The sequence below is a fragment of the Pristis pectinata genome, chromosome 10 (assembly GCF_009764475.1).
Source record: "Pristis pectinata isolate sPriPec2 chromosome 10, sPriPec2.1.pri, whole genome shotgun sequence".
Classification (NCBI taxonomy): Eukaryota; Metazoa; Chordata; class Chondrichthyes; order Rhinopristiformes; family Pristidae; genus Pristis; species Pristis pectinata.
In genome coordinates this window covers 31045927-31323519 of record NC_067414.1, presented here as the reverse complement: position 1 = coordinate 31323519, position 277593 = coordinate 31045927, and the positions used below count along the sequence as shown (strand labels likewise).

The 277593-nt window shown below is 40.7% G+C and overlaps 2 protein-coding genes across 3 annotated transcripts; both read left to right on the top strand.

The window, feature by feature from the left end:
- The first annotated feature begins 44846 nt into the window (after positions 1–44846).
- On the top strand, positions 44847–173474 carry hbs1l (HBS1-like translational GTPase). Of its 2 annotated transcripts, XM_052024262.1 has the most exons (19): positions 44847–44987; positions 53029–53094; positions 60143–60283; positions 64938–65132; positions 96370–96486; positions 131215–131317; positions 134111–134355; positions 136307–136472; positions 139073–139190; positions 146177–146323; positions 146443–146517; positions 150301–150418; positions 150509–150577; positions 155871–155975; positions 160926–161016; positions 162823–162931; positions 166555–166655; positions 171640–171784; positions 172776–173474. In XM_052024262.1, the coding sequence occupies exons 1-19, from the start codon at positions 44945–44947 to the stop codon at positions 172785–172787; spliced, it is 2166 nt and encodes a 721-aa protein (XP_051880222.1). In that variant the 5' UTR covers positions 44847–44944; the 3' UTR covers positions 172788–173474. The 2 variants fall into 2 exon arrangements, with proteins under 2 accessions (XP_051880222.1, XP_051880223.1); XM_052024263.1 differs by lacking the exon at positions 96370–96486.
- A 32937-nt stretch (positions 173475–206411) lies between these two features.
- aldh8a1 (aldehyde dehydrogenase 8 family, member A1) lies at positions 206412–242252 on the top strand. The gene is made up of 7 exons (XM_052024264.1): positions 206412–206613; positions 222271–222418; positions 226176–226331; positions 233353–233502; positions 233987–234243; positions 237955–238116; positions 241238–242252. Exons 1-7 carry the CDS (start codon positions 206467–206469, stop codon positions 241688–241690), a joined length of 1473 nt encoding a protein of 490 aa, XP_051880224.1. The 5' UTR covers positions 206412–206466; the 3' UTR covers positions 241691–242252.
- The last annotated feature ends 35341 nt before the right edge of the window (positions 242253–277593 follow it).

The window sequence follows — 277593 nt, the reverse complement described above, 5'->3', positions numbered from 1 at the left end:
GGGGGGCCTGGAAGGATGTTGCACATAGTAACCTCTAGATGTGTAGTAGTGTTTCTCTGAGTATCTGCTTGTTCTCATTCCATCTTTAGTGATGCAGAAATGAATTGGTTTGTATTTAATAGGGACATTTAAAAACATACAAATGATTTATATGTTTGCGGCTATTGATACTAAAACTTAGGCAATTAACACTTATTTTTCCAATAGTCTGCTGATTCTAACATAACAGTCTATGAAACAGCCACTTAAGGGTTGGAGAAACCTAAGAAAATATTTTATACGTGGTGTAGAGATTTTGTACTTGACAGCATTAAATAATTTAGTCTGAGTTACTGTAAATAAATGATCTCTTAAGTCTTATATAGCAAAGGTAGTGGTCTTTGATTTTGTCAGCTTAAAAAAAATTTTGGCAGGTGTTGGTGTATACTCCATTTTCAAAATTTACTGTAATTTGAATGCAAATGATGAAGGCAGGTCTCACATAGTTCATAAAAAGGATTTGAATAAAAATCAGACTGGGGCACTATGCCAACATTAAACTACATTGGATCTTAGAATTGGGCCAAGAATGATGACTCACTAGGAACTTATTTTCCAAATAACAAATTTTAACATTCAGTTGTCCGGCGTTTACAGGTTTTTTCAGGTAGAAATAGAAGACAGCATACTTGCTGCTTTGTAGGCAGTACTGAATCTGTAGGTGCAGGTGCATAAACTGAGGTCCCTATACAGTTATACAATTCATCATGCTTGGTCAGTGTTTCTATTGGCAAACCTCATGTTCTTTCCGTATCAGGAAACACAAGTTATGGGAGGAAGGGAGAGGCTGATGAGGAGTTGTGCTGAGTTATTGCAGTCCCTGGTACTTGAAGTGAGTGAGGGTTAAGAAGGAGCCAAAAATTTGACATTCAGTGGTCATTCAAAGAATCCATTTTAATGTAGGCTTAGAATGATTGAGTTGGATCTGCAATGGGGAAACTCTATTCTAACCATTTTTCAGGCTCCAAGTGCCATCTGCATAATTTTACCCATGACTAATGTCTTAGAGAGAGGTCTGTTTTGAGCTCATGCTTATGCAGTTTTAGTGCTGGACAGGACAGAACTTGGAGATTTATTTTCTAATTGCTGGGAACAAAAAATAGAAATATTTATGAGTTGTGGGAATCTCTTGCCTGGAGAGTATTTAATGAATTAAACTGGTGGTCGGTTCATTTGTCCCTGATCCTTTACTTGACCATTCATCTTTGAATGCCTTTTAATTTGTTGACTGAAATCTCATGCACAACAACACCACAACAACAACACCATTTGTTCCTGCTGTCAGTCTTTACATTTTATGGAAGATTGTTGTAGTTATAGGCCAATCATTCTAGCTGCAGTATATTGCTGCCGGAAATCCTCAGGGACCCCAGTCTTCTTCAGCCGCTTCATTAATGATTTGCTGTCATCATATGGTGAGGAGTGCAGATGTTTGCTCATGAATTCCATAATGAAATGACGGGACTTCTTTGACAGCATCTCCACATAGTGTGAGGTTACTGCCTAGAAGGACAAGAACAGCAGAGACATGGGAACATCATCTGTAGGTTCCCCTCCAATTTATATACCAACCAGACTGAAATATATTGTAACAGATAATCTGGTGGAGGAACTCAGCGGGTCAAGCAGCATCTGTGAGGGGGGGAGGGGTGGAATTCCTGGTGCAGGGTTTTGACCTGAAACGTCGACAGTTCCTTTCCCTCCCCAGATACTGCTTGACTCACAGAGTTCCTCCAGCAGAATGTTTGTTCCAGATTTCAGTATCTGAGGTCTCTTATGTTGCTGAAATACATTGCTATCCTCAGTGTTCCAGCACTAAAATCTGTAACTCTCTTCCTAAAGAGATCATGTAAGTTTCTTTGACATGAGCAGCAATGGTTCAGGAAGGTGCCCTCATCACCACTAAGGGCAATTAGAGATGGTCAATAAATGTGAGTTTTGCCAGCAAGGTCCATATTGCTGGGAATGAATAAGAACAATCTTGATTCTTAATCCACATCATCTGGACCACTCATATATGCCAAACAGTTTGCTTTTATTTTGAATTTTAATTCACTATGTAATCTTCCCTGTTTTCAAGTCTTTCTTCATATCTGTATTTCCTCATACCAGACACCTCCAAGTGAATTTGCACTGCATCCTCTTTATTGCCTCAACATCCTTCCTATAGTATGAGTTCAAAACTACACACAGTTTTCCAACTGTGGTCACATTAGGATTTTACAGAGATTCACATTTTAATATTATGTATTCCACGCTTGCCAAAAAAAAACTCATTTCCTTTTTTAAAAATTATTATCCACTCAAGAATTTAATCATAAGACTCCCAAAGTCCCTCTACATGACACACCATGCAGCCTTCCCTCATTCAAATTATGATCATTTTTAACCAAAATGTCACCTTATATTTATTGACATTCAAATCTGTCCATAATGATCTTATTCAACACTATATGAGATGATGATTTTTTTCATTCATTTACAGAATGAGACTGTGGAAATGGAAAGGAGACCATTTATTGTCCATCCCTAATTGGTTTAAGATAGTGGCGAGTCTCATTAGATGAAGAAAGTCAGAAGGAAGTTCGAGTGGAGCATAAATGTTAACGTGGACTGATTAGCCAAATGGACTGTTTACATGCCACACATCTTCTGAGCCACTGTAGTCCATCTGGTGAAGGTCCTCCATTATTGGGTAGGAAGTTCCAAGATTTAGATCCAGCAACATTGAGTGATTTTGTTTGCTTAATATATTATCTTTTCAGCAGCCAGAATAGGATGCACTATGCCCATGCCTGCTTTTCTGGGAACATGAGACAACTGAAGCATTGCATTTGGCATGAGAAATTTGCAATTACTTCCACCTTATCTGGTCGTATAATCTAATTGGTTTTACCTGTAATTGGGTATGTCTTTGACTGATAGATTGGTCATATTCAGTGATTATAACCCCAAGCACCTGCAATCCATACCCAATGTGCTTCAGCTCCTTTGGAAAGGCCACTGTACATTTGAGCACAAGGCCAATAATGAAGCAGCAGTTTATTTTTCTTAAACGTGGTTGACACTGGCAAGGGTGCATTTATTGCCTGTACTTGGTTGCATTGAGGAAGTGACAAAGTCTCCTTTGTAAATTGCTGCAGTTTATTGATAATGGTGATGTCATCATGGCTGAAAGTAGAAAATTCCAGTCTTTTGGCTCAGTATTCATGATGGAATGGGGATACCTACCCCAGATAGAATGGTATGAGGCTGACAAATGGAATGAGCTAGGCCTATTGCCAATAGAGCATAGAACATGATAGCACACTACAGGCCCTTTGGCCCACCATGTTGTGCCGTCATTTTATCCTACTCTAAGATCTATCTAATCCTTCCCTCCCACAGAGCCCACCATTTTTCTATCATTCATGTGCCTATCTAAGAGTCTCTTAAATGTCCCTAATGTATCTGCCTCCACCACGTTTGCCGGCAGTGCATTCCATGCACCCACCACTCTCTGTGTGAAAAATTTACCTCTGACATCCCCCCATATCTTCCTCCAATCACCTTAAAATTATGCCCCCTCATGTTAGCCATTTTCACCCTGGGAAAAAGTCTCTGACTGTCCACTCAATCTATGCCTCTTATTACTTTGTACACCTCTATCAGGTCACCTCTCATCCTCCTTCTCTCCAAAGAGAAAAGCCCTAGCTCACTCAACCTATCCTCATAAGACGTGCTCTCCAATCCAGGCAGCATCCTGGTAAATCTCCTCTGCACCCTCTCTAAAGCTTCCACATCCATTGGTGACCAGAATTGAACACAATACTCCAAGTGTGGTCTAACCAGAGTTTTATAGAGCTGCAACATTACCTCACAGCTCTTGAACTCAATACCTCGACTAATGAAGGCCAACACACCATACGCGTTCTTACCAACCCTATCAACCTGCGCGGCAACCTTGGGGGATCTATGGACAGGGACCCCAAGATCCCTCTGTTCCTCCATACTGCTATGAGTCCTGCCATTAACCTTGTATTCTGTCTTCAACTTTGACCTTCCAAAGTGTATCACTTCACACTTTTCCAGGTTGAAATCCATCTGCCACTTCTCAGCCCAGCTCTGCATCCTATCAATGTCCTGCTGTAACCTACAGCAACTTTCAACATTATCCACAACACCACTAACCTTTGTGTCATCTGCAAACTTACTAACCCACCCTTCCACATCCTCATCCAAGTCATTTATAAAAATCACAAAGCAGGGGTCCCAGAACAGATCCCTGCAGAACACCACTGGTCACCAGCCTCCAGGCAGAATACTCTCCATTTACAACCACACTTCTATGGGTGAGCCAATTCTGAATCCACACAGCCAAGTTTCCCTGGATCCCATGTCTCCTGACTTTCTGAATGAGCCTTCCATGAGGAACCTTATCAAATGCCTTTCTAAAATCCATGCTCACCACATCCATTGCTCTAGCTTCAACTATGTGCTTTGTCACATCCTCAAAGAATTCAATCAGGGTCATGAGGCACAACCTGCCCCTCACAAAGCCATGTTGACTATCCCTAATCAGCCTATGCTTTTCCAAATGCTCATTAATCCTGTCTCTAAGAATCTTCTCCAGTAATTTGCCCACCACTGAAGTTAAACTCATTGGTCTGTAATTCCCAGGGTTATCCCTTCCCCCTTTCTTGAAGAAAGGAACATTTGCCAACCTCCAATCATCTGGCACTACTCATGTGGCCAGTGAGGACGCCAAAGGTGCAGCAGTCTCTTCCTTCGCTTCCCACAATAACCTTGAATATATCCTGTCTGGCCCCGGTCACTTATCTATCCTAATGTTTTTCAAAAGTTCCAGCACATCCTCTTTTCTCATGTCGACATGCTCTAGTGTATGAGCCTGTTGTACGCCATTCTCACAAACGTCAAGGTGTCTCTCAGTGGTGAATACTGAAGCAAAGTATTCATTAACGACCTCCCCTACCTCTTCTGACTCCAGGCATGTTTCCTCTTTTATCCCTGATCAATCCTACCCTCAGTGTGGTCATCCTCCTATTCTTCACACACGTGTAGAATGCCTTGGGGTTTTCCTTAATCCTACTCGCCAAGGCCTTCTCATGCCCCCTTCTAGCTCTCCTAAGTCCATTCTTTAGCTCCTTGCCTTCCTTGTAACTCTTCAGAGCCCTGTCTGATCCATGCTTTCTAAATCTTAGGTAAGCTTCTTTCTTCCTATTGACAAGATATTCTACATCTCTTGTCAACTATGGTTCCTTCACATGGTCCCTATCACTGCCACTCTCCTCCCATTTCCTTTATCACCACACAACCAGGCTCAGTGCCGGAGACCTGGTCACTGCAGCTTTCCCTTGATAGCCCCCCCCCACCCCTCCCCCAACCCCCACCCCTCCCCCAACCCCCCTCAACAGTATCCAAAGCAGTATACCTGTTATTCAGGGGAATAGCCACAGGTGTACTCTGCACTACCTGCCTATTCTCCTGACAGTCACCCAGCTACCTGCCTCCTGCAGCTTAGGAGTGACTGCCTCCCTGTAGCTTTTATCTATCAACTCCTCATTCTCCCATAGGAGCTGAAGGTTGCTAATCCTCCACTTCCACAACCATTGTTCCTTTTAATTTACACAATATAATAAATATAACGATCTCTTGGAATCATTTACTTAAATTCCCATCAGATTTGCATCTGTGCTCATGTTTACATTGGGGGTGTGACCATTGGCAGATCTAATATTCCTTTTCATTGGAAGCTAATGGGTTGTTGGAGATTGCCTCCAGAAACAGGAAAAAGACATTTGTTAGAATGTTGATGTTGTCATCCGTGTTGCTCTGGACTGATTGCATATTTGGCTTGTGAGCATGTAGTAAGTCCAAGGAGAGTATGAATGAACTCTGAGCTGGGAGACAGAAGTCCAGCTTAGCCCTTTTTCCATCCCCTCCATTACTATGCATCTGAAAGTGGTGTCTTCTGTAGAATTTGAAGTTCAAAGGCCATGAAATTGCTGGGCCCTCCACCTGCTGGAGTTTGTTCTATTCTGTGCTGCAAGTGAAGAATTTATCTGGAAGCATTAGAAGTTTGCAGAGTGAAAACAAGTTGCAATCAAATGCTTACTCTCCTTCCTACCACAGGTTAGTATCTGAACCTTTAGTGCATGCAGATAGGCTGTGTGTAATGTTTGGGATTTAAACTCACCTTTCAAGATGTGACAGTTGTTCCAGTTTTAAGTTGCATTTAAAATGTCCCTTCTATAGTAAGGGCACATACATCAATATATGACAAAACCATCTGTGTAAGAGTTTAACACAAAGTAGCACTTGTTCTTATGCTGTTTGCCCATTTATTCTGAATAGGGAAATGCTGATTTGCTTTGCTTTGACAGATATTTTTCAGTTAACAGGTTTTTTTCATCTTAAAAATGCTGAAAATACCAAGAGATTTCCCAGCACAATGACACAATCATGAAGAAGGCACACCAGCGGCTCTACTTCGTTGGGAGTTTGAGGAGATTTGGTATGTCATCAAACACTCTTGCAAATTTTTATAGATGTACGGTGGAGAGCATTCTGACTGGTTGCATCACAGCCTGGTATGGAGGCTCCAACGCACAGGATTGAAAGAGGCTGCAGAGAGTTGTAGATTCAGCCAACTTCATCATGGGCATAACCCTCTTCACCATCGAGGACATTTTCAAGAGGCAGTGCCTCAAGAAGGCAGCATCCATCATTAAGGACCCTCATCACCCAGCATATGCCCTCTTCTTGTTACTACCATCGGGGAGGAGGTACAGAAGCCTGAAGACCCACACTCAATGACTTAGGAATAGTTTCTTCCCCTCTGCCATCAAATTTCTGAATGGTCTATGAACCCATGAACACTACTTCATTATTCCTTTTTTTGCACTATTTATTTATTTTGTAATTTATAGTAATTTTTATGTCTTGCACTGTACTGCTGCTGCAAAACAACAACTTTCATGACATATGTCAGTGATAATAAATCTGATTCTGAGAGGAAAACAGTTAATGTTTCAGGTCAACGATCCTTCATCATTTTTGCCAAGTGTGTCTCACTTTTTCTGTTTTATTTCATATTTCTCGCATCTCCAGTATTTTAGTTTTGAAACAGGTGCTTTGTGTGAGACAAAGCATCCTATGTTCCAGTGCCTTTTTCAAGCTGCAGAAAATTGACACGACACTTGAGAGGCATCTTGCAAGATGGAGCAGGCTCCATACTGCAAGTAGGAATGACCTACTCATACTAAATGAGTAGTAATGTCAAAACATTTGTTCATGGTACATAAACATTTATTTGCATTTTCATTTTGGAATTCTTCATCAGATTAGCTTTGCTATCTGTTTTTATTTTTATTTGAGGTCAAGCATGATAAGGCGCACCTTTTTGTCACATAGTTTACTGTACATAGACACAAAGGACTGTTTAGGTCTGATCTGCTTGTATTTCGCTAGAGCCAGTCACGTGCCAGTTGTCGGTTGCAACATTTTTAAAGGCACACAGCAAAGTAGTTATTTGTACACTTTGTTTTAACTTATACTTACTTCATCCAGGTGCTCTCTGCAGTCAAATACCCTTAGAGCTCTAACTGCCAGTTTAAGCAAAATATTCCTTTGGGGCATAAATGTGAACAATTCCTTTTCAGCCTTGTATCTCCAGCCTAATATTAAACTGTGAGTATTTTCCAGGTCCTTCTGAATACTGCTAGTAGTTAACACATGGTTTTATTTCAGAATTATAATTCATTGCAATATTCTGCTCCTCCATCCTTTCATTATATTGTTAACTGATTTTCAGTGACTTCCCACAGGCCATGAACAATACACAAAATGATAGTAATGCCGAGTATACCTAGACTACCTCAGTATTTACCACATCCCTTAAATCAGGAAGAATATTTATGGCTGTAGAAATGCTGAGGCTGTGAACTTCATTTCATTTGCAGTCCAGTGATAAATATCCTGCAGGTGAATTTTGTTGGAGCTAAATGTTGAAATGTTTTTGTGCATTTTTTAGCCACATAGAAGTGGAAATGCCTTCCTGCATGTAGTTTTTGAACCTCATGAGTGCATTAACATCCAGTCACTTGCAGAATTCCCCCGAAATATCATAGCCAATTTCTGGACAGAAAATAACATGTTGTGAGGTAGATGTTAAGTCTGACTAATGCATAAATAGATGTGTAGCACTGAAATAGAAAGAAGTCACCGGAGCTTTAGTTGGTGAAACAGAAATAAAGGGCAGAATATTCATTTATGATAAATGTCAGGATTGTACCAAGGCACTTTTCAGATTTTGTGGAAGCAATAAATTTTACATTTTTGTGATGAGAGGATAGAGCAAAGTTTTCACAACTTTGACAACTGATGCTTGGCTACAGTGGTAGAAGTCACTCACCATGGTGCTTTAAGCAACAAAGCAGAACTCAACAAGCAACTGAGCAGCAGCCCACTCTGCTGGTTGATTGATTCTTACCTTTCTGTTAGTTGTCTGTTAAATGGATAAAAAGAAAGTGATATACAAACCATGTAGGGAATTTTTATATATATTATTAAATATTATCTGGCAGCTAGGCGGCACAGTGCCACAGGTAGCATAGCTGCTGTCTCACAGCTCCGGTGATCTGCATTCGGACCTGACCTCCAGTGTTGTCTGTGTGGAGTTTACACATTCTCCATGTGACCGCATGGGTTTCCACCTGGTACTCTGGTTTTCTCCCTCATCCAAAATACGTGAGTTAGGGGATTAGTTGGCCACTGTAAATTACCCCTAGTGTGTGTAAATTGGTGGCAAATCTTGGGAAGAATTGATTGGAATGTGGGGAGAATAAACTGAGATATGTGGTAGGATTAATGTAAATGGGTGTTTGATGATCAACATGGATTCAGTGGACTAAAGGGCCTATTTCTATGCTTTATGAGTCTGGCTCTTTCATCCATGTAGGGAATTATTATTAGTAACCATAAATTTAGAACTGTACAATTCATTAAGGATACTAATAAATTTGTCCTTTCACATGCTTGCCTTCATCTGTCGGGGCATTGAATACAAAAATTGTCAAGTCATGTTGCAGCTATATAAAACTTGAGTTAGGCTGCATTTGGAGCATGGCGATACAAGAAATGGCAGATTCTGGAATCTGGAGCAACAAACAAACTGCTGGAGGATCTCAGGTGGGTCAAGCAGCATCTAGAGGCAAAGAGATGGTTGACATTTCAGATCATAACCCTGCATCAGGACCTGAAACATCGACCATCCCTTTGCCTCCACAGATGCTGCTTGGCCCACTGCATTCCTCCAGTAGTCTGGTTTTTGCTTTACATTTGGACTATTGTTGTCAGTTCTGGTTGGCACACTCTTGGAAGGATTTGGAGGCTTTGGAAAGGATGCAGAAGAGAGTCACCAGGATGTTGCCTAGATTAGAGAGTATTAGCTATAAGGAGAGGTTGGACAAACCTGAATTTTCTTCTCTGGAGCATTGGAGGCTGAGATGCAACCTGATAGAAGATTATAAAATTTAAGGGAGGCATGGATAGGTAGATAGTCAGAGTCTTTTTCCCAGGGTGGAAATCTCAAATACTGAAGGGCATAGGTTTAAGGTGAGAGAGGGAAAGTTTAAAGGAGATATGAGAAGCAAGATTTTTACACAGACTGTAGTTGGTGCCTGAAATGCACAGCCAGAGGAGGTGGTAAAAGCAGATTCGATAGCAATGTTTAAGAGGCATTTACACAGACACATAAACAGATGGGAATATAGGGATAAGGACCATGTGCAGTCAGATGTTATTAGTTAGATTGGTATCATGGTTGGTGCAGACATTGTGGGCTGAAGGACCTGTTACTGTACTGTACTGTTCTATGCTTAAACCTGAACCAGATAACATGTTGGTATATTCTAAATGAGCCTGCCAATCTATCTAACTCATCTTTGCCATAGCATTTTCTATGAAAATAATGGACCTTGTTTCGTTTGACATACATCTGGTTTAATTTTGGTGTTCAGTCAGAAAAACTAAAGAGCCCTAAGAAACATGGCAAAAATAACCTGTACTTCTCCATAAATCTTTGACCTTTAACTATCTTGATGTGCTTAGTATGTGTTAGGCTAATACAATGCTCTGGCTAAGCATGTCATTGTAAGGATCTCATTCAAAGTCAGGAGCAAGGGAATTTCCCCACCTACTCAGATCTTAGTCACTGGCTATTTTGAACTTTTTGCAAACCAACCCAATAGCTACTGAAGAACTCAGTTTAAAATGGCCTTTCCAATGAAACGAACAGGCTGAACCTGCACATAACACCAGCCAGGAATGTCTGCAGTGCTGGATCACAGAACATGGTTTTAAGACCATGACTTGCATTTTGTATGAAATATGGCAAAGTTATAGTGATAAAGACTTCCTGTAGGATGTTAGAGAAGAACCTCTCAAGCAACATTATAGGTAACATGGAAGGTGATAGAAACAAGTTCCATTTAATGTCTTTAGTAGTAGTAAAAACACTTGAAATAAAAAAAATTGTGAAATCTAATAAGGATACAGACTAAGTAACACAAGAATCAAGTCTCTTATAGCCTTGTGAGAATGTCATGTGTATAAGTAAAATGGTGAGAGTTAACACTGCATATGCACTGAGCAAACAGTCTCTGCAGCATTACATGTTAAGAAGTGTCTTTTGCTTATATCTGTAGGACCATATATGGGTGTTCCCCCCCCCCCCTTCCCCTTTTGTAGAAATGAAAGGCTTAATGGGGGGGGGGGGAAGGTGAGACAATGGAGGCTAGCTACATGTTTAAACTGTGGCAATCCTAGTGAGATATTTTTTATATTCATAAACAGGATGGTAGACATCATTTGCAAATCCAGACATGATTGACCCTGAGAGGGTGGTGGTGAGCTTTTTTAAATTGGAATTCAGGTGGTAAAGATATACCCATGTCGCTGTTGGATAAGATGTCCCAGGATCTCTTCCTCGGAACAATGAAGAATTATTATTGGTTTATTATTATCATGTGTACTAAGATACAGTGAAAAGCTTTTGTTTGCGCACCATCCAGGCAGATTATGCCATACATAAGAACATCGAGCTAGTAAAAAGAAAAACAGAATGCAGAATATGGTGTTGCAATTACAGAAAGTGTAGTGCAGGTAAACAAATGAAGTGCAAAGGCCGTGATGAAGTAGATTGGGAGATCAAGAATACATCTTTGGTGTATGAGAGATCCGTTCAAGAGTCTGATAACAGCAGGATAGAAACTGTCTTTGAGTCTGGTAGTATGTGCCTTCAACCTTTTATATCTTCTGCCAGACGGGAGAGGGGAGAGGAGAGAATGAGCATGGTGGGAGGGGTCCTTGATTATGTTGGCTGCTTTCCAGAGGCAGTGGGAATTGTAGACGGTATTAATGGAGGGGAGGCTGGTTCGCATTATGGACTGGGCTGCATTCACAACTCTCTGTAACTTCTTGTGGTCTTGGGCAGAGCAGTTGCAATACCAAGCTGTGATGCATCTCGCTAATATGCTTTCTATAGTGCTTATGTAAAAACGGGCAAGAATCATAGGAACATGCCGAATTTCCTTAACCTTCTGAGGAAGAAAAGGTGCTGGTGTGCTTTCTTGGCCATTGTGTCAATGTGACTGGACCAGGACATATTGTTGGTGATATTTATACCTAGGAACTTGAAGCTCTCAACCATCTCCACCTCAGCACCATTGATACAGACAGGGGCGTGTACTCCACTTCCTGAAGTCAACGACCAGCTCTTTTGTTTTGCTGACATTGAGGGAGATGTTGTTGTCTTGACACCATGCCACTGGGCTCTCTCTCTCCTTCCTATACTCCATCTCATCATCATTTGATGACAGTGGTGTCATCTGCAAACTTGTAAATGGAATTAGAGCAGAACTTGGCCATACAGTCATGAGTGCAGAGGGAGTATTATAAGGGGCTGAGGATGCAGCCTTGCAGAGCAAGGTGTTGAGGAAAATTGTGAAGGAGGTGTTGCCTATCCTGACAGGTCAGGATACTGTACGACAAGAAAGGGAATAGTCCCTTGGTGCCCTTGTCCTATTTGATAGAAGTTATGACTTTTGGACGTACAATCAAAGGAGCCTTGACAAATTGCTTCACTGCCTCTTGCAGATAGTACAAACTGCAGTCATATGATGCTGGTGATAGAGTAAGTGAAGAACTAACATGTGGGTGAGTTGCCTTTGCTTTTGTGATGCTGAATTTCTTGCAAATTGTTTGAGCCTCCAAAAAAGTGGAGAGTATTCCACAACAAACCATGATTTGTGACTTGTGGATGGTGTAAGACCTTTAGCAGTTAGAGGTAAGTCAGTCACTGCAGAATACCCATCCTCTCACCTGCTGTTGGAGCCATTGTGTTAATGGGGCTGGTTCATTAAAGCATCTAGTCAATGGAAAATGGCAGCGGAGGATAATTCAGCAAACCTGATGCTGTTGAACACCAAGTGGAGAGGTTAAACTTCTTCTTATAAGATGGTTGTTGCTGATGTTGTGTGAATGTTACTTGCTAGTTATTAGCCCAAGCTTGAATGTTACCAGATCTTGTTGCATGTGAACATAGACTGCTTTGTTATCTGAGGAGTTATTAATGGAATTCAACACTATGCAAATATTTTGACTTCTGAAGTCGGTAATAATAATAATAATGATGATAATAACTAGGACATAGCCAGCCTACTTCCACTTCATCTATGGCTCTTATCATTTTGTACACCTCTATCAAGTCACCTCTCATCCTTCTCTCCAAAGAGAAAAGACCTAGCTCGCTCAACCTATCCTCATAGGACATGCTCTCCAATCCAGGCAGTATCCTGATAAATCTCCTCTGCACCCTCTCTAAAGCTTCCACATCCTTCCTATAATGAAGCCAGAACTGAACACGATACTCCAAGTGTGGTCTTACCAGAGTTTTATAGAGCTGCAACATTATCTCGCAGCTCTTGAACTCAATAGCCTAACTATTGAAGGCCAACACACCATACACCTTCTTAACCACCCTATCAACTTGCGCGACAACTTTGAGGGATCTATGGACTTGGACCCCAAGATTCCTGTGTTCCTGCTCACTGCTCAGAATCCTGCCATTGACCTTGTATTCCACCTTCATGTTCGTTCTTCCAAAGTGTATCATTTCACACTTTTCCAGATTGAACTCCATCTGCCACTTCTCCACCCAACTCTGCATCCTGTCTATATCCTGTTGTAATGCACAACAACCTTCTACACTATCCACAACCCCTCCAACCTTCGTGTCATCCGCAAAGTTACTAACCCATCCCTCCACTTCCTCATCCAAATCATTTATAAAAATCACAAGGAGTAGGGGACCCAGAACAGATCCCTGCGGAACACCACTAGTCACCGACTTCCAGGTAGAATATTCTCCATCTACTATCACCCTCTGCCTTATGTGGGCAAGCCAATTCTGAATCCACGCAGCCAAGTCTCCATGGATCCCATGCCTCATGACTTTCTGGATGAACCTACCACGGGGAACCTTGTCAAATGTTTTACTAAAGTCCATATACACCACATCTACCACTCTACCTTCATCTATTTGTTTTGTCACCTCCTCAAAATACTCAATTAGGTTCGTGAAGCATGACCTGCCCTCCACAAAGTCACGCTGACTATCCCTAATAAGACTATGCTTCTCCAAATGCTCATAAATTCTGTCCCTAAGAATCCTCTCCAATAGCTTGCCCACCACTGACATAAGGCTCACTGGTCTATAATTCCCAGAATTATCCCTATTTACCTTTCTTGAAGTTTAGGACTTGGGGGAGCTGAAAAGATTGTTAAACCTTAGGAATTCTTCCATTTGAGGATTGTAAATGCTCGAACATATTCCCTGCTGACATTGATAGTTGTTTGGACTTCATTGGATTGCAGCTTACATTATCCTTTCCCTCAGGAAGGAAAATAAATCACACTTCTGAGCAGTGTGAGTATTTACCTCAAAGAAGAATTCAACTTAGAAAGTGTTTTAAGTTTGTTACATATGGCAATTTATGCATGACATAAATTTTGCACAAAAGGTGCAAGCTTAATTCTCTGCAGTAATGTGTCTCTTGTGACACCTTCAGTGCAATCTTCAATTATAGGTATACTCTTCTGCAATGTGATCTTAAATCCCACGTCCAATAAGACACATTTGAAAGGTCAGAGAGGTCATCCAGATGCTGGTTGTGTGCTGCAGTAGCACATGTGAACCACATCAAAAATAATAGAAGATTAAAATGTTCCATTTTCTACATGGTATTATAAATAGAGATTTACACCTTGTTTAATGTACCCTGTTCCCATTGTATCATGTAGTACTTATGTTGGTATTTAACTGAAACATTTCCATAATCTTAAATCATGCATTGTAATTGTAAATACCAAACTAAACAAACATTTTTAGACCCTCCTAACAAGATACTTTGCTGGAAATCAGTTGAAAGAAAGTAAAGATTCACACCACCCTTTATAACTTCCATTTTCTCCCCAAACTAAGTCACCATCTTGGCCTTGTACCTTGTGAGAGTGTGGCAAGGATAACCTGCTCCAAGCTTCAGCAGGTGCTGCTGCTTCCACGAAATATACAGCAGTAGTTGGAGGAGACATACTATCAATGTAATAAAATGTTCCACGGTATTTCACAGAGGTGTTACCAAGCAAACTTGATGCCCAGACATATAAGGAGATACTAGGGCATAATAACCATTAGCTGAGTCAAAAGGATAGGAGTCTTGTAGGAAGAGTGAATTCAAAGGTTTCTTCGTAGGCAAACCCTTGGGATCAACAATGAATTAATTCCACTCTGGTTTTGTGGGTTCTGAGGTGGCTACTGACTGCATAAAGATTCAGAAAATTATTTTTGTCCAATTATGCAGAATGTGAAAATATTGGAGAAGATTCTTAGGGATGAGTCCTACTCATATCTGGAAAAGCATAGACTTGTTAGGGATAGTCAGCATGACTTTATGTGGAGTAAGTCATGTCGTACAAGCTTGAATGAATTTTCTGAGAGGGTGACGAAGATGATTGATGAGGGTAGGGCAATGGAAATTGTAGAGATGGACAGCTTTTGACAAGGACCTTCATGGCTGATCAAGAAGATTAAATTACATGGGATTCATGGAGTCTTGGTAGATTGGGTTCAAAATTGGCTTGGCCACAGAAGACAGAGGGTAGAGGTGGAGGGGTGTTATTCTGACTAGAGGTCTGTGATCAGTGCTGGGACATCTGTTTTATTTATATATATATATATATATATATATATATATATATATATATATATATATATATAGACATAGACACACACACACAAATGATTTAGACAAAAATGTGGGTGTGCTGATTAGTAAGCTTGTAGATGACACAAAAACTGGTGGTGTTGTGGATAGTGAGAAAGGTTGCCAAAGGATTCAGCAAGATATAGACCAGCTGGAAATATGGACAGAGAAATGGCAGATGGAATTTAATCCAAATAAACTGAAGTGTGGCACTTTGGGAGGTCAAATATAAAAGGAAAGTATATAGTAAATGACAGGACTGTTAGGTGCATTGATGTACAGAGGTACGAGTTGGGGTACGAGTTCATAGCACCTTAAAAGTGGCAACACAAGTAGATAGCGTGTTAAAGAAGATGTACCGCTTACTTGCTTTCATTGGCCGAGGCTTTGAGTATAGAAGTCGGGACAGTCATGTTACAGTTGTATAAAACTTTAGTTAGGCAACATTTGGAGTATCATGTGCAGTTCTGGTCACCTCATTACACTGCATGGGAGTGGGTGCAGAAGAGGTTCACCAGGATGTTGCCTGGTTTGGAGTGTATTAGCTGTAAAGAGAGGTTGGACAAACTTGGATTGTTTTCTCTGGAGTGTTGGAGGATGAGGGGCGAGTATATAAATTGCAACAGGCATAGATTGGGTAGATGGTCAGAATCTGCTTCCAGGGTGGAAATGTCAAATACTGGAGGGCATAGCTTTAAGGTAAAGGAGGGAAAGTTTAAAGGAGAGGCAAGCTTTTTACACAGAGAGTGATAGGTGCCTGGAACACATTGCCAGGGGAAGTGGTGGAAGTAGATATGATAGCAATGTTTAAGGGGCATCTAGATAGACACATGAACAGGCAGGTGGACAATGGAGGGATATAGACCATCTGCAGGTAGATGTGCAGTTTAAGTTGGCATCATGGATGGCACAGACATTGTAGGCTGAAGCACCTCTTTCCTGTGCTGTACTGTTCTATGTTCTATGATACTGTGGTGGTGATGGGGTGTGGTGGGGGGTGCTGTAACCTGATCAGAGAAATTCAGACAGTGAGGTTTGAAAAAGATGGGAATGAATTTGGGAAATTACTGCACATTCAAGGACATCAAAGAGGAAAGGGAGGCTGGACATGGAGTAGTAGCTTGCAAAAATTGAGACGGCACGGATTACTTCTTGTGGATAGGTGTTGATGGTGGCAGATTTGAAAGCGATGAAAACAATCATTTGTAGGGAGATAATTACCCTGTGCTAGGTGCCTTCCTATATAAAATTGCTAATACTGAACCTCAGATTTGTTTCTGTTCTAGCAAAGTGCATTGGGGCTGCAATACATACTGATATCATGCCACCAATATTGGGGATCTTAATGATTTTCAAACATTAAAATGTTAGCAAGATATGGTTAGCTTTATCCTGACAAAACTTGCGAGCTATAAAACTTGATTGATTGTCATTTCACCAAGATAGTTCTCAAAAATCCACAGAACAGAAAAGGGGTATAGAGAAGGAAAATTGATACCTGCTCTACCACAGTAACAATGGCTGTAATAAAGTCTTTAACCATGGCCCTAATTCCTGCCCTAGCTTAGGGAGAAACAAGGTTAGAGGGTGATAAGGACATAAAAAATAAAACTAGAAGAAAATAAGCTAAGTGGAAAGAAAACATAATGTAAAATAATCTTTCCCTAGAAAATGTCTTCAATTCTCAGTAAGGGTATTTAGCATTATGCAAAGGAGTAATCCTGCATTTGCCAACATGGTAAGTTAATAATTTTGTGCAGATACTTCAACAGGTGTGGAGGCAAAATTGACAGCAGAATTACTCATTCAACTTCTGATTCCCAGGTACAAAACCTCTGTTGAGAGCAGAGGTCTCAATCCTGACCAACTGAAACACTTGAGAGCATGTTCCGTGTCAAGAAAGAAGTGGTAGCTTTTACTATTTGAATTTTTCTTAAACACATTTAAGATGCTAGTTTATTTTACTTGAGGAAATAACATTATTTATGACATTTGGAGTAGCCTTGGTATGGACTGACAAACTACAGGATGTTATTTACTCAGCTCATCAAAACAAAGTGGAAATTAGATTTAATTAATCTGGTCGTGTCATGGGTAAAACAGTTGTTTTATTGTTAAAACCTCAACCTGTTTATAAAAGTTTGACCTCTTAAATAAGGATTTTGATGACCAATAATATGTTTGGAATTGTACCCAATGCAAGTAAGATCTTCTCAGGAGGGAAGAAATAAAGAGGAAAATTAAGTACAATAATAGCATTGCCCATGCAATTGTAATATTGCAGAACAAGAGGCAGAAGACATCTGCTTCATGTCCTTGTAAAGCTACAAGGAATATATAGCAGAATAAAAAGGAATTGAAATTCTGCAAATAATTAACTTTAAAAGAGTTTTTAATGTGTAGGAGCTTGTATGGAGTATTGATACACTTTTGTTGCAGTATCTATGATGTCATTGGTAGAAATGACATCCGCACAGTCCTTTTGACTTTTAACACTGAAGACACTCTCCATTGTAGTTTGTGTCACACTGCAATCAAGCTAAATGGGATAGTTTCAGCACAGATTTGACAATTCAAAACTGAGATCCGTGAGGCGCTATGGACCATCAGCAGCAGCAGAAGTCTACACCCCATCACAACTTGCAACTACATGGGCCAGCATATCCCTCACTATACTGTTACAATCAAGACAAGGGATCAATCCTCTTTCAATGAGGAGTGTAGAAGTACATGTCAAGAGCAAACATCAAGCATTCCTAGAAATAAAATGCCAACTTTCTGATGATGCAACAAGGAATGCTTGTATGTTAAACAGCATGCAGTGGACAGTGCTATATTATCCTATAACCAATGGAGACAGAAGAGACTGCAGATGCTGGAATCTGAAACAAAAAACAAACTGCCGGAAGATCTAAGCAGGTCGAGCGGCATCTATGGGGGGGAAAATTGTCGATGTTTCGAGTCAAGACCCCGCATTGGGACTGAGAATGGAGAGGGAAGAGAGCCAGTATAAAGAGGAGAGGGTTGAGACAGAAGCCAGTAGGTGATAGGTGCACCAAGGAGTGGTGAAGGATGATGGGCAGAAGGAGCAGGGTGGGGGAGGGGGGAGTTGGGAGACAGAGGCAGATGGATGATAGGAAACATGTAGACAAAGAAAGAAAAAAGGAGCAGATGAAGCCAGGTGAGGGGAAGGGTGGGTGAAGGTGAAGACCGAAGCTGAGGGGTGAAAAGTGGTAACACAAAGGCTACAAGTGCTGGAATCTGATAAGTAAGCAAGGTGATAATGGGAACCATTAGGGGAGAAATGAAGGGCAGATGGAACCAAATAGGGAAGGGGATATGGTGGGTGAAGTATGTGGGTAGTACGTGGATGGAACCAGGAGGGAGAGGTGGAAGAAAATGACTGATGGGGTCTGGAGGGAGGGTATGGGAAAGGGAACAAAAATGGGGGGACTGGAGGCAGATCAAAAGAGAGAGGAGAGAACACAGGAGACAAGGGTTAGCTGAAATTGGAAAATTCAAGACTCAGAGGGTTGAGAGCTTCAAGTTCCTGGGAGTGAACATCACCAACAGCCTGTCCTGGTCAAATCATGTAGAAGCCACGGCCAAGAAAGCTCACCAGCGCCTCTACTTCCTCAGGAGGCTAAAGAAATTTGGTTCGTCCCCTTTGACTCTCACCAACTTTTACTGATACACCACAGAAAGCATCCTTTCTGGATGTATCACGGCTTGGTACGGCAACTGCTCTGCCCAGGAGCGCAAGAAACTGCAGAGAGTTGTGGACACAGCCCAACACATCACGGACACCAGCCTCCCCTCCTTGGACTCTGTCTTTACCTCTCGTTGTCATGATGAAGCAGCCAGCATAATCAAAGACCCCACCCACCCAGGACATTCTCTCTTCTCTCCTCTTCCATCGGGTAGAAGATACAGGAGCATGAAGGCACGTACCACCAGACTTAAGGAGAGCTTCTACCCCACTGTGATAAGACTATTAAATGGTTCCCTTATACAGTGAGGTAGACTATGACCTCACGATCTACCTTGTTGTGACCTTGCACCTTATTGCACTGCACTTTCTCTATAGCTGTGACACTTGACTCTGTACTGTTGTTGTTTTTCACCTGTATTACATCAATGCACTCTGTACTAACTCAATGTAACTGCACTGTGTAATGAATTGACCTGTATGATCGGTTTGTAAGACAAGCTTTTCACTGTACCTCGGTACAAGTGACAATAATAAACCAATACCAATACCAACTACTCAGGTGGAATATGAGGTGTTTTTCTTCTGTTATTTTTTTAATAGTTATCACCCTAAATATTTATTCCCACCACCATAGGTGCACCATTACTGTAGGATGTACCATCCACAAAATGCCCTGCAGTCCAGACCCACAACCTTTGCCATTAAGGAGGACGGGGCAGGAGGTGCATGAGAACACTGCCACTGATAGGAGTTCCACCAAGTTATGCATTATTCTTACTTGGAAATATATTGCCATTACTTCACAATCCTGGAGCTCCATATCAATCCTGAAAAATGTGTAACAAGAAACTTCTCCTTATTGTCTGGGGATGTGCCAGGTGACTGATAATTCAACAAATTTTGGATATATCATTGAAAATGAATTTACTACATGTGGAATTGAAGACCATCACTTCCAGCTTTGCCTCCAATTTGTGCACTACCTTGATTTAGTTTATATTTGATTATTCTCTTTGTTATTTGGGCAAAGTTTTGAAATCCCCTATCTTATACAGTTATGGGAGAACCTTAATCATAAGTATGTAGTAGCTCAAGAAGCACAGCTGAACCAAATTCTCAGGGCAGCTAGTGACAGGCAAGGAACAAGATCTAAAAGCAACACCCACATGAATTAATTACAAAAAGTGCATTCCTGTGTTGTGGCAGTAGATGGAGCTTCTGCCCCTACAGCATGGAATATGTATGTGTTGGATACTATATTCAGGAAGAGCCTTAAATTCTCTGCATGTCGCCTAATGAATTTCCCTGGTATGTGGAATCTTTTCTTTGTACTTCCGACAGGAAATATCCTCTGAGGAATCCTATGAATTTAATTTACGCTTTTAACAGCTTTACTTTTTGGCTTTGATCCAATGTAAAACAAGGATTTCATTACAGATCTTATTGTAAGATATATATGTCTCAGAACTGACACTGCTGAACAGAATTTGTCATTTTCTGTTCGTCTTTCTCTGATGAAATTTTTGCTTCTCTGATCTTTGTGCAGTGTATCCACACTGGAGCTGTATAAAGTTATTAACTATTGCATGCAGTTTACTCGAGCAGAAATCTTTCCTCCCGCAATCTCACCCAATCCCAAGAATTCTACTTGCACTGCACTCATCCTATCCCCTTCTATGCTGTCTGAAAAAAGGAGAAATCTGCACTTATCATGGAGTATAGAATGCAGAATTAATATTGCTAACAAAGTGTTGCATGGTACAAGTTAAATTATCGGCTCTGAACTACATGAAAATGTATAAACACAGGACTTAAAACAATTTAGCTATCGGTGGCTCAATAATAATCAAGTTACCTCTTTTGATTTAGCTGGAATTTTATGAAAGCAGGGTAAGACTATAATTACATTTATCTAAAGGAACAAAGATTAATGAGTATTTTTTAATGTTGCCCAATACAACTCTGTTGTATTCACATTTCAATTACAAATTCAGTAAACAGAAATATATTACAGTGAATTCCAGGTCCCTGCCACCCTCTTTACCCACTCTGCTGTTGACCTCTGTAAGGGAAATAGGTCTTAACTCTCATAGAAAGCTTATAATTTTGTACATATCAATGAAATATCCCCTAAGCCTCCTCTATTCAAATGAGAGTCTCGACAGTCTGAAATTCTTAGCTGGTCTCTTAGCTGAAATTCTCCAATCCTGGCAACATCCTTGTAATTCTCTTATGTATCCAGTCCTACCACATCCTTTCTTAAAGATGGTATTCAGAACTATATTGTGTTCTAATTGTGTTGTAACTTGTGTTTACTACTGTATTTAAGTGATATTGTTTCTTTTATGTTCTATTGCCTTGACCAAAAGTGAAGGTGTCTTCTTATTCCCTTTCCCTTCTGCCATGCTTGTGCTCTGGGAACTGTGGACATAAACTCCAAAGTCCCATTATTCTACACTTCTCAGCACCCTATCATTTATTGCATATTCCTTTGCCCTTCTTAAATGCATAATCTTACAGTTCTTTGGATCAAATTCTGTTTGCACTTTTCTTACCCAGCTGACCTGATAACTTTTTGCAGTCTACAGCTTTCTTCCTCACAGCCAACTTCTATACAATGAGATTTTTTAAAAGAAAACTCATTTCTTACATCTCAGGAGGGATATGGTAGTGACATAAGGTTTAATAGAAAGACTAGTAATCCAGGGCCTTGGAGGAACAATCTGATCACGCAGGTTCAAGTCCTATCATGGTGACTGGGGAATTTTAAAATTTACTCAATTAAATAATCTGGTGTTTAAAAGAAAATCTAGTCTCAGAAACCAGTAAATACTGGATTGTTTTAAAACCCAACTGGTTCACTATTATGAAAGCAGAAAGTGTTGGCAATACTCAACATGTCAGACAGTATCAGGTATCAAGCATCTGAAGATTTTCTTGATTTTCATTTACTGGTTCATCCAATATCCTATTGGATAGGAAATCTGCCATCACAAACTGCCCTAACCATAAGGAACTCCAGGTCCACAGAATTGATATTGACTCTTAACTACCTTCTGAAATGACATAGCAGGTCATTCATTTGTATCATAACAGCTAGGTTACTGCAATGATTCAAGAACAGCTCACCACCATTTATTAAGGAAAATGAAGAATGGGCAAGAAATGCTGGTCTTGCCAGCGATACCCGTATCTTGAAAGGAAAAATATAATTGCACATACATGTAATCTGAAATAAAACACATTATTCTGGAAATACTCAGTAGTGTGGAGAGAGAAATAGATGCTGCCTGACTTGCTGATTATTTCCAGTATTTTCTGTTTTACCCATGTCTGGAAAATTAATAAAAAATCATTTATATAAACCACACAAAGAAAGGGACCTAATACTGAGCCCTGTGGAATTCCACTATAAACATCCTTTCAATACCCAGAGACCTTTGCTTCCTATCTGAGGGTCAGCTTTGGACATATATGCTGTTTCCTTTTCTTTAGATCTCATGGAGTTTCACTTTTCTGATCATTCTGCCACATGGGACCTGACAACATCATATACACTTCCCTACTCAACCATCCTTGATGCCCCCTGGAAAAAATTCAACTGTTAGTCAGACACAACTTTCCCTTAATAAATCCATGCCAGCTCCATTTAATTAAACTGCGCATTTCTCATCAATGTTTCCAATAATTTGTTCACATCAGAGTTAGGCTAACTGATGTGCAATTACTTAGTTTTTTTCCCTTTTTTAAACACCAGTGTTAAGTTAGTAATTTTTCAGTCTTCTGGCAAAACACCTGCAGTCAAAAATATTGGAAATTAATAGTCAAAGTCTATGTTATTCTACCACCTTCCCACCCACTCCCTCTCTTGCTCATTTTGACAGGTTGGGGTGCATTTTATTTGGGCCTGGTAAATTATCTCATGTAAGATAAGTTATGCTTCTTAATATTTCCTTTGTCATTATGATTTCCTCAAATATATGTTTGATTGCCAGCTTTCTTAAAAAAAAAGTACAGGCAATATTTCAACTGTTTGGTTCCATTCACTGTTGGAAGATATTTATCAGTTAGTCTGTCTTAACTATCTTAAAATAGTAAGTCTTTGAAGAGAGAGGGGCTTCAGATGACAGACGCTGAGAAAAGGAAGAGAACCACTCTAAAAGTAACACTTTTATGATAGTGCAGCAGAGCAGCTCCAAGCTATTTATTATTCTGTATTTTAAATGGAACTAGCTAAGCCTAGCAACTGCTGTAAAAATATATGTTGTGTTACAACTTCTATTTATGTATGCTTCATCAGATTATGTAACGCTTAAACCAAAGTCAAAGTGTTAATCTGTGGCCTAAAGAAGATGAGAAATGTGAGATTGCATATTAAAACCAGCAGTTGAGATAAAGTGGAAAAACTTCATCCTGTCCCTGGCATGGTATAAATTATTAGAATGAAAGCTCAACTATAAATGCTGAAGTTGAGAAGCCAAAAATATATACAGAGTAAAATGTAAGCAAACCCCAAAAATATAACAGACCTTTTTGAGGAGATGGAACAAAAAAAGATGAAGTCATGTCCCAGGCAGTCTGTTAAATCCAAACACAGGGCTTCTGTAGTGGGAGTTAGTGGTGAAAACTGCCTGAGGTACACGCTTTACTCCATTTCTCTCATCTCTATAAACACCTACTGCAGGGTTAGGACTACCTGAAAAAAATTCCATGCTGAATATTTTGTTTTGCAAATGAAATTGTTGTTTTCAGCAGGGTTGTTACAGATAAAACATTGGGTAAAATATCATTTGATACAAAGGAACAATGAAAAATTCCAGCAATACCTAACTCAAAAAGGAAAATGCAGAGACAGAAATTAAAAACACACACAGCTTCAAATTCAATAGTGTCAAATACATCTGTAATAGGAAGATATTCAAAGGCCAGCAAAACAATTTAAATGGATGAGTACTGCGAATAAAGTTAGTGGATTAAAAAGCAATATTGTCTTTGACACAGGATCAGTTTGCATATTTTTGTTCTGGGCCTCCAAACATTACTAAGTGTTTGTTGCAAGTAGACATATTCATTGTATATTGAATGCTTGAGTCCATCAGCCAGATTCAACAAGAATGGCATTGTCAAATATGCCCAATTGTAATGGCAGGGTTTGCAAAGTTAATGTGAAAGAAAATAAAGTATTCAGTACTGTTCTTAAAATGGATACTGCTGTTACAAGCTTTAATTTTGTACAGCTAGTGTAGAATGGATTCTTGTTTACAATGGTGTGGGAGCTGCAAGACTGTTGTGTTGGGATGTAAAATTTTCAACATATTCCATTCTTCTTTCATGAGATTCTTTCTCTATTGAACTTTTATAAAAAGAGGTGAAAGGCATACATCATTATCAGTGTAACATTCGACTGAGCATAACACACAGATCTGGTGGGAAAAGCCTTTTAGTGTTTGGATTCACAACTGATACATAGGTCTTGATCTTTACACAGGAATAGAAAGAGACTGGTAATGAGAAAGATTTTTAGATGGAAAAACCCAAATTATGGGCTTCCCAACTGAAATTAACCCCAGGAAGTCTAGTAGGTTTCCCACAGGACAGCCTGGAAAATTGACACCTCACTGGCCTGTGTGCTACCTCATGTCTTGATTGCCAAATCTGCATCTGGCAGAGCCTTCATGGACTCCAAAATCTTGAGTTCACAGTCAAAAGCACCTCAACAATCAAAACGAGGATCTGAGCAGTCTTCCTCCACCCATGCTGCAGCCACAGAGATTGCTCCACAAAGGAATAATAGGGAGAGGAAAAGCAAGGTGAGGTGCGTAATGATGCATTTTGGGATGTCAAATAGGGGTAGGGCATATACAATAAATAGTTTGGCACTAAGGAAAGCTGAAGAACAAAGAAACATAGGAGTCCAAATCTACAGTTCCGTGAAAGTGACAACACAGGTCAATAGGGCATGCTTGCCTTCATAGTTTGGGACCTAGAATATAAGAGTTGGGACATTATGTTGCAACTTTACAAAAAACTGGTCAAGCCACATTTGAGGTAATGTGCGCAGTTCTGGTCACTACACTTTAAGAAGGATGTGATTGTGCTAGAGAAAGTGCAGAGGAGATTCACCAGGATATTACCTGGAATGGAGGAGTTTAGTTATGGGGAGAGACTGGACAAGCTAAGCTTGTTTTTCCTGGAATGAAAGAGGCTGTGGTGGGAATGGGGGTTGATGTGATAGAGATATATAAGGTCATGAAAGTCATAGATAGGATTGATCAAAAACAGAGCATAGGTTCAAGGCGAGAGGAAGCAGTTTTAAAGGGGATCTGAGGGGTAAGTTTTCTTTACATAAAGAGTGGTTGATATCTGGAATGCTCTGCCAGAGGAGGTGGTAGAATCAGATTCAGTTATTACATTTAAGAGACATTAAATAGGCACTTAAATAGGCAAGGCATAAAAGGATAGGTCCTAATGCGGGAAAATGAGATTAGTGAAGGTGGGCAAAAAGGTTGGTATTGATGTGGTGGGCTGAAGGGCCTGTTTTTGTGCTGTACAACACTATGACTCCATGACTTTAATGAAGCTTTGTATTTGCAAAATGCACACGGGGAATGAGAAAATGTAGTGCTTTTAATTTTCCATATTTTAGTAGAATCACACCAATTTTATTAGCCTGCATCATTTTCTGTTTTTGCTAATACTTGGTAGCTCAGTAAGTGAGCAACTTTTTAACTTGTTTAATGATGAATGGACCTAGGTGAAAGCAATGGTTGGCTTTCTGCAGATCCTCTTTATGTTGGAGACGGGCAGGAAAGGTGATATCTGTGCTTGTGACATCATTCTGCTGGTGATCTTCAGTGAATATTGCTGTACTAGGGGCAAGTGTTGATTGGCCACATAAATAGCGCCCCCCCCCCACATTATCCTGAACCATTTCCTCTTCTTTTCCTGCTTTTAATTCTCCATAGACGTTCTGCATTCTCTTCCTTGTTCTACCAGCAGATCCAAACCTTGCTGCTGTATCATGTTGCATGGAATATGACATCGCCATTTCAGAGTCTGTGGGTGGTGCAGACTAAAGAGCATCTTAAGATGCTGTCTGGACACTTAAAGTGCGTTTTATTTGAACACATCTCTAGCCATTTGGCATTCATTGCAGATGTGTTAGGTTCATTGGTCAGGTTTCAGACATGTGATCAAGCAAGTTTGAAGTGGATTTCCCTTGTCTCCTACCAACCATCCCTTAAGTCTGTTTGAAGATCCAAAGAGGACGCAGACCTTGAACCTCAGCTAGTTTAAAGGGCCATGGAGACTCACCCAGAAATTCGGCATTTGCTTGCAGAAATATCTTTTTGTGATTGCACACCAGCTATACATTGATGGAGATAAGTCTTTTGTTGCTAATGAATATCCATGATTGAGCTAGAGGTACACAGATCGTTACATGTGTCAAAGTGTTGAAATTCTGCATCTATGGGAAGCCAGCCAGAGAGACAGCCACTAGCTCCTGCTCAATCTTAACAGAGGAAGTGACATAATTACTAGTGTTGGTAGACATGCCATTAGTCACCTCTGATAGATTTCCAAGACTGGCAGAGACGTGGAGCCACAAAACATTATGGAAAATAGTGATATTGGGGGGTCACAGTTTCTCTGCAACTTTTGTCACCTCCAATGGAATCCCACCACCAGGCCCATCTTCCCCTCTCCTCCCCTCCTCTCTCTGCTTTCTGTGGGGATTGCTCTCTCCGTGATTCCCTTGTCCATTTGTCCCTCCCCACCGATCCCCTCCAGGCACTTATCCCTGCAACCATGCCAAGTGTAACACCTGCCCCTACACCTCTTCCCTCACCACCATTAAGGACCCTAAACAATGCATCCAGGTGAGGTAGTTCTTCGCATATGAATCTATCGGTGTCATTTATTGCATCAGTGCTCCTGAAGCAGCCTCCTCTACATCAGTGAAACCCGACGCAGTTGGGTGATCACTTCATTGAGCACCTTCACTCCATCTGCCGTACCAGCTGGGATCTCCCGGTGGCCAGCCATTTTAATTCCATTTCCCATTCCCACACCGACATGTCTGTCCATGGCCTCCTTTACTGCCAAGTTGAGGCTAAATGCAGAAGAGTACCTCATATTCAGCCTTGGTAGTCTCTAACATGATGGCATGAACATCGATTTCTCTAACACCCCTCTATCCCTTTTTTTTCCCTTCCTTATCCCATCGGCCTCCATCACCCCATCTCTTCCCCTCCCCTCCCCTGCCCTGCCCTCTTGACCTGCCCATCACCCACACATTCCTCCCACCAGTTCTTCTCCTCACCACCTTCCCTTTATTCCATGTTTCACTGTCCTTTCCTATCAAATTCTATCTTCAGCCCTTTCTTACTTCCACTTATCACCTCCCAGCTTCTGACATCATTTCCACTCTCCCCCTCCCCCACCTGCCTATCACCACCCCTCACCTGGATCCACCTATAACCCACCAGTTCTTGCTCCACCCCTTCCTCTCACCTTTTAATACTGGCTATCTCCCTTCTTTCCAGTCCTGATGAAGGTCTCGACCCGAAACGTCGACTGTCCATTTCCCTCCATAGATGCTGCCTGACTTGCTGAGTTCCTCCAGCTACTTAGTGCGTTGCTCCAGATTTCCAGCATCTGCATTCTCTTGTGTCTCTGTTATATTGGGGTTGTCTGTTAATATGGCCACCTGTCCAGGAGGAAGTTTGTTTGCTTCCAGGAGGCTTTAGCTGTCCTCTGACAACTGATGTGACCATTGGAACCTTCTGAAACACCAATGTTCTGACACATTGAAGAAATTGAACTTTCACCTATGTACCCTGCAGTGACGCCTCCAAGATGCAACCCCTTCTTTTCCCCAACCAAATCCAAATCTACAGAATCCTCTAAGTTAAAATCTTTGTCTGAACTCATACCCCCAACCCTTTGCTCTTTGCTCAGTAAGAAAAGGCAAAAAGGCAGTAGCACAAAATGTTGTCATAGTTTCACCAGGTGGCAAATTTCCTAAATGTTCAGTGATGGCACAGCTGTGCCCATCTATATTACATAAATGGAAACATCTTTTAGTCCATTGGTCTAGCCTTTGGTCTTTCATAATTTTGCTATCCTGAGACAAGTAACCCTGGAGCAAAATGTACATCCTCTGGCAAAGGGTAGGAATAAGAAAAAAAAAGTTTAAAGATAATGTTGTGCCAGATCGTGGGTTGATTCAACTTTATCTACTTCTGGAACTCAGCCATACACAGACCCCGTTCTTTGCTAAAAGTTAAAGTAGTTTTATGTATATCCTTCCCTCCAATGTGAACATCTGTGCTTCAACCACCAGAATTGCATCATTGCGTGCTGCCTTAAAATGATCCTTCTCCAGAGAACACCCAGAACCAAATAAAATATAAAGTGAAACCAGCTAGTTTCCTTAATAATGTTCTGTGTCTGTACTATTAATGTTTGCTTCCCTGATACTTCCCTTTGGTGGCAACATGGTGTATGTCTTCTGCTATCTGACCTGATGCATCTGCTGAGTGTCACATTAGGGGAAGTAGTAAATGAGCTCATAGTTACTCATCAAGACTCTAGAAATTCCTGCACCCAAATACTTGAGATGGTTTTCATTTAAATTTCCACTTTATCCTCTTGGCAAGTCGGGTGTAGTGTTGGATAAAAATGTCTAGCAATTGCCCAGTGAACCACCTTATGAAATATTGCTGCAAATTGGGAGAAAAGGAGGCAGTTTGTGAAGTACCTCAGTCTATTTGCCCGTGCTAATACCCTTCCAAGAGAAAATCCAAATTGCTTCATTAAAGGGAACGGTTCAATTCACATTCTTTCACTGTTAGTCTAGTACATTTCTTGACCAGATTGCGAGCAATAGCACTTCAAGAGCCAAGATGCTCCAGATTAAATACAACCCTGACAGTTGATTGCACTCCTTCACATACAAAAACAATTTATTTAAGTTACCATTATGAGATTTCACTGGCACTGACAAAGTCATAACAGGAGTGTAAAGTCTTTGACGAGACCCTTTCAAAAACTTAGTCCTTATTAGAGTTGAAGTTATTGTGTGAAAAGAGACCAGTTAAACATAGATTGTACATGTAGTAATACTAATAAATTTCTTTTAATGGCCAGCTTAATTGAATTTCACATGATACTATTTTTACATGTAATGAATTTTACTTTGAAAAAGTAGTACAATTGAATTTAATTTCTATGCAATTTGAAACAATGTGACTCTAATGTTTTTTTATACAGAAAACATTAGCAAAGACATGCATGACGAAAATCAGCTGCACTCCTATTATAGTGATTTGAAATTCATGCACTCCTGTTTTTCGTGATTTGGAATGTCTCTTTTGTGCTGAACCATTATGGCCCCAGTATTTAACAGAGTTCAGTTGGGCTGGGTGGAGGGAAATGGGAAAGAACTAAAGGAGTAGAGGAACCTGACACAGCTGGGAAATAGAGCTAATGGTCATTCTTTTATTCTCTCTACTGTCACTTAGTTGGACAACTTGACAGATTACTAGCCATGAGGCTGTGGTTGGCAATCCTCATTCTGGTAATTAGGAGGGACAGGATGTAGATTGGTACTGGAGGTTTGGGGGGAGGTAATGTTGGCCATAATCACTAATAGGGGCACATTGGATTGGGGAGCTATAGTGGGCTTGGAGAGGTGGGGGAAAGTTTATTAAACTTAGCAGGGGCAGAAGAAAGTTGGGGTCCCTCTAACCAAAAGGCAATGCTACTAAAAGCTTCTGTTTCCATCAAATTTTCAGCTTCCCTAATCCCTGAGAAAAACAGATGGCAGCAGCTAAAATCAGGTTCCTACTGTACCTCTGGATGCTAATTTAAATATATTAATGATGTGTCCTGCCTCCAAAGGAGGAACTTCAAACATTAAGTGTTTAAGCATTCGTTGCAATTTCTATGGCTGCAATTCTTTACAACTGAAGCTTCTTTGATTTCATCTCTCCCCACAAAATTTGCTAATCTTAGTATTCCCTGATGATAACTACTGGTGGAAACTTTACAGTCCAGAAATAATATTGGAGAAATTCGCCTTTGGTTGCCAGCACTAAATACGTACCAGTATATTGTTTGCAATTGTACTCACTTTTGAACATTCAGTTCCATCGAAGTCGATGCGTTTTACATTTTAACTATTCTCAAAAATACTTACGTCATATTAAATATAATTATTATATTTTAAGCAAAATTAATATTTATGTATAACACACATAAGGAAAATGTGTAAACTGTTAGTTCAAAATATTAAAAGTCAATGAGCGGAATTAAGCTCTCAACAGCTCGCAACTTAGCTAGTTCTAGTCTTCAACACAGCCAAATATGGAAGTCCCAGACAAGCTCAGGTCAGAGGCACAAGAGACTGCAGTTGCTGGAATCTGGAGCGGAAAAAAAAAACGAACTGCTGGAGGAACACAATGGTCAAGCAGCAAGACTGAAGCAGGGTCTTGACCTGAGACATCAACAATTCCTTACCCCCACAGATGCTGCTCGATCTGCTGAGTTCCCCTACCAGTTTGTTTTTAAGCTCAAGTCAGATGCTGGTGTACTTGACTACCCATTCCACTGCTGGACTCACCAATGGGTAGTGCTGACATGCTGAGGAGAGGAACCTATGGACCACATCTGTTCCTCAGCTTCATGCCAGGGAGGGCTGATGTGCAACAGTGACCCTATTCATGTGAGTGGAGTTGCTACTCACAAGTATATGTAGGTAATTGAATAACTTTAACATTTTTAATTGCTGTTAGCATTTTAAATTACATTTTTAACTTTTATAGAAAATTAAAATATAAAATACTTTAAAAATTGTTTGAAAATCTCTTAACAGTTTTTAAATGTCTCTATCAGATTGACCATATCCTATTTAAATGGACTAGACAGGGTACTGTTAAAGCAGAGGACATTAGCAGCTTTTTAAGATTCATTCAGATTTAGTATTTTTAGCAGCATAATTAAGTGGTAGGTCATGATTATAAAACTGCCTGCAAATTGTTAGTAGCTCAGAGGAAACTTATTCGGATATCTAAAATGTAATTATTTTAATGCCAAAAGTGTGGAATTAGTATTGTTACTGCCACAGTTACTCCATCAACCAGGTCAACCTAGGTGCTGGAATTCTCACAGCTGTCAGTGCTGCTATCTGATCAGTTTACTGAAGAAAGAATTCAAAAAGGAGAGATATGACCACCAATGTCACTTATCCTCAACAAATATGAATCATCTCAGGTATACACTACATTACAACTTATAAAAATATTTTTTAAATCTGTTTGTGAGATGTAGACATTACTAGCAAGGCCAGCATTAATTATCGATTCCTAATTGTCCCTGAACTAAGCAGGCAGTTAAAAAATCAACTACATTAGTGGGAATGAGTCATGTGCGAGCCAGACCAGATAAGGATGACACATTACTTCCCTGGAGGACATTAGTGAACTAGGTAGGTTTTGATGGCAATCAAGTAGTTTCATGGTTATTACAGAGACTATCTTTTTTAAATTTAAAATTATGATTTATTTATTTTTCCCCAGCTGTCATGATGGATTTAAACTCATTGCTCTAGCTCAATGGTCCAAAATACTGAGTATTAGCCAGTACACTACTGTAATCCCTCAAAATAGGCAAAAGATCCCAAGCTAAACCAGGTGAGTTCAAGCTTCATGCAGCTTTGTGTAGGAGTGTGCTGCAATAATAAAAAAAATAATAAAACATCTTATCCTTACTTTGATGTAAACATTGCAGCACCTTACTGAAATGCTATGTACACATAACTTTTTCCTATGTGGGAGGATTTGTTGTTGCTAAAGTTCACTGTTTGGTTTTGTCACATCCTGTAAAAATGTGTGATGATGTGTGTCCCTTGCTGTGTGGCTGATATTCTTTCAAAAGAAATTTAAAAAATAGATTAAATAATGTAAAGCAAGAGATCATCATCTGTATTTGGTGCCAACACAACAGTATTAGGTGGTTTATGTCTGCAACTGTGTCAAATAGTCCATAAAGTAACTAGCACAAATACTTTTTCCATTACATTATTGAAATCTATATAAATATAAAAGCTAAATTTGTGTTATCTAAATGTGAATGGTGAGCTTGGAAACATTCTCATGATAGGTCATGGAAATCAGAAAATAATGTCATTTTAGCATTGCTAAAGGATAGATAGTTAAAAATGCAAATTAAATGTAATGTTGCCAGAGTCTATATATGGGATAACCTTAATGTAAAAACAACCTAGACAGTATATTCCAATTATATCAGCCTTTCATTATAAACCTTTTTCCATTTTACTAGCTTTGTATAAATTAAATATGTGCTGGTTGTTCGAACAACTCCCTGTGACTGCCTGTACCGCATTCTCACTACAGGCCCTCCCTAGATTAAGAAAACTGACTTATGGACACCCCTACATATGTGTGAGCTCCCATAATGTTATTAAATTCATTGATGCCATTCATTACAATACTGTGGAGGTATGGTTAAACATACTGAGTGATTTTTGTGTATTTTCTCACTTGCGGACTAATTGACATGGACATCTGTAAAACACCAGTTCCGGGGTCAGCCTGTATGGCCTGAGGTCCCCATTGGATTTATTGGTGATTATATCATAATTATGGCCTCCGAGTTGATGCTTCATAAGTGGAAATATCTACTTTACATATGTCCTATCAAACTCCCCAAATGTTAAAGATGATCTGAGATTGTCCTTCCATTTTCTGAAGAAGCTCGGACAATTTTGTAACCTCTCAGTTTTGTTTCATTCCATAAGTCAAAGTGGAATATTGGTTTCTATTGCGAGGGAATGGAGTATAAAAGTAGGAAAGTCTTTCTACGCTCAATTTGCTGCTTCAGTTGCCTTAATTAAGGAAAGGTATACTTGCATTGGAAGTAGTTCTTAGAAGGTTCACTATGTTGACTACTGGGATGAAGGGATTGCCTTAGCAGGAAAGATGGAACGGGCTGTGACAAACTTTTAAACTTTTGAGAGAGCTTGCATAGTAGATGCTAACAGCATGTTTCCCATTGTGCAGGGATCTAGAACCGGGGGGCAGAGTTTCAGAATAAGGGGTTGCCCATTATGGAGACGAAGAGGAATTTCTTTTTTCAGAGGGTTGTGAATCTTTGGAATTCTCTATCCCAGAGAACTGTGGAAGTTGAATCATTGAATATATTCAAGGCCAAGATAGACAGATATTTGGTCTGTAGGGGAGTCAAGGGTTAATGGAAACCGGTTTGAAAGTTGAACTGTGGCCAAGATCAGATTATCCGTGATGTTGACAGATGGCACGAAGCCTAACCCTGCTCCTATTTCTTATGTTTTTTCATACCACCAATGCTTCTATATCCTTTTTAGAATGTTTTTATATAATTTATTCACAGGAAACTGGAAATGTGGGTGAGTGAAAAATGGTTCTGTGAATTGAAGGACAACTCGGTGGTGTTCCCATACACCTGCTACCTTACAGGTGGTGGACATTGTCAGTTTAGAAGGTGCTGTTGAAAAAGCCTTTGCAAGTTGCTGGAGTGCATCTTGTAAATGACACACCCTGCAGGTCTTATGCAAGTTTGGTGGAGGGAGTACAAGTGTGGTAGATGGGGTGCTAATCAAACTGGGCGTTTTGTCCTGGGTAGTGTGGATTTTCTTGAATACTGTTGGAGCTGCACTAATCCAGGTTAGAAAAGAGTTATATAACTCACTGCAGTATACCTAACTTCTGATCTGCTCTAGAAAGTGAAGTATTTATGTGGCACATTCATTTAAGTTTTAATCAGTGGTTATCCCTCCTGGACATTGATGGTGGGAGACTTGAAAATTCTGATGCCGATGATAATTATTGCCTGGCACTTGTATGGTGCAAATGTTACATGTTATGTATCAGACTGTGCCAAAATGTCGCCAACATCTTGTTGCATGCAGCCATCGCCTGCTTCATTAAATTAAATCTATAAGATATTTATAGACTAAAGAAATCTATAACAGCCTGTCTGAGAAACACAGCCTCCTGATGCATGGCTCTTAATCTGGATCATTAAACTCTCTGTGCTGTCTGTTAGGGGGAACAGCTTATTTTCTCCTTTAAAATGATTTCAATTTACAACAGATCTGTTAAAATCACACCTACATTTTTGATGCCTATTCTAATCTCATTCTTTTTTGCATGATTTTTTCATTTGCTCTCACTTCCTCTCACCTTCAGATTAGAAAATTAAACCTGGGACTTAAAAATAATTTGACTAGCTCTGTGGTACTTTGAAAATGTACTTTCCATTGGACCAAATGTTCCTGTAAGCAAAAAAAAACCCTGACCACATGTCATCCCCAGAAGGACTATTATTCACTTTATTTGGTTTTAGTATATTCATTATACTTGTAACCTCTGGGGCATTTGGATTTTTTGATCCATAAATAGGTTTTTATGTAATATTGAAAGTTACAATTTTCAAACGATTTTGCTGCCAAAATTTGAGGTCCAGGTGAGGAAGGTGGTGGTGGGGGAAGGGATATTGGGTGGTGGATTTTTTTTAGTGAAAGACAACTTCTTGTTTCTGAATCAGTTTAATTTTAGTTCTAAATGTAATATTTCTACCCAAATTCGTGCTGAGGCCTCCAGCACCTGAATTTTTCCAAGTGCTACTCTCCTGCTGGCCACAGGAGGTTCTACAGAACAACCCTGGTCAACCAGCCAACCAGTTAGGATATCACAGGAATCTACATTCTGAGAAACCCTGGACAAGAAAAGGCAATTTGTTTCTTAATCAGCCATTGATCATCTCACAACCTCTTCTCCAGTGATGAAAGGGAGGAGGTCACTTGTGGCCCCTAGGATGACTTGAATTTAAAGATATTTACCTACACTCAGGCATTTCAACTTTGACCAGTTACTTTCCATGGATGCCATTTCCATTCAAGTCTATTGTTTCACCATTCATTAATACATCCTGCAAATAGTAGCCCTTTTCTTTTTGGGTGCAGTTTGTTAGAGATCAATTTAAGAGTCAATGGGAAAGGATGAACAATGTAACAGAACAAGTAAGAAAAAGATCTGAAAACTTTGGAAAACTAAAATAAAACCAGAGACTGCTGGAGATATGCACTGGGTTACTCAGCAGCTGTAAAGAGAATGATATTGGCCAGAATGTGTTATTACTAATGTAACATAAATATCAAGAGAAATGAGTTTGCAACAGAAAGACAACTTTAGAGGCAAAAATAACAGTATGGTGGCAGCCAACATCCTTCACTTTCCATGTGGCTTTAAAAATATTCAACTATACTTAGAAACTCTACTGAAAGAAAATGCTGGAAATACTCAGAAGGTCCTGATGCATTTGTGGAAAGAGAAGCAATGTTTCATTAGATTCAACTCCTTTCATTAGAACTGGAAACATTTGGAAATAAATTAATTTTAAGATGTGGAGAAGGAAGTAAGGGGAGAAAGTCTATGATTGGGTAGAATGCATGAGATTTTAAATGACAAACGGGATAATGATTCTAAATGTAGGAGATTAAGTTGGCTGTACCTGTTGATTGATGGATTTAATGCAAAACTGTATGGGTATGAAAGAATACAACATTGACAAATTGGGATATTAGTCTTGGCTTTGTTAAGATGCTACGAGTGATGGAACAAGGAGTGGAGATGCTGCTGGATGAGTACAAAAGTATATGTACACATATTCCATTGGAATTTTATGGTCAATGTGTTGGACTATGGATGAACCAATTGCACTGATTACGTATACATAATTTAAATGGGTGGAAGGAAGTCGCATGGCTTAAGGTCAGTCATAAAGAAGAGAACCTCCTCCTGCTTACCATCTGCCATCTTCTCTTCGCTGATGAAGCAACGCATCTTCATGTTGAAAAACACTTGGAAGAAAGACTGAAAGTAGCAAGGGCACAGAATGCACACTGGAGTGGAGACTTTAGTATCTATCACCAAGAGTGGTTGAGGACGTAGCTGCCAGACAGTACAGGCTGTATTCTGAAAGACCTAACTACCAGACTAGGTATGCAGCAGACAGTGAGTGAACCAGCACAAGAGATAAACCTCCTTGACCTCATCCTCACCAATCTGCTTGGTAGACACAACAACTGCACAGTTCTTGTGGAGACAAAGCATCATCTTTGCACTGAAGACACCCTCCAATTGTGCTGTGTTACAGTACAGTTGTGCAAACTGGATAGACTTAGAATGGATCAGGCAGCTCAAAACTGGGAATCCATGAAGAGTTGTGGGCCATCACAGCAGAAATGTTCACTGCCACAGTCTGTAACCTTATGGCCCAGCATATCCCTCACTCTACCATTACTACCAAGCCTGGTGATCAACCCTAGTTTAATGAGAAGTGCAGAGAGCATGCCAGGAACAGCACTAGGCATACCTAAAAATCAAGCTGCAGCATGGACCATAATCTGCAAAAACAGCATCCAATAAGCAAAGCTTCGAGGTCTCACAACCAATGGATTAGACTGAAGCTCCGCAGATCTACCACATCTAATTGTGAATGATAGTGAACAATTAAACATTTAGTGGGAAGGGAAGTTTCCAAGCAAGTTCCTATCCTCAGTGATTGCAGAGCTGAGCATGTGAGCGCTAAAGACAAGGCTGAAGCACTTGCAACCATGTTCAGCCTCAAGTGCCATGTAGATGTTCCATCTCGGCTTCCTCCTGAGATCTCACCATCCTAGAAGCCAATCCTCAGCCAGTATGATTCACTCCACCAGGTATGAAGGACTGGCTGAGAATATAGGATACAGAACCAGACAACCCAGCTATAGCACTGAAGGCCTCTGCTCCAGAATTAGCTGTGGTTTGAGCCAAGCTGTTCAAGAACAGTTATATCACTGGCAGTTACTTGACAGTATATAAAATTACCCAGGTACATCTTGTCCACAAAAAGCAAGACAAATCCAATTCAGCTAATTACCACCTAGTGTACTCTCAATCATCAGCAAAGTGATGAAAGCTATCAAGCAATATTTGCCAATAACTTGCTTACTTGTGGATTTCGCCAGGACCATTTAATTCCAGATCTCATCACAGCTTTCATCCAAACATAGACTAAAGAATAATTTCTAAACATGAGGTGAGAGCGATTGTCCTTAATGTAGAGGTAACATTTGGCCAAATGTGGCATCAAAAATACCTGATGATGGGCATCAAAGGGAAAACACTTCAGTGGTTGAATCCATACTTGCACAAAAATGGTTGTGGATGTTGCAAGTCAATCTTCAGCAATAGAACATCACCATGGGGGCTCCTCAGGGTTTAATCCTATGCCCAACTATCTTTATCTGTTTTATCGATAACCTTTGTTTCATAATAATGTCAGAAGTGGGGATGTTCCATGACGATAGCACAATGTCAGTTCCATTTGCAATTCCTCAGAATACTGCAAGACCCAGACAACATTCACACATAGTTTGGTTACTTACTGCGGCACAGAAGAAAACCATCAGTCCCAGACTGGTTCCCAAGAGAGCAATCTTATCAGTCTCATTCCCCTCTTATTTTCCTCTAACCCCAGAACATATTCTCTCACATATGCGCACCAACTCTTTGATTCTTTTGCCATTTACCTGCAGTTGGGTTAATTGACCATGGGCAATTAATACCAGCATATCTTTGGAGGAAACTGGAGAACCCAGGAGAAACTCCAACAGTCACAGGATGAATGTGCAAACTCCACACAAGCAGGTAGGTGACAAATAACATTCATGCAACAAAAGTGCCAGGTAAAGACCAGCTCCATCAAGAGGGATGAGTGCTCTTGGTGTATGGCAACACCACCACCTTCATCTTCCTTTCCAAGTCACACACCACACTGATGTGAAAGTATTTTCCCATTCCTTCAGCATTGCTGTATCTAAATCATGGAACTCTCTAGCCAACAAGTGAGAGGTTAACCACCTACCCTTGATGTCCGTCGGCACTAGCATCAGCAGGCTCCCTAACATCAACACCCTAGGATTCACCATTGACTAGAAACTGAACTGCATCCACCACATAAATACTGGATCTACATGATTGGTCAGAGACTTGACTCACCTCCTGATTCCTCAAAGCCTTTCCACCACCTACAAAGCATAAGTTTGGATTGTGATCCACTTGCCTGGATAAATGTAACTTGAACAACTTTCAAGAGGTTTAACACTTTCCAGGTCAAAGCAGTCCACTTGATTGGTATCCCATCCACTACTGTAATCATTCATTCCTTCCACTGCTGGTGCACAATACTGCTGTGTATACCATCTACAAAATGCACTGTAGTTACTGTACCTCCGTAACCTGCCTGTAGAGCACATTGCAGACCTATAAGCTCTACTTCCAAGAAGGACAGGGGCTCTGGCACTTGGGAACATCACCACCCGGATGTTCTTAACCAAGCCATGCACCAACCTAATTTGGAAATGTATCACCATTCCTTCAGTATCACTGGAACTAAGTCCAACTACTTTGTGGAATTATCCTCATCAAAAGTACAACACTGGTTCAAGAAAACAACTCACCACTACCTTTTTAAGCGCAATTAGTAATGGGCAATAAGCTTTGGTCTTGCTATCGATGCCCAGATCCTAAAAAATGAATAAACAAAAAAAATGCAGCGATAAACTTACAATGTACTTCATTGGCCATAATCCATTCATGGTGTCCTTTCGCTGTGCATGCCATCAATGAGTGCTAGTTTATTTTCCCTTTCCAAATATAGATTAGATGTTGCCTTCTAACTTTGTAAATGACTAATAGATAGTCCAGTCAGGGAGAGAGAATAGACAATGGAATCATATCATTGTCATTTGGGGGTCATAGAGTCATAGTCACAGAGTTATACAGCACAGGAACAGTCCCATTGGCCCACCATATCCATCCTTATTATTGTATACCCATCTACATTGACCCTATTGTCCACAGGCCCATAGTCTTCCATACCTTGGCAACTCAAGTGCTTGTCTAGATACTTCTAAATATTGTGAGAGTCTCTGCCTCCATCAGCCAATGCATTCCAGATTTCAACCACCCTCAGGAGAAGCTGCATCAATGAATTTGGATGGAAGGATCAAATTTGATTTATCCTGTTTGCTGATGATAGAAAAATTGGGTGGCTCCAAGAGTTGTGAGGAAAATGCAGAATGGTTTCAAGGGGATATAGTCAGACTAATTGAATGGGTGAGGAGATGGCAGATAGAATATAATGTAGAAAAGACTGAGGTCATCATTTTGCTAGAAAAAAGTGAAGGGCTAAATATTTTTTAAATGAAGTTATTGAAATTGTTGGTGTTCAGAGGGACCCGTTTGTCTTAGTTTATGAATCTTTGAAAGTTAAGGTGCAGGTAGAGCAAGTAATTTGGAAGGCAAAGGGTATGTTAGCCTTTTTTGGAGGAGAATTTGATTGGAAGTATACAGACGACTTACTGCAATTGTATAGGGCCCTGGTGAGACTGTACTTGAAATAATCGTTTACAGGTCTGGTCTTCCTACCTAAAACACAATAGGAGTGCAAATAAAGTTCACCAGTTGGGTTCCTGGAATTGGGGATTTGTTCCATCGGAGAGATTAAGCAGACTGGGCCTATACTCACCTCAGTTTAGAGCACCGAGAGGTGATCTCATGGAAAGATACAAAATTCTTTGAGGTTTGGCGGGGTAGATACAGGGCAATGATTCCTTTGGTTGAGGAGTCGAGAACCAGGGGTCTCAGTCTCAAAGTATGGGCTCAGCTATCAGCACCTATAGGAAGAAATTTCTTGACCAAGAAGATTGTAAGTCTTTGGAATTCTCTACCCAAGGCGACAGTTGCTGAGTTTATTCAAGATAGATTAGAGAAACAAAGGACTGCAGATACTGGAATCTAGATGAAAAACACGATGATGCTGGAGGAACTCGGCAGGCCAGGCAGCATCCGTGGAGGAAAGCAGGCGGTCAGTGTTTTGGGTCAGGACCCTTCAGGACTAAAGATAGGAAAAGGGGAAGCCCAGTATATAGGAGGGAAAAGCAGAGCAGTGATAGGTGGACAAAAGAGGGGAGGCAGGGTGGGCACAGGATGGTGATAGGTATTTGCAGGTAAGAGATAGTGATACGCAGGTGTGGGGGAGGAGGGGAGAGCAGATCCACTGGGGGATGGGTAAAAGGTAAGAAGGGAGAGGAAGAAAAAGAGGCTAGGAAAGGGAAAAAGCATGGTGGGAGTGTGGGGAAGTGGGGTGGGCATTACATAAAGTGGGAGAATTCAATATTCATGCTGTTAGGCTGCAAGGTTCCAAGATGGAAAATGAGGTGCTGTTCCTCCAGTTTGCACTTAGAATTCTCTTGGCAGTGGAGAAGGCCAAGGACTGTCATATCAGTGATAGTGTGGGAGGGGGAGTTGAAGTGACTGGCAACGGGAAGATGCAGGTTGCAGTTACGGACAGAGTGCAGGTGTTCTGCAAAACGGTCGCCTAGTCTGCGTTTGGCCTCACCAATGTAGAGGAGGCCACACTTGAAACACTGAATGCAGTAGATGATATTAAGGGAGATGCAGGTGAATCTCTGTCTCACCTGAAAGGACTGTTTGGGTCCCTGGATGGAGGTGGTAGAGGTGGTGTAGGGGCAGGTGTTGCACCTATGGCGGGGCAGTGGAAGGTTCCTGGGGTGGGAGCAGGAATGAATGAGGGAGCTGCAGAGAGAGTGGTCCCTGCGAAAGGCAGAAAGGGGTGGGGAGGGGAAGATATTGTTGGTGGTGGAGTCCCGTTGGAGATGGCGGAAGTGCGGAGAATGATGTGTTGGATACCTAGGCTGGTGGGATGAAATGTGAGGACAAGGGGACCTTATCCATGTTGGGTCTGGGAGGGGTGGGGGTGAGAGTGGAGGTGCGGGACATGGCAGTGATAAAGGTGCGAGCTCTCTCAACCACAGTTGGGGAGAAGCCCCGGTTAGAAAAGAAGTTGGATATGTCAGATGTCCTGGAATGGAAAGCCTCATCATGGGAGCAGATGCGGCGGAGGCGGAGAAATTGAGAAAACGGGATAGCATCCTTGCAAGAGACAGGGTGGGAGGAGATGTAATCGAGGTAGCTGTAGACATCAGTGGGTTTGTAGAAGATGTCAGTGGATAAGGAATCTCCTGAGTTGGAGACGGAAAGATCGAGGAAGGAGAGGTGTCAGAGATAGATAGATTTTTGGAAATGACAGAAATCTTTTGAAATGGGGTTAGTGCAAGAAAGTGGTGCTGAGGTAAAAAATCCTATTGAATGACAGTGTGGGCATGAAATATAAATGACTTACTCTTTTTATTTCTGATATTTTTAGCCATTATATTTTTATTCATATTTAAATTCCTCATCATTTCTTTCTTTATTTGGCCTATTAGTATCTGGTTTTCACTTGTTTTATCTTTGCACACTTTTACTTGCACCATCATTCTTTGTGTCTTATAGTCACTCTTATCTCTTAGACCCACCCTTTTGTTGTTCTTCCCTTTTTTTCCTGACTGTGTGCTTTCTAGTCATATTACCAGCTCTTCTATTTAGCTAGAATGTTAACCCTTGCTTCTCCCTCTACATATAATGATTAATCTTGAGTTATTCTGGGATTGTCTATTTAAGGTGCTGGAATTTGTGGGGAAATGCCCACAGTTCTATGCTAAACTGACAGCATTTTCTTGCATAAGTGTCACCAAGTTTGCAGTTCCTTGGCAAATGTGTTGGTGCTGTACTTGCTGAGTGCCCTTCTCCAGCTTTATCCAGGCTGCACTGTATGTCCAGCAATTGAGTTTGAATTTGCAGAAATTCCCCAGTTCTTACAACTGCCTACCACCACAACAGTTCAACAGTAGATGCGATTTCTCTGGCTCTTCACTCTGCTCCAGGCCACCTGTAACTTGTATGTCAGGCAGCTGTTCATCAACTACAGCTCGTTGTTCAACACAATCATCCCATCCAAATTCATCATCAAGCTTCTGTACCTCCCTCTGCAACCTGACACTTGACTTACTCATCGGCAGACCTCAATGAGTGGGGATTGGTAACAACAAACCTGAAGACCTGAAGACCCACACTTAACGATTCAGAAACAGCTTCTTCCCCTCTGCCATCAGATTTCTGAACAGTCCATGAACACTACCTCATTATTCTTTTTTGCACTATTTATTTATTTTGTAATTTATAGTAATTTTATGTCTTTGCACTGCACTGCTGCCACAAAACAACTAATTTCATGTCATATAAGACTGTGATAATAAATCTGATTCTGATTCAACATCTCCTCCTTGCTGATCATCAACATAGGTGCACTTCAAGACTGCGTGCTTAGCCCCCTGCTCTTTATGCACATGACTGCATAGCTAAGCATCACTCCAATGCCATCTTCAAATTCGCGGATGATACTACTGTTGTTGGACGAATGACAGGTAGCGATGAGTCAGTTTACCGGAGCAAGATAGGACACCTGGTTGAGTGGTTCCGCAACAACAACCTCTCACTCAGTGTCAGCAGAACTAAAGAATTGATTGTTGACTTCAGGAAGGGGAAGGAGAGCGAACATGCGCCAGTCTACTTTGGGGGATCGGCCGTGGAGCGAGTCAGCAGCTTTAAATTGCTGTGTGTTAACATATCGGATGACCTGTCCTATGCCCAGCACATAGACACAATCATAAGGAAAGCACGCCGGCGTCTTTACTTTCTTTGGAGGTTAAGGAGGTTCGGCTTATCACCAAGCACTCTAACAAACTTCTACAGAGGTACTTTTGAAAGTATCCTGACTGGTTGCATCATGGTGTGGCATGGCAATTCGAATGTGCAGGAATGTTAGAAGCTGCAGAGGGTCGTGGACTCAGCCCAGTACATCATGGAAACATCCCTCTTCACCACTGGTAGTACCTACAGGAGGCACTGCCTCAAGAATGCAACATCCATCATCAAAGATCCCCACCATATGGATCATGCCATCTTTTCGCAGTTACCATCGGGCAGGAGGTACAAGGCCTGAAGTTCCACAGCACCAGGTTCAAGAACAGCTACTTCTCTTTAACTATTTGGTTCTTGAACCAACTGGCAAAATCTTAATCACCACTACAGTTTAGCAACACTATGACCACTCTGATCACTTGGCACTAAAATGGACTTTTTGTTTGTTCTAATTGTGTTTTTTTATTGTAAAATTGTGTATAATGTATGTTTAATTCATGTTTTACTTCTGAATGCTGCTTATATGATGCTATGTGCCTGTGATGCTGCTGCAAGCAAGTTTTTCATTGCACCTATGCATACACATACTTGTGCATATGACAATAAACTTGACTTTGACTTTGATAAACTTGACTTTGACTTTGAATTGGAAATTTGGTCAGCACGGTAGTGCAGCGGTTAGCGTAATGCTTTACAGCACCAGCAACCCAGGTTCAAATCCGGCCGCTGTCTGTAAGGAGTTTGTACGTTCTCCCCGTGTCTGCGTGGGTTTCCTCTGGGTTCTCCGGTTTCCTCCCACATTCCGAAGACATACAGGTCAGGAAGTTATGGGCATGCTATGTTGGCACCAGAAACATGGCAACACTTGCGGGGTGCCCCCAGAACGCTCTACGCAAAAGATACATTTCACTGTGTGTTTCGATGTACATGTGACTAATAAAGATATCTTATCCAAGTTACACCTGATGAAGGAATATTATCTCCATTCATTTGGGTGAGCCTACCTAGCTGTCAAAGTATTTTTCAGTTGATTCATGGGGAGTGCTAGCTCTGCCTCCCCAAAGCCATGTGACTGAGTAGTCTTAGAACAGCTTTGACAATTAACCATCTATAGAAGCTAAATTCATGCTAACTATATAAATTAGTGGCAAGCATGGGTGGCATATCACCAACCAGGCCTAATTCTGTGCTGTATCATTCTATTCCAGGAATAGATTATGCAGAACATATAGAATGTAGAAAGGTCCAATTGTCTCAAATAATCTATGCTGCTGTTTTTCCTCTGTCGTGTGTCCTCCCATTCCATCTTTTGTATCTGAACAATGACATTACGGCATGTATTGTTTATGTTAGCTTCAGCACTTCATGGTAGCGTTCTGAGTTACTGAATAGAGCTCGGGCTTCTGCTGAGTTCACTGGGAGACAAATATGTGCTTCAAGGTGGCAAAGAACTGGCCAGCCGCAAATATAAGTAGACTTGAAGGAATCAGTTTTTAATGTGACATGAGTCAGGAAAAAAACTTTTCATGAGACAAAAGATATATGCTCATACTTTGGACTTTTTCTCAGTTCAATACGGGGTCTGTGGTGCATAAACTAACAAGGAGAAAGGATGGAAAACGGTAATGTAATTACAAAACATTAAAAAATTAATGTATTTGCGGACAGACTAATTTGTTGGGAATGCAGCAAATTATCTAACAAGACTGAATTTTTAGTGCTCCGGCAAATATATAATTTACGTGAAATAGTGTTATCTGAATGCCACGTTTAAACTGCTGAGTGTCCAGCAACCATGTGCCTCATTGGCGAAGCTCCCGGCATCTGTCACTCACCGTCTGGGTGGGCGGGGACACCTCTGCTGACCGCGGGTGCGCGCACGAGCGCGAGCGCCTGCTCGGGGCACGACACTGCCACGTGAAAGGGACCCGCGCACGAGGAGCGGGGAGCGTGGCGGCCGGGGGAACGAAGGTGCGCGTGCGCGAGGGGCGGCGGCGGCGGCGGCGGCGGAGGCGGGCTCCTCGCGCGTGCGCGAGGTGGGCCGGGGGGGGGGGGGGGGAAAAGGCCTCTGCGCATGCGCGCCCTGTCTAGCGACATGGCGACGTTAGCGGCCTGAACACCTTTGCTCCTCGTAGTGTGTGTAAGCCGAGAGCAGGATGGCAAGGCACAGAAATGTTCGAGGGCTCAAGTATGATGAAGGTATTGAGTACTGGGAGTAACGTGGGCTGATTTGCTCTCACGTCCTCCTGCTGTCAGGGGCTGGCAGAATGCGATGGCGGCCACGGGCGCCTGGGGCCTGTTTTACTCTGGAAGTGGGAGGGCAGCTCGGACTTGGGTTTTCCATCCAGCGCTGATATAAGTGGAGAGCTAAAACTTCCCTTAGTGAAGAAGTGTAGGGTAATAATTATTAAATGCCATCTTAAGATTTGGCTTAATAAATTTCGAACTCGGTATTGATTTTGTGCACATCAAGTGATTTAATTACTGTTTACAATGTTTGTTATTCCTCGTGGCAACAAAAGCCGCTCGGAACTCGACAGCGTTATTTATTTAATGGTTACGGTCCTTTAATTGCACTGTAATTTATTCTGATGCTTAAAGTGCAAGTTTGTGCAAACATGCATCCATGAAGTATTAAAATACACTTTTCATTATTTTTCTGTTACTCTACCAATATTTTCAGTATGGTACATTATGCAAGGGTCCAGTGAGGTTTTTCAAATATGTAATGTTGACACCTAGAAACTTAATAACTTTCCTAAGTCTGACTCAATTGTACTTCAGCCTAACTTGACCAATTATGTACATATGGTTTAAATAAGCCTGTATTTTACATGATGCCCTTAACATAATAAGATGATGTGAGGTGTTTCACCCACAAAATTAGCAGAAGAATTGGATGTTAAAATTCTCCTGAAGGAGAAAATGCACACAAGCAGAGTATCTCAGCAAGGAATGAAAGAAAATTAAAATGCAATTCAGCCTGTTGTGTCTACCCAGTCAAAAAAAAAGCTATCCAGCTTCTGTATGAGGTGTATAGCCCAGCATATCAGGTCTCTTTCAAGTATGCATGTAAAGAATAAGTACTTCCTCTCAAATCCTTCCATTTACTTCAAACCTATGCTGGTTGGTTTTTGACTCCTTTCCAAGTAGAATAGGTCCTTTCTATTTGCTTTAGACTGCTCATAATTTTGTACATTCCATTGTGTCTCCCTTCGGTCTACTCTGTTCCATTGAAAGCAACCCTAGGTTTTTCCAGTCTTTCCTCATAGCTGAGATTTTTCATTCCTAGCAATATCATCAAAAATATTGTCTGGATCTGTTTTGCAAACACGTCTTCCCTGTATCAGGGATACTTAGCAGGTCAGGCAGCATCTGTGGCGAAAGAAACAGTTAACGTTTCAGATCTTCAGTTCTTCATCAGCTGCTGGCTGACCCAAGTAGCCCCAGCATTTTCTGTTTTTATTTTAGATTTTGAACATCTGCAGTGTTTTGGTTTTCCTAGCATAACCTTCCTGTTGTTAAACTCTATGCCTCTACCAATACGTTTTGCCTTTTTAACCATCTTATTGACTAGTCCTGCTACTTTTAATGATCCGTGCACATACACTCCAAGATGCCTCTGTTCTTCTACACCATTTGATGTCTTTCTATTTGTTGTCCATTCCATTGCCTTGTTGTACCTCAAATGCATTACCTCTCACCTTTGGATTAAATTTCATTTACCATTTTTCTTCCCAACTAACTGTACTATTTATATCTTGAAGTCTATGCTTTGTCTTCATTATCAATCACATGCCCATCAACACACACAATATCTATGGAGGGAAATAAGCAGTTGATGTTTTGGGTCGAGATCCTTCATCAGCACTGGAAAGGAAGAGGGTGGAAGCCAGAATTTATTGTATCCAGCGCTCCCGGTGCTGCCTCTTCTACATCAGTGAAACCTGATGCAGACTAGGTGACCGCTTCGTTCAGCACCTTCGCTCCATCTGCCGCAAAAGCAAGCATCTCCCGGTGGCCAGCCACTTCAATTCCACTTCCCATTCCCATACTGACATGTCTATCCATGGCCTCCTCTACTACCATGTTGAGGCTAGACACAGGTTGGAGAAACAACACCTCGTATTCTGCCTTAGTAGTCTCCAACCTGACAGCCTCAACATTGATTTCTCTAACTTCTGGTAACCCTGCCCATCTTCCCCCCCCCCCCCCCCCCCGTTTTCCCTCATTCCTGTGGCACCCTCATACCTTCTCTTTCCCCTCCCCTGCCCTCATGACCTGCCCATCTATTCCCCACCTCCTTCCCTTTATTCCATGGTCCACTGTCCTTTCCTACTGGATTCCTCCGCCTCCAGCCCTTTGCCTCTTCTACCTATCACCTCTCAGCTTCTTGCATCACTGCCTTTCCTCCCCTCCCCTCCCCTCCCCTCCCCTCCCCTCCCACCTACTTCCCCCCCCACCTACTTCCCCCCTCACCTGGACTCGCTTATCACCTGCCAGATTGTGCTTCTCTCCCTCTCCTGACCTTCTTATTCTTTCTTCTGCCCACTTCCTTTCCAGTCCTGATGAAGGTTCGCGACCTGAAACATTGACTGTTTATCGTCCTCCACAGATCCTGCCTGACTTGAGTTCCTCCAGCATTTTGCATGTGTTGCTCCAGATTCCAGCATCTGCAGAATCTTTTATGTGTCCCCATTTTTGATCATTTGCAAACTGCTTTATCATGCTACCTAATCATGAAGAGAAAGAAAAGACTGCAGATGCTGGAATCTAGATGAAAAACACGATGATGCTTGAGGAGCTCGGCAGGCCAGGTGGCATCCGTGGGGAAAAAAAGCAGGCAGTCAATGTTTTGTGTCAGGACCCTTCTTCAGGACTGAAGATAGGAAAAGGGGAAGGCCAATATAAAGGAGAGGAAAGCAGAGCAGTGATAGGTTGACAAAAGAGGGGAGGTGGGGTGGGCACAAGGTGGTGATGGGTAGATGCGGGTAAGAGATAGTGATAGGCAGGTGTTGGGGAGGAGGGGAAGAGCAGATTCACTGGGGGGTGGGTCAAAATTAAGGAGAGAAATGGGGAAAAAAAAGGCTAGGAAAGAGAAGAAGCGTGGTGTGGGGGGATTTATTTAAAGTGGGAGAATTCAATGTTTATGCTGTTAGGCTGCAAGGTTCCAAGACAGAAAATGAGGTGCTGTTCCTCCAGTTTGAGCTTGGAATTCTCTCAGCAGTGGAGGAGGTTGAGGACTGACATCAGTGATAGTGTGGGAGGGGAAGTTGAAGTGACTAGCAACGGGGAGATGCAGATCGCGGTTATGGACAGAGTGCAGGTGTTCTGCGAAACGGTCACCTAGTCTGCGTTTGGTCTCACCAATGTAGAGGAGGCCACACTTGGAGCACTGAATGCAATAGATGATATTAAGGGAGGTATGGGTGAATCTCTGTCTCACCTGAAAGGACTGTTTGGGTCCCTGAATGGAGGTGATGTAAGGGCAGGTGTTGCACATACGATGGGGGTAGTGGAAAGTCCCTGGGGTGGGAGCGGGTTGGGTCGTGGGGGGGCAGGAGTGAACTAGGGAGTCGTGGAGAGTGTGGTCCCTACGAAAGGCAGAAAGGGGTGGGGAGGGGAAGATATGCTTGGTAGTGGGGTCCCGTTGGAGATGGCGGAAGTGGCGGAGAATGATGTTGGATACGTAGACTAGTGGGATGAAATATGAGGACAAGGGGGACCCTATCCCTGTTGAGTCTGGGAGGGGTGGGGGTGAGAGCAGAGGTGTGGGGAAATGGCAGAGATACGGGTGCGAGCTCCCTTGACCACAGTTGGGGGGAAGCCCCGGTTAGAAAAGAAGTTCGCCCACTTGAATGTCCTGGAGTGGAAAGCCTCATCATGGGAGCAGATGCAGTGGAGGCGGAGAAACTGAGAAAAAGGGATAGCATCCTTGCAAGAGACAGGGTGGGAGGAGCTGTTATCGAGATAGCTGAGGGCGTCAGTGGGTTTGTAGAAGGTGTCAGTGGATAAGGAATCTCCTGCGATGGTGATGGAAAGATCAAGGAAGGAGAGAGAGGAGTCAGAGTCCAAGTGAATTGGAGAGCAGGGTGAAAATTTGTGATGAAGTTTATGAAACTGTCGAGTTCTGCATGGCTACGAGTGGTACCAATGCAGTCATCGATATAGTGGAGAAACAGCTGAGGAATGGGGCCGGAGTAGGCTTGGGACGGAGACTGTTCAATGTAGCTAATGAAGAGGCAGGCATAGCTGGGGCCCATGCAGGTGCCTGTAGCTACACCCTTGGTCTGTAGAAAGTGAGAGGAGTTGAAAGTGAAGTTGTTTAGGGTGAGGACAAGTTCAGCCAGGTGGAGGAGAGTGTTAGTGGAAGGGGACTGGTTCTGCCTCTGGTCAAGAAAGAAGCAGAGGGCAGTAAGGCCATCATAATGGGGAATGGAGGTACATTGGGACTGGATGTCCATGGTGAAGGTGAGGTTGTGCATGCTGGAGAACTTAAAGCTACGGAAGAGTTGGAGAGCATGTGATGTGTCACAGACGTAAGTGGGAAGGGACAGAATAGTGTCCAGGTATGAGGATACGAGCTCCGTGGGGCAAGAGCACGCGAAGACAATAGGTCTGCCGGGACAGTCCTTCTTGTGGATTTTGAGAAGGAGATAGAAGCGGGCAGTCCTAGGTTGCAGGACTATCATGTTGGCAGCTGTGGGGTGGGTGGCGAGATCTCCTGAGGTGATAAGGTCAGAGATAGTCCTAGTGAATTGGAGAACAGGGTGAAAATTTGTGGTGAAATTATGAAAGTGTCAAATAACAAGAATTTATCTTCTGTGATTAAATTGGTTCTGGGTTATATTTATCCATTAATCAATTTACCCAAAAACATTGTGGTGATTATTGATTGTATCGTTATTTGTGCTGACCTGCTTTGGTGCTTTATTTCTGTGCAGCATAGGAGGAGGCCATTTTGGGCCATTGAATCTACATTGGTTCACACAGCAATCCCATATCCCTACAATTTTCCCTGTAATGTATTATCTCTACATTTCCATCAACTTCCCCTCTGCCCTTGCCCTCCGCCCCCCCCCTCCCCCGCTCCCGCCACCCCTTGGATTCTACCACTCAGCTATACATCAAGGGCATTTATGGTGGTCAATTATTGAACTACATGTCATTGGGATATAGAGGAAGCCCTTGATCATAGGGAGAATTTGCAAACTCCACACAAACAGCACACAGGTTGCTGGAACAGTGAGGCAGCAGCTTTCTTTTAGCTGCACTGCTGTGCAGCCTGTCTCCATTTTTGCTTCTTGTATTATATCTGGGGTTCAATCATGGTGTAACTTCTGTCCCTGTACTCGGCCGTACCAGATACATAACCTAAGTGATACTCGGCTGTACTAGATACGTAACTGGTAGTAGTAAAAATGGAAAAGATATGTAACTGTAAGATAAAAAATGCTGGGAGTAAACATTGGATCTTTCAACATCAAGGAAAAGTCAAATTTTGGGTCTGAATTAGAAACAAGAAGGAATATTAAAAATATACTTTTGTGTTTTCTGTGGTTGGCAGATTGGTCAAAAAAACTTCCCAGTCTTTTTAAAAAAAAGTCCAAATTTTTTTGTATCGTTTTAGCTTTGAAAATGAACTTTTAAATTTCCAAATGGACATTTTGTACTCTAGGTGATGGTACTGCCATAGTGTTTGTTACCGAGGTAGTTTAGGTCCAGTGACCAAAAGCTGTAGTGATACATTTCCATGTTAATTTATAACTTGGATAGGAACCTGCTGGTGGCAGTGTTCCTACATACCTACTGCTACTGTCCTTTCTGGTAGCAATCATGGGTTTTGGAGTTGCAGTCAGAGTTGCTTAGGTGAATAAATGGAAGAAGTGAATGTGCAGAATGGTTAATAGGATGCCAGCCAAGTGGACTGGGTGATATAGAAGTTGTTGCAACTCCACTCATTTGGGTAAGTGGAGAGTAGATTACATTATGACCAATAGCTATAAATATACTAAAATGAGGAAAACTATCTTGTAAGAGGTGCATATTTTGTATACTTGTGAGAGAAGTCCTAAGAAAGGATAGATAGAAGTTGTACTAGAAATTTGAATAAGGGGTGGTGAAACATATTTGATGGCAGTATTGAAGTAGATAGAAAATGGGAGAAAGTGATTTGGATGTTGAAATTAATAAAGTGGAAGGTGAGAATGGGGGAAATCCTGTAAACAGAAGAGGCAGAGTAAAGGAGATTTTAAAAAATGGTCTATATATTTTAAAATATTACGCATTTTCTTATTTGGAATATTTTGTATATCATAAGTGTCAAGGTTTTGATCATGAGTTGGGTTATGTTAAGGAGTTAGAGTGGAACTTTTATTAATACTCATTTGGTGATGTAAAATTTGGTTTGCAGTGAGGCAGTCCATTTAAAGATAATTAACAAGTTAATTCTCTGAGATAAAAGTTGGTTGGATTGTGCTACAGTGATTAAAATTAGATAACTTGACACATGACGGTGATGGCTTTTTTGTGTCTCGAGTATAAGGCTTGTTTTTCACTTTTTAGCTTTCTCAGTGAAGTTGAGGCAGGGGGTTTTGGTGTGTTGTTTATGTTCTCTTGATTTTGGTATATTTGTTATATAACTCAAGGTGTTGTGGTCTTATCCCAATAGAATTAGTTGTTCTGTAGTTTTATGTTGTAGACTGTAAGTCAGCTCAGTCAAGATTATTTAAGTTTTCAATGGTTAATATTGTAAAACATTTTATTTCCAATTAGTCATTTATTTTCATGTACTTGGCTAGAATTCTATCTGAGCAATAGTTCATCCCAATCAAGTATGTGTGCTGTGTTCTATGATATAGTGATACTTCTGTTGTGGAACTACAGCGGTTTTGCTGTAGACAGGTTCATTTTCTCATTCAATAAAATTTCATCTGTCAAGAGTTTACAAAATCATGTCTCCCCTAGTTAGTGAACGTTCACTTAAAGAATGTTAGCTACAATGAAGGATTTTGCTTAATTTTTTAAAAAATGTTTTGTTAGCTTAATCATTTCACTTTCTATGATGAAGGGAAAGGGACACATTTGGAGACTCTTCAAATATATTTGATAAAATCAGTAGCATTTAGCATCTTTTTGATAGGCTTAATGGAAAAGATTCTGTAAAATAAAATTAAATGAGAGAGGAAAAAACTTGAGCACTTACCTTCCTCTGGCACTATTGGCACTGATGAATGACTTGTAAGTTTCAACTTGGCTGTTTCAGCTTGCGCTGTTTGCTTTTGACTTGGTACATCCTCACTGGGAGGAGACTGACTTTTGACTTTTCTTACTATCCATGGCATGGTATCCCATGAAAAAATTAAGGTTCCACTAGATGAACTTATAGTAAAGGGATCTTTAGGAATTTAATTCCTTTGACCATTGAAGACCTTTAACACATTTCCCTAAGCAGGATAGTTTTTGATAGTAGGTTTAGTGAGAAGAGGTGCAGTTCTTTCTGATTAGATGTTGAGCTTAGTTAAAATTGTGTAGGAAGTTGAGGTCAAAAAATGGGATGGAGAATTATTAATAAGCATCTGGACACTGAATTATGCTTGTAGATGAGCATGCCGGAAACACATTAGAGGCTATCTCTGCTTTTGAGTATCTTAATAGTATATGTCTTGGATAACCCCAGACCTCATTTTTAACACTGAAAATTTACATTTGCAAAGTGTGGAGTCTCATTCCTTCACATTTTAATTGTGTGAAGATTTTAAAATGTTTTTAATTTTTACTTCCCTTCTCTATTATATGTATGTTAATTCCACATTGCTTTGCTTTGCTTTTTGGATTTGATTTACTGTTGCTTTGGTGCTTGTGTTTAAGATATAAAGTTCCAAGCAAACAATTTTACTGGTGGTTCCACCATCAGCATCTCCTTTGAATTTTTTCTGGTTAGCTACTTTTTCCTAATTCTACCTGCTGTAGTAGCACTCTGTTCATGGAATACTGACTGCTGTCAAGCCCAATATTTATTGCCATCACTGATTGAGCACATGTTAACAGACTGCTGCCTTAAAACTGTTAATATTCTGGTAATGTGTTAGCATCATCCTTTAGACTACAGTGGTCAGAGGAAGTGGGCTGATAATTATATTAGAATTCTGGAAATAAGTTTTTTTTAGTGGTCTCAATTTATGTTTTTGATATGGACCATTTTGCAACATTTCTGAAAATGAATACTATTTATTTTTAGACTTTGAAGATGACGATGTCTATGGCCAGTCAGTAGAGGATGACTACTGCATTTCCCCTGCAACAGGTTTGTTAATGTTATGGCCTATCTTTGCATTGTAGGTGCAGGCTAAACCTGATGAGTAATTTTTCTTTGTAACTTAAAGGAGACAAATCCTTTGCTAGCAATTTTTAAAATATTTCTATTTATGATTATCCAAGTTAGAATGTTTCTAATTGACAGATGTGCCCTGATAAGTATTCTCTAAAATCAGAAATGGGATTTATGGGAGTATCTTTAATATCTGCAGAGTACCAATGCTTCTAACAATGTAAATGCATTAGTTGTAAGTTTGCAATGAGTGAATTGCAGAGAGAGACTAAGGAGAGTGGATGGGAATTGTGCTCCCTGATACCAATCAGTGCTTGAGTTTTTTTTTCTGAGGTAGATTATATGAAAATATTAGGCCATCTTTGTGACTTTTCCATCTTTCAGTGAAATCATGATTGATTTGTAACCTGAACTACCTTTTTCTCATATCCCCTAACAAAAAAATCACTTGACCCAGCACCAGTTGTCCTTTGCCATCGTGAAAGTTTGGTTGAACTTTTTGACTGTTCCTCTAGTCCTGGGCTTCCCATCAAGCAAAAATAATTTGTTTGTGCCTTCACTTAGTTTCTTGAAGGCTTGAATCAAATCGCCTGATAACATTATGAATTCCAGGACTATGACTCTAGTTTCTGTAATCTTGCTTCCTAATTTAACCCTTGAAGTTCACATTTCATTCTGACAAATACTCACTATACTGCTTCCAAGGACAATATATCCTTCCTAAGAGATGTTCGTAGTATTTCTTGTGTGGCTTAACTAAAGCTTTGCATGGCTATAGCAAAATTTCTATTGTTTTGTACTCTAGTCCCCTGAATGTGAAAGGCAACATTCTGTCAGAGATCTTTATTTTTTGTATTTGCCCATGATGTGGCAATGAATTATTCACATGGATTCCGTCAGACTTAAGCTTAGACTTGTAGAATCGTGGAAAATTTACAATGTACAAGGAGATCATTTAACTCTGTACGGATCATAAAAGAGCTACCCAGCCTTATCCCACTTTCTAGCATTAGGTCCAAAACCATGCAAACCATTGGCTCTTTGCATCCATACTTCCTAAATGTGGTGTGGGTTTCTGCCTCTAGCACCTTTTCAGTAAATTGGTTTCAGACTAGATGAAAAACAAAATGCTTTTAAATCTATACTCCCTGGTTCTTGACCCCTCTAATAGGGGTTGAAGGTCCTTTATCTTTATTCCATTTAGGCCCTTCATTATTTTTTTACACCCCGGTTCTCCCCTTGGCCTCCACTGTTCTGAAGAAGAAAACCCTTTTTTTAATCTGATCTCTGTTTATAACTGTGAAACTGTGATTTTTATATCCCTAGTGACATCCTTGTAAATCTCCTCTGCACCTTCCAGTGTAATTACATCTTTCCTGTAATGGAGTGACAAAAAATGTACATGGTATTTAAGTTGTGTCTAACTAGTTTTTTAAGAGTTCTACCTCTTTAAAAGAAGTGCCTTTTTAACCTCCTTATTGATCTGTTCTGCCGCATTTAATAATCTGTGGGCGTGAACTCCCACATTCCTTTGTTCCTCTGCACTACTCAGTTACTGTATATTTACTTGCCTTGTTGCACCTACCTAAATGAGGTACCTCACACTTCTTTTGATTAAATTCCATTTTCCTCTTTTCTGCTCAGTTGACCAGACATTCTTTATCTTCCTTGCTGTCAATCACATGGCCAATTTGTGTTAATCTGCAAACAAGTTCTTCACTTTGTTATTAGTAAATATTCTATAGTATTTTTGACTGCAAAGTGGATAACCATACATTGGGCTACTTTGAAATCTGTTTCTCCCATTCAATTAATCCATATATCTTTGTAACTTAATGCTTCTATTTATACTACTTACTCTTGTGTCATTGGCAGGCTATCCTGTCATCTAAGTTGTTTATAAATGCGGTAAATAGTGGGTCCCAGTACAATCTTTGTATTGCATCTTGCTGCTTTGAAGACCTGTCCTATATCACTATATTGTCTTCTGTTGTTTAGTTAATTTGCTAACAAGATCAGTAATGTCTTTCATTTTATTAGCTTCATTTTAAGTAACTTGCTTAAGAGGAATTTCCAACCTGGCACTCTGATCAGCTGAAAATCTTAAGGTGTATAGTTACCTTATCCTAAATTATAAACTCCTAATGGAGATGATTCAATGTAATTAAGGATTCCATGTTGGAAGCATTGGCCTGGGAGCAGTCACTGATGTTGGCTCGGTTATCCTCACAGTTTAAGAGGCATTTGTAAAGAGAGCTGCATCTTTCTCAAACCCTGAGATGCCTCGCATGCCTGATTTAAATATTTAAATTTTAAATTTTTTAAATTTAAGTTTTATTTACAGCGTGGTAACAAGTCCGCGCCGCCCATTTTAAACCCAAATTACCCTACCTGTACGTCTTTGGAATGTGGGAGGAAATCGGAGCACCTGGAGGAAACCCACGCAGACATGGGAGAACGTACAAACTCCTTACAGACAGAGACGGGAATCGAGACCCAATCGCTGGTGCTGTAATAGCGTCGCGCTAACCGCTACGCTACTGTGCCGCCCTCAAACAATTATTTCAGACTCCAGAAGTGAACACCATGTTCTAAGCTTTGACAAATGGAGGAAAAGGTTCAGAGGTGCCCTGAAAGCCTTGAGAAAGTACAATATCCTCACTGACCTTTGAGAATCCCTGGCTCATAGTCATACAACACAAAAACAGGCCCACCATGACCATGCTGACTATTGTACTCATATGTACTAGTCCCATAATGACTGCTCAAAGTGGAGAAGGAGTACTCGAGATGGTATTAAGAGCCTTGAGTACATTCAGCACACAGAAGCCCAGTGTAAGCAGCAGAATGAGAACACCACCACCTAACCACATCTTCAGGCACTCTTCCCATCTGTGGAAGAGTCTGCAGTCCTCACATTGAACTCATCTGTCACCTCAGAACTCTCAAAATTGGAAATTGGAAGCAGGTCATTCCCAATTTCGAGGTAGTGCCTGAGAAGAAAGAAGAAGATTTAAAGACTATGACTTCAATAATTTTCTGTCAATTGATATTATGCTAACATATTTACAGATCCCTGCTTTCCCCTTCTCGCCTTTCTTTACTATCCCATTGTTCAGAAAACCTGACAATTTGACATCTGGTTCACTGGGGCCCTGTTTCCTGTGCCCCCTTTAAACTCACCAGGCCCAGTTTCCTGGTTCATTATTAAAAGATTTTTAAACACTTTAAAATCTTTACTGGACACAGGCGAGGTGCTACATGATTGGATGACATCAAATATGATAACCTTATTCAAGAACAGCAGGGATAATCCAAGTAATTACAGGCCTGTGAGTATACGTCAATGATAGGGAAATTGTTGGCAAAAATTCTGAGGGACAAGATTAATTTGCACTTGGAAAGGCAGGGATTCATCTGGAATAGTCAGCATGGTTTTGTCAGGAGGAAGCTCCCATCTGATCAGTTAGATTGAATTTTTCAGTTAGCAAAATGTTTTGATGTGAGCAGTCTAGTTAATGTAGTAAACGTGGACTTCAGCAAGGCCTTTAACAAGGTCATACATGGAAAACTGGTTCAGAAGGTTGGAGCCTATGGGATCCAGAACAAATTAGCAAATTGGATCCAAAATTGGCTTGATGGTGATGAAGGTGATGACTGTGGGTTGTTTTTATAATTGGTGCTGCTTCTGGCACTGGTGCAGAACTCATCAACTTTATCACCTTTGTCACCAACTTCCACTGTGCTCTCAAATTTACATGGACCATTTCTGACACTTCTCTCCTTTTTTAGATCTCACTGTCTCCATCTCAGGAGACAAACTATCCACTGATATTTACTATAAACCCACTGACTCCCACAGCTGCTTAGACAATGCCTCTTCCCACCCTGTCTCTTATAAGGAAGCCACGCTTCCTGATAAAGGAGAACGTTGTAAGAATGCCATTCCTTTCTCCCAGTTTCTTCATCTCTGCCGCATCTGCTCCTAAGATGAGGCTTTCTGTTCCAGGACCTCTGATGTCCTTTTTCAGGAAGCGTGGCTTCCCTTCTGCTGTCCATCATAGAGCCCGATCTCTCATCTCCTCTGTTTCTTGTTCTTCTGCTCTCATCCACCTCCTCCCAGACAGAACAGATGAGAGTTTCCCCAGTCCTTACCTTTCACCCTGTGAGCCTCCACATCCAGCATATCATCCTTCGTCATTTTTGCCAGCTGCAATATGATTCCACCACCAGCCACATCTCCTCACCCCTTTGCACCTTCAGCAGAGACCCTTCCCTCCATGACTCCCTGGTCCGCTTATTCCTCCACACCCATCCTTTACCCCTGGCAGGTTCCCCTGCCCTCGCAGTAGATGTAACACTTGTCCTTGCACCTCCTCCCTCACTACCATCCAGGGATCTAAATAGTCCTTCCAGGTGAGGCAAAGGTTCACATTGCATCTCCTCCAACCTTGTTTACTGCATTCGGTGTTCCCGATGTGGCCGACTCTACATCTGCAAGACCATGCGCAGTCTCAGCGACTGTTTCGCAGAACACCAGTGCTCAGTGCAATGGCCATCCCAAGTTCCCAGTTGCAGACCATTTCAACTCCCCCTTCCCATTCCCACACTGACCTGTACATCCTTGACCTTCTCTACTGCCAGGATGAAGCCCAACGCAAACTAGAGGAACAACACTGTGTATTCTGCCTGGGTAGTCTACAACCCAATAGTGAGTTTTCCAATTTTAGGTAAATCTCCACCCCTTTTTTTTCCTCTTCATCCCCCTTCCACTCCCCTCTTCCTCTCCTGATTTTCCAGTCCTCCCATTTTGGTCCCCCTTCCCCCTCCTGGCTCCATTCACCCACTTCACACACAGGTTTTCCGCCCCCCACCCCCACCCCCATCTGGTTCCAACTGTCGTTCATATCTCCCTGTTCTAATGGTTCCCATTCTCACCTCCAGATCCAAATCCAGCTCTGGTAGTGCTTTGTGTTCCTGCTTATCTCCCTCCGTCAGCTCTCCCAGCTTCACACTCCCCTCCCTCCACTTGGCTCCATCTGTTGTTGTTTCTTTTTCCTCTCTGTCTACCTCCATCTATTGTTCACATGCCAGAGTCTTCCAACTCCACCCCTGCTCACCTCCCCTACCTCGCACTACCTGCCCGTGATCTTGCGCCCCTCCTCAGTCCACCAATTGCCTTGGAATCCTTTCTTGCTAATCCCCTTCTCCTCTCTATGTCAGACATCTCGCCTCTCCGTTCTCGGTCCTGATGCAGGGTTTCAACCCGAAATGTCGACAGTTTCTTTCCTCCCACAGATGGTGCTTGACCTGCTGAGTTCCTCCAGCAGACTGTTTATTGCCCCAGTTCCAGCATCAGCAGTCTCTTTTGACTCAATACATATAACTTGCTTGATTGTGTCAGTTTGGATTCAAGCAGTATTACTTGGCCTCAATTTTCATTACAGCTGTAGGTCAGACATGAATACATGAAGTAAATTCCAGAGTTGAGAGTAACTGCCTTTGACATCAGTATTTGACTGACCGTGACATAGAGTGCCCCCAAAATTGAAGTAAATGGGAATTTGGACCAATGGGAGGAGGAGGTGGTAGGGAATGGCCGATTGACTTGAGAAATATCTAGCCCAAAATGTGGTTATGATTGATGGAGGTCAATCATCTTGGCTCTGGTTCATTGCCGTATGAGTTCTTTGGGCTGGTGTCCTTGGTCGACTCATCACCAGCTGCTCCATTAAAACCTTCCATCCATAATGTCGGAAGTCAGAATCAGGTTTATATCACTGACATATATCGTGAAATTTGTTGTTTTGTGGCAGCAGTACAGTGCAAGACATAAGTTACAAAACTAAATAGGGCAAAAGAGGAATAACAAGGTAGTATTCGTGGACCTTTCAGAAATCTGATGGCGGAGGGGAAGAAGCTGTTCCTGAAACGTTGAGTGTAGGTCTTCAGGCTCCTGTACCTCCTCCCTGATGGTGGTAATGTGAAGAGGGCACGTCCCGGGTGGAGACTGCCTTCTTGAGGCACCATCTCTTGAAGATGTCCTCGATGATGGGAAGGGTTGTGCCCGTGATGGAGCTGGCTGAGTCTACAACAGCCTCTTTCGATCCTGCAAATTGGAGCCTCCATACCAGGCAGTGATACAACCAGTCAGAATGCTCTCCACCGTACATCTGTAGAAACTTGCACGAATCTTTGGTGACATATAAAATCTCCTTAAACTCTTTAAAAAAAAAGTAGAGCGGCTGGCCTGCCTTCTTTGTGATTGCATCAATATGTTAGGCCCAAGATAGATCCTCTGAGATGTTGACAGCCAGGAACTTGAAGCTGTTCACTCTTTCCACCGCTGACCCCCTCAATGAAGACTGGTGTGCATTCTCCTGACTTCCGCTTCCTGAAGTCCACAATCAATTCCTTGGTCTTGCTGACCTTGAATGTGAGGTTGTTGTTGCAACACCACTCAACCAGCCGATCTATCTCACTCCTGTTTGCCTCTTCATCGCCATCTAAGATTCTGCCAACAAAAGTGGTGTCATCAGTGAATTTGTAGCTGTGCCTAGCCACAGAGTCATGAGTCTGCTATTGTTTGCACAGTATTCAGTTGTAATTGTAATTCCTCAGATAACCACACAGTCCATGTGTACTTGCAGCAGACTTTAACACTAAATGGCAAGTAAGATTTACACCAATAAGTGTAGTGACTATCTTTTAAAAATTAAGAATTACTTATCCCTTTAACATTACAGTGATTATTATAATAGCTGAACCCTTCTCCGTTGCAGTTTATGCCAGATTTTGGCCCTTCCAATCTTGTGAGCTCTTGAGTATATATATCTTTGTATTCAAATTTCTCTTTGCCTCTCCAAAGACATTAAGTAACTCTAGATAGGAATTGGCACATTTGGGCTTGCTAATCATTCAGCACTATGACAGCCACAACAATTAAGATCATTCTACGAAAGCTATAAATTTACTTTTGCTATATTATTGAGATCTTTACTTTTACATCTATTTAAAATCGTAGCTGCCTCAGTTCATTTACAAAGAGATGATTACAACAGCAGAGCCTTTGCAGAGGAGCCTCTGGAAGAAGATGATGAATTTGTCGAAGATACGATTGAAGAGTCTTCCCACAGTAACAAGCCCATAAGTGGGGTTGACCAAGGTACATTAAATAGTTATATCAAATGCATACTTGTTTTATATAATTTAAAATATGCTTCTACCACTTCAAGTATTAAAAATATGTTATAGTTTTCATTTAAATGGCAAGTAAAGTGAATAAATGAAAATATAAAAATAATAACAGTGATGCCTATTTTAATAGTTACACCTAGATTTGCTCTCTTATTGGGTGATTTGTGTGCTGAAATAGTGGAGGGCTCAGATTTTCATTGCATCTTTGAATCTTATTTGAAATCATTTATGCATTTTGACTAATCACACAAAATGAATACTTAAATTCATAGCAACACAAGAAGGCCATTCAACTCCAAGAATCTTTGCTGACTGTGCAGTGTAGCTAGTCTTGATTCCATGCTTGTAGCCCTATAATTTTTTTCTTTCAAGTATTGAATTCCTGAATGAAAGCTACAATATAATCTACCTTTGCCACCTTGTCCTTATACTTGCTACATTTTAAAAGAAAAATCATTTCCACATTGCCTTTTGTTCTTGTATCAGTCACCTTAAATCTTTCACTAGTAGGAATAGCTTCTTTCTAAGCTGTGTAGTTGAAACACTTCTAATTATTTTGAACACTTTGACCCCTTTTTCCTCTTTACCCTGTCTACCCTAAAGAGAACAAACGATCCCACATTCTGGCCTTAATGTCTTTTCCTTAACACTACTGTTAATTTTTCATGCACCCCCTCCATAACTTTGCAACCTTCCTAAAGTATGGTAAGTGAAACTGGACGCAGTACTTCAATTTTGGCTGAATCAGTGCTTTATAAAGATTCATCATAACATCCTCACTTCTGTATTCATGGCTTTAGGATCTTGTACGCTCTGCTAATGCTCTCCCAACCTTCGTTGCTAACTTCAAAGACCTAAGTGTCTGTGGTCCTGTATGCCTTTTAGAATTACATTCTTTATATTTTATTGCCTTGCCTCATTTTTCCTACCAAAATATATCACTATTTTCATTGGTTTGTGTTTGGGAAGGAAGAGGAAACAGAATATATCAGGGCTGGAATAGGATAGATGGCGAAGATGAGATTTGGGAGGTGGCATAGAGAGCTGAAATAAAAATAGAAACAAGTTCAGTAAGAGAAAGAAACATTGCAAGGAAAACTTATTACATTTTACATTAAATAACTTAACACCATTTACCTCCTTGAACCTTGTGCCATTCCAAAGGATTATGCCAGGTTTGCATCTAAATTCCATTTGCCAGTTTTTTTTTCTCCAAATCCCATTGTAAACATGCCATATAAATTTGCAGAGTATTGAGTTTTCCAGATACTCACATCCCTTTGTGTGGATAAATTACATCTTGATTTCATTCCTAACTGCCCTAGCTCTAATTTTATGTATATGCCTCCAGATCTTGAATGCTCTCTCCAACTAGAAGAAATTTTCTCTGTATTTGCCCGCCCTTTCTTCTTCAATTTAAAGATCTAACTTTGTTCAGCTCATTCCCTCAACTTTGTATCAAATATGAACCACGTTTATGCAAGTTGTATTCATAATTTAACCAAGTCCAGGTACTGATCTGCTAAATCGGGCTGCACTCTTCCAAGGCTAATGTTTCTTTACTGATTTGTGGTACCCACAGCAGAGCAAAAGAATGTGATAATATCTAACTACTGTTGTATGTAACTAAAGCATCATTCTTTCCTTTTATTTTCCAGTCCCCTTAAACTAAAGGCCAGTATTCCATTAATCTTGCTGTAATTGCATTTTATATGTATGCTTTAGCTATTAGTGATCAGGATGTGGGTGCACTTTTTCTCAAATAATTTGAAGTTACCAGAAGAGGAAGAAGGATAGAGAGAATAAAAGAGAAGATCTGTGATCAGGGGTATGTGAATGATAGGTAATGATTGTAACAGGTATTGATTAATGTTACGAACCAGCAACAAAAGAAACACACTGAGTCATGATTCAGTGTTTAATAACTAATAACTACTTATGATAATAAGAAAAATAAAAGTAAAAATGTTAGTATGTTAGAAGTAAAAATGTTAAACCTTGAACATTAACCCCAAAACTAAACTCTTCGTTTTGTGTGTGTGGCAAAGTCCCAAACTCCAAGTCCAGGAATGGTTCTTAAAGTTCAGTTCAGCAAGTTATAAGGTGAAACATGAGCAAAGTCTTCTTCGACAACCACCGTTGTTTGAAGATAAGATGTAGGTGTAGAGAACATGGAGAGAGTAATTACGAAATCCACATGTTCCACGATGGAACCCAAACGACACCTCAGTGTTTACTGGGTAGTGACTTCCTCACCCCAAAAAGCATCCGAATCGTGGTCGTCCACACAAATACCTGGTTCCCTCTACAGGTCAGCAACAAAGTGACCTCCATGGAATTACTCCCAATTTCCATACCTGGATTGTAGTAACAGACACAGTTATTGTTTCTCATCCATTGATAGAGAAAACTAGCAGGCTGGTGTCCCTCTCCCTTTTCTCTCTCTCTCTTCTCTGACTGACTTCAACTGCCTTCTTCAATAACGTCATTACGTTCTTTATCTTCTGTTGACATAAGCACACCGCACACGCACGCACACACACACCACTATGCTCTATCTTAAAGGGACATTCACCGAGTCCATAACACTAACAAAAGGTATATCTGGAAAAGATGCACATAAGGGATGAAAAAAATCTGAAATATGGTTTATGGATGTTTTGCTGGAAGGTGAGGTTAGGCTCAGCTTTTTCATCTGGCACATGTATAATAAGCTGGGCCAAATGTTGTAGTCCTATATCATAACTTGTTATGATTCCAGTGTTCTTCAAAGGATAAGCTTGCCATGTGATGGCTGATTTTTACCTTGGCTGCATCTATCCACCTTAGTTCTATAATGCTTGATACCCTTGTCCAGTAACAAAAAGAAATTATCAATCTGTATTTTGAAATTTTCAGACTTAATGATGTAGCCTCACAGCATTGAGTGAAATTTCATATTCCCTATTCTTTGTGAAGATATGCTTTCTGACATTGTACTTGGAAGACCTAGGTCCAAATGTAGTATTGTGCAGCCTTTTTCTGGCTACATGTGGAAATTGATTCTGCCCTCTTATTTTCTCCTTGCCTTCCCACCCCCTCCTTTTTAATTTCTTTAATCATTTTGCCTCGGTTAGATTATACCACAATTGCAGGCATACAAACCTAATCCATGCAACCTGTCCTTTTTATTATTTTTAGTGCTGGTATAATTTTAATGAATCTGCGATGTACACTCTCTTAAGGACATTAAATATTTGTGTGATGCACTGTCCAGAAATGAGCACAGTACTCTAAGAAGGGTCTAATCACTTTTTCTGGAATTGTAGCATAGCTTTGGCCTGCTCAAAGAAGGAAATTCTATTTGGGTTTCAAAATTGATTCTTTTACTTGGGCTCCAATAGAATATGATTTCTGTGTTTTGAAGCCCTAAATCTCCTTCCATCTCCAATTTCTGACTTAACGTTACATATTCTGATCTTTCTGAGATTTAAAATAGATGTAGTTGCACCTTCTTGCATTGCTTTCCATTTACTACTCACTGCCCATTAATTGTATTTCCATAGTTAACAATATCAGTCTAAATAGTGAATTTCTGGGGCTCCAGTACAGTGAGATCCCTGGAAGAGATACAACTCTTGGAATACATCCCATTATCCCGATGATGTCTTTTACCTCATTTACATTCAGGTTCTGATTAGCTTATTGTCATATGCATTGAGATTGTGATTTCAATAAACAGTTCTTGATAGCACAGTGGAAAAATTAGAGAAGCATCCCAGAGAAATATCACTTAGGTTCAGGATGGCATTGCTGAGGTTGATGAAGAAATTTTAGCTTGATCTGCTGTATGAGAAGATTGCTTGACAGGGAGAACCAGTCAAATCTATTTGTGCAATGTCAACCAAAACAAAGATGATTACCTCTACTTAGCATCCAATTCGATCCCTGATTACAGCTGGAATTATTTGTCCTTGAAGAAAATATTAAAATTACACTGCAGTGGCTTTATTGATCCAGCTAAGATATAGTGTGAATGAATTTGAATGAGGACCTTTCATTTCTGCATTGGGTTCCTGGTCTTCATGTGACGGTTTTTTTTTCTCTTTGGAATTTTAAACATGACATGTGAGAAGAAAGTGGACACTTACTTTCTAGCGGTCTACATTTATAAAGCATTCTGTACTTTTTAATGGAACTCTCTAAAGGATTTGTATTAGACAAACTATTTGAATGTATAGAATTTGGGGGAGGAAAAGCATTTTAAATTAGTGAAAAGAAAAAGCTACAGATGCTGGAAATCGGAAACAAAAACAGAAAATGGTCAAAGCATTTAGGTTAGGTAGGACTTGTGGAAAGAGAAACATTTAGTTTCAGATGGAAGATCCTTTGTCAGAACTGGGAAAGGGAGAAAAACTTCCTGGGAAAGGGAGTTAACTATTTTTCTCTTAGTTCTGTGGAAGAGTCTTCAATCTGAATTATTAATTGTTTCTCTTTTCACAGGTGCTGTGTGAACTACTGAATGTTTCCAGCATTTTCTGTTTTGAATTAGTGTTACTAATTAAAGACATTTTTCTCACATTTATACAGGATATTCACTGTAGTATTCATAAGGAAACCAACCTAGAACTTTTCTGTTCCAGTTCAACTGTATGCCTGCCTGGATAAAATGCGAGAAGTCTTGGGAGAATCTGTATCGGAGCAAGTGATGGTTGATGCTATACTGAACTGCCATTATGATGCGCATAAAGCCCTTGACCTTGTACTTTCTGAGGAATGCAAGCCAAACCCAGATATAAAGAACCAAATTATAACCCCTTCCCGGAAATCCACAGTAGGTATGTGAAATATTAGGTTATTAAAGATTGATTTTTTTTTGGAGCTACCTTATTGACTTAAATTAAGCAAATTTCTGAGTGATACTGTGAAGTTGTATACTATGTGATGAAGAATGAAACTTTCAATATGAATCTTGTTATCACAGTTAATGTTATTTCAATATAACATTGAGGTAAGCACAGTAGTGCATAAAATCAGGAATCAAGTCTTTAGATTATCTCTGCTTGATTTCCAGTTGGTTAGAGGGTTATTATAATGAACACACTCCAAGGTACAGATTTTATTACTGAAGTCTATACTTCAGCTAAATGTTTTGAATTTTGTTAAGTGGTTTCTTATATTGCAAAAGCAGGGTAGTAAACACTTTTGAGACTCAAGTGACGTAAATTGGGATCAATTGATGAGAAGGGATATATAAAAGGCCAATGCTTGTGTAATAATTACATTTTAACTTTCTTACCTTTCATTTAAATTTGAGTTTCTGCTTGTATTGTTTTTTATTTTCTGACCATTGTCGATGATAAGTCCTGTTTATTAAGTTATTCTATTTGAGCTCTGATAGGATATGTGCTTTTCAACAACCTTTGGGGGTAGGGTATCACAGAAACTTACTATGAAATGATGGATTTGTAAAATTCGGTAAAAATAGTGAAGAAATCGCAAAATCAGAACATTGAACATTTTTTTTGTATCTTGGTTTTTTAGCAAATGATTTTTGAACACCAGGAACAGTTATCCTGAGAGAAGGGAAAAGGAAATAAAATAGGAAATGTTAAAAGCACTATCTAAACAGGTGGAGGAATCAATTTCACCCACTTACTACTTGACATATCTTTCCTTCATCTTTTTTCAGTATCTCGTCCACTTGGGCATTTTTACCAAGTGCTTTGATATCCTTTAATTTATGCCTTTTTTTTAAGGAATGCTGTTTCTTTAGGATCAGTGGAGGAACTACTTTTGATCTTTTTTTTTTGCTTGGGCATAATCATGATTAAAAACTGCATAATTGTGCAGTTTCCAAAATGTTTACAAGTTTACTGAATAAAAAGTTGTGCATCAGTTATTTGTGACTATATTTTCAATCAAACACACTTATTGAATTGAAGTTTGTAGTATAACAGTATTATTCAGTTTCTCAATACTAGCTATAGGTTTGTCTGTTTTTCCTGGTGTTTCATTATTCATGTCCATTTTGCCGTTGGACGTCAGTTAGCCTTTAAAAGTGAGAGTTTTATAGGTTAATATGCAAAAAATTTGTGTTTATGCACAAGTGTGCTGTTAAGTGATGAATGCTCACACGTGTAATACTGAACTCTAAACCCTCTCATAAATACTTACCACCACCATCATGACATCAAACAATTTCCTTAACAAGACTTAATATTGGAAATACTCTGTTCTGTTTGAAAATTCTGATGGAGCACATTCAACTTGAGCAATAATTTTCCAAATGTTTACAGTTCTGGAAATCTGGAGCAAAAATCATGACAAGCCTGTAATCTGCATTCTTGGAAGTGTAATGACGAGTCAAGTAAATTTTTTGCAGCTCATTTTGAATGTAAGTGTAGGAGTGAAACAGATGACTTGCCAAATCTCAAGTTTAATTTAAAATCCACATAAATGGGTGAAGAATTCTCTCTACCTTAGTCTTGTTGTTAAGAATATTGAATTGATTGTGAAGTTCACAAAAATATGACCTAAAAAACAGAGTTCCGTCTATGTCTTTAGCTCTTCCGAAAGATGTACTTCATGTTGTGACTCAAAAGTTATGTTGGTTTTATGTCATGATAGTATGCACATATTGTTGTTCTCATGCAGGTCTTATTAAAAAATGTGGGACTGCTGCCCCGCAATAATATTGTTGGCTCTCATACAAGCACTAAAGCAAGTTACTAAACAAACAATTCTATTGTTTCAAAAGAGTACCACTCTTAGATAATTTGTCATCCTATTTGGTAGCCTTGTTTTGAAATATTTTTTCAAATATGTATTTGCCTGCTTTTTCATATTTTTCATAGAGCTTAACAATCAACCTTAATGCTTTCAAGTTTAAGGGACTAATCCCTATTGTTACTATTAATGCTGTTACGGACTCAGTGAAAGTCCCTTTAAGATAGAGTGTGTGTGTGTATGTGTGTGTGGGGCGTGCTTATGTCAATAGAAGATAAAGGACGTAATGACATTGTTGAAGAAGTCAGAAGAAGAAAGAGAGAGAGAGAGAGAGAGAGAAGGGAGAGAGACACCAGCCTGCTTGTTTTCTCTACCGATGGATGAGAAACAATAACTGTGTTTGCCATAGAAATCCATGTATGGAAATTGGAAGTAATCCGGTGGAGTTCACTTTGTTGCTGACCTGGAGAAGGAAACAGGTATTTGTGTGTGGACGACCACGATTCGGATGCTTTTCGGGGTGAGGAAGTCACTACCGAGTAAACACTGGAGTGTCGTTTGGGTTCCATCGTGGAACATTTGGATTTCGTATTTACTCTCTCTATGTTTCTCTACGTCTACGTCTTATCTTCTGACAATGGTGGTTGTTGAAGAAGCCCTTGCTCATGTTTCACCTTATGGCTTGCGGAACTGAACTTTAAGAACCATTCCGGAACTGGGAGTTTTGGACTTTGTCACACACGCACACGAAGAGTTTAGTTTTGGGGTTAACGCTCGAGGTTTAACATTTTTGAATTCTAACATACTAACATTTTTACTTTTTACGTATTATCATAAGTAGTAATTAATAAAATAGTTTTAACACTGAATCATGCTCAGTGTGTTTCTTTTGTTGCTGGTTCGTGACAAAATTGGGGGCTCGTCCGGGATAGTTCCCAAGGTTAACGAGATTCGTCTGGGATCCAATCCAAAGATTAACGAGTGTCGTCTGGGATCATTCCCCAGATTGACAAGATTTGTTCGGGATTCAATCCAAAGATTTTTGAGGGAGGTCTGATAATTCTTTTTAATTGGCTTGTGTGTGTGGAAACCAGCAGCAATGGATATTAAGGCATTTTTGGAGTCACCAACCCAAAAGGGATTGGAGGTGGCGAAAAAGGATGATCTGATAAAGATTGCTACAAGGCTAAACCTTACAGAAGTAAAGCAGTCTATGAGAAAGGCAGATATTCAGAGACTGATAACTGGCCATTATGTGGAAAAGAAGGTGTTTGAGAAGGAAGTGTTAAAACAGTTTCCTGGCAGTGAAATAGCAATTTCTGAGGCACAGGTGCAGCTGGCAAAGATGGAGGCTGAACGAGAGCAAACCCAGTTAAAGATAGAGGCTGAACGAGAGCAAAAGAGATTAGAGGCCGAACAAGAGGAAAAGAGATTAGAGGCCGAACAAAAGAAATTAGAGACTGAACAAAAGATAACTCAGATGAAGATAGAGGCTGATCTAGCAATGAAGCAGATGGAATTGAAGAGGATGGAGCTGGATAGTGAGGAGAAGGAGAAACAGAGGCAGCATGAGTTACAAATGAAGCGAAAGAGTTTGGACTCTGATTCTGATGATGGTTTTTCAGCCAGCAGGGAGGTTCGATTAGTCCCTCCTTTTGAGGAAGATCAGGTTGATCAGTATTTCCAACATTTTGAAAAGGTTGCTGTGAGTTCAAACTGGCCAAGGAAAGGATGGGCTCTTATGGTACAGAGTGTGATTAAAGGTAAAGCTCAAAAAGCTTATTCTGCTTTGTCTGCTGAGGATGCAGCTGATTATACCAAGGTAAAACAAGCTATATTGAAGGCCTATGAATTGGTACCTGAAGCTTATAGACAAAAATTTAGAGACTTGAGGAAATCTGCAGATCAGACTTATATGGAATTTGCCAATGGAAAGAGAATATGTTTTGAATGATGGTACATGGCTAAAAATGTAGATGGGGATTTTGATAAATTGAAAGAATTGATATTAGTGGAAGACTTTAAAAGATGTGTTCCAGCTGAATTAACAACATATTTAAATGAAAAGGCAGTGGAAACTTTACAAGAAACTGCTAGGTTGGCAGATGATTATGCTTTAACCCATAAGTCCAAATGGGGACAACCTAAAACCTTTCAAAGGAGTTACAAAGACAATCCAGGTAAACCAGAGATTAAATTGGGAGGTAATCAAAAAGGGAAGGATGAAAAGAAGCCAGGGCTGGAGAAACCTGTTGAGCGTACTTGTTATTACTGTAGGAAACCTGGCCATGTGATATCTAATTGTGCCCTTTTGAAGAAAAGAAGGAAGCTGTGCCCAATGCTTGCTTTCAGGCAATTAAAAATCAAAAAGGTTTAGGAGATGCTTGTTAAAGATCAGTCATTGACAAGAGGTAAAAGTGGAAAAGTTGGAGGAGGTGAGAAAGAATTCCGTTCGTAATGTATCAGAGGGTTTTGTTTTCACTGAATGATGAGTCACCCCAGGTGCCAGTGAAAATTCTTAGAGATACTGGGGCTAGTCAATCTCTCTTGCTGGACAGTGTTTTAAATTTTGGTGAAGAAAGTGACACTGGTGAGGTAAATCTAATACGAGGCGTTACAGGTGACACCATATCTGTCCCTTTACACAGGGTGATTTTAAAGTCAAAGTTCGTAGAAGGACCAGTCGAGATAGGGATAAGACCTAGGTTGCCAGTGGAAGGAGTTTCTTTGTTATTGGGAAATGGCCTTGCAGATGGAGAAATTGTTCCTGTGGTACGGTTAACAACCAAACCAAGGATTGATGAGTCTGAGGATGATCCAGATGTTTACCCATCATGTGCAGTGACTCGAGCTAGAGCTAAAGAATTAGCCAAGACAGACAGTCCGGATGCAGTCTGATGTAGGTTCCTTGTGACAGTCCTAAACAGGAAGAAAATTATGATGCCTTATCTGAGACTTTCTGTCTTCATGGAGGATCAACATCCTTATAGTGAGCCTGAATTTAAAGATTTGTCTTTGTCGAGGAAGGATTTTATGGTGGAACAGACAAAGGACCCTGAGTTGACAGAATTGAAAGAAAAAGCACTCTCATGTGAGGAGATTGAAAAAGTGGCAACTGGATACTATGTCAAAAATGGAGTGTTAATGAGGAACTGGAGACCTCCTCATGTTCCTGTTACTGAGGAATGGGAAGTTATTCATCAGGTTGTTGTTCCAAAAGTTTATAGGGATGAGATTTTAAACCTGGCCCACAGTATGCCTTTGGGTGGTCATTTTGGTGTGAATAAAACTGTAGGGAAGATCTTGAAACAATTCTATTGGCCTGGTTTGAGAAAAGATGTGGTGATGTTTTGTCGAACCTGTCACACATGTCAGATGGTAGGTAAACCAAATCAAAAACCCCTGTGGCTCCATTTGAACCAATTCCTGCTTTTGGTGAACCCCTTTTCGAAGGTGATTGTGGACTGTGTTGGCCCATTACCAAAGTCTAAGACTGGAAATCAGTATTTGTTAACCATTATGTGTGCCACTTCTAGATTTCCAGAGGCAATACCCCTTAGAAATATTAAGGCCAAGACGGTGTCAAAGGCTCTTTTAAAATTTTTTACCTTGTTTGGTTTGCCAAAAGAAATCCAATCTGATCAAGGTAGTAATTTTATGTCAAAATTTTTTCAACAAATAGTCTATGAGCTGGAGCAAAGCAGATTGTATCATCTGCATATCACCCAGAATCTCAAGGAGCTCTGGAGAGATTTCATTCTACTCTCAAAAATATGCTGAAGACTTATTGCTTTGAAAACACAAAGGATTGGGATGAAGGTATTCATTTACTTTTGTTTGCCGTTAGAGAATCAATCCAGGAGTCAATAGGATTTAGTCCGTTTGAGCTTGTATTTGGACATAGGGTGAGAGGACCTTTGGAGTTGTTGAGAGAGCAATGGTTAATGAGGAAGTGCACTTGAGTCTGTTGGACTATGTCCAAAAATTTAAAACTCGGTTGGAGAGAGTCTGCCAGCTAGCGAGAGAGAATTTGAAAACAAGCCAGATAAGAATGAAGACATATTTTGATAGACGTGCTCGGCCTAGGACATTTGCAGTGGGGCAAAAGGTGTTGGTATTTTTCCCTAGCCAAAATAATCCATTGCAATCTCGTTTTTCTGGACCATATGTTATTGAATCTCGAGTGACTGATTTAACATATATAATCAAAACACCAGATAGACGCAAGAAAACACAACTCTGTCATATAAACATGCTAAAGCCTTATTATGAGAGGGATTTAGTTGTGGCCTTGGTGGATGATGTAAAGGTTGTTTCTAGAATGCCTGATGTTGATGTTGAGGAAGGCCAATTTAGACCAAATATTGTTCCATCGAAACAAAAAAAAACAAAATATTCTGGAGAACCTTGAAACGAAGTTGGACCATTTACAAGTTTCACAAAAACAACAGATGAGAGAATTAATTTAAAAATTTAAAAATCTGTTCCCAGATGTTCCAAACAGAATATCGATAATTACCCATGATGTTGATGTTGGGGATGCAAAACCAATCAAACAACACCCATATCGAATGAATGTGGAAAAAAGTAAACTTGTTGATCAGGAAATAAAATAGATGTTGGAAAATGATATTATTAGACATTCTACTTCAAATTGGAGTTCGCCCTATGTTATTGTACCTAAACCTGATGGAACTGTTAGATTTTGCACAGATTACAGGAAAGTGAATGCTGTAACAAAGTCAGATGCTTACCCTATTCCTAGGGTGGATGATTGCATAGATAGAGTGGGAAAGGCAAAATTTCTTACAAAGATTGACCTATTAAAAGGGTACTGGTGTGTTCCATTAACAGATAGAGGAAGGGAGATTTCAGCCTTTGTAACCCCTTCTGGATTGTATGAATACAATGTTTTGCCATTTGGAATGAAAAATGCTCCGGCAACATTTCAAAGAATGATTAATTCAGTGATTCATGGGTTAAAACATACAGATGCCTACATTGACGACTTAGTGACTGGGAATGATACTTGGGAAGATCACATCTCTGCGTTAGAAAGGTTGTTTGAAAGACTTTCCAAGGCTAACCTTACAGTTAACTTGGCTAAAAGTGAATTTGGCCATGCCACTGTGACGTATCTTGGTTATGTTGTAGGTCAAGGCAAGCAAGCTCCTGTTCAGGCAAAAGTTCAAGCAATATCTGAGTTCCCTATTCCCACAGGTACGAGGACTGTTAGAAGATTTTTGGGAATGGTTGGATATTATCGAAAATTTTGTAAAAATTTTGCTGATATTGCTCTTCCCCAACTAATCTTCTGAAGAAGGGAGTAAAGTTTGTTTGGACAGATTCTTGTCAAGAAGCATTTGAGAAGCTGAAAGCCATTTTATGCTACCATCCTGTGCTCAAAACACCTGACTTTGAAAAGCCATTTTCATTAGCAGTAGATGCCAGTGATGAAGCTGCAGGAGCTGTGTTATTGCAGAAGGGTGACCTTGATGATATTGACCATCCTGTAGCTTACTTTTCAAAGAAATTTAATGAGCATCAAAAGAATTATTCCACCATAGAGAAAGAATTACTGTCGCTTGTTTTAGCCTTGCAACATTTCAGTGTATATGTTTGCACCGCTCAGAAACCATTGACTGTATATACCGATCATAACCCATTGGTGTTTCTGAGCCGAGTCAAAAACAAGAACAGAAGGCTGTTAAACTGGAGTTTAATTTTGCAAGAGTTTGATCTCATGATAACTCACATTAAAGGCAAAGATAATGTGATTGCTGATTTTCTTTCCTGATGTTAAATGGGAAACATGTATCTGTACTAATCTGATAGTCTGTAGTTGTGTAGCATGATAATCATTAACATTACTAACTGTATGCGCGGGTAAATTTTTCTTGGGAAAATTTTTTTTTTAGGTGGGAGGTGTTACGGACTCAGTGAAAGTCCCTTTAAGATAGAGTGTGTGTGTGTGGGGCGTGCTTACGTCAATAGAAGATAAAGGACGTAATGACGTTGTTGAAGAAGTCAGAAGAAGAAAGAGAGAGAGAGAGAAGGGAGAGAGACACCAGCCTGCTTGTTTTCTCTACCGATGGATGAGAAACAATAACTGTGTTTGCCATAGAAATCCATGTATGGAAATTGGAAGTAATCCGGTGGAGTTCACTTTGTTGCTGACCTGGAGAAGGAAACAGGTATTTGTGTGTGGACGACCACAATTCGGATGCTTTTCGGGGTGAGGAAGTCACTACCGAGTAAACACTGGAGTGTCGTTTGGGTTCCATCGTGGAACATTTGGATTTCGTATTTACTCTCTCTATGTTTCTCTACGTCTACGTCTTATCTTCTGACAATGGTGGTTGTTGAAGAAGCCCTTGCTCATGTTTCACCTTATGGCTTGCGGAACTGAACTTTAAGAACCATTCCGGAACTGGGAGTTTTGGACTTTGTCACACACGCACACGAAGAGTTTAGTTTTGGGGTTAACGCTCGAGGTTTAACATTTTTGAATTCTAACATACTAACATTTTTACTTTTATTTTACGTATTATCATAAGTAGTAATTAATAAAATAGTTTTTAACACTGAATCATGCTCAGTGTGTTTCTTTTGTTGCTGGTTCGTGACAATGCACACAAATCTTTTGAGCAGCAATCAAAAGCAAAAATAAATTACAAATGCTAGAAATCTATAATTGATGTAAATACTCAGCAGTTCAAGAACAACCATGGAGAAAGAAGCAGTTAACATTTCAGGTTGATGAAAGAACATTGACCTTTCTCTTTTGACATGTTGACTTTGTTTTTAATGTAATTGGGCACTTGAACTTGGGTTCAGGATAAAACATTGTCAACTTTGCAATGAGCAAAGCATTGAAATCCTTTGCCATGTAAAATTAATTACCTCTATCATTCTTCAGATGTTGGTAAATTGGTTTATTATTGTCACATGTACCAAGTTACAGTGGAAAAACTTGTCTTGTATACTGTTCCAACAGATCAATTTATTACATGGCACATTGAGATAGTACAAGGTAAAACAATAACAATGCAGAATAGTGTTACTATTACAGAGAAAGTGCAGGCAGACAGTAAGGTGCAAGGTCATAACACGGTAGATTGTGAGGTCAAGAGTCCATCTTATTGTACTAGGGGACCATTCAGTAGTCTTATAACAGCGGGGTAGAAGCTGTCCTTAAGCCTGATGGCATATGCTTTTGTATCTTCTGCTCGATGGGAGGAGGAAGAAGAGAGAATGTCTGGGGTAGGTAGGGTCTTTGAGGCATGGTAGCGTAGCGGTTAGCACGACGCTATTACAGCACCAGCGATCGAGGTTCGATTCCCGTTGCTGTCTGTAAGGAGTTTGTACATTCTCCCATGTCTGCGTGGGTTTCCTCCGGGTGCTCTGGTTTCCTCCCACATTCCAAAGACATACGGGTAGGTTAATTTGGGAGTTTAAAATGGGCGGCATGGACTGGTTGGGCCGGAAGGGCCTGTTACCACGCTGTAAATAAAATTTCAAAAAAAATTTAAAACAAAATTATGATGACTGCTTTATCAAGGCAATGAGAAGTACAGAGTCCATGGAGGGGAGGCTGGTTTCTGTGATGTGCTGAACTGTGTTTGTGTTCACAACTCTGCAGTTTCTTGCATGAATGGACAAAGATACGACAGATGGCATGTAAGGTGGAAAAAGTTAGGTCATTCACTTTGCTTAAAAAAAATATAAAGACGATGTATTTTTACATTTAAGAGGCCAGGGCCTCTTGTAGTTCTTGTTTAATGTTGAATACAGATTAGTATAAAAATGAAGCAGTTGAATGATTTAGTTCTGTCTTGTATGTCATGAAGATTAACTGCTTGCATATTTGTGTAAAGGATGGCTGTTAATGATTTTCAAGTGTAAAACTAGCACAAGGACCTTGTGCTTAAGCAGTTGCTGATGAGTAAGCCTGTAAGCTGCACAGACCATCAATGTGGCTGCCTGTGTTTATTGCTTCTTTTCCCTTGCTGAAGGCAGCTACTAGCTGAGGAATTCTGCTTGTTCAGCAGTTGGTAGATATCATTAACTGGGCACTGGGTGGTCAAAATTATTTGTATATCCATTGCCTTTATTCATTAGTTGCAGAGAATTTTTGAAGCAATGAAGTTTTGGTCATCCATGTGGTGACACCAGTCTTTGAGCCATTGGCATATACAATAATAGGGAAGATGGCACTATACATCTGCTTTATGGGTATTCTGCTGCTTAGTAATTGCGTCTGAATTTCAGTGTATGGTATTTAGAATTCATCCTATGCTTGGATAGGTAACTGATGACCAACTGGGGATTATTGTCGGAGGGTGAGGCAAAGAGAGGATGTTAGCTCATATTCGTAGAGTAGAATCTCCACTGTGAAACTTAGAAATGTGTTTTATAATGTTGATGATTCCTTGTGTCCCCCAAGGGTCTTTAGTGAGTAGAATTGACTCTTCATTCTATTTATTAATGATAACACAATAGAGGGAAAAACATCCAAATTTCTAAATAGCATTAAGATTGGTGACATTGTACATAAAATACAATTACAGGGAAACTGAACAAAATTATGTTAGGTGGATCAACATGGGTAAGTGTGAGGTCATCCATTCCAGACTTAAAAAGTGTAGATGTAAATATTTTCTTAAATGGTGAATAGCTTGAAACAGTGGAGATCAAAGTGAACTAAGGAGGCTATGTGCACAAGCAAGTACAAAGGAGTGGTAAGGTTTTTATTTAAGAAATCAGTCAGTGCTTTTGGAGTGTTAGCCCTTGTGTCCAAAGGGCTGGAATGCAGAGGGATTACTTGAGCAAGGCAGGTTCTCTGAGCTCATTTAGTACATTAATGTGAGGGAGTGATTCTGTAGAGGTTTAAAGACCAGACAACTGTGGACCAAACATAGTAAATCTACAGGATTAAATGTTTTCTAATTGGGATAAAATTAGTACTTTTTAAATTTTGAGAAATTATTCCATAATTTTCAACTAACTTAAATGGGAAAACCAGAGTGTACTGAATTTAATTAGATTTGAGATATTTGTTTAAATATGTAGTTAATAACAAATGCCTTTTCCTTTCACTTCTCTTGTGGCTCCACCTTCTTCCAATCTGATGAAATTGGGAATTGCCATTGGGCTTCTGAATTCCTGTTTGGTTTCTTGTCCATCTGACTATTTCTGGCTATCGTAAGGTAAGGAGACCTATTTCATTCATCAAAATTAGTAGCTTCCAAACATACAGAATCATATTTACCTGTAATGTTATTAGATGATACTGATAATTCTTCAACTTTTGATCTGAGTATTCTGTTATCAACTAAGTCTGAGCCAAGTTGTGTGTCTGCTGCTGTGGTAGCTTGTGAATCTATTAATAATGAAAGTGCAAATGAGGGTGACAAAGCCCTAACACAGAGCATTTCATTGTCAGAAATGAGCAAAGAAGCCCCAAATTTGTTGCAGACACATACAAGGGCACCAAACGGCCCATTTGCTGACCAGACTACAATTAATTCACAAAGGGGTATTAATCTTGCAGATCTGATTACAGAATGTGAAGCTAATAATGAACAAGATTTGAATCCATCCATTTTACCTGTGCTGCCTAATGTGATGGATTTTGCTAGGCCTGCCACAGACTTATCAAAGTTGTCTTTTTTGACACACAATAAAATTGAAGGAATCTCGCAGCCTTCTCCCACAGAACTGCCTTTTAAAGTAGGGGATACCAATCCCATCCAACCTAGCTATTTAACTTTGTCATCACAAAACCCTGACTGTCTAGTATCGTCACTTGAGGGTTTGAATCTAGTTGAACAGAAGAAAAGTAATGGACTAAATGATACACTGGATACAGCAGGTCATAGCAGTCTGAAAGATGTAGTAGAAGAGCATAGAGGTTTGTCCTTTCGTCAGTATGGAAGTCCATCTCTTGCAGATCTCATCGAAGAACATAAAAAAAGTAGTCCAAGCACTTCAGATTCTCCCTCAGTTCCTCATTGTAGCTCAACGGAGATTATAATTTTACCATTAGGGTCTTTGTCATTGGCACAGCTAGCGGATGAAAGTCAAAATAAAGCTACTGAGCCTTTGTCGTCTTTAATGAAATCAAAACCATTGCATACTTCTGAACTGGGAAATATGTCACTGTTTGATTTGATAACAGAAAATGTTCAAGTACCTGAAAATTCAAAAGCACAAGGTGTTCATTTTGGCACATGTAAAATTCAGCAATCCATAGGAAAAACTATTGGGCAGCAGTCTACTGATTCAAAGATGGTCACAAAAAAGAAATCCTTGAAGACTGCACTTATTGAAAACTCTATTCAAAGTAAAAAAAACAGTGAATTTATACAAAGCATTTAATGGGAATGTAAGCATTCGTAATCGCAAGCCTTCAAGGAGGACAAGGACCACTTCTTGGACAAAACGTTGTTGTGCTGAACCATCTTGGTTTGCTCTTGCTATATGTTTTCAGAATCCTATAAAGAAAAAGAAAAATTCATTGCTTATTCACAAAACGTTTTTGTATAGCAGACAAGTTCCAGAAAGAGTGGGGAAGGATCAGGACCCTTTATTTGAAATAAAACCATTTGATTTCAGTACACCTTCGCCAGATGATATTGTAAAGGCCAGTCAGAAAAAATCTTCCATTAGAGAATAGGACTAGTATAATGCTGCCTCACTTTGTATTTATGTTGAATTGTGAACTGAGTCGTCAAAAGAAAAGATTTTGCTCTAGTTAGGAATACTTCTGACTGGACCATCAACTTTTTTTAGGGCAATTTCTCATTTGATTCATTAATATTGGCCTTATTTCAGGCTGTTAATGCAGATTGAATAAAATTTCTACTGCAGAACATCGAATATTATTGGAAAACCTTCCAAATGAAATAGTTAATTCAACCAGTGGTCACTGTCTTGTGCGGTGTTGAACTTTACCTCAAAAGCAAACAAAGTTTTAAAGTAAAACTTTAGTTCTTTAGATTCTGAAAATATGGTTACATTTCTCTAGACCAATCTTTATGAAGCTTACAAAGTTTGTTTTTATTTTTCTAACATTCTTAGACATGTTTTACAGAAATGCAGTTTGTGTATTTTAATCTTTGTAAATGCTCAGATTTTAATTGCAATACCAAAATACTTTCCCAATTTTCAATAATTTCTTTATTGAAAGTTTACACTGGCAATAATAACAAATGATGGATTATTGCAGAAAGTTATTTGTGGTTGCTCTTTGTGTCAAGAACACTCTGCATAAGAACATAATTTGGCTTTTTATTGATTTAATCACTTTTTAGAGAGGTAAACAAAACCAGCTAAAAGTACAGCTAATGGCATTTTTGGTGATGTTAGTGATGGGGAGAACTGGTTGTGTTTTCAGTACTTTCACTAGATTTTTCCTATTAAACTCAGCTGACGACCACGTAATATTTTCACTCGTGGAATTTTATACCCAAGTCTAGAGTAGTTATTTTTAAGATCATTTAAATTTGTACCAATTACTTTCAGACTTTAAAATTCTAAAATGACTGACTGTCACATATCTTGTGCAGTCTGAGATCATATTCAATGTTTACAGTTTTCATTTTGGTGCCATTTGAACACGTAATGAAAATGCTGGCACATGTATTTGCATGCCATAGCTGATGCTGTTAAAGAGAGATTAATTTAGCTTTTTAAGCTGGTGAAGATTCCTCCCATTTCTCTGTAGTAAATTGTCAAAAAGATATAACTGCAGATGAACTAGTTGAGCTCTTAACTGCATGAATTCCTCCTGTGATGCTTAACTTACTGTCCAAATTTTTATGTCATAAATGGCTGTTGTTCCACGGCCTAAAATTCACATTGGACATGATACGTCCAATACACTTTGTACCTTTGTGGCCTGAAAGTTATTGCAATCCTGAGATTTTAGGCTTTACCTGCTGTGTTTCTTCCTGCTCTTGACCTGAGCATATTTTATGGTATTTCAATCTTAATGTGTTTACAAAAAGATAAGATTTTGACAAAAATTGGAAAACTAAAATTATTTGACTTAAAAATATTCATAGAGCAAGATTTTAAAATGTGTACATTTTAAATGAGTTATTTCACTTGCAAGTGTGTGTATATATGTATATATTTTTATATGTAAAAGTTTAAATGAGTGAATTCAGATTTTGTGATTTTTTTAAATTTGCATATTGAAAATTTGAAGTTTTAATGCAATGGCAGTCAGTCTTGTGGATTCTGGACTGAATGAATAAATTCAATTTAAAAAAAAATTGATCCAGATTTTGTGCTTGGAGTATTGATGAGTCTAACAACATTCATTGCTTAACTGGGGGGTGGTGAGAACTCAGGACAGTGATGTTTAGAAAAAGTAATGCATAACTAAGTGTACAAACTCATGCTGCTGAGTTGCCAACAGATACTCTGAACTGATACCTCACCAATGGGATGCAGCAGAAATCTGTGTAATACACCCACAATTTAGCCTGTAAACTTACTGGAACTGGTGCATCTGATGCAAGGGATTTTTAAATTGTTAACAACTATAATTATTCCTAAGTGACCTTCTGGCACTGAAAATTTAATCTTGCATATAGAGTTATTCCTTCAGAGTGTAGTGTTGGAGATTTAAAAAATCTTTCTTTGTTTTATTTTTCTCTTTGTCATTTTGCTTTCCCAGTCTTTATTTCTCTTTATGCATCTGTTTTATGTCTGATTTATAATTCTTAGTTTGGACTGTCAATGAGAGTCGTTCAGTTTATTTGCTAAATGCACATGCCGTGCATCCCCTGTAGATGGTGTTGCATTAGATCAGTGAATCTGTACTCGAAAGAATGAGAAAAGTTAATTTGATTATTTTGCTCCTACTTGCCTAATACCAAGCTATTGTTACTTGGAGCATTTGGGGAAGAATTTGCTCCTTCAATGCTTGAGCTAAGCATGGATTATGATAACGAGAATTGTCTTGTGGTCTGCTTCTCAAATTTACTTCCTTTGACTTCAGTGGAACTGAAATTTGTTGGCTGAATGCACAGCTGCTGCTATATTTTACATTTCCCATAAATTTCTGTCTTCTAGTTTCAAATATTTATTAAGTAGGAAATTATCTTCCAAAATAAATGACATTGGATAACTATATGTTATGCTGTTAAAGAAGTGAAGCACTTACATATATCTAGTACTCTGTCAGGTACACTGCTTCATGAATGAAGGCAACCTCCCATCTCTACCTCACAGGGGATGAGCGCCACTACATTGTCTTAGAAATAAATCTCAAAATACATACGTAACAGAATCTGTGTAGATTACTTGTATCACAAAATTAGCCTGTATTAAGTTTTAAAATCCTTGTAGATTTATTTGCCTGGTATTTCTAAAATGAAGAAAAATGGGTGTTCTATATATCACTTGCATTCCCTAAATGAATGTTGGTAAGCCTGTAATGGAACAAAGAAGAGGATCGTATATAATCACTTGGCAATTATCTGTTTGTATGCAGATCATGGGTTTCAGCAAACATTTACTTTTAAATTGAGAGTGCAACTTCAATCATAACTGTAACAGTATTTCTCAACAAACAAAAGTCTTGTAAAAACTGGGTAATTGTAAAACAATTGTCAATGTAAATATTCATAATGCAATTTAATGAATTTGGAGACCAATAGGTGAGTGTGGAGATGGTGAAATGAAAGAATCATTATAATCAAGTAGGTGACATATGACATTTTTGTTGAAAATTTGTACTTATCAAGAGGAGAGATGCCCACAAAGTGGAATGAAATACATTGAGTTTTTGGTATGTGGCAATTTCAGCTTCTTCAGATTAAGTATAGCATGGACAAAATGAAAATAAAACTCAGCTGACACTTCCCTTGTGCTTTAATTTCCATAGTAATTATTTTTAAAAATGACAATGTATTATCGGATTTTTTAAATTTTCATCCAACCTGAGTTTGAGATAGGTGATCACTCCTAGATAGTCCTGAATGATGTGAGCCAATGTTTTTTTTGCCATTCACTGCAATCTCAGTATAATTTCCAGAAGGGCAAAGCTGCTGCTGCTCTCATTTGGTTCCTTGAGCAGTAGGTTAAAGCTTTGAGCTCAGTTTATGGATCCACCTAGTGAGAGCTTGCTATTAAGACAAGAATTCGTTGTACATATCATACTCTACTTGGTGTGGCTGCTGCTGCACTGAGCATTTTCTTATATTCCACATGTGTTGCAAGTTGTTATATCGTAACAACCCATTTTTTAAATGGTTCAAGTTTTTCTGAAGAAGGATAATATCCAGAATTTTCGTATTAAATTTGTGATATTAGCAGTTAACTAAGTGGCTGCCATTTTTTGAGCAAGGTGGCCTCTAGACTTGACCTTTGCTCTAATATTTTGAAATTATCAGTGAGTTAGTAGTGATATATATTTTGCTCTTTGGTCATGAGTGAGGGATTGTCCTCGGACAAGATTAAAAGACTAGTATTTAGCCCATTGCCATGAATATAGAATCATGAATTCTGGCTTCCAACTCAATTTGAACTGACTTGTGACAGATTATATTTTATGAAGAAACATTGATCATAGAATGAAATCTTTCGTGAAATACTTGAAAACTTCTTCACATCTCTTACTTTGAGGAACTCTACAGAAATGCATCCCTACCCAGAAGTGGGATTTAGGTTAAATTATTTTGATCATTGTCAATGATCAAAGGATAAGCCAAGATTGAAAAGTGCTTAAGTTTGTAAATTGCAAATTTTAGCCAATTGTAATTGTTGCAGGTAGAAGTTTTGTAAATTCTAGTGTTTGTGTACACTGAGGAAGATCCAGAAATTATTATCTTGATTTATCCAATCACTGATTTAAAAACTTTAGTGACCAGCCATAGATCTGTTTAATGTTGATCCTGTCATTACCTACAGTATGTTGATCCCACAAAGGTTTTGTATTTTAGTGTTTTTGTGTTGAGGTTAGAGAGATTTTTGTACACTAGATTGAAAATTGTTTTTTTAATTTAAAATATACTTTTGGTTTATGGTTTCATTAGTTTATGTTTAAACATTAGAAGATTTCATCCCAGTACCCAAAAACATTTCTAGTATATTATTCTTGGTCCATGCTATTAATGTGTCAATGCCATCCATGAAGAAAATTTCAATACAAATTCTGAATCATGGAATTGGTCTTTTAAGCTTTAATAACCTGTATATTTCAGGAAAAAGTCTTCCTATGTTTTGTGTATTCAGGATGTATAAAACTCAGGAAAATTTACAACTGTTTCCATGTAGGTGAATGTGACAACTAGTTTGTGCCTAGCAAACTTCCAGACAGCAAAGCAATGAATGGATTATATTCGTCAGTTGGATAGAAGAGCAGTGAAAGAGTATGGGTGAAATTGAAAGGCAAAGGGCATGAAAAAATACTGGCACGTAAAATTGAAGGCAATCCAAACAAATACATGAAGAGCAGAAGCATAACTGGTTTAAAGAACATGCAAAATGACTAGTACTTCCTACTTAATTTACTATTTGCTTAAGCAGCTCCTCTTCCTTTCTCCTTCCCCTCCTACCATGCTCCAACCCTTAATAAAATAAAAACTTCTTGGCTAATTTATCAGGCCTTTCCTTGATTTGATGCTGTTGAGACACTTTTTCTGACTTTTCTGCCTTCCCAAGCCTTATCATTACCTACCTACCTACCTACCTACCTTCCTACCTTCCATCTGTGGCTGCTCTTGACTTCCTGCCCATTCCTTTATCTAATTTCATCCTTCCCTCTCTACCCGTATTCTCACTCTTCTCACCTTTTTTTCCTCCCCTTTAACCTTACTATTTCCCACCCCTTATTGTAACTTCTCCCATCTTCATCCATTTATTTCATGTGCAATGAAAATGTTCCTGACAGATATAGTTTTAAAGGCCAGTTGGTTTCAGGTTTCACTATCACCTTTACCACTCTGTCCTCTCCGTCTTTTCTCAACTATTTCCCTTTTGTGGCTTTGTTTACTTTTGAAGTTCAATATAATATCTTTAAAAGGAATCAAATTAAAAATAAAAGACCTGGGGCTGAAATTCTACATCACAAAAATTTGCACTGAAATAACACCATGTGATGGACCCAGTTCAATTTTGTCTGGGTAACGATTGCTTTTCATTGCACAACATGCAAGGAGTTGTAGTTCATCAAACTTTTATTTGTGTATATTTTGTAATTCCGGGGGGGCAAACTCGGCCTGCATGATCTGTCATTTCTGGAGCTTTTAAGGCAGTGGTTCTCAATTAGAGTGGTATTGGAGGTAGTCAAAGTTGAATTTGTCGTATGCACAAATACATGTATGCACAGGTGTGATGAAGAACTTACTTGCAGCAGCATCACAGACACATAACATCAGATAAGCAGCATTCACATGAAAAACATAAGCATAAATTATACACAATTTTTACAAGAAAGACCACAATTAGAACAAAAAAAAGTCAATTTTAGTGCAAAGTGATCAAAGTGGTCATGGTGTTGCTAAACTGTAGTAATTAGGGTTTTGCTGGTTGGTTCAAGAACTGAATGGTTGAAGGGAAGTAGCTGTTCTTGAACCTGGAGGTGTGGGACTTCAGGGTTCTGTAGCTGATGGCATGACCTGGATGGTGGGGATCTTTTGATAGAGGTTGCCTTCTTGAGGCAGTGCCTCCTGTAGATGGTGGGGAGGGATGTGCCTGTGATGTATTGGGCAGAGTCCACTGCTCTCTGCAGCTTCTTGCGTTCCTGTGCATTTGAATTGCTGTACCAGACCATGATGCAACCGATCAGGATACTTTGAACAGTATATCTGTAGAAGTTTGTTAGAGTGTTCTGTGACAAGCTGACCCTCCCTAAGAAAGTAGAAACACTGGCAGGCTTTCCTTATGGTTGCATCTATGAGCTGGGCCAAAGACAGGTCATCAGATATGTTAATGCCCAGCAATTTAAAGCTGCTGATTCTATCCACCGTCAAGCCCCCTTATTCTTTGGTGGCTTGCTCATAACAGTACTGCCTTCTGTTGAGCATAGAATGGTAAAGCACAGGAACAGGCCCTTCAGCTCATGATGTCTGGCGAGCATGATGCCACATTAAACTTAATTCCCCTCTGCCTGCATATGATCCATGTCTGTCCATTCCCTGCATATTCATATGCCTAACTAAAAGTCTCTTGAATTCCACTATCGTATCTGGTTCCACTACCACCTCTGACATCTACCACTCTCTGTTTAGAAAAAAAAAAGAAAACTTGCCCTGTAATTCCCTTTAAATTTTCCCCCTCTCACCTAACAACTGTGTCCTCTATTATTTGACATTTCTGGGTGGAAAAAGTTCTGGCTGTCTACCCTATCTATTCCTCTCATAATTTTATAAACTTCTGTCAGGTCTCCCCTCATGGTAAACCTCATCTGAATCCTCTCCAAAGCCTCCACGGGATAGAGCCTGTTTTCCTCTTTTGAACCTGCACAATTCACTATTGCAGCAGTTTTGCTGAATGTGTACTGCATGTCATTGTTGTGTGCCCAATATCTTTAGTGTTTCAGGGTGTCATGTGCATGCAAGTGTTCATTCAGACTTGTATTATGTGCCATGAGCCCAATCATCTATATTGATAATCTTTATTTCTCAAATCAAATCCATTATAAAAAAATTCAAATGATTTTTCAATTAAATTTCTTAACAGCAGATTCTGCCTCTATTTTCCTATTCTCTCTCCCTCCCTCCCTTTCCCTTCTATCTCCTCTTCCATTAGATCTTTTCTTCCTTGCATCTTTGTTGCTTCCTCCCTTGAGCCTTTCTTCCTTTTCCCTTCTCATGCTATTTCTCCTCAACATGCTGACACCCAATTTAGGCGCCACTTGTCTTCTGCTGTCCATGCACATGGTTGGGACCTGTACAAATTGGGCAGGTTGCATCTCATTAGACCCAGAACTAGCACTCTTGTAATGATGTTGGATAGGGTTTAAACTGACTTGGCAGGGAGATGGGAACTGCAAAGGGAATTCAGGAAGGAGAGACGTGAAGCAGGAAGGGAAAATTACAAAAGCAATAAATGGTAAAAACAAAGGGGCTGAAAGTGTTGAAAATGTTAAAGTAGGTAGCATTTAAGGGAATAATGCACATGTTCCAAAACAAAATATATTTAAGGCACAAAGATTCAAAAGGAAAAGTGATTCACATGTAGCTGACCAAGAAGTTAAAGATGGTATTAAATTAAAAGAAGAGGCCTATAAAGTTGCAGAAATAGCAGTAGGCTTGTGAATTGGGAGCATTTTAGAACTCAGCAGAGGAAGATCAAGAAATTCATAAAACTGCACAATAAATTTAATATACACTAACAAGAAACAAACATAGACTATAAGAGCTCTTAGGTATGTAGAAAGAAAAAGATTAGCAAGGGCAAATGTGGGGAAAATGAAAATTTAACATGGGCGATAAGGAGATGGCAGAAGAACAATTACTGTGTCTGTCTTCACATATGAAGACATAATCTGGATATATTAGAGAAGTTAGTCCAGTGAGAACAAGGAACTGAGAAGTCTAATTAGTGGTCAAAAATGGGAAGTAGAAGTAGTTTGTGAGCTTAAATGTTGATAAATCCTAAGGACCTGATGATCAACATCCCAGAGTTTTGTAAGTGATGGCTTTAGATATCGTGGATGCTTTGGTTATCATCTTCTGAGTTCTACAGATTCTGGAATTGTTCCAGTGGAGTGAAGGACAACAAATGTGACCTCAGTACTTAAGAAAGGAGAGAGCAGAAAGAGCACTACTAATCTGTTTGCTGATAATAACAAACTAAGTCAGATTGTATGTAAGAGTCTTCAGAGAGAGATGAGCAAGCTGAATGAGTGGGGGAGAACATGGCAGATGAAATATAATGTAGAAGAATGTGATATCTTCCACTTTGCACATAACAGAAAAGCAGAGTATGTTCTTAAATGATGTTGATGTTCACAGGGACCAAGATGTATTTGGGCACTGAAGGCTAAGATTTGGGTGTAGCAAGTGTTTAAGAAGGCAAATTATATGTAAGCCTTAATTACAAGAGGGATTGATTACAGGAATAAGGAAATCTTACTGCATTTGTATAGGGCCCTGTTGAGACCACACCTGCGGTATTGCATAAAGAAAGAATGTTGCACTACCTGTGGTGAGGATAAAGATTCAGGTGGGTTTGCCATTTGAAGAGACTGGGATTGTATTCTTGAGAATTTAAAAGAATGAGAGAAGAACTCAGTAAAACTTTAAAACAAAAACTTGAAGGGCTTGACAATCTAAATGTGGTGAGGATTCCCTTAATATCTTAGAAATCTACCAATCTCTGTATGGAATTAATGCAATGGCTGAGCTTCCGTATCTGGGATAGAGAATTCCAAAGATTCACTGCCTCTTGGATTGAAGACGTATCTTTTCATTTCAGACCTAAATGCTCTAATCGTAATCCTGATACTATGACTCCCTGGTTCTAGACTCCTCAGTCTGGGAAATATCCCTTCCGCATGCATCACATTGAGCCCTGTAGTTAGAAATTGGACTTCTTCATAAATAGAATGCAAGGAAGATATGATGAGCAATTTCTAAAATGTCAATTCAGCCAAAACGAGTATTCTATGTATTTCTGTTCAGTTTTAGGAAGACAGTAAAGGCCACAAGGAGGATGCAGGAAACATTTGCTAGTTTAGTTTTAGGGATGACCGATCTGTGTTATAGGGAAAGATGGGAGAAGTAGAAATTGTTCTTGGAGAACAGAGAAGGTTGAGGGGAGATGTGATGGGAGTGTTCAGAATAGTGAGGGATCTGGACAGTAATATAAACTTTATCCATTAGTGAAAATGTCATGAACCAGAGGACACATTTAAAATGTTTGGCAAAAGAATAAAAGATTATCTTTGGAAAATATTTTTATACATTGCCTGACAGACTGGTGGAGGTTGATTCAATCGTGGTTGTCAAGAGGGAATGTGATCAGTAAAGGAAAAAATATTGAGGACTTTGTAGATGATGGAGAGGACTCCTGTCAAGTTTATTTGGACTTGAGGAACCAACTGTTTATTGTTCTATTCTTCCCTTCTGCATTTTGTAGAACAAACATAAAAACTAGAATAGAAATGTAATTGGGACATGAATGTTTTTTCAAACATGGGATGTTGGATTAACTTTTGTGGTTAATGCATTAAAACATTTTTGGAATGTTTGTTCAAATAATTTTCTAAAATTATCCAGGCATTGCTCGAATTTTAAACAAATAGTATATTGCATATGTTACAACCATACAAATTTGACTTGAAAAGTCACAGAGCTCCACAGAGAAAAATAGTGAAAGCTCTTTTCATTATAGTTCAGAGTCACATGATCTGGCAGTTATTTGCATGGTAGTCCTAATCAGATCCACCTAAATCATTGCTATAAATAAAACCACATTCAACTTGGCTGTCTGACTGAAAATTCTACAGAGTCCCCATTTCCCAAGAACTTTTCACAGTACCCAAAAATCATGTTATATTTGTAAATATGGGATTTGTAAAATATCTTAAAATGTTATGGGCCAGTGTGTTCCCATGAAGGTGAAAGGCAAGAACAGCAAATCCTGTGACTCCAGGATGCCAAAAAGGCATTGAGAATTTGATTAAGAAACAAAAAGGAAGTGTTTGGTAGGTATAGAGTATTGAAAATGGGCAGACCCTACAGGAGTATAGTGTGTAGGGGGTGTTGAGAAAGAAATTAGGAGGGCAAAGTGGGGCTGTGAAATATCACTGGCAGATGAGAATATCCCAAGACGTATTATAAATATATTAAGAGTAAATCAGTAGCTAAGGAAAGAATGGGACCTGTTAGGGCCCAGATGGTCAATCTGTACGTGGAGCCAAAGGAAGTGGGTGGGGCCTTAAATGAATATCCACTAAGGAGAAAGATATTGTAGCTGAGATTTTGTGGAGGGAGATTGTGATAGTTCAGAACTTATCATTAAAATGGAATTAATGTCTCATTAGACATAATGGTGGCTAAATAAGGACCTGATAAGATTTATCACAGGCTACTTTGGGAAGAGAGAGAGGAGTTAGCTAGGCTATAACAGATCTTTAAATCTTCATTGCCCATTGATAGCAAATGTAGTTCCTTTATTCAAGGAGGGTAGCAGGGATAAGCCAGATAATTACAGGCGTGTTCTTGGAAAAAAAAGTTCTGAAAGGCAGGATCAATCTATACTGAGAAAGGCAGGAATTGATCAGTGATAGCGTGGCTTTGTTCGTGGGTGATTTTGAATGATTTAGTAGATGTGACTAAGTATAAAGAGGGCAGTGTGGTTGATGTAGTCTGTGTGCACTTTAGTAAGTCATTTGACAAGCTCCCACATAGAAGGCTGATCCTAAAGTCCATGGGATCCAAGGTAAATTTGATCCACAATTGGTAATAGGAGACAGAAGGTGACATTGGAGGGTTTTTGTGACTGGAAGCCTGTGATCAAGGATGTACCACAGGGGTCAGTACTGGAATCCTTACTATTTGATATATACACTAACTACTTAGATGTTATTGTAGGGGGTATGATTGGTAAGTGTGCAGCTGACACCAAAAACTGGTGATCTTGTGGATCGTGAGGAGGATTGTTTCAGGCTACAGAAGGATACAAATCAGCTGGTAAGCTGGTCAGAGCAATGGCAGATAGAATTTAATCCTGATGAGTATGAAGTGATAAATTTTGGGATGTTCTGTGCTGGGTGAAAGCAGGATAAGAATTTTAACTTTCTAAGAAAAAAAGTTGTCAGTACCAGTGAATTTATTTATAACTTAAGCAATGAAATGGCTCTTTTCAAACATAATTCCTGCTCACACGTTGCACTTACTATTTGGTCCAGCCTACTTAATATTACTAAATAATGTAGCCAATTCAGTGAGTATCATTGAAAACTGCATTACTGAACAAGTACACGTTTGTCTCAGTCAATGTGTTCAGATAAATATGAATCGTGGATTAGAAATGAAGGGCTGGTTTTGTGTTAATTGAAGGATTTTTCAATTTTTTAAAGTCAAAGTAGCACCTGCTACTTAGAATCAACAATTAAAGATACAAGTACTATACTTGGCAGTTACTTTTAAGTGACAATGAGATTGTTGCACATTCAAATCTTCAGTTCAAAAGCTCACAATCTCTGTCATCACACTTGTCAAAAGATGAACTTAAATGGCTTTTTGGACACCTTTGTAAACATACCTGCTTTCATGAGTTTTTTTGTATTTCCAAGAGTATAATGGAGATGAGAATGTAGAAGGCTAGCCAGTGACTCCATAGAGAAGTAACTGTTCAAAGAAACAAGTTTTGGGGCTGTATTGTATCCATACTTGTAATACAGGTTGATCATACTAGGAGAGATTAAGCAAACCAAACCTGTACCCTAGAGTTTAATATCTTGAGAATGCTCTTACTGGGCTTGACAGGGTAGATGCAAAGTTGTTGTTTTCCCTGGCTAAGGTATCATAGTCTCAAAATAAGGGGTTGGTCACTAGTGACAATGATGAGAAAAGGGGACTGAACCTTTGGGATTCTTCACCCAGAAGGGCTATGGAGGCTTAGTTATTGAGGATATTCAATGAAGAAATTTATAGATTTCTAGATATTAAGGGAATTGAGTGCTTTTTGGGGAGTTAAAGCAGGAATGTGGTGCTGAGATCTTATTGAATGTGATCTTATTGAATGGCAGATTGGTTTGCTCCTACTTCAATTGCTTATATTCTTTGCCATCAGTATTAGGGTATTTTTAACCATTGTTAGTGACCTGTGTTTCAGGTGGATGATTAAATCAAGCTCTGCAATTTATTTGAGTATTTTCTAATCCACATTAAAATAATGGATTAAAAAAATTACTAGTGCTACAAATACTACTGAGTTCTATTACATTGTAATTAGATTTTCTGAAAATATTCCATAAATATTAATTAACTGTTTGCAGACATTATTTTGGAATTTGGTCTGATAAGTGTGCATTTCATATAGTGGAAAGAAGCCCCGATGGTTTACCAGTATGGGAACGGATTTCAGTGGTCTTTATAAAGTGTGAAAATGCGTGGAAATGTTATGCATTGTTAAAATACATTTGATCAAATTATCATCAATTTTCCCCTCTATAACAATTTATGCTGCTCATTGGGTGTCACATTTCCTAGGTAGTTTCAGTGGTTGAATCCAAACTGCCATGTCATAATGTATTAAAAAAAAAAGGAGCTAATGTTTTTTTTCGTAACAGTAAGCCACAGTAATCATTGTATGATTGCTATTTAAAAAAAATTGTTTAGGACGTAATTAAAACCATTTGATTCATACATCAACTTTCACAGTTTGTTTCTCTTTGAGCAAACCTGAATTAGTATTCCTGCCTTACTCCTCCCCTTCACCTCTTTGTACTAGCTGTCTCCCCTTTACACTCTCAGTCCTGATGCAGTCTTGACCCAATACATTGACTATTCCTTTGCCTCCACAGATGCTGCGTGATCTGCTGAGTTCCTCCAGCAGCTTGTATTTTGCTGAATTAGTATTTCATAGGCAATTTTTTTTCTGAATGTGTACATGGCTATATCCTTTTGCATTACCTATTCTGTTGTGTCTACATTACGTGCCTACATCTCCATGATGTAATTTTGCAGTTGAGATGGCCATTTATTTGGCTACAAGTACAGTCTGAATGCAGTGAACAAAATTTGGACTTTATTTGAATATAAGGTGACTTGTCCAATTACTTCCCAATTATTGTTCAGCTATAAAGTTTTGTAATGCATTGCTAATTTATGCTTAAGTGTCACTTTATCCCTCATCTCTGATTCAGACAGGTTGTATGTGGGGCCCAGCATGTAGCAGAACTGTTCCCTCTTAATAGTGCTCCTAATACTGAACAATTCCACTTATTTTGCTAGAGGGTGGCAGTGAGATTCCTGTTCTTTGTTAGCTTGCTCTGCTGCGCAAATGGTCCATCTTTAGCTGACTTCTGATGTTTGCCCTTATTTGAGGTGATATTACAACTTGGACTCTCCCTGTTTTTTTGACTAATAAAATGCTTATTTACGTTGGTCTGACTTGCGTGTTGTATATTGAGCAATACAATCTGGTGATTATCAGTTTTTTCATTGTAAAGAACTACATTAATATTTTACTCGTACAGTGAATGCTTAGTTACCATATGTATAATTTTTAAGCCTTTATGTCTGTTAAGTTCCTGGGTAATAGATTTGGCACAGCAGGGTGGGAGAAAGTAATGGAATTAATTGAATGTTGGTGTTCAAGTTGTGTGGGTTTTCTTCAGGAAGTGGTTCTTCAAATTCACAGAAAAAAAAGTATGCCATTGACACATTGTCACTACTTTTTTTTACTCCTACATAGGAAAAAATGTTGCACTAATTTTATCTATTTTTGGAAAGAAGAAACAACTCTGACGCAGACATGGCCCTTTTATTTTGAATCCTAGTGCAAAATTTAGTTTTATTGTTGCTCTGGAACTACGCCACTGAATTCATTAGAGCTGAATGATCTTAATCTACTCTGGAACAATGGTCACAAACGTAGAGTAATTTCCCTGTAAGATAGGATCTGTTAAAAGTTAAATGTAAAACCTCAGAGCGTGTTCAATTTAAAAACAAAGCATGGAACCTTTGTATGATTTAGAATGTACTGTGCAAAGAAATGGTGATAAATGGAGCAAAATGTGAAGAGGAAGAATAAGAAAGTAGATGGTTATTTTAAACGGTTGAAGTACTTGGAAATGACTGTACAGAGAGATTTCTGTGCCACAAAATACAGCAAGTATGCATGTAGATACGCTAGTTAGGAAATCAAATGATCTATTGGCCTTTATTACAAAAAGGTTAAGAGCAAAAGTAATTGTAAAGATGGACCCATTACTTTTTGAAAAGGGAAAAAAGCTACTGGAACTCAAATGAACATTAAGAATGGTAGAAATAGGTCATGCAGCATTTGTGAGATCTCATTTGGAGTAGCATTTGAAGTTTTAAAGTCTAAAGGCACTAGCTTAGCGGTTAGCGTAATGCTATTCCAGCGATTGGGGTTCAATTCCCACCGCTGTCTGTATGGAGTTTGTACGTTCTCCCCGTGACTGCATGGGTTTCCTCTGGATGCTTTGGTTTCCTCCCACATTCCAAAGACGTATATGGGTTAGTAGGTTAACATGAGTGTAATTGGGCAGCACGAGCTCGTTGGGCCGGAAGGGCCTGTTACCATGCTGTATAAGTAATAAAAAAAAACTTGCGTTGGAGTCTCTGCTAATTTAATTCCTGAATTGAGGAAGTTTACTTTTGAAGAATGCTTGAGGAACATTGGAATATACTCATTGGAATTAAGAAGTAAAAAAGATGATCTCATTAAACTATATAAGATTTTGGCATTAGATTAATAGCATAAATGCTGGGAGGCTGTTACCCATAGCTGGAGAGTCGAGAACAAGATGACAGTCTTGGGATGGAGGATTGGGAAGTTGTAGCTGAGATGAAGAAACATTTCATGACTTGGGGTTGGAAATCTTCGAATGATTGAGCATTCACAGTACTCTAAGGTTCAATATTTCAGTGTATTTAAGGGGGAGAATGATAATTTGTGAATGCTTTAAAAATGAGAAAAAATGGGGCTTGGTTGGAAAAGTAGCCTTGATGCACTGTTCCTTAATGCCACTTTCCTGGACAGTTTCTCTTTCCCCTGACGCTGTGATCTAGTTGAATGTCAGAACAGTATCAAAGAGGTGTGTGACCTCATCCTGCATTTTTTTCTTGTTCTTAATCTTGGATGCTTCTGTAGGTTGCCAACTGCAGTGAGGGCCATTGATAAATTAAGAGCTTGAACAATGTCATCTCGTGTTCTGTTTGAAGGTAGTGACTGATGCTAAATTGTAGTGCTAGAGCCAACAGTTGCCCTTTAATACCTAACTGAAGTTAAATCCACGCATAAAATCAGAGGTAATCTTTGTTCTTTGTATCACGTTTTGCCTTTATTTTAATGTTACAATATGATTACCAAGATTAAGTTGCATCTAGATGCCAGGTTTTCAGATAGCAGCAGTACTTTAGTTGAATCATACATTCTTATGCATTCAAATCTCCTGTCTATTCCCCCTAATTCTGTGATTAGCCATAAAGTTATGTGTTACCTTATACGGTGTGTCACCCTTTTTCTGTTTGTGCTACTCTTGATAGCACCCAGTTTCAGAATCAGTTTTATTATCACGGACTTGTATGTTGTGAGATTTGTTGTTTTGCAGCAGCAGTACAGTACAAAGACACAAAGTTACTATAAATTACAAAATAAATAGTACAAAAAAAGGAATAACAAAGTAGTGTTCATGGGTTCATGGACCATTCAGAAATCTGATGGCAGAGGGGAAGAAGCTGTTCCTAAATCATTGAGTGTGGGTCTTCAGGCTCCTGTACCACCTCCCTGTACTCCTACATGGTAGTAATGAGAAGAGGGCATGTCCCGGATGATGTGGGTCTTTAGTGATGGATGCCGCTTTCTTGAGGAGCCGCCTCTTGAAGATGTTCTCGATGGTGGGAAGGGTTTTGCTTGTGATGAGCTGGCAACCCTCTACAGCCTCTCGCAATCCTGTGCATTAAAGCCTCCACAGCAGGCTGTGATTCAGTCAGTCAGAATGCTCTCCACCGTGCATCTATAGAAACTTGCAAGTCTTTGGTGACGTACCAAATCTCCTCAAACTCCTACTGAAGTAGAGCCACTGGCGTGCCGCCGCCTTGATTGCATCAATGTGTTGGCCCAGGATAGATCCTCTGAGATGTTGACACCCAGGAACTTGAAGCTGCTCACCCTTTCCACTGCTGACCCCTCAATGAGGACTGGTATGTGTTCTCCCGACTTCCAACCCTGGCAAAGAATGTTCAGGCTGCTAATTGAATCAGTTGTTGAGGTGATCCATGCAAGGATATCCAGTGTCCCATCGTTTTTTATAGTCATTCTCAATTCGATTCATTCTTGTCCTTCTTTCAAAATTCTTTGTTTTCTTTCTTAACTCTATTCACAATATATTTTCACCCCTACTGCAGCCATGGAACAGCCTTGCCCAAGGGTATGGATTTGTACAAGTCCCAAACTCAAGTCATTCGTGAAGTTCCAACTCCTTGATCTTTGCCTTACTCTTGTATTGTGAGCATGTTACAAGTTGCTATTTCTGACCAGTTTTAATACTGTGGGCAATGCTTTTCAGACAAAATGTGTAAAAGACTTTAAATTCGAGTTTATTGTGATATGCACAAGTACATACACGCACAGGTGCAATGAAAAACTTACTTGCAGCAGCATCACAGCACATAGCATCATATAAGCAGCATTCACATGAAAAACATAAGCATAAATTATACACAATTTTTACAAGAAAGAACCCAATTATAACAAAAAATAGTCAATTTTAGTACAAAGTGATCATAGTGTTGCTTAATTGTAGTGATTAGGGTTTTGTTGATTGGTTCAAGAACTGAATGGCTGAAGGGAAGTAGCTGTTCTTAAATCTGGTGATGTAGGACTTCGGGCTTCTGTACTTCCTGCCTGATGTTAGCTGTGAAAAGCCGGCATTGCCAGATGGTGGGGATCTTTGGATGTTGCCATCTTGAGGCTGCGCCTCCTGTAGATACTACCAATGGTGGGGAGGGATGTGCCTGTGATGTATTGGACAGAGTCCACTATTCTCTGCAGCTTCTTACGTTCCTACACATTTGAATTGCCGTACTACACCATGATGTCCAATATGCATTCTGGTCCACGTTTCTTTATTTTCCATGTGTCTTTATTGCAATTTTGTAACATTATTAACAAAAGAGAAATGAGGGTCTTAGCTTTTGTTTATTTTCTCAATTTCCTCATTGGGTTTGTGATGGAATGTTTGGTTGTTCCCACTATCAAACTCAATACTGTGATAGTTATGCACTATTTTCCTTTCTTTTATATCTCTTAGCTCATCCAACAGTTTGGCACTTTATCATCTAACGTGAATGCACATGGTGGTTAGTGAATTCTCTCACTACGTCACATCTGTAGGTTCATTTTGCTTCTTACAGATATAGTGTTTCATGTCTGGTGTGATCTGTACACCACCTTCATTCTTTATTACCTGTTGTGGATACTCTTTATGTGGCTTATGGCCCAATTCCAGTTACAGTGAATTGCACGTCTCTTAGTTGTTAGGGATGACTTGTATTATTCTTTATTCAGGAAGTGGGTAAATATGGGTAGAGGGGTGGGCATTGGGGCCCTTAAGTATCATATCCAGTTAAGGTGTCATTTCATAATCATATTTACCCACTCCTTTTGAATTTCTTTGATCCACTGTGCTGGTGTCTTTTTTTGCTATTAGTTACTTTAATTCTTATGTCGTTTTATCTATGATCTGTCAGTAATTCTGTTCCTATAATTTCCTGAGTATATTTGAATTCCTATTTCACACAGTGGCACAGTTTTGAAATTCCTAACATTATAATCCTGATTTTGAATTTTTTCCAATTTTACTAGCCTTTTAATTCCATGCATTTGTCTTTATCCCTTTCTCTTGTAGTCTCATTTTTTCTTTATATTTAGCATTATGATTTTGCCCCTTTACAACCTTGTGGTTTTGCAGCATATCTCCTTTGCTTTCTTTTCACGTTCTGTTGCCAAATCATTGGCTAATTTAACCTTTATGGTGCTGTTAACCTCTGTTCTGAGAGTTTTCAAATTGTTAGTGTATGCTGAACCCTCAGTATTCTTCAGGGCATCTCATTTTTTGGGGACTTGTTGGTCTGCATGATTACATGTATATTTTATTTCCTTTCCACATTTTTTAATTGTGAATTTTGTATTGGTTTCTACTAATTTATCCATATGGATCTATCAAACCATCCTTTTTTTTGAAGGTTCTTTTGAGCATAATTTGGTCACTTATTGAATAGCTGGCATGTTGTGGTTGGAAGACATGCATTTAAAGTGAGAGGGGAAAGTTCAAAGATGTGTGGGGCAAGTTTTCTACAGAGAGTGGTGGGTGCCTGGAATGCTCTGCCGTGGGTGGTGGTAGAGGTATTTAAGAGGCACATGAATATGCAGGAAATGGAGGGTTATGGACCATTTGCAGGCAGAAGGGATTAGGTGTCATTAGCTTAATTAGTTCAGCACAACATAAGCTGAAGAACAGTACAGCACAGGAACAAGCTCGATATTCTGTGTCTGACAAATCTTGATAGTGATCGTCAGTCCTGGGTAGAAGACTTGAGGCTTAGTGTGTTAAATTTAAACAGACTTCAGCAAGTCTGACAAAGTTGTGGCTCAGTCACAATAGTTCCATTTGTTTTATATTAGCTTTCAGAATCCAGCTTTCGGATGCTGTCTGTATGGAGTTTGCCCATTCCTCCATGACTGAGCAAGCTTCTCCTGGGTATTCTGGTTTCCTCCCATGTGCCAAACACAAGCTAGTTGGTAAGTTAATTGAAGACACTGTGGTGTAGCAGGTGGTGCTGCTATCTTGCAGCTCCAGTGACCCATGTTCAATCCTGAACTCCAGTGCTCTGTGGAGTTTGCATATTATCCCTGTGATTTTGTGGGTTTTACCCAGATGCTCTGGTTTCCTCCCATGTCCCAATGATATGCTGGTTGGCAGGTTAATTGAGATGTCTTAAGGAAATGTAAAGTATCTGCTTTTCTTCAGCTATCCTTCCATGTCAGCAATTCCTTCCAAACATTTGGCTGTGACTAATGCTTAATTTGCTCTACCTCCCTGTCCTGCTGGCTGTGTTGCTTAATGATCTGATTACATTCTCATCATTTTTACCCTCCCAACTGTCTCTCAGTTCTTTTTCTCAAACTCCCAAAACTTGCTTTCCTCTCTTCCCAAGTGCAAATACCCCAGTTGCGTTTAGTCTTTTTTATTGTTTACTCATTTGCTTTTCCTGTACTTACTTTGCTTCCGTTGTATCCTCTTTACTTAACTATCGTAATTTTCTTACGAAGCAATGTTCCAAGAGACTAGCCATCCACTTTACTGAGCTTTATTCAGTGCCTCAGTAATGTAGATGGCCCTCAAGGTAATTTCCTGGCATATCATCAGCCGTTAGGTAGCTACTAATTTCCTTTTTATTTGTGCAGCTCTTGATGTTGTTCAAGTTCTCTAATTCACTTTCTTGTTGGTTATTCTGTTTGGCTTACAGTGTCACTTTTTACATTTGGCATTATTTAAATTTACAACATTTGCATCATAGCCATAATGCAGTTTAGTTTGACTGTATTTTTGTCATTTTTTCCTCTTTATTTGCATTCTCTTACTTTACGGTGAGTCCCTCAAAATTGTTTAATTTGTCATAGAATGAACTGTCTCTGAAGTGTCTTTGCATTCTTCAGTTCATCCAGGTGTTAGTATTTTCCTTCCAATCATGCACCTTACTTTCTTTGCACCTTCTGTCTGCTCTACAAACTTCAGTTTTTCTACTGCAGTTTTGACCTTTGCTCTTAAAATAAAATTCATTCACACTGCCATTAGCAGCCATGTCTTCAATTTGGAATTTCCTTTGTGAACTTCCTTTCCTCTAAACACCATGCCCCCCCCCCCCCCCCCCCCAGCCCTTCCTCTTTAACTCATTAAACCTACGACTTTGACAAAGCTTATTCATCACTTGTCCTGATCGCCCTTGTGTAGCTTGCAATCAATTTTGTTTCTCGGTGCTCCATTGAAGTACATGAGACATTTTGCTATGTTTATAATTGCTTTTTAAATACACTGTTGTTGCTGTAGCCATTACATTTCTGTGTCGTATCACACTGGTTAAATGAATAATTGCCGTGTGTCAAACCTACCACAGCTATGAATTCAACACTAAATACATTTTAAGAGGTATGTGAATAGATGCCAACATGTTTTCAGCCTTGTTGCAACAACTTAGCCATTGGATTTATAATACCATTTTCATTGATGTGGGACAATATGCAAAACTTTGAAATGGGGAGGTGCACAACCATCCATAAAAATATTTCTTGTACAGAAAAGATGATTATGATCTATTTCAACTGTCTGAAGTTGAAAAATTGTCTATTTCGACAGGCTGGAGTTAAAAAAAAGATAGTCCCTTCCCCATAGATTTTCCTCAAATGTTACTTAGCTGTTTTGAAATTATCGGTATGATCTGCCCCTGAAGTCTGTACCTTCAGAGGCAACATGTTCCTGTAAAGGTGAAAGACAAGGGTAACAAGTACAAGGAACCCTGGATATTGAGGGTTGGATAAAGAGAAAATCGGAAGCATATAGCAGGTTTAGAGAACTAAAGATAGGGGAGGGCCATCATGAGAGTAAAAAGTGTAGGGTGACACTTTGAAAGGAAACTAGGAAGACAGAGGGCTCAAGAAATCAAGGCATTTTATAAGTATATTAAGGACCAAAGAACAACCAGGAAAAGATTAGGGCCCATTAGGAACACTGGGAATAATCTGTGTGTGAAGCCAAAAGGTATGGGTGAGTTCTTAAATGAATACTTTTCATCAGTATTCGCAAAGGAAATGAACTATGTAGTTGGAGAACTCAGCAAAGGGGAAGGTGACATTCTTGTGCAATTCTTCATAAATAAAGATGTTATACTCAATGCCCTAGTGGGCTTAAAGGAAGATAAATCCCCAGGACTGGATGAAATTCCTCCCAGCCTGCTATGGGAGGCAATAGCAGAGATTTCTGGGGCTCTGGCTGAGATTTTTAAATCTTCGCTGCTGCAAGTGAGGTATCAGACGACTTGAGGACAGCAATTGTGGTTCCCCTTTCCAAGAAGTCCAAGAAGGGCAGCCAGGAGAACTAACGTGAGCCTAAAGTCAGTAGGAGGGACAGGACTAATGATCACTTCGGAAGGCAGGGACTGATCAGAGATGGCCAGCATGGCTTTGTCAAGGACAAATCTTGTCTGACCAGTCTGATTGAACTTTCTGAGGAGGGGAAGGCAGTAGATTTGGTTTACATGGATTTCAGTAAGGCCTTCAACAAGGTACCATATGAGGGACTTATCCAAGAAATTAATCCTGATAAATGAGAAGTGATGCATTTTGGGAGTACTAATAAGGCTGGTACTTACACCATGAGTGATTAGATCCTAGGGAGTATTGAACAACAGAGGGACCTTGACATGCAAGTCCAAAGGTCCTTGAAAGCAGCTGCCCAGGTAGATAACATGGTTAAGAAGGCATATGGGATACTGACCTTCATGAATCGAGGCACTGAATACAAGCAGGGAGGTAATGCTTCAACTTTATAAAATACTGGTCGCACATCAGCTGGAGTACTGCATGCATTTCTGGTCACCACACTGTGGAAAAGATGTGATGGAGCTGGTGCAGAGGAGATTCACCAGGATGTTTCCTGGGATGGAGTATTTCATTTATGAGAAACTGTAGAGGTTAGATCTGTTTTCCCTGGAGCAGAAGAGGTTAAGAAGGGACATGATTGAGGTATATAAAATTGTGAGGGGTACAGGTAGGATAGACTGCAGGAAACCTTTCCTCTTATCGGAGGTGAATAAAGCTAGAGGACATAGAGTAAGAGATTTGGAGGGGATTGGAGGGGAACAGTTTTCACCCAGAGAGTGGCGCATACTTGGAATACACTGCCAGAGTGAGTACTGGAAGCAGAGTCACCAACAGCATTAAAGAAGTGTTTAGACGATCACTTAAATCACATTGAAGGCTACAAACCAAGTGCTGGGAGATGGGATTAATAAGGATGGGTGCCCTCTGGTTTGTGTGGACGTGGTGGACTGAATGACTTGTTTCCATGTTGTACAACTCTATGACTAACTTCTGTCATTGTAAACAATGTACATATTTTTTCCCCTCTGTCTTTGTAAACTAATAAGGAATAAAGAAATAGCTGAGCAATTAAACATGTATTTTGGTTTTGTTTCCATCAAAGAGGATGGAAAAAAAACTCCCCAGAAATGGTTGGGTATCAAGAGTACAATGAAAAGGAGCGATTAAAGGAAATCGAAGTAGTGAATTAAGTAGTGCTGGAAAATTAATGTTTCTGAAAATCAATAAATCCTGAGTGCTTGATAATCTGCATCTCGGAATACAAAAAAACAAACATGTAGATGTGTTGGTTATCAGCTTTTGTAGATCATGGAACAGTTCCTGTAGAGTGAGGGTGGCAAATATAATCCTGTTATTTATAAAAGGAGAGGGTAAACACTGGTCCATAGATCAATGAGCCTAATAGGGAAGATGCTAGAGTATTACAAAAAATGTAACAACATGACATTTAAAAAAAATTCAAAGGGATTACACAATTTCAACATAGATTTATGAAATGGAAATCGTGTTTGACAAATCTAATGGAGTTTTTTAAGAATGTAATTGGCGGAATAAATAAAGGAGAACCAGTTGACATGCCGTATTTGGAATTTCAGAAGGCTTTTATGAAGTCCCATTGAAGAGTTTAGTATGTAAAGTTAAAGGCATATGAGATTGGGATAATTCATTGACAGACAGGAAGCAGTAAGAAAAAAAAGTGTAATTTTTAGAGTGGCAGGTGACCAGTGGGGCCTCATCAATCATTTAATGATTTGGATGAGGTAACTGCCAGTAACACAAAGCTTGAGTTGGATTGAAAATTGTGAGGCGATGTAGAGAGGTTTCAAGGCAATTTGGAAAAGTTGAATGAGTGGACAGATACATAACAGATGCAGTATTACACTGAGAAATGTGAAGTTATCAGCTTTGACAGGAGAAATAGAGGCAGGATTGGGAAATACTGATGTACAAAGGGATCTGGGTGTCCTTGTACACCAATCATTGAAAGCAAACATGTAGGTGAAAAAAACAGTAAAAGCAGCAAATGGTATATTGGTCATCATGGTGAGAGGTTTTGATTTGCACAAGGGTGCATCTGGGATGGCAGTCCTGTCATATGAGAAGAGAGTGGGTCAACTTGGCTAGAGTTTAGAGGAATGAGAGGAATCTCATCGTAATGTACAAGATTCTGAAAGGGCTTGACGGGCTCGATGCTAGGAGGATGTTTCCCTTGGCTTGGGAGTTTTAGAACCAAGGGTCAAGATCTCAGGGTACAAGATAAATTGATAACTGAGATGAGTGGTAAATTTCTTCACTGAGTGAGCAGTAAACTTGTGGAATTCTGATATGACAGAAGGTGGTGGAGGCAAGTCACAAAGTATTTAAGGAGATGTTTCTCTCGACATCAAAGACATCGCGGGTTATGAGGGGATCCTGGGAATCTTGGTTTGGTTTGATTTGATTTATTATTATTGTCACATGTACTGAGGTACAGTGAAAAACTGTTTTGTATGCCATCCATGTAGATCATTTCATCACATCAGTACATTGAAGCAATAACAGAATGCCAAATATACTGCTACATTTACAGAGAAAGAGCAGTGCAGGTAGACAGTAAGGTGCAAGGGCACGATGAGGTAGATTGTGAGGTCAAGATTCCATCTTATCATACAAGGGGACCTTTAAATAATCTTTTAACAGCTGGATAGAAGCTGTCCTTGAATCTGATGGTATGTGCTTTCAGGCTTTTGTATTTTCTGCCTGCCTGCCTTCAGGGGGAGAAGAGAGAATGTCTGGGGCAAGTGGGGTCTTTGTTATGTTGGCTGCTTTACCAAGGCACGAGAAGTGCAGACAGAGTCCATGGAGGGGAGGCTCATTTTTGTAATGTGTTGAGCTGTTTGGAATTGGTTTATTATTGTCACTTGTACCTGCAGTTTCTTGCAGTCATGAGCAGAACAGTTGCCATACCAAGCCATAATGCATCCAGATAGGATGTTTTCTCTGGTGTATCTACAAAAATTGGTGAGGGTCATGAGGGACGTGTCGAATTTCTTCAACCTCCTGAGGAAGTAGAGGCGCTTGTGTGCTTCCTTGGCTAAGGCATCCACTTGGTTGGACCAGGACAGGTTATTGCTAATGTTCGCTCCTAGGAACTTGAAGCTATCAACCCCCTCGACCTGAGCACCTTTGATGTAAATAGGAGCATATGCATCGGCCCCCTTCCTGAAGTCAATGACCAGCTCTTTTGTTTTGCTAACATTGCAAGCAAGGTTGTTGTCATGACACCATTGTCACTAAGTTCTCTATCTCCTTCCTGTACTCTGACCCATCGCTATTTGAGATTTGGCCCACTATGGTGGTGTCATCTGGAAACTTGTAGATGGAATTAAAACAGAATCTCGTCATGTAGTCATGAGTGTATAGGGAGTAAAGTAGGGGGCCGAGGACGCAGCCTTGTGGGGCACCAGTGCTGAGGATAATCATGTACCCATGTTGTCTGTTATGCATTTTCCCAGTCTCCTAACTTGTCTAAGTAACACTGGACTCTCTTTCCATCCTCCTCACAGCTCATATTCCGTAATCTGGAAGTTTTCAGCCTTTAGCCACTTTAATTTATCTAGCACTATTGCTGTACTGGTATTGATATTCTTCAGTTCCTCCTTTTCCCTAAATCCTTAGTTTCCTGAAATATCTGATGCATTTTGAATGGTGCCCTAGTACATTAAGATAGACTTTTGACCTCAAAATCTACCCCGTTAGGGCCTTGCACCTTATTGTCTGCCTGTACTGCACTTTCTTTGTAACTGTAAAACTTTATTCTGCATTCTGTTACTGTTTTCCCTTGCACTGCCTCAAAGCACTGATGTGATGAAATGATCTGTACAGATGGAGTACAAAACAAAGTTTTTCATGGTACCTCAGTACATGTAGTAATAATAATAATAAACCAATTTACCAATCTTCCTTTAAGAACTCTAAATCTAAGTATGTATTGTATTGTTCTGCCACTTCTTTGTTTGGAATTATAATTTCCCTCATTTCTGACCCTGGAGGACCTATATTTGTCTTCCCTCAATTTTTCCTCTTCATGTAAGCTCTTACTATGAAATTTTACATTCCTGCAATCTCTGTTTTGAATTAACTCGATGACTGAGACTCCACAGTCTTCTGGAGTAGAGAATCCTAAAGATTCACCAGCCTGTGAAGAAATATCTCCATATCCTGGTTCTAAATGGCTTTACCCCTTATTCTAAAACAGACCTCTAGTTCCAGTCTCATTATCCAATGGAAATATTGTTGCTGCATCCAGACTATTGAGAATTGTAAGAATTTTGTAAGTTTCAATGAGATCTCCTCTTTTCTAAATTCAAGAATACTGGCCTAGTCTATTTGATTTCTCTTTCTTCATCAAACCCACCATTCCTGAATCAGTCTTGTAATAAAGGTCATCATACCATTTCCTTTCCTAATTGCTTGCTGAACCTACAAATCAGCTTTCAGTAGTTTGTATGCGTGGATGCTTGGAATATGAAAATTTCCCAATCCCTTGCCATTTAAAAGAAACGTTTGTTGTTCTTTTATGTCCTTGCCCACTCACTCTGCTTGTCTGTATGGACTTGGAGCTTCTTTACATCCTCCTCACTACTTATTATCCCACCACAGTTTTTTTTAAATGACTATGTAATATACAGAGCTAGGTGATCCCTCAACCAGTGGATTGGATCAAAGCTCTGCAGTCCTTCAACATCTGGTTATAAATGGTGGTGGACAGTCAAAGAGCTAGAGGAAGGAGGTGGTTTCAAAAACACATCCATCCATAACAATGGTAGAGCTCAGCAGGCGAGTGTTAAAACTAAGATTGCAAATGCTTCAGCCATGTAATAGCAAATGCTGAGCATATGGCTGGTTTTTGTTTCATTCGGAGATCTTCACCACGATGGAAGGCAGGCTTTGGTCAATTTGATTCACTTTATGTGATACCAAGAAACAACTGATGACACTGATAAAACCAAGCAATATCTTGGCTGTGGTAATAAAGACCTGCTATTAACAGCTAGTCGTGCCTCTAGCCAATCTGTTCTAGTATAATTGTAACTTCAGCTTCCTCCCAGCAACCACAGGTATGTCCTGTCCACAATAAGCAGGACCAATCCCAGTTCATCTAATCACCATCCAATCAGTTTTCACTTAATAATCAGCATAGTGGTAAAAGGTGTCTTTGACATTTCTTTCAAGCAGAAGTTATTCACCAATGCCCTGTTTGTCATCAGGGCCTCTCAGCTCCAGACCTCTTCACGGTGTTGGTCCAAAAATGGTCCGAAGATCTGAATTCCAGAGGTGAGGTGAGAGTGATGGTGTTGGACATCAAGGTATCATTTGACTGAATGTGGCTGCAAGGAGCCCTAGACCCTTAATTAAAGTCAGTGGGTATCAGTAGTTGGGTTCATAACTTGCAAGAAGGAAGCTAGTTATGGTTGTTGGAAGTTGGTCATCCCAGCCCCAGAAATTCCTCAGGGCAACATTTAGGGCCGATCATTTTCACTTGCTTCATCAGGGATCTTATAAAATCAGAAGTAGGTGTGTTTGTTAGTGATAGTACAATTCTCATTTCAATTTGCACCTCTTCAGCAAATGAAGCAATTCATACTTGCATATACTATGGCCCAGAAACATTTGGACATGGCTGATAAATCATTTGTGCCAGGTCGTTAACATGTCCAACAATAGAGAGCCTAATCATCTACGCATCATACAATAGCATTACCATTGCTGAGCCATTTCCTCCCACCCCCACCCCTTCTTCATCCTTGGGGGAGAAGGGTTAGGGAGAGGTGTTATTGACTAGAAACTCAAATGGACCAGCTACACATATACTGTGGCTACGTGAGCTAGTGAGACACCAGGTATCCTGCAGTGAGTGCCTTGCTTCTAGACATCCTGAAGTCTATCTGCAAGGAACAAGGATGATGAAATACTCTCTTCTTGGCTGGATGAGTTGCAGCTGTGGCATAACCAGCTGTTAAACTTCAACAGTTTTTTGGTTGTGGCTTATTGAACCCACCACCTGACCCTAGATTCTGCATGTTGTCACTTACATTGCAAAAAGCCATCCTGCTGTGCGGCCTTCCTTGCAGCAAGTTTGGGTCAGAGAAACTGATCAAGATAAGTTTCTTTCAAGTCCAAGCAAGCACCTCTGGTCTGCCGCTCACCACAAATTGAAGCATTACTGCATTTGCCATTTATTTGTCCACCTCAGTTTGTTGATATATTCCAGCAGAGTGCAACTTCTTTACATGGAGTCATAGAGCTATACAGCACAAAAACAGGCCCTTTGGCCCATCTCGTCTGTGCCAATCAAGTTGCCTTACTGAGCTAATCCCAGTTGCACACTTAATCATGCTGACAACTTCCATATTATTCACCATCATGACCCTTATATTTAATGCAAATGGTGTAGTGGTAAGTTATTAAACTTACGATTTAGAGGTCTGGCCTAAAGATAGGAGGCATGAGTTCAAATTCATGTTAAGTAGAGCTCCAACAACCCACAAGAAGTTCAACACCATCCAGGACAATGCAGCTTTCTTGATTGGTACCTTGTTCATTGATCTAAATATTCACCCTCGCCACTGATGCAGAGTTCCTTAGCAGTAGTCATGCCATCTAAAAGATGTACTACAGTTACTCACCAAGCCTGTTTTGACAGCACTCCTGAACTACTACCACATAAAAGTTCAGAGACAGTAGGCACAAATGAATACTGCCACCAACAAATCCTCTCCAAGTCGCACACCTTCAGTATCATGCCATTGGTGAGAATTAGGATATTTGCTGATTTTCTGAGGTAACTTGAGTCTCACCTTTTTTACCTATGGCTTTGTCATTTAATTTTAGTCTCCACTTTGTTCAGTTTCCTTTGCTGCCAACAACTTGTAATAGTACAATTATTAGTATACAGGCTGTTCATGGGTAAAGAACTGGTTTCATTTTTGCAGACATCTTGAAGTTGATTTTGTCCATTATTTGGAAAATACACAAAAATCACTTGATATGGTAACCATACCTCCACAGTATTGCAATGAATGGCATCAAAAACACACAATACTGATAAGAAAGAACAATTACTAAAAGTGGAGCGAGAGGAAAGTAGTTCTGCTGTTTGTATGTATGTATGCCGTACTTTTGAATTTAATAATATGGCAGCTCGTTCGTATGTAGAGGGTGGCTGTCCATAAGTTGAGCATTCTTAACCCGGGGATAGCCTGTAAATCAAGTTTTACCTTAAAAGTTGGATTTGAATAATTCTGTGTAATTTCTGGTTCAATTGTTATTGTTTAAATCATCCATCCAACATCAAAAAAACTTGTATAAAACAGTTTAAACTATTACTAAACTTTTCTAGCGAAGGTCAAAATATGTTTTCTCACTAGTAACTGGAACTGAGGCATAGAGGAAGAACAAGTTAAATTACAAGTGGAAATTGAGTGCCATTGCAAATAATAAGGTATTAAGTACACAAACATGTTTTAATTTTATAGTGAAAAAGAAAGGCAGAAATGGTGCAAAAAGCAGGTAAAGCACATGGGATTATGGCTACTGCTCGGGTGGAAGATCAATTACATCGATGGTGTGGATCTAATGAATTGTTTCCAAGCTGCTATTTCTAAGTAACTGTACATACAGTGACCACTGTTTAAACTTTATGATATGAATTTTTTTTCTGATATTTATGGTGAATGGTAGAACCAATCTTTTTTCATCCAAAAGATTTTATTTTAAATAACAGGAAAGATTATTTAGCAGCCTCCTTTTCCAAATATTATGTCCATAATTTCACAAGTATAGTCCTGCCTACCATTTGTGGTTGAATTCAGCACAGCCTTTACAATGGTAACAAGTTCTGAGTACTAACCGAATTGCTGAAAGGGTCAATGGTCTTAATGCGTCATAAGTAGCACAATTGCAGCTTGATTGGTGTCATTTGCCAAGTGTAGGCAGCTAAGCTCAGAGAATGTAATTTGTGAGGAATCTTCACGAGGGGAACAAACTACTGAGAAAAATGTTTTAATTCCAGAATGTCATTTGCAATCTGTGCATTTGGAAATAATCTTTTCATCTTGATAGTTATAAAAACTACTTAGTACAGTTAGAAAATTGAGAAAATTTGTAGATTTTATGTGAATAGTATGATTGCAATTTTATAGGAACTGAAATTCTTTTGGGGGAACTAATTAAACAGGTGTAGAGATCAAATAGAAATATGTATCTGAATATCTGAAAGTGTTTTTGGTTTCTTCCAAATCTATTTTCATGTTGTAAACTTCACCTACCTTTTCCAACATAAGTATGTACAAAGGACTCGTGATTTTGAAGTTTAGTATAGGATGGATAGCCTCACAGGCATGTCTTTTTTTCAGAGTGAAGACTGTTTAATACACTTGAGTTTAGAACTCAGATGATGCTCATGTACACAACCTAGGGCTTGCCATTTCCCTCACTATACGAATACCTGCAGGCCATCGACTCCTCTGTGGTACAAAGAAAAGTGCAGGAGGCCATGCCAGATTGCCAGATACCTTGTTTACCAACCTCTGTGGGACCTTATCAAAGATTTTCTGAAAATCCAAATACACCACATACATTGGTTTCCCCTTATATATTCTATTAGTCATGTCTTCAAAGAACTCCCTGACTTTTCTTTCATGATGACTCTGCTCGATCCTATTATTATTTTCAAGATGTTCTAATATATCCTACACTATTGTATCCTTCAGCACCTTCCCCGCCACTGACATTAGATTAACAGGTTGATAGTTCCTTTTTTTTTAAAACCTTCATCCCTTCTTAGATGGTGGAATCATACTTGCTACCCTCTGAGCCACAGGAGTAATTTCAGAATCCATATGAATTTGGGAAGATTGCAACCATGTTAATCCAGAAAAACAGAGTGAGTGATTAATCTTCCTTTCTGAGATCCTCACTGTCACAGAAACCAGTCTTTTGCTCTATGAGATCAAGGAATGGCTGAGAACATTGGATAGAGCTAAGAGACTGGGACCAGACAATTTCCTGGCTGTGGTACTGAAGACCTGTCCTCCAGTAAAACTATGCTTCTGGCCAAGCTGGTCAAGTACATGTTACTACACTGGCATCTATCTGAAGATTTGCCTAAGGATATTCTGTTCACAGAAAGTAGAGAAAAGTCCAATCTGGCTACATGCTCCCCAATCTTACTCTCTATTCTCAGTTATCAGTAAAATGATGGAAGCTGACATTGACAGTGATATCAAGTGACACTGATTCATGAATACCTACCAAATATTTGAAGGCCTGGATAGAGTGGACGTGGAGAGGATGTTTCAAGTAGTGGGAGAGTCTGGGACCAGGCGGCACAGCCTCAGGATAGAGTGACGTCCCTTCAGAACAGAGATGAGGAGGAATTTCTTTAGCCAGAGGGTGGTTAATTTGTAGAATTTATTGCCACAGGTGGCTGTGGAGGCCAAGTCATTGGGTATATTTAAAGCAGAGGTTGATAGGTTCTTGATTAGTGAGGGCGTCAAGGGTTATGGGGAGAAAGCAGTAGAATGGGGTTGAGAGGGAAAAATAAATCAGCCATGGTCGAATGGTGGAGAAGACTCGATGGGCCAAGTGGCCTAATTCTGCTCTTATGTCTTTATGGTCTTATGGAATATCCTATTTACCAATGTTCATTTGGGATTTGCCAAGAGCACTTGACTCCAGACCTCATCACAGCCTCAGTGCAGTGTCCTAGCTCCTATGTAGAGAGGTTATCCATGATTTTTTTAAATATTAATTTTCTGGATGTCTGTATCATTGGCAAGGCCTACAATTATTGCCCGTCCCTGATCATCCTTGAGAAGATGGTAGTGAGTCACCTTTTTAAACCACTGCAATCCTTAACGTGAAGGTATTCTCACAGTGCTGCTGGGCAGAGGGGTTCTAGGATTTATACCGGATGACTTAATTGCAAGTGATATACTTCCAAGTCAGGGTGGTGAGTGACCTGGAGAGAAGCTGCCAAGTGTTCCCATACATCTGCCGTCCTTGTCCTTCTTAGTCGTAGACATCATGGATTTGGGAGATGCTGCCTGAGCAAGTAACTGCAGTGCAGTGTTAATGGTACATATTGCAGCCACTATGTACTGGTGGTGGAGGGCATAAATATTTGGGGTAGTTGATGGTCTCAGGTGGACTGCTTTGTCCTGGATGGTGTTGAGTTGCTTGAAAGTTATTGGTGCTACACTCATCCAGTCGAGATGAGAGTATTCAATTGCACTCCCCAGTTTGTCCCGTTTAAATGGTGGAAAGGGCTTGGGGTATCAGGTGATGAGTCACTCACTGCAGGACCTACTCTTGAGACCATAATATTGGTCCAGTTGAGTTTCTGGTTACAGATGACCCCCAGAATATTGGTGGTAGAATAGGACATAATGTCATTAAATGCCAAGATTTAGTGGTTAGATTCTTTCTTAATGGAAGTAGTTTTTCCCTGCCATTTCTGAAGTGTGCCTGTTACATGGCATTCATCATCAGCTCATGCCTTAATGTTGTCAAGGTTCTTTAGCACGCAGGAATGGATGACTTGCAAATGGAATTGAACATTGTGCAATCATCAGCAAATATCCCCACTTCTGAGCTTATGATGGAAAGAGTGCCATGGTTGAACCAGCTGAAGATGTGTGGGCTTAGAACATTGTCCTAAGGAATCCCTGAAATTATGTCCTGGGGCTGAAATGATTGACCTCCAGCAACCACAACCATCTTCCTTTCGTGCAAGTTATGACCTCGGCCATTGGAGTGTTTCCCCTTTGGTACCCATTCTCTTGATCTCCATCCAGTCTCAGATACTTATTTTGTCCTCTCCACCACACCCTCTGCACAGCTTTAATAACGGTCAGGACAAAGTCTAAGTGCTTTTTTAATAGCTAAAAGGATCAATAGTCTTAATGTGTCATAATTGATATAATTGTAATTGAGCAATATGATTGGCATCATTTGCTAAGTGTAGGCAGCTAAGCTCAGAGAATGTTGAGGTGAATTTTCACGAATTTCTGGAATTTTAAAATTCCAGAATATAATTTGCAATCTGAATGTGCATTTGGAAATAATCTTTAAGTGTTAGTAATTAGAAAAGCTGCTTGCTGCAGTTAGACAGTTGAGAAAATTTGTAGATTTTACGTGAATGGTATGATTGCATCTTTAGAGGAACTGAAATTCTTATGGGGGAACTAATTAAACAGGTTTAGAGATCAAACTGAAACCTCTGTTGTGTGGTTTGTCCATTTCAGACTTCACCACCGCCCTCATGTAAGGTTTGTAATGCCATCGTTGGTGCCATTGACTTCAGTTTTACAAGGACCTTTGATACTGCAATTGGTCAAAAATGTTGTCTTGATGTCACTCTCACCTCACTTCTATAATTCAGCTCTCTGCTCTGTGGTTGGGCCAAAGCTGTGGTGAGGTCTGAAGCTGAGCTTGGCATCCCCGAATAGGTTATTTGTGATTAAGTGCCACTTTATAATATTGTGAGTGACAGCTCACATGCTGATGACTGATTAGGCAGTAATAATTTGGATTAGATTTATCCAGTCTTTTGTAACCAATGCATGTCTGGGCAATTACTCAATTGTCATGCAAATGCCTATATTGTAACTGCATTGGAGCAGTTTGGCTAGAGGCTCAGTTAGTTCTGAAATACAAGTCTTCAGTGCTACAACCAGGGGTGTTACCTGGTCCCATAGCCCTTGTTGTATCCATTGCACTCAACCATGTCATGTGGAGTGAATTAAATTGGCTGGAGATTGAGTTCTGTGGTGGGTTGGGGTTGTTAGGAAGAAGCTAAGATGAATCGTCTGTTTGGTACTTGTCTGCAAATTTTTCAGTTTTTCTTTAGCACTCAGCTATTGGGCTCTCCCTTTGAAGAAATCAGATACTGATTGGATGACCATTTTGTTCAGTTCATAAGGGTGACCATGAGGTTCCAATTGCCTGTCACTTTAATTCTCCATCCCATTCTCGCTCTGACCACTCAACATAAGCTTGAGAAGCAGCATAATTTTCTGTCTGGACACATTGCAGCCTCGGGATTCAACAATATTAGTTAACCAGCCTTTCCAGATTACTTCAGATCTAGCCTGTTCTAACACAAACAGTTCATCAACCTGTTCTTGGTTTTTCTGTGACAACAGATACTACCAGACCTATTGACTATTCCCTGTGTGTTTTTTTAATTTTAGATTTGCAGCATTTGCTGTGTTCAACGTCTCATTGTTCTGGCTTTGTTTGTCTTTCTCTTCTGTTATTATTCCTGTCCCTCTGTCTACACTATCTCCAGCAATGGTAAATGAACATTCATCACCCCTTCTCAGACAGCACCGTCATCTGTGTCACCTGAACTCTGTTTTTCTCCATTCAACCACAGACATTACTTGGTCCTCTCCACCACACCCTCCGCAACCTAAAACATGCTTGCTTTGTCACTTTGCCCAATTTTGGTGAATTGTCATCCCCCCCCCCCCCCCCAAATCTTAATTCTGTCTCTCTCCACAAATACTGCTTAACCTGTCGAGTGTGTTCAGCATTTTTTGTTTTTATTTCAGAAGTGGAGATGTTTGCTGATGTACAGTATTTAGCTCCATTCATTGCTGCTAAGAAAATGAAGCAACCCATCCCTGCATGAAGCAGGAGCTAGACAACATTCACCAGTGGGCTGATAAATGCCAAGTAATGTTTGCATGACAAGAGTGACAATCAATGTCCATCTTCAAGAATAGATTTTCAAATTTGGCATTCAGATGGATTATCATTAACTAATCTACCATCAACATCCTGAGAGTCACCATCAGCCAGGAACTCAGCTAATTCATTACAATAAACATTGTGGCTGCAAAATCATTTGTAACTTGTAATCATGTGTAACTTGCTTCCCGATACCATAAAGCTTTTCCACCACCTCAGGGATGTGATGGAATACTCTCCACTTTCCAAGACGAAATTTAGTTCTAGCAAAGTTTGAGGAACTCCATACCACCCAAGACAAGTCTGCCCATTTTAGTAGCACCTCATTTACCACTCTAAACATTCACTTCCTTCTTCACAGCCATACTGTCTACAATATGCACTGCAGTTACTTGTGAATAAATTGGCTGCAGCATATTTCTGCTTTACAATAGTGACTATGCATCAAAAAGATAGGGAAGAGTTCGGGTTCAAGCATCAAGAGGATTGACTCAAGAAAATAAAAAAAATAGGAGCAGGAGTAGGCCACCTGGCCCCTCAAGCCTGCCCTGCCATTCAATGCGATAATTGCTGATCTGCATCAGGCTTCAACTCCACTTCTGTGCAGTTCCCCAAAGCCCTCAATTCCCCCATCTCTTTACAAAAAAAAACTTCTATCTGCACTTTAAATACCTCGATTTTTGATTAATTAAATGCTAGTTTGAATGTTCTTTTATTTTTTTCTATTCTTCCTCTTTGAAAAGACTTAGTGAATCTTTTACTACAAGAGTGGTAAATAAGTAGGGATTTTCTCTGATTTGGATATCAGCTAAACTTTATGTATGGTTGAATGAGAGCCACATGTTAAGGGGGTGAGAATGCAAATATTACTTTTTCCCCTGTTATAATTTTGATTTTTTTCTTGCCCTTTACCTGTCTGAGAACAGGTTAAAAGCCATTAATTGTGGCTTTCAAGTTCTCTTATCAAGTAACCCTGGGAGTGAAACAGATCATGTCCTGTATCAGTTTAACCTAACATTAAAATGTGGTTACACCAGTCGTTAAGCTGAATTTGCATCTTCTATCAACTTGACTCAAAAAATGCACTTGCTTAATTGGAAAGTTTATATTTAAATATCATTCTCCTTTGGCAGATCAATGCCTAATAGGTCTAGAAATGTTGTGGTATTTGGAAAGTTTCATTAAACAATCATTTTATTACAACCAACTGTTACTTTTTTTTGATGTCCACTACTGAAGAATTTTGAACTTGAGGCCCAAGGCGCTATGTGCAATAAAATAGGTTTTGCCTGCACAATGCGCTCACAATGCGTTCAAAGGCCTTTCCTTCACCAGCTCCATGCTGGCAGAATAAGCAAAAGAATCAGGCTGTGATATACTGGGTTATGTTTGGGTGAGGCCGGAGGGAGAGGGTGGGATGACAGTGGAAGAATGTAGTCAGATTCCCTCTTGACTCATACAGAAACAGGGCTTGTATTGTGATGACCCCCTTCTGCACAATTGCTTCTCGTCTTCCAAGTAAGTAAAAATAATGGACGTCATCCAGACAGGCATTGTGCATATCCTCGGACCTCTGCTCATCAGCCCTAGTGAGATCCTGGAAGGAAAATAGTGGGCTTTGCAATCCAACCCTGATTTCAAATAAACTAATTTCACAGAGGATACAATTGCATATGAATGTTGAAGAATTTGTAGGTCAAACTTCTTTTTTGACCACCAAAAAAAAAACTCAGTTCCAAAAATTCTTGAGCAGTAACTTGCAAAGTGAGCTGAAAATGGTCAATTGTTTTTTCTCAGGATAATTTAGGTTAAAAAAATTAGAGCACATTGTGCCCCTCTGAAGTACTTGCCAACAAAAATATCCAGTATCAGGGACCAATATCTTGCTTCGTAAGGTTACTTGAAAGATGCCTGAGCAGACCTTGGCTTAGGTCACTTCCCTGGTAATGGAAATTACATTGGAACACTTTTCTATGGAGATGATGAGTTTATTGACAATTTTAGGCCCCTTGAAGAGATATTGGACTGTGACAATTTGAGGAGGCTTTGGGTCTGTAATTCTGGAGGTTCTTTGGTCACTGTGGCTTCAGAAGGGACCATCAGCTTAAGCTTTTTAAAATTACGTATTTCCAAACATGTCAATGTGCAACCAGGAAGAACAGAACTGCTTCTCCCCCTCAAAACCACACGTCATTTGGCTGTCCCAATCCCATAAGCACAATCTGCCTTCCACAGCACCCCCCCCCCCCCCCTTTTCTGGTCTTTGGGCTGTTGGAGGTGAAATACACACCCTGTATTTTATGGGGACACATGTGGACTGAACATTGGGATGTGGTAAACAAGGCCTGGAGCCTTGGACCTCTTATTAGATTCAATAATATAAGTAAGCCATTTGTTGTGCTTTAGGCAAATGGCCCATAAGTAATTTTCTGCCCAGTATATAGGGTGTTGTGTATTTCAGTGTTACTTATCCCTTGTTCCATAATTAACAACCCAAATTGCAAGCTTCTGATAAACACAAATTGTTGGGATTGAAATCAAGATCGTTTTTGTGAACGCTACCTTTTACTTAAAGGCTACCAAGTGATCAACATTGTCATTGTACTCTTCATGGAGGGCAGAGGGGCAAAAATCTGAAATAAATACGGAAAATGCAGGAAGTACTCAAGTCTGGTGGTATACAGTATGTGAAGAGACAACAGAGTTAATATTTTGTACTGCTAACTTTTCAGAAGTAGGAATAGCTAGAATAAGATGTTTTGCTCAGCTTAAAGTTGCAAGCTGACTTTGTAGCGGTCATAATGTCATTTTTTTCCCTTCAAAACAGCTTTTGTTTAATTTTAAATTTACACAACGTTTGACTGATATGTGCTCCAATCTGCAGTGTTGGCAGTAAACAGTTCCCCTGTTTTGTTCATTTGAGTGGACCAGCAGTTTTGCACTCTCTGTGGAAGTGGTAATGTTTCTTTATAAAACCAAGGTGAAGGGCCAGTGTTAACGATGAAGGACAATGAGATAAATTAGGAAGCATTGATTCCTAATGCCAAATCTGGGTTTTGAAAGCTTAAGCTTTGTGGGAGTGAAAGACTGAGGGAGGTAGCAATGGCATGGTTGCTAAGTTTGAGAGAGAGACTTGAGAATGAGTTTAGATTTCATTGGGGTGGGGATTTTTAAAATAAACGCTTATGTAAGTGTAACCCAAATTAAAGAAGAAAATTCAAAGATGGCAGAATAAAATTGTGAAATCAAGAAAAGTTGCCAAAGACAAAGTTTGAATGGAAGAGTTTTGCCCCTAAACCTTTCTATTTTTGGTCCAGCTGTATTGCAAGAAGATACCTCATGGACATGAAAGTCTTTCTGTAGAACTGTGCTGTTGAGATAGCAAGGAGTATTTAGCATAATAAAGGTGAAAAACTCATTGGAAGCAAATACTTAGTTCTTAGATTTAATCCTTTCAAGTAATTAAATAAGCAATAAAGGAGTTATGGACATGATTTTTGAGATTGGACAATATAGTGAACAGTTGGAAGGATGAAGAATGGAGTTATAAAATATTAAGATAGCTATAGAATTGACAATTCGGGGGGGGGGGTGGGGAGAACACTTGGAAAATGTGGAAGCAACAAGTTCTTCATTGCTCTATTAAGGGTAAGGCAGTTTTGAAGATACAGGGTCAGATTTGATAGCCTTGCCATTGCTTTTACTATTAGGGCTTGACTTTATTAGAGGTTAAACAAAAGAGCAATTTCCAAGGTTGGCACATGTATTTATGAGCAAAAGTAAGAAAGTCGCTGATATAGATATTGTAACCTTCAGTATTCTGGTTTTTGCATTTGTATATGTGGGTGTTAGTTTGTGGTACTTGTGTGATAGATGACCACTAAACATGGCAGACTGAGTCTGACCTTCTCATTTGAGAATATGAGATTTCAACAGCATGCTGTCAAAATTAGTCAATTAATTTCTCTGGCACTGGAAAATTTTGTTTGTTCTATATTGTCATTCCTTCACATTTTAATTATGGTTGAAGATTAATTAATACTTTTTTTCCTTATTCATCTCTCGCTTTGTCCTCCTCTTTCTATCTTAATATTTCTCTCTGTGCTATTTGTCATTAACTGCCATGTTATAATTCACACTCAACTCATCATGATGCAAAAGCTCACAAAGTCTGTGTACAGATGCAAGTACTTATTTGCTGCTGACTGCAAAATTCAGGCTGCAGTGTATTTATTTATTCCTTGATGGGATTTATGCATTATTCCTTAATTCACCTAAATTGTGGTTCTGGGTCATTCAGACGATTGTTAATATTACTAATGATTTGGTGTTGTATGGAGGCCAAACAGAGAAGGATGAGAGGTTTCAATGTTTTAAAGACATTAATAAGCAAATACAGTATATTGTTACAATTAACCTTGATCAACAATAAGAATCTTTCTTTGTGCAACATACAACTCCAGTCACTGGAGACTTTTCACCCTTGATTCCTATTGATTTTCAAGTTCCTCCTGAGTAGCATAACATTCATTCAAATGCTACCTTGATGTCAAGGGCAATCACTCCCATCTGAATTTGGCTCTTCTATACAAGTTGTGGCACACACTGTAAACAAATGACAATTCTTTTGTCGAAAAGAACATGCCATCTTGCCTTTCTCCCCAATTCCTCGTTGAAATCATTGGGTTGAGGATCTAGTGCAGCATCTGAGAGCCTATTTCCCCAGTGTAAATATTGGAGAAGTCAGCATGAAACAGGGCTGCTTTTGGACTTCCTGGGGAAAACAGCAGCTGAGTATGTAGAAAAAAAATAGTGTGCCAATTATTGCTGAATACACTTGAGACTTCTATGTTTGGCTATGTATGATGGATGTCCTAGACTTGCTAGAATTTAAACAAGTGTCAGTGTTTGAATCCATAGGCATTTATCAGCAAAGTCCTCTGCATCATGGTTTTTCTGTCAGTGAGAAGTCTTATTCTTCTCTCACTCTATTGAAAACCTTTGTGATTTGAAATAAAATTTTCTGTCGTTGGTGGGGATAAAACTTGATGACTGCAGTGAATGATCAGTTTTGGATTGGAAGGAAAATCTTTATGAAGATCATTAAAATTAGAACAATAAAGTGTCAAAATACTTAACTGGTGAGGCATATGTGTGAAGAAAGAATCAGAGTTAATATTTCATGTTGTTGAGCTTTCAGCAAAGTGTCACTGGCTCAGATGTACTCCACATGGAATCCAACTGAAATGCTAAAAATCTACACTTATTGTTAAGGACAGGCTTGCCTATGCTCTTGAGCTTGCTCTTCAGAAGCACCAATTCAGTTTTTAAAAAAAAAATCTACCCTAGTCCGGATTACCATTTTATCCCTAGGCTCATTTAACACACAGCTTATTCTTTTCATTTCAGTTGTTGTGTTCTGACAAAACGTGAACTCCTTTTCTCACCCTACAAATGCAGCTTGACCTGTTAGATAGTTCTGAAATTTTCAGTTTTTATTTTGGATTACTAACTACTACAGTATTTTAATTTTGGGTCCTTAAAATTAGAATTTGTGCAGGAAAATGAGCAAAAATTGTCAGCTTTTACTTTTGGCATTAAAGTAAAAGCTGACAAAAAGCTGGCTTACAGGTGGGTGAGGAGACAACGGAAAATCTATACATGTATTGAGATGGTCTTGCGACAGGCTTAAATTTCAATTAAGATAGTGGTTCTGATGATAGACAGAGAAGTTGATCTAGTGAGCAGAATTCTTTAGTTTACATAATGAAAGGTGAAAAGAAACCAAGATAAGATAATGAATCTGAAAGGAGCATAAAGATGAACTTTTCTATGCATTGAATGGCATGCATAGAAGGGAGAATGTGAATGCTGGTCTGGAGAAAGGCAGCAAAATAAACTTGCACAGACCCTAAAACTGATTGACACACAAGGAATAAGATTGTGAGCTGCTGTCACTGATATTGGATATCACAATTTTAGGTGTGACAGATTGGACAGGTTTTATGTATAAATACTGTTGGGCTCTCTTAAAAACAGACATGTAAGACAGTGTTCAATAGAGCTTAGGAGGGAAGAGCCTGATGTAGGATTGAAAACAAGGTATTATTGGAAAAATTACTGAACCAGTGAAGGTGGTCAGTGATTGATAAGTGATCATCGTGTAAAGCAAATCTTCGGCAGTCCTTGGGATTGAGGATGATGTGCTTCCACTTCAATTTTGTGGGTTCTGAGGTGGCCAGTGTAGGACCTGGAGATTCTTCTACAGATGGGGCACAGGGAGGCTGAAGATGGGTAGTTTTTGAGGTGGAGAGCTCCTTCTGCTTACACAGGGCGTCCCAAGTACTACTCTTCCACTTTGACAGATCATGGGGCAGAGTCAGTGGAGATGTTGCACTTCTTCAAGGAAGCTTTAAGCACATCCTTGATTTTATTTTCCTGTTTCCCTTTGTTCAGAAGGTTGTGTGCCAAATGCTGGCAAAGAGGACTAGCTTGAATGAGCATCTTGGTCAGTATGGACTAGTTGGGCCGAAGGGCCTGTTTCCATGGTGTGTGACTCCATGACTTTCTCTTCTACTGGCAGAGCTTAGAATAGAGTATATGTTTCTGGAGTCTGATGTTAGGCTTGTGAAGGACATGGCTTACCTAGTATAGTGAACAGAGAGCATCTGGGATCTTGTTGCTGGGGTTGTTGACCCGGGAGAGGATGGTTCATTGGTTTACTTTTCCTTCTATGAATTTGTAGAACTTTGAGGAGATAGCATTGATGGTACTTTTCAATGCTTTGAGATGCATGCATTAGGTAGTATGGGACTTGCAGGGATACAGGAAGGCTGCCTGGTAGATTGTGTTTTGTACCAATACCCTCTTCCTCAATCAGCCAAAGACCGTGTTTGCACATTGAAGGTGGTTGGGAATTTGATCATCAATGTTTGCCTTTGTTGAGAGGTGGTTCTTGAGTTATTGGTAGTTTTGTGTGTTTTCCAGTGTCTCGCCATGAACCTTTATTGTTAGAGGGCAGTGTGATGGAGCAGGAACAGATTTGTAGAGGCTCTTGGTCTTGCTTATGTTGAGTGTAAGGCCCTCTTGTATGCTTCGATGAATGAGACGTCAATGTCTTGGTCTCCAAGCATGTGCCAACGCAAGTGTTGTCTGCATGCTATAGATCAACTGCTGGGGTTCGGGTGACCTTGCTTGTGGAGTGTCAGTTTCCCCTTAGTTTTGAAGATCAGCTTCACTCTCACTAAGTTTGTTGAAGATGAGGTACAACTTTGCAAATTGATAAAGATTGAAAAAAAGTGTTGGGGTAATACTGGGGCATTGTGTGACACTGGTCCCCACTGAGATTGATTCTGTTGTAAATGTATTGCTTAGTATCATGGTTTGCCTGCCATTATGAATATGTGTGGGCAGCTGAATTTGAGGAAGTTGTTCCATGGTCCTTCCCAGTGAGGTCAAAGAAGGCCATGTATAATGGCTTGTGCTGCTCCTTGCAGTGTTTTTTTCAAGCATTATTGTGCAATGAAGATCATGTCCACTGTGCCTCTAAATGGACCAGATCTACACAATGATTCGAGGAGCATCCCTTCAGCCCACGCAAGGAAATGGTTGAGGAGAACTCCCTGTGCCAAACAGCAGGGAGACCCTTCAGTTGTTGTCACAATTGGACATGTCTCCTTTAATAAAGATGATCCCTTGGATTATCCGTCTCAGGTGTAGATGATGAGATTTTGGATTGATGACTGAAGCTTTTCTCCGACACAGGAAATGCATTATTGTTTGATCACCAGATGTGTGTCTGTAGCCGAAGGTAAAATTTCAAGTATGGTTGCCTTGTCCATAGGCTTTATTATGTTTCTACTTTTTATACAAATAACAGTTAGACCTATTAACAGAACATCCTTTATTGAAGGCAAGAACTCTGGACTAAGCGCAGTGTCCAATGCCACAATATATGAAGGTCATACCATGTAGTATACTTCGTTCTTAAATATTTTGCAGTGGTCATTTATGAAGAATAATTAATAGGTTAAATTAATATAGGTTGTGGAAATTTGTGAAATATTTTTCCTTAAAGTGTTAGAAATATATAATAGGAGATTCAGTGCGTTGGATAATACAGGAGAACAATATTGACAACAGTTGAAATTGGTAAAATGCAGAATAGTCATTTTAGCTGATCAAGGTCAAAGTCAGGCACTTAAAAGGAATTAATGTCTGAGCAAACAGCATTTCATTGAAAATTAGAATAAGTGGTGTAGAAGCATGGAAATCAGAAAATGGTGATGCTTTGGTTTCAATGGAAAAACAACAAAATATGCAGTCAGATGATTGACAAAATAGAAATAGACAAGTTTAGATTTCAAGAACTAACATAAATATTATTGAAGTGCAGGTTAAAAGTGAGAAACAGCAACAGCAGATGCAGCAGTTTTGTGTGCCTGAGGCCACAAGTAGCATTGTACAATTGTTCCCACATAGAGGCCATTTGGCTCATTTAGTCTACAACAAATCCTAGTAGAGAAATCCTGTAACTCCCATTACCCAACTCGTTTCCCAAGCCTTGCAAGTTATTCCCCCTCAATCAAATTCTCTTTTGAAAGCCTATATCCATCAACCATATAAGCAGTGAGTCCAGATCACAGTTACTCCACAAACGAAAGGCTTTCCTCATATCCCCTTTTGTATCTTTCGCCACCGTGTCCTTACACTATTCACCACTTGCGAATATCTTCCCTTTATTTATCGGATTTAAAATTGTCATTATCTTGTAACATCTATCAATTAATTTTTTTAAATCAGTTTTGATGGAAGAGAAATGGAAAGATCCTATCATTGTTACAGCAATGAGTGGGAAAGTAATGGTCTTGATGGTGTACCTGTTGTACCTGTAATGTAAAAAAATTTCCATTACTTCCTAAAGTGCTGTCAATCTGAACTAACTTCACATTTTTTGTATGGTGCCTTATACTCCTTTCACATGAGGCAGTAATAAAGCTGAGACAGAGTAGGACTACGGAGAAATAAATGATCAAAGTACTGAGAAGCTGCAAATAGAATCGGGAAGAAGTATAAACAGTCTCCTTACAAAAAGGTGATTCTGTTCAGCCATCCAGAGTTTTGGAAAATCTGAATTGCTTTAATTATGTGCTGTTCTTTCTTTCTTTCTTCAATCTTTTTATTAGTTTCCAAATTAATACAGATTAATATATAACATCGATGTTTGTACATGTAATACAAAGAGATCAAGAGAACAATCATAGATAATCATAAAGAATAATAAAATATGTAATTATGTGCTGTTAGCTTAGACAATTGCTCAAGGATCTTCCATATTTACATATTGTCAATGTTAGAGTTGAGACATCATCCATTTTGTATGAATGAATATGGAAAGTAAAATTTTTGCTTTATCATTTAGAGGTATAAAATTTTATGCAGTTGTATTATCTTTCAAATTGCTTATATTTGAACAAAAATTTGACTGTGAATTTTGCTCAATGTGATGACAATTTAATTGTGTTTTGTCTTATGCCACCTGTTGTCACCAAAACAGTCGCTCTTCATCTTTGTTGGTTTTACAAAATGTGCCCTGGATTTTTTTTTGTTTTCATTTTATGCCACCTGTTGTCACCAAAACATTCTCCACCAAATTGTACTATTTCTTCACCATATAATCCATGTAGTAATGATTCGCATTACGAATTGTTTTTTGCGACGAAGTGAGAACAAATAGTCATAGGACAACTCTCCTACCTCCACTGACACACGGATTAATAATAAAACAAAAGCCTTTAATTTTGCAGTTTGTTAAATGAAAAATACACTTGATCTTAAACCAGTTCACTGGTTTGCTTATCAGGCAATTGCACAAGGATTAGTATTGCATCATTCAGTTTCAGCTGGCATTGTGAGGAGTAATAGGCTAAGATGTAGCGAGCTGGAAATCCCCTTAGATATATTTGTATGTACAGGAAATAACCTTGTTTATCAGCACCTAATCTTCCCAGTATTTTCCTTGGGTGTCAGAGGGTGTGAGAGGCCTTAGGGTCAGTTCAAAGGATAGATCGAACTATTGTACTAAACTAAACATGAAGAATGGAACAAAGCTTTGTAATGAAACTTTGGATCATATTGTTTAATGGAAAACATTGTTTTATGAACCATATACTATAAATTTCGGCCTCCAGTGCACATCAAAGCAAATAACAAACTTATTTATCTTGCTGATCAGGAAGATCAGCCAATCTGTTAAAATTTTGCAAAAAGGCCTTCGGGTATTGCTATTTCTACAATTACCAAATGAAATGGAACTTTTAAATCAAAACTTACAATATTAATTTCTGAATATCTTGTTTTTTATTTGAAATAAATTATTGACTAAAATCATGTAACATTGAATTCAAAGTATTCAGGGTGTCATAAATTTTTTGTTTTATATTTAACATAAAGTAGTAAAAAAAAATCCCAACTAATCTGGGAATTTACCATCTTTTGCATATTCTTGAGTTCCTAAAATAAAGGACCCATTTAGAAGCATTCTTGATTCACCCTTCAAAACACTATTGATAGTTCAATGTGTAAAATTGGTAAGATTTTCTGTAGTATATTTGTTTTGCTGAATGTGCAAAAGTGATATTGATTGTTGTGTGGTTTTGTACAGTTCTAATGAAATAGCACCTCCATGTGAGCATTGACAGGATTGCTTGTTTTCTGAAAGCTTGCAGCATTTATAGCTTTCAACTTTCTTTTTAAATTGGCAACAATGAATAACTTTTACCAAAGCATGTGGAAATTTTTACAGAATTTGAAGATAATATGTACTTGGAGTTAAAATTCTAAGTGAGCTAAAAATAGATCAGTACAGTACTTGAATGTTAACATGTATTTTTAAATAGACAGTAGACTGATAGCGCAGACAATGAAAATGATCGTTTGTGCACAAACTTTCTTCTACAAGGCACTTGTGGTTTACAGCTATGAGCTTCATCTGTGTGAACTGTGATAAATGAACAGATGAATGAATCCATCAACAACCCTTCATGATCTGGTTAAACCTGACTGTTGAATTCAAGGCTCTAATGGCATACACGTTAACTTTGTTCTGAATATAAACCAAGTTTTGGAATCTGCATAGGAAATAAGTTTTCAGTGCGAATTTTGCAAAGCGAGGGACTCTGTGGTATTTAATTTCCCCCACCTGAAGCATATCTCTAACAACTTTGACCACAAGCCGAACCTGTGCAGTGGTTGGTGTTGTGGTTTGCAAGGTGTACGGTAGATTTTTGTGAACCTAATTCTCATTTGGGCTTGGTTCAGACTGCAAGTCCTTCCTGACAAGGTGTATGGAAGAGATCTGAGTAAAAAATATAGTTAGACTTTTTTAGAGGTGATACATTTTACAAGCAAACCACATAACTTCACCTGAACTGTTTGTGAGGATGTCTCAATTCTAAGTTATCAATGTTACAAAGGAAATGCTGAGTTTTTTTTACGCGTGAATGCTTTTTACAATCAAACCACATAAATTCATCCGAACAGGTTGAAAGGATGTGTTTAGATTCTAAATCATCAGTATTATGAGGGGAATACGGAGTTCAAAAAGTTGGGGAGGGGAGTGAGAATTATGATATATGTTTAAAAATGAAATTCAATGACAGATTTGACACTTTCCCCTCTACATCAATCTTTTTTGGTTTCACTAGTGAAAAAGTCCCAAATCAGTTGACATTTCTTCAAGTAAAATAATGCATTTTGGGCTTCTAGAGCACTAAAATTGCAGCTGAAATGTGACAGATATATTGGCTAATGGATAACTGTGCAACATTAGCTCAGTTTTTCTCTCTGCTTTAGCACAGCCTGATCTGCTAGACATGTCTCATAGCCCAGTCCCTCACAGCTTTCATATTAATTTGTTTTGCATTCTCACTCTCCAGCTGCCCTTGTGTCATACCTTTTATTCATTTTCTTTCTCTCCTAACAGCCCCATTTCCCCTATTGACTGAATGACCTCTCCAACTTATCTCTATGGCAAGCCTGTCTTCACCCACACAGCAACATCTGTTCTGTCTATCCCTCCTCCACCTTCTCCGCAACTTAAAACTAATTTGTTTTCTCTCTCCCCCAATTCTGATGAGTTTTCAACCTGAAAAAGCTCACCATTTCTCTTTCCACACATGATAACTGACCTGTTAAGTATTACCGGCATTTTCTGTTTTTATTTCATATTTTCAGCATTGGCAGTATTTTTGATTTTCACTTAAAACTTGTGAAGCTTTATCCTGTCAAATTGACATCAGTCAATTTTTAGGACATTTTCTCCTCCAGGCTACTCCAGTGGCATCTCCCCACCCACAACCTCCCTCACCAAGAAAGAGGAGGGCACCAGGTCCTTGAAGCACCACTATTTGCAGGTTTCTCTCCAACTTGTATCCAGTCATGACTTGGAATTACATTGTCTGTTCTTCACTGGGTCTCAGTCTTGGAATTACTAACCCAATGGCACCATGGGGGCAGCGATTCAAGAAGGTGGCTCACCACCACCTTTCGAAGGGCAATTGGGGATGGACAAGAAATGCTAGGTTGGATATTAACTAATCCACTGCCATCCAGGCCAATCAACACCATGGTAATATTATACTTTGTACGTGGATCATTACCAGAACTTATTTGATTGTGCATATCTGCTGTTTAAATTGAGTTAGTACTTTTGCTATAAACAATGTCTCTTGAAATGCCCAGAACCCAAAATTGAATTTAAGAAACATATTATTCTAAATACCATGAACCCTTGTGCAGTGATCTTTAAATGGCAATTTATCAAATGTTCTTAGGAAATTCAAATGCAGTGCATCAATGAAGTACCCTGTTGGTAATAACCTCAAAGAACTCTACTAAATTTATCAAGTATGATTTTCTTTTTGTATATCTTTTACTCAATTCTTATTGCCAACAGTACTGAAACTCAGGTCTCTTTGATCACAGCACTTTTAAGGTTGTGTTTATTGCAAGGAAATTAAAGATATAGCTAAAATCTTTGTAAAACTTTGTACATAAAATGTTAGAAATTGTTAGAAAATGAAGAACCTTGGATCGTCTTCAATATATCCCACTCTACCTTCAAAAGGTCTCTCTTTATCATAACTGCATGCCTTCTTGTGAATTTGGGTAAAATATTGTTAATAACCATCTTAGGACAAATAAGGGTGGTTGATAAGTGGGGCTTTGCCAGTGTTACATATATTCTAGGAATAATTAAAGAATGGATTTTGTGGTAATCAGGGTCTGTTTCTGTCCATTTATTCAGGTATTTATCATGTATTTATTCACAGTGGAGCAATAGTCTTTTCACATATGAAAGATACATCTGACAACTGTTAGCAAGAATCTTTCCATCTAATCTACCATTTAAGTTTATTTTTTACTCATTAGAATTGGAACATTTCTTAGCTGGGGTGCTAGTGTTAGGGACAATGTTGCATGATCAGATAAATGTAGATTGTAGCTCTAGAGTTGTAATACACTTTGTCACTTCCTTTATAATAATATTTTACCTGTGATTTTCTGTTGCTTCTCTGTTTAATCTTGCCAAACATGGCATGGGATTGCGATTGCCAGACACATTTCACATTGGATCATTAAGCCAGCAAACAGGATCTTTGCATTTCATCACCTAGACCTGATCTGAACTAATCCATTGCCATCCAGACTGCTGAAGACTTTGTACACAAAGTCTAATCAAATACAACTTCTTTGATTGTGCATATTCACTATACAATTTGAGTTTAAGGGCTTTTGCTAAAAACAATGGCTTGTGAAATGCCAGTAAGTAGGAGAAGATGTGTTAATTTTCATAATGCAAAGGATGCATCCCATGTTTCCAGTATTTTTGATAGTAACTCAGATGGGCTATGAAGAGAGATGAATTATTTTGAAAATTAATAGCTTAGAAACATTATTGAATATTCGGCTTTTAGGAAATGTATTCTCCTCTTGAACTAATATTTTACAGTAATATTTTTGGAGCTCTTCCTTTAGTTTTCAACATCCTTGTAGTTCTGCACACTCAAAGAATTGTGCATATAATATGTCAGTTAATTTAACTGCAACTAAATTTATGGTATTAGAGGAATACTGAGCAGAAGGAAGCAGGTTTGGATCTGGTTCATGTACCTTGTCTATCTGTCTCCAGCTGCATTATTAGATAGGGAAGTGCCACGTTATGAAAGTGAGATGTTCTTTTTTTTTCCTTCCCTCATCCATGACGCTCAGTTTAAATTCAACCTTCTATTAATGTGACAAAGAGATGGTAGTCATGAATAAATGTAATATTAGAGGATTTTTAATTGAAAGTGGCCTGTAGGAGAAAGGAAATTATCAGATATTATAAAAAGGATGTGTTTATTACATCTGTGGTTACTCTTTTGGTTTTCCTATGTTTAGGAACAATATCAATATGTAGGTATGCTATATTAGTCATGTCAGTGTCTGTATAGTTCAAACAAAATCCCACATTTCCTTCATAGGAATAGAATTGTAGACCTCAATCATAGTGAAATGAAACTTGAAATGAGGGTTGTTGAAAGATGATCTAAATCTTTACCCAATTGAATATGTTCCAACATTATGTTAAAATCTTAAGTAAGACCAGTTTTTCTGCTAAAATTAAAGTTCATAGTTTTCTAGCAATTCCCCTGCTTGGTATAACTTTTGTTTAAAGTTTATTTAGAGGATGGGCTAAATTAGAGGATCCTCATGGCCTGCTTAGTAAAAGCACTGTCTAATATGATACTGAGTCTTTAAACATCTTGCATTAATAGAATGTTTTATAATTAAAACACACGTTCACTTTCAGTCAAAATTGCCCCACAAAGATCAAGAAACCTGGTTTAAAAAAATAGGTTTTAAGGAGTGATGGAGGAGAGAAGGGAAACGGGTTTAGGGAGGGAACTTTAAAGCTTTGGGTTAGGCAAATCAGGGATAAATTGGTGTAAAGTAAATTAGAACATAGAACAGTACAGCACAATACAGGCCCTTCGGCCCACAATGTTGTGCCAACCTTTAAACCTCGCCTAAGACTATCTAACCCCTTCCTCCCACATATCCCTCTATCTTAAATTCTTCCATAAGCTTATCTAGTAATCTCTTGAATTTGGCCAATGTACCTGCCTCCACCACCGCCCCAGGCGGCGTATTCCATGCCCCAACCACTCTCTGGGTAAAATACCTTCCTCTGATATCTCCTTTGAACTTCCCACCCATTACTTTAAAGCCATGCCCTCTTGTATTGAGCATTGGTGCCCTGGGAAAGAGGCGCTGGCTGTCCACTCTATCTATTCCTCTTAATATTTTGTATGCCTCTATCATGTCTCCCCTCATCCTCCTTCTCTCCAATGAGTAAAGCCCTAGCACCTTTAGTCTCTCCTCATAATGCATACTCTCTAAACCAGGCAGCATCCTGGTAAATCTCCTCTGCACGCTCTCTAAAGCTTCCACATCCTTCCTATAATGAGGCGACCAGAACTGGACACAGTACTCCAAGTGTGGTCTAACCCGAGTTTTACAGAGCTGCATCATCATCTCGCGGCTCTTAAACTCGATCCCTCGACTTATGAAAGCTAACATCCCATAAGCTTTCTTCACTACCCTATCCACCTGTGAGGCAACTTTCAGGGAACTGTGGATATGGACCCCCAGATCCCTCTTCTCCTCCACACTACCTAGAATCCTGCCATTAACTTTGTACTCTACCTTGGAGTTTGTCCTTCCAAAGTGTTCCACCTCGCACTTCTCTGGATTGAACTCCATCTGCCACTTCTCAGCCCAGCTCTGCATCGTATCAATGTCCCTCTGCAATCTTCGACAATCCTCTACGCTATCCACAACACCACCAACCTTTGTGTCGTCTGCAAACTTGCCAACCCACCCTTCTACCCACTCATCCAAGTCATTAATAAAAATCACGAAAAGCAGAGGTCCCAGAACCGATCGTTGTGAGACACCGCTAGTCACAGCCCTCCAATCTGAAAGCACTCCCTCCACCACAACCCTCTGCTTTCTACAGGCAAGCCAATTCTGAATCCACATGGCCAAGCTTCCCTGGATCCCATGCCCTCTGACCTTCTGAAGAAGCCTACCATGTGGAACCTTAGGAGTACAAGCCAGGATTGCAGACTTCTGAAACTTGTGGGGAAAGAGAAATGTTGAAATGGGGGGTGGGGGGGGGGATGTGGAATGGGGACATGATCACAAAAAGAATGTTAATACTGAGGCATTGCCAGATGGATGAACAGCATTTGTTTCAATTTAGGAAATGTGTGGCAGAGCTTTTGGTCAGCTCAAGTTGCTTAACTCAGTGTAGGAGATAAATTTGCTACAGTCCCTACTGTGCTTTGCAACAGGATGAGTTATTGTTCCTGATGGTTGAACAGTGATTCTTATTGAAAAGACTTATTTGGTATTTGAGTAAGGTCAGGATTGCCCTTGACCACAAAGCTTTGAACTATTCAGAAAATCTATTTTTAACAATTTTTCCCTGAGAAGATTCTGGTTTATTTTTTTCCCCAGTTTATTTAGTTGTGAATAGTGGCTGTTAGTCTCGATTGTGGGGACCTAGACCAATTGCTACTTGTCATCTCTTTCAATGATCTAGATGAGAATGTACAAGGTATGTTTAGTAAGTTTGCAGATGACACTAAAATAGGTGGTGTCATAGACAGTGAAGATGGTTATCAGGAATTACAGAGGGATCTTGATCAGCTAGGTAAGTGGCCCAAGGAATGGCAAATGGAGTTTAATTCAGAAAAGTGCAAGGTGTTGCATTTTGGAAAGACAAATCGGAGTAGGACTTCGCGGTGAATGGTAGGGCCCTGGGAAGTGTTGTAGAACGGAGGGACCTAGGAGTACAAGTATACAGTTCCCTGAATGTCACAGGGAGACTGGGTGGTGAACTAGGCTTTTGGAACACTGGCTTCATCAGTCAGGGCATTGAGTTGGGATGTGATGTTGCAGTTGTGCACGACATTGGTGAGACCGCATTTGGAATATTGTGTTCCGTTTTAGTCACCCTGCTATAGGAAAAATTCCATTAAACTGGAAAGAGTGCAGAGGAGATTTATGAGGATGTTGCTGGGGCTGGAGGGACTGAGTTATGGAAAATGGTTGAGCAGGTTGGGACTTTATTCATTGAAGTGTAGGAGAATGAGTAGTGATCTCACAGAGGTGTTTAAAATCATGAGGGATATTGATAGGGTGAATGCACATAGTGTTTTTCCCAGGGTTGGGGAATCAAGAACCAAAGGGCATAGGTTTAGGGTGAGAGGGGAGAGAATTAATAGGAACCTGAGGGGCAACTTTTCCACCCAAATCAGAGTAGGACTTCGCAGTGAATGGTAGGGCCCTGGGAAGTGTTGTAGAACGGAGGGACCTAGGAGTACAAGTATACAGTTCCCTGAATGTCACGGAGACAGGGTGGTGAACTAGGCTTTTGGAACGCTGGCTTCACCAGTCAGGGCATTGAGTTGTGATGTGATGTTGCAGTTGTGGTATATGGAACGAGCTGCCGGAGGAAGTGGTTGAGGCAGGTACTTCAACAATATTTAAAAGGCACTTGAATAGGTACATGGATAGGAAAGATTTAGAGGGAAATGGGCCAAATGCAGGCAAATGGCACTAGTTTAGGTGGAATTTTGGTCAGCACAGACCAGCTGGGCTGAAGGACCAGTTTCCGTGCTGTATACCTCTAATTCCTGTAATTCTTGTAGCATGTGTGGCTTTTAAAAAAAAACGCTATTTAAAACTGTTTACCTTTTTTTCTTGCAGGTTTAATAAAGCAAAATTTTGTAATTCTTGTTACAAGAGTTGTACACAAGGGAACATAGCTGCACTTTAGGAGCCGGACATTTAAAACTGAGGTGCATAGTAATTTCTTCTCTCAAAGCGTAGTGAATCTCAGGAATTCTTTCAAAAGGGTGATGGAAGCTAGATCTTTAGATGTATACAAGAGGTAGATAAATATTTGAAAGTTTGAGGAATTGAGGGTTGTGGGGAACTAGTACAGGAGTAAAGTCAAGAGCGGCATGGATCGGCCATGATCAGGTTGAATGCCGGAGCAGACCTGAAGGCCCTGGTGGCCTACTCCTGCTCCTATTTTCTTATGCTATTGTGTATATGTAGGGTAGATATGATGGGGAAAACTTGGTGTAATTTTTACCTTCTAGTTTGACTCTGATGGGACCATATACTGCAGAATGTTAAAACTGCTGAGAGTATTAAGAAAAGATGTGTATTAGTAGTTTCTGAAATGTAAACATATTTTGCAGCACCCAAAAGGATATGATTTGATCAAATTTGCCACTTACGGATTTTAATGTCTATGTTGGTCACAAGTTGTATTGCAATGATATTTAGCTCTAATGTAAATTGACCATTTTATTAAATCAACATAGAGAGTCTAAACTGTTTTCAAATGTAATCTGAGCATGAAATGCAGTTGTGAATTAAGTCTCGTGCTCTACTTCTATTGTGCAATAAGTCTCTGAGAAAAATATCCTTACATTTAAATTTATCACTTAAAATTATTCATTTTAACATGTTATAGTGCAATACCATTATGAAGGACTTGATTTAATAAAGTTTCCAGTTGTAAATTGAATGTCTCAGTCGACTCAGAGCATGATTTTTTGATCAGATTTATTTTGCTTATAAACCAGATAATGCAAAAAACTCATTTGAAATAATAATGGAGGAAGTAGGGGGGTGGGTGGGGGTGGGAGGGGGGGTTGTAGAACTGGACCTAGTAAATTCCATGGTGTCTACTTACCTTATGCTGAAGGCTTTTTTCCCTCAAGAGAACACAGTTCAGTTGTACAACGTGTGTGCAGTTTTATGCCATTCTAATGTCTGCTTGAATAGATATACTATTTGTTCCTGGAAATGTAACAGAAATTCAGGTTCTTTATATCATTGTATGTAACCGATTTTCATGTTTTTGGACTGCTCAGAACATAAGAGTATTCACCTGTTGCATTCTAGTTTTATTTAATGTTGGGTGTATTGCAGCATTTACCTGAAATTTTACTTAGAAACCAATGAGTCATTGGTGGGAGGGTAAAAGGTTAAAACTCTTTGCACGCACATTCTTGCACATGTGTGCTTGCACACATAGCTATACATCAAGGGATGGGTGGAATAGGTTCACAAGTATGAGGAGAAGCATCCACACATCAAAATGGCCCTCTGATACATTTAAGAAGTGCCTCTGAGTGGGTCACTAGAAACAAGTTAAATTCCAACTCATAACACAATGGGGTTAAAGGCCAGGTACTTTGTGATTAAAAATAGAAAATTCTGGAAATTCTCAGCTGGTCAGGCAGCATCTATGGAAAGAGAGAAAGAGAGTTAATGTTTTAGATCAATGACCTATGATCAGGTGTGAGGTAGCTTTTTCAAGTGGCATTGTTTAGCTTTGCATGCTCATGAGTCAAACCTGATTCCAAAATTATAAAGCCATTTTTTTGCATCAGCTAACACAGTTTAACACTGCAGCAAAAGTAGAAGCCATAATGCCATCTTTACTTAGTATGTGTAATTTTACTACTCTTCCTTTCTGATTTCATTGTATTTGTACCTTAGGCAAAACAAGGGAGCAACCAGCTAGAGTTGATGCCGACATCATACCAAAAGTAGCAAAAATGACAGTATCTGGAAAGCAAATAACAGGATTTAATATACCAAGGTACTATTATTTATTCTCTCTCTTGCCCTGTTTAAATATATTGCTGTTCTTGTCAGTGTAGATAAAATATAGATTTTTTTTAAAATTGAATGTTTTTGACAGAGGTATCGTGGGAAGTACAACACAGCGATAGTTTTCAGAGATAAGTACTACTTATCTTGATTAGAGTGAGACTGTTTTTAAATCCGAACTGTCTTGCTGAAATAGTTAACATTTCACTTTTGTTTTTGCTAAAATGGTGTGGGAAGGGATACGTGTAGAAACGGACGAACATATGAAAATGTGCAGAATGTTGTCTGACCTTAAAAAGATAAAGAATAATCAATCTATGTGTATAGTAAAATGTCACGTAAATGCTTACAAAAGAGTACTCATTTAAAGGCCATTGGGGGAAACCTGAAATGAACCAGACTTATTTGATGCAACTAATTTATATTGTTGATAAAGTTTATTGCAATACAAGAATGATATGAGCTTTAATGCTTTTTCATGTCTGCAAGACCGATTTCAGGGTTTTTTTAGGTAGGGTAACTGATACTATATGTGTTGGCTGCATGGCCAAAAAAGGTACCAGTTTTACTAATCAGTTAAATGCATTTGAAACACAATGTAAAGATTCTGAATTGTGAGTAATATTGAGAAACTGTTTCTTTACCATCTTCCTACTTGAAGTGGATTTGGTTCTATAATGACCTCATTTTTCTGTATTAAAAGTGTGCAGATTGGTGCGCATGGGCATTCATATTGGGGCACAGGTTACCCTGCTTTTATACTTATTGTGCAACTACAGAAAGAGTGTAAAGCCCAACTACTTTATTTACCCAATTTCTGTTAGTCCCAGTAAATGATTTTGAAACAGCAATAAATATAGGAAAGCTCCTGACTGAAGAATAAATGAAAACATTGACCCAGTAATTACCCATGCTTTTCTTTTGGTGTCAAAACAGCATTATGCCCAAAACTCATATTATTTCTAAAAGTTGCAGAAAGAGTGAGAACTTAAATAACAAAGTTCACAGAACAACATGGTCAGCTTGCTCTGCATGATACTGCACTATGCTTGTTTCAGTGTGGCATTCCCTATTGATATGTTGTGAGTTCTCATTATGTTGCCCAGCAGGAATGATTTTTGCAGCCAACTTTTAAAGGACGTATCCCAAAACAAGTAAAGCACTTCTAGTTACAGAAAATGTTGTTAATGAATTATGTGCTAATAGGATGGTGGGGAGAGGGTGTTAAGGGAGTGCTCCCAAGGTGTCAAAAGGAAATGGATAAAGAACAATGCCTCCAGGATGCATGTCCTTTGTGCTGTGGAGAAGGAGCTTGTCAAGGATGTCTCTAAGTCTCTGAATGCCTGCACTTTGGGGAGACCTGCCCTGCTCATTTTGACTCTGCCTGCTCCTGCGGGCTGAAGGGAAAGCAGGAGACATTTTCCTTCCTGTGAATGGAACTTCAGAGACCTGCCTACTACAGCAGTAAACTGTGAGAGTGACCGTCGCCCTGACGCCCCAGGGCAAAGCAGTCTAGATACACGAAAGATTGAATTTAACGTCAAAGATGTTATTGGAGAACCCAATTTGAGTGTTAGCACTTTAAATCACACAGTTCTGGGGGAATAGAGGTTAATAACATTTGGATCAATGAGTAATTAAAAGCTGCCATTCAGAAAACCATTTTGTGGGCAATTTTTGTACTTTGCACAAACGTTGACATAGTTTGAAGGAGTTTTATGCTGGAAAAATAAGCAAGTGTGAAGAAAACTCCTGCTTATCAGGTGCACTATATTATTAGGAAAGGAAACTTACATTTATGTATAGCTTTCATTACCTCTGAACATCTCAAAGCATTTTAAAGGCAATGAAGCACTTTTAAAGTGTTGTAGTCGATGTAGTGTAGGCTATGCACAGCCAATTTGATTTAATTTTAAAGACGGGTTTTTCAGATGACAGGACAAAATCCATTTTGCAATTCCTTAAACAGCAATTTACTGATAACACTGTAATCTATTTCTAGATATTACTTACTGAAATTTTGCTGGATTCTGGGGAAACTTAACCCACCTTCTTTGAAATAGTGTCACAGAATATTTGCTGTTCATCTTGGATAGACAGAGCCTTTATTTAATGTCCTTTCCAAAAGATGGCATCTTCAACAACATTCTCCCAGCAGTGCACAGAAACAACAGCATAGATTCTATGCTTTACTCAATCTAGCCGCATTGTTGTTTTTTTTCCCTGAAGGAATGGCGTGTTTGCATTTTTAATCTCCAATTTTCTTTCTTTACTGTTGATGATGGTAACACAATTTCACATGTAGTCAAATTCTCAGGATGTGTGCAGGACAGAATAAAACAATGAGTTGCAGGATCTTGCCTATGTCCAGTTTGAGGGTTTTAAACAATGATTAGGCTATTTTTTTCCTGCCTCCCCAACTCTTTTCCCCCCACCCCCATTTTGCAGCATTACACGTTTGGATTAATTTAATATTTTATGCAAGATTACGGATTGCTTACATTGTTTTGTGGAATGACATAATTTGGATATTCATTGACTAAATGACTTTAGTTTCCAGTCTTTTGCAACTTTTATCTAATTCCCAATCAATTGTTCAATTTGGAGTCTTGAAGATATTATAGACTGTAATTAATGAAAATTTTGTTCACCAGCATGGGATAAGTTAGACAGTGGCTTTACAATCTTGAATGTGCAATAGGCTTGAATGTGTTCTAGAATTCGAAATATGAATGTATTTGGATGTGTGTGATACTAATGGTGTTTACTTTATTGGATACAGAGCAAACACTGATGAGAATGACCATCTCCGAAAAGGTGCAGTGCCTAATGAAGTTTTTCCATCTGTAGTGCTGGAGACTTCACCTAAGCCAAATTCTGTAGGTCCTGTTTCCTCTTTAAATGAAGAAGCAACAGTGGTTCAGACTCCAAGCAAAGTCTCTACCAAAACAAGACAGCAGCTTGATGTGAAAGTTGAACTCGAAAAAAGGCAAGGAGGAAAACAGCTTCTGAATCTTGTTGTCATTGGTAAGGAATAATTGGCCTTGGGAATTAAGCATGTGCATTAATTGTTCAAATCTTACAAGCTGGAATGTACCTTTATACACTCAGTACCTTATAAATAATTAAATAGACTGTTATTGAATTTAGCTTTGGATACAGCTGGAGCCTTGATTTTTTTTTCTTGAATTCAAAGAAACAAACTCTAATATTTAAAATTATAATTGGACAGGAGGCCATTTGGTCTATGAAGCTTGTACTGCCTCCTTGCAGAGAAATCCTGTCACTCTTATTCTGCCGCTCTTTTCTCGTAGTTGTGCAAGTTGTATTCCCTCAAGTGTCTGTTCTTTCTTTCAGGATGTATCACTTCAGACTTCTGTTTTAATTTTCTTCTTCTACTTGTTTGCCCATTCTGCCAGCCTGTCTATGTCCTCAATACTATTGCCACTGGTAGGATACTACTCGAGCATTAATCTATAAATAAAGAATGCATTTATTTAAAAAAAAAGACATTAATGTACAAGTGTACTGTAATTTACAGAACATTCCCTTTTGAATGCAGATTAATTAAACAAATGCAGTACTTGCTTTCATCAGCAGTAATTTAGGAATTGTATATGGAATCTCATTGTGGCATCTCCACATGCCTCATCATACAGTGGTATGAAAATAAATATGAACCTTGATTTAAAATTTCTCACGTCTTCAAGACAGTGGAGACCAAAATAAGATTTATGTCAGCAAACACAACTGTCATTCAGACAGTCATTGAGACCCATAACTTCAGTGAACCAAGGTGACAAGTTGTCAAACAGCTAAATTGAAAATACTATGTAGTTGTTAATCAGAAAGTACCTTGCCTCCAATCAACACTATTGTAACTAGCCATTATTAACAAATGAAACTTGCTTGAGTCACATCTGCCAGGTCTTGATGCATTGCCTATGGACCTCAATTCCACAAATAATTGTCACAGCTGTAGGATATGCTTTCCATGTCATCCCATTTCTCCTTTGTTTTCCTACAGCTATCAGTAAATAGCAATAGTTGTATAAAAAAGGATGTTGGATTTTTGCAAATAAATGCATTAACATGGGGAAAGAATTTTAGTAAAAGGATTTTCCACAGTTGAAACGTTCGATGTATGTACTGTATTATCAATTTTAAGATATGTCTGTAGAAAGTTGCATCTGTTATTACTTAAATAGTAGTTTGCATTTGCTAGTAATGGAAACTCTGATTCAAATGAAACTTATGGTTTCAGGTACTATTTTTGTATCTCTTCCTTTCACATAATACATTTAAGAAAAATATCCCTGTGTACAACACATCACATTGTTTGTAGTGGTTGTGTTTCTAGTAATTGTGTATTGCTCACTCATTTAATCTTTTATTGAAGCAGAGATTTGCATTTACTAATTTTGAAGGAAACTTCAAGGATAATCTTTGTATGCAATCAAATTTGATACTGAAATGATTTATTTTGTTTAACCTAATCTACTCAACAATAGGATAAGTAGGATTCTGTCGATTTCAGTTCTTTGCATGTGACTGTATTTTACTGAGAGAAGTGAAGCCAAGCTGGCCTTCTGCAAATATTGGGATTACAAGTCGGCAATATCCATCTCTGAGAGACAGTACAAAGCAATATTAATGATTATACCATGTAGTGTAGCTTAAACCATATGGACAACAAAATATAGGTTTGATCCCAGATTTATGATGCGTAAACAGGTCTGAGCAGGGATGAGTGAGTGCATGACAATTGGTGTATGACTAGATGAGAGGAGGTCAAAAATGGATGCCCTTTCGTGGATGATCCTTATCTTCGAAATTTGATACCTACATGTTGCTCCCTCTTTCGCTTTCACTTAGTTTGCAATATGTGAGTACAGTTAGTTGCTTTCAGAAGTACTGAACATTTAATTAATAGCAAAAGTATAGTTTATTAATTCAAGCATAATGTTTTATGACTCAGGTCACGTAGATGCTGGTAAAAGTACTTTAATGGGCCATGTACTCTATCTTCTGGGAAATGTAAACAAACGTGTCATGCACAAATACGAACAAGAATCAAAAAAAGCAGGAAAAGCCTCATTTGCCTTTGCCTGGGTTCTGGACGAAACAGGCGAAGAAAGGGAAAGGTAAATAATTTTTCACATTGTGTATATGGGTGTGAAAATTACATTTTATAAAATGTACATTTTTCAAACCACTGTAAAATGTGCTGTTTGTTAACTGAGCTGTCCACTGTGCACATAGTGGAAATGCTAATGTTCACCATGTCCCATTGTGGGGTTCTCCAATCTTTCATTATAACTTTGGCAGAATGTAGACAAAAGCATTAAGAACTGATATTACTGCAGACGCTGCACCAAAATTATTGCTTGAAATGAGAAACTCCCCAGAACTTAAGAATGACTAAGTCATCATGGAGTAAATTGCTACAGCCATTGGACACCCTCTGGTACCTTACCCAAAAATTGAGGGTAAGGTAGCTGAATGCAGGTACAGAAGGCTATGGGCCAAGTGCTGGAAGATGGATTAATGCAGATGGGTCCTCACTAGTTGGTGTGGACATGGTGGGCTGAATGGCCTGTTTCCATGCTGTACGACTGAATGACTCCATAACTTGATTCTCACTTGATGAATCCATGACTTTGACTTTGAACTAACTTCCAATATTTGTAATTGAAAAAGGGAAGCCATACCATTTTTCCCCCCTCAATCTAGGGGAGCAGACATCAACGGTGCCCTTCCTATGATCCTGGATCAATTAAATTGATGGACAGGAAGGGGACCTCTTTGTTCTATATGGACCAGGACCTTCTGGAAATCGATTTGTCAGGGCAATGGCATTTGAGTGGTTAAGCTGATTGAAGATTGTGTGAGAAGAGTGGTTGATCCAATTTCCTGCATGTCGCTGACATTCCAACTCAGCAAAGGATTCCAGTTGTCATCCAAAAATGGGACAGAAATTAGAGTTATAGCTTTACACATGCACTAGATGCTGGTTAAAGTAGCAATTGTGGAAACACAAGCAAATTATTACGCACAACCGCTAGAGAATTATGGGAGAAACAAATCTCTACCTTGGATTTAAAATACTAATTGAGTTTTATGGAGCTATTTGGAATTCAGTGAGACTTTTGATGAGAACATCCAATTTCATATCGAGATTCTTGAGGAAATTTTTGTCCAAATGAAAACATCAAGAGTAACTATGAGCATACTCAGTATTATTTAAGCATGCTTAGTTTAACTGTTTAAGGTGACCAACCTTTCTGTTTTGCAATAGAACTGGCCAGTTCTGATTTTAAAAACTCATCATCCTGTAGCATTAGTTCTGTTAGTCTGTCCACAGATGATACATGACCTGCTAAGTATTTCTAATATTTTCTTTTATTTCAGATTTCCAGCAACTGCAGTGTTTGTATCTCACAGTTCCAGCATTATTTTTCTCCTCTGTTATCAATTTATATCACCTCCACATAGATAAGCTGCAATTAACAAGCCTTCACTATTCTCTCTCAACTCGAACCATCAACATTTGCATCATTTAGTCTCTCTTGGTCTCTGCCGTATAATAGATATTCTCTTTGTTCTTGCCACTTATTCCCCTTGTGTGCAACTTAAAACATTTCCTAATTCTCATGTAAAGTCATGGATCTGAGATGTTAACTGTTTCTGTCTCCATGGATGCTTCCTGACCTGCATTTTTATTTTGAATTTAAGCACATTCTCACAGAATAAATACTATGACATATTAGGTCTTGAATGATAGTATATTCTGACTTCCATATTTTCTGAATTTATAATGTGTTTTTAGTTCTATTAGTGTAATAAAGCATAACATCTTGAGATCATGAAATATCTCATGAAATATTTCCCTGGTTTTCTCTTAATGTAGTCTGTGTAGCTTTTTAAATGCTGAGCCTAATTTTTTTTTTGAGGCTTTGCTAATTAATACACCTGAAGCAATTAGAACAAAATGAAATTCACACTGATCCAACAAAATGTTGTGGCACTGAGCATTGGCACATATCATGAACATATCCCTTGTTTTGCTCAGCTGCTAGTTCCAGCTGTAAGTACATGCAGGTTCCCCTGACATGGAGTTGTTTCATCCAAAAGGTAACATGGTAAACCAGACCAAGGTATGAAGTCAAAGTTGAAATCTGTAAGCAAGGCATCCAAACAGGCATAGAGTTCGTAAATATTGGAAACAAATTAAATCTCCTCTTCATTGGCATTTTAGTTCTGTCAGTGTTTTTTTTAAACAAAAACACAAATTAAGACATTTCTATCTTTAGACATTATAAAATGGCATCGAATGGGGCAGTTTTTTCCCTCTAGTTCAGCTTGACAGAATGGAAATTTGACTTTGCTAAATATAAGGAGTCGGAACCAGTTATTTTTTTAAGTAATAATTCCCAAGGGCATGAATCTGCAACACAATACTGCTGCTAATCAGTACTAAATTCAGAATCTCGTTTGGAGAAATCACAATGTGACTAGTGTTGAAATAAAAACCTGGGCTGTAGTGGGTTGCATTCTGGAGTTACATTTGAGACCAATTATGACGTCTACAAGTACTTAGTATTGCTCGAGAATAGAATTCCATCCTCCTGAGACATTTGTACCATAGCACTGGATAAAACTGGTACTTCAAATGATGCATATAGAACATTTTGTCATTGTGTTTGGACAAAAGATTTTGAGAATGACTTTCTAATACTTTTAGAGGTGTAACAATGGATGTAGGAGTGACAAAGTTTGAAACTAAGACAAAAGTGATCACGTTAATGGATGCACCAGGTCATAAAGACTTCATTCCAAATATGATTACAGGTGCTGCACAGGTAAGCAAAAATATCTTTCTGGTTACATTTCTGGCGTGCTGCCATCCATTGAGTTTATACTAAAATTTAAACAGATTTTTGAAAAGTTAATCGTTTAATAATTCAAAATATCAGCCTGCTTTTTTATAAACAATATTTGAGTATTTTATAAGATGTTTGATCATAACTGGAATGGAGTTTATTCCATTTTTGATTTAATAATTCCTTATGCTAAGGTTTTTTGCCCAATTAATTCCATGGGATCACAGATTTTTGTCTTATGCTGTCAAGCAGTGTTAGGACCTGTGATCAAAAGTGAACATGTTACTCTCTCCTCCTAAAATTGCACAGGTCAATACCACCTCCTCCTCCTGAGCTCATTTTCTCTCTGTCTTTGATACTCAGATTTTCTTCTTGAAATGCTATAATTATACTTTGGCTTAGTTTGGTCCATATTTGTGCTTCTGGCACATTTAATTACCTACTCCATTTTCTGTTTGGTTTCTTCAATCAATACCTAAAGTATTGTCAAGATTCAGATGAGGTGTACTCTTCACATTAAATTTGTACGGCAATATGTAGGAACTACAAATTTAAGGTCATCACTAAACGTAGTCACTAAAATTCATTTTTAGACGAGGATTTTTATCAGATAGAATGCAGACAAACAAGTGGTTGAAACAGACACCAAATTAATAGCTTTTGGCAGAAAGATAGAATATTTTTTTCCAAAAAAAAAGTACTTGGCAAATGTCAGGGAAATGGAATTAAGTGATAGTTTTGTTTGGAACCAATATATTGGACTAGACAATCTTCTGTGTGGATCAGTGGTATAATTCTGTATTTAATAATTCACAGTAAATTGCTGTCCTTACCACAGAATTAACCCAGTGATAAAATTAATTGCATGTTTTTGAAAGAATTGGGTAGATTTGTGGTGACTTGTCAATTCTAATCACAAGTAAACAATTTTACAGCCCTGCCTTAGCATTACAGCTGCAAGCCCTTTCACTATTACAGATAGGATATAAATAAAATCTAACCATAGCACCCTGATTTATTTCCTGCCCACCCAATGGAAATAAGGTGGATAGGTGTCTATAATTGTGGTAGTATATTTATTGCTATGCTTCCACCATAACTATCTTCCAATTTCAGGTTACCCTTACCTCCTGTGTTTATCTCCACCTCCCCTCCCCCGCACCCCCCCCCTCCCCAATCCATCTCTAGTCTTCCCATTTTTTGTTCCCTTTCCCATACCTCCCTCCCCCTCCCCTCCAGCCCCTCATCACACATTTTCATCAACCTACTACCCACATATTTTATCCACCAGATCCTCTTCCCCCTTCTGGTTCATTCTGCTTTTCATCTCTCCCGTAATGGTTCCCACTATCACCTTCCTTGCTTATCAGATTCCACCACTGGTAGCCTTTGTATCTCCACTTATCACCCACCACCAGCTGTCTCCATCCTTACCCTTCCCTCAGCCCACCTGTCCTCATCTTTCCTTGTCTGCTTCCACCTATCACCCACCTGCCTCTGTCTCCCAACCCCCTCCCCCACCTGGCTCCATCTGCCTGTATTCTTTCATCCCTCCTTGGTCATATACACTGGATATATGCTCCCTGTTCAATTACTTTATTTCACCATGTAAGTGATAAAAAGATAGTAATTCCTCTGTGATCATTTTTCATTGTCTGTATATCGTTGTGGAGTTTGTCACACCTGTTACCTCAATAGCTTGCATCTCTTAGTGCGACTATATAACTTTTACATCTCATACTTTTTTTCTCTTCAGCAGCTGCTTCCTAAATATCCAGTCAATTTTAAGTTTAAAGTCACAAGTAGTGCCAGGAACACTGTTAATAAATTTAACTGTGTATTATTTTATGGGTTGTACCACAGACTTGCTTGCTGCATCATCTTGATTCATTTTGGGAAGTGAGTGAAACTTAAGAGCACAAAACGCTAGGAAATGTGATGAAAGAAAAGCGCTTTCAGGGAGTCAGTAAAGGTGTAATGACTGCAAGGCCACCTAATGCTATAAAATTTTATCATGTTAACATTTTTGTAAATTCAACCTTTGCTTTTTTTAATTAAGCTAATACTCTGTTATTGGTAGGTAAACTCCCTCAACATTCATCTTTGTCCAGAGCAAAGCAGTCTATTACATTCACCACCTAAAGCATTCATCCTCTCCACCATTAGCACACTGTGACTGGAGTGTGTGCCATATATAAAATACATTGCAGTTACTCACCTTCTAAACCTGTAGCCTCTAACACCAAGAGTGGCAAGTGAATTGGAGCACTATCATCTGCAAGTTATAGAGTCATAGAGCAATACAGCATAGATTCAGGCCCTTCAGCCCAACCAGTCCATGCCAACCATGGTGCCCACCAAACTAGTTCCAATTTCCTGCGTTTGGCCATATCCCTCTAAGCCCTGCCCCTCCATGTACCTATCCAAGTGCTTTTTAAATGATATTAATGTATCTGTCTCAAACACTTCCTCTGGCAGCTCATTCCATGTACACACCATCCCCTGCATGGAAAAGTTGCTCTTCAGGTCCCTTTTAAATCTTTCCCCTTTCACCCTAAACCTATGCCCCCTAGTTTTGGACTCCCTTACCCTGGGGAGAAGACTTACCATCCATCTTATCTATGCCTCTCATAATTTTAAACACCTCTATAAGGTCGCCCCTCATTCTCCTACATTCCAAGGAATAAAGAGCTATCCTGGCCAACCTCTCTCTATAATTCAGGCCCTCTCTTCCTGGCAAGAATCTTTTCTGCACTCTTGCCAGTTTAAATCATGTCTTTCCTATAACAGGGTGACCAAAACTGTACACAGTACAAGTGTGGCCTCACCAATGACTTATACAACCGCAACTTAATGTCCCAACGCTGATACTCAGTGCCTGACAGATGAAGGCCAGACTGTTAAACACCTTTTTCACCACCGTCTACCCATGATGCCGCTTTCAACGAACCATGCACTTGTATTCGTAGGTCCCTGTGTCCCATTACATTCCGTAGTGCCCTACCATTCATAGTATAAGTCCTACACTGGTTTGACATTCCAAAGTGCATCACTTCAGACTTATCTGTATTGAAATTCATTTGCTACTTTTTGGCCCACTCTCCAAACTGATCAAGATCCCCTGTAATCTACAATAACTTTCTTCACTATCAACGCACCTCCTAATTTCATGTCATCAGTAAATTTATTGATCAAACCTTGTGCATTCACATCCAAATCAATTATATAAATAATGAATAAGAAGCTTCCCAACACCAACTGCTGCAGAACACCACTAGTCACCGGCCTGCATTCCAAGAAACAACCTTCAACCACCACCCTCTGCTTCCTACCTCCTCTGAGTCAATTTTGAATCCACCTAACGAGTTCTCCCGGAATTCCATGGGTCCAAACCTTCCAGACCAGTCTACCATGTGGGACCATGTCAAAAGCCCTGCTAAAAGTCCAAATAGACAACGTACACTGCCCTACCCTAATCTACCTTTTTGGTTACCTTTTCAAAAAAGGTCTAAAAGATCAGTCAAGCTTGACTTTCCACACATAAGCCCATGCTGACTCCTCCTAATCAGACTCTGTCTATCCAAATGCTGGTAGATCCTGTCCCTCAGAATTCCCTCCAGTAACTTTTCCACCACTGATGTCAGGCTGACCTGCCTGTAAATCCTGGGCTTGTCCTTGCTTCCCTTCTTAAACAATGGAACAACATTAGCCACCTTCCAGTCTTCAGGAACTTCACCAGTAGCTAACGATGAAGCAAATATCTCAGCATGGGCCTTTGCAATTTCTTCTCTAGCCTCTCACAAAGTCCAAGGATGGATGCACTTGGTCAGGCTTTGGGGATTTATCCACCTTAATGTGCAGTGAGGCTGTATCTCCTCCTTGGTAATATGAATGTCCTCCAAAACATCTCCACTTGTTTCCCTCATCTCTTGAGCAACCATGCTTAGTAAACACCGAGGAGAAGTACTTGTTAAAAATCCCACCCATCTGTGGCTCAAGACATAAGCGGCCCTGCCGATCTCTAAGGGGATCTACTCTCTCCCTAGCCACCCTTTTACTCTTGATGTAGCTATAGAACCTCTTGGGATTTTCCTTAACCTTACATGCCAGATCATACCCTCTCTTTGCCCTCCTGACTTCCCTCTTAAGAGTATTCTTAATCTTTTTATAGTCATCAAGGGAGTCACTCGTCCCCAACCTCCTAAACCCACTATATACTTGCTTTTTCTTGATTAGAGCCTCAATATCTCTTGTCAGCCAAAGTTCTCTAAACTTGCCAGGTTTACCCTTCACCCTAACACTGAAAGTCACCTCACAGGTAGTCACATAGGGTAGTTAAGAAAGCTTATGGTATGTTAGCTTTCATGGGATCAAGTTTAGGAGCCTTGAAGTAATGATGCAGCTTTACAGAACTCTGGTTAGGCCACACTTGGAGTACTGTGTCCAGTTCTGGTCGCCTCATTATAGGAAGGATGTGGAGGCGTTGGAGAGGGTGCAGAGGAGATTTACCAGGATGCTGCCTGGATTAGAGAGTATGCATTATGAGGAGAGACTAAAGGAGCTAGGGCTTTACTCATTGGAGAGAAGGAGGATGAGGGGAGTCGTGATAGAAGTATACAAGATATTAAGAGGAATAGATAGAGTGGACAGCCAGCGCCTCTTTCCCAGGGCACCAATGCTCAAAACAAGAGGACATGGCTTTAAGGTAATGGGTGGGAAGTTCAAGGGAGATGTCAGAGGGAGGTTTTTCACCCAGAGAGTGGTTGGTGCATGGAGTGTGCTGCCTGGGGTGGTGGTGGAGGCTGATACGTTGGTCAACTTCAAGAGATTGTTAGATAAGCATATGGAGGAATTTAAGATAGAGGGATATGTGGGAGGAAGGGGTTAGATAGCCTTAGGTGTGGTTGGAAGGTTGGCACAACATGGTGGGCCGAAGGGCCTGTATTGTGCTGTATTGTTCTATGGTTCTATGGTAACAGGAACGTGCTGCTCCTCGATGTCACACTCTTAAAAGCTCCCATTTACCATTTGTTCCTTTCCCTTCAATTGGTTTTGCTATACCCATTGTTTCTACGTTGCTGTCAATTACAGCCTTCAACTTGGTATTTTTCCCTGACATCTTCCTTCCCCTGCCAATTTAGTCAAAAGAAAAAGAAAGCATATGTACTGTTAGGAAGCTGAAATCAGTCAGGGCCCTTAAGGGAATATAAAGAAAGCAGGAAAGAACTCAAACAGGGAATCAGGAGGCAAAAAGGGGCAATGAAATGTCCTTGGCAAGTAGGATTAAGGAAAATCCCCAAGCATTTAATACTCGTATTAAAACAAGTGGGTCGTGAGGGAGAGGTAGAACCACTCAAGGACAAAGAAGGGAATTTATGCCTGGAGCCAGAGGAAGTGGGCAAGATACTAATGAGTACTTTGCATTGGTATTCACCTAGAAGAAGGGCACGGAGAATAATGTAGGGTATGCTAATATTCTAGAGCATGTTGATATCAAGATGGGTCTCTTAAAGAACATTAAGATGGATGTGTCCCCAACATCTGATGGGATCTATTCCAGATTATTGACAGAGGCAAGAGAGGAGATTGCTGGGGCCTTGACAGAGATCTTTGTATCTTCTCTGATCACAAGTGAGGTCCCAGAGGACTAGAGAGTAGCCAGTGTTGTTCCTTTGTTTAAGAAGGGTAGTAGAGACAAACCAGGAAATTATAGGCCCATGAGCCTTGCATCAATGGTATGGAAATTATTGGAGAAGATTCTTAGGGATGGGAGTTACTCGCATTTCAAAAAACATAGATTTATTACAGTAAATCTGCTGATGACACAAAAATTGATAGAGTTGTAGACAGTGAAGTTGGTTCCCAAAAGATACAGCTGGTTTGACAAATGGATTGTTTTCTCTAGATTGCTGGACACTGAGGGAAGACCTGATAAATGTTTATAAAAATTATGAGAGGCATAGATTGGGTAGATAGTCAGAGTCTTTTCCCTGAGTGGAAATGTCATGTACTAAAGGGCATAGCTTTAAGATGAGAGGAGGAAAGTTTAAAGGAGATATGTGAGGCAAGTTTTTTTTTTATACAGAGAGTGGTAGGTGCTTGGAATGCCCTGTCAGAGGGGATGGTGGAAGCAGATATAATAGTGACATTTAATAAGCATTTAGGCAGGTGTATGAACATGCTGGAATGGGTGAGATATGGATCACGTGCAGACAAATGGGATTAGTTTAATCAGCACAGACATCATGGGCTGAGGAGCCTGTTCCTGTACGGTATTGTTCTATGAAACAATTTCCTGCTGTCAGTTCTAAGTAACTTCAACTTACATTTCCCTTAGATGGTTTAATGTAAAGAAATGTCTGAGATTAACTACTTTCATCCCTTGCAATATTTTAATTTCTCTTGCATTTATTTTTCAAAGGCTACTTTACAATATAGTTTCAATGTGGAAAACTATAAGCTTTACTAATATGAATTAATAAATTATAAATGCTATCTCTAATGTCTTTTGGAAGTGAGTGAGTATCTGGCATCATGCCATGAGGGTGCCATTAGCCAATCAAGCAAAATATTTAGTCACCCATTTCGTTCCTTTGCTCTTCTTAAGACTCACTACCTCTGTGTAAGATGGTACGTGATAGATGACAATGATACACTTGCTTTCTTTAGCGAGAGCAACACTAAATCTACCCAGATGGCTATTCTTTTCATCTGCCTTACAGAAGGAATGTCAAAATACACATGCATTCTTTTCTATTCCTTATGCAAAGTCTAATTAACTGCAAAATTAAAACAAAATTTAAAGGCTATAAATCAATAAAACAAAATTAAAAATTAGGTTGTTTTTCAATATAATCTTCAGTTAAGATGTTGTTATGTGTTATGTAATTAATATACGTAATTACGTATATAATCTTGTGAATTTTGCAGAGACTTTGAAGTTTTTGTTTATTTCCTATTTCCAGGCTGATGTAGCAATCCTAGTCGTAGATGCAAGCCGTGGAGAATTTGAGGCTGGATTTGAGGCTGGTGGGCAGACAAGAGAACATGCATTGCTAGTTCGCTCTCTCGGTGTAACACAGTTGGCTGTTGCTGTTAATAAGATGGATCAGGTAACTTTAATGAGTATGTCTAGCACATTATCTCAGTTCGGTTTATACCACAGTTTCCTGTATCTCATGAGAAAATGGTTACATCGCCCAACTGTGATAATTTTTGGTTGATTTTGCAGGTGAATTGGCAACCTGAAAGATTTAAAGAGATTACTATCAAACTTGGACACTTCTTGAAGCAAGCAGGTTTCAAAGTAAGCAATGAGATTGCCATGTTCAATTTTTCTCTGTTGTACTACAACATAATTTGCCAGATATAGCACTAAACGCATAGTTAATGTACTGCAAAATTCTCCTTCTTTGAATTCTGTTCCAAAAATAATGGAAAAAAAATCAATTTTAAAGAAGCAGTGAAAATGGAAGGTATACACAATGGTAAAAATCCAAACAAAGCTCAAAGTATTTAATTTTTTTCAAACATACAAATGGGTGGGGAAGGAGGGTACTTACTGCATGCAGTGAGAGAATCAATGAAGCAAAATCCAAGTTGCCCTCATCTGCACCAGTCTACCTGTTGCCGATGCATCTATCTGTGACAGAATTTGTCAGAGTGACTACTCCACCATCCTTGTGCAGACTGAAATCTGGTCTTTAAACTGAAGATGCAGTCCTTAATGTGCAACATGTAACCATCGTGGCCTGGCATCGATGATACTTTACTTGAACTATCTAGCCCAATCCAATAAGCAGTGTAGTAGCATGTGCCAGGAGCACCATCAGGCATAGATAAATAAGTTGCCATATTGGTGAACACAGAACTACATTCATGCTGTAAGAGGAATTGAGACAAAAATTTGTAGATGATGTGAATTTGAAACAAAAGCACAAAATGCCAGAAATGACTGAGCAGATCAGGCAGCATTTGTGGAAAGAGAAACAGAATTAACACTTCAGGTCATTGACCCTTCATCATAGAATATTACAGCACAGTACAGGCCCTTCAGCCCACAATGTTGTGCCGACATTTTATCCTGCTCTAAGATTTATCTAACCCTTCCCTCCCACATAGCCCCCCATTTCTCTATTCATGCATGTGTCTTTCTAAGAGTCTCTTAAATGCCCCTAATGTATCTGCCCCCACAACCTCTGCCGGCAGTGCGTTCCACGCACCCACCACTCTCTGTTTAAAAAAAACTTACCCCTAACATCCCCCTTATATCTTCCTCCAATCACCTTAAAATTATGTCCCCTCGTGTTAGCCATTGTTGCCCTGAGAAAGTCTTGACTATCCACTCAATCTTATCATCTTGTGCACCTCTATCAAGTCACCTCTCGTCCTCCTCCTCTCAAAAGAGAAAAACCCTAGTTCACTCAACCTATCCTCATAAGACATTCTCTCCAATTCAGGCAACATCATGGTAAATCTCCTCTGCACCCTCTCTAAAGCTTCCACATCCTTCCTATAATGAGGCAACCAGAACTGAACACAATATACTCCAAGTGTGGTCTAACCAGAGTTCTATAGAACTGCAACATCACCTTGCAGCTCTTGAACTCAATACCCCAACTAATGAAGGCCAACACACCGTACACCTTCTTAACGACCCTACCGACCTGCGCGGCAACCTTGAGGGATCTATGAACGAGGACCCCAAGATCTCTCTGTTCCTCCATACTGCTAAGAGTCTTGCCATTAACCTTGTACTCTGCCTTCAAATTCGATCTCCGGAAGTGTATCACTTCACACTTTTCCAGGTTGAACTCCACCTGCCACTTCTCAGCCCAGGTCTGCATTCTATCAATGTCTTGTTGTAATCTACAGCAACCTTCTACACTATCAACAACACCACCAACCTTTGTATCATCAGCAAACTTACTAACCCACTCTTCCACATCCTCATCCAAGTCATTTGTAAAATCACAAAGAGCAGGAGTCCCAGAACAGACCCCTGCGGAACACCACTGGTCACCAACCTCCAAGCAGAATATGCTCCTTACTACTGGAATCAATACTGGAATTTTCTGGCCTTGATGCTGCAGGAGATGAGCAGCCCTACAGCGAGCAGTTATAACTAAAGCTTTGCAGTCCCCTGTTATTGAGCCATGAATGATGAGGGATAGTTAATGAGAGGAAGTGACTTCATAAATATGCTCATTCAATCATGGTCAGCACACTGCCTGAAAGGGCAGTTGATGTGGAAGTAGTCATGTAATTTAAAAGTAGTTGGGCGTGTACTTGAACGTGCATTTGCATGAGGTTATAGACCAAGATCTGAGAAGCTGAATTAAGTGGGATAGTCTTTTTTAACTGGTACGGGCAGAATGACCAAATGATCTGTCTAAACCTGAAATTTTAATGACTCTTGGTCCATCTTAGTCTCCTTTTGAGATTCCCCACTATTGCAGAAGCTAGTATTTAGCCAATTGCACCTCTTATCCAGATGCATCACAGCTTTATATGGCAACTGCTCTGCCCAAGACACAAGAAATTGTAGAGAGTTGTGAACACAGCCCAGTCTATCATGAAAATCAACCTCCCCATCTATTGACTCTGTCTACACTTCCCACTGCCTCGGGAAAGCAGCCAACGTAATCAAAGACCCCTCCCACCCTGGTCATTCTCTCTTTTCCTCCTTCCATTGCGCAGAAGATACAAAAGCTTGTAAACGTGTGCCACCAGCTTCTACCCTGCTGTTATAAGAGTCTTGAATGGACCTCTTTTACGATAAAGATGAACTCTTGATTTCTCAACCTACTTTGTCATGACCTTGTACCATATTTGTCTACCTGCACTGCGCTTTCTCTGTAACTGTAACACTATATTCTGCATTTTGTATTTGTTTTTGCCTTTGTACTACCTCAATGTACTTGCGTTTGGAATGATTTATCTGGATGGCATGCAAAACAACATTCCACTGTCTTGGTACATGTGACAATAATAAATCAATTAACAATTACCGAATGTATTTACTCTCTGTGAATCAAAACAGTTGAGAGTTCAAGATGCAGCATAGGTAATGAGACCAAATGACATCCCACCTATAGTAGTAAAAACTTGTGCTCCAGAACTAGCTGCGCCTTTAGCCAAGCTGTCCCAGTATAGTTACATCCCCCTTATATCTTCCTCCAATCACCTTAAAATTATGTCCCCTCATGCTAGCTATTGTTGCCCTGAGAAAGTCTCGACTGTCCACTCAGTCTTATCATCTTGTACGCCTCTATCAAGTCACCTCTCATCCTCCTTCTCTCAAAAGAGAAAAACCCTAGTTCACTCAACCTATCCTCATAAGACATTCTCTCCAATCCAGGCAACATCCTGGTAAATCTCCTCTGAACCCTCTCTAAAGCTTACACATCCTTTCTATAATGAGGCGACCAGAACTGAACACAATATTCCAAGTGTGGTCTGACCAGAGTTCTATAGAACTGCAACATCACCTTGCGGCTCTGGAACTCAATACCCCGAGTAATGAAGGCCAATACTCCATACGCCTTCTTAACAACCCTATCGACCTGCGCGGCAACCTTGAGGGATCTATGGACGTGGACCCCAAGATCCTTCTGTTCCTCCACACTGCTAAAAGTCCTGCCATTAATCTTGTATTCTGCCTTCGAATTCGATCTCCCGAAGTGTATCACTTCAAAAGGGCAGTTTGGAATGAGCAATAAATACTCATCATAGTTGTAATGCACACTTTCTACTCTTGCTTTGCATCATGTTTCTGGGGGTAGTTTATTTTCTCCAGCTTCCCACAGAAAAAAGAAAGTAACATTAGATTCTCCCCTTTGTTTAAATATTACCAATTGTAAGAATTTGGACTTTGTTTTAGTGCTCAAAAAAAAATTAGTGTTTTATAAAATTTCAAGAATAGGAATAAGACTAGTTAATTAATTAGAATATTGTTTAAATAAGTTGCATCCATTGAATAATAATGTGTTCTTTGTAAAGAAAAAGTAATCTTGAAGAATTAGCACTCAAAGAAACCTTTAGTGTTCAAATGTTTAATTATTAATGTCTGTACTTCTGTATCTATCAGGATTCTGATGTTGCTTACGTCCCTACAGCTGGACTGAATGGCGAGAATCTAACTACTAGAAGTCAAGTCCCTGAACTCAGAACCTGGTACAATGGACCTTGCCTGTTAGAACAGATTGGTCAGCATTATGTGATACTTTGATAAATATTGTCTTTTTCATGGAGTAAGTTCATTACTGTATTTAATTCAGCATTTCTTTTTCTTTTAGATTCTTTCAAATCACCTCAAAGACCAGTGGAAAAGCCATTTAGATTGTGTGTGTCAGATGTTTTTAAAGGTATGTATTTAAAAATGTAATGATTGACTGGTCTCCTTGACTGTCTTTTGACCTTGTACCAATTTATACAACATATGGTCTTGATGGGACAAGGTTAAAAGATGTATACTTGCAAATTTCTTCATTATTATCTCGGTTGATTGATGGTATATTAAAGTATCCTTTGGGGCAGAGTGAACATTCTTTTTGAGTGTGAGAAACCTGGGTCTGGAAATTGTAACTTAAATTTTAACAAAGGCTTTTATGAAGGTATTAGGGCACAGATAGCTGAAGTAGTTGGGGAAGTGGATTCAGCAAGATGCCAGGCACAAGCATATATTGTACAATTCTCAACAAAGATGTATTTCATTGAAAAATAAAGACTGTGAAAAGAATGGTCCTCTCTAACAAAGGAAATTAAGATATCAAATCCATAGAATGGTTACACCTTTTGAAGACTGTATTTCAGCCCATTCCATACAGTGCTTTGCATATTCCAATCAAATCCTACATGACAAAGTTTTCCTCATGGAATTCTCTTCATTTAACAGCAGGGATCTTCATTTCTCAACCCCTCCACCAAAGGAAACTCCCACTGTCCACAATGTTCAGGTCCCTCATTTTATATACATCTATGAAACCTCTCCTCTGCCTTCTATTCAGCCAATGTCTTCACCCAGTCTCTCTAATCTTTATCCTCATAATTGTACTCCCTCATCCCAGCAACCATTATCGTAAATTCTTTCTGGACCCTCTCTCGCCTTCCTTTAAATTGGCAACCATAATTGAACACAATACTCTAATTGTGACAAGACCAGTGTTTTCATGTTCTGTGCTTCTATTGATAAAACCTAAAATCCTCAACCTGTTCTGCTGCTTTCAATGATTTTTGCTCACGTCCCCCAGGTTTCTGTTCCCCCTTCTAGATTAGTATCCCCTTTTGTTATATTGTCTCCTTGTTCTCCCTACTAAGATAAATCTTTGCACATTACTCCACAGTATACTGTATCTGCCATACGTCTGCCCATTCCACCAGCCTGTTTATATTCTACTGCAATCTATCCCTATCCTGCTTGCAGTTTACAGCACTGCCAAATCTTGTGTTGTCTGCAGATTCAGAAATTGAGGTTTGCACTCCAAGCCTAGGTCACTTTAATTAAATCGAAAAGCACAACAATCCCGTTGGGAGCACCTCTCTTCACTTTCCTCTAGTCTGTAAACAATCATTCACTCTTTCGTCTGTAACTAAGTCAAATGTGTATCCTTGCTATCAATGTATCTTTTATGATGCATACCTCAGCTTTACTGATAAGCTGTTATGTGGTACCTTATCAGAAGCCCCTTGGAAGCCCATGTACACCACATCAACTGCATTACTTCATCAATTCTATTCATTATGTTATTAAAAAATTCTACCATCATTAAACATGATTTACTATTAACAAATTATGCTGGCTTTCTTTAATTTATCCATTTTCCTCCAATGACTATTAATCCCGTCCTGGATCAATGTTTCTAAAAAGCTTTCCCACCACCAAGGTTAAACTGACTTGCCTGAAGTCTCAGGTCTTTTTCTTTCTTCGTTTTTTTCAACAAGTGTGTAACTTTTGCACCTCTCTAGTTCTTTCGCACCATCCCCATATCCAAAGAATTTTGCAAGATTATGATCAGTGTTCTTGTGATTTCATCATATACTTCGCTCATCGTAGGATGCATTCCATCTGGTAATGGTGATTTACTGACGTAAAAGTTCAGCTGGCTTTTTAAATTTTTAATGTATCCTGTGTCTCAATTTCTTTCCTTCATTATTACTTTGAATGCACTGTTTTCTGTGGTGAAGGCCAATGCAAAGTACTCATTTAGTACACTGCCCTCGGCATCCATGTACACGTTCTCATTTTTGCCCTTGATGGGCCCTGTTACTCCATACATCACCCTTCTACTATGTATATATCTATAGAACATCTTTTATTCTCATAGCTAATCTTTTCTCACATACTCTCTTTGCCTCTCTTATTTTAATGTTCACTTCTCTTTTAATTCTTTTGTAGTCAGCCTGATTGTAGCTGGTATTTGCAACCTCACACTTTTCACATATAGCCTTTTTATCTATCTTCCACTGTATGCCTGTTGTTATCTATGAAAGAAGACATGCAATACGATGAAAGTTAATGGTAAGAAGAAGAGGATGACTAAAACACAATAAAGGAGGAAAAATAGATTTAGGGAGCAAACTAGTAAGAAATGTTTAAAAAGCAATAAATATAAGCATAGACGTAGGAGCAGAATTAGGCTGTTTGGCCCATTGAGTCTGCTCCACCATTCGATCATGTCTGATTTATTTTTCCCTCTCAACCCCATTCTCCTGCCTTCTCGCCGTAACCTTTGACGCCCTTACTAATCAAGAACTTATCAACCTCCGCTTCAAATATACCCAATGATGGCCTCCACAGCCGTCTGTGCTAATAAATTCCACAGATTCACCACCCTCTGGCTAAAGAAATTCCTCCTCATCTCTGTTCTAGAGGGACATCCTTTTATTCTGAGGCTGTGTCCTCTGATCCTAGATGCTCCCATTACTGGAACCATCCTCTCCCTGTCCACTCTATGCAGGCCTTTCAATATTCGGTAGGTTTCAATGAGATTCCACCCCCTTCCCCCACCCCCTTCCCCCCCCCCACCACCACCCCAATCCTCCTAAACTCCAGCAAGTACAGGCCCAGAGCCATTAAACATTCCTCATATGTTAACACTTTCATCCCCGGGATCATTGTCGTAAACCTTCTCTGGACCCTTTCCAAAGTCAGCACGTCCTTCCTTAGATATGGGGCACAAAACTGCTCTCAATACTCCAAATGTGGTCTGACCAATGCCTTATAAAGACTCAGCATTACATCCTTGCATTTATATTCTAGTCCTCTCAAAATGAATGCTAACATTTCATTTGCCTTCCATACTACCGACTCAACCTGCAAAGTGTGGAAAAAGGAAGAATATAGCTGAGATAAATATTGTTCTCCAAATATGAAAGAAGGGAAATTAGGAAACGTCAGAGATTTTGAACAAATATTTTGTCTTCAATGAAAGACGACACTTAAACCAATCTAATAATGGTAGAATATCAGGGGATGAAAGCTGGGCAAACTAAAAGAGCTGAAGGCTGACAAGTCCCTGAACCTGATGACTTGCAAACTAGTGCTTTAAAATAAATGATGCCTTGCTTTGCAATCTTCCTAAATTCCCTAAAAGGCTTCAGTGTATTGGAAAACTGCAGATGTTTAACAAAGGCAGGAAACAGAATGCAGGAAACCTCTAGGCTAGTTAGTTTAACATCAGTCATTTGGAAACTGCTGGAATACATCATTAAGGAAGTAATTACAGGATATATTGGAAAATCATCATATAATCAAGCAGAGTTATTGTTTGTCTTTATTTGACAAACAATAAAGACAAACGTTATTTATCTTATTATTTGAGATCTATGAGAGTGTAATGACTGGAATGGATAAATGGGAACCGGTAGATGGTAGTACATATGGATATCAGGAAAGCATTCAGTAAGATTTCATATCAAAGGATACTATGCCAGAGTTCATAGTTACCTTCAAGACACAAATCCTCATGAGGGTTTTAACCCAAAATGTCGACAATTTATTTCCTTCCATGGATGCTGCTCGACCTGCCGAGTTCCTCCAGCAGATTATTTGTTGCTCATGGTTACACTCACCTGGATAAAGCTTTAGCTAACTGAAGAGTCATGATAAATGGTGCATTTTTAGACTGTCAAACTAATGAGTGGGATACAACAGTGATCAAGGCCAGGGCATTATTTGTTTGCAATATATATTAATCTGTTGATGAATGAACTGAGTAGATTGGAGCCCGATTTGCTGGTCATACAATAGGTGCAGAATACTTATGTGATAAAATCTGAATATTGTTTTACTGGGGAGAAACTACAGAATATTGCAGTACACAAACAAAGAAGATTAGCAATAAGAAATAGCAAGTAATTAGGACGGAATGGAGTATAAAAGTAGGGTAAGCTTGCTGTAATTGTACTGGGCATTGGTGATACCTCATCTAGAATACTGCACACAGTTTTGGTCTCCTTATTTAAGGATGCAAATATTTATACTGAATACATTTCATGGAAGTTTCATAAGTTGATTTCTGGGATGAAGTGTTTGTTGAGTAAGATGAAGTTTAAAAGAATGATAGGTGATTTTAATGAGCCTGCCAATGTAGATATTTAGGTGACGTTTCCCCTTGTATCTAGGAGGCATAGTTCTAAGAATTTTTACCCATTTTAGAGGAAGAACCTCTCTTACAGAACTATGGAATTTTCTATCACAGTGAGCTGCGATAGGTTGAATCTTTATATTCAAGGCTGACAAGCACAGGTATTTGATCTGTAAGGGAGTTGAGGCTTATGGGGAAAAGGGCAGGAAAGTGGAGTTCAGGCCTAGATTTGATTAGATTAATTTTATTGAATGTCAAAACCATTTGGTCTACTCCTGTTTCTAATATTACATATACTGGAAGTTAGATATTGTTAAAGATTTCATGGCCTGAACAATTTTCCCTTTGTTTCCCCCTTGTGATTTGTTGGTAACTTGGCCCAATGGGGACCTGCTTCCATCCAATACTGCCCTCACCAACTGCTTTCAAGTAAATCAGGAAGTCCCATCTCCTGCTATCTTAAAATGGACAAAGTTCCAAATGTCTCCCCAGTACTGATTTAATGCTTGTTTACATTCAAAGCAATTTAACACAATTTTTTTTTATGATAGCTCACTCAATTTCCATAATATGTTTATCAAACTTGTGTAACTTCGTTCAAATCAAAGTGAGAGACGAGAATAATATTGGTTCTAACTCTCTTTCCATGCTGCAGAGGAACCAACTGACCTATTTCTGCCCAACAATTTTTGTGCACTAAGGTTGCATCAACCATGGCACAGATGCAAGCCTTTTTGTAATTATCCAAATTGCAACACTTTAGATCTCTGTCGCATTGTGCCTTGCTGGAGTCGAAACTTGTGAACTTAGGAATACAGAGGCCTGGTTTTGTGTCTGTATCTCTGCTCTACTGCAAGCTCACACAATATATTTGGTGAAAGGAATTTCTATTGGAAAGGGAAGGCCAAGTCCACCAGAGCAATGTTGAATAATACTATATAAAAAGCTCCAGTGGCTGGAGAATTTGGTAGAATGAACAATAAACTGCTCTTATTGCAGAGACAAAACTACTTTAAATTCTTACTGACTATGGTTATTTGTTCAACAATGTTCAATAACTCACATTTTGCAGATCAAGGATCAGGATTCAACGTTACAGGTAAAATTGAAGCAGGATATGTTCAAACTGGAGATCGAGTGCTGGTTGTCCCTCCAAATGAAACTTGCACAGTTAAAGGTAAATGTCACTGATTCTTTTTGTTTGACTCCAACAGGTCTTTTTCTACGTAGACAGCAATAATGAGAGGAGATTTGGAATTATACTTTTTTTTTATTGGTGTTCAGGGCATTGAATTAACAAATAATGGTAGTATGTTGGGATCAGTATAAATGCAACATGATTATAATTTTTTAGTTTAATGCAGAGATGAAATAATGAATTAAATGGTTTGTGATTATATTGAAATTTAATTTTATATTATGGTCATACAAATTTTGAAGCTGTAAGATTAACCCATATTGAAAGGATTAATGGTGAACTGAAGCATTGGCCCTAAAGTATTCAGCAGGCAGTTGAACTCAAAAAAGTTATGTACATCTGAGCTTTAAAATGTAGCATTCTTAAATGCTTAATGAGAAAAATACATGACCACATACTCAGTGCAAATAATAATTGCGCAGCTGTTTTCCTCATGCGATAAAATACTCATTAGCAGGTATCAATTGCTTAAAATGAATTGAGGTGAAAGGCAAATTGTTAAAATTGACAAAAGCACAGATTACATATAATTTGTGCATATGATTTAATTTATAATGAATCATGGTAAGGGATCGCATCTGTTTTGTGTTCATGTAATGATTTTTATAAGGGAAAACAAAATTCAAACTTTGCTTTTCTCTTGGTCTTGGGTTGTTTTAGCCATGACTTGAGAACAGTGTTTGGTGCAGTTTTCCAAACTGCCTGTTAATGCTTTATTTTTTTTAGCCCTGTTATAGTCTAATCTGTAATTTTCTTATAGTTTCCAATAATTTTATGGTGCTGGATCTGCCCTTGTTCGAGTTTTATTTTCCTTCCCATTTTTTATAAAGAATTTTTGCCTAAATTTGTCAGCTGTAATTTTAATGTTAGAGGTGATCAGATTGATGTGGTCATTCATGAAATTTACAGCAGACGCAGAGGAGAATTCCCACAAACATTCATCCTCAGAGATCCATGTGGTGCAGTTGCATAGACACTGCAAACTGTCTGGTAGGGTGTTCGAAAAGCTCAGCAGGTATATTTCTTGTCCATCAATGTTAATACATTATTAAAACACTGTAGCCAAACCTGATCTTTATCAGACATCCATTTTGGTCTGAACTGCTGATAAATATCAGGAATTCTGCTCTGCACCCCCTCCTGGCTGAATGGCTTAGTACTCCCTTACAGTTTTCTGATATCTGAACACTTTTGGCATATGTGTTTTTAATTTTGACACTAATGTAGTGAACGCACTGAATTCATTGTTTTCTGGAAAACACAAGGTCATCTCAGCCACCTCCAAAGAAGGTAGTTGGAAGTGGGAAATACAGGCTAAGAATGCCAATTCTGTTTTTCTTAATCATCATATAAATGTGAGAGAATGGTTGTGTTTGTCATTTTACATGATGAGTATTTTTAAGACCAGTGGAAAATGTGCATAAATGTATATGTAAGTCTGTCATTTCAGTTCCTTGTGTATTCTGTTGCTTATTCAAGAGAATCTATTTGATAAGAGAATAGCGGAAAAATGTTTCAATGTTATTGGACAACCCTAACTGTTCTTCCTGTTATTGCTCAAAGTACCTTATTGATTTAAAATGTTAACCCTGTTGATATGAGTGATATTAGAATCTTCTGTACAATTTTAGAACATAAAATTACTGAAATTGTGAAGTGTTTTTCACATGGTAAATGCCTTTTTAGAAGCAGTAATCATATTTTGGAGTGTGTGTTCCTTTGTGGTGAGGTGCTTAGTTTGGTTATTGCTGATTCTTTAACCATTCTAGGAAGTGTTGACTGGGGAAATTGCTGAGCCAGTTGGAGTTGAATTTCACTGTTGTGTTATCACAATGCTTAATCAGTTTTCATTATTACATTATTTGACGTACCTTTTTGTCAGTTCTGTCACAGTTGATTATAGTCATTGATACCAGGCATAGGTTGAGTGGTCTCAAGACCAAGGTATTTGCATATCAGAATTACTTTTTTTAAAGATTGACCTGCTGACCAGCACTTTTGCTTATGGACGTCATCCTCAGTTAATTTGCTCTTTATCAGTTTACCACTTGTTGTCTTCCTTCTTTAAAATGCCCTGCAATCAAATATTCCTTGTGGCTGGTCTGTCCCCAGGTTTTCGCCAGTGCTGCCAGTGCAGTGTATGAAATTGTCCTGTTATGTTCAGAGTGACTGGCCTTTGCTTGGGCTCTTGAACAAATTTAACGAAAGAATGTAAAGTTACAGTAGCACAGCAAGCAATTCAACATATCAAAAGAAAAATGATTTCTTTAATGATTTTTTAGTCAATCACCAAATTGACTAGCTTATGGGACTAGTTTAGGTGGGCATCTTGGTTGGCATGGATGAGTTGGGCCAAAGGGCCTATTTCTATGCTCTCTGACTCTATGGATGCATCAAAAGAAAATGAATTTTGTTAAAGGAAAAGATCTTTTTTAAAATATAAATAACTTTAAATATTAAACAAATATTTTGTGTCTGGCTTAAAACACAGTAAATGTAGAAACATGAATGTAATCATTTACATCACTGAAGAAATGAAGGGGAGCACAACTGGACAAATCCAATGACTCATTGTCTGCAGTTCAGGCTTCTAAAAGAGTTGACTTCAGAGCTGGTGATGATGAGATTTAGTAGCTTTGCGGAGTAAACTTAAAAGAATTATTGGGTTTATATTTAGCTTCATTATTAACATTTTCAAGGCTAAAATTTTCAAGATCTTCCAAAATTTCTTTAACATTCCCAGTAGTTTGGGATAAAACTATTTAGGAAAGGATGGAGTGAAAAAATAGAGAACTGTGGACTGGTCATCCAGAAATGGTGGAATCCATCATTGAACACACAATCATGGAACACTTAGAAAATCATTATGGGCTATATGTTGCTGGTGTTTATTGCAATAGACAAAAACGCAATAGGAATAAAAGAGTCATTTTCAGGTTAGCATTCTATTACTGGTCAGGTGCTACAGAGATCAACCTTGGGCTTTCAGCCATTTACAGTTTATATTGCTAACTTAGATGAAAAGGTGGTGTAAGATATCCAAATGTGCTGTTGATACAAAGCTTCGTAAAATAAAGTGAGCTCAGAAGAAGATGCAAAGAGCCTGTGAAGGGATTTGCTGACATATTAACTAAATGGGCAAGAAGGGCTCAGGTGGAGTATGATGTGGGAAGATGAGAAAAGCAGAACATTATTAAACAGTGAGAGATTAGCAAATGTAGGTATACAGTGAGATCTTGGTGTGCTTGTTCATGAGGGTCAAAGTGAACATGCAGGTACAACAAGTAGTTAGGAAGCCAAATGGTATGTTGGCCTTAATTGCAAAGGAGTTGGAAATTGCTGAGGCTGGACAGGACTTCGAGATCCCAAAAGAATGCTGCATATACTTCCACCAGATTAATGCCTTGGATAAATGGGCCCTCCATTAAGGAGAGCATGTGTAAAATTAGCTTATACTTGGTGGAGTTTAGAAGAATGATATGTCCTCTTAATGAACCATATAAAGTTCTGAGAATGACAGGATAGGTGCTGAGAGGTGGTTTTCTCTTGCTGGACATTATAGAAGTAGGGGCTTAGTCTCAGGATAATTTAAGACTGAGATGAGAAGAAGTGTCTTTATGGAGATGATTGCAAACTCTTTGAATTCTATGTTCCTTAAGAGAGTTATTGCTGCTCAGTTACTGAGTATATTCAAGGCTGGGATCCACAGGATTTTCAAAATAAGGGAATAAATAAATCAGCAGGTGAAATATGCGTGAGGCACAGGATCAGCCATGATTTTATTGAATGGCAGAGCGGGCTTGATGTCCATGTGGCTTGTTTCTGCTTATGAACCTTAATTTTTTTTTATATCCTTTTGATGTTTGAGACATGCAGTGACTATTACACTGCGTCTTGTCTGCACTGAATAAAAGCGCATCAGATTTTCCAGTGTTGTGTAATACTTCCAATATGAATTTGAAAGCGTTCCAAATTATTTAAGAAATATGAATGTCTCATCTTTCAGTCAGGTGGATAAATAGGATAAATAACGGAAAAAAGCTTGAATAATTTCATTCTATTAGTTTGGTTTGTACTTGGAGTCGATTGTTACTAATTAATTCTATCAAAGTGGTTTAGATTTCAGTTTTAATCAAGTTTTGTTGATCTTACCGTATATCAGGCTCAACATTCTGCCCACATGGATTTGAAGCACTTTGGTCCAAAGCCAGTAATTACAGCTGCTTAGAAGATCTAGGATTCAGAAATATCCAAAATTTATCTAGTCTCTTAATTATATAGATTTTTAAAAATTGGATGTCAGAGGTACTTTAAAGAGGTTTGATGCTGGTCTAGTAATGGTTAGTGATAAACGGTGTGAGGTTTGTGGTATCAAGTGTGGTAAAGTGCACATTCACTTCATATTAAAAGTGGTGAGCTTTCTTTGGGGTTAGTCATTTATACCATAACTCCAGAAACGGGCATTATATATTAAAACGTTAAATGGTATTTTTTACATGCTTGTAAGCAGTTACTTGCAAACAGTGTGGCCTGATGAAAAACATAACAGAAAAGTCTTCTTAAATATCAGCCAGGAAATGCTGCGTAAGAACGACTGAAATGTGAAAAACAGAGTAACGAACAAAAAGTGGTTTCATGAACTGTTCAAAATTTGTTAATGAATTTGACCACTTTCAAATTCATATTGGAAGCATTATGCAACATTTGCAAATCTGATGTGCTTTTCTCATGTTAGATCAGAACAGACAGGATGCTGTGTAATGGTCGTTGCATACCTCAATACTGCTCATTCATGTTGAGAAATTATGACTCAGATTGGTGTCAACCAAAGTTAAAAAAACATTTTAAATGTACATTTCACTGACACTACATTCTATATCATAGCTCAAAAAGCTGACAGTGGGGGTTACAAAATTTGCTCATTTCCAGGAATCACCTTGCATGAGGAGCCACTCGATTGGGCCGCAGCAGGGGATCACGTCATTCTCACTGTCACTGGTGTGGATATTATAAAAGTAAAGTAAGTTTCTGCTTTATTGAAATTTTCCTTCAGGGGTGTCAGTTTTTTTTTGTTGGTACCTCAACATTCTTTTTCCACAAACTTAACAGTGACAAATATATCAGCTCTTTCCTGGTTAAATTAAACATTAAAAAAACTGCTTAAAAAAAGTATCTTTTAAGAAGTGAGAACAAACTAGACATGATGGGTGATAAAGAAATAAAAATAAAGGAATCTAAGAGGTAAACAGAGAATAAAAGAAAAGGGGACAAAAAGGAGTTAGAAGAGTTTAGGATTAAAGTCGAAGTGAATCGTTGGAACAACAAAGAAAAATTAAGAAATTTAATTATTAGAGAATATAAAAAGAATTAGTAATAAAAATATACATAGAAAAATAAATGTCAAAAAGGAAATTCAGTTCGGAATGCTGATGCAGGGTCTTGACTCCTGGAACTTCAGTCATCCCTTTGCCTCCATGGATGCTGCCTAACGCTTTGAGTAATTCTAGCAGTTATACTTTGCTCCAGATTCCAGCATCTACATTTTCTTGTGTCTGCAGGGTAACAATTCTCCTTTCAGCTCCAAAAGCATGTGCCTTGTCACTAATTACAGAAGTTACAACCAGTTTTAGTTTTTCTGCTTCCCACAGCTTTGTGGTCTGTGTGAATCAGATAACTAGTTATAGAGTAATTTTATGTCTTTGACTGCATCCTCTGAGAAGCTGGATTGCTCCTCATTCATTTCCTATAGAAGCTATACACATGGAATTGGTTTATTATTGTCACATGTACCAAGGTACACTGAAAAGCTGATCTTGCATACCGTTCATACAGAATAATTCATTGCACAATGCATTGAGTAGTACAAGGTAAAACAATGCAGAATAAAGTATAACAGCTATAGAGAAAGTGCAGTGCAGATAGACAATAAGGTGCAAGCTCATCATGAGGTAGATCGTGAGGTCAAGAGTCCATTTTATCGTACTAGGGAACCATTCAGTAGTCTCATAACAGAAGGATAGAAGCTGTCCTTGAGCCTGGTGGTATATGCTTTCAGGCATCATGGTTAAAATGAAAAGACTTTAAACTCATTAAAATTGGTTGGATTTGAATACAGATCTTAAAGTAACCATATGTTGTCACGGTAACATTCAAATCCTTTGAATTTGCTTGAGTATTATTTTAAACAAGTGTTTTCCTGTGTATTTAGAATAGCTTTGCATCACAATATGTTGCTGTGGAATCACTGTGACCTTTGACTACAAGAAATCTGTGACTGCCTTTTCTATTTAGATTCAATAGCAGTATGAGCTTGTATTTATATAGCATCATTATAAACAAATGTTCCACCTTACTGCACAAGTAAATGGCATTTCCAGTTGCACAAAGTGGAGGAGACAGTATAACTCAGGTTTGAAGTAAATTTTTGGTTTGTACCTTTGGATAGTTGCAATGAATTGAATGAGTACTTCAATGCTGTAAAATTATATAATTATTCATTGATTTTTTTTCAAGAAGATTAGCACCCTTTTTAAAACAATGCTTCATTTAAATGTTGCTTTGTCAATCTTAAAAGACACCAGTATGTTCTTTGAGTATTGTATAAAGTTGTTAACTATTAAGTGTGATAGACGAGCCCAGTATAAGTGTTAAGGTTTTGTTTTGCAATAGTGTCTGATTCCTTACTAAATGGTCACAATTTAGCATAAAATGTAAATTAACCACTTCTGAGAACAAATTATAGTAAATTACAGAAGTTGTTTGATTTCATTTGCAGTCTGGTATTGACAAGTTGTGGTGACATGTCCTTTATTTTCTTTTCTTGTAGTGTGGGATGTATTTTTTGTGATCAGAAAGCACCAATAAAAACGTGCACAAGGTTTAGAGCTAGAGTTCTTATTTTCAATATTGATATTCCACTCACACAAGGTTTTCCAGTAAGTGTACTTTCTTTTCTCCTACCACATTAATTTAAAGTTTAATAAATAACAATGTGATTAAGAGCAAAATTGTACTCGGAAATACAAATTGTCTATAGCAGTCCAGCATACTTCTTCCTACCTTAAGATCATGTTCTTTATGCATGTACTTCTGAGCATGTCTTGTACATTAATTGCATATTTTTTTATGTTGAGCCAGAACTTGTGCTCTTTTGCACAAAAATATTGGGTTATTATATGAACTCATTCACTGAACACTTTCATTGTGATGCCTATTGTTATAGGGGTTGTACATCTGACTCAGCAGTGTAGGACTTAAAATTGGAGTGAAAATCCAAAATGAAGTCATATCAAACCTCAAAGTCTACCTCCCCAAAGGAATTTCAGCTCACTTTGGAAATACAGAATACATATTGTAAACAGAATACTAGATAGTGGCGTACATTAAATGACCTTTGATATAAAATAATAATAGCTTCTGTTCCCAAGTCTACAGCATTACCTCTGGTGTATCCTTTGCCCTACCCCTCCCACATACTGCCACCCCCATCTCCCCTTTCTTAACACATGCTGTCCTTCAGCAACATCATTTGGAAACACCAGCTTAGTTTCCAGGTGTACACTGCTGTCACAGAACTTTGCTTCATCGTCATCTTTTTTTCTCCTCTACGCTGTACATCAATTATCATCACGTCAAGTGCTGAATGATCGGAACTATCCTCCCTCTAGGACCAAAGTCATCATCATTGGACCTTGTCACAAAATCTGTTTCCAAGCCATCAACTCTATTCATCTTCTATGAACTGTCTGAAGCTAAACCAGGTGGCTTGATCACTTTGGTGTCCTAGTTGACATTAAGATGAATTTCTGGGTCGCATAATCATATGACCACCACCTATTTCTACCACTTTAGAATTGGCCAGTACTGACCTTGCCTCAGCTCATCTACTGAAACCGTCACCTGAGCCTTTGTTGTTTCCAGACTTGACTATATTATTACTCTCCTGTCTGCTTGCACTGCTACCCATAAACTTGAGGTCATCCAGTACTTTGCTTGTGTCATAGCCTGCATTCTGTTCACTCATCATCCCTGTTCCTGTAGACCTACACTAACTCAGTTTTTTAAAAAAAAAAGTCCTAATTTTAAAATTCTTATCCTTGCTTGCAAGTCTCCCCCTTGGTCTGTGCCTCCATTATCTCTGTACCCTATTACTGCCCTGTAACACTCTTGGATATCTGCATTGCTCTATTTCTTGATTCTTGTGCCCCACCCGAATTTAATCACTTTGTCCATTGACAAGGCATGAAGCTCTGAAATATCCTCCTCTACCTCTCTTTCCTGTTTTGAGCCTCTCCTTAAAGTCTCCTTGACTTTTGGCTCTCTGACCTACTACCTTTTTTTATGTGAAACTTAAAAAAAAAGCTGCAGGTGCCAGAAATCTGAAATGAGCAATAATGTTCAACAAATCCAACAGCATCTGTGGAAAATAAAACAGTTAATTGTTGAGATTCTGGAGCCTTCGTCAGAACTGGGAAAGAGAGAAAACAAGTTTTCAGCAGCAGAGAAGGTGGTGGAGGGTTAGGTAGAACAGAAGGAATAGTGGGGTGAGACCAAATGACTTAATGTGACATTTGGAAGCTCATGGTGATTCTTTGTGACATGTGTTGCTGATAGCAAAACTGGGATATCCCAGCTGGTCAGACTATACTAATAGGAAAAGAAAAACTGAGCCAAAAAGATGATAGAAATGCAGTTCAGTACAGAAAAAAAAAGAGGGAGTTGCCTAAAGTTAGAAAATTCGATACTGTCCATAAGGCTGCAATGAGCCCAGATGGAAGATGAGGTCCTGTTCCTTATGCTTGTGTTGCCTTGTTGTAACAGTGCAGGAGGCCACAGACATGTCAGAGTGGGAGTCCCTTCCCACTTGCATCCGTGACAGGATGCCCTTCACCACTTAGTTTCCAGTTGCCTGGTCCCAACCAGTTCATCTTCATCATAGACGCAAAATCCACCTACACCTTCATCCCACATCAAGAAGGTCTGCAGGCCCTCTTTTTTTCTGTCCTCTCTAGAAGGGGAGGGTTTGAGAGCAGAGGTGCAGGAAGTAAGTGAGATGTTAGCAACACATGACAGATAAAGAAGCATAATGGGCTTCTAACTGCCATACTAACTCATTTGGAGACACCCAATCAGAAATGTTCCTTTTTGTTCTACCTCTCCCTTTCCCATCTTCTCTTCTCCTGAAAGCTAACATGCTTTAGAGTCATAGAGTTATACAGTATGGAAACGGGTCCTTTGGCTGAACTCGTCCATGCCAACCAAGTCCCATTTGCATGCATTTAGCCTATTTGCCGCTAAATCTTTTATATCCATGAATCTGCCAAAATGTCTTTCAAACGTTGTAATTTTACCCACCTCTACCATTTCCTCTGGCAGTTGGTTCCATATGTCCATCTCCTTTAGCTTTAGGTTCCCTATCCTGGGAAAAAGATTGTGACTATCCACCTTACCCATGCCCCTCATGATTTTATAAACCTCAGTACGGTCACCCTTCAGCCTCCTTTGCTCCAGGGAAAACAGTCCCAGCCTATCCAGTCGCTCCTCATAACTCAAGTACTCCAGTCCCAGCAATGTCCTTGTAAAACTTTTCTGCACCCTCTCTAGCTTAATCACATCCTTCCTATAGTTTGCCGACCAGAACTGCATTCAATATTCCAGATGCAGTCTCACCAACGTCTTGTACAGGTTTCTCTCTGATGAAGAATCCTGGACCTGAAACATTAGCTATTTCTCTTTCCACAAATGCTGCCTGACCTCTGTTTCCAGCGTTGCTATTTTTAGTATCTTTTTACACAACTTACTATCAATATTTTTTGTTTGATAAGATGCTTATGCAGCTTCTTTGGTTATTCTGGCTATATTAAAAACTCTAAATAAATGGAATTGTTATCATTCTCATGTAGGTTATAATTTGCCCCTCAATTTAGCCTGTTGGGAGTCTACAAGCAAAGCTACATTTACAGAGAATTAAGTCACTAAACTTTTGAATGTTTTAATGAGGACATTAAAATGAGGACATCATAAAAATGATTTAGCTTGGGAAAATAAGTTTTTAAGAGTATTTTTTTAAACGTTTTCTTATTTGTCTGCTACTAAAATGAATAGTAATATTTTAAGTAACGAAGATAAAAAAAATGAAATTGTAGGAGGGTTCAGCCTTTGAATAGTCCACTGAAACTCATGCTGATCCCTAACCAGAATTTTGACTACTTCATAATTTAAAGGAGCTTCTTTCTCTCACTCATCCATCTTTCCCACACTGAATGAACTTTTGCGGTCGTCATTGCATTTAGACCTCAGTTTCCTCAAATCTTGGTTGTAGAAGCATTTGTGTTTTGTATTGTCCATCTTGTAATGAAATTGAAACTGTGCCTTCTTTAATTTCTGGAAAAGTATTGAGTAAACAGAGAAGCAGTGATATTGGCTAAAGGGGAACTTCCTCAAATATAACAAAAATGAAATATTCAATATGTCACTGATTTAAAAAAAATACAATGTTATGAGTACTGTGGTGGCATGCACTTAAGCTTTGAAATAAAGAGTATGCCTTTATCAACAGGTTTTGTTACACTACCAAACATTAAGTGAACCATGTACAATCAGAAGGCTGGTGAGTGTCCTGCACAAGAGTTCAGGGGAGGTGCTTAAGAAAAAACCAAAGTAAGTCGTGTAAAATCTACACTTTTGTTTAATATTTTCTTTCACAAAAATTGCTTATTTTTTCTGGTAACCATATAAACTTAGTGCTGGACTTAAAATTGTTCTTTTTTCTATATTTTAATAATGTATAACTCCAATAATATTCATAATTTTTCTGACTATAAAGAAATTATACTGTTCCCAATATCAGTCATGAATCGATTGAATACTTAACTTATTCTAAAGCATGCAACTCTTTCAGCATCGTTGCTGATAGCAGGACTGAGGTTGGAACTTTCTCACTCAGATTGGAGCCTGGATTATGGTGGAACAGTGTGCAGTTGGAATTATTGATAGAATTTTTCATGCAGAGAAGTTCAAAACTGAAGTGATACATTTAAATTGATTGATTGCACTTGAATTTATACTTGTGGCTGCATTGAGTAATCCTGCTGGTATCAGCCATTTTACACAGTTGGTTTTGCTATTGTCACAGTTCTGCATTACTTGCCCATTAGGTCACAAACTATAGAAGGAAACGGTTCTCCACTTGGAGTAATTTTTTAAAACTTTTTAGAATGTTTTGAATACCTGCATTATTTTCTACTTTAACTGCAAAGAATGTACATGAGTTAATTAATAGGATATTGGCTGAGTCGTGTAACTCCGCCATATCTGCAACAAGAAATAGTTGCAGCAGGATCTTGCTCAATTGCATCCTTCCTTTTGGGTAACAAAGTGCAAAAACAAAAGTATATTTGGCTTCCTTATGTAGTTGCTGGTTATGGCAGCATTACACAGCTGAATGAATGCAGTTAGCAATGGTAAGTGACCTTTGATTTACAAGTAGAATAGGTTTCTAGTGAAAATATTGGAGTTGAGTTGAATTGAAGAACTAAAGGCTTCAACGCTTCAAAGTTGATAACTTCGTTCAAAGTTCAAAGCTGGACACACACTGGTAAATTATTTTCTTATTGTGGTGACATTAGGCTGCAATTTTTGTGAAGGACTTCATTTCATCAGCCACATTCAACAATGCTGTTCATATTAATTAAGAAAGCTTCTGACTGAGGCTGTCCGGTTCATTATTGTTGAAGCCTGCATGGCCCCAGAGGCTAGCGTGTGCAGGTACCACCACAGCTTTAAACAAAAATATTGACAGCCAGGTAGAAAAGGCACACTGACCCAGCTGTCAAATTTCTCAAAGAATATGAATGTTTCTCTCATTTTGAAGATGTTCAAAACCTCAAAATAAATCAAGCAAAGAGCTGAATAAGTGCTATAACATAAACTTAAGAATACCTAAAAACAATTAATTAAGCTTAATTTAAATGAATGAAGACACTGTTCCGGTGGATTCCCTAGTTAGTGAAGGAGATTCAGTACAATTTTGTTCTCTACTGTTGGATTCAATGTTGGAGAGTAATTAGGGAAGTCCAGCAAGTAGGATCAGGACTTCTGCATTTGTGCAGATACCTGAGGGCCATCCACATTTGGAGGCACTTGCATAGGAACTGCTGCAGTTCCTCATGGAAGTGTCAGCACTTTCCTCTAAGGATATGTTCAAATAGCATTTACTTCCTTCCTTCTCATCAGCCAGCGACCCAAACACTTTCCAGGTGAAGCAGTGATTTGGTACTGGTATTGATTTATTATTGTCACCTGTACTGAGTTACAGTGAGAAACATTTGTTTGCGTGCCATCCAGTCCGATTGTGCCATAAATAAGTACATTGAGGTAGTACAAAAGAAAACAATGTAGTGTTGCAGCTACAGAGAGAGTGCAGAGCAGGTAAACCAAAAAAGTGCCAAGGGCCACGATGAGGTAGATTGGGAGATCAAGAATTCATGTTTAGTATATGAGAGTTCCGTTCTGATAACAGTGGATAGAAGCTGTCCTCGAGTCTGGTGGTACGTGCTTTCAAGCTTTTGTATCTTCTGCCCAACAGGAGAGTTGAGAAGAGAGAATGAGCAGGGTGAGTGGTGTCCTTGATTATGTTGGCTGCTTTCCTGAGGCAGCGGGAAGTGTAAACTGAATCAGTGGAGGGAAGGCTGGTGGGATGGACAGGGCTGTGTTCACAACTTTCTGCAGTTTCTTCCAATATTGGGCAGAGCAGTTGCCATACTAAGCTGTGATGCATCTGCATAGGATGCTTTGTATGGTGCATCTGTAAAAAATTGGAAAGAGTCATCAAGAACATGCCAACTTTACTTAGCCTTTTGAGGAAATGGAGGCATTGGTGTGCTTTCTTGTCCGTAGTGTCTATGTGACTTGACCAGGGCAAGTTGTTGGTGTTATTTACACCTAGGAACCTGAAGCTCTCAACATCTCCCCTTCAGTACCATTGATACAGACAAAGGCCTGTACTCCACCCCGCCTGCTGAAGTCAATGACCAGCTCCTTCATTTTTCTGGCATTGAGGAAAAGGTAGTAGTCTTGACACCATGCCAATAAACTTTCTATCTCCTTCCTGCTTATTGAACTTCAATTTAGTTGTTGTATTCTTTGCACACATTGCTCTACAATGGAGTAATCAAAATAGTATGCAGAACACCTCCATTCACTCCATGAAGGTGATCGTGAGCTTCTAGTTGCTTACCATTTATTGTACTTATCATTAGTTCCACTCCCACTCTGATCTCTGTCACCATTCTGTTACACTGTTCCAATTAAGCCAAACCTAAGTTTGTAGAACAGCATCTCATCTACTGTCTAGGCATGCCACAGACTTTGAGACTCAATATTTTCTAGTTTGATTCAGAACTGGCCATTTATAATGAAAAGTCATCAAACTATCATCTTAATTCTATTTTCCCCTCTCCACAGATGCTGTCTTATGGCTGAGCATTTCCAACATTTAGTTTTAATCATAAATTTACAGCATCTGCAATATTTTGTATCTCATAGTTCCAGGATTGCCTTTCTATCTCCTCTTTATTCTCGTTCATCCCTTTTTAATTACATTGTCTCCACACAGACTAGCTGTGAATAACAAGCCTGCATCCCCCTCTCTCAGCCAGCACCAAGACTACACTGTATTCGGTTTTCAGACCAGCACAGTCATCCCATTTGTTCTCTCCACCTTTCCTTTTCTCTGTAATATAAAACATGATTGATTGCTAACTTTTCCTGGTTCTTTTGAAAGGTCATCTGTTTCTCTGTACACATTTGCTGGCTGACTTGCTGAATATCTCCAGCATTTTCTGTTTTTTTTAAATCTCTTCATCCAGGTGAATTAATTACTTGGGATTGATTTTATTTGGATTTTTCAAAATTTCTACTAATCAGTACAGTAGTTTACTAGAAATATCTTTAAGAAAGAAATTGGAGTCTGGTTGCTGGTACTAACTGTGCAACAGACTATCTGCCCACTACTGTACTTGCCGCCACACATTTCCAGATCCATTGACTTTATTGGAACCAAGTGTGCAGAGGTGAATGTAACCAGCTGTGAAAAACTGTATGCACATTTATCACTAATGACCAGTGACTTGGCTCTTCCCCTATTATCTTAACTTTGTAAGTACGTTGATGGAGGCAGAGTGAGATATCCCTTCAAGTGATTTGAGGAATGTACAAGAAATATTTTATTTATGTCTGCACTACTAAGTTTAGTGTAAGTATATAAAGTACCATGAAAGAGGTGATCATCCATTTGGAACCTTTAAATTGCTTTGTTAGGTATACACTGAAATGAAACCCATGTTTGGAATGTTATTTTTGTTGTGGTTATAAGTAAAATACATGAACACTGGTTGTTAGACTGGCAGGAGGTTCATTATGCAGCAAATGGAGACATTTCCTACCACTCAGCTCATGTTACATATCAGAGAGTCATAGGGTTATATAGCAAAGAAACAGGCCTTTCATCTAACCTTGTCCATGCTGACTTAGATGTCTATCTGAACTAGTCCCATCTGTCTAAGTGTTTGGCCCATATCCCTCTAAACCTTTTCTATCCATGTGTGCAAAGGTTTTTTTAAATAATGTAATTGTACCCATCTGTACAGCTTCCTCTGGCAGCTCATTCCATACACTTACCACCGTCTGTGGAAAAAGTTGCCCTTCAGGTTCCTTTTAAATCTTTTCCCTCTCACCTTAAATCTATGTTCTCTAGTTTTAGACACCCCTAACCTGGGAAAAAGACCAACCATCCACCTTATCTATACCCATCATTTTTTTATCCTTGTATTTATCACGAGGGCATTAGGTTCAGCTTTCACTAAAACAGACTCAAATTTCAAGGAATGTTCTTTTTCATCCTTTGTGTGGTGTTTTCACGCACTTTCTGTTTTAAAGTGTAATGAAGTCTTCAATTTAAGTGTATACATTGCAAATAAACAGTGAGGAAATTGATTTTGCTTGTACATGTGCAGTGTATAGACCTTGATTCACAAAGGGTTACCTAAGTCTTCAGTTGGAGGATGGTGGTTGCCAGAAATCCATAGTTCCATTGTGGCCTCTGAGATAAGATACCTTTATTAGTAATGTCTACATCGAAACACACAGTGAAGTACATCTTTTGCGTAGAGTGTTCTGGCGGCAGCCAGCAAGTGTCGCCATGCTTCTGGTGCCAACATAGCATGGCCACAACTTCCTACCTGTACGTTTTTGAATGTGGGAGGAAATTGGAGCACCCGGAGGAAACCCACGCAGACACGGGGAGAATGTACAAACTCCTTAGTGGGTGGATTTGAACGTGGGTCACTGGTGCTGTAAAGCGTTACACTAACCGCTACACATCAGGTTTGACTGCAAACGTGCAATGGTGAAGGTTAGAGGTAAATTATCAAAGGCAAGTAGGATCAGCTTTGAGACACTTGAAGAAAATAGTTTCCAAAGTCTTGATGTAATATTGGTTGCCTATTGATTGCCAAAATGCTCAATGATAGAGTGGTTTATGTATCTAAAATGTTTTGGCTCTTGTTCTTTGTTGATTCATGAGCCAAGAGAACTTGTTTCTGATTTCTTACTGTTTTCACATTTTGATTATGATCTTCTTCAGATGTTTGACTAAAGGGCAGAATGCCTTGATCGAGCTGCAGGCCCAGAGACCCGTTTCTCTGGAACTCTACAAAGACTTCAAAGAGCTGGGTCGTTTTATGTTACGTTACGGTGGCTCTACCATTGCAGCAGGAGTAGTCACTGAGGTAACTGTTATTTGAAACTTAAGAATATGTTTTCTTGATAAATCTAACAAACATTAGAGTTTCATACAGTGGAAAATCAAGCTCATCTTAACAATACTTCTTAAAGTCTAATTGATTCAGTTCTTCATAGCTGTGGGAATTTCCCCTTTTATTTGAAAAGAAGTGCCTGTGGAGCATGTTAGCATACTGTCTTTTCTCTAGTATCCATACTTGAATAGAATGTAGCTTAATAGATGCATCTCTTTGCTGTGGTTATGAGTCTGCGCAGCCTCAGTGCAGTGTTCAGTTGGGGCTAGCTCACAGAAAGTATCTAACTCCAAATTGGTCACAGTTCACAATCATTCTCAGTTGAGAATCTACTTTCTGTATGGCACAATTATGGGATTCAGAATTGTTGATGTTCATTTCAACAAATAAAACTCTTGAGCTGGATATCCGTATATTAACACATTACATTTTACCCACAGAACAAAGACTTGTTAGCCTAAGCAGGATCTTACTTTTTTCCATTAAGTTTAAGATCTTCAAATTGTTTCTTACTTCTGAAATCTTGTCATATAAAACTTATTTCAACATGTTTTAGGATAGACTTGCATTAATATTTTCTTCAGTTTTCTACGCTGAAGAATTGCATGATTTGTTGAGGTATTATTCTGTGGGCTTCAGCAGCCTTGTGGCACATTATGTTACTGCCTTTTCTTCGCATTGCTTCCAGCCAGCTGGTCCTAGCAGCCAGAGCCACCAGTTCCATCATGTGCAGCTATTTATTTAAAAAGCTCAAAATATGTATACTATACATACAAATTTTTGCCTGATAACTTAAAAGAGTTCTTTTCATTGCTTTTAAAAGTGGAATTTAAAATTTTTAAAAATTTTTTTAAAATACCTTAAAATACCTTAAAATTTTTTAGTTACATGAATTAGCATGAAATAAGTTTCCATTCTCTGTTGTTCAGTAACCTAAAAACACCATTTTCTCTTTTTATTACAGATAAAAGAATGATTGCAGAGAGGAATTTCCTAATTCTCGACCGACTTATCCTAATTAAGAAACAGATCAATGTGACAAGGTCCCACAACTCTAAAGGATGTAGGAACTGTAGTCGGCAAAACAAAGTGCAATTTACAATAACCTAAAATGGAACTCCAGTGAATGTGAATTTACCCTTCTGCAATATTGTATTCAAGGAAGCTACTGACAGAATGGTCTTCTCAATTTATTGACTCATACTGCCAGTGATACCTCCTCAAGCATAGTTGCACTGTGTCTGCGAAGCATCTCTGCAGCTCTGCACCATTAATTTTCTTGATTTTTATCAGTATCCTGAACATGTGCATAAAATGCATTTTGAAAAAAAAGGATCAACTTATTAGCTGCATGATGACCCAACTGAACACCACATTTAGTGGCCCACAGTTGACAAATACTACTTTGGTTTGCCTGCCTCCTTTTGTTTCATTGATGTGCCATGATTTATCAATGTATTTATGGGTTGATCTGCTGACACTGACAGATTGACAGTAACAGGAGTACTTACAACCTTGTTGGGGAAAAATTGATTTGCAGTACATTGGATGATGAGATGTTATATCCTAACTACCCACTTTCATATCAGTAGAAAGTGTTCCAAACTTATTTATCAAGGTGCAAGTAATTAAAGCTGGTTCTGAATAAAATATGGTTAAAGCAAAGCATTACCTCAAATAATTTGTATTTATTGCTTCTGACTGGATTGTGCAATTGTCTCATTTTTCATCTGCCCAAAGTATTAACAGTGCTAGCTGCAAAGAGGTTTAGTATTTTTTTACATTGTACAGTAGTTTCATTTTGATACAAATGTCCCTTTTTGATAATAGTGCTGATTCTAACTACCTAAATAGTCATTCTTGTAGTTTGTTGTTCTAGTCTGGTACAGTAGACTTTTTTTATAGCTCTTGAATTGACCAACCAAGAGCTCCTAAGCTTCTAAGTAGCCATGTAAGGTGCCACTTCACACACTGTTTAGGCACTTCTCGATTTCCTGTATGATGCAGTGTTAAAAACCAGAATGTTTAAAAAATATTTTGGTCCTCCCCTTCTCGACAGATGGCTCACTGAATTTGTCTTTTAAGTGAATCACACAAACAGGGAACATCCAAAATTTGATTCCAGATCTTGTTTTGAAAGAGGGTGGCAACAATTGACCTTAAGGGGTTGTTTGATAGGGAGGAGAGCATTATATGCATTCCATTAACTTCTTCATATTGGGTGAAGAATGGATGGGGCTTATCTGTAATTGCTTTTGTAACATTCATTGCCCAGACTCAAACATGAATAGAACCATTTGGGGATCTGAGGCGGATCTTTCCCACTCAGAGAGCGGTTGGAATCTGGAATGCGCTGCCTGAGGTGGTGGTGGAGGCAGGTACTCTCGCAACATTTCAAAAGTATCTAGACGAGTACTTGAAAAGCCAAGGCATAGAAGGCTATGGAGGATTGCAGGCAAATGGAACCTGTGTAGATGAGTACAATTGTTAGCATGGATATGGTGGGGCGAAGGGCCTATTTCTATGTTGTATGCCTCCATAACTTTCTATGACGTTCCCTAGCAAGAAAAGGAGAAAACTGATAAAATGATATAACGTAAAAAGTAGTGTAGATGATTTTTGGGATGCTGTCAATAGACAGTGGGTCAGTTTTTAAAGCAGTTTTCTGAGAATTCTCATAGTTTTCATATGTAGAGCAAAGTGAGCAAAGAATACACAAAAAATGATTGCCTGGTGCAAGTAAGTTTAACCCAGAAAACTGGCCAAGACTTTACAGGTTAAATAATGAACTTTTTAACACATAATTACATAAGATGGTGGAAGAATAGTGAGAGAGACTTAAGAAGTACACTCTGCAGAAACCAACCAGAAACTGCACTACGCTGTAACACATTGTCATAGCAAAACTAAATATGAAATGTGAGCAGTGTGATAATTGGTAACACAGCAGACCAAAAAATCATAACAAGTAAGGTTCAATCTTAGATCATGGGTGTCATTTAGCAGGATGGACATTTCTTGTTCATCCCTTATTAACTTTGAGCAGGTTATTTTAGGCTTTAATCTTGACCACTGAACTCAGTGTGGTGAAAGCATGCTTTGAAAAATGGTATAGGTAGGTAGCACCCTGATTTTTGACCCAGTGGTAATGAAAGAATGATGTTATATGTCAAGGTAGTTGGTCAGGTGTGTGACTTGGAGGTGATGTTGTTTCTCAGGGCCTGCTGCCCTCGCCCTTCTAAAAGGGAGGCACTGGCAACTAAATCTTACTGAATTTCTGCACTGCATTCTGTAGCTAGTATGTACTGCAGTCCTGAGACATCAGTGGCAAGGGCAGTGAAAATATAAAATGGTGAATGGAAAGCTGATCCTGCAAACTGCTTTGCTCTAATGGTGTTGAATTACTTTGCAGATTCACCCAATTGGATGAGTGGAGAATATTCTACCACTGTAGCTTCTGGAAATCTGAAATAAGGGGGAATTCTGACAGTACTTACTAGTTTGTAGGCCACAGAACACGAGAGGACTGAATGGCAGTAGGTGGTGATCAGGCAAATATGAGAGGGTGTGAATGCTTGTTAATTGTAGATAATCTGCCTGCAGGAGATGAATTTACACAGAATGGTAGGTGCCTGGAACACACTGCCAGGGGTAGTGGTGGAAGCAGATATGATAGTGGTGTTTAAGAGGCCTTTAGATAGGCACATGAATATGTCAGGAAGGGAGGGTTCTGGATCATGTGAAGACAAAAAAGGTTTAGTTTAATTTGGCATCGTGTTTGATGCAGACATCGTGGGTTGAAGGGCCTGTTCCTGTGCTGTAATGTTCTGTGAATGAGAACAGAGGAGGCAGGAAAAAAACCTGTATTTGCTGTCATTGTTGATCTATTTGCATCTCCTACTGACAGATCAGCTGCAATTTAACAAGCCTTCACCACCTCTCAGCGAGCAATACCAATATTAGTGTTATTTAGTCTCTGCCTCCACCCTATCACTTAATTCACTTTGTTCCCTCCACTCCTATCTTCAAATTAAAATATTTCTAACATTTCCAACTTCTGAAGAGAATCTGCTTGAGATATTAACTCTGTTTCTTTCTCTGTAGCTGTTGCCTGACTTGCTGAATGTTTCCAGCACTTCGTGTTTTTATTTCGGATTTATAGCTTTTTTTTGCATTTTCAAGCTTAAACCTCTTACTGGCTTTCTCACTACATGCTGTAAACACTCTCTGAAAGTGATGTTCTTTAGAACTCAGCCAACTTGATCAGTGGTACATAAGAACCCCAGAAACAGAAGTATGAGAGACCATTTGGCCATCATGCCTGCTGTGATCTTTTACCTTAGTATTACTCACTCCTGCACCAATCCCAGATTCAGATTAGTTTATTGCCATGTACACCATAGTGCATCTGTAGAAGTTTGAGAGAGTCCTCGTGGACAAGCCAAATCTTCTCGGACACCTAAGAAATCACATATACTGATGTGCTTTCTTGATCACCGCATCAGTTTGGAGGGACCAGGTAAGGTTGCTGGTGATATGGATGTCTAAGAACTTGAAGCTGTTGACCATCTCCACAGCAGCTCTGTTGTTGAGGACAGAGTCGTGTTTACCCCCCTGCTTCTGAAGGTCAACAATCCGCTCTTTTGTCTCGCTGACGTTAAGGGCTAGGTTGTTGTTCTGACACCATGGCACAAGGTTCATGATCTTTTTCCTGTACTCAGTCTAATCATTGCTGTTGATCCGGCCTATAACATCGGCGTCATCAGTGAACTTAAAGATAAAGTTGGCGCTGTATCTGGCCACACAATGAAGCAGGGATCTAAGCACACGACCCTGGGGAGCATCAGGGTTTAAGGGTCAGGGTGGATGAAATGTTAATGACCAATTCTAATTGACTGAGGCCTACCAGTCAGAAGGTTTAGAAGCCAGTTGCAGAGAGAGGCCTCAAGGCCAAGGTCCAAGAGTTTGGAGATGAGCTTATTTGGTATTATGGAGCTGTAATCAATCAATAGCATCCTGACATACACTTCTTGTCAAGGTGATCCAGAACTGAATGTAGTGCAAGGGCGATGGTTGTTTCATTCCCTCAGTATCAAAGAATCAATAGCTCTGTGTCCTGAATATACTGTGTCCACAACCCTCTTTGATAGTGAAGTTAAAAAGTTCATTGCCTTTTGTATAAAAACATTTCTTCTCTGTCCTGAATAGCTGATTCCTTGTAATGAGACTGTAATCCCTGGTTTTAGACATGCCTGCTAAGGGATGCATTAAGTCCTGTCAAGCCCCATAAGAATTTTGTATATTTGAATGAGATGACCTAAAATTCTTCTAAACTCAAGAGTACAGGCCTGGACTGCTTAATTTTTCCTATCACAAACCCTACTCTTTTATTCAAATCCTCCCGCAATAAAGGTCTTCCAAACTGCTTGCTGAATCTGTATATCTACTATAAGCGATGTGTGTACAAGAACATCCAGGTCCCTCTGAGCAACACCTTTCAATCTCTCACCATTTAAAGGATGTTGCATTTCTATGTTTTTGACCTCCCATTTTTTCATGCTGCATTCCATGTCTTTGTCCATTCCCAGCCATTTTATATTCCCCTCCGTTCTTCCTCCTCAGCCTACGCTGCCACTTGGCTTTGTGTAATTTTAGGAATTATTAGGTTTGCTGTATCCTCATATTTTAATTTTCTCTGCTCTGTTCCAAGACCGCAAGAAATTGCGGAGTTGTGAAAACAACCCAGTGCATCATGTGCACCAGCCTCCCCTCCATTGACTCTGCACTTCCTGCTCCCTCAGGAAAGCAGCCAACATAATCAAGGACCCCTCCCACCCCATGCATTCTCTCTTCATATTCTACTTTCGTATTTTACTTTCCCTTTCCTAACCAATGCTCTGGTCCTCTGTTGCTACAACCATGCTACTCTAGATGAACTTTGGGAATCTTCAGATTATATTCATTGCCCTTGCTCCTCTCTGCTTCTGCCAGTACTGATAAGGATTAATTCAACAGCTGAAGGAGGGAAGATAATTAACAGGAGTTTTTGGCCACATTTTAAGTAATAATCTCTTGTAATAAACTTTATTCAGAGTTTTTGGAAACATACTTTGTCATCTTATTTTCCACTATATTCTGGATGTCACATCTACAAATATCCAAGAACGTTCACAGCAGAGTAATCTCTTCTGAAAGTTATCTTTCATGAACTGTGTTAGGTTAGAATCGAAAGCAGATGCTAAATTACATCTATCAATAGGAGGCTCTCTAGTTTAGAAATACATGCCCATTGCTGGAGACATTATTTGTGTATAGCACATGTGATGTTAAATGAAGTCTATTGCTCATCCACTTAAGCTATTAATGTTCCATGAGTTTTCATTGTATTAGTAGAATTTATCAGCTGTTGGTAACTTGGTTTGTATATCAGCTACATTTATTACAGAATTATCACTACTCCATTTGATTTCTAATAAAATAATGAGCACCAGTGTTCATTATCAAGTCTACAAAAAAAACAAAAATATACATCTGATATCGGAGGAGTCTGCACGAGATAAGACGCATACAGTCAGAGCAAGCACAGGCAAATTAGGTGCTTTGACTGGCTTCATTTAAGTGTACATTTTCAACGCAAATATATATATTTCAGTTCAGCACAGGAAGCAGTTTCAGACTGGCAGTCCCCTGCAAATATGCAGCCAGTTTCAGGTCAATACCACAATCCTTAAAACAGAAATTTCAGCATCTTTTTTGGAAGAGTATTTGAACACGCATTACTATAACTGAATTTCAGAGTACGCCAGTTAAAAACTTTGCTTTTGTGAAAAATAGATTCTCATATCTTTGTTCATTTGCTTATAAACCCATGTTGCAGTGTAGTAAATTTCATTGTGAATCATCATATCATTGGACAACAAAATCTGTGCAAAATGTAACACAAAGCTATTCTTTTCCAAAGAGGCAGGATTCTTGCCAAATACTTATGGAAAAGGAGCAATCAGTGGGTCACTAGGCCACAGTTAGCCAGCTTTGGATTAACTTTGGCAGCAAACAAAGCTTGAATGTGAAATGATACCAGCTATAAAGAAAAAACACCACCATTTCGAATCCTACCGCTGCTTTCAAATTTATCTGGGGTTCTTTAGTCTTGATCCATGCAAGTTGGTGTTGGCATTATTTTAGAGGCTACATTTCAGAGTCAGTGTTACCGTGGTCAAAAACCAAGAAGATGTTAAGGCCAATGAGAAAATGCGGAAGATACTCAGCAGGTCTGGCTGCAACTGCAGGAAGAGAATCAGAGTCTATGTTTCAAGTCGGAGACCCTCTATCTCCTTTTCAGTTCTGACGAAGGGTTTCCAACCTGAAACGTCAACTCTGTTTCTCTTCCACAGAGGAGGTCTGGCCTGCCAAATATTTGCAGCATTTTCTGTTTTCATCAAAACCAATGAGCTTTGGGTGCATATTTACTAACTGTTACCAATCTTGAGGCATGTTAGACTAATCAAGTTGAATCACAGAGCCCCCACAGTGGGAAGTAAGGTTGAGCACAGTGAGTTTATTCCCTTTTTCTCTGCAGCTTGGGACTGACTTCAGCCCAGACTAATTTAATGAAAGTTTGCTGGACATTTTAAAAACTAGGTTGTAGCAAGTTACATTTAAATAGCATTTGTAACAAGGAAAAAGTGCTTCATAACAAGCAGATAAAGAAAGTGATGAGCAAAGAGATTTAGGGAGGGAATTCTAGAGTGTCTAGGGTTAAGGTAGCTCAGGATGACAGCTGAGAATGTACAAGGGGTTGGAAGTGGATCTGCAGATGTTCTTGGACTGGAGAAGGCTAAAGAACCCAGATAAATTTGAAAGCAGCGGTAGGATTTGAAATGGTGGTGGTGTGGGAATGTAAGCAGATGCAAGTTGGCAACAAATGGGTGAGTGGTATAAGATACAATTAGCAGAGTTTTGAATAAAGTCAAGCTTGGAAGAGGGTGGGAGATGGGAGGACATACTGCAGAGCATTTAGAAAGTGGAGTCTGGGGTGACTACAGGCATGGATGAGTGTTTGAGCAACTGAAGGGTTGAGGTAAGAGTCGGCATGCAATGATGTGGATTGGAAGCTGACAGTTTGCTTTTGGAGAGGATGTGTGACTGGAAGCCCACATCAGTCAGGTAGGTGAGGAGCAGTGTTCAGAGGTGGAAGATGGAATAAAATCAAGATTCTGTGGTAAGGAATGGAAGATCCTAATATTTAACTACAGGAAATTTTTGCTCAAGATCAGTGGATTTGGATGGTTTGAGAAAAGGGTCCTCGAGGGCAGTGGTGTGGGAGGACAGTTTGGAAGCCAGACTTGAAAGGGTTCCAGTTCCTGAGGGGTGACTGTACCACTGGTTGTAATTTTGGTCTCTCGGTGACCATTTTCCTCCAGGAATGGCGAAGTAGTGAGACCAACCTAGAATTCACCTGACTCCCAACTGCTGACATTACGCCTTATTTCAAAATTACTCATTCTCTTGGGGATCCTTTCACAGTGCTCGTAGCTGCGTGGCATGATGCAAGGCAAAAACAAAACAAAAATGTGAAGGAAGACCCTTGTAAGCAGAACAGGATTCAGGCACTGCTGAAGGTGCAGACAAGCTGCCAAGGATCTAGATGGGTGAAGTGATAGTTACAGATATCGTTCACAAAGCTGTCCCAGTTTGGAAGGCACTACCCCGCCACAGTTTGCAAGGATGTGGAAGAAAAGTGATAAAACATAATTGATAGAAGTAATGCCCCAAGAACAATGTCTATACTACAAGTATTCTGTCCTCATGTTAAAGAATAAGGACAAGGAAAAACCTCTTCATTCAGAATAGACACAATAGACTGCAGATGCTGGAATCTGGAGCAGCAAACAATCTTCTGGAGGAACTCAGCAGGTCAGGACTGATGATGTAGGGTTTGGACTGAAATGTTGACAATTCCTTCTCTCCCACAGGTGCTGCTCAACCCCCTAAGTTCCTCTAGAGGATTGTTTGTTGCCCCTTATGCAAAGTGTTATAAATCTCTGGCAATCGCCCGAGAAGACAGTGGATACTCAGTCATTGGGGGTCAAGCAGCAAGGAGGACTTGAGCCATGGAATCAGCTGTAATCTTCCTGAATGGTGAAGCAGATGCAAGAGGCTGAATGGGTTTCTACTTCAACAGAAAAAAACTGGAACACTGGAAGAACTCAGTGGGTGAAGCAACATCTGTGAAGGCAAAATTTGGGTTGATGCCCTGCAATTGAATCAGGACCAGGCTTTCTACCATGTGTACTATGATATCAAACTTTTAATAGAGTAACTTTGCCAGTTGTGTCTTTCATGAAGGATCCATGACTGATGTCTGCAGGTTTTCGTAGCCATTAATATGTACCTATTGACTAAAGAGATAAATATAAAGGTGTGCTGAATAGCATGGTTCTGATATGAATTAGCTCTAAATGTTTGTCAAGTTGTGGAGTGACTAATGAAAAAATGCAATTTTCACTAGTCAAATGATTATTTCTGGGCTGATGTCATCTACTGAGGGTCATCTGTGATGCGTCTTCTACACAGAATTTGAATCTCACTACTGCTTTAGTACAGATGGTGACTTAGTGATGTTACAGTTTGAATCATCATAGTTACAGCTTAGTGGAGGCTTGAAAAAGAGAACTAAATTCACCAAAAGGGATTTTTTTTTTGTAAATTTAATCTGCTGAAGGAATAGTCTTTCCAGACAAGCTTTGTGAAATGGATCAGGATGATGAGACAGAATAAGTGCAGGATATAAAGTTCTTCGGGTGATTATCAGTGACAGCATTTTCCTGTTGGATTCAGTACCTTTCAGTATTCTACAAATGGGACATTACACAGGCTAAGCTAATGAATGGATTCATGGTTTTAGAAAACTTGACAATTGGGTTTCAAATGTTGGTTACACAATAAAATTACTAGAACATAAGATTTTTCTAATTCTTTTTTGGAATTGATGTATCTCTGCCAAGGTCAGCATTTATTGCCCATCTCCAGTAGCCCCTGAGAAGTTGGTGGTGAGCCACCTTCTTGAACTGCTGCAGTCCTGGTGAAGGTACATCCACCGTGCTGTTGGGGAGGGAGGTCCAGGATGTAGCCCTGTGACCATAAAGGATCCAGCCTCCCAGTGAACCTCTTCTAATCCATCTTATTGTTCACCCTGGCTGTAATACCATGCTAAATTTTTCCACAATTCTTCTTCCCCTTTGGAAAGAAAAGTTCTCCTTGACTTCACTTCCTATCCCAAATTAACATGACCAAATCAGAGCAATTTATCCAAATCCAATTTATTAATCCCCTTTAATAATCTCCAGGGTTTCAATTAAGTCATCATAAAATCTATTGTTTCAAATAGAAAATCTCTTAGCTTTTCTTCTTATACCCATTACCTGGATTTTATAATGATGTTCATTTTTATTCTTACCTTAGGGCACTAACATTAGGGCATAGAAATGTATAACCACTCGAAAACATGCTGAGAGGGCATTGATGGGGGGGATCCATGGCAGTCTGAGCCAGCCTGTAATAGCAATGCACGTAATGGTGCACCTTTAGATATTGCATGGGTGGGGTACTTCCCCCCGATAGGTTGCTTCCCTCTGAAGAGGCCGCACTGTTTCTTTGCAATGTAAATGGGGTCCAATGTGGCATTCAATGTGTTTTGCACGACCACAGAACATGCAGCTGGGTACCCTGCATCCTTCCTGCATATTCATGTTGCAAGCAGAAAACCACACAATTGTATGTTCCAATATGCTCTATAATATAACATGATCAGTTTTATTTCACAATTCCATAAAAGCATGCATCACCTGAGGCTTATGTTCAAAACTACAATGCCAAGTTTCAAAGGGTTTGATTTGTTGTAAGGCTTTTTACAGCACGCTTTCTTGATTTGGTCAGCATTTATTAGTGCAAAACACGATGATGCTGGAGGAACTCAGCAGGCCAGGCAGCATCTGTGGGGAAAAGCAGGTGGTCAACGTTTTGGGTTAGGACCCTTCTTCAGGACTGAAGATAGGAAAAAGGGAAGCCCAGTATATAGGAGGGAAAAGCAGAGCAGTGATAGGTGGACAAAAGAGGGGAGGCGGGGTGGGCACAAGGTGGTGATAGGTAGACGCAGGTAAGAGATAGTGAAAGGCAGGTGCGGGGGAGGTGGGGAGAGCAGATTCACTGGGGGATGGGTCAGAAGTAAGGAGAGAAAGGTAGAAAAAGGAGCTAAGAATGGGAAGAAGAGAAGAAGCATGGTGGGGGGTGGGGATTACTTAAAGTGGGAGAATTCAATGTTCAACCAATGTTTCCAGCATCTGCAGTCCTTTGTTTCTCATTTATTAGTGCAACCTGGTCATTTTTGCTTTGACTTTTTAGTAGCCAGCCAAGTACACCTTCCTACTGTTCTTGGCATAGGCAGGACAATGTTCCCTGATGCTTGCCATTTTTACCAATAGCTCAGCACCTGGAAATGCACATTTAATAACAGGAGGTGTTTTTATTTCTTAAATCATTTGGATCTCCCAGCTGCTGGTCAAAAACTATCATTGGCATCACAAATGTTGACAAAAGCAGTGGTACCTAAAAACAGTCTAGCCTTGTAGGAGAGTATTTTATTTTATAAAAAAGCTTTACTTCTTTAATGAGAGACTTTTTAATTTCTTCCGTTTCTGCATTAAGATGAACAGTGACAGTCTGGCACTGACATTATAACTACAGTGGAAAGTAATGCTCCTAAACAAGCTGGGCCCAACTATTATTTTTTCTTTACGATTCATCATAAACACAATGTTTTGTCTGGTTTTGGACTGCATTAATGTAAATGACAATTCATTTTTTTTAATTTCACACAATGTATCTCCACATTGACCAGATCCTTCCCTGTTAATTTGGCATCAATGTTATTTTGTGTAAAACCTGTCTACAGCTATTTACTAAAGATGTGGACCCTTGAAATAAATTTTAAGATAGATCTTAACATTTGGGTACTAAATCTTCATCATACAAATGCCAGTTTTGCTTCTTCTGAGGGAGTGTTAGGAGGTCCAAAGACAGAAAGATAAAATTAATTAATTTGCATCTGGGATGTAACTGTTGCTAAACCTTTGTTGTCTTTTTAGGGGCAGGTTATCATGAAGGTTAACCTAGTCGATGAGCAACCAGAGTTCAGAACCACTGATCCAGAGACACAAGTTTGAATCACACCAGGTCCTGGGGAATTCAAAATCCAGTAAGCAAATCTGGAACTAAGCAGAATTTGGTATTGGTATTGGTTTATTATTGCCACTTGTATCGAGGTACAGTGAAAAACTTGTCTTGCACGCCGATCGTACAGGTCAATTCATTACACAGTGCAGTTACATTGAGTCAGTACAGAGTGCATTGATGTAGTACAGGTAAGAACAATAACAGTGAAGTGTCACAGCTACAGAGAAAGTGCAGTGCAATAAGTCTCAGTAAAAGAAAACTACTGGATAGAGGTTGATAAACAAATGTTTCACTGATATCCTTAAGGGAAGGAAATCTGCCATCCTTGCCTCTGTCTGATTTCTGACCCAGCAATATGGTTGTTTTTAACTGTCTTCTCAGTTCAGGATCAAAAGGGATGTACGACAAGCGTTGACGTTTCCAGTGACATCTATAAATTAATAAATAATAAAAAATCATACATCTTTATGTAGATGGTGGATTTAAAGAGCTGGTAAGATCTTAGGATTCACTTGGAATAGTTTGCGTGGTTATGTTGATTTTGATATCCTGTTCACCGGGTCTGCTGCTCCTCCCAGTGGTTGGATGGGGAAGTGTTTGATTGGGGTTTGCTTCGTCTCTTCGTCTTCTGCTGGGTTTAGGAGACAATCCCACTGAAACTGCGTCGTGAAATCGGCTCTTTAGCCGTCTAATGCCATCAAAATGCAATATACATACCCAAAGGGAAGTTCAGTGAACATGAGCTTTGAAAGAGATCAGCATTCAACAGTTTAGGAGCTGATCGTTCCAGCTGCTGAGCTCTTTTAAACCAGCTCAGCTGAAGAGCGCTAAACGGTGCGAAGAATTCCCCCAGTGAGACTTTTTACAGGAAATATGAACTACCTGCAGGTTATTTAAATTATGTCAAGGTTTTGCAGCTGAAGTTATATGGAGCTTGGGTTACTTTCCCATATTGGTTCAAAGTTCTAGTCATCAACGAGTGAGCTGACTGTACATGTTTAGAAATTTAAAGACTTGAGCAAAACCAACAATTGCACCCCGACATGGATAGCCTTGTCAGGCATCCACTGGGCGCTGAGGAAACGAGTAGAGGCCTCGCAGAGCAGGACAAACTGCCAGGAGGAGGAGGAGGAGGAGAAGGGCTGTCAGCTGGAAGCCATAGTCCCAGAGGGAGAAGATGAACTGGAGGTTGTATTGTTAGACATCCTGGCACAAGATATTGTTGAGAGCCATGACGCCAGCAGACGGGAGTTCCGACAGCCGCTCTGACACATTGGGTGGGTGCAGCTGAGATCTCAGCCATCAGACCATGCAGCATAGTATGTTCATACCACTCCAAACGCATGTTCATGAAGCTGGCCATCTGTTCCACGTTGGAAAGGATGCGTCCTCTTGGACTCCTCAATGCTCCTTAACGCAGACCAATGGCTTCCAGTTGCACCAAATATTTTGGGATGGAAACCAATCAACTTCTATTTGCAGCTCGACTCAATGAAAATCTCATTTGAGTTGCGTGCACCAGAACTCCGGAGCTAGTGTGTGACCTTGCTGACTGGTGAGCTTCACCTACACCTAAACTGTCCTTCCTCCCCCCCCACGATTTCAGTGCACCATTATGTTGGACATTAAGTCAGTGCCAGTGTCTGAATCAGGGTCTCATTTGCAAGAGGTGATCTGGCTGTGCTGAGGTTCAATGCTGGTCTAGAGTTGGATTATAGTGAGGGGAGAGGGGGAGAGTTACAGCATGGTTGGCATATCTGCAGCTTGTAGATCTGATCTGACTGGGGGATAAGGGGAGGTGGGAAGTGATAAGGAGATTTAGGGAGATATATTCCCTCATCCTCAATGGACAATGGCCACAAACTCTAACAGTAATGACCAGCACTGTCTCCTCCATGGATATTAAAACATGCATGCCTACCCTCTCCTGTTAGTCCCCACTACCTCCTGTTGAAGTTAACTCCTCCAAAAGGGAAGAAGTGAGTGTGTAAGTGAAACATTTGGGTGACATAGTGGTCAGGGTTGGGTAACTACCAGAAGACACAGGCTTTGAATTGTGGGTCTGAGATCTTCATCAGTGCTAATTGTGCCTGGGTGAAGTGGATCTACGAATGTTAGATATGCCCTGATTGACAGAGATGGTTGGTAGGTGAGTGGTGAGGTTGTAATTAATAATTCTTGTGAGATCATTAAGCACCTCCCTGCATTGCATCCAGACCCTTGAGCTACATTCCTGGCATTGAGCTCCATTGCTCTCTCATGCCACTCCCCTTTGAATGCACTCCGGCTCTCCTCCAGTAATAGGATGTTTTTCCACTTTTACCACCATTACCTCTGGTGCAGCACCCAAATTCCCTGGTTACCACACCTCCCATTGCCAGTCACATTCTCCCACAGCATGACATTCAAGATGACAGCACCAACATCAGTCACACTGTGCCTTCTTACAAAAGGTCAAGATAACTTTGGCGATATTAGGCGCATGCTGTTATGTGCAGCAATGAAACAAAAAGGCTGTACATTAAGCTCATGTAAGTAAACAGGCAGTGAGATCAGTGGGCCTGGGCTAATTATAGTTTAGTTACACATGCTGTTCTGAACCAGTTAAGCCTCAGGGATGCTCACAGTTGCAGGGATGTAAAATCTGACTTTAATTTCTTCTTAATTTTTGAGCACAATTTTTTTCTTTTCACTGCCATTCTATTCCCTGACAGAGAGGACATCCTTCCAATTGGATTGAGGCCTCTTCCACTGCTGAGAGTAATAGTACCAGTTTCTTTTCCCCAATGGATGCTGCTCGACCCACTGAGTTCCTTCAGCCGATTGCTAGTACCAATGTTTCCATTGAACAATATATTCATTTTTGAACTTAAGGGTATAAACCCCTTTATTGTCTCCTTGGCCAATTATGCTCAAAAGTAGCATCAATAATTTGTGCAAGAAAGCATTACATGATAAGCCAAAGCAAGGCAGAGTGAATGACCTCATCTAGTGATTTATAGAGCCCAGGAGCAATAAGTTCCACTGAAAACAAAATAATGAAATAGCATAGGTGAACAAAAAGAGATGGGTGGAAAATTGAGGGCACATGAACAAGAAAAGTGTAGATCAGAATGAGAATTGAAGAACTTATGAAATAAATTAAAAATTGACAAAGCATAGAGCAAGTATGAAATTAAATAATCGAGGAAAAGAAAATGTAAAATATTCTATTGTCATATAAATAGATGGAAGAATTTCAGGATAGGGACAGGGCCACAAGGCATTACACAAGATAAATTTTTAGGTAGTGAATGGCAGAAAAACTGAAAAGTGATTTTACTTCGGGGTGTTACAGGAGTGGACATGACATTAAAAGAATTCAAAATAATGCCATCTTTTCAGTGAGAATGGAGTAAAAATTGATAATTTGTTAAACTTGAGAGGAAAATAAATCCCTAGTTTGTATGAATAACATATGTACATGCTAAAAGGCACTAATAAAAGGATTCCAGGAAAAACAATTTTATTTAAAAAAACATTAGAGAAAGGTAAGGTGTCAGGAGACTGGAGGACAGCTACGTACTCTTAGTCCCATTTTTAAAACTGGAGATAGAACAAGCCCAGATATGTTTAAATCAGTCGGTTTAAGATGATGAAATCTCGATTCAAAGATGCTATAGAAAAATGTTCAGAAACCAAAAATATAAGAGAAGTCAGGATTTCAAAGGACAAGACAATGTTTGATTGACATTGTTGAATTCTTTGAAGCAGTAACTGAGAAAGAAAGCAAAGCTAATGCAGAGATGTAGTTTATTTGGACCTTCAGAAGGCCTTTGATATGACATCACATAGTAGACCGTTGGTGAAGCACACATTCAGTGAACAATTAACAGGATGGATAACAAGCTGCCAAAACAGAATCAAGAGAGTAGACATTATGTAGTTAATCAGAGTGTCCGAGCAGCATGCAAAGTGGTGTTCCACAGGCACAGCTGCTGGGACCACTGTTTTTCATCTCATGAGCAACTGGGGCTTCAAAATAGAGTATGATTTTAAAATTAGTAGATAACCTCAAATCAGAGAATCCAGTTAGACCTAAGGAAGACTGTGTAAGACCATAAAGAGACAAAACAAGTTGCAGCAAACATGCGTAAATAGTAAATTAGAATTGAAAAACAGAAAAATTCTGTTGGACTCACCTGGACTACTGTGCACAGTTCTGATCTCCAGATTACGGAATGGATGTAAAGACATTGGAGAAGGGTGGTAAGGATGACATCAAAGCTGAGAGATTTCAGGTTTCAGGAAAGACTGAATAACATGGGATGTGGCTAGATAAGGGATAACTTATCATAGAACCATAGAACAGTACAGCACAATACAGGCCCTTTGGCCCACAACGTTGTGCCGAACCTTAAACCTCGCCTAAGACTATCAAACCCCTTCCTCCCACATATCCCTCTGTTTTAAATTCCTCCATATGCTTATCTAGCAATCTCTTGAATTTGACCAATGTACCTGCCTCCACCACCGCCCCAGGCAGCGCAATCCATCCCCGAACCACTCTCTGGGTAAAAAACCTTCCTCTATAGAAAGCAGAGGGTTGTGGTGGAGGGAGTGCATTCAGATTGGAGGGCTGTGACTAGTGGTGTCCCACAAGGATTGGTTCTGGGACGCCTACTTCTTGTGATATTTATTAATGACTTGGATGAGGGGGTGGGTGGGTGGGTTAGCAAGTTTGCAGATGACACAAAGGTCGGTGGTGTTGTGGATAGTGTGGAGGACTGTCGAAACATGCAGAGGGATATTGATAGCATGCAGAGCTGGGTTGAGAAGTGGCAGATGGCGTTCAATCCAGAGAAGTGCAAGGTGGTACACTTTGGAAGGACAAACTCCAAGGTGGAGTACAAGGTTAATGGCAGGATTGTGGGTAGTGTGGAGGAGCAGAGGGATCTGGGGGTTCATATCCACAGATCACTCAAAGTTGCCTCACAGGTGGATAGGGTAGTTAAGAAAGCTTATGGGATGTTAGATTTCATAAGTTGTGGGATCGAGTTTAAGAGCCACGAGGTAATGATGCAGCTCTACAAAACTCTGGTTAGGCCACACTTGGAGTACTGTGTCCAGTTCTGGTTGCCTCATTATGGGAAGGATGTGGAAGTGTTGGAAAGGGTGCAGAGGAGATTTACCAGGATGCTGCCTGGATTGGAGAGTATGGATTATGAGGAGAGACTAAGGGAGCTAGGGTTTTACTCTTTGGAGAGAAGGAGGATGAGGGGAGACATGATAGAGGTGTACAAAATATTAAGAGGAATAGATAGAGTGGACAGCCAGCGCCTCTTTCCCAGGGCACCATTGCTCAATGCAAGAGGACATGGCTTTAAAGTAATGGGTGGGAAGTTCAAGGGAGATGTCAGAGGGAGGTTTTTCACCCAGAGAGTGGTTGGTGCATGGAATGCCCTGCCTGGTGTGGTGGTGGAGGCAGATACGTTGGTGAAGTTCAAGAGGTTGTTAGATAAGCATATGGACGAATGTAAAATAGGGGGATATGTGGGAGGAAGGGGTTAGATAGTCTTAGGCATGGTTTAAAGGTTAGCACAACATTGTGGGCTGAAGGTCCTGTATTGTGCTGTATTGTTCTATGGTTCTGATATCTCCCTTGAACTTTCCACCTATTACTTTACTTATCGAGATCTTTATGATAATAAAAACGTTTTGTAGGCAAGGTGTCAAGAAGGTGTTTCAACTTGTCAGTTGGGTGAAGTTTAAAAGCAAGGTAACATATACAAGGTAATCACCAACTGTTCAAAAAGAAAGTTAGTGCCTGCCATTTAATGTAGCAGGGCAAAGTGTTTGGCATGGATGTGGTGGGCTGAATGGCCTTTTTCTGTGCTGAGTGACTCTAAGACTCTATGAAATGGAAGAAAAAGTTGTTTACCCAGAGAGTGGTTAGAATGTGGAACTTGGCTGTCACATGAGGTATTTGATGTACTTCAGTATTTGGAAAAGAGAGACGAATGGAAGTGCATGTTGATAGAGTAAGAAAGGTAGAGAGGGAGGATGTTAGTTTGGAGCATGAATCCCAGCAGAGATCAGCTGGACCAATGACCTGTTTATGTGTTGTAATTCTGTGTAATGTGGAGAGGCGTGACCTTCATTCAGTCCTTTCTGTAAAGATGTGGCTAAGATTAGTAGTTTAACAGGATGAAGATTAAAGCCTCATACCCACATCCAACCACTCCAAATAACATCTCACCAGTGATCTCCTGCACTGCCACCAAAATTATGGTTGTAACCACTTCATCAGAATGCACCATCACCCTCTGATCTTCTAACCAATGCACTGATTCACTTTCATCACTCAACTACAAAGCTGTGAGGTTATCAGAAAGAGCTTGTTTTTGTGCTGTATGACTTTATGACTCTATGAAATGAAGCAGAATGCTGTTTACCCAAAGAGTGGTTCACATTTTTCACTTGTAATCCCCAGAATATATTTTCTGTGTGACGCTGGGGTTAATGAAGCATGTACTCCATGTTTACTGAGGTGTTGCCTCTTAATGAAGTTCATGTTGAGAGGCCAGTGAAAGCTACTTGAGAGGAATATTAAAACATTAACTCGGAAATATTGAAAATAACAGGAAAATAAAGAGGATGTTGTATCAACACCATGGCATCCCCTGAACAAGAGTATGAGACACCTTACAGCTAATTTCAGCTGTAATTGTGTGTGGCTTTAACTTCCATATCCAAACTCTCCACTTTATAGCTTGATCCACTCCAGCTTTGTAACCTATTTCGTCTCTGCAAATGCCTTTGTGCACTTGCTGCTTCTTCACCCCTCCTTCTCTTCCTTCGCCTTGTTCACGCTGATTATGGTGGTACCTGTGATGCAGGAAGTGGTTCACCTTTTGCAGGGACTCAACGTGACCACTTCATTATCAGTGTGGTATAGAGGACCTTTGTCTTGCAGACGTAAAGTGGAAGGCACATCCTCTCTTAGGATTCAGTGAACAAGTCGCTGGTGGTGTGGAGCTCAGCCTCTGAGTGTGTGCAAACGCGAGCATTGTCTACACACTGTAGCTTGAGTAATGTAATTGGGGTGACCTTGGTTCTGGAAGATGGTCACCATGTCTCACTGAAAGCAGACCTCAGTGATGAAATTTACAATCAGACAGCTCAGCCTTTCATCGATTGAGGAAAAGAGTATTTAAAGATAAAGACCTCAGATCTGGCAGAAGACTCAGGGTCTACTTAGCTGTAGTGATCCTTCCTAGCTGCTTCTGAGACCTGGAATACCCACAACAGATAACTCAAGGGACTGGAAAGATAACAACAGCAATATCTCTATAAGGTCCTCCGAATTCATTGGAAGGATCCATGTACTCTCCCAGACCAACATCCCCAGCACTAAGCTCGCAGTGGCACTCAGTTGGCCCCATTGAGCACAGCAAGAGAACAATGTTCAGTGGTGGTCACCACACCGCAGGAAGGATCTGACAGCACCAGTGAAGGTGTGGAGGAGAATTACAGGATGTTGCCAGAAGTGGAGTATTGTCATAGTGAGGGGACACTGACGACTCAGGTTATTTTCTTTTCAGAACCACAGAGGGAGGCTTAATTGAGGTGTCTAAAACTTTGAGAGGCCTGGGCAGAGTGGACATGAAGGACCTAACTGCCATGGCAGAAAGTTAGCTAACTGTGGGACAAAGATTTAAGTGAAGTAACGGAAGGTTTAGAGGGGAATTGAGGGGGAAAAATATCACATAAGCAGCAGCTGGGATTTAGAACACTGCCTGGAAAGGTTGTGGAGGTATAAACCCTAAGCTCATGTAGGGTCGAAAGCTGCGACTTACAGGGCTCTGGAATGAGAGCTGGGAAGTAGAAGTAACGTAAATAGCCCATTTTTGGCCATCATGGCAATGGTGGGCTGAATGGCCTCCTGTGATTCTTTTATTCAATGAATTGTGCATAAATGTAAGATGCCATTGGAGCGATGGCTATAAGCAGGAAGTAGCATGATACTGGGTCCTTGTTCCCCACACTTCGGAGATAAAAGGAACACCTGCTTGTATCCCTAATACTTTCCTGAGACACTCGCTATTTTTATGATGGTAATAAATTTACTGCGCTTGAAAGTGAACTGTGCCATGATGATGAGTGGCGTAGCAAGGAAATTTATCTCCTTCTGTACAAAAATCCCTCCACAGGAGGAATATTGGACAAAGTTCAAATGGGTAACCAACCACATATTAATGCCATTACACACAAACTTCTTTTATTTTAGTTTTGACAGATAAAACCTCAAAAAGCAAAGTTTTGTGTAAAGCTTTGAATGGAAATATGATTTTTATTGCTTATTTTTATTGATTATATGATAGCGACATGAGAACAGAGATCCCTTTGTGTGGAACAATTCTCTGCTTGTTGAATTAATCCTAAGGTGAGGCAAAGCCCAAGGCTGGTCTTCTTGTAGATGTAGTTTTTCTTAGCAATAGCAATCTCCCCCCTTAGGCAGAGACTATATAGTAAATGGCAGGGACCTTAGAAGCACTGATGTACAGAGGGACCTTGGGGTGCAAATTCAAATCTCCCTGAAAATGGCGACACAAGTGGATAGGGTCGTGAAGAAGCCATTGAACTTGTTTGCTTTCATAGGCAGAGGTATCATGTATAAGAGTCGGGTCATCATGTTGTAGCTGTACAAGACATTGGTTAGGTCACACTTGGAATCTTGTGTGCAGTTCTGGTCACTACACTATAGAAAGTGTGTGGTAGTGCAAGAAAAAGTGTAGAAAAGATTCACCAGGATGGAGGCCTTTAGTTACAAGGAGAGATTGGATAGATATCTTTTTATTAGTCACATGTACATCAAAACACACAGTGAAATGCATCTTTTGCGTAGTGTGTTCTGGCAGCAGCCCGCAAATGTCGCCACTCTTCCAGCACCAACATAGCATGCCCTCAACTTCCAAACCCGTACATCTTTGGCATGTAGAAGGAAACCGGAGCACCCGGAGGAAACTCATGCAGACAGGGGAAAACGTACAAACTCCTTACAGACAGTGGCTGGAATTGAACCCGGGTCCCTGGCACGGTAATAGTGTTACGTTAACCGCTACACTACTGTGCCTGTGGTCTGGAATAGTCTGGGATTGTTCTCAGTGGAGTGCAGGAGGCTGAGGTGTGACCTTATAGAGGTTTATGAAGTTATGAGGGGCATAGATAGGGTAGATGGTCTTTTTCCAAGGGTAGGGGAATCTAAAACTAGAGGGCATAGGTTTAAGGTGAGAGGAGAAATATTTAAAAGAGACCTGAGTGTTAAGTTTTTCACACAAAGAGTGGTGGGTGTATGGGACAATCTGCCAGGAGGAGGTGGTAGAGCCAGGTTAAAAGCTGTGATATTGAGAAAACATTTGAACAGGAACATGGACAGACAAAGAATAGAGGGTATATGGGCTAAATGCAGGAAAGCGGGATTAGTGTAGAGGGGATCTCGGTCGACATAGACAATATGAGCGGAAGGGCCCTTTTCTGTGCTGTAGGACTATGGGAGGAGTCAGTTCCTCATGGCAAGCATCAAACACGTGTGTGCGTGTTGGCCACTGTTAAACTCATCATCATACTTCCAGTCCCATGTAATGTAATGGAATTGGATGTGTGGAGCAGAACCAGCAGCTGCTCCTTGGGTATGTTTAGCAGTGGTTGCTGAGGACAATTGTTTCCCCTTGGTCTTTCCATGATCTCTCCAAGGTCTTGAGCACAGAAGTTAAGCTAATGCTTTACATAGAACATAAGAAATAGGAGCAGGAGTTGGCCATCTGGCCCGTCGAGCCTGCTCCACCATTCAGTAAGATCATGGTTGATCTGGCTGTGGACTCAGATCCACCTACTTGCCTTTTCCCCATAACCCTTAATTCCCCTACTATGCAAAATCTATCTAGCTGTGTCTTAAATATATTTAATGAGGGAGCCTCTACTGCTTCCCTGGGCAGAGAATTCCACAGATTCACCACTCTCTGGGAAAACCAGTTTCTCCTCATCTCCATCCTAAATCTATTCCCCTGAATCTTGAGGCTATGTCCTCTAATTCTAGTCTCACCTACCAGTGGAAACAGCCTTCCTGCCTCTATCTTATCTATCCCTTACATAATTTTATAAGTTTCTGTAAGATCCCCTCTCATTGTTCTGAATTCCAGCGAGTATTGTCCCAGGCGACTCAATCTCTCCTCATAGGCTAACCCCCTCATCTCCGGAATCAACCTGGTAAACCTCCTCTGCACTGCCTCCAAAGCCAATATATCTTTCCTCAAGTAAAGAGACCAGAACTACACGCAGTACTCCAGGTGCGGCCTCACCAGTACCCCGTACGGTTGCAGCATAACTTCCCTGTTCTTAAATTCAATCCCTCTAGCAATGAAGGCCAACATTCCATTTGCCTTCTTGATAACCCGTTGCACCTGCAAACCATCCTTTTGTAAGTCATGCACAAGCACTCCCAAGTCCCTCTGCACAACAGCATGCTGCAGTCTTTCACCATTTAAATAATAATCTGATCTTCTATTTTTCCTTCTAAAGTGGATGACCTTGCATTTATCAACATTGTACTCCATCTGCCAGACCCTTGCCAACTCACTTAACCTATCTGTATCTCCCTGCAGACTCTCTGCATTCTCTGCACAACTTGCTTTTCCACTCAATTTAGTGTCATCAGCAAACTTAGATACGCTACACTTGATCCCCTCTTCCAAATTGTTAATGTATATCATGAACAGTTGTGGGCCCAGCACCGACCCTTGCGGCACCGCGCTCACCACTGATTGCCAACCAGAGAAGCACCCATTTATCCCAACTCTCTGTCTTCTATTGGTTAACCAATCCTCTATCCATGCTAATACATTACCCCCAACTCCATGCATCCTTTTATGGTTTTATGTGGCACCTTATCGAATGCCTTCTGAAAATCCAAGTATACAACATCCACCTGTTCCCCTATATCCAATGCTGTCATTATATCCTCAAGGAACTCCACTAAGTTTGTCAAACAGGACCTGCCCTTTCTGAATCCATGCTGTGTCTACCTGACGGAACCACTTCTATCCAGATGTCTTGTTATTTCTTCCTTAATGATAGCTTCAAGCATTTTCCCGACTACAGACGTTAAGCTAACTGGCCTATAGTTACCTGCCTTTTGCCTACATCCTTTCTTAAGCAGTGGCATGACATTTGCTGTCTTCTAATCCACCGGGACCTGCCCAGAGCCCAGAAAATTTTGGTAAATTACCACAAATGCCTCTACTATAACTTCCACCATTTCCTTCAGTACCCTGGGAAGCATCCCATCAGGACCAGGGGACTTGTCTACCTTTAGACCCACCAGTGTGCTCATCACTACCTCTTTAGTGACAGCAATTGTAACAAGGTCCTCACCCTCACCCCCCCCCCCCCCCCCATTGCATCCATAACATCTCTCTTTGGCATGTTAGACGTGTCCTCCACCATGAAGACTGACACAAAATAGTCATTCAAGGCCTTGGCCATTTCCACATTACCCAATATTAATTCCCCCTTCTCATCTTCCAAGGGACCTACTTTCACTTAAGTCACCCTTTTCCACTTTCTATAATTATAAAAACTTTTACTATCTGTTTTTATATTTTGTGCTAGTTTACTTTCATAATCTATCTTCCCTTTCCTTATTGTTTGCTTAGTGGTTCTTTGTTGCTTTTTAAAGTTTTCCCAATCTTCCAGTTTCCCACTACTTTTGTCGACTTTATATGCATGAGCTTTTAGCTTGATGCCTTCTTTTATTTCCTTAGTTATCCAAGGTATGTGATTGAGGCAGTGCTATATTAACAGAAGTGTTATCATTTGATGTGAGACTAAACCCCATCCATCTGTTAAGGTCATCATAAAAGATTTCATAGAGTTATAGAGTCACAGAGAAATACAGCACAGAAACAGGCTGTTCAGCCCACTGAGTCAATGCTGACCACTGAGTGCCCATTCACACTACTCTTACACTAATCCTACTTCATTCTCACACATTCCCATCAACTCCTCCCAGATTCTATCACTCACGTCCATCCACACTGGGGGGATTTTTTTTTACAGTGGCCAATTAACCTACAAACCTGCATGTCATTGGGATGTGACAGGACTCTGAAGCACCCTGGAGAAACCTATGTTGTCACAGGGAGAATGTGCAAACTCTACACAGACAGCATCCAAAGTCAGGATTGAACCCGGGTCTCTGGTGCTGTAATGCAGTGGCTCTACCAGTTGTGTCACTGTGCCATCCAAAATCTACCTGTCAAGTTCATCATTAATGATTTCATGATGATATTCTAATAGCAAAATGTAATCAGCTGACATTTACATCTCAATTTACACCCTGAAAACTATTTAATCTCACTGCTGTTAGTGGACCTCACTGTGAACCGATTAATTTCCACATTTGCCTGGAACACAGTAACTACACTTCAAATGTAATTAATTGGCTGTGAAGTAGTTTGGGTCACATAACAGATGTTACAGATGATATACGAATGCAAACTGTTTTTATTGCTGCTGAATAATCTTTTCCAGAACAGGTGTATTACAGGTGTGGTAATGGTCAAATGGTCTCATTTGATGTACGTCCACCTGCTTAAGCAGTGAATCACTGCTTGTGTAACCAGGGTGATCAGTCAATTACTTCTAGTGCAGAAGAAGAAAATCATCCAACTTTAGAGAATGAGGAGATCAGATGAGTACAAGGTAATGTTGAAGCAAAGCAAATGCACAATTTTTTCATGAGGAGTCATGAACCTTGTACTGAAGTTTGATGCCAAGGCCATACGACCAGTGAAAGAAAACAGAGAGGCCATCACCAATTGCCAACAGCTGTAAGTAGAGAAAAGTCAAAATCAAAGTCGAGTTTATTGTCATATGCACATGCAGAGGTGCAATGAAAAACTTGCAGCAGCATCACAGGCACATAGCACCAAATAAGCAGCATTCACAAGAAAACATTAATAAAACATAAATTATACAGAATTTTTACAAGAAAAAGCACAATTAGAACAAAAAAAGCCAAGTCCTTTTTAGTGCAAAGTGATCAAAATGGTCATAGTGTTGCTATATGGTAATGATTATGGTTGTGCCAGTTGGTTCAAGAACTGAGTGGTTGAAGGGAAGTAGTTGTTCTTCCTGGTGGTGTGAGACTTAAGGTTTCTGTACCTCCTGCCCAATGCGATCTTTGACGATAAATGTAGCCTCCTTCAGAAGTGCCTCCTGTAGATACTACTGATGGTGGGGAGGGATGTGCCTGTGATGTATTGGGCAGAGTCCACTACTCTCTGCAGCTTCTTATATTCCTGCACATTCGTATTGCTGTACCACACCATGATGCAACCAGTCAGGATACTTTCAACAGTACATCTGCAGAAGTTTGTTAGAGTGTTCGGTGACAAGTTGAACCTCCTTAACCTCCTAAGAGGTTCCAAGGAATGGTACAATATTACCTGTGATTGCTTTCAGAACTTGCACTGATATGAACAGCATTGTATCACTTGTTGGAAAAAAATATGAAATGGATGTGAACCAAAAAGCAACAAAGCGTACATGATAACTCCAGTTATGGTGTAAATGCATAACTGGAATTAGATGAGGGGGATGAGAAATGCATCACTTTCACCCTTTGCGTTCTCACAAGGAATGGAGCAGTTACACATGATGAGAAGGAAGAACATGGAACAATGCTTGGAATCAAGAAATTTCATCACTTTTACCCAGGAAGATCCTTTACCCTAGTAACAGTTTATAAAGCAGTATAGGGAACTCTAACGAGTTCTACTGGGCATGATGGCATCAAGGACACAAAGAATTGAATGCATTTGAGATCACAGACAAGACCCAGAAGGGTCTACAAACAAATAATGAAAGGAGAGATGGAATTTGGTCTGTGTGCAGAAGAGGAATTGAAACTATTCCACAGTAGTTGCAATAGGTTGTCACATGGGCAGAGGTGAATCAAGATAGGGTCACAGATACCTACCGCTTTTAAAGATTTTGGTGAAACTTTACACTGATCACACAGTAACAGTTAGTTTGAAGGCGATTACAGTAGGCTTTGTTTAACAACCCTAATGGGCAGTGACCTTTGATTGTTGATAAAGCAAATGCAATATTTGCCGAAGTTGCAGTAACAAGCTGCTAAAAACTCCTTTGCACTCATGGTCATGGCCTACTGGATCTTTTCAGAGAGTATAGGTGGATGTTTGTGAAAAAGGGAACGGCAGTTTCTGGGACTGACCGATTGTCAGAGTGGATTGAAGTGAAACACGTATCCATGTACTACTAATGAACATACCGTTGATGAACTGAGGTCGTCAATTGCATCATGTGTCATGTCTTAACATGGGTCCCTTGTTTCAGTCTACCTTGACTGCAACCTTCATGAAACAGAATGGTACCAAGCATACCCTCATTCCTTCATGTCATGCTGCAATGAAGCAACTGAGAGATCAGTTCGAATAGTTAAAGAAGCTCTCAAGTGATAAGTGTTGCAGGGATAGTCAAAACTCAGAATAAACATCCCCACCATCAATTGAAATACAGAACCACTTCACAAGCTACCAGAAGGCAAACACATAGAGAACTCATAACGGAGAGAAGGTTGAGAACGTGCTTTAGCCTTGTTTGAACATAATTGGTTTCTAGAGTTTTCATGTCCCTATGACGCTAATGCAAAAGAATCCAGTCACAAGCAAGGTGCATGTGTGTGTTTGTTTCCTTAGCCTTGCTAGCAAATTGATCTCACACAGCTGGGAGGTAGGAACCAGAGTGGAGGTTTGTCGAATCAAGGGATATCTGGTTTAAATTGGTGTCAAAATCCAAACTGTTGAGGTAGATCTAGTGGAGATAAACAAAGGCTGGATGGTGAACCATTCAATCATGGAGCTGTATCTGAGTTGAATCCAGTGCAGACTTCAGGAAGTGGAGAACCCAATCCAGGTCAATCAGACAAAGAAACAGAACTTTCTTTGAGTTCAGATCCAGGATCAAACAACACAAAAGGAGATTCAGCAATAAAATCTGTCAGATGATCAGGAAGACTCTGAGAATCAGCTACCACACTAGATTTATAGTTTTTGTTCATTTAAAAGAGAAACTTTAACATCCTGAATGAACTTTGGAGAACCTGCACCCAGGTGACTACTGGGCACTATTGGACACCACGAGGCAGGTCCTGGCCCCTTGACAGCACGTCAAGTGTATGGAGCGACAGGAAGTGAGGTTTCACAATTGGTTTTCTAATGAAACTCCACCAGGTGGCTCACAGAAATGTTGCACCATATGATCGAATTTCGAAGATCCCATCTTTTGATGAAGCATGTTATAGACTCCTGGACTCAACACTGAGTTTAGCCACCTCTAATTATAACTATTGCTCTCATGTGTTTCATTCAATAATAATGTTCTTATTCCCATTTGGATCTCCTCACCTTTTGTTTCTTTACTTGTCCCCCTTCCCTTCCAGCACTAGCTGGATCTTCATCCCATTTGCTGTTTGTCCAGATCTGCCTTTCACCCTGTCACACATCTTCCCACTCGACCCTACTACCCTTTCCCTGTCTCTGTATTTGCTTAAATCCTGACACATCTCTAACTGTTTCCAGTTCTGATGTGAAGCCATTAATTCTGCTCCCCTCTTCTCACCCACTTCCTGTTGGTTATATCCAGCCTTTTTATCCGCATGGACTTTTGATCCTAGTTCCCTTCCTGCTTGAGTACCTTAGGCATGTTATAATTTAATATGTATTTCATATCCTTACCTCTTCTATCCATTATGTCTTTATATTTATTCTTGTTGTTGGTCTGCCAATGAGCTAGAGAATCTTGATTATTACATAGCGGATAGCATCATCGTCCTGTGCACCCCATTTGTCTTTGGCCAACATTTGTCATTGGCCTGCAAGTCATTCGTAATAATTATAAAAACATGCTGGCCCCAACATCAATGTCTATAAAACATGATGGGTAATTAGTTTCCATTGTGCCTCCCTGCCCGACATCCCTTGTAATCTGTGTTTCTACCATGACTTGGTAGAGTTTTGCCATAAGTCCTTGGGCATTTATCTAGTGAATCAATCTATGTTGCATGAGAGCATTAAGTGTCTTCCTGGAAATCAGGTGGATATCTCCTGCCTCATCTTAATCACTTGTTCTGTAAACTTCTCAAACAAGTCCAATAAATCAGTGGAACTTTACTGCAAGATTTGACTCACTATGAGTAATGCAATGGATGACCTACTAAAGTATTGTAATTAATTGTGATCTGAGGAAATGTATTTTCCGTGAGTTTCTGTTCCATTAACCACTTTAATTGCAGAACATTCTGATTTATTGCTCACACAGAGGGGTGTAGGGTTACTGCAACAATGACAGATTATTTGCCCCCTTGAACCTGTTTTGCCATTCAGTGAGATTACGGTGGATCTAACTCCACATGACCAGCATGTCTCTTATTACTTTTGGCTAACAGAGTCTATCAATCTCAGATTTAACATTAACAGATTGACCTACTAGTCATTTACTTGTCAAACGAACTTCATCACTGAAAGGAGACTCAAGAGACTGCAGATGCTGGAACCTGGAGAAACACACGAAACACTGGAGGAACTCATGGGTCAGACAGCATCTATGGAGGGAAATGGACCATTGATGTTTCGGGTTGAGGTCCTTCATCTGGACTCATGAAGGTTCTCGACCCAAAACGTCGACTGTCCATTAGATGCTGCCTGACCTGCTGAGTTCCTCTAGTATTTTGTGTGTTTCTTCGACATTGAAAGGCCTGGCTCTAAAGTTTGGCCTATGCTAGTGTCTCCAACCAGGATAAAGAATCTCCCTATTTACCCTGAACATCCTGAACTTGAAAACTTCAGCGCCAGCAGTACAAAAGGTCAGTTTGTGGTCGGTATAGTAACAAAGTGCCCAGAGTGCTGGGGCTACAGATTTCACGGACCTGAATCAACAGGAGATTCCTGATAAATATGGAATAAAAAGAAACCTGGTGGCAGTAAGAGTGATGACGGAAACAATTCTCCCTGGAAAGTCCTTGACTTTCTTTCCTTGCTTGAATTTACAGTGTCACATTATTGGCCCATTAAAAGAAACTCTTAAAACACATGAGAAGATGGGGGCAAAGGAGGGGCAATTTAACTCTTGTGGAGAGGTGGGATGCAGGTGAGGTGAAGTGTAAAGTACATGAAATCCTGTCACAGCCACCCCCTCCCACAACTCCCAATCCACCTCCAATATCTGGATGTGTTTGAACCACAGAACCATAGAACAATACGGCACAATACAGGCCCTTCGGCCCACCATGTTATGCTGCCCTTCAAACCACACCTATGACTATCTAAACCCTTCCTCCCACATATTCCTCTAACTTAAATTCCTCCATATGCTTATCTAACAATCTCTTGAACTTGTCCAATGAATCAGCCTCCACCACCACCCCAGGCAGCACATTCCATGCACCAACCACTCTCTGGGTGAAAAACTTCCCTCTGACATCACCCTTGAACTTCCCACCCAATACCTTAAAGCCATGTCCTCTTGTTTCGAGCATTGGCGCCCTGGGAAAGAGGTGCTGGCTGTCCACTCTATCTATTCCTCTCAATATCTTGTATACCTCTATCATGTCTCCCTTCTCTCCAATGAGTAAAGCCCTAGCTCCTTTAATCTCTCCCCATAATCTACTCTCCAATCCAGGCAGCATCCTGGTAAATCTCCTCTGCACCATTTCCAATGCCTCCACATCCTTCCTATAATGAGGCGACCAGAACTGGACACAATACTCCAAGTGTGGCCTAACCAGAGTTTTGTAAAGCTGCATCATCACTTTGCGGCTCTTAATCTCGATCCCACGACTTATGAAAGCTAACGTCCCATAAGCTTTCTTAACTACCCTATCCACCTGCGAGGCGACTTTCAGTGATCTGTGGATAAAACCCCCAGATCCCTCTGCTCCTCTACACTGTCCAGAATCCTGCCATTTACCTTGTACTCTGCCTTGGAGTTTGTCCTTCCAAAGTGTACCACCTCACACTTCTCCGGACTGAACTCCATCTGCCACTTGTCAGCCCAGCTCTGCATCCTTCGACAGCCCTCCACACTATCCACAACACCACTGATCTTTGTGTCATCTGCAAACTTGCTAACCCACCCTTCCACCCCCTCATCTAAGTCATTAATAAATATCACAAAAAGCAGAGGTCCCAGAACTGATCCCTGCGGGACACCACTAGTCACAGCCCTCCAATCTGAATGCACTCCCTCCACCACAACCCTCTGCTTTCTACAGGCTAGCCAATTTTGAATCCACACAGCCAAGCTTCCCCGGATCCCTTGGCCTCTGACCTTCTGAAGAAGCCTACCATGTGGAACCTTGTCAAACGCCTTACTAAAATCCATGTAGACCACATCCACTGCACTAACCTCATCAATCTTCCTGGTCACCTCCTCAAAGAACCCTATCAGGCTTGTGAGGCAAGATCTTCCCTTCACAAAACCATGCTGGCTGTCCCTAATCAGTCCATATTTCTCCAAGTGCTTATAGATCCTATCTCTTAGAATTCTTTCCAACAGCTTACCCACCGCAGATGTAAGGCTCACCGGTCTGTAATTCCCTGGACTATCCTTACTACCTTTTTTGAATAAGGGGACAACACTCGCCACCCTCCAATCCTCCGGTACCATCCCTGTTGACAACGAGGACTCAAAGATCCTAACCAACGGTTCAGCAATCTCCTCCCTCACCTCACGAAGCAGCCTGGGGAATATTCCGTCAGGCCCCGGGGACTTATCTGTCCTAATATTTTCGAACAACTCCATCACATCGCCTCTCTTAATATCTACATACTCCAGAACATTACCCTCACCTACACTGTTCTCAGCATCATCAAGACCCCTATCCTTGGTGAATACTGAAGAGAAGTATTCATTGAGAACCTCACCCACTTCCACAACTTCCAGGCACATCCTCTCACCTTTGTCTTTAATTGGACCTACTTTTACCCTAGCCATCCTTCTGCTCTTCACGTACAAGAAAAAAGCATTGGGATTCTCCTTAACCCTGCTTGCCAAAGCCTTTTCATGTCCCCTTTCCACTCTCCTCAGCCCTTTCTTAAGCTCCTTCCTAGCTACTCTATATTCCTCACAAGCCCTGTCCGATCCTTGCTGCTTACACCTTATGTATGCTACCCTCTTCTTCCTAACTAGTTGTTCCACCTCTCTCGTCACCCACAGTTCCTTCACCCTGCCATTCCTTCTCTGCCTCACTGGGACAAATTTATCCCTAACATCCTACAAGAGATCCCTGAACAACAACCACATCTCCATAACACATTTCCCTTCAAAAATGTCACCCCAATTTACCCTCCCAAGTTCTCGCCTTATAGCCTCGTAATTCGCCTTCCCCCAATTAAATATCTTCCTGTCCTCTTTGCTCCTATCCCTGTCCATGACAATTCTAAAGGTTATGGACCAATGGTCACTGCCCCCCAAATGCTCACCCACCGATGGATCTGTCACCTGACCCGGATGTGACCAGGTCCTGTTCACCAGATGTTCACTATCACTAGCTGAAAGTGATATTTAAATAACTTAAACAGGGATTTTAACTTGACATCTTCGGCAGGTGTTTCCTGGGCTTGAAGGACTTGCCATTGAAACATAGCAAGATTGAGAGTCATAGAGTTACGGAGTCATAAAGCACGAAACAGACCTTTCAGCCCTCTGTGTCCTTGCTGGCTATCAAGTACCTAACCATTCTAATCCCATTTCCCAGCAGTCGGCCTGTAGCCTTCTGTGCCAATACATTGCAGGCATATCCCTCCCCACCATCAGTAGTATCTACATGAGGTGCTACCTCAAGAAGACAACATCTATTACCAAAGATCCGCACCATCTGAGCCATGCCATCTTCTCACAGCTACCATTAGGCAGGAGATCCCACACCACCAGCCTACTTCCCTTCAACCATTTGACTCTTGAACCAAACTGCACAACCCTCATCAATACCTCAGTATAGCAACACTATGACCACTTTGAACACTTTGCACTACAATAGACTTTGGTTTTTTTTGTTCTAATCGTGTTCTTTCTTGTAAAAATTGTGTATAATTTATGTTTAATTTATAGTTTTCCTGTGAACGTTGTGTATCTGATGCCATGTACCTGTGCTGCTGCTGCAAGTAAGTTTTTCATTGCATCTGTGCATGCATGTACTTGTGAATATGGCAATAAACTTGACTTTGACTGACATTTCAAGTGCTTATCTAAATATTTTTTAAATGTTGTGAGTATACCAGCCTCCACCAGAAAGAGAATTCTGGGTTTCAGCCACCCTTTGGGTAAAAAGTGTCATGAATGACAAAGACATCATCTTTAAACACTCGTTGAAATCATTGAGAATAAATGTACCCAAGAAGAAGCTGTGGTCAAATGTCTAGAATGTTTTATTGCCATCACTGCTAAAATCTTGTAGATAGCCAGTTAGGGACGACAGATAGTTTAGATATAGGTCCACATAGAGACATAATAGCTGATTGTGATGGGCATTTTTGATGCCCTCTTTAATCAGATCCCCTTTAAAGTTTGGCTTTCCTGGGACAGAGTTCTGTCTGGGGGCCATCAGGGGGTATGTTTGAGATTATTCTGGAGCTAGGAAATTATGGATTAGCAGATAATAATTAAAATGAGAACCAGGCTTCAGGAAGTAAAACCTGTTCATAATTCGACTTCAATTGATATTTGAAACCAATCACTGGGTGTGGGACATTCTGATTCTGTGCCATTGAAACTACACAGATGAATGTCCATGTTAATTGGAGGTTACTGAAAACTTCATGATGAGATCAGGGAAGACATGAAGTGGCCATCTCCTGTATTAACATATTGTTAAAGGTGTATTCTTGCCACTTAATATGCAGTTCAGGACAGGTCTGTTTTGTCACTTGATATTCTGGCTAGTTGTATATTCAGGGAACCATCCCTCAACACTGTAACAAAAGAGGTATATTCTGGGTGTCTAGAGTTTATGCTGAGAAGCTTTCGGATGAGCCACCAGTATTTGAATATTCAAAGCAGTTCTGCTAGTTGGGATGTGCTCCCGTTGTAACCTATCTACATTCAAAATGTTAAAGTAGGTGATTATAGCCATTGAAACTCTAGTTAATCAGTTATTGTTGTCTTTGTGTTTAAAAAGTATGAAACATTGTATGAGAAGAGGAGAAGTAGATTCTCTCCAGAAGATCTGCTGTGTTGAATAAACTTTTAAATCTACCAGCTACAGTTTCCATGTGGCTCAGTTCAATCAGTCACAACATGAAATAAAAACAGGAGGTAGCCACAGGTCAGGTAGTATCTGCGGAAAACCTTTCACTGTAACAGATGGAAGGTTATCAACCTGAAATGTTAACTTTGTTACTGTCTCTGCAGATGCTGCCTGATTTGCTGTATATTTCACACATTCTCTGTTTTTATTTCAGATTTAAAGCATCTGCAAGTTTTTGCCTTTCACGTCATAGATACCCGTCATGCTACAGGTATTGCAAATATCCTTGTGTTCTCTCGTTTGGATAACAACATAATTTAACAGATGGCAGTGCCTGGATCGCAATTGATGCCATGATGTCTTGTACTCGACTGTTTGAAACAAATCCATTAAAAGTCTCTGTTAAAATTGTTTTTTTTTTCCTTAATTAAATGAGGTCTTGTGCAATATGCTTTGCTGGGGTTCAGATTCTTCCACGGAACTGGCCCAGTGCCTGTCCCCTGTAAGAGTCAATGAAAAGGGTACGGTGGAGCAACTAGAAGAGTTGCTGCCTCACAACTCCAGCAACCCTGGTTCGATCCTAACGTCTAGCACTGTCTGTATGGAATTTACATGTTTTTCCTGTGACTGCCTGGGTTTCCTTGGGGTGCCCCAATTTCCTCCCTCATCTCAAAAATGTGTGAGTTTGTAGTTTCATTGGCTACTATAAATTTCCCCTAGTGTGCAGGGGAGTGGTGGAATCTAGGGAGAGTTGCTGGTAATATGGGGGGAATAAAATGGATTCGGGTAGGATTTGTGTAAAAATGAGTGCTTGACGGTTGGTGCTGTCTTGGTGGGCCGAAGGACCTGCTTCTGCGCTGCATCCCTCCACGACTCTCCGACGTGCCTCACTGAGCTCATGAATGGGCGGCTCCCTCGGCTGCCTATTGGAAGAGGGCGTCGCTGATTGACGTCCGTGGTTGATGTCTGGGCGCTGGTGACTGGCTGCCGCAGACGTCATTCAACAGCTTTGCGTGACTAATGCGGAGGCGAGCAGTTCAAAGGGGGCGGTCGCTGGACCTGTCAATGTTGGGTCGAATTGTGTCGCTGAGCTGGTGGGAAATAGGAAGAAATCATGCCCAAAATGGCTCACCAGAGAACACACTTAGTGCTGGAGAATTACATTGGAGGGAAATTTGTACCATGCTCCAGACACATTGATTCCTATGACCCTTCGTCCGGAGATGTCTATTGCAGAGTACCAGACAGTGGGAAGGAAGAGGTGAGACCATAACAGGGTAGACCGTACAATATGTCTGTCAGCTATTCGAAAATTATTTAATTATGAAGATTATATCGGGATTAAAATAACCTGCTGGAGTTGGTGACAAAATTATTGCATATGATCGTAGGAAGGATAAAGATTTAGCCGATTATTGATTTTTATTTTGCTATTCTAATTGCTGTATTTTCAGTCTATTCTAATGTCATGTATTTACTGTCGTTACACATTGAATACAAACTTAACCATAGTGCTTCAGTTAGTATTCAGTTTGTGGCCTAAACATGGATTACGCAGCTTTCTTTTAAACATTAACTCGTTTTTCATTAATGGTGCATCCAAGTGAAATATGTGAAAACAATGACTCGTGAACAGTCGGGCTGAACGTAAAGTTTGTAGAGCTTCTAAAGCTGTCACAATTTAGGGAGGATAATTTACCAAAATAATTGCAAATTTACCCTTTTTTTTGTGCTGAGGGTAAGATGAGGTCTGAAATTTTGTTCCGGAGCTGCTGTCATTTTACTGGAGGCTTGTCAACTTCAGAGAGGGGGAAAGAAAACTGTAAATCAGAGGAGGTGCTTCCTCTAACATTTACACCTGCTTTCTGGGCTGTTGTCAAGGAACACCACTGAAGATATTTGGCCCACTGTCTAGCAGCTGCCCTGAGACCAGGGATGATGCAGATGGAGACCATTGACTGAATGCCTAATACAGAGTCTCAGCTTTGGGCATGCCTACTTTCCTCGATTAGACTGCTGGTTGTGGTGTGAAGTGACAGGGGGAAAGCCTCTTGCACCCAAGCTTAAGGGAAAAACCCAAGCAGCATTGACATTACTGATGGGGAAAAGAGTGACAGATTGCCTTGGTCAAGAGAAAGCAGTGGTGATGTTATAACAGAAAGTATAATTTCCTGCAATTTAAGAAACAATCCAAACAGTTTAAAGCAGAAATTTTCACCAATGGGGATATTCAAACATTGGGGACAATTTGAAATCTGCTGAATCTTCTGGGGCTAGGAAACACTCCAACATTTACCACTTTGAACGAAATCTTTCCATTTACAAAGGAATATCATTTTTGTTTGTTTTTTTCATTTGTTTTGGGGGATCTGGGCCTTACTGGCAAGGACAGAATTTATTGCCCTTCTCTAATCACTGTTCAGAAGGTTGTGGCGAGCCACCTTCTTTCCTCACTGCAGTCCTGATTGTGAAGGTACTCATATAGTGCTGTTGGGTAGTGAGTTCCAAGATTTGGACCCAAGAGCAATGAAAGAACAATGATATGTTTCCAAGTCAGGATGGCGTGCAACTTGCAAGGGAAAATGTAGCTGATAGTGTTCCCATGGACTGGAAGTCCTTGTCCTTCTTGGTGATGTAGGTTGTGGCTTTGAGAGATGCTGACAGAATAGCCTGAGTGAGTAACTTAAGTACATTTTGTAGATGCTATTAGCCATCACCTGTGTACCAGTGGAAGGGGGACTGAATGCTTAGGGTGGTAGATAGGGTACCAATTATGCAGACTGCTTTGTCTTAGACAGATGTTGATCTTCTTGAGTGTTCTCAGAACTGCACTCATCCAGGAAAGGATCCACCACACTTCTGTATTGTGCCTTGTAGATAGAGGAAAGGGGATCTGGGCCTTAAGGGCAAGGCCAGAATTTATTGCCCTTCTGTTGTCACTGTTCAGGAGGTTGTGGTGAGCTACCTTCTTAGACCGCTGCAGTCCTCCTTGTGAAGGTTCTCATACAGTGCTGCTGGGCAGTGATTTACAAGACTTGGACTCAATTGTGATGAAAGAACAATGATATATTTCCAAGTCAGGATGGTGTGCAACTTGAAAGGGAAACTGCTGGGGTGTCAGGAGGTAAGTCTCTCAGCATAGGATTCCCATTCTCTCAGCTGCTCTTGTAGTCATGGTATTGATGTGGCTGGTCCAGATGAGTTTCTGGTCAATGATGACTCATTGAAGGTTGATGATGGGGTCTCAGTGATGGTAATGTCATTGAATGCTGTGGTTAGACTCTCTTGATGATGGTCATTGCCTGGCATTTTTGTGAGTCGAATGTTGCTTGCTGGTACTTTCCTATGCCTGAATGTTGTGCAGGTCTTGCTGCATGCAAGCACCCTCACTTCTGTCCTTATGATGAAAGGAAAGTCACTGATGAAATAGCCAAGCTTAGGACACTGCCCTAAAGAATTCCTGCAGTGATGTCCTAGTGCTAGTATGATTGACCTCCAACAACCACAACAATCTGCGCAAGCCATAACTCTAACCATCTGAGTGCTTTCCCCTTGATGTCCACTGATTCTGCTTGTACCAAGGCTCCTTGATGCCACACTCACTCAAATCCTGCCTTGCTGCCAGTCTTACCTCACCTCGCCTCTGGAATTCAGCTCTTTACTCCATGTCTATGATGAGGTCTGAAGCAGAGTGGTCTTGTCAAAACCAAAACTGGGCATCAGTGAGCAGATTACTGCTGAGTAAATACCCCTTGGTAATACTGTTGACCACACTTTTTGTCATTTTGCTGATGATTGGGAATTGGCTCATTGGCAGTAATTAGCCAGATTCGATTTTTTTCTGCTTTTTCCTGAACAAAATAAAACTGAGCAATTTTCCACATTGGCGGTTAGATGCCAGTGATGTAACTGTGCTGGAACAGCCTGATTATATGTGCAGCTGGTTCTGGAGTGCAGGCCTTCAATACTACAGTTGGAAAGTTGCTCTCAGACTTTCCTTGATTTCACATGGATTGAATTAAATTGACTGGCTTCTATTTTGTGCTGGGCCATGATTTCAAAGGATCATAGTCATAGAGAGATATAACTTTGACAAATAATTCATCTTTGAAATGGTGATAATTGAAACCATATTTTGCATTGTTAAGTACATAACAGCAGGAAATGCATGATAAAAGTTTACAGAAACTCACCGAAGTGCCATGCATTACCTTCATCCGCCAAATGGAACCTGTGTAGAGCTTGAGAGAAGAAAGATCCATGGCCACAAGAAGAAAAGGTGGACATTCAGATTGGTTAAAGCTGAATTAGGTTATTGTACTCCAATCACTGAAGACAAACATGCAGGTGAAGCAAGGAGTTATGGCAGCAGATGGTTGGTCTTCATTGCAAGGGGTTTTGAGTACGGTACTACAGTTATACAATGCCTTGGTGAGACAACACCTGGAGCATTGTGTGCAGTTGTGGTCTCCTTACCTAAACAAGGATATACTTGCCATTAGAGGGAGCACATCCAGGGTTCACTAGACTGATTCTGGGATGGTAGGATGTCTTGTGAGGAGAGATTGGGTTGATTAGGACTGTATTCACTATAGTTCAGTATGAAAGGAAATCTTACTGTAACACACAAAATTCTGATAGGGGTTAACAGGTTGGGTGCAGGGAGAAGGTTTCCCCTGGCTGGGGGCGTGAGGGAAAGTGATGATATTGTCACAATTTCAGGATACAGGGTACACACTTAGTACTGAAATACAGAGAAATTTTTTCACTTAGAAGGTGATGAACCTGTGGAATTCTCTACTACAAAAAAGCTTGGGAGGCCAAGGTGCAGAAGATATGCGAAAGGAGATAGGAAGATTTCTAGACATAGGGCATCAAGGTGTATGGAGAGGGTGGGAATGTGGTATTGAAATAGAGGATCAGCCATGATTGTATTGAATGGTGATACAGACTCAAAGGGCCAAATGGCCTAATCTTGTTCCTATATTTCTATGTTTCTACGACTACATTCAGCCAAGGCCATAGTTATTGTGTGTCTATGAATACATATTGACATTCTGAGTTATCCCATGAGAAGACTTAAAAACATTATAGAAAATTCAAGATATTAGTCAATGATGATTTTCTACATCTGCTAACAGAACAATCTGTTACTTAAATTAAAGCTCTTTAATCTAATGACTGAGGTGACTATTACATTATTGTAGCTAAGTACAGACTGATTTACGTGCTCAATTGTAAACTTTATGCAGCTTTGTTGATTTGTTGTCAGATTTCTTTTCTCTTAAAACCAAAGGAGAATTTGCCAGGAACTTTCCTGCTGGACTCTTGGAGGATGGCCTCATGGCTGGCCAGAGCTTGCAAGTCCTGACTCTATTCACCTTGCAATCTTCACAAGTTTAAAGCAGTAAGAGATGGTAGTTTAGTGGCAGATCAGGAATGAGCTGAGGAAGTCTACCAGGAGAGAGTAGATTTTAATTGCTTAAGCTCTGTGCAAGATGCACAACAGCAATTAAAGCACACAATGATCCAGGAATCCACTAATCCATATTTGATTTTTAAAGTCATTGATGACTGTTTCATCACTGACTGGAAAGTTAATAGCCAGTTAAAGGTAATGTACACAGCTTTGTACATGTGCAGAGTCTTCCTACTATTGACAGTAAAGTGGGATGAGTTAACAATTTGATGCCAATGCCCCTTGAATATAGAACCTGAATGTAAATTCTTTATAGTTTACAACAACAGATTATGTTTTATGGTACCTTTGGCTTAGAAAAATATTTAAGACATTTTTACATATAAGCATACAGGCAAACGTGGATAATGAGGCAAAGAGGAAATATTTGGAATGAACAAAAAATTTGGTCAGTGTTGACCTTTAAGGAGACTCCTACAGAAGGATCTGGAAGCCCACACTACTGTCAGATTGGCAGTTGACAATGGGCAGAGAGAGTGACAGGAAAGAGGGAGTTTCAACTGCACTGGATTCTGCATAACAGCAGTTGATGACAACAAACTTTAAAACTGTAGCATAACATGATCCTGGAGTCCACCAATCCAAATTTATATTTGAGTTTGTTATTGCAACAAAGTATGGTTCCTGGGCTGAGTGGAAGATTTAGGATGCACAATAGATGAGAGATGGAAGGAGAGGGTGTGCAAAGAATTGTGGAGGTGGGGTCTTGTAAAGCAGGAAGGGATAGCAGTGAGTGAAAGGGTATCAACACCAGATGTGCATTTAAAATTGGAGATGCTTGGCTTGGAGTAAGGCAAGCTAGAAAGGGTAAGAATTTTGGAAGAGATTAGGAGTTGCTGTGGATTAAGATATGGGCAGCAGAAAGTCGGATTGGTTGAAGTTTAAAGAAGGTGCATGAGTCATGAGGGGGTGGGAGATCATACCCCACAAAGTCTAACTCTACCCCTAATGTCAACAAACTAGCCAACAGCAACTCGTTTTTCTTTTAATTGTATAGCCGATGGTCTGGCACTCTGTCTTGATTTTATCTGCAGTGTATGTGGGTGTTGGGTGATGGTTCATAGAATTTACAAAAGGAAGTTCGGGAACTAAAGTAACGCTTGTTTACTGGCTGCAGCACTGAAGTTGGGGCAGCACAATGGCACAGCTAGTAGATCCATTACTTCACAGTGCCTGAGATCCAGGTTCAATCCTGATATCAGGTGCCGTCTGTGTGGAGTTTTCCCATCCTCCCTGTGATCGTGTGGGTTTCCTCTGGGTGCTCGGGTTTCCCCCCACATCCGACAGGGTGAGATATCTGACCGCAGGTACTAATACATGGGAACAGACACCTGTACGTGCACTTTAGTGCCTTTCCTGTGCAATTGGAAGGGCACATTCCTTTCATCTTGTCTCTTACTGAGCATGCATTGGCCAGCTGAAGCAGGAATCCAGAGCTGAACACATGCATTAAAGTGATCAGTTGAAACAGGAAGCCCACCTGTATACTTAGTGGAGTGGAGCAGGAACTGCTAGCCAAATGGATCCAAGTTCATGAAGGAATGGGGAATAAAGCTGATCCATAGTGACTGTGTTAGTGAGACAGCACCAAAACTGGCATGAATTCAATTGCAGTGTTATGTTTAATCATCGGCTGCCACTGGGAATCAAGCAACACCTCTCTGGAATTATTGAGCGTGAGCAGGACGACAAGCAGATGGAGTTTCATGTTCACTTGGGTGAGGCAGAAATGGACGCAGATATGATAATAGATGTGGAAATAAGTGGACCTAATGATTGAGTCATTATGGCATTGGAAGCTTAGTTTGGGATAGATTCAATCCTAAAGTTACTAACTACTTCTGAATCTGGAACAATGGCTGCAGAAGAGGACAGAATGGATAGGTCTGATGTGGTGTATGTTGTGGTGGCTGATGTTAGTGGCTGTGTTCTTCTCAATGCTAATTGAGGAAATTTGTGGCTTGTCTAGAGAATGTTACGAGGCTGGGGCTTGGATGGCAGGGGTCGAGGTATTTGTTAGAGAGAGAAGGGAGTCAACTGCATATTTGTGGAAGTAAACTGTTTCATTTAATTCCATTGGAAAGGTGGAAATCTGCTTGGAGAGACATCACCACAGAAGTATGGGAAAGTGGGCTGAAATTTGGAGGCAATAGCAGTGGGATATTCAGTGGCAGTTTGCAAGGACGCAGAGCTGAGGTTGCGTTGTTTGAGCGGGAACTGGTGATGATGGTTTTGAACTAGAGGAGGTGATGTCTAAGGAGAGGCAACAATTTGCAATGACAGTTGGTGTGCGACCCATGAAGAACAATTAGGTGCTTGGTGGTTTAGTGGGTTAAAGGAAGCAGGGGATATCTCATGGAGAGAATGAGATCAGAGAGGGTCTCCTTTCTAGTGATAAAATCCTTTGGTGTTTTTTATAATCCTACAGGGAATGTTGATGTGGCTGGCAAGACCACCATTTTTGCTCATCCTTAATTGACCTTGAGAAGATGGTGGTGACCCACCTTGCAATTCACAGTTCTTTCAGCAAGGGATTTCCAGGATTTTGTGGAAACATTTCTACAATCCTTGTAGAGCTGGGTCTCTGGTGTGGAGTCTGGCTCTGTGGCTCAGAAGGAAAGGTGGGGGGGGGGAAGAGAGTGCAATAGTGATGGGGTATAGGGGGACAGACAGGAGATTCTGTGGACAAGAATGAGACTCCCAGATGGTATGTTGACTCCCAGGTGCCAGGGTCTGGGATGTCTCAGATCAAGTGCATAGTATTTTTAAGGGGGAGGGTGAGGAGCCAGAAGTCATGGTGCACATTGGCACCAATGACATAGGTAAGATAAGGGAGGAGGTCCTGAAGTGCGAGTATTGGGAATTGGGAAGGAAGCTAAAAAGCAGGACCTCAAGGGTAGTAATCTCTGGACTGCTGCCTGTGACATGCACTAGGGAGGGAAAGAATAGGAAGATACAGCAGACTATTAAGTGGCTGAAGAGTTGGTGCAGTGGGCAGGGGTTCAGATTTGAGGATCATTGTGATCACTACTGGGGTATGTATGACCTGTACAAAAGGGACGGGTTACACCTGAACTGGAGAGGGACCAATGTCTTTGCGGGCAGGTTTGCTAGAGCTGTTGGGAAAGGTTTAAACTGGCTTGGAAGGGAGATGTGAACCGGAGTATCTGATTAGAGGATGGATCAGTTGGTGTAAAAGTAGATGCGATGTGTACAGAGAAGGTGAGGAAGGATAGGCAGGGGACGGGACATAAATGCAAACAGTTAGATGGTTTGAATGTGTTTACCTTAATGCGAGAAATGTTAAGAATAAGGGTGATGAACTTAGAGCATGGATCAGTACATGAAATTACGATGTTGTGGCCATTACAGAGTCTTGGCTGTCGCAAGGGCAGGAGTGGCTGCTTGAGGTTCTGGGGTTTAGATGTTTCAAAAGGGATAGGGAAGAGGGTAGAAGGGGTGTGGGGGTGGCATTGCTAATCAGAGATAATATCACACAAGTAGGAAGGGAGGACATCATAGAAGGATCATCTATTGAGTCAGTGTGGGTGGAAGTCAGAAACAGGAAAGGAGCGATCACTCTATTGGGAGTATTCTGTATGTCCCCGAATGGCCATTGGGACACTGAGGAGCAGATAGGTAGGCAGATGTTGGAAAGGTACAAAAACAAAAGGGTTATTGTCATGGGTGACTTCAACTTCCCTGATATTAATTGGCACCTCCTTAGTGCAAAAGGTTTAGCTGGGGCAGAATATGTTAGGTGTGTACAGGAAGGATTCCTGACAGTATGTAGACAGGCCGACTAGAGGAGAGGCCATGCTGGATCTGGTATTAGGCAATGAACCTGGTCAGGTGAAAGACCTCTCGGTGGGCAAGCATTTTGGGGATAGTGACCACAAATCCCTGACCTTTAGCATAGCCATTGACAAAGATAGGAGCAGACATTATGGGAAAGTATTTAATTGGGGGAGGGCAAATTACGATGGGGTTAGGCAAGAACTTGGGAGCATAAACTGGGAACAGATGTTCTCTGGTAAATGCACTGCAGAAATGTGCAGGTTGTTTAGGGACTACTTGCATGGGGTTCTAGATAGGTTTGTCCCGCTGAGAGAAAGAAAGGATGGTAGGATGAAGGAACTATGGTTAACAAGAGATGTGGAAGGTTTCCTCAAGAGGTAGAAGGAAGCCTATTTAAGGTTTTGGAAGCAAAACTCAGATGGGGCTCTAGAGAGTTATATGGTAGCCAGGAAGGAAGGGACCAAGGAGAGCTAGAAAGGGGCATGAGAAAGCCTTGGCAAGTAGGGTTAAGGAAAACCCTAAGGCGTTCTACACATATGTGAGGAAAAAGAGGATGATTAGGGTGAGGGTAGGACTGCTCAGGGATAAGGTGGGATAAATGTGTTTGGAGGTGAAGGAGGTAGGGGAGGTCCTAAATGAATATTTTGTTTCACTGTTCACCAGTGAGAGAGACTTAGACGAATGTGAGGTTAGCGTAGAACAGGCAAATGTGTTGGAGCATGTCGAGGTTAAGAAAGAAGCAGTGTTGGAGCTACTAAAAAGCATTAGGATAGGTAAGTCCTCAGGGCAGGACAGGATATACCCCAGGTTACTATTGGGAAGCAAGGGAAGAGATTGCTGAAGCATTAACAATGATCTTTGAGTCCTCCCTGGCCATAGGAGTGGTACTGGAGGATTGGAGGATGACAGACATTGTTCCGTTGGTCAAGAAAGGTAAAACGAATAATCCCGGGAATTATAGATCAGTGAGTCTTACGTCAGTGGTGGGCAAACTATTAGAGAGGATTCTTAAGGACAGGATTTATGAGCATTTCTAGAAGCATAGTCTTATTGGAGACAGTCAACATGGCTTTGTGAAAGGCAGATCGTGCCTCATGAGCTTAATACAGTTTTTTGAGGAAGTGACAAGACAAATTGATGAAGGTAGTGTGGTGGATGTGGTATATATGGATTTTAGCAAGGCATTTGACAAGGTTCCCCATGGTAGGCTCATTCAGAAAATCATGAGGAATGGGATCCATGGAAAATTAGCTGTGTGGATTCGGAATTGGCTTGCCCACAGAAGGCAGATGGTGGTTGTAGAAGGGGAGTATTCGACCTGGAGGTCGGTGACTAGTGGTGTTCCACAAGGATCTGTTCTGGGACCCCTGCTCTTTGTGATTTTTATAAAAGATTTGGATAAGGAAGTGGAAGGATGGGTTGGTAAGTTTGCAGATGACACAAAGGTTGGTGGTGTAGTAGATCGTGAAGAAGGTTGTCGTAGGTTGCAATGGGATTTAGACAGGATGCAGAGCTGGGCAGAGAAGTGGCAGATGGAATTCAATCCGGAGAAGTGTGAAGTGATACACTTTGGAAGAATGAACTTGAAGGCAGAGTACATGGTTGATGGCAGGATTCTTAGAAGTGTGGAGGAACAGAGAGATCTTGGGGTCCAAGTTCATAGATCCCTCAAAGTTGCCTCACAAGTGGATAGGGCAGTTAAGAAGGTGTATGGTGTGCTGGCTGGGGGATTGAGTTCAAGAGCCGAGAGGTAATGCTGCAGCTCTATAAGACTCTGGTTAGACCACACTTGGAGTATTGTGTTCAGTTCTGGTCATCCCATTATAGGAAGGAGGTGGAAGCTTTGGAGAGGGTGCAGAGGAGATTTACAAGGATGCTACCTGGGTTGGAGAGCATGTCTTATGAGGAGAGGCTGAGCAAGTTAGGGCTGTTCACTTTGGTGCGATGGAGGATGAAAGGAGACTTGATAGATGTATAAGATTATAAGGTGTATAAGATAAGGTGTATAAGATTATGAGAGGCGTAGACAGAGTGGGCAGCTAGCATCTTTTCCCCAAGGTGGCAATGGCCAATACTAGAGGTCACCCATTTAAGGTGCATGGAGGAAAGTTCAGGTAAGATGTCAGAGGTAGGTTTTTTACACAGAGAGTGGTGAGTGCCTGGAATACACTGTCGGGGGTGGCGGTAGGGGCCGATACAATAGGGTCATTTAAGCGACTATTAGGCACATGGACAAAAGACGAATAGAGGGTTATGGGAGGTGAAGTAGAGAGGGGGATAGATTGAATGTGGATAAGGTTTATATAGGTTAGCACAACATCGTGGGCTGAAGGGCCTGTACTGTTCTATGTTCAAAGTTCTAAGTTTTATGTTCTAATGTCTGAAGCAAAAAGTGAAAGTGCTTGACTTTAAAGTTTAGGTCAGTGATAGCTTCAAATACGCATTTTAACCTTGCTATAGTGTTCAATAAATTATAGAGAAAAGTAAAGTAAAAGGGTTTCATTATTTGCTCTAGTTATCTGAAATTGTTGTGTAATTAATCAATATCAATCACCCAAACAGTAGGAAGCTTAAATGCAAGTAATCTCAAGGCCTTGTTGTTTCTTTATCAAATAGCATTTGAACTCCAAACTGACCATGGATACTGAACCCCGAGGTAATGATTAATTACAAAGTATTGACAAGGTACAAAGGCCCTCTCTTTTGTTTATTTCACTAACATGGATTTATTTGTTTTTAATCAGTTGTGATCTTTTGAAGTAAAAATTGTCAAAGTAATAAACTAGTAAAACTAGTAAAATAAAAGCTTCTGCCTCAGAATTGTGGGTTTCATTCAGTATTGTTTTAGTTTGGCATTTGGGGAAATAATTAAAAATTAAAGGACATTGTGATGTGAATCTTATTTCAAAGTAATTGATGTATTTCATTTTAGAAAGCTTTTTACTTTTACCAGCTTGCCTAAAATTCTAGACAATTGGTAAATAATTGTAATGTGCATGCCTTTACTGTTATGTGAAAATATCATCAGCTCTTCCAATGCAGGATAGCTTTTCTCAAAACATAGAACATAGAGCATTACAGCACAGTACAGGCCCTTCGGCCTATGATGTTGTGCCGACATTTTATCCTGCTCTAGTATCTATCTAACCCTTCCCTCCCACATAGCTCCCCATTTCTCTGTCATTCATGTGTCTATCTAAGAGTCTCTTAAATGTCCCTAATGTATCCGCCCCCACAACCTCTGCTGGCAGTGCATTCCACGCACTCACCACTCTCTGTGTAAAGAACTTACCCCTAACATCCCCCTTATATCTTCCTCCAATCACCTTAAAATTATGTCCCCTCGTGTCAGCCATTGTCGCACTGGGATGCTCAGAATTGCCCACGTGCTAAATCTGTGCAACTGAGTAGTTCTTGATGTGACAAATATAAGAACTTTTTATTCATACCATTGATCTTGCTCATAATGTTTGATCCTATTGCAAGTGATGGCTGGAAGTGATAGTGCATTTGCCTCTGTGGAAAATTTGACAAATCACTTTAGAAGAGATGATGCAGCATACAGGAGGTGACTTCTGATCAGTGGCAAGCACCATACACTGGAGCATTGACACTTAAGCCCTGATCTTACTTGGGACATAAGTTAATGTACTGTACCTGAAGTGAGCAATTCATGATCGTGTTGGCTTGATGCCTCAGCCATTTTAATTTCAGAACCTCGTCTGAATTATGAAATGCTAACTCCTACTTGCTCTATTAAATGCAGGCTTTCATTGTCTAAATTAGTTTAAAGCTTTGCTCCCAAATTTCCTTCCTTCTTTACTTTTATCTTTTCTTCATTGTCACTAATTTTCCTCCTTCTCTTCATTTCTCCATTTTCTACTTTACCTCACATTCTCCCACTTTCATAGGCATATATTCTCCCTTCCTTCTCCTTAGGATCTGCTCCCTTCCCTCTCCCCTTCTTTGTCCTTTATTCTTCATTTATCTTCTCAGCTTATTATTATTATTGTTTTATTATTGTCACATGTACCGAGATACAATGAAGTGCTTTGTCTTTGCAAGCGTTCCAGACAGATCATGCTATATGTAATTACATCGAGGTAGTAAAAAGAAAACTGAATACAGAATGTTATGTTGCAGTTCAGGTCGACAAATAAAGTGCAAGGGCCACAACGAGGAAGATTGGGAGATCAATAGTTCTAGAGCTCATCTTTTAGCACATGACAGATCCATTCAAGAGTCTGGTAACAGTGGGATAGAAGCTGTCCTTCAGTCTGGTGGTATCTGCTCTCAGGCTTTTGTATCTTCTGCCTAACGGGAGGGGGGAGAAGAGAGAACGAGCGGAGTGGAAGTGGGAGTGGTCCTTGATTATGTTAGCTGCTTTCCCGAGGCAGTGGGAAGTATAAACAGCCTCCTTGTGTCTTTCACCCATTGCTTTAAATCTGTGTTCCCTGGTCGTTGAAGCAACCACCAATGGGAACAGCTCCCTTTTGTTTACCATATATAAACCTATCATGACCTTGTACACCTTCATCAAATCCCCTTGCCTCAAGAACAACCCCAGTCTAACCTTGTGGCTAAAATCCCTCATCCTGGAACCATTTCTAGTGAATCCTTTCTACAACTGCCAGATTTTCACATCCTTCCTAAGATGTGGTGAACAGATTTAGATGCACTTGTGGCCTACAGGTTCAACATAACCCTCCTATTTATGAAGCTGTTCCTCGATCACAAATGATGACCACTGGGCTTTCTGGCAATAATGGCTGAGCACAGGAGCAGTCCTGAAAAAAGAGGGATGCAACTTGTCCACATTTGTTCGGAAAGTGCAATCAATCCCAAACTACTGCTAGCAGAGTGAAAGGCTTTTGATTGTTAAACATGCGAATATATTGCAACTGAAACTTCGGGAAGTGTCAGTCTTGAAAGGGAGGGGAACAGTGTCTGAAGAGTGCATGTGATTAATTTAGGTGCCCAGTTCCCTATGTTGTTGGTAACTTGACATCTGTGGCTTTGTGTTGGCCCCGAGGTGACCCAGGAATTACCTTAAGCACATCTATTTCTATAACAGCTGTTGCTTTGGTTTTATATCACATTGGCAGTTAGAGGTCTGGTAAGACAGAAGTCTCATGCTCACTTCTTCTAGCCAAGTATGGGTATTCTTTTAGCATGTCGAATGATCACAGAAATGGAAAAAAGTCATTCAGTGCCTTGTGTCTGTGCAATTAGGCTGTGCAGCAGAGCTCTAAGCAACAATGGGCCAGGTGTGTATTGGTTTACACCTCCTTGAAAAAAAAGACACGAGGTTTTCAGATGTTCTACTGAAATTAAAAATGGGACATCTTTTAAATATCTTTTGGAGATCACTGCCTGATGGCCAGTCTCATTGATAGGCTGCTTGCTGACAAACAAGAAAGCAGCCAGGAATGGATGCCAGTATGAGATTGTATGTGTGCTGGAGTGGAGGTGGGGCAGGTGTGGCTCTTGTGCAGAGGAACGTTGGGGAGATGGAGTTTGTGTGGAAGGTGACTGGAGCAGGAGAGTGGAGATGGTGGCAGGAGTAGGTGAACACAAGGAGGGATCATTAGGAAAGTTTGGAGAGATGGAGAGCATGAGGAGAGGAGGGGCCAAAGATCAGGGGTTGAGTGGCCACCTTTCTTTCACACTGGGCATACTTTTTGTCCAGCATTATTAACCGTGTACATTGATTAGTTTTTGCACAGACATTCCTTTCACTTATACAGATATTAAGATATGTTCTTACTGACGGAATGGGAAACATACAGTGTACTGTTGTGCAATTCCTTAGTTCCAGGAGGTGGCAGTATGGCACCACAAGTAGATTATAGCATGGGTTTAAACCAACATACAGATGATAAAACTGTAAAGAATAAGTGAACAAAGCATTGTTTTTAATTACAGGTAATAAACAAAGGCATCTCATCAATAAGCATAATCTAACATTACCTTAATCATTGTGGGCAATAATATATTCTCACAAAGCTCTTTGTTCCTCACTATCCATGGGAAACAATTAGCTTATCAAAGTTTGAACCAACCAGAAAATAAATCGAATGAAACAAGTTTAAATAACATGAGACCAAAGTACTTCTGGAAATCCAAAACACAGTCAGGAAACACTAGATACATATAACAAATCAGATGGAATCTACTCAGAAAGGAGAGGTTTACATTTCAAGTGTAATGTCTTCCTTGAACACTTAATTAAATGAGAACTTATCAAATTCAGAAAGAGTTGTCAATCAATGATATTTTAGAACTAATCCCTGCAGATACCATGGCCCCTTATACACAAACATGCGAATAGGCAATCAATCCATTGACATATGAACTAACATAAACAAGAGCCTGGTTTATTCTGTGGGAGAGGATGATTTTTAAATCTCTTATGTACTGATTGAAATAAAGAAGAAAATATCGTGTCAACTGGAGGTACCTAGGAAAGTCAACCCACTGTAAATTGCACAGTATTCCTGTGCTACTTCTGACTTGTTCATCAGGAGGGGGAGGTGAACAAGGTAATTCAAAGAAACAAAGATCCCTATATCTGTACTTGTACTTGTCTTGTATCTGCAGTGGTGTGTGACAGTTTGAATTGGTTTTGATGCATTAAAGCAAATGCAATTGTGACTTCTCCAATCACTGGCAGTCTTTTGCCTGTGCATGAAGCTCAGCTGTAAGTCTCATTTCGTCAGTGTTTCCAGACCCTACTAGCACCTGTGGAGTTAGGTGTAGAGTGCTTGAGATACAGCAGTTACCTGCTGACCACATCCTCTTTTCCAGGAAAAGGATAAAGAAGATCCTCAGTGGAAAACTTGTTGTGTGCCTAAGGAATAGAATATGGCAGAACCATAGTAGAAAAACAGCAACATAGAAAAATATAGCAACATAGCAATGTTGAACAGGGTTCCAGGCCAACAGGAAATTCTATATATTTTCTAAATTGAGATTTTTTTTCTTAATTTTAGCAGTGGTCTACAATGTCGCAAACTTGTTATTGCTGTCTGAATTGATTTTTCCTATGGTCAAAGCCCCTTATTTTAGATTTACAGCATCTGCAGTTATTGATTTCCATATCTCCTGATTCCCTCTGGTTCTAAGTATCAAGAAGATATGCATGTATTGATGAAGTAATGTTAACCTATTAGAAGTAATGCAAGATCATGCAGCTGCCAGTTTGATGGCATTAAATTATACACATCCATCCGTAGTCTAGGAGATGCTTCCCGGAGTTAGTGGAATCTTAACCAGGGAATCATAGGGAACAGGACAGAGAACTTGAGTCTAATTTCTAGTCAGGGTTGCCTGATCCACAAGGAATATACTGTATGAACACTAAAATTATCAGGTTAAGATGCAGAGATTTAAGAAATCCATACACTTAATGTGAAATGGGAATAGTTATAGTGACTGAATACTGCCAAGAGTGTAGTTCTTGATATTTCAGTCAACCATATACAAACCTCTCTTTAGAACCTTGGTGTCTCACTAATCCAAGTCAAGTAAATTAAATCAGCTGGCTAGTTGAAGTCTGATAAGATAGAAAATGCACACTGAAGAAGTGGAGTGTTTTTGATTTCTCGTGACTTGGTTTGTTGCTTTAAACTTTCGTTAAAGGTGGATGCGGCAGTAAGTGCTGCCAAAGCTGCTTTCCCTGGGTGGTCGGCAAGGAGCCCTTTGCAGCGTTCCCAAATACTTCATAAACTGGCAGATCTGATAGAGGCTCACCTGGAGGAGTTTGCTCAAGCGGAATCAAAGGATCAAGGTAATTCGATCACTTCCGTCAACACAAGAGTGGGAATTCTGGGCTATAATGCTGTCTGGTAGCATCTGTAAGTGTATGAACAGAATAAGAAGGAGGAATGAGCCGTGCCTACCTTTGACCTGCTTCATCATTTAGTAGGTTCATGGCTGCTCTTGTATCTCATCCACTTTCCCAGCCAATTCCCAAATTCCCTGAAATAAAAACAAAATGTTGAAAACACTCAGCAGGTCAGGCAGCTTCTGTAGAAAAAAGAAACAGCTTCTGCTTCAGCTTAGAGACTGTTATTTCAGATTTTCAACTTCTGCATTTTTGGATTGTGATATCGCCAGCTTTCCTGAATGGCCAGGAAGCATTCATTCTTATTCTTGAATATGCTTAATAACTACATATCCTCAGCCACTAGCTTAGAGAATTCCAAAGAATTGCAGTCCTCAGTATAAAAGAGATTTCTCCTCACTTCAGTCCTGAATGTCCACCACTTACCCCCAATCAAACTAAGAATATATTAAGGGTAGAACATGACTGGAGTGGTGGGGGGGTCGAATGCAGGAATACTGACTTATTGTTAACAACTTGGGCATAAGTGGAGAGTTCAAGAACCCTTCACAAACCTTGGACTTCAGATGCCATCGTAATGAAGGGGACTGTTGTACCGAGGTTACACTGCTAAATGGTCCAGGTTCTTACAGCCAAGCAGCCCACAGGGGGCATAAGGTAATGGGAATTTGGGGACAGCTGTAGGCCATTCAGCCCCCCAAATTTGTAACTTCATTCAGTTGCTGATGGTTAACTTGTATCTTCATCTACTCACCTTGGTTTTGTGAACCATAATACTCCCAGCTAATGGAAATCTCAGTTCAAATTTACAGTTGATTGTCTCCCCAGCTTTCTGAAGGTAAGCATTGCAAATTTTTTACCACCACTCTTTGTGTGAGTCTGCACTTTCCAATGTCACTGGGGAATGATCTGCCTAGAATTTTAAGTCACGTCTTTTGCATTGCCTCCACCGACTTCAGTCATTAAGCTTGGGATGTGCAAATTCAGGGTTTGAGTTCAGAGTCATCATTGACTCATACACTGAAACGTGAGAGGATCAGACTTGCATGAACATCCACAGAACACAGAACCTCTACCAAGCTGCCTCCTGCAAAATATCACCCTCCAACAATAAAGATCCACAATAATACTCTGGAAAACATGGAATGTTTCCCATCTCAGGAACCACCTCTCAACAAATGCAGACACTGATGATGAAAGTCACCATAGCTGGCAGTGTACCAGCATAACTGAGGGCCAAGGGATGTTTGAGGATCAAACCTGGTACAAAGCTCATGGTCTACTGGGCAGATGTGATCTCTAGTCTCCTGCATGCCTCTTAGACATGAACTACCTGCAGCAGGCACCTCAAAGCAATGGAAAGATACCACTGTTGTCTCAGCAAAATCCTCCAAATCTACTGGCAGGATAAGTGAATCAATGTCTGTGTTCTGTCCCAGGCCAGCATCTCCAGGATGAGGTCTTAATTACACTCAATTGGCTTCATTGGGCAGCCCACATCATTTACGTGCCCGATAGCACTCCCGAAACAGATGCTCTAATCCAAGCTCTGTCATGGCAAGAGGTTACCAGCTTGATAGAGGAAATAATTCAATTATGTTCTCAAAACCTCCTTAACAAAAGTATTACATCCCGACCAACTTGAGGAAATCCAGAATCTGTAATCACTCAGACTGGAAGAGGAGTGATTGCATTGGCACCAAAACCTTGAGTCCATTTGTTGGGAGCACACAGTGGCCCTGCATAAATGACAGAAGGAGGGTCCCGGACTACTGCCTTGTCCATCACCTGCTGGCCTTCCAGTGGTAGAGTCTGAGAGACCCACATTGGTTTCATCATTCACCTAAGAACCCATAGCAGCAGAGTGGAAACAAGTCATCCTTAGCTCTGAGGGATCTCAGAACTAAATGAGATACTCTAGATGTGGTCTAACTCAAGATTTAACATAATTTCCATTCCTTCATATCTTAGTCCTTAAAATAAAGAAAATCCACTTGCTTCTAAATTATTTCTCCTACCTGTAATCTACCTCTAATCTGGGATCTTGGTACCTGGACCATGAAATTTCCCTTCCCATTTAGGAGATCTCCTGATCCATCTTATTCAGGCTCTACATTTTAAAAAATGGTGAAATTGACAAGAATTTTTCAATAGTTGAGAAACATCATTTATCTGAAACGCTGGGGCAAATCTCCCCGCACCAGGTCTGCTGCCCCCTAGCATTTAGTGGGCCAGATGCAAAGGGCCTATCCCGTTGACCCACTTGGAGTTGGCTGACAAGCCATAGCGAGAACTCAGTGACGAGTTGGCCTTGGGTGGCAATCCTGAGACCCCGCCCCGGCATCCTCTTGATTGCCTTTGACAGAAGGCAAGCTGGGGCAGAGCTTTACATTGTACCAAAAAAGTGAGAGACTTTTTACAGTTTTTAAATGTGTCTAACTTACTTCACAACAATCCACTGAATTTCATTACTCCAGTTCCTCCACTTGATTTTACTTTGATCTCGTAATATAACAAATATAGCCTGAAAAACCTCAGCCATTTGGTATCATAACCTGAGGAACAAACTGTGCACAGCCTCATCATGACTGGTATGATTTCACTTGTGATTTATGAAAAATTTTCAACAATGCATCAACTAATAATTAAAGTTTCACTTTTTGATCCAGTTGGGACTTCACTGGGTTAAAATTTCTTGCCCCTCATAGAAGGGAGAGCTGGTGAGACTAAGGTAAATAACTTCCTTTGCCAAGAATCCTCACTTCATTCTGTGAATCATAGGAACACCTTATGCACAGCTTATGTTGAAAGATTCCTGGGGACTCTCTAGCTGATTGATAAAGACTGTGTTGGCTGTGTTGTCTTTGTAGAAAACTTCCCTTATTGAAGCACAGTGACACTAATATGCCAACCATTCAAGCAGCACAGTGATGTTTGTAAATCTGACGTTAGTGGGACTGAAATCTGATGACCTGGCTTCCTGGGATCAAGGATTCCAGTTTACAGACTCTGCATTAATGAACTAAACTGACTAGTCAGTCATCAAATGGGTCCTGGAGTACTGCAAACATTCGTGGCTCGGACATCAGATCATAGCAAGTCTGCCAGGAAAATTACTCTGGTCCAATTTTTCATAGCCAGGTGTTGGAGATAATGAGGCCCCCAAAAAAACGACTTTCATTTAACACAGCAAGCAGTCAGTGATTGGTCATTAAACACTTATTAAGGTGAACCCTAGCTAATATGGTTCTGGGATCTGCTTACAGTTAGGATGGTGAAATTTGAGAGTGCATAGTTGTCCACCTTCAGATCTAATTAGCATTGATTCACACCACAAACAGTTCCTCGGTTGGATATGGAGATGCACTAACTTCACAACTTGCTTATGTACAGCCTATTGAGGATATATAAAGAAATAAATTGTATTTAAATGTTGTCAAATCACATCTTTCAGAAAAATGTCAAAACACTTCAGATTTATTGATTTACTTTAATAATGCCTACATTGTTCTCAAGTAGGTATGGACAGCTGCCATTTGCACACTGGGAGACAGCAAAATAGACTGCAGTAAATTAACCTGTAGATTTGAGGTTGTGTGTGTGTTCTCATACCAAACCTCCACACTGGCAGCATGATTTCATTGAAATCAACCCATTATCTAATTTCATAAATATTAATTTTTCCCTTTGCAAATTTTAGGGAAAACTATTACTGCAGCGAGAAGCATGGAAATACCTCGAGCAGTTTATAATTTCCGTTTTTTTGCCTCAACGATCCTCCACAACACCACCGAATGTTCAGAGATGGACCATATGGGCTGTACTCTCTTCACCACGCGGACACCGGTGGGAGTAGGTGAGGTAGCGGAAAATAATCAGATAACCTCTAAAACATTAGATATTTATTTAGATATTTATTTATTAGTCACATGTACATCGAAACTTACAGTGAAATGCATTTTTTTGCATTACTGAGAATGTGCTGGGGCAGCCTGCAAGTGTCGCCACTCTTCTGGCGCCAACATAGCATGCCCACAACTCCTAACCTGTACGTCTTTGGAATATGGGAGGAAACTGGAGCACCCGGAGGAAACCTACGTAGACACGGGGTGAATGTACAAACTCCTTACAGACAGTGGTGGAATTGAACCCAGGTTGCTGGCGCTGTAATAGCATTACGTTAACCACTACACTACTGTGTCTCCCTATATTCTTAACATGTTTTAAATTTTTTTTGTGAAAATCTGCTCATATATTTTGTTGAGGCCAGTGAGAAATAAATTCTGTCACCTGGAATAAAATTGAGCCAACATTATTTTTGTAGAACTTGAGGGCTTGGGGAAAAATCTCCTTCATCCCACAGCCCAGACTGTAAAAAATATTAGAGAAACCACCCTGCAAAAACAGCAGGAGCAATGAACTATTCTGTCTAGGGTGGTTTATCGCTTCTCAGTGTTACCAGAACTGTCCTCTGGCTTGTGATAATAGTTACAGTTTTTCACCATTTCTGTTTTTTCACTATTGTGTTATTACTATATGGAAACGGGGTTAAAATTACACAAATGCCAAACACTCTGGAAGCTGAGAACCAGAAATAAAAAACAGAAAGTGGAAATATTCAGCAGATCAGGTAGCATCTGTGGTGAGAAAAACAAGGTCAAATATTTGCAACCGATTCACCTGAAGACAACTTGATTTGTCTCCAGAGATACTGCCTGACCAGCTGACTATTTGCAACCTTTACTGTTTTTGTTAAAACAATTTACAAATTGCCTCCAATTAGTTTATAAATTGAAAAGATTGCGTACAGAATGGCTGCACCATGATCAGATTGGGGAAAATGGTCAAGTGATGGTGGTTTCTTAAATTGGTCCTAGTTCTGGGACGATTGTAGCAACTACTGGGATTTCCTGCTGACTATATTTTGGCACATTGTTTTGCAATTGTGATTCCTATTCTAAGCGGATTCTGACTGAGGACAAAGCAACTGATGGTTTTCAGTACTTTAGGCTGCTGGAGAATGGAAAATAATCTGAATTCCACTGTTGCCTGCAGATGGATACTCAGAGGTGTCCACACATGGAAGCAAAGTCCACCACTGCCTTTTCACTTGGGTCTTAAAATAATCTTGAGCATGTATCTCTGCATTGTCAACTTGTTAATCAGTAGAAACAAACCTCTTTCACTTTCTTCCTGAAACATTTAATAATTGTGAAAAAGCCTCATTAAATCCCACTTTAATACCCTTACCCTCTGTTCCAAAGTAATAAGCCTGATTTTTCAAACTCCCTGCATAATAATAGCATTTTGTTCTTGGTATCATTAAAGCCTCAGCATTGCACTGAGATCCTTCCTGTGAAGGCTTCCCTGAACTTTATGCAATGCTTCAACTGTGGCCAACCAATGCTTTTGTATTTTAAGACCTCAGTTTATATTCATCATCCCTCTTTATGAAACTTAGAGTTACATTTCCCTTTTTAATCTGTCTTCTTATAAATCTCATAAAAATCTTTCAAAAATCTTTCTGTATCTTTCAATCTCTCTACGGTGCCTCTATTAAAAAATCATTTCTTGAGGAGCATACTGCCTTTATAAATTATAGGAGGGGACAGCTTCCCTGAGGGAGTTGAGGGTGGGTGGTGCTGTCAAAAGGATATGAATGCCTTCTGCCTGGCATCAGGAGAGGAAATGTATTTTCTATTTCTGTTCCGTTAATAATTCTGATGTTGATAGGTTGGTGTGGGGTGAGGGGTAGATGAGGGGAAATGTGAATGGTGGTTGTGAGTGGAAGATTTGGGGTTAGGGAAGTAGAAATGGAGTGTTTTCTGTAGGTATTTTGTCCATCAGTTACCTAGTTTGATAGATGTCCAATGCACTGTATAGCAATCGGGGAATAGATCAGCAGCAAGCTTGGGAGGGGCAGGAGTTAGGATATGTAGAAAGAGGCTGTGTGACTTGGATATCCCTGAAGGAGGGTGGACCATAAGACAGGAAGATTTCGTAAATTGGAAAGATTGCATTGTTGTTCTTCGTAGCTCACGAGCAGCTCTGTAGAGGACTTTCTTGGAAGTCTTTCTCACATCACTTCAGCTGCTGCAGTCCATGAAACATGGCCTGTAGCAGTTAAATAAAACTCACATAGAACATAGAACGGTAAAGCACAATATAGGCCCTTCGGCCCATAGTGTTGTGCCGACCTTTAAACCTCGCCTAAAACTATCTAACCTCTTCCTCCCACATATCCCTCTATTGTAAATTCCTCCATGTGCTTATCTAGTAATCTCTTGAATTTGACCAATGTACCTACCTCCACCACTGCCCCAGGCAGCGCATTCCATGCCCCAACCACTCTCTGGGTAAAAAACCTTTCTCTGATATCTCCCTTGAACTTCCCACCCATTACTTTAAAGCCATGCCCTCTTGTATTGAGCATTGGTGCCCTGGGAAAGAGGTGCTGGCTGTCCACTCTATCTATTCCTCTTAATATTTTGTACACCTCTATCATGTCTCCTCTCATCCTCCTTCTCTCCAAAGAGTAAAGCCCTAGCTCCCTTAGTCTCTCCTCATAATCCATACTCTCTAAACCAGGCAGCATCCTGGTAAATTTCCTCTGCAGCCTTTCCAACGCTTCCACATCCTTCCTGTAATGAGGTGACCAGAACTGGACAGAGTACTCTAAGTGTGGTCTAACCAGAGTTTTATAGAGCTGCATCATTACCTCGTGGCTCTTAAACTCGATCCCTCGACTTATGAAAGCTAACTTCCCATAAGCTTTCTTAACTACCCTATCCACCTGCGAGGCAACTTTCAGGGATCTGTGGATATGGACCCCCAGATCCCTCTGCTCCTCCACACTACCAAGAATCCTGCCATTAACTTTGTACTCTCCCTTGGAGTTTGTCCTTCCAAAGTGTACCACCTCACACTTTTCCAGATTGAACTCCATCTGCCATTTCTCGACCGAGCTCTGCATCATATCAATGTCCCTTTGCAATCTTCGACAATCCTCTACACTAGCCACAACACCACCAACCTTTGTGTCATCTGCAAACTTGCCAACCCACCCTTCTACTCCCCCATCCAAGTCATTAATAAAAATCATGAAAAGCAGAGGTCCCAGAACCGATCCTTGCGGGACACCGCTAGTCACAGCCTTCCAATCTGAATGCACTCCCTCCACCACAACCCTCTGCTTTCTATAGGCAAGCCAATTCTGAATCCACACGGCCAAGCTTCCCTGGATCCCATGCCCTCTGACCTTCTGAAGAAGCCTACCATGTGGAACCTTGTCAAATGCCTTACTAAAAATCCATGTAGACCACATCTACTGCACTACCCTCATCAATCTGTCTGGTCATCTCCTCAAAGAACACTATCAGGCTTGTGAGACATGATCTGCCCTTCACAAAGTCATGCTGGCTGTCCCTGACCAGACCATGGTTCTCTAAATGCCCATAGATCCTATCTCTAAGAATCCTTTCCAACAGCTTGCCCACCGCAGACATAAGGCTCACTAGTCAATAATTCCCTGGACTATCCCTACTACCTTTTTTGAATAAGGGGACATCATTTGCCACCCTCTAATCCTTCGGTACCATTCCTGTGGACAACGAGGACTCAAAGATCCTAGCCAAAGGCTCAGCAATCTCCTCTCTCGCCTCGTGGAGCAGCCTGGGGAATATTCTGTCAGGCCCCGGGGACGTATCTGTCCTAATATTTTCTAACAGCTCCAACACATCTTCTCTCTTGATTATCAAGATGCTCTGGAACATTAACTTTACCAACACTGTCCTCAGCGTAATCAAGGCTTCTCTCCTTGGTGAATACTGAAGAGAAATATTCATTGAGGACCTCACCCACTTCCACTGCTTCCAGGCACATCTTCCCACCTTTATCCCTAATCAGTCCTACCTTTACTCCCGTCATCCTTCTGCTCTTCACATAAGTGAAAGATGCCTTGGGGCTTTCCTTAACCCTACTTGCCAAGGCCTTTTCATGTCCCCTTCTTGCTCTCCTCAGCCCCTTCTTAAATTCCTTCCTTGCCATCCTATATTCCTCAAGAGACCTATCTGATCCTTGCTGCCTAAACCTTATGTATGCTGCCTTCTTCCTCCTAACTAGATGTTCCACCTCTCTTGTTAACCATGGTTCCTTCACCCTGCCATTCTTTCTTCACCTCACCAGGACAAATTTATCCCTACATCCTGCAAGAGATCCCTGAACAACGACCACATCTCCGTAGTACATTTCCCTTCAAAAATGTCATCCCAATTAACACTCGCAAGTTCTAGCCTGATAGCCTCATAATTTGCCCTTCCCCAATTAAATATTTTCCCATCCTCTTTACTCCTAAGCTTGTCGATGACAATGCTAAATGTTAGGGAACAGTGGTCACTGTCCCCCAAATGCTCACCCACTGAGAGATCTGTCACCTGACCTGGTTCACTACCTAATACTAGATCTAATATGGCATTCCCTCTAGTCGGCCTGTCAACATACTGTGACAGGAATCCATCCTGTACACACTTAACAAACTCTGCCCTGTCTAAACCTTTGGTACTAAGCAGATGCCAATCAATATTTGGGAAGTTGAAGTCTCCCATGATAACAACCCTGTTATTTTTGCACCTTTCCAAAATCTGCTTCCCGATCTTCTCCTCAGTATCCTTGCTGCTGCCAGGAGGCCTATAGAATACTCCCAGTAGAGTAACTGCTCCTTTCTTGTTCCTACCTTCCACCCTTACTGGCTCTAGAGAGGATCCTGCTACATTATCCACTCTTTCTGCAGCTGTAATAGTATCCCTGACCAGTAACACCACCCCTCCTCCTCTTCTCCCCACCTCTCTATCCCTTTTAAAACACTGAAACCTGGGAATATTCAGTATCCATTCCTCTCCTGGTGACAGCCAAGTCTCTGCAAGAGCCACAATATCGTAGTTCCATGTATTTATCTAAACTCTCAGTTCATCACTCTTATTCCTGAAGCATCTTGCATTTAAGTAAATGCACTTTAGCCCATCCACGTTACTACTTTTATACCCTATACTCTGCTTCTCCTTCCTCAAAGCCTCTCTATATGTTAGATCTAGCTTTACTCCATGCACTTCTTCCACTGACCTATCCCTCCGGTTCCCATCCCCCTTGTAAACTAGTTTAAACCCTCCCGAACCACCCTAGCAAACCTGCCTGCAAGGATATTGGTCTCCCTCGAGTTCAGGTGTAATCCATCCAATCTGTACAGGTCCCACCTTCCCCAGAAGAGATCCCAATGATCCAAAAATCTAAAACCTTGCCCTCTGCACCAACTCCTCAGCCACGCATTCATCTGCCATCTCCTCCTATTCTTACCTTCACTATCACGTGGCACTGGCAACAATCCTGAGATTGCTACCCTTGAGGTCCTGTTCTTCAGCGTTCTGCCTAGCTCCCTAAGCTCACTTTTCAGGACCTCATCCCTCTTTCTACCTATGTTGTTGGTACCAACATGTACCAAGACTTCAGGCTGCTTTCCCTCCCGCACAAGAATGCTATGGACCTGATCAGAGACATCCTGGACCCTGGCAACTGGGAGGCAACATACCATCTGGGATTCTCGCTCATGTCCACAGAACCTCCTGTCTGTTCCCCTGACTATTGAGTCCCCTATCACTACTGCCTTCCTCTTCTCCTCCCTTCCCTTCTGAGCAGGAGGACCAGTCCCAGTGCCAGAGACCTGGCTACTGCCGCTTGATCCCTGTAGGTCATCCCCCTCAACAGCATCCAAAGCGGAATACCTATTTTTGAGGGGAACAGCCTCCGGGGTCCTCTGCTCTGTCCACCTGTTCCCTTTCTCTTTCTTTCCCTTGACAGTCACCCATCTATCTGCCTCCTGGACCCTAGAAGTACCTGCTCTAAGGGGGGGTGACTGCCTCCTGATGCACAGCACCTACATAACTCTCTTCCTCCCTGATGCTTCGCAGTGTTTGAAGCTGCAACTCCAGCTCATCAATTCTGGGATGAAGTTCATCCAGCCTCAAGCACTTACTGCAGATGTGGTCACTGTGCACCACAGCAGGGTCCGCTAGCTCCCACATCATGCAGCTATAGCACATCGCCTTGCCGTCCATCTGAACTTTTTTTTTCTTACCTAGCTGTAGTCTACTTAAAAATTATAACAATAACAGTAAACCTTACCTTTACTTACCAACTACTCACCAGTGTTGTTGCAGATGGCCTCCGCCTCTTGATGCCGAAGCCTGTTGTACCAAAGCCACTCACTCTGACTCCGTCCACTCCGACAATGGCCGGTTCAAAATGGCAACTCCACTTGACACGACCTCCTTTATATTGGCCTTTCTAATTTAGCCTGGACCTGTGAGGGACCCGCTGCTCCTACATTGAATGAACACAGCCTCCTTTGAAATACTTTTTGTCAGATCTGCCAGATCTTGTCAGATATGAAGGTGGGTGAATTCTTAACATTTTGGAGGCATCATTACCTTTCTAACCCCCTCCACCTCTCCCCTCCCCCAGTACACACACACACACACACACACCATTTTCTGCCACTTCTCCTGCAGTCTACTAATCTTTCAATATCTACCCACATTCACTCTTAGAATGTGCCATGCCCAAATTTGACATCAAAGTTGATAGTATCTTTTGGTGCCATTGCCCCAGTAATTCAAACAAAGCTTAAAACAAGAGGTATCTTAGAATAGATTGTAAGGAAATAACTAGGCTCATTTTCTGCCGGTCTGAAAGCATCAAGGCAAAACTTAGTATTGAAATTGTTTTGTCTGTAAATCAGCTATCAGCTGGACTTCAATATATTATTAATGGTTATGATTTCACACATTGTGAAGTGGCTAATCCTAGTTCCTTCTCTGTTTCTTCAGCTGGCCTTATCAGCCCCTGGAATTTACCACTTTACCTCTTGACTTGGAAGATAGCTCCAGCCATTGCCACTGGCAACACTGTTGTTGCCAAACCTAGTGAAATGACATCAGTCACTGCTTGGATGATGTGCAAGCTCTTGGATGAAGCAGGTAGAGTAATGGTAACAGGTAGACACAGAATGTCTCTGTTGTATCCCTCTATGCAACTTTTTTTTGAAGGTCAATTTGAATGTTTCCTGCTACCACAACAGAGATCCCTCATTACTGGCACAATTCTGATGAAAAGTGATTGATTGGGAACCTTAACTCTGTTTCTTTCACCACAGTTGTTGCTTGACTAGCTGACTATTTCCAGATTTTCCTGCATTTATTTCAGATTCTCAGCATCTGCAGATTTTATTTTCCCATGATATACCTTGTTGTGGTCAGAATCATCGATCTTAGTCCAGCATGGTTGTGAAGAGCTTGTTGTACTGCTTTGAATTGGGGCTAATACATCTTTGGGATCATTGCTTCTCTGAAGCTAATTCATAGCATTGCTTTCATGAAAATGTCAGTGAGCGTGACTTGAACTTCCTCCAGGCTTATCCTATTCCTGTTTGCTATTTGACCATAGTTTTCTTTCTTGTCTTAGGCATTCCACCTGGTGTAGTGAACATAGTGTTTGGGTCTGGCCCAAAGGCTGGGGAGGCAATTGTTTCTCATCCCGATGTGCCACTGATATCTTTCACTGGGAGCACACTCACTGCACAGCACATTCGAGAGAAGAGTGCTCCATACTGCAAGAAACTCTCCCTGGAGTTAGGGGGGAAGAATCCAGCCATCATCTTTGATGATGCAAACCTTGATGAATGCATCCCAACCACTGTGCGGTCCAGCTTTACTAACCAGGTAGAAAGTTTACCAGACACCAATTCTTCCGGTATACAATGGCAACTTTTAAGGGTTAAAGATTAAGGACATGTGAACTACTCTTACTATTTTTTAGAACATAGAACATAAAATAGTACAGCACAGTACAGGCCCTTCAGCCTATGATATTGTGCCGAACTATATGAACACCTACTCCATGGTCAATCTAACCCTTCCCTCTTGCACAGCCCATAACCCTCCATTTTTCTTATTTCCATGTGCTTATCTAAGAGCCTTTTAAATGACCCCACTGTGTCAGCCTCTACAACCACCTCTGGCAGTGCGTTCCAGGCACCCACCACTCTCTGTGTAAAGAACCTACCTCTGACATCCCCCCTGAACATTCCTCCTCTGACCTTAAACAGATGTCCTCCAGTATTGGCTATTGCCGACCTGGGGAAAAAGTGCTGGCTGTCCACTCTATCTATGCCCCTCATAATCTCATATACCTCTATCAAGTCGCCTCTCATCCTGCATCGCTCCAAAGAAAAAAGCCCTTTACTCATAAGACATTTTCACCAACCTAGGCAGCATCCTGGTAAATCTCCTCTGCACCCTCTCTTAAGCTTCCACATCCTTCCTATAATGAGGTGACCAGAACCGTACACAATACTCTATGTGGTCTAACCAGAGTTTTATAGAGCTGCAAAATTACCTTGCGCCTCTTAAACTCAATCCTCCAACTAATCAAGGCCAGCACACCATACGCCTTCTTAACCATCCTATTAACTTGAACGGCAACTTTTTTATTGCATCATTTTTCATATTTCTTAGGATGTCCTCATTACCAGATTCACTGCTTATCCTGACAACTGAGTGTCTTTCAAGACAAGTTTAAAAGGCATTGATAGGTTATCCACAGATGGAAATCATTTATAGACCAGACAAGATAAATGCGTTGCAACAAACAGTCTACTAGAGGAACTCAGCGGATTGATCAGCATCTGTGGGAGGAGGGGAATTGTCGATGATAAATATGTTGTCTTGCCTTTCCTGAAAGACATTAATGAGCTAATTTAGTTTTTACAATAATATTTTTTTCTGGTAGTAACTCATAAATGAGCAGATTCAGAAAATTCACACCAAGTTATCATAAATGGGAGTTGCATTTGTAACCCCTGTTTGTTAGCCCAGTACCATTTACACTACGCTAACCCAAGCAGTGCACCAAATACAAAGGAGAAATAATTGAGGAGGATGAGTGATAAAATGTACTCAGTGCAGAGACTATAGTAAAGAAAACAAAACCCCAAAACACAGACAGATAATGGTTCAGTGTCTTCAGGGTTCTACCACAACTGCCAGTCACTGTATCAGGGTTAGGGGAAGCAGCAAGGCTGGATGTGACTGGATAACAGTGGAAAAAATCCATACAAACCAACCATTATCTATCAGAGTACTGTTGCAAGTAGATAAGAAATGAGGATTGGCTGTTACTTGCTTCTTTCAATAGGATGTTTTAAAAAAAACACATGCTGTTCACAGTCTTATATTGACAGGCATGCAAATACCAAATAAGTTTTTGCCTGAAGTAAAATGATATAATAACTTTGCTATTTTCTGAACTTGGATGGCAAGGAAGGATATACCCACAAAACATTTCCACAGCCAGCAGAGTTTATCTGACATTATTGTTTTTGAAAGCCATTCAAATATCCTTGTTTAATATCCAAAACTATTTGCACTGAATTCATTAATCAAATGTTACATTCAATTAACTTTTAGAAAGGTAATTGCCATCAGTATCAATGGAGAATGTTATTGCAGGAAGTTCGAAGTTAATTGAAGACATTTGAGAATAGTCTTAGCTTTGCATAAAAGTGTCAAGAGTGTGATACTGGTCACCTGTCAAATAATTCTCCTTTATTTTCTCTCCATTTGAGTCAACAGGTGATGAATGTTAAAAAAAAACAATATTCAAGCATCCCACCTGAATCAGAATATAAACTGTGTAGCACCCTAGGGTAGAGAAAACATTTGATAGGCATAAACCTGAAGAAGAGTTGGACTCGGGAGAAGAGACAAGCTGACATCATTAATGCCCCAGTTTGAGAACCGGGGAGAAAGTCACAAGAACAATTTGATAGTGAGATAAAACAGCAATAGAATAATCTGCTAAGTACTTGAATCAAAATGATTAGGTAATAGCAACAATTTGCATTTATGTGGCTTCTTTAACTGTAAAAACATTCTGAGATCCTTCACAGGAGCGATATCAAACAAAACTTGACTCCAAGCCACATTAAGAGATAGCAGGAGAGATGATAATATCCTGCTCGATAAGGTAGCTTTTAAAGAAGGTAGAGGGGCTGGCAGTTATAGGCAGGTTAATTCTAGAGCTTGTGTCCAAGGCAACTGAAGGTATTGTTATCGAGGGTAAAGCAATTACTTTCAGGATTATATAAGAGGCCAGAAATAGAGAAGGGTTGAGATCTTAAAGAGTAAAGGAAATGGAAAATATTAAAGAGATGGGGAGGGAAAAGTCATGGAAAATGTGAATATGTTGATGGATAAAAGAGCATTTTTCCTCCTGAGATGGAAAGTTGATTGTTTTGTCTTGTTTTTGCACAAGTTACAGTTTTAAACAAAAAACTAAAAATACATTATTACATTCTTGAAGCTTTCTTGAAGCATGTATTAACACTACACAAACTTAGAGCTAAGAATTTTAAAGTAGAAAAAATATTATCCAAAAACAATTATTCAAATTGCACACAAAATGGCAAATTAACAAAAAAATAATTAAAATATTTGTTACTGGTTTTAACAAGTTAAATTTACTACTTTATTAAAGATTTGTCATGTTGGCTCTCCTTACCATCTTAATGTCATTTACAGAGAAAGCTGCTTGGGCCGGGTTTGTTTCTTCGGGTGGCTTATCAACAATGGTGGTGGTATATCTGACCACTCTTACGTCTCTGCTGCAGTCCTAAACCAGTTCCTTGGGGTGGGGAATATTTCTACTGGACAGTAAATGCCCATTTGGAATTTGGCTGCCAGGAGGGAAGTGGCAATTTCTGCGTGCAAGTTACACAACACAATAAACAAAATAAAACTTAACAACATTAATGCAAGTTGAGGTAAATATAGTCCGAAGTAGAATCAGGGATTTTTCAGGTTAGTTTAAGAACCTGATGGTGGTGGAGAAGAAGCTGCAGTTGAACCTTGAGGTGTGGGTTTTCGGGCTCCTATATCTCCTGCCTGATGGCAGCAATGAGAAGAGGACATGGCCCGGATGGTGGGGGTCCTTAATGACGGATGTTGCAGGGCCCAGAGCTGCTGTGCAAGAGAAATGGTGGGCTTCTGAAAGACTTATAGTGTCCTACATAAGTAAATTTGTTGTAATTTAGCTCCTGGTAGAGCCTTTAAAAATAAGAAAATAGGGATTGAATGTTGAAGCCCATTGGGGACAGAATATTGCTTACTATATATTAGGGATCGACTTGAGATTCTATGACACTTAAAATATTAACACAGAGAGCAGAGTTTTTATGTGAACCTGCTGAAGTTATCATAATTAAAAGAAAGCTGCATTTAATGATACATTTTCAGACCATTAAAATGCATTAAAATGACTCTTACTGTCTCTTCCCTCTTCCCACCCTCCCTCCTTATCCACCATCCCCCCTGCACCCCCATCTTTTACTGAAAACAGAGTCCAGCTCAGGAACTCCTTTTCTCTTTTGCCAGGGTGAAGTCTGTCTGTGCACAAGTAGAATTTTTGTGCAAAAGAATATTTACAGCGAATTTTTGGAGAAGTTTGTGGAGGGTGCCAGAAAATGGAAGGTTGGCATTCCTTCAGACCCATCCGCCAATATGGGAGCTCTCATCAGCAGAGAGCATCTGGCAAAGGTTTGGATCCATCATTGCATGCTGGAGTTTCAAATAAATAGAAGTGCTATTTATATGCAAGCTTTGAAAATTTTAATTTCAATTCTTTTTCAGCGAAAACATTAATTAAAATATTGTTCTTTTAAAAAAGAGTGTAAAATACACTTTTGTCTATAACTCATGGTATATCTGAATTGTTTATTTTTAAAGGCACATGTCCTGAATTTGTGTGGGCTTTCTGATCCACCATTTACTGGTGAAAGTCTAGAAATAGCCCAGTACCTGGATCCTGAGGTTTTGTTCAGAAATTTTGGCATTGCCATGTCCAGAATGGAACCTATATCTGCCCCAAACATGACTGCTCCATTAGTGGAGGAAGCAGCAGGCATTCCTTACACTGGGAATTCTCACTCCCTGGATGTCATTGGCATTTAGCAAGTTGGAGGTTGTTGGGACTAGCAAGCAAGATGCATTAGTTATCTACAGGGAAATGGCCTGGACTATGGGGCTACTTACTTAAACATTTTGTGAATCTCAGTGAAAAGGTTTCTCAGTCAGGTAAGTGGGTTTGGGAAGCCTCACATCTTGATAACAAAAGATGCATAGAGTTGTACAGCATAGAAACAAGCCCTTCGGCCCACTGTTCGAGAGTCTTGGCCATTATTTCCATTTTGCCCCATACCTTGCTCATTCAAGTACCTGTCCAGATGCCTCTTAAACATTGTTACTGCTCCTGCCTCCACCACCTCCTCTGACAGCTCATTCCAGATATCAACTATCTTTATGTGAAAAATTTACACCTCAGATCTCCTTTAAGCCTCCTCCCTCTCACAAACCTATGCCCTCTAGCTTTAGACACCACTACCATGGGAAACAGACACTGGCTATCTACCCTATCTATGCCTCTCATAATTTTATATACCTCTTTCATGTCCTCTCTCAGCTTCCTTTGGGAAAACAGACCCAGTTTATCCAATTTCTCCTCGTAACTCAAGCCCTCCAATCCAGGCAACATCCTTGTGAATCTTTCCTGCACCTTCTGTAGCTTAATCATGACTTTCTAGTAGTGTGGCGGCCACAACTGCACACGATACTCTAAGTACGATCTACCAAATTTTTATATAACTGAAACATGTTGTCCCAACTCTTCTGCTTAATGCCTCAGCCGATGAAGGCACCTAGAAGTAGTTAATACAGTCAGTGAAAAACTGGGCCAAGACAAGCAAAGCTTTGGATTGGTCCCTGCTCTGTGCTAATAGATCTAACCTCATGCAGTAGGAAGCAAGCTGCAGTCGATCTCTTAGCTATGGGTTGGGGAGAGGAAAATTTCAGCTCTGGTATCTGTTGTTAAATGATTTCTGCTAGAAACTATTTGATTAGATTTAATTAGATTATTGGCAAATCTGATTTTGAGATGAGCCTGCTACCATGTAACCATGCCATCAGTAAAGATGACCTATTTACACCTCCCTTACATCACCCAATTCCTCCTGGCTTCACTTAACCTGTTGGTCAAACCCTAACCATGTTGAAACACTCGTGTGTAGTCTTTAGTTTTGACTATTTCAAAGCTCTTCTGGTTGTCTTTCCTCCCACTCTATGTAAACATGGGCTCATGCAAAGCTCATATTTTAACTCTACTAAGTACCTTGATCCAACAGTTCTCCTTTCGTTGCTCTATACAGCAACACTTCTTTTAACTTCTCGTCTGGTTTTTAAATCCCTTCAGAACCTTGCTCCTGCCCCGCTGAAATCTTCTCCATCCCAAAAACCTTCCATACATTTGCTCCTAATCTAATGCCTTGATTACTTTGAATCTTAATCATTTCTTCATTGGTAGTCGTAGCTTTAATTAATATGGTCTCATATTCCGGAGTTCCCTCTCCAAAGCTATCATTCCTCCCCCTTCCTTTCAACCCACTCTTTGACCAAAGATCTGGTCACCTGCTCTAATATCAGTTTTACTTTGCTATTGTCGTTGGGGTGCTTTGCTGCATGAAACTATTCTATAAATACAAGTTGGGTTTGGACAGGGTTAGCCAGAGCTATCATTCCATAGGTTGATAGGTTGCTTCATGCTTCAGAAATGACCAGTCAGTCAGATACCAGAGGGTAAAATCATATCCTAGCCTGTCAGCGCTCTTTAATATTGTTCATCTTTTCCCATATCTCTTCCACTACTGAGAACACCCTCCTAGGATCATAGAATCATGAATATAGGCATTAAGGACCCTCACCATCCAGGACAAGCCTTCTTCTCGTTACTACCATCAAGGAAGAGGTAGATGAGCCTGAAGACCCAAACTCAATAATTCAGGAACAGCTTCTTCCCTTCCACCATCATATTTTTGAACAATCCATGAACCCGTTATTCCTTTTTTTCTTGCACTATTTATTTACTTTTGTAATTTATAGATTTTCATGTCTTTGTACTGTACTGCTGCTGCAGAATAGTATGTCACAACAATGTCATATGTCAGTGATAATAAATCTGATTCTGATTCTGAATGAGGCCATTCAGCCCATCTTACATTCACTGAGGCTTTTGCCTGTTCAAAGAGTGATTTCTGCTTTTCATGGTGAGCTCTTGAACTTCACTGAATGCATACTGCTAACTCATCCAAAAGTCCACCATTCACATTTTCACATGTATGAAGACTCTTTCCCCTATCCCTTCTGTAATTATTAGCTCTATTTCTTACTATTGAATTCATAATGTTCAGACCTTTTTATAAATGCTTTACTTCCATCAGCACCATATCTGTTCCAGCTCTCACTGTCCGTGTTATTCTTCACTTCTTTCTCTTCACCCCTTCCTCTCTGCCATCCATGACAGAGCCTTTAGTTGTTTTACACATTGCTTTACTTGTCCAAACCTTTCCACCTTACCATTTCTGCCACCCTTCAGAAATCTTGCAAAAAATCTTATTCTTTTGATTGTGTCTTTGGTCCTTTCCACTATATCTTTGATTACTATGCAGTATCTGATCGTGTAAAACATCGGTAAATCATTTTAATTTGTCAAAGCATCACATATTTGCAGATTGCTGTTAATTGATTAGTAGTCGGTTTGATTGCTTGTTTTGTATGAGTAATGGAATGAGTCTTTTTGCTAATAGTAATGTCTCTGTTTCCTGAACAGGTAAAGAGTTATATCGATCTGGCCAAAAATGAAGGAGGTAAAATCCTTTGTGGTGAAGGAATTGATTCCATGGACATTCCCGATAAAAACAAGACTGGCTATTTTCTGTTGCCAACAGTGATCACAGAAGTAATGGACAGCTCACGCTGTATGCAAGAGGAGATCTTTGGCCCAGTGACCTGTGTTGTACCTTTTGAAACCGAGGAAGAGGTTATCCAGCGAGCAAACAATGTGAAGTATGGGTTGGCTGCCACTGTGTGGTCACGAGATGTTGGCCGGATACATCGGGTTGCTAAGAAGCTTCATACCGGTATGGTATGGACCAATTGCTGGCTTATTCGTGATCTGAATTTGCCATTTGGTGGCATGAAAGCCTCTGGAGTTGGCAGGGAAGGGGCCAAAGACTCATTTGAGTTTTTCACAGAGGTTAAAACTATTACCATAAAACATTGACTCCTCACCACATAATGAGTGATTCATTAACCTGCAGTAATTAAGGCAAAATTGCAAAAACATTGTAGAAATAATTTGAAATTTTATCCATCACTTGTAATTGTTTGTAATGGAGCTCCATTTGTAATGCTTGGAAGCAAAGGACGACCTCACCTGAGAATATGAGGTGTGAAAGCAGGAGCTATCCCTCAGTGTATGGTAACTGCTGAGTCTAGAGTAACATTTATTTGCATGTGTTACTATTTGTCAGAGGATAAGATGATTCCTTCTTGTTGTGGCCACCTTCAGGCAAGGATCAAATGACAAGGATCAGGAGCAGAATTGTTATTAAACAATAATTTGTAACTAGTAGTAACGTTTCATTGGAGTGATGTTCAGTAATTCTTCAGGAGCAAGTATAGCCTTACACATGATGTACCAGTGAGGTACTGCACTACAGTACTGTTCATACAATATAATGAGAGCAAAAGCCTTAACAGTATGTCATATACTTTATCAGCTGAACATATAGGTCATCAAAATAAGTTAGTAATGTAAAGTGTAATTTTGAAAAATAAAGTGAATTATGAATTATAATATCTCAGTTTAATTTATTTTGCTTTGCTTGGTGGGTTGTCTGAGAAAAGACTGTCACACAGCAGTGGATCAGCACTCAACCCCTTTCTCCAATGAGAGTTGAGGTGATTAAAACCTACATCAAGAAATTAGACTATTTGTGGTTACTTTTATGCTTGCTGCGTATAAAATTTGTTTTGCATGTGGCGACTCACCGTCCGCGCAAGCGAACCGTCTCGGCGGTCGGGGTGTGCATCGTCGGAGCGGCGAGGCCCGAGATGGCGCTGGGCCTTCGTTTTCCCTGAGTGACGGGGGGGAGAACCCACGTGCGCGAAAAATTTTGATGACGTAGCACGTACATCATTTCCGTTTTCAGAGGGCAGGAACCGCACTGCTTAAAAGGCCTGTGCAAGGCGGGTAAGTAAATTAGTCTTGTTCCACAGCTTGCAGACTCGTGTCTTTATTCTCGCATCGCGGTAGCAGCCGCTACATTGGTGACCATGATGGTCCAAACAGATTTTGAACCCACATAATGACCGACAACGCAGCAGCCAACGCAGTGGCACTCAAGCTGCCCACCTCTTGGATGCTTCGGCCCTGCGTGTGGTTCGACCAGGCCGAAGCCCCAGTTTCCAACTGTGGCAGATCACCTCCGACTCCACACGGTACTACCATGTGGTCAGCTCCCTGGACCAGGAGACAGCCGCCCAGGTTGGAGACTTCACCCAGACTCCTCCGGAGGAAGGCAAGTACCTGGCTTTCAAGGCCCTTCTCACTCGGACCTTCGGCCTCTCCCGTTGTGAGCGTGCCGCCCGCCTGCTTCATCTCGATGGCCTGGGGGACAGATCTCCATTGGCCCTGATGAATGAGATGCTGGCCTTGGCTGAGGGACACAAGCCCTGCCTGATGTTCAAGCAGGCCTTCCTTGAACAGCTGCCCGACGACATTCACCTGCTGTTGGCCGACGCCGACTTCAGCAACCCACATGAGGTAGCCGCCTGGGCAGATGTCCTGTGGAAGGCCAAACGCGAGAGCGGTTTGTCCGTTGGCCAAATCGCCAGACTGCATGTTCAACACCAGTCCCAGCAGCCGAACGACCACACCCCAGAAACACAGATGATGACACCGACGACCAGCTGTGTTTCTACCATCAGAGGTGGGGTGCGGAGGCCCGTTGATGCTGCCCACCCTGCAAGTTTCAGGGAAGCACCAGGGCCAACTGCTGCTGATGGCTACCATGGCTGGCCACCAGTACAGCCTCCTATTCATTTGGGACAAGCAGTCTGGGCGTCATTTCCTTGTCGATACTGGAGCAGAGGTCAATGTTTTACCCCCGACTGGCTGCGACACTTGCAGCAGGCAGTAGGGACCTGCCCTCAAAGCTACAAACGGCACAACGATTCGAACATTTGGTACCCGTACAATCCAATTACAATTCGATGACAGCCATTTTACCTGGAACTTTACTCTTGCCGCCGTTGCCCAGCCACTCCTGGGAGCTGACTTCCTCTGGGCCCACTGCCTGTTAGTCGACCTACGACGGAAACGGCTAGTGCACTCCAGAACCTTCCAAACTTACTCTCTGGGCGAAGCCAGCCTACCAGCCCCATGCCTGGACTCCATTTCCCTGTCTGGCAACGACTTCACCAAGGTCCTAGCCGAGTTCCCATCGGTTCTGGCACCTCAGTTCACGAGTTCGATTCCCAAACATGGTGTGGCACCACATCACTACGACAGGGCCACCCCTTCACGCCCGAGCATGACGACTACCGCCAGACGAGCTCCGCCTGGCGAAGGAGGAGTTCCACCACATGGAGGAGCTGGGGATCATTCGCAGGTCAGACAGCCCCTGGGCCTTCCCCCTGCACATGGTCCCCAAAGCCACTGCAGGCTGAACGACGCCACCACCCTAGACCGCTACCCTGTCCCTCATATCCAGGACTTTGCGGCAAACCTACACAGGGCCCACATCTTCTCCAAGGTGGACCTTGTCCGGGGATACCACCAAATCCCGGTCCACCCTGACGACGTCCCCAAAACTGCTCTCATCACTCCGTTCGGCCTCTTCGAATTCCCTTGAATGCCGTTCAGCCTTAAAAACGCTGCGCAGACCTTGCAGTGGCTGATGGATGCGGTAGGCTGCGACCTGGACTTCGTGTTCATTTATTTAGATGACATTCTCATCGCCAGCCATAACCACCAAGAACACCTTTCCCACCTCCGCCAACTGTACTCCCGCCTCAGTGATTTCAGCCTCACTATCAACCCAGCCAAGTGCCAATTCGGCCTCCACTCTATTGATTTTCTCGGCCACAGAATCACCAGTGAGGGAGCAACACCCCTACCCGACAAGGTAGACACTGTCCGCCATTTTCCCATCCCATGCCTGCAGGAGTTCGTTGGGATGGTCAACCTTTACCATCGTTTGATCCCTGCAGCAGCCCGTATCAAGCGCCCTTTGTTCTCGCTGATGTCTGGCAAGGGCAAGGACATGGCCTGGAATGACGAGGCCGCAGCTGCCTTCGTTAAGGCCAAAGAAGCCCTAGCAGATGCCGAGATGCTGGTACACCCCAGGACAGACATCCCAACCGCCCTCACGGTGGATGCATCCAACACCGCAGTCGGTGGGGTACTGGAACAACTAATGGAAGGCCGTTGGCAACCCTTGGCGTTTTTCAGCAGGCACCTTAGGCCACCCGAACTTAAATACAGCGCCTTTGATCAAGAACTACTAGCGCTATACCTAGCGATCCGGTATTTCCAGTACTTTTTAGAAGGCAGGACTTTCACCGCTTTCACTGACCACAAGCCATTGTTTTTCGCCTTCTCTAAGGTCTCCGATCCCTGGTCAGCCCACCAGCAGCGACATTTGTCCTACGTTTCCGAGTTCACAACGGATATCCAACATGTCTCCAGAAAGGACAATGTCGTTACTGGCACACTCTCCAGACCGACTATCCACAGCCTGTCCCTGGGTGTAGACTACGCGGCCCTGGCTGACGCACAGCAAGCTGACGATGAGCTGCCCAGCTACAGAGCCGCAGTCTCAGGCCTGCAGCTCCAAGATTTTGTAGTTGGCCCAGGTCAACGGACCCTCCTGTGCGACGTCGGCCTCGCCCTATAGTTCCTGCAGCCTGGCAGAAACGCGTTTTTGACTCAGTACATGGGTTGGCGCACCCGTCCATCAAATCAACTGTCCGACTAGTCACCAGCAAGTTCATCTGGCACGGCCTGCGCAAACAGGTCAGTGAGTGGGCCAAGACTTGTCCGCACTGCCAGACATCAAAAATCCAACGACACACCAAGGTCCCGCCACAGCAGTTCGAGCCTACCCGTAGAAGATTTTACCACATTCACGTCGACCTCGTTGGTCCCCTGCCTGTTTCAAGAGGAGCACGGTACCTCCTTACCATCGTGGACCAGTTCACAAGGTGGCCAGAGGCAACCCCTCTCTCAGACATCACGACCGATTCCTGCGCCCGGGCGCTGCTCACAACTTGGGTCTCGCGCTTTGGTGTTCCGGCCCACATCACTTCAGACAGAGGCGCCCAGGTTACCTCCAGCCTATGGTCTGCATTAGCGAACATGCTAGGAACGCAGCTGCATACCACCTCGGCCTACCACCTTCAGTCAAACGGGTTGGTAGAACGTTTCCACCGCCATCTGAAATCAGCCCTGATGGCCCGCCTGAAAGGTCCTAACTGGGTCGACGAACTTCCTTGGGTCCTGCTCGGCATACGCACTGCCCCCAAGGAGGATCTCCACGCTTCATCAGCTGAACTCGTGTACGGTGTGCCCCTGGTCATCCCAGGGGAGTTCATACCCGCCCTTAGGGAGCAAGAGGAACAACCCGCGGCAGTCCTAGGAAGACTGGGCGAGAGGCTCGGCAGCTTGGCACCGATTCCCACTTCGCGACGTGGTCAGTCCCCATCCTGTGAGCCCAAGGAACTATGAGACTGTAAGTTCGTTTTCATTTGCAGGGGCACACCCCGGGCACCATTGCAACGACCATACGAGGGGCCGTTCTGGGTTGTCAGAAATAATGGGTCCACCTTTACTTTGGACACTGGGGGCGAGGAAGAAGTCTTCACGATGGACCGCCTCAAACCGGCCCATTTAGACCTACATCAACTGGTCGAGGTCCCAACACCACGATGCAGAGGCCGACCACCCAAGCAACGGCTAGCACAGCCTGTGAACTTTAGGGACCGTATCGCCACTTCTGGGTGGGGGGGGGGGGGGTGGGGTTTGTGTGGCGACTCACCATCCGTGCAAGCGAACCGGCTCGGCGGTTGGGGCGCGTGTTGTCGGAGCAGCGAGGCCCAAGATGGCGCTGGGCCTTCGTCTTCCCTGAGCGACTGGGGAGAACCCGCATGCGCGAAAAGTTTTGAAGATGTAGTGCGTACGTCATTTCCGTTTTCGGAGGGCCGGGACCACGCCGCTTAAAAGACCTGTGCAAAGCGGGTAAATAAATCAGTCTTTTTCCACAGCTTGCAGACTCGTGTCTTTATTCTTGCCTCGCAGCAGCAGCCGCTACATGTACATGTCTTGAAGTGTTTGTGTCCATTTTCTGATGAAGTCCCACTCTTCAGGAAATTGGACTGGTGCACTTCTGAGTGTGAGTCATTCCAGCTTGGGTGTTGTCTCCTTGTCGTCATTCACACAGTGATGATGTCATTGAAGTCCATGGCACCCTTTATTTCCTTTCCGACGGAAATTGGATCAAAAGGTTGTGATCTATGACACTCTCCTATTATTCTGCTGACGTACATTCCAACAGCATAGGCACAGAGGAAGTAGTCCAAAGCCTCCAAGCAGTTGTTTGTAATTACTTTTAGTAAATGCTTTCCAGCTGCCCTACATAGAAAGGGGTTTTCCAAGAAGTTTAGCCTGAATCAAATGGACAGCGGACAATTCCTATGCAATGCACTCTTGCCAATGCTAATCGGTTTCCGGGACTGATGGAAGGCCATGTATAGTGGGAAGGTCAGAACAAGCATGAATGTTCTGCAACATTGGTTCCATGTAAATGAAGTTAGAAAGCAAATACCTAAAAGAACTTATGCCATTGATTGTACCCCATTTCCTAAACTCCCATAAGAGTAAAAGAGTTTCCTTTGTTGCTTTTAAAGCAGATTGTTTAGGTTTCAAAGATTTCAGTCTATTTACATGAAAGCTTGACGATGAGCAATTTCATCCTGCTCTTCCTCTGCCAGTCCCGTCAGCCTGAGTTTTTGGCTGTAGCCGGGCACTGTGCATGTATCATGGCACAGAATATAAGAGCTGGGATGTCATGCTACAACTTCATAAAACGTTGGTTAGGCCACACCTGGAGTACTGTCTGAAGTTCTGGTTGTCTCACTTTTGGAAGGATGTGATTGCATTGGAGAGGGTGCAGAGGAGATTCACCAGGATGTTGCCTGGATTGGAGCATTACAGATATAAGGAGGGACTGGATAGACTGGGTTTATTTTCCCTGGAATGGAGGAGGCTGAGGGGTGACCTGGCTAGTTTACTAAATGCTAAGTGGACAATGGTGAAAAATGTTCCATGGTTGAGGAGTCCAGGACTAGAGGACATGATTTACTGAATGTTGAAAAGCCTGGATAGCGTGGATACGGAGAGGACGTTTCCGGTAGTGGGAGAGTCTAGGACCAGAGGGCACAGCCTCAGAATAGAAGCATGTCCCTTTAGAATAGAGATGAGGAGGAACTTTTTTTAGCCAGAGGGTGGTGAATCTGTGGAATTCATTGCCACAGACGGCTGTGGAGGCCAAGTCATTGGGTATATTTAAAGCGGAGGTTGCTAGGTTCTTGATTCGTAAGAACGTCAAAGGTTACAGGGAGAAGGCAGGAGAATGGGGTTGAGAGGGAAAAATAAATCAGCCACCATTGACTGGTGGAGTAGACTTGATGGGCTGAATGGCCTAATTCTGCTCCTATGTCTTATGTCTTATGGGCCTAAAGTTGACAGGTGGCCTTCAAGGAGTTAGGGAACATTTCTATGTGCAGAGGGTGTAGCAGTTTGCAGATGACAATTGATGCTGAGTCAATTGTTAACACTAAGTCTGACACTATCAGACTATTCTTAACCAAAGGAGTTAAGGGATATCAAACAAAGAATTCTGTGGAGTTGGGTCACATGTTAGCCACAATCTCACAGGCCTGAGGGGATAAACACCCTACTCCAATTCCTACAATAAAAATAAAGCAAAAAAGACAGGAAAAGGTTAAGTCTGTTTCCTTTTCCATGTTTACTGCCTAAATTGCTGAGCATTTCCTGTGTCTTCTGTTTTTGTTTCAAATTTCCAGAGCTCCAGTATTTTGCTTTAGAATTGCTCTCGTTGCCATCTTCTTGCTATCCACCAGAAAACGATTTTATCCCCATGTGGGTGAAAAACTCAATTTGGAAGCTGATGTTAGATTGGGCAGGAAAGGATAGACACTTATGCCCCAGGCACCAGGCCTCAGACTCTGTTAACATCAAGCAACCGCAAACACCAGCAGCCAGCCAGTAAAAAATAAACAGACATTTCCACCAACACACTCCATTTTCAACCTCCTCTCACCCAGTCTGTGTTGAAGCACGTTGAATAGGCTCCTTCTGCACTGTAAATTTCTAATTCTATAAAAACTATTTTACAGAGTCATATAGTTGAACAGCATAGAAACAGGCCCTTTGACCCCCAGTGTCTGTGCCGACCATCATGCTTACCTATACTAATCCCACTTGCCTGCATTGATTCCATATCCCTCTATTCTTTGCTCATTCAAGTACCTGTCAGGAAGCCTCTTAAATCTTGTTGCTAAACCTGCCTCCACTGCCTCCTCTGGCAGCTCATTCCATCTACTCTTTGAAAAATTTATACCTCAGATCCCCTTTAAACTCCTCCATCTCACTTTAAGCATTAGCCTTTTAGTTTTTGACACCCTCACCATGGGAAACAGACTTTGGCCATCTACCCTATCTACACCTCTCGTAATTTTATATACCTCTTGTCATGTCACCTCTTAGCCTCCTTTGCTCCAGGGAAAACAGACCCAGCTTCTCCAATCTCTCCTCAGGACTCAAGCCCTCCAATCCAGGCAGCAATCCTGTGAATCTTTCCTGCACCCTCTCTCGCTTAATCATATCTTTCCTGTGTTGTGGTGACCGGAACTGCACACAAGACAGGAAAGATATGATTAAGCAAGAGAGGGTACAGAAAAGATTCACAGGATTGCTGCCTGGATACATTTATAATGTATTGTCCCTATGCACATGTCCCCACATTTACCAGATTAAGGCCCTCATTTACCCTTTCTGTCAGGGTGATGGCCCGAGGCTAGTTCAGGTAGAACCTGTCCCAATTTCTCCCCATCCCATTACTATGGAATGGAGAGCCACTTTTCCACACCACATCTTCACTCATAAGATAAGATCTTTATTAGTCACATGTACATGGAAACACACAGTGAAATGCATTTTTTGTGTAGTGTTCTCGGGGGGGCAGCCCGCAAGCGTCGCCACGCTTCAGGCGCCAACATAACATGCCCACAACTTCCTAACCTGTATGTCTTTGGAATGTGGGAGAAAACCGGAGCACCCGGAAGAAACCCATGCAGACACGGGGAGAACATACAAGCTCCTTACAGACAACGTGGGAATTGAACCCGGGTCGCTGGCTCTGTAAAGCGTTACGCTAACTGCATGTGTTCACCACTCTTATCATCATATCCATACGCCAAGTTGCACATGGTTTGGATATTAACCAAGAGATTAATAGCCCTGGGTATAATCAGTGACAAGTTGGAAGTTACAATGGAGCCACTCTTCAGCTCCAGTGTTAAATGTGATAAAGGTGACGAGCTTAACTTCCAACACAATAATTGCTTTGCATCCATTTCTAATGTGTGGTGCCTTTCTTATTAAATGGTTCCCTCATGTAACCATGGTGACAAGAGTTTCCTGTGCTGGACTCAACAAAGACAGTCAAAGGTCTCTGTTGTTCACGTGAAGGTTCTCCTGGGTGCTGGAATCTCTGTGTACTGGACTTCAGTCTGCTGCAGATTGGCTGATACCAGAGCAATTACTTGGGAACTGGTCAAAGGGTTGGTGAAGGAGATGTCATGGTGATATCTAGAGAAACCAATGCATGCTCCTATGATGACAACAGCACTCCCTTGGGCTGGGGCTCACCACTGAAGAAGACCAGACAGCAGGAGATAGGTAATGCCTTGGAATCTTTTATCCATTTTCTCCTTCAATATCTCTAGTTTGAACCCGTTCACATACTTCAGGGTAGGTTTCAGAGCCCTGATGCTCTGTGACATTGCACTATGTAGGCTATGACCAGAGACATTTACAGCACTGAATGTCTTCCCACACCTGGATCCCTCCTTCAGGGAGGCAGGCAGCCTCCTTATCATGGCTGGTTTCCTGTGATCCTCATCTCTGTCTGTTTAAGCGGGGAGAGATCCTTGTCTTTCTCAGCTTTCCACTCCCATTCCCCTCACACTGGGGATGTTTCTGCCACTGTTTATAAGTGAAGTGTAAGAGTTGGGACGTTATGTTGCAGTTGTACAACACATTGGTGAGGCTGCACTTGGAGTATTGTGTGCAGTTTTGGTCACCCTTTTGCAGGAAAGACATCATTAAGCTGGAAGGAGTACAAAGAAGATTTACAAGAATGTTGCCAGGACTCAAGGGCCTGAGTTATTGGAAGAGGTTGGGCAGGCTCGGACTTTATTCCTTGGAATGTGAGGGGACTGAGGGGAGACCTTATAGAGGTGTATAAAGTCATGAGGGGCATAGATAGGGTGACTGCACACAGTCTTTTTTTCCAGGAAAAGGAAACTGTCGGATCTGGTTATTTTCGAATCCGCAGATTCTTTCAGGAGTCCAAGGATGAGTTGAAAACAACTTGGTGCTTCACAAAGTTTTATTGGAAAAGTATAAAACTAAGAAACAGTCACAGAGCACATGGCACTATCTTTACTACTAGGAGATGAGCTGAGACAAAGGAACTAAAAATGAGCTAGGAGAGGGGGAAGAGAGCAAAAGAGAAATAGAGGCAAGAGAGAAAGCAAGATAAGCAAGAGAGTGATAAACAAAAAATGATACCCTTTATACCTGAGATAAGAGGTACTCCTTAGCTAACAATAGTCCAGTCAGAAAACTTATTAGATACCTGTGGCAAAACCAACCAAAACTCGTATTCACCTGATGGATGAACCAACAAGCTAAAAAGCGGTTATACCTTGTACAGCCACTTGAGGTGTATTAAACACTATACATGTTAAAAAATTACTTAAAACAGTTGAATCCAACAGAACCAAAAACTAGGGGACATAGGTTTAAGCTGAGAGGGGAAAGATTTAAAGGGAACTGAGGGAGAACTTCTTCATGCAGAGGGTGGTGCCTACATGAAACTACCAGAGAAGCTACCAGAGAAAGTAGCTGAGGTGGTTATATTAATGATATTTAAAAGACACTTGGACAAGTACCTAGACAGGAAAGGTTTGGAGGGATATGGGCCAAACACAGGCAAGTGGGCACCTTGGTCGGCATGGACGAGTTGGCTGAAGGGCATGTTTCTATGACCTTTTGATAAATAAATCTGGAATTTAAAAAGCTGGTATCAGCGAAGGATACCATGAAGCAAACAGAATGTTATTAAAATCCAAGCTCATTCATTAAAGACAATGCTATACTTATCTAATCTGGTTTATTTGTGACGCTGGAGCTGCAGTAATGTGCTTGAAAATAACCACTCTGAAATTCCCCAACAAAACATTCCATTCATAGGCACAGAGGGCTGGGCACCAAACTCTGGTCTGGCCAGCAGCATCCACTGACATCCATAAGGTGTTGGCCTTAACTGAGGTTTGTTCATCAGCAAGTGTCTACATGTTGAACAGATCATAGAGGAGAAGACCATGGGGATTCTTCAGGATTTCTGAAGTGTTATTCATTTTACCAATAAAGTGTTTGCTGTGTCTGTCAGTTTGAAGATTAAGTTGTGCCAATTTCCACTGCAGCAGTTTGTGTCTGACATCTCTATCATGTTGAGTGCTGTGATGAGTGATCTTATAGATTATGGGTGATGGGTGGCAACTTGGAGCAGGAACATGGAGAGGGCAAGTGTTAAAATGGCAATGGGAAGGTGGGTAATCTGGTTTGAAGCCAATGGTATATTTCCTGAAGTGAATGGAGGCTCTGTTTGATTGAGTCACCCTCAATTTATTTTAGTTGCAATTTTATCTAATCATTCCTAAATAATGATTTGTTAATCTAGATGCTAGGCTGGAGTTTTTCCTGAGGGACATTAGTAAACTGTCTTTCATTTTCTGAGCTCCTGTTGACTTTCACTGTGAATGACATTTTGTGGAAATAAGTTACTGCTTTAGAGAGCCTTGCTGGATTCTTTGTGTGTTTGTAGAGTTTCAGCTTGTACTGGACATTGCTTATTCACAACTTTGGTACTGGGAGGACTTCACTTGAAGGACAAATATGGACTTTCTTCAGGAGTTATGAAGTGTTATTCATTTTATCAATAAAGTGTTTGCTGTGTCTGTCAGTTTGAAGATTAAGTTGTGCCAATTTCCACTGCACCAGTTTGTGTCTGACATTTCTATCATGTTGAGTGCTGTGATGAGTGATCTTATAGATTAGGTGATGGGTGGCAACTTGGAGCAGGAACATGGAGAGGGCCACATTCAATTATGAACGATTGAGTTGAGTCAAGGCAGTTAAAAGTTGTGCTCTGGAGTGAAAAGGTAACCTCAATGTGAAATAATCTGCATAAATATTCCATTTGATATTCATTTTGTGTGGTAGTTATATTTATTGAATAAGTTGATGGAGTTCACAAGATCACAAGATCACAAGACAAGGGAGCAGAAGCAGGCCATTCGGCCCATCGAGTCTGCTCCAAGGAAAGGGAAATAGAAATGAGAAATGGGGAATGGGGGAAGAAGAAGAAAAAAAACCTATTCTAATCCCAATTACCGGCCTTATCCCCATATCCCTTGATATCCTGACTATTTAGATATCTATCTATCTCCTCCTTGAACGCCCCCACTGATCTGGCCTCCACTGCTGTACGTGGCAAGGAGTTCCACAAATTCACCACCCTCTGGCTAAAGAAATTTTTCCTCATCTCTGTTTTGAAACTATACCTTCTAATTCTAAGATTGTGCCCTCTGGTCCTGAACTCATCCACCAAGGGAAACAGCCTAGCCACATTTACTCTGTCCTTTCCTATCAATATTTTAAATGTCGCTATGAGGTCCCCTCTCATTCTTCTGTACTCCAATGAGTACAGTCCAAGAGCCGACAAATGCTCCTCATACTTAAGCCCTTTCATTCCTAGAATCATCCTCGTAACTCTCCTCTGAACCCTCTCCAACGTCAACACATCCTTCCTAAGATGTGGGGCCCAAAACGGTGCACAATATTCCAAATGAGGCCTCACTAGTGCCCCGTAGAGCCTCATTAACACTTCCTTACTTTTATACACTATACCTCTCGAAATGAATGCCAACATAGCATTCGCTTTCTTTACCACCGATCCGACCTGGTGGTTAACCTTTAAGGTATCCTGCACGAGTACCCCCAAGTCCCTTTGTACTTCCGTGCTTTGGATTTTCTCTCCTCCTAGATAATAATCTGCCCGCTTATTTCTGCTTCCAAAGTGTACAACTGCACATTTCCCTACATTGAATCTCATCTGCCATTTCCTTGCCCATTCTCCTAAACTGTCTAGGTCCCTCTGCAACCTTCCTATCTCTTCAATACTCCCTACTCCTCCCCCTATCTTGGTGTCATCCGCAAACTTAGTCACGAAACCATTTATTCCATCATCCAAATCGTTAATGTACAAGGTAAAAAGAAGCGGTCCCAACACCGACCCCTGCGGCACACCACTAGTAACCGGTAACCAGCCAGAACGAGATCCTTTTATTTCCACTCTTTGCTTCCTGTCAACCAGCCAATGCTCCACCCATCCTGTTATCCTACTTGTAATTCCATGACCTCTCATCTTATTAATCAGTCTCTTGTGAGGCACCTTATCAAAGGCCTTTTGAAAGTCTAAATACACAACATCTACCGCCTCTCCCTTATCCACCTTGCCTGTGATTTCTTCAAAAAACTCCAATAGGTTGGTCAGGCAGGATCTTCCCTTCACAAAACCATGTTGGCTAGGACCTATCCTGCCCTGCGCCTCTAGGTATTCTGTAACCCCGTCTTTGAGGATAGATTCCAATAACTTTCCCACCACTGACGTCAGACTAATAGGTCTGTAATTACCTTTATGCTGCCTCCCTCCTTTCTTATACAACGGAACTACATTTGCGACCCTCCAGTCCTCCGGAACCACGCCTGAATCTATCGATTTCTGGAAAATAATTGCCAATGCCTCTGCTATCTCTAAAGCCACCTCCTTCAGAACCCGGGGATGCACCTCATCCGGTCCGGGAGACTTATCAGTCTTTAGTCCATTTAGTTTTCCTAGCACCTTCTCCCTAGTAACCTTAACTGAACTCAATTCAATTTCTTGAGACTCCTGACTAACCGGCACATTGCTGATGTCCTCCACGGTGAAGACCGATGCAAAATATTCATTCAATTCCTCTGCCATCTCTCTATCGTCCATTATAATAGCTCCTGCACCGTTATCAATTGGTCCTATATCAACCCGTGTCTCTCTTTTACACCTTATGTATTTAAAAAAACTCTTAGTATCCTTTCGAATGTTATCCGCCAACTTCCTTTCATAATTCCTCTTTTCTTTCCTAATGACCTTCTTAGTTTCTCTCTGCAGGTTTTTTAAAAGCTTCCCAGTCCTCTGTTTTTGTCACTAATTTTTGCTTCTTTGTACGCCGCCCCTTTTGCTTTTATTTTAGCCTTCACCTCTCTCGTTATCCACATTTGTGCCTTTTTTCCATTAAAAACCTTTTTTCTTGGAATATATCTATCCTGCAATTTCCTTATTTCCTGTATAAATTCCTTCCATTTCTCCTCTGCCATCCCTCCAGCCAGCTTACTCTTCCAATCAATTAGGGCCAACTCCTCTCTCATACCATTGTAATTTCCTTTGTTCCACTGAAATATCGATACACCAGTTACCAGTTTCTCCTTCTCAAACTTGAAACTGAACTCAATCATATTGTGATCACTGGTTCCCAGTGGTTCCTTTACCTTTAGTTCCCTAATCACCTCCGGTTCATTACACAGCACCCAATCCAAAACAGCCGATCCCCTGGTGGGCTCTTCAACAAGTTGCTCTAGAACAACGTCCCTTAGACATTCCACAAACTCCCTCTCCTGAGTACTACCGCCATTCTGGATTTCCCAGTCCACCTTCATGTTAAATCCCCATAATTATCTTCACATTGTCACTCTGGCATGCTTTTTCTATCTCAAACTGCAACTTATCGTCCACTTGCTGACTGCTATTAGGGGGCCTATATATGACTGCTACCATTGTCCTTTTACCCTTGCTATTTCTTAGCTCCACCCACAAGGATTCCACCTCCTCTGACCCAATATCCTTCCTTTCTATCGATTTTATATCACTACTAACCATCATGGCCACACCTCCCCCTCTGCCTACCCGCCTATCCTTCCTATACACTGTGTACCCCTGGACATTCAGTTCCCAATCACATCCGTCATAAAGCCATGACTCGGTGATTGCCACAATGTCGTATTTATTAACCTGTAGTTGTGCCACTAGGTCATCTATCTTATTCCTAATGCTACGTGCATTTAAATACAGTACGTTTAGTCCGGTATCTGCTATTAATTTTGTTGTACTTCTATTGTTCAGCAGATTATCCTGGCTTTCCACCTGTCTATCCTTCTTACCATCTTCACTACATACTACCTTAGACAGGTTCCTATATACCTCATCCCCTATCCTAACATTCTGTATCCTAACATCCTGACTTGTTGTACTTCTATTATTCAGCAAATTATCCTGACTTCTCACTTGCCTGTCCTTCTTGCCATCCTCATTGGACTTGTTTCTATAACCTCCCTCCTTTACCTTAGCATCTTGTGACCTAACATCCTGGTTTCCATCCCCCTGCCAGATCAGTTTAAACCCTCCCCTACAACTAAATCAAACATTCCCGCCAAGATATTGGAACCTCTGGAGTTTAGGTGCAACCCATCCTTAGCGAATAGGTCATGCCTCCCCCAAAAAAGGTCCCAATTATCCAAAAATCTGAGCCCTGCCCCCTGCACCAGTCACTCAGCCACGCATTCATCTGCCAGAGCTTTCTATTCTTCCTATCATTGACACGTGGCACAGGTAGTAATCCTGAGATTACTACCCTTGAGGTCCTACTTCTCAACCTTCTCCCCAATGCCTTGTATTCCTCCTTCAGGACCTCTTCTCTTTTTCTACCTATGTCATTGGTACCTACATGTACCAAGCCTTCTGGCTGCTCACCCTCTCCCCTCAGAATATTCTGGACCCGGTCTGTGATATCCCGTACCCTGGCACCAGGGAGGCAACACACCATCCGAGACTCATTGTCGCTATCGCGGAATCTGCTATCTGTACCCCTTATTATAGAATCCCCAATAACCACTGCATTTCGCTTCCTCTGCTGGACCACAGTACCAGGCACGGTGCCAAGGTCCCGGTTGCTGAGGTCTTCCTCTATCAGGTCATCCTCTCCAACCGAATCTAAAATGAGATATCGGTTTTTGAGGGGGACCGCCACAGAGGTGCTGTCTACAAACTCTTTATAACTCCTATCTATTTCCTGCTCGCTCTCCCTAACCAACCGAAGGTCATTGAGCTGCAGCTCCAGACTTTCAATCCTTTCCTTGAGGAGCCGCATCTCAGTGCACTTTGCGCAGATGTAGTTATCGGGGAGTTTGGTAGTCTCCCAGGGTCCCCACATCTGACACTCCAAACATAAGACCAACCCCAGATGCATCTTGCTGAATACCACTGAGTTCAACAAATAAACTAATAACTTACCCCCCTCTATTAGTCTCGCCTCTTTCCCGCTCTCGCCGAAGCCCGTTGAGCCAAAGCCTAACCCACTCTGCTCCCTCTCACTCAGCTGCCCGCTCCGACGCTGCCCGCTAGATATGTTGGTCTGCTATTTAAATTACCTGTGCACTGCCGAGTGACGTCACGCGCCTGCGCAGTCACTCGCCGCTATCCCGAACGCTAGAAAGAAGAAAAAAAATCGCTCCTCGTTAATTTCCGGCACTCTCCGCTCTCTGGTCGCTGGAAAGAAAAACTGAAGGTAACCCTTCGACTTTTAAATCGCCCGCGCGCTGCCGAGTGACGTCACGCGCCTGCGCAGTCACTCGCCGCTATCCCGAACGCTAGAAAGAAGAAAAAAAAATCACTCCTCGTTAATTTCCGGCACTCTCCGCTCTCTGGTCGTTGGCATGTTCATTGTGTTTAGTTTATGCTGCAGTAACCAGGAGGTGTCTGTGCCTATGTGTAAGGTTTGGCAGAAGTCTGGGCTTATGTGTAGAGCCCTGTGGTGATTGGTGATGTTCTGTGGTCCAGCTGTGGGAACCTCATGACGAGACTCTTAGCAAATACATCGACCAAGTGTGATTAAATGGTTTTGTTGATCACACACATCTTAAGTACCATTACAGTTCTGCTCAGGAGATGAGCTGTGAGATTTGAGGCTGTCATTTTCTTTTATTATTAATCATTTAGATATTGAATAAACATAACCAATTCATCACCCTTCCCAATGCTGTCCTGAAGAACCATGTCCATTCTGAACCTAATGTAGAGGTTGCTTCAGAGGTCTGTGGCGTAATCAGGGAAGAACTGGCTTCAGTTTGGCCATGAGTAGAGTGCATGATGTAGGATAACACCATTCATTAGGCCCTCAGTGCTAGGCATATCCCTGAACGGAAGCTACAGTAGTTTATGGTTGAAGATTTCATGCGTGCAATACACCAAGTGGGCTTCTTATGTATTGTACAATATATTCCAGATCTAAAATCCATGCAAGGATAATGCCAAGGTTCTTCTACACCTTACCTGGTTCTGCTCGTGTACGGTGCAGAAGGCTGGGTACTATCGTAGGGCCTAGGTTTCCAAAGAACCTAAAGCAGCATTTCTATATAAAGTAACCAAAGAAATAGCACACCTGCGTGTGCAAAATGTCTCATAGACTCAGCTATTTGAACAACAACTGTCTGATAAACTTGGTCATATGATGATCTGAATCACAAGCGTACCCTCTCTGGATTATTGGGTATGGGCTGAGGACTGACAACGTAGTTGGTTTTGTTCACCATCAACCACGTCAAAGTCCAAAGTCAAGTTTATTGTCATATGCACAAGTACGGGTATGCACAGGTGCAATGAAAAACAGCACAGGCACATGGCATCAGATAAGCAGTGTTTCACAAAAAAGTAAATATTACACTATGTGTGCAGTATTATTATGTATTATAAATTATGTATTATTATTTATAAGTTACAATTATAAATTATACACAAACTTTTACAAGAAAATATAACAAAATTTTTACACCATGACAGAAATTCAGTGGCTATTTCCATATCATGTCAGAAGTACCTCAGCACATTGCTGCCATGGAAGATATTCAAGAATGGGCATTGAAATCCTCTATTAAACAATTTTTAAAATCCCATCTACCACACCCATCACTATTTGCAAAAATGGATGGCAAAAAACCATCAAAGTTGCCCCCATGGCAAGGAGATGACTCAACATGTACCTCCAAGGAACACCTGGAGGTCAAGGTCATGTTGACTCTCAGTTTCCTCGGTACAGGATCTTTTCAAGCGGTTTGCAGCAGATTCTCTGCCATGCCTGCTAATCTGCTGCTTACAGCTGCATCAGAGAGGTCACCCGGCTCCCAGTGCTCATGGAAAAATGATGTCATCTACTTTGATGTCAGTGAAGAACAGGTGGCATGTCAGGATTTGGATTTTGCCTGGAGTGCAGTCAGTCATGGTGCCAATCAGGGCTCTTTTTCTAACTCAAACCTTTATCTCAACAGGAAGGATTTCCGGCCTCCTCACTGTGCAGGTCATGCGGATCATTAGAAGAATTCCCTGTCAGTCTATTGCCAGGATTTCTGGGTGGCACACATAACTCTGTAACTGATAGGGAGGCAGACATTTTTGGAGAACGGCCCTTTTACTCCATGGCTACTCACTTGATGACGTCCTTTCCTCTGTTCCCAATAATGACAAGGTTCATTCTCTAAGGAGACTCAATGCTAAAGTCAGGAAGATCATAGGGCTCTGAGACTGGAATAATAAGCAAGGAAGGAGTTGGCAAGGTCAACGCCAATGGAACACTCCTCCTCACCCAATGTGCTGAACACAACCCTGGTGATTACAAACACCCTATTTTGCCAGAAAAACAGCACAAAGTCTCCTGGCAGCATCCCATGCTCCAAACACTGGCACCTCATCGACTACATCACGTACGATCTCAGGACCAACAAGATGTACTGATAACAAGGGCTGTTACTGGACCCAATGAATGCTGGACAGACCATCGACTCATCTCGTCCACATGAGAATGAAGATTTGGCCCAAAAGGAGGCACCAAAATCAGAATACTATTAAGAAATTCAATGTTGACGTCCTTCAAGACATCAACCATATACAGAAGTTCCAGCAAAATCGTCAAGAACAACTGCCTCAACAAATCCCACTATCTGCAGAAGAACACTGGAATAAATTGAAGAATGTTCTTCATTACCTCTGCAAGGAAACAACTGGGTTCAAGACAAAAAGACATCAGGATTGTTTGATGATAACGATAAACTACTCCAAACAACTCATCGACGAAAAGAGGAAAAGCTTTCATCACTTTACAAAATGACCAACAATCGGTTACTAAAAGGAAACACTATCAGGAATGCAAGGCTTCAGTCCAGAAGAGCACCCGAAACCTGAAAAACCAATGGTGGAGGAAGAAAGCTCAGGAAATCCAACAACTAGCAGACGCCAACGACACTTGAGGCTTTTTTCATGCAACTAAAGCTACTTTTGGCCCATCCACTCACAGTCAAGCCCATCTCAAAAGCAAAGATGGTTCAACCATCCTGAAGAGCAATGCTGACATCAATTCTAGATGGAGGGAGCACCTTGAAGATCTTCTAAGTCAAACCGTCTCATTTGCCAGGAATATGATTAACAACATTCCAAAACAGCCCCGTTGATGACTCCCTAAGCAAAATACCAACACTTGAAGTCAAGGAAGACATCAAAGCTTTGAAAAACAACAAGGCTGCTGGACTGATGGAATACCAGCTGAGGTCTACAAAATTGGAAGGTAACTGCTTCATTACCAACTGCATCAACTTCTCATCAAGATCTGGATAAATGAAGACATACCAGCAGACTTTAGAGACTCAGCAATCGTTACCATCTACAAAAGGAAAGTGATCGATCAGAATGCAGAACATATTGATGAATTTTCCCTGTTAGCAACAGCAGGAAGATCCTCACCTGCATTCATGAACAAACCGGCTCAAGCCTTTAGCCGAGAAGATCCTTCCGGAGACACAAGCCAGTTTTAGACCATCACGTGGATCAATCGACATGATCTTGACAATGCAACAACTGCAAGAAAAATATTGTGAACAAATTCAACCTTTGTACATGGCATTCATCGACCTCACCAAAGCCTTTGACTCGATATCAAGGGAACTCCTATGGGATGTTCTATCCATCTATGGATGCCCTGAAAAGTATGTTCGAATCCTGAGACTCCTCCACGATGGCATGTTTGCCACAGTCATGGTCAGCAACAGTAACCGTGAGCCTTTTCACGTCAAATCAGGAGTAAAACAGGGATGCGTGATTGCCCCAACTTTTTCACCATCTTCATTGCGACAATCATCCACATCATCAAGGACAATCTACCCCCAGGAATTGAAATAGTCTACAGAACAGATGGCAGACTTTTCAATCTTGCCCATCTCAAGTCCAAAAACAAGACATCCACGAGTTCCCTCATCGAATTCCAATACACAGACGACAACAGAAAACCACCTACAACAGATTCTGACTGCCTTCAACCGTGCGTACACGAAACTTGGACTTACCATCAATTCCAAGAAGACTCAGATCATCTACCAACTGTCACCAACTGAGACAAATCAGATAGAACCATCAATTCAACTTGGCGAAACAACCCTGGAAAATGTGGACCACTTTCCATATCTTGGAAGTCACCTCTCTTCCAATGTCAACCCTAATGACGACATCCAACATCGTCTTAAATGCGCTGGAACAGCTTTTGGACGTCTCCGAACAAGAGTCTTTCATGATCCTGACATCTGAACAGCCACTAAAATGTTAGTGTACAAAGCAGTGGTGATCCCAATGCTCCTGTATGCATCAGAAACTTGGACAACATACCGACGACATCTGAAGGCACTTGAAAAGTTCCATCAACGCTGTCTTCGAAATATCTTAAATATCAGCTGGGAAGATAGAAGAACCAACATCAGTGTACTAAATGAAGCAAAAACAACAAGCATTGAAGCCTATGTTATCAAGAACCAACTAAGATGGAGCGGTCATGTTGTTCGGGTGAAAGACGAATGTCTACCGAAACAAATCTTCTACTCCCAGCTTAAAGTAGGCAAACGTAAAAGAGGTAGACAACAGAAGAGATTCAAAGACATCTTAAAAGCCAACATGAAGAAATGTAACATTGACATCAACAATTGCGAAACCAATGCCAAGGACAGGAAACTCTGGCAAACCATCATCCGAGAAGGAACAGCAACTTTCGAAGCCAACAGATGTGCAGAACTAGAGGAAAAGAGAAGAAAATGGAAAGAGAGGCAGCAACAACCAAAACTCGATCTGCCATCTGGAACTACCTGTCCTGAATGTGGAAGAACTTTCAGAGCCAAGATTGGACTCATAAGCCACTTGAGAGCCCATAAATATATATATATATATATATATATATATATATACCTTAGTTGCAGTGAAAATGATGAGGTTCCATTGCCTGTGGTACATGCCAATCAAATGCAGAGAGATCTTTGTTGTGTGCAACATAAGCTTGGCAGGTGCAGATAGCAGCCAGTGTCAGAGATAGCAGCCAGGAGACCTGGAGTCTGACAGATGTGACACAACAGATTCTGCAGATGCCGGAATCTGGAGCAACACACACAAAGTGCTGGTGGAACTCAGCAGGTCAGGCAGCATCTATGGAAAGAAATAAACAGTCGACGTTTTGGGTCGAGACCCTTCATTAGGACTGGAAAGGAAGAGGGCAGAAGCCTGATGGATGTGTCTCTGAAGGAAACAAAACAGAGGCTGGAAAGCAGCAAGAACAAGAGGAACAGGAGGAGGAAGACATCTAGCAAGGGGTAGACCTCCCAGGTGGCATCGTATGCTGTTGGCCAGGACCACAGGCTCATTTGAGGGAATTGGGAGCTTTCACCCTCTCCCCTATGGACGCCCTCTCCTTCATGGCAACCATAATTTATGTTGTTGCTGCCTGCGGCCATGAGGAATATCTCTTTGAGAGCTGACACCACCTCAGATTTGTGTGCAACAGGATATTGTAAGCTGCATTCAGCCGAGACTGGTCCCCTTGGGAAATGCAGAGTCACACTTTAGCTCTTCCCTGAGTGTAAGAAGGCTCCAGTCCAAGCTCTCAGTAACTAACCCTTTCCAGCACTGGCCATAGGCTCCCTGAACAGGCAGGGCTTCTCCCATGTGTCCGTTTCTTTGGCTAGAAAGCCAAGTTCTGGGTGAGCGTAAAGTGGTCCTTTTCTCCATTACTACCCAAGCTGCCCAGTGCTCTTTACAGGAGTTGGCAGCTGGGAGTGAGAACGGGAACTTGTAAAAAGGCAAGTCTTGTTTCTTGACAGTTTCACTTTTACAGGAGTCGGGAGCTGAGAGTGAGAGCGGGAACCTTTATAGAAAGACATATCTCATTGATTGGCTAATTATGGGGCACCTTAACCAATAAAAGGAAGGTGAGGTTAAGTGGAGTGGCTACTGTGATAGTGGGCCAATGTAAGAGTGAGGAGTTGAGGCTTTAGCTTAGAGAGCTTTGGTGAGGAGCAGGTAAAGCTTTTATTCATCCTTAGCACTTGACTCAGTGTAGGCAGGATGGCAGTCAGGGCAGTGGAATGTTCCTCCTACGTCTGCGGGAAGTGTACCCGGCTGCAGCTCCTGACAGATCGGGTCAAGGAACTGGAGTTGGAGTTGGATGTATTTAGGATTATCCGGGATGCTGAGAACATCACAGATGAGACTTTTACCGAGGTGGTCACACCGAAGGTGCAGGCTTCAGATACATGGGTGACCACCAGGAAAAGTAAGGGAAGTAGGTAATCAGTGCAGGGTTGCCTTGTGGCCATCCCCCTCACTAACAGGTAGACCTCTTTGGATACTGTTGAGGGGGATTTTCCTTCAGGGGCTAGTAGCAGCAGTATAGGTCTCTGCACTGTGACCAGCTCAGAGGGAAAGGGTGCAGCCAGACAGGGTGATAGTGATAGGAGATTCAATAGTGAGGGGGCAGACAGAAGATTCTGTGGCTGTTGGAGAGACGCCAAGAGGGTGTGTTGCCTCCTGGGGGCCAGGGTCAAGGATATCTCTGAGCGGGGGCAGAACATTCACGAGGCAGAGGGTGAACAGCCAGGGGTCGTTGAACATGTTGGAACAAATGACATAGGTAGAAGAAGGGATGAGGTCCTGCAGAATGAGTACAGGTATTTAGGTAAGAAGTTAAGAAGCAGGACCTCGAGGGTAGTGATCTTGGGATTACTCCTGGTGCCACGTGCTAGTGAGGTCAGAAATAGAAGGATAGGCCAGATGAATTCATGGCTGAGGAGCTGGTGCAGGGGGCAGGGATCCAGGTTACTGGACCATTGGGATTGCTTCTGGGGTAGAGGTAACCTGTACAAGAGGGACAGGTTGCACTTGAACTGGAGAGGACCAATATCCTTGCAGGAAGTTTGCTAGTGCTACACGGGAGGATTTTAAACTAGATTGGCAGGGAGGTGGGACTCTGAGCAGCAGCAAGTTCTGGGATAAAGCAGTAGCCTGTGAGAGTAAGTTTGGTAATCAGGACAGCACAGTAAAGGCAGAGAAAGGAATACTCAGTTAAACTGCATTTATTCATTGCTTGAGGATTAATAGATAAAGTGGATGAACTCAGAGTGTAGATTGGCTCTGGGGACTGGGATGTTATGGCCTTAACAGAAACATGGCTGAGAGAAGGGCAGGACTGGTAGTTCAATGTTCCAGGATACAGGATGCTACAGGTGTGACAGAGGTACAGGTAAGTGAGGAGGGGATGTTGCCTTTTTGATAAGGGAGGACGTAACAGCAGTACTTAGAGATGACCTCCTTGGAGGATCGTCCAGTGAGGCCATATGGGTAGAACTTAGGAACAAGAAGGGGAGTGTCACTTGAGTGAGGCTGTATTATAGACCCTGCAGTAGTCAGTGGGAACATGAGGAGCAGGTGTATAGAGAAATTGGTCATGGTTGTATTAATGGGAGATTTTAATTTCGCTGGTATTGACTGGGCCATACAGAGTGTTAAGGGTCTGGATGGGGGTGGAATTTGTGAAATGTGTCCAGGAAAGTTTCCTGACTCAATATATAGAGGGCTCTACTCTGGAGGGTGCAATACTGGACCCCTTAGGGAATGTGGTCGGGCAAGTAATGGAGGTGGCAGTCAGGGAGCACTTTGACAATAATTTTATTAGTTTTAAAAATAGTGATGGAAAAGCATAGGACAGGTCCACAGGTTAGGGTCCCAAACTGGACCAGGGCTAATTTTGAAGGAATTAGGCAAGATCTAGCAAAGGTTGATTGGGAGATCCTGTTTGAAGGGAAAAGAATGAATGGCAAGTGAAATGCTTCTATAAGAGAGATTTCAAGAATCCAGGAGCAGCATGTTCCTGTTAGGATGAAGGGTAAACCTAATAAGTTTGGGGAAACCTGGCTGACTGAGGCTCTGGTCAATAAAAAGAAGGAAGTGTAGAATGGGTTTAGGAGGTCAGGGATGAGTGAATCCCTTGATGACTAAAAAGATTAAGAATACACTTGAGGGAAAGAGAGAATTTGAGATGGATCTGGCAGGTAAGGTTAAGGAAAATCCCAAGGGGTTCTATAGATATATTAAGAGTAAGAGGGTGGCTAGGGAGAAAGTAGGTCCACTTGGAGATCACTACGGCTGCCTATGTCTTGAGCCAAAAGAGATGGGTAGGATTTTTAACGAATATTTCTCCTTGGTGTTTACTGAGGAGAAAATCATGGTTGCTCAAGAGATGAGGGAAATGAGTGGGGATGTTTTGGAGAACATTCATATTACCAGGGAGTAGGTATTTGTAGACTTGCAGTGCATTAAAGTGGATAAGTCCCCAGGGCCTGACAGGATATGTCCTCTGACTTTGAGGGAGGCTCTTGTGGAGATATTTGCATTATCGTTAGCCACTGGTGAAGTTCCCAAAGATTGGAAGGTGACTAACATCGTTCAGTTGTGTAAGAAGGGTAGTGAGGACAAGTTAGGAAACCACAGACTGGTCCACCTGACATCAGTAGTGGGGAAGTTACTGGAGGGAATTCTGAAGGACAGGATCTACCAGCATTTGGATAGACAGAGTCTGATTAGGAGGAGACTTCATGGCTTTTTGTGTGGGAAGTCGTGTTTGACAAACCTTTTAGAGTACTCTGAAGAGGTATCAAAAAGGGTAGATGAGGATAGGGCAGTGGATGTTGTCTATTTGGACTTTAGCAAGGCCTTTGACAAGGTCCCGCATGGTAGGCTGGTCTGAAAGGTTAGGTCCCATGGAATCCAGGGAGAACTAGTTAGGTGGATTCAAAATTGGCTCAGAGGTAGGAAGCAGAGGGTGGTGGTTGAAGGTCATTTCTCAGAATGTAGGCCAGTGACTAGTGGTGTGCCACAGGGGTTGGTGTTGAGACCCTTGTTATTTGTTATTTATATAAATGATTTGGATCCACAGGCTTCATCGGCAAGTTTGCAGATGACACAAAATTAGGAGGTGTTGTTGATAGTGAAGAAGGTTATTGTAGATTACAGGGGGATCTTGATCAGTTAGGGAAGTGGGCCAAAGAGTGGCAAATGGAGTTCAATACAGATAAGTTTGAGGTGATGCATTTTGGAAAGTTGAACCAGTATACGACTTGTACTATGAATGGTAGGGCACTGGGGACTATAAATGAACAGAGGGGCCTAGGAGTACAAGTTCATAGTTCATTGAAAGCAGCGTCACAGATAGGGTGGTAAGAGGCGTTTAGAACACTGGCCTTCATCAGTCAGGGCACTGAGTATAAAAGTTGAAACATTATGTTGTACTTATATAAGTTGTTGGTGAGGCTGCACTTGGAGTACTGTGTACAGTTTTGGTCACCTTGCTACAGGAAAGATGTGGTTAAACAGGAAAGAGTGCAGAAAACATTTATGAGGATGTTGCCAGGACTAGAGGGCCTGAATTATAGGGAGAGGTTGGCCAGGCTAGGTCTTTATTCCTTGGAATGAAGGAGAATGAGGGGTGGCCTTATAGAAGTGTTTAAAATTTAAGATAGGTGGATGGTAACAGTCTTTTCTCCAGGGTCGAGGAGTCCAAAACTAGAGGGCATAGATTTAGGGTGAGAGGCGAAAGATTTAAGGGCAACGCAGAGGGCGGTGAGTATATGGAACGAGCTGCCAGAGGAACTGGTTGAGGCAGGTACAATAGTATCATTTAAAAAGCATTAGATAGGTATATGAAGGGCAGGGTCTTGGAGGGATATGGGCTGAATGCAGGAAATTGGGACTAACTTGGTGGACAATGTGGTTGGCGTGGACTCATTGGGCCAACGGGCTTGTATCTGAGCTGTATTGCTCTTTGACTCTGACCCTACGATTCTCCAGTAGTGGTTGGTGCAATCTTCATCTTCCCTTTAAAGGATGCCAGCATTATGTAAATTAACACAGGCCAGCAGGTTACAGGGAATTCCTAAAATGATTGATACATAATGTGTGCTGATGGGTAAAACTGTTATTGATGCTTCCTGCACCAGCAAAACCAGGAGAAACTGGTGTGAACCCTCCACACAGTACCAGTTTGGCATATGTTTTTACAGGCTGCTGAACTTCTAGTTGACTGTTTTTGATCCTTCAAGAAGGTAATTTTCCTGGCCAGTTTTCCCATTGTTGAAAATTGTTGGAAGCTGAGCCAGGCTGTTCACAGCCTTGAGGTTTTGTTAACACGGAGGTGAGATCTGCCCACAAATCATCTCCCACACATTAACCACCTCTGTTCCCGCCCAGTTGAATCCTCCCCATTGCCTTTATTACCTCCAGATTTGCCTATTTCACTGCTCTCCTCAGTATCCTCCCCTCTTCAACTTGCCTAAAACATTCAACCAAATGATTGGCATTAATGATTAAGTGCAGCTTTAGGAGGATGTTAATAAAATAATTAGATAAGGCCCCCAAATCTTCCTGTTTACTACACACAAATGATTGACCAGGAGTAATTCCTTAAACTCCTTGTGTTCTGTGATTTCACATTCTTGTTTCACCATCCCTGTTCTCTTTGTGACTGTGTGGATTTCCTCCAGGAGCTCCTGTTTCCTCCAACATCCCTCAGACATACAGGTCAGTTGTCTTATTGGCCAATATAAACACCCACAGGTGTGTAGATGAGTGAAAGAATCTGGGAGAAGTTGATGGAGATGTAGGGAGAATAAAATGGGATCAGTGTAGGAGAAGTGTAAATGGGAGCTTGATGGTCAGCATAGACTTTGTGGGCTGAAGGGCCTGTTTCTGTGCTGTATGACTCTATGTGCGTTACCACTCAAGGGTGAAAGGCAGCGTAGAAGAGATGCCTGTTTCATTTCAAATTGAATTATATTTATAATTTCAGGAATTTTACTGGTTGTTTACACATTTGTAGTGGAGCTGAAGTAGATGAACTATGTAAGGAATGTGTCTTGTGCAGATGCCATGCCCACTGAGTTACAGAACAATGAAGCAAGAAAAGCTGCACAGTTTTCGGTGCTTTTATCAGATTTAAATTTGCAGTGTGGACATTACTGGAAGCCCAGTAGGAGAAGAACATTGCTTCAATTTTTTAAAAATTATCCTATGTGAATTTTTTGGATAAATTTACTGATATCAAGTCCTCGACCAAGAACAATGGTTGAGAGAATCAAAGTTTGAAGCAGCATTGTACTTATGCAGAACTTCATTACTTTAGCTGCCAATCTCTGCCCCGTTCTCACCTTCACCTGGTTAACCTCTGACCTTGTCTTCCTTTTCTGGATCGCTCTGTCTCCATGTCAGGAGATAAACTAGCCCCTAACATGCATTACAAGCCTACTGACTCCCACGGCGATCTCGACTATTTTGTCCCACCCTGCCTCCTGTAAGGACTCTATTCCATTCTCCCAGTTCCTCTATCTCCATTGTATTTGATCAGATGATGAGACTTCCTTCTTGACTGTGGCCTCTCCTCCACCATTGTTAATAAAGCCCCTGACTGCATCTCATCCATTTCCCATGCCTCTGTTCTCACCCCTTTTCCTCCAGGACAGAACCAGGATAGAGTTCACCTGGTCCTCGCCTTCCACACCACCATCCTTCACATTCAACAGCTCAGTCTCCACAATTTCTGCCACCCTCAAAGAGATTCCACCACCAGACACATCTTCCCCTCTCCTCCCCTTTCAACATTTTGCAGGGACCATTCCTTTTGTGATTCCTTGATTCACTCTTCCATTCCTCCCAACCACCTTCACTTTTTACAGCACTTTCCATTGCAACCACAGGCCATGCAACACTTGTCCTTTCAGCTCTTCCCTTCCCGCCATCCAGGGACCCAAGCAGCGTTTCCAGGTGAAGCAGCAATTCACTTCCATTTCTTTCAATCTGGTGTACTGAATTTGGTGTTCACAATGTGGTTTCCTCTATATTGGAGAAACCAAATGCTGATTGGATGACTACATCGTAGGGCAGTTGCGTTCAGTCCTCGGGGCTGACCCTGAGTTTCCTATTGCCTGCCACTTTAATTCTCCATCTCACTGAATTATCAGTCTGAAGTCCAACACACGCCTGAGGAACAGCACCTCATCTTAAGTCTGGGCATATTGCACCTTTCTGGACTCAGTATTGAACTCTACAACTTCAAATAACTTGATTTCTCTGTCTATATCAATCACTCATTAACCAAATAACCTTGTTTACAGCTTACTCCACAGTCACCTGGTTTTACCCTATCTGTGACCTCCTCCTTCCCCTCTCTCTCTGCAGCTAAATGAGCTTCTTTTCCCTCCTTCCCAGTTCTGACAAAGGATCTTCAACCTGAAACGCTAACTCTGTTTCTCTTTCCACAGATTTTTTTTCTGTTTTTATTTTAGATTTCCAGCATCTGTGTTTTTTCCCCCATTTTCATGCAAATGATTGCTTAAAGCACAATTGGACATTATCAAAAAATTAGAAGGGACATTTTAGTTGATTTGGCACCATTTTCTCTCCTCCCAGCACTGCATTGGAGTAGGAAGAACACAAAATAATGCTGCTACTTGTTTCTGAAACTGAGAGAAAGAAAATATAATGTGCTTAATATGCACCATGTCTAAAAGCCCCAGTTAAAGATGGATATTACAATTTAAGAAAAATTACCCCCAGTAGTTTTGTGGCAGCACTACTTCCACCATTGTGATGAATCTTGCATGTCTGGACAAAATCATTTATGCTTTCCGAGAAGATGAGTACAGCCATAAATGAATTAAAACTAAGGGTAAAATTTACGCTTAACAAAGGTAAATTTGTCACAGAAAAGCATTTTAGTATAAAGAATGTTCCTTATGATATAAAAATAAAAACAACGTGAAATGTTTTTCCTGTGGGGACTTGTGGACTAATTTAGTGGCATTTATCATAACCATATATTTTTGGAAATTGATGCAGGGTTTCGACCTGAAACTTTGACAATTTCTTCTGCCCCCACCCCCCTCCACCAACCCACACCCCCAACACACACACACACACACACACACACACACACACACACACACACACACACACACACACACACACACACACACACACACACACACACACACACACACATACTGCTTGACCCACTAAGTTCCTCCAGCAGATGGTTTGTTGCTCCATATTCCAGCATCTGCAGTCTCTTGTATTTTTGGAACATGTTGATTCTCTAATTGAGCTGGGAAATTTCTTCAAATTAGTTGTATTTTATTTTATCAGCTCCACGTATTAGCACTGACAGAATAATGTTGCAGGAGGATACACTGAATGTTGATGAGGCTGGTAGTCTTTTGCCTCAGTTTAAGTTATACATCTTCCTTCATGGAAGTGAGCTGTTTTATGTCTATGGACAGGTCTGGACTCACTGGAGTAATTTTGGCAACATGATAGTGGGAATTAGTCAATCACTGAAATCAACAGACTTGGAAATTGGAAGCAGTATATAGTGAGTGGTCTATTCCTGTCAGCTTTGTACAACTTGATAGACATATGAATGATCGAGAAATGGGGGGGGGCGATGTGGGAGGGAAGGTTTAGATAGATCTTAGAGCAGGATAAAACGTTGGCACAACATTGTGGGCCGAAGGGCCTATACTGCGCTGTAGTGTTCTATGTTCTACTTGCACAAAGTGAAAACCACTCCAATGATAAATTAGAATTAATGTTGATTGGGCAACAGTCAAGATACAAAAATCAAAATGTATCCAGTTTTTACCTCAACAATTCAGACTCAATACTGACAGAACATCTTTCACTCACTCATTTGCCCATTTCTCCCTTTGAGAAAAAATTACATCACTGGACTGGAAATGGGCTCTTTCAGTTTGTCTCATGATACTTTTCTGGATGCTGAGGACGAACAAAGTCAATCTGATGATGATTCCTAGCTTCCTATGGGCCTGGACAACATTACTGAACATCCAGACGGATCCCAATTGTGTTTTCTGGTCATATAGTGAAACACGTTACTTTGTCTTGCTCCTGTCCCAGCAATATAATTCCATCTTAACCAAGGGGTAGTATGGACAATGCTGCTGTGATCAGGTATGGGGAGATGGGAGGCTTCTCTTTTAACAATCTCTTTTTGTGCTATGGTGAGTGAGAATGCACCTGACAAATAAAGCCTCCTACCTCCCCATACCTGATCACAGCACCATTGTTTGTACTACTTCAGAAGACGTGATTAGGATCTATTTGGTGGTCTTACATTCTCACTCACCAGAACCCCCACAAAAGAGATTGTTATAAGGGGATGGGCATCCAGTTTCTCCATTTCCATTTCATCTGTCCTGGCGATGCTTCTACATCAGGGCTTCAGAAAAGTTGTCTTCTTCACCCTTCTAAAGATTTCCTTCCCCCACAGCTTGAGATCTCTCGGCCAGCTCTGACCTATCACTAATGCTTTTCTTTCTGCTCCTTTTCAAAAGCTTTCCTGTCCTTTCCTTCCATCCCACCGGCTCCTGCATCCGCCTGCGGGGTCAGAAGCTTCCCTCCTCTCCCTTTCCACTTTCTGGAGGTAAGGCCCTTTCCCTTAGCAGCAGGACTCTTCCACTATCCCAGCTTCCAGTTGTCCTTCATCCCATTACACAGGCTACAAGCCCTCCTTGCATAACAGATGCACTTCACTCTAATCTAATACATTAGCTAGGTTGCACAGTGGTGCAGCTCCAACCTCCTGGGTTCATTCCTGAACTCTGATGCTGCCTGTGTGGAGGTCTCCCTGTGACTGTGTGTGTTTCTTCCAAATACACCAATTGTTTTCCAACATGCCAAAGACTAATGTGTTGGTAGGTTAATTGGCTGGTGTAAATCAATCCTAGTGTGTCAGTGAATGGTAGAAACAGGGGGTGTTGGCAATGTGGAGAGAACAGGTTACAGGAAAGATCTGTGGGGGAATGGGATTGCTCTGAGAGCCAGCATAGATTCAATGGGCCAAATGGTCTCCTTTTATGTCATAAGGAAACACAAATATGGTGCTACTATATTAAGACAATATGATGTTATGTTATTATATATATCATTATATTAAGAAAACAAAGTTGATGTTAGATGACTGCTAAAAACCTCCATTCTGTCTGCCAAGTGTAACCCACATCAATTTATAGCATCACTTTAACTCCAGTTCTGTCCTAGTGCACTGTTCCATCAAGGCTCGATTCAAACTTTGATAACAGTGAACTGAAAGGTACTTACTGCTGACCAGCCATTCCATGGAGAACTATTTCAATATGCTCTTATTTTCCAGTCAGAACACTCTCAGCTTTAAGTCAAGTTTTCCATTTAAAGGTGTTCAACGACTGAGGCCTTTGCAGTTTAAGATTGATGTGAATATCACAGTTTGGCTCATGGCTGTGTAGACAGGATATCTCTCATTCCTTTGTTACAGAGAAGTGGCCATTATACCATAGCCTGGATGGAAGAATCCAATTTAACTGTACCTTCTGAACATCATGTCACATGACTTGACATCAAAGGAGAAAGTTTTGGACTTTATTGGGAGGGACAAGTAGGAATTCTTTAGAACAGTCAACAGATTCTGGGGCAAAGAGGCTGCAGGTGAGTCAGAAGTCAAATATCTGCAGAAACTGAACTTGGTCACCTTGGGTCTGCAGGAAGCTAGGCTGTACCAGTTTATTGTGTAACCATAATAGTTACTGAGTAATAATCCTGCACTTAGAAAGTGCACTTGAGCCTGAACTGTAAGGAAGAACTTAATTAGTTGGAAGAGAATTCCTTACATCTTTATTATAGAGGAGCATGTGGGGGGTCAACATAATGCAGTACCAGTTTACTCATTTATTCTCACTGTTAAAATCTCCTGAAATCTCCTTGGGTTAACCTACCATCTGCTGAGGTTCTAGACCATGCGAAAAGTAATGAGGGAAATGGACTATTTAATGTAAAAATAAGGATTTGGAAAGATACTTGAATACTGAAATTCTTAAATTCTTATGCATAATATCTACAGGGAACCTATCCCATGGTAATGAACCAACAGTATTGCAACAGGGTGATCCAGATTGATTCTGAAGCTTCTGTGTAAAATGGGCCAAAAACACTGCTGCCAGACTGAAACTAGATAATTAGCAACAAAAAAATTGGAGATTAAAACCAATCAGTTAGGCACATTGAATGTAATTATTGTGTGCTGTGCATGGACAGTGCTTTCCTGGTGTGGACTGATGGAACATCACGTGGAGAAGAGTGATTGGTGCTGATGAGCATGGAAAAATGCAAATGAACCTAATCAATGTTCTTATATAATCATGTTAAGGCAGACCAGGCAATGAAACCTGTCTTTGTAGACCACTCACAAAATAAGCTATTTGAAAGGCATTCTGGTTCATGTTTAGATAAATGAAAGTGACAGATAATAAAGTGGAATGAATCAGTGAAGAGGAGTTAACATTGAACAGAGTGCTTCATGTTATCATTGATTAAACCAAAAACCACAAGTCTCTAGTTAAGTAATTAGAGCCCATCTGATCACTGTCAGGAGAAGTAATTGTTGAACAGATGTTTCCAAATTTAACCACAACCAATACTTGTCTGCAGCTCATTTGAAATGAGGTCGTATTGGTGGATATTAAGGGTAATTGGATACCATTTGATTAGTGATTGATAACCTGTGATTGGCAAACCTCTCTTGCCTTATGTTATGATTAAAAGTTAGGCAAAAAAATGTTTGGAGATCTGATGTTGCAATAACTCTACTCCTTCTATGAAATTAAAGGTGAGTTGTGATACATTTAGAAAAATAGTCTGCTTCCCAAATTAAAAACTGAGGGGACAAATAAAATTTCATTTGAATGTGTCAACAGGGCTTTGCTAAATTGATGAGGAATAGGTTCATAAGAGCTGAAAGAGCCCATGTAAAATGTTGACCTGTTGCTAAAGTGTTGTGTGGCAGGAAACATTTGTGACTCTGTGTTATGCCAAAATAAATGTTTGCAGTTATTAGAAACAGGAGCAACTGAAGTCATAGAAGAAATTTATTTCATTAAAGAAGTTGAATGATACAGTTATGTTACATCCTGTGCTGACTTATGGTCCTACTGCTTTGTAGGTATGAGGATCCCAACAGACCTCCAAAGCAACAAGGCCTAGATGTTGGTTGGTATCTGTAAAGGGCATGTTAAGCAGTCAATTTGGTGGGGCCTGAAAACACTGATCAATGGCCCACTTTGTCATTTAGGGTTTCAGTAACACAAGCGGCCCAAATCCTTGGGCACTACTTAATCCATCTCACACTAGGTAATGTATTTACTTTGCCTGATTTGTCAGTGCATGGATGTGAAGGAAATGAGGTAAATCTGGCTGGTACTGGATCCAGGTCTAGGGGTTGTGAGAGGGGCCTTGGAAGAGTGGAGGAAAGGTTGGGAAATCAGGCTGTTGAATAGATTGGCTGGAGTGAAAGTAAGTTGTTGAGTATTGTGGTGGTAGGATATTAATGGTAGTCAACAAGGTGGTGGTTGATAGTTGGGGATTGTGATTGGTAGTTGGGGAGTGAAATTGCTAGTCAGTAAATGTGGATCTGTAGTCAGCGGTACTATCACCAGTTGGGCATATGGGATGGTGGTTGGATGGAGCTGTTGTCAGATGGGGACTGTGGGTCTGTAGTTATGGGGTGCTCTCACCAGATGGAAAATGTAGTTGGTGCTTTAGTGGGGCTGTCTGGTGAGGTTGGGTGCAGATTGGTGGGTGAGGGTGGTTTGGGTGAGGATTGAGATCAGGTGTGACTGTAGAAAGGGTCCCAGAGAGCAAGATGAGAAAGGAGAACCATTTTTGTTGGTTTCCTAGTGCCAGCCTGGGATCCTTTTGCAGTAACATTGGAGTTGGCTTTGCAAGGCTGTGAAAACCTGCTTCTAGGCAGGCTAGCCATGGATTGTAAAGAATAGGCACACAGAAGTAGTAATCAAGGAAGAGTCACTCAGAACATTGTTTTTACTACTTTGCATCTCTCGTTTTTTCCATGAGATGGTGAGTGAGGGGAGCCAAGAACAAAAACCTCAGGCTTTGCAATCCACTTATTAAGTCCCTGAATCCAAAAAACATTTTGCTTTACTTTAAAATTGGATCACATAACACAGAATGAAGTGGCAGTATGTAATCCAGTTATAAGCAAAATGGCCACCTTACTGTTACTGCTTAGGGATCTCTCCCTACTCCACTTCCATCCTTTTCCTCCTCTCCTGAAAGTGCTGATCAATGCTGGGGAAAACCTCAGGTACCCCTCCCAAGTGGGCTCTTCCTCCAGTCTTAGTCTTGCCATTGAATAAGAACCAGTGTCAGCAGTCTACCTCATCAAACTGGAGATGGGTATCAGAGCCAAACCATGAAATCCTGATTGCCTACATGGAAAGGCTGGAATTCAGTGTGGAAGTGGGGGATGAAACACAATTTTCTGTGGCGTATTTAGAGCAGCCATCTGTAACTTGCCAGAGAAACCCTGTACGTCATCACTTTCTCAGTGCTCAGTTGGAGCAAAGATGAGACAGAGTTGTGCCTACACAAGCCAGTAGTATGCTCCCATATCTGCAATGCAACCAGCAAATCTCCTCTCAATCTATAACATCTGAAGCTAGGCCTCCTACCTAATGAAGAGCCAGAATGTTAGAGCTTCCTTTTACATAAACAAATCTGGAATCCAACCAGTGGGTAAGATTAAGTAAGATATCTTTATTAGTCATATGTACATCGAAACACACAGTGAAATGCATCTTTTGGGTAGAGTGTTCTGGGGGCAGCCCACAAGTGTCGCCACACTTCTGGCACCAAAATAGCATGCCCACAACTTCCTAACCCATACATCTTTGGAATGTGGGAGGAAACTGACCAAATAATTAGCAAAAGAACCAGAGGCAAGTTGAGGAATATTTCTTTTACACAAGTTATTATCAACTAGAAGGTCTTCTTTCTTCTCCACTGTTTGGCAGTCCTTCAGGGTGGGAGGGTGACTTGCTTCTACTTGGGTTCTGTGGGTCCTGAGCTGCATAAAGAGGCTATGTAGGACCTGCCATGGGTGGGACAGATGGAACTTGAGGAGGCGGGTGGGGGAGTTGATTACATTTTGGCACCACTTTCTGCTGCTTGTGTTTGGCCTCTGTGTGTTCCATTCAGTGAGAGTCAAAGTGCTCAGTGTCGTCTTGAATATTTCTCTGCCACTTTGATCAGTCACAGTCCAACGATTTCCAGAAGTCAGTGAGGATATCATAACTATTTTAAGGAGGTTAATGTTTGATAGGATAGGAAAAACTGATTAACTAGTAAGTTTTAAATGTGAATTTGGGAAGTCCTTGTAAAGGGAAAAGTTAGGACTGGGAGAAAGAGAAGGGGCTGAATGGAAACCTTGGTGTTCAGATTGTCCTTAAGTGAAGAAGTCAGTTAAGGAAAATGGAACAAAAAGTGGATGTTAAAACATTCCCAGAAACTATCAAGGATCCTTTACTGGAGAAAGCTTGATGGTTGGCATGGACTCAGTGGGCTTCTTTTTTTAAAAAAAACCATGAGAGATAAGATGGGGTACAAGAGTAAATGAGCAAATAATATAAAGACAGACGGGCATGCCTTTATACCCTCGATGCTACCCTTGATCAAATGCTGCCTTGATGTTAAGAACAATTATATTACCTCTGGAATTCAGCTCAAGGTCACAGAGAGAATGTGTAAACTCCATGCAGACCGCACCAGAGATCAGGATTGAACCAGGGTCTCTATTAGCTGCACCACTCTGCTGGTAAATGCAGACACAAGAGACTGCAGATGCTAGAATCCGGAGTAACAAATGATTTGCTGGAGGGACTCAATGGGTCACGCAGCATCTTTGGGGGATGGAAGTGGGGGGGGGGTGGGGTGGTCCTGGTGCAGGGTTTTGACCCAAAACATTGACAATTCCTTTCCTCCTACAAATGCTGCTCAACCCATTGAGTTCTTCCAGCAAATTGCTGGTAAATGGTGATCAGGTCTGGTGGTGCTAAACTGGCAGGTTTTCTGGATTATTGTGTTATTCCAATTAATATTCCAATAAACTCTTAATTTGCTTCACAATACAGTAGCATAATAACTTTTCCAATGATCCTGATAGGTTTCAAGGGGCAGTGGGGGAAAAAGAACCAGATGAGCTTCAAGGGAGTGTTGGAACTGGGACTCTAGTGAATTTGAAGAGAGTACAGAACCAGGGACCTGGTGTTAGAAGGGGCATGGGAACCAGGACCCTGGTGTGTTAAAAGGGAATGTGTGAACCAGATGCCAAACCACTGGGATCTCTGAACAATTGGATAGTGGATTATTGGAGTTTATTGCACTTTGTTGTGGCATCTGCAATAGGCAGAAA

Coding starts and splice junctions, on each gene's coding strand:
- aldh8a1 (XM_052024264.1), top strand. CDS start 206,467: ATGCCCAAAATGGCTCACCAGAGAACACACTTAGTGCTGGAGAATTAC. Junction 226,332..233,352: donor GCGGACACCGGTGGGAGTAG/GTGAGGTAGCGG, acceptor CTGTTTCTTCAG/CTGGCCTTATCAGCCCCTGG. Junction 238,117..241,237: donor GCAGAGAGCATCTGGCAAAG/GTTTGGATCCAT, acceptor TTTCCTGAACAG/GTAAAGAGTTATATCGATCT.
- hbs1l (XM_052024262.1), top strand. CDS start 44,945: ATGGCAAGGCACAGAAATGTTCGAGGGCTCAAGTATGATGAAG. Junction 53,095..60,142: donor CTGCATTTCCCCTGCAACAG/GTTTGTTAATGT, acceptor TTAAAATCGTAG/CTGCCTCAGTTCATTTACAA. Junction 134,356..136,306: donor TCTGAATCTTGTTGTCATTG/GTAAGGAATAAT, acceptor TTTATGACTCAG/GTCACGTAGATGCTGGTAAA.